The following is a 267,104-nucleotide window of genomic DNA, read 5'->3' on the forward strand; positions in this document are numbered from 1 at the left end:
TTCCAGAATGATCCATCTCTTGTCTTCAAAACTATGTTGATGAGATAAGCAATGGGGCACCATGGGAGCTGTAGTTACTGCCTTATTCAATCTGATTTTATGTTCTGTCAGCCTCACCTTTATTTTTCTGGTAGTCCAACCCACATAAATGTGGTCACATGGACAAATAATGATATAAACCACCCAGGAACTCACAATTAGTCTTGTATCTCAGTTCTTATTTTTTATTTGTTACAGGGTGTGTCCAGTCTTAACAGGTGAGGGATATAGCACACATGATGCATGTCCCACATGGAGCATGACCCCCTATGATGACAGTCCTGGGGAGTCCAGTTTGATTTTTGTGAGACAGCAAATTGCCCAAATTCTTAGTTCTTTTATAGGCAATACAGGGACCATTTGCAAACACCTCATGAGATATTAATACCTGCCAGTGTTTGCATATGATGGCTATTTTTGCACAGATTTATCAGAATGAGTAAGAACATATATTTGTTTTTCCATCAGGGATTTCATTTGGGGTTGAAGGAGATGCTCAGGGTCAGCATGCAGTGCTCTCAAATACACTAGGAGTATTGCCCATTCAGGATAATTCGTTTGACGGAATCTCTTTTTCAACGCTCTTGCTTCTTTTTTGTATCCTTGAACCGTGGAGCAAATTCTGCGAATCCGGAGAAACTGGCTGATTGGTAAAGCCTGCTTTAATCTTCTATGGTGACTGCTATCAAAGCGCAGGTAAGTATTCTTATCCGTTGATTTACGGTATATGGCTGTAGTCAAAGTACCCTCTGATTTTATAATATGAGTGTCTAAAAATGTAACTGTATCTTTACTCCAGGAAATACTAAATTTTAAATTGACACCCAAAGTATTTATTGTTGTTAAATTGATATAGGTTCTCTGATTTCTAGTGAATATCACTTCAATATCTCTCACCACCATATCCCAAAATACTTTTATATGAGGGTCCATTGGCCCAGGGGGGATCTGAAAACAGATGGATCAGAAGTGTAGTCCTTTTGAGGAAAAAATAGTTTCAATTGAAGATTCCTAACTACCCTAGCAACATCCCTCATAGCAGTAAAACGATCACCTTTAAAAGTAGGAACATAGGAAAGACCTCTATTCAGTAAATCAAATTGACTCTGAGATAACAGTTGCCCAGAAATATATATAACTAATGACTCCTTTGGGTTTGTGACCATGTGGTCGGCTGCTGAGGCTGTTGTACCTGGGGGGGGGGGGGTCTGGGCATAATTCTGGTATGGTCATCTGCCCTCACTCCCCCCCCCCCCCCCGATTGCAGCAGCAGGTCCCCCCCCCCCCTCTTCCTAAAAAAAGTTGGAGAACCCAACCGGCTAGAGGAGGCTCCCTGATTCACTGCCACTAGTAGTTCCACCAGTGGAAAAATGGACTCCCTGCTGGTTATTATCCAGTGGTTTTTGCAGAAATTTATAAATAAAACCTGTAGCATAGTCTTGTCATGATTATATTTTTAAATTTTCCTTGTTTAATCTTGGTTCTAAACTGGTCCAACCCCTGTTGTATACCTGCAATTTGTCTTGAAAATAGGTATTCATAGAAACTGCAAAAGAAGAAACAGCACTACTGTAGAATGGGCTAACCCTTCTATGCCTTCTCAGACCTGTCATTCAAGCTCCTACATTGCACTCATTTTAAAGCTTTCTGCACAGCTGTCTGCAGTGGGGCAGAACAGCTAATAGCCTCAATAACTTTGATTTTAATATGCTGTATGCCGGTGTCTAATGCAAAGGTTTTGCACAGAATCAGCTCCTGTGCAAAACTCTTTTCTATATTGTGCCCCAAATTCTATTTATCAATTCAACAATGAAATCTGCCCCAAGCTAACCTTTTATCAAGCCGCATAAGGGTTTATCGCCAGCTTTGGTGGCAAAAGTTCCAATGCTCATAGGAATTCTATGAGCATAACAGCTTTTACTACAGCGGCCGGCTATAAAAAACCCTAACGTAGCTTGATAAAAGAGAGCCTAAAGTTCTCAATCCTTTAATACATTTAAATATCTTCCAAAAACCTTGGTGACCACTCAGGGCTCAATATACTTTCACAGCCCTAAGCTTTACATGTCAATTTTTTACCAGTTCTTATAAATTATCTTCAAACTCTAAAAGAGTAGATAGAATTTTAACTTAGCTTTAAAACGGTATGTGATTGTAAATCATACACTCAGCCAGGGGTTTAGTATTCAACATGTTTCACTAAAACACTTCAAGGACACACCCCTTTATAAATGCAGTTCTCACCATCAAAATCACATAAAGCTTTTCTATTCTTTCTACTCTTTTAGAGTTTAAAGATAAGAAAAAGTATGAATCTGAAATATTTATAATAACCGATGAAGAATTGACATGTAAAGCTTAGGGCTGTTAAAGTATATTCAGCCCTGAGTGATGTCGCTAAGGTTCTTGGAAGATATTTAAAAGTATTAAAGAACTGATATATTATATATTTTCCAAGTTATTAATATAGGATTTAAATTGACCAAATTCTATATGGCGTCTAAAGATGTGCACATACATTACTATGTGTAGCTGATGTACACACACAACTTAATAGACATAACTGATGTTGATAATCAACAATTAACACTTCACAATTGACACTAAGGGGGAAATTCTCAAAAGCTTGTCGTGTAAGACAGATTGTAGCCAGGGGGCCTAGATTCACTAAAGATAACGACTCAATCGCTGTTAGCCGATTTTTAAACAGCGATTAATTCACTATCAAGTTTGCATGCAAATGATTTTGCACAGAGGTGCAAAATCATTTGCATGCAAACTCACCGACCCAAATCGGTCAGTGAGCGATTGAGTCGGTATAGAACCCTGACAGTAGTGACAGAAGAAGCAGCCTCCTGTCACTGCTGTCAGGGCTTCTGCTGGGTTTTTTTTCCTTTTTTTATTGGGCAGATATTTTGTGCGCATTACACATGCAAAATATCTCCCCAATAAAAAAAATCCCCTCCAAACCAAAAAAAAAAAAAATAGTAGGAGGTATGACCACTCCCTCCTGCCATCACACACTCCCCCCGATGTGAATATGGCAGGAGAGATGCCCACTCCCTCCTGCATTTGGGCCCCTCAGGCCGTCTCTCTCCTCTGGTCAGGTGTCATCACCACCACCCCCCTCCCCTCAAATTGGGAGCAGGAGGGGTGCTCAGTCCCTCCGGCACCCACCCATCAGCAATACGGGCCTTAGGCCCCGCCCCGGTGTATCATGTGATGCATGGGGATGGGAATAAGGCCCCGATTGGCTCAGGCGCCTTGTGCTCCTCCCTTGGGAGGTGCCTGAGCCAATCAGGGTCTTCCTTAGGGAGGAGCCTAAGGAAGTCCCTGATTGGCCATTGTTTTGATCCTTAGAAGTCAGCTGTCAGGTACTGCGAGATGATCTCTAGGATCACAATGGCATTTTGGGTCCCTGGCACAATCCCAGGCAGCTACAGAGGAGCTCCACTGCACCACCATGGAGTCTCCAGGATAGGTTTTCAGGGTAGTATATCAGGAGGAAAAATGATGTTGAGCAGAGGACATGCTGCAGCAGCAATGAAGTTTGTTTTTTCTTGTGCTTCTACCATGCTACATGCAGTGGGACACAGATAGGTTCATATGTCACTACATGTAAAAAACAGTGCCATGCTATGTTATGTCTGCCCTGTGTGGTAAAAATGCATGGCAGCTGCTGGACAGGCCCCTTGCATTTACCATGTTATCTTTTTGCTGTTAACATTCAGTAAATGCAAAACTTACTACAGTTTAGTAAAAGGGCTCCAAAGTTAAGTATGCGATATTTCATTTAATAAGAATACCATGACAAAGTTGTTACCAGACTATAAAATTCTTACGATACTGTTCAGTTCTTCTACTTTCCAGTGCATAAAAGACCTCAGGCAACCTCCCAAGCATATGAATACTAGGATAAGAAACAGCAAGCACTTGGCACATTTTCAGCTGTGGTAGGCTAGCAGAAGAAATATATCCAACATTATGTTTTTCTCACAGCCTGCATCATAAAAGCCATCAGTAAGGGCCCACATTCTCTTATTACAATAACTGCATTTTCTAAAAGTTACAGGCAAACCAAATCCCTGAAACTCTTCACCTGAACAAAAGGTGGTGGGAACAGAACTGGATTATTTTCAATTTTTTTTAGCTAGGATTACAAAGAGACAAAAAATGCACAAATATTTTTAGAAATTTTATTGATAAAATAGCTTCTATACATCTGCCAGATAATATGATTCTTCGTTATAGCATGAGCCACTCATCACAACTCAAAAGGACAGAAAATGAAGGATCATATATACCAGTCCCTTAGTACAAGTAGGTCATAATACCAAAAAGGACATGGCGTATTTTTTGATACAAAAATGCCATCACAAAAACACAATTGTCTCTTCAACTAAAATAAAATATTGCTCAGAAATAAAATTGCTCTTTCATTTCAGTCAGTCAAAATCACCATCCAACAGCATACATTCCTGGAAGAGAAAGAACAAATAAGAAATTTTACTTTATTCATTCAGGGAACTTCTCAAAACAATGATTTTAATTTAGCTATTCTTAAAAAGGTCAGCAATACCATCCATAGTGGAGTTTAACTGCCATAAAAAAACTAGGCTCATATCTAGTACAGGCAGTCCCAAGCCTCTCATGCTGATCTCACAGCCAGTTTTGGTTTTAGGGTAATCATACAAATATGAGTTACGTTTGTTTGGTGTGAATTAGAGAATGACACGGGGCGGGGACAGAAACAAATTTTGTCCCCATGTCACTCTAAAAAAAACAAAAACAAACTTGAGACTATGTAAAACTTGAGACATCTTAGACAATTGACAACTGCATTCAGTTTAGGCTGCTTTTGGATTTAAATGAACTACTGCTAAATGACATTGGTGTCTTGTCTGCTTTTGATGCGACAACAAACAAACATTTTATCTGCTGATTAGACTCCTACCATCTGCAACGTCCTTCCATCATGTGCTCAGCTGATGTTATAGATTCATTTCCAACATTTAATACACTTATTTTTCTGTTCATTCACTACAGTTTAGGTTCTCTGCTACTACACCCATGTCTGAAAGACAATCCAGTTATCTTCACAGATGTAAAAGCATAGGCAACTGAATCTTAGGAAAGGTAGTACCAAAACCAGATCAAAATGGAAGGCTCTATTTGTGATTTATAAACAGTTGTACAGAATATTATCCTTTTTTATACTTTAATTAAAAGATTTCAGCAGCATTCCTCCCACCTTAGTCAACAGCTTTACTTTCTAGTTATTAGTCTCCAGGGAGTCATCATTGCAGATTTCCTATAGGTAACTATGCAGGGAATTGAGGTCTGGGTATATGCACCCTTCACATTACAACCTGTTGGAGTCTTAGTGTTGCATTAAGATCCAGTAATAAACTGTGATCCACAACCTAAATTGTGTTGGCATTTGTTAGTTGGGCCCGGCACTCGGGGTGGTTTTGGTATGCCAGACATCCTAGCTTACAATCAGGCATGTCTGTTACATCATATCAGCGATTGGGTGTTGGGTACATCTCTTTACACTGATCTTTCTCTGGAGCAGGACTATTTCTACCCCCTTCATCTGATTTATCTCCTCCATGCCCCATTGGCCGTGTTGCCAAATCCGTGCAGGAGTAGTGACCTTTTTAGACCTTTATGGGCGGCGTGGCAGCGGATTCCCCGGCTGTGGCACCAGGACTCTCAAGTGAGTATTTTGCTGCCTTTGATGAAGAATTTAGCTTTTGTTCCGGGGGTTGGCCCTTCCATGTTTAGTGGGTGGAGAGCTCGGGGAGTTGAGCAATTGAGGCATGTTCTGCAAGATGATGGGGCCCTCCTTTCCTGTGATGACCTGGTACAAAGGGGAGTCCCTAGAATTGGCCTTCCTTTTGCATATAGTCAATTATGGCATTATGTAGGCTCTCTCCCGGGGGGTTCCTTGAGCGGTGATTTTGGGGTCCACTTCTTTGCCTTCTTAGAGGCGGATCCAGAATTCAGGGTCTCGATCTCTTAATTTCATAAACAGATTATGGATCTCAGACCAACCAGGGCTTTTCCTTCGGTTTTGAAGACCTTGCAGCGTGACTTGGGGAGGGACCTTAGAGGGGAATTTCTACTAGGAGTGTTGAAACGCACTGCAGGCCTGGTATGTAGTGCTGACTTGCAGGAATGTCATTACCGCACAGTTCTGCGAGCTTATGTTTCCCAAAGTCAAGCTTATTATATGAGCTGTGTTGATACTCAGTTATGTGTGAGCTGTTGTTGAGGTGAATTCTTATTTTCATGGTCTCTGAAGTTGTGAGGGGATCCAGGGTTTTTGGAGTGCCCTGGCATGAGCTCCTACAAGTGCCCGTTCCTGTCTCGGTGCTTTCTATATTAATTGCTCACTTCCCTCTGCTCTCTGTGTATACTTCTGCAGAAAAACTGTTTCTTAGTAAATGTTTTATTTTGGGGAAGAAATGTATCTTGAATTGTTGGCTATCGGAGAAATAGGCTACATGAGCTGATGGGTTGGGAGGTTCAGATAGCTTATTCTTCTAGGCAAAGGAGCAGAGACTTTGTTAACACCTTGACTCCATATTTGGACATTCTATCTCCAAAGAGTCATAGCTGTATATTGAATAGACTTCGATTGTATACTGCCATACCTGTATAAGTTCGATTATCAGTCTGTGCATTGTTTCAGGGGAGGTGGGGGTTAGGAAGGAGTTCTGGGTTGGGGTAATGGTGCCTTAGTGTAGCTGTGGAGGCCATAAAGAGTACAGTCCTCTTTGGTGGGAAGATCCTATTGTAAAACTTGATCTGAGTTTTTGCCTTTGTTGTGGTTGTATCTGTTCAATAAAAAAGATTTAAACAAAAAAAATGTGATCCACAGAGCGAAAAGGTAAGTTAAACTGTAACCCGTTCTGAGCTCTTTGGAGAGAATGGGATAGAAAATGAATTAAAGAAATTAAGTGGGGTTAAAAATAAGAGAAAGGCTACAGAGTCTGGAAGGATAAATTTGGCCAACTCATTTTTAATAATTGTGCATTAAAGTGTCAGTAGAACAGTCAAAATTTTATTCATAATTTCCTATGGATTATAGAGATAGATGTTTTAAGCTCATGTTTTTTTTGAAAAGGCATTTGAAAAATAGCACTTATTTGTTTGGGTTTTTTTTTTCTTTTTTAATCAATAAAGACATATGGCGTCTTTTACAAAGCCACGCTAGCGACTGCTCTTTGCTAATGGCTCCAAAACCCATAGAGATTTAAAGGGCTTCGGGGCCATTGTTGCGCGGCTTTGTAAAAGAGGTAGATAATATATACCCGTGGCTGAAATTTTACAGGATTATGCAGTTCATATCCCTTTATCTTGTGATATAAGACACATACCCCAAATTCACCAGGAGGAATCATAAGTAGTAGTAAGATTTCATCTTGTGGGAGGTGTCCCAAAAAAAAAATTGCACACAAGCAAGTAGTAGTAGTAGTAGTAGTAGTAGTAGTAGAAGAGATGATCAACGGCACTACCATGGTACCTTGCAGTGAACTTACCAAGCATGCAAAGCTCCTGTTTTCTCTCTGCACCTATACTTTAAATCCCAATGATCTCATACACTCCTTGTGAGCCTCGATGAGTGCTTGGCAGTGCTCCTCTCCTTTCTCTATGATGCTGGAAAGGGGGGAAAAAAAACACCAAACGCCCATAAACCACCTGGTTTCACACATCTGATAAAACTAGATCCTTCTTAATACTATCTATGAAGATCAACAGGTAAATATGCTTTGAAAGCTATTAGTGCTTAAAAACAGTAATTAAAAAAGCCACTAAAATATTAGTGGACAAATGGAAAAATATACATGCAAAACCAAATCAGAATCAACTAAAGCTAGGTATGTGTGAATGAAACAAACAAGGCAGCCCTTTGGGAGACCATGATGAACACCATGTTAAAGGCTCAGGAAAATCTGACAATTTTAGACAACACCTCACCACTCTTAACTGCATGTACTAGATTTGTTCAAATCCCACGCTGATCTTTGCGACCCTGGCCAAGTCACTCAATCTTACATTACCCCAGTTACGTTAGATAGATTGTGAGCCCACCGGGACAGAGAGGGAAAATGCCAGAGTACCTGATTGTAAACTGCTTAGATAACTGATAGGCAGTATATAAATACCTTAAATAATAATAATTATTATTATTACTATGGTTTGAGCAACATCTGTCTGTATATTGGGCCCAAAAAACGCACTAGGTCTTATTTTCGGGGTCGGGCTAATTTTTTTCATGTACATGATCTCTCTCCCTTCCTCTCCTTCACCCCAATTCTTCCTCTTTCCATTCTCTCCCCCACATGTGCAACATCTTCCCTCTCACCCACCCCCTTGTGGCTTCCTTCTGCAGCATCTTTCTATCCCTCCCATCCACCTGTGCAGAAGAACCCTTGCCCAGCTTCTATTCTATTGATCAGTATTGTGCTGTTTGTCATGATTTGAAGGGGGTCTTTTCACATATACATCCACAGCCAGGATGTACAATGAACAGTAAATAGTTGATGGGCATTTATGTACATAAGAATAGCTTTATAGGGTCAGACCAATGGTCCATCAAGCCTAGTAGCCCGTTCTCACTGTGGTCAATCTAGGTCACTAGTAGCTGGCCAAAACAAAGTTGGTTGTTGTTTTTTAGTTTAGTACCTTTATATTCAAATGAGCCCTCTACGACTGTCTTAATATTAAAGCACACCATGCTGTGATCACTGGATGCAAAATGATCACCTACTATGACATTAGAAACACTTTTTCCTGTTCGTAAGCTCTAAGTCTAATATGACCCCATTCTGAGTGGGTTCCATTACCAACTACTGGAACAGTTCTTGTAGAGAATCCAAGATCTCCCTACTTCTACCGTGTTTCCCCGAAAATAGGAGTCTCATATTCATTTTGGGCCCAAAAAATGCACTAGGTCTTATTTTTGAGGTAGGGCTTATTTTTTTCATGTACATGATCTCTCTCCCTTCCTCTCCTTCACCCCAATTCTTCCTCTTTCCATTCTCTCCATGTGTGCAACATCTTCCCTCTCACCCATCTCCTTGTGCCTTCCCTCTGCAGCATCTTTCTATCCCTCCCATCTCCCTGTGCAGAAGAACCCTTGCCCAGCTTCTATCCTTCCCTCCATCCCATCCCTTGTGCAGCAAAACCCTTGCCCAGCTTCTATCCTTCCCTCCCCTCTCTTGTGCAGCAGAACCCTTGCCCAGCTTCTATCCTTCCCTCCCTCCCATCTCTTGTGCAGTAGAGCCCTTGAACATCCACCACCCCCGTCGCGCAGCAAAACTCTCACTGACCCTCCATCCTTCTCTCCCATCTAAACCCCACCGACCGCGAGCTATAAATACCTTCCTCCAAAGCAGTGTTAGGCCAGCAGCACTCTAAACAGGATGCTTCGTGGCCTTCTCGTCAGGTCCTTCTGTGTGCCACGTTACTGATGACAATCGGTGATGCAGCAGAGGGAATTCCCCGGTGAGAAGGCTGTGAAGCAGCCTGTTTAGAGTGCTACTTTCCCTATCCCTCTTCTCCCTCTCCTTCCAGCTACACAGTCTGATCTTCCCACATGACTCAGTACTTCCCTCCCACCCCCCCTCCATTCCCAGTTCCTCTTGATGGCCCCAAGAGCGGTAGAACTCTCTAACATCTCGCCCTTCTGACATACAATCTCATCCTGCCCCCAAAGGAAGTGTGTGTCTCCCAGAATTAAAGAGGTCCTTGAGATGGGACACGCACAGCTGGGCCTATTTTAGACTACCTTCTGCTGCTATTGCAAGCTTGGTTGCTCACCCTGCATGATAAAAGGTAAAGAGCAAGCAGGTCTGCAGCAGGGAGGGAGGTGCTGGATCCAGAGGACAACAGGCAGCAAGCAACAGCAATTAAGAATATCTAACTATTGAGGAGAGGGCATGTGAGACAAACTGAGGAAGAGAGAAGAGCAGAGGGAGAGATGCTAGATTGCAAGTGGGAGAGGGCTGTATAAATGATGCACAGCATAAAAAAGATGTGTGGCACATAGCCAGGCAGCAGAAGGAACCTAGCTGTTTGATCCCAGGGTTTACCATTGCACTGGTAGATAGGGGCAAGGCAATTTACCAAGTATCCCTTGCTTTCTTCGTTTCCGGACAGGCACAGCATGGTTTTAAGGGCTTCTTTTCCTGGGCTTCAGGACTCTCCTTCTGGGACTCACAGCTAGCAGCAGTTAAGTTTGACATCTTAAAGTTCAGATGAGATTACTAAGAATACAAAACAAAAGTAGCTATTACACATGGTCCAAAACTAGCACATTTCACATAAAGCTGCAATTCAGACTTTTCAGACTGATTCAGAAAAATAGGATTTTTGACTGAATAGTTCTTACTAGTGCAAAAGATTTTGTGGATCCATTTCAGGTTTTCCACTTTCCCCCTGTATTCTACTCTGTATTAACAAACAACAATAGGGAAGATTGCTCTGCAGGGCTCCTTTGATCTCTGTACAGATAGTGTAGCTGGTTTTAAGAAAGGTTTGGACAAGTTCCTAGGAGGAAAAGTCCATACTCTGTTATTGAGAGACATGGGAGAAGCCACTGCTTGCCCTGGATCAGCAGCATGGAATATTGCTACTCCTTGGGTTTTGGCCAGGTACTAGTGACCTGGATTGGCCACCCTGAGAACGGGCTACTGGGCTTGATGGACCATTGGTCTGACCCAGTAAGGCTATTCTTATGTTTCTATGTTCTTAAGGGACATCTAGGAGAGCATTTAGCTGGCTCTGCTAGTAGGTGACAAATTAAACAGATTTAAAGAGCTAAATGCACTAAACAGGATCGGTAAGACAGCATGGGTCCACACTGATCTGATTTTTGCCCAATTCTAAAAGAGCTATCGATGTACTAAAGGTTTTGCATGCAAATGATTCACGCAGAGGTTCATCATAATCCCTGTCCCTCTCCTGTCCGATTTATCGCTGTGAGTGCAACTCACACATGCGCAGAGCTGGCAGGAGAAGCCCAAACAGCCTCCCGCCACTCAGCTGTTTAGGACAGGAAATTTTTTTTATTATTATTGGGCACAGATGCTGTGTGTGTTACACACAAACAATATCTGCCCCATTTAAAAAAAAGATAAAAGCCCCCTCCCGCCAACGAACCGAGTCCATGAAAGTCATCAGGAGGAATGCCCACTCCCTCCTACCAACTGAGCTCCCTCCTGCCAACAGATGCTCCCTCTCCCTCCTGCCACCGGAAGCTCATCTGAACACCCTGATACCTTTTTCAGAAGTTGGAAGCAGGAGGTAAACATGGTCCCCTCCAGCTCCAAGGCCTACCGATTTAAAATAGTGGGCCTTCCCTCCTCGGTGCATCATGTGATGCATGGGGAGGGGCCTAAGGCCCTGAGGGGCATGCCCAAGGTCCCTCCAAAGGGGAGGACCCTTAGTCATCTGAGCCAATCAGAGCCTTAGGCCCTTACCCATGCATCACATGATGCACCGAGAAGAGAAGACCCTGGGTCTGCTATCAGGCCAAGACTTAGGCGACAGTCCACCAGGCCCAAGCAAACAAACAATAACTGCCGCTGAAAGGAAAGTCTAGCCAAAGGAGCCTTGGTAGCAGAATCACCAGCCTATTGTCTGATCCAGAGCATCCTGCGAGCAGAAATGGCACCTTAGCCAATACTCGCATAAGAACATAAGCACCACCAGCCAAAAAGAAGTTGAGGAGGAGACTCCAGAACCTCAGTCTCAAGAGTGCGCAGCCGAGACAAACAGGTACAAGTGACAAAGGACACTCCAGACAGTCTTAAAACCCAAAGCAGCTATATCAAAAAGCCTCCGGAGGACAACATCCACCCAGCAGTCCTGCATATCCTTAAGCACCACACCACCTGCACTGGGAAAAAGAGGTGCATTGAGTCACTTGCACAACCAAAGAATCCACCCTAGGCCGACCCAGAAGCTGCTGGCACTCTTGTGTCAGCGAATAAAAAGCAAGACATGATCCACGTTATCTTAAGAGAGACATACTGTTCCAAGATTTAAATGCTCATATCAGGGTGCCAGGGAAAGGCATAAGATGGGAGCGCACTCCACAAAGTCAGGAGGATAAAGTGGACAGAGCCGGATGAGTGATCAAATTCAACTCCTGCAGATACTAAGAAATAAGATCTGGCAAATTCGCTCTTGAGGACTCCAGAGTCACAATAAAGTCTCTGATCTCTCATGCCTGGAAGCACTGTGCTGGAGAATAAAGGGCCAGTGAGTTGGTCATCATCCGAAGGATCCCCAGATCAGGATCAGGCAGCACTGGAACAGCGGTAGACTGAGAAGACTTGCTCATAGAAGCAACGCCGCTTAGAGATGGATCAGAGGAGGAGTGGGCCTGCACAGAGAAACAACACCTGCTGCAAAACTCATTCCACAAATATGCCATAAAGTCTGAGAAAGCCTCCGGGTTCTGGGGTGTAGTCACCATGAGATGACTGAAGCATGCGTTTCTTAGGCTGCATGCAGAATCATCAGTCGTGCTGAGCCCGGAAAACAAAACAGGTCACCCCACTGGGCTAGCCGAGCATCTAGTCACCTGCTTAAATTGGGGAAGAGGCTAAGCTTTGCATTGCCACCACTCCCGGCTGCAACTTGTGGTGCAATAATGCTCCAAAGGCGCCTAATTTGTGAATCCCTAGCAAGAATTCACACTAGAAGAGCCCAAGGACTCCATCCCAACAAGTTTTGAGGCAAAAATTATAGCTTTGGAGAAGCAGGGAACTCTTGAGAAAAAGATTGCTAAAAATCCAAGATGGCCACCACTAAGAAATTCATGCCAAAATTTCAATATTTTTCATATATAGCAAACTACAAAATTGGAGATTTTAGGATTTTTCCAGGTGGGGGAACACAGAGGGACATGCAGAAACCTCCAAATTCATGAAATTCAGGATTCCCCCTTCCGATTCATCTCACAGGTGTGCTGGGTGTATAATCCACAAGCAGAAGGGTATGCAGAAGCCGTCAGATTAGTGGGTGCCCAAATGTTTGAATGCTGGCGAGAAACAAATCGAGTGGACACTTCTAAGTTATTTTTCAGCATTTTCAGCTAGCTGGTGCCAACTTTTTGAAATGACTAATTACTGTTGATGAAATATGGTTACACTGAGACACAACCACAGTCCATGCAATGGCGGCACTCGGATTCTCCAAGGCCAAGGAAATTCAAGATTCAAATGTCAGCAGCAATGGTCAGGGCCACAGGCAATGTGTCTCAGTACTTGTTACAACATGAGCACAGATTTATTTTTCAGTGGCACACTCTAGCTCCCATGGGGTTGAACAATGAGATTGATTGGTTTAAACTTTGAGATTGAAAGTCCGTTTTTGTGCCTTTCTAATTGGTTAAGAGGGTTGTCCATCTTCTGATGTTCTGAGTGACATCAGAGACTGGGAGGTACTTAGTGGGCATAACCTGTGTCAGAATCGAGTTGCTGGAGCTGGGTGGAGGAGTCCTTTTACCCAGTAAGCTGTGATTTGAAAGTTTAGTGAAAGTTATAAGGTTTGGAAGAGAGTTGTATGGGTATATTTTAGTGCTTCTTGTACTTAGTGGATGGTAGGATCTTCTTTTCACTGTGTGATAGTCTGATTGATTATGTTTTATTATTTCAATTTCCTCTCCTGAAGAAGCTAGCTGTGAAACCTAGATTGTAACAATCTTCTTATCTATGTAGAATTTTTAGGTGTAATTTGAAGCAGGTAGCAGAGACAGTGAACATGCTATGATTGTCTCATTTGCAACTGGCTCTGTGAAAAATCACTAGACTTCAGGTTGTGGGGCTGAGCGTTCACTTAATAGCACTTTTTGAAGTCAGTTTGATAGTGTAATTTTACTATATATATTATATTTATTATTATCTATTTAAGGTGATCAGTGATAGAGCTGTTAGTTTATCACTATTTGGTAATTTGAACTTCCCTAGTATATAGCACAGTATTTTGAGATCAGGAAGGTGTTGTAATGGACTTCAGGGACAAAACCAATGGTCTTTGCTAATTTTTAAGCAAGGGCCATGACACCAATAATGCTTCTTGATATTTATTCCTACCAGAACACCTGGCCTAGATGACATGTAGAATACAGATAAACTCTATGCAAATACAGGACCACAAGCTAAAAGTCCTAATATACACAAAATATTCCTAAGATGCCAGACTCTGCATGCAATACCACCAGAGAAACAGAGAGAAATGCATTTATTCGTTAAAAAAAACCCCAAACCCCAAAAAACCCATTGTAAAATAGATGTACATTTTCAAAACTGACACATTTCAAATCACTAAATTGAAAATAAAATAATTTTTCCTACCTTTTGTTGTCTGGCGATTTTATTTTTTCCAATCATCTTCTCGGTCTCTGGTTGCACTTTCTTCTGTCTGTGCTCTTAACTGAGTTAACTCATTCTGCCAGTGTCGTTCATGTTACCCCTCTCCTCAAGTCGCTTCACTGGCTCTGTTCGTTTCTGCATACAGTTCAAACTCCTCTTACTGACCTACAAGTGTATTCATTCTGCAGCTCCTCAGTATCTCTCCTTTCACCCCAGCAACTCTGTTCGTCAGGCGAATCTCTGTCCTCTACTGCCAACCCCTAACTCCATCCCTTCTACCTTGCTGCATAGATGCCTAGACCCATTTCTGGTAGTCTTCAAGTCCAGGCTGAAAACCCACTTTTTAAAAGTTGCATTTTAAAGTCCTATCCTGACAACTTATAAAAGCACCACATCTATTTTCATTCCCTCTAACTACCCTTAAAAGGAGGACATGTCCGGGGAAATCCGGATATCTAGTAACCCTACTCTCATGCATATTCATTGGGGGTATCTTGAAAACCTCTGATATAAAAAGGAATAGAAAAGGCCAATTTTCAAATTAATTTGTCTAGATTCAACTAACTAGCTATCTTGGAAGATTGTCAAGGGCTGAAAATATCTTTCCACTTAGTACTTGCATGAATTATTTGTACCTATGGACTTCTCAAATCCTTTCAAAGAGAAACTATTTACATAATACTAGCCACAAAAGACGACAAAACCAAATTATCTCCTGTTTGATGTTCTGCTACTAACTAACTGCCATTCATGTGCTCACTCAGTATGTGCCCCTTTCCCACAAACAGATTTGCCCATAATCATGTAAAGCTTCTGAAGCAACTGTCATTGCCTGTTTTGTTAATCCTGGAGGGCCCTGTCCCTCTCCTACCTTTACTTCTCTATTCAGCGCCTCCCTTTACAAGAGCGCTCACTGGCTCTCTCCAAGGTCAACTCAGTGACCTTTGGCAGCCAACAGAATTCTGCACGACCGCAGAGATAGCAAGTCATACGCATAAGACGCGTAATACACGCGCTTGGTTCCCCTCAAACTTTCACACACTAGGCACCCTCTTTACTCACACTTTCGAGGACAGGTCTTCTCTTCCCGTAGTCTGCCATTTTACCCTCTCTCTTCCGCTTTCCTCTGTCCGCGATCCGATAGTGCTCCCCAAGTCCCCCCTCCTCTCCCAATCCTACCACCAAACTCATACCTGAGGTCGCCCACCACCAGTCCCGGAGCTTGACTTCTATAGCGCCCCGTCCCCTCTAACGCAATGTCTCTCCCTCTGACGCGTCCTCCCTCGCCGGAAACAGGATATTGCGTAAGAGGGAAGCGGCAGGACGCCTCCTCTTCACCGTTTCAGCCATTCAGCGCAGCCGTAATCGCTCTCTGCCCAGGCTGATGCAGCAAGATTCGCGCTGACACAAGCACGGGGTCAGAAGCATCAGACTCCAGCTGTTGCACCTAGAGGTCACCACACCCTCGCGCCAGTAGATCGGGTGATGACCTCTCATGTGGTTGGTCCGTGCATGTGTCAGTGTGAACTTTGCAGCGTCAGCCTGGACCGAGAGTAAGTGCGGCTGCGCCGTATTAGTTTACGCGAGGATTCGAAAGAATTTGCTGCACGTTTCTAGTTAAGGGAAGAGTCGGTGCTAGTATAGGTGTATAGGCAGAGCTTGAAATTAAACATGCTCTGATTTTAACTTAGGCCAAATAAATAAAAGATCTACCTTATACCTGTTCAAAAAGTTCCAGGAAAGTTTTAATTGTGCGCCAACGGGAAGTTATTTTGAAACGCGTTATGTGGCCTTGAGTAGCTTGAGACCTGTCTGTTGATATGTCTCCAGACTACAGCAGTTTTTGTGAAAGTGTGTTTTGGTGATCGACTATTTTTCATCATGTGTGACCTCAGTGAGCAGTGCTACACTGTGACGTTTTTTTAAATTGCATAAAAACCCTACAAAAACTTATGAAATATTGAGAGTGGCATATGGGGAACATCATGAGTTGTGGAAAGGTGTTTTGAATGGTATTCATGCTTCAAAAATCATGAATCAGTGGAAGACGATTCGCGAACTGGAAAATCATCAATGTCAACTGATGATCGTGTTGATCAAGTGGGGGCTCTTGTGCACGCTAATTAGCGATTACCGTATATACTCGAATATAAACTGGGATTTTTGGGCGTTCCGATTTATATTTGAGCCAACGTCCCCTCCCAGAATTATTGCAAGACGCTGCCAGGCTCTGCTCCCTGCCCGTTATACCTTCTCTGCCGATCCAGAGGTGCAGTAGGCAGGAGCAAGCTTTCTGAACTCCTGCCCTACAGCTAACCAGCTGCCGCAAAATCAAGTTTCTTTGGCCGCTGAGCAGCAGGAGTGCGATTTGGCACTGCTGCTCGACGCTGAGCTGCTTTCTTAGTGACTCCTTTGAGAATTTGCGGGAGCCAGTAAGGAAGCTACTCAGCGCTTCTGCTCGTGCTGCTCAGCAGCCAAAGAAACCCAATCTGCAGCAGCGGGGTAGGAGCTCGGGTGTAGAGCCTGGGAGGGAGGGTGCAGAGTCTGACACGTTAAGGAAGGGTGTTGGGTACAGAGTCTGATAGGGGAGGGAGGGAAGGAAGGAAGGATACTGGGTGCAGAGCCTGACAGGGAAGGAAGGGTGCTTGGTACAGAGTCTGACGGGAGGGAGGGAAGAGTGCCTGACAGGGGAGGGAGGGAAGGGTGCTGGGTGCAGAGCCTGGCAGGGCACTTGAATATTAAACCATCCAACTTATAGTTGAATCAACCATTTTTCCTCCTTTTTGGGGGGAAAAGGGGGGTCTTGACATATTTGAGTATATATGATAACTGCTAGAGAATTGGCAGAGGAATGCAACATCTCCCTTGGTTCATGCCACAACATTCTAACAGAGAAGTTGGGGATGTCTTGCATTGCGGCAAAGTTTGTTCCATGGTTGACGACCGACAACCAAAAGAACAACCACATCATGATCTGTCAGAATCTTCTTGATAAAGTGATAACTGGTGATGAGACATGGGTCTATGGTTATGATGTGGAAACCAAAGCTCAATTATCTCAATGGAGTTCCAAAACATCGCCAAGACCGAAAAAAGCTCAGCAAGTATGGTCGAATGTTAAAGTGATGTTAACAGTTTTGTGGGGTTTTTTTTACAGTCGCAGCGTTCACTATGAATTACTGCCACAAGGACAAACTGTCAACCATAATTACTGTCTGAAAGTGTTGAAACGACTCTTTGAGAGAATCAGGAGGAAGTGGCCCGAACTTTGGATAGAGCAATCGTGGTTCCTACACTCACTGCCATCAAAATTCATAAATTTTGCGCAAAAAATGTGTTGACAGTTCTTCCTCAGCCACCTTACTCTCCTGACTTGGCCCCTGCCGACTTCTTGTTTCTTAAACTTGAATCCATGCTGGACGGAAGTGACGTCATCTCGCAAATGGCTGAGTAAAACAGGAGCTCCGTCGGGCTTCTGTGTATAATAGCGCTTGGCGCTTCCAAAGTGCGCGTTTTTGCCACCACTTTCGCCTGCACCGGCTCCCTTCTCTATGGCCACTCGAAAGCGCCTGGAAAAGTTTAAGTTCTTCGGCGATCCGCCGGAGAAATCGGCTCCGGAGGCGGCGGGCAGCATGGGGGACAGAGAGAAAAAAAAAATGGCGACCGGACCAGCGACTCAATCGGAGTCGGAAGATGAGGGTATCCTCGATCAGAGGAGAGAGGTTGGTGATGCGCCCCAGAAGTCTATAACAGACTGGTTTAAGGAGCTCAAGGCAGATATTAATGGGGTGCGGAGCGACGTGAGAGCGGCGATAGCGGAGCTGCGGGCAGAGGTCGGCGAGCTGGGAGCCAGAGTAACAGCAACAGAAGACCACGTGGCTACCCTGAATACGGTGGTGACAACTACCACAGAGGATTCGGCTCGCCTGTCCTCTGAACTGCGGGACCTCCAGACTCAAGTTGAAGATCTGGAAAATAGGTCACGGCGCTGCAACCTACGCTTTAAGGGCATCCCTGAAACGGAGGAGTACAAGGATTGCAAGGCGGTGGTACGGGACTTCTGTGAGCATTTGTTGAGAGCTGATGGGGCTGACCTGCCTGATAATATGATTCTGGTGCGGGCCCACCGCACTCTGGGAGCTGCACGAGCTCAGAACACGCGTGATATCATTGCGTGCTTTGGAGAATTCACATTGAAGGAACGGATCTTGCTGGCTGGCCGGCGACAGGCCACACTCCGGTGGAAGGATATGGCGGTGGGTGTATTTCAAGACCTAGCGTGGTCTACATTGCAGAAGCGCAGGGCATTCAAAGATGTCACCTCAGCCCTGCGCACTGGGGGCCATAAATACCGCTGGCTTTTCCCCTTTGGGATGTGGATGACTGTTAATGGGGCATCCCGGAGGGTGAGTACAGTGTCGGAAGCCTGGGCGGAGATGCGAGCCTTGGGATGCGGGACATCGCAAGTGGAAGATCGGCCCCCTGCAGTAGCATCTACATCAGCACAGGGTGCCTCATGGAGCACGGCATTGCGGTCCGGGAAGAAACCAGCGAAACCTCCCTCCTGACTGAGCTTGGACATTGCCCTGCTTTTGCAGGGAGGGAGTTGATCCCTTGGCTTTCGTGGAGCCTGCATACATATGTTCGGTGGTGTTGGAGATTCTGGGGGCTTCCTGAGCTCTCACTGTTGTATGACTATCTTTAACGCACTGTATTTTATTCCAGGAAATGTTGTACTGGTTCATAATTGTTTGATGTTGGGAGACAGGGGGGGTATTTGGCGGGGTTGAAAGGGGCTTGGTGAGTGTGGGGAATGTTTGAGATTTGAACGTAGGTGGGGGGGGGAAGGGTGGCGTTTGGAATATAAGTGTGTGGTTTTACGCTTTGGGGGATTCAATGCTTCTGAAAGTGGGATACATGCCTTTGGGAGGGATAGCACTTTCTGTCAGCTGGCGAATCCTAATCTACAGGGTTCGAAGCAGCGTAGGGGTGGGGGACGGGGGGAGGGGTTGGGGGGAGTTCAGGTGGAAGGGGGGAGGGGGAGGGTAGAGGAGAAGCTGTTTACTATAGGTTCGTGGAATGTTAATGGACTTAATAGTCATGGGAAGCGTAGTATTGTGGCTAAGGAATTGAATCGCATGCAATGGGATGTTTGTTTACTTCAGGAAACACATTTGAGGCCTCGAGATGTGGGGGTCTTAAAATCACGCTATTATGATCAGATTTGGACCCACCAGGGGTCGACCCCAGGGAGGAAGGTGGGGGGTTTGGCCATTCTGGTACGAAAGGGCTTGGGGTTGGTGGTCGATCATGTCTATAGGGATGGTGCAGGGAGATGTTTGGCTCTTGTGGCTACGTTGCAGGGTTGTACAATTACCCTTATCAATTTGTACGGCCCCAATAAGGGTCAAGCTAGCTATTTTGGGTCTATCAAAGAAGAACTGGTTAGTTTTGCAAAGGGGTCGGTGTATCTCGGGGGGGATTTTAATGTTACACCTGATGTTACTCTGGATCATTCTGGGGGTGGGACTAGGTCTCCGTCCAGGGCTGCTAGACGGGCTTTACTGTCTCTATTCTCTTCTCTGGGCTTGGTGGATAGCTGGAGGTTGTTGCATCCTACACAACGCACTTATACCCACTACTCACATGCACATAAATCATACGCACGCATAGATGGGTTGTTGGTCCACCGCAATTCGTGGGGAGGGATTCGCCAGGCGGAAATTGGACCTATTCAAATTTCTGATCATGCGCCTGTGTGGGTAACTAGTGGGGGGTACTGGACAGGGGAGGGATGCCGTTTCTGGAGACTTAATGAATCTCTATTGAAAGATCCAGCTGTGGTCCGGGAGGTGTATGATACTGTGGACCAATACCTTCAGATTAATGACAATGCTACGGTTACTGATGCGATATTGTGGGATGCCCTGAAGGTGGTAATACGGGGTATCTTTATCAAATGGGGTGCTCGTCGTAAGCGCTTCAGGGCTCAGCGCAACCTGAGGTTAAGGGAACAATTGGAACGGTTGGGGAGGCTGCACCAGAGACACCAGGACCCCTTAATATATGAACAATTAGTTAAGGCACGGGCGGAGCTCTCCCTACTGCAGATGGAGGAATATGAGTTTTTGAGGACACGTTTACGGCAATCGGTCTATGAATATAATAATACACCTGGATCTCGCTTGGCTCGGTTGATTAAGCTGAAACAGGCGAGAGCGGCTATTACTCAGATACGGGATGCGGGAGGGACGGTGCATCGGACTGACTCAGATATTAGATCAGATTTTCTTAATTTTTATTCTGATTTATACAGACCCTCACAGGGGCGAGATCCGGCTGTTATTGAACAATACCTTTCACAGATGCGGCTTCCTCGACTTTCGGATGAGGACAGGGAATTGCTCAATGAGCCTATAGAGTTAGGGGAGGTCTTGGGAGTCATTGCTGAGTTGAAGTTAGGGAAATCGCCGGGCTTGGATGGCTATACTAATCAGTTTTATAAACTTTTCCGGGAGGTCCTGGCTCCGTTGCTGGTTCGGGTTGCGAACGGGGTGAGGGATGGCTCTTCGTTGCCGTCCACCATGGGGGAGGCTGGGATTTCGGTCCTACTTAAACCAAACAAAGATCCGATGGGCTGTGGGTCTTACCGACCGATTTCGTTACTAAATACTGATGCAAAAATCCTTGCTAAAGTGTTGGCCCTTCGGTTGGGGAAGGTATTGCCGTCTTTGGTACACTTGGATCAATCTGGATTTGTGCATAATAGACGGGTAGGTGATAATATTAGACGCACTTTACACCTTATGTGGGCTGCTCAGCGGACATCTGCTAAAGTAGCTTTTCTGTCGATTGATGCCGAGAAGGCTTTCGATCAGGTTGATTGGACTTTTTTATGGCAGGTGATGTCGAAGATGGGGTTGGGAGTTTTCTTTTTGGCATGGGTACAGGCCTTTTATGCAGCTCCAAAAGCTACTGTGTGTATTAATGGGATTTATAGTGACTTTTTTTCCATTGCGAGGGGTACTCGACAGGGGTGCCCTTTATCTCCTCTGTTGTTTGCCCTTTCTATGGAACCTCTGGCCATTCGTATTCGGGAACATGGTGACTTGATGGGGTTACGAGTAGGAGATATTGAACATCGTATTGCACTCTTTGCTGATGATGTGTTATTGTATGTTAGTGACCCGGAAGACTCGTTACCACTCTTAGTTGATCTCTTTTTAGAATATGGGCAGCTTTCGGGGTTCACGGTAAACATGGATAAATCTGAATTGTTGAATGTAACCCTGGGGGAGGAGGATCAGCGTCGTTTAGCTGTCCGGTTTCCTTTTCGCTGGGCTCCTGGGGTCATTCGCTATCTGGGAATTCGTTTACCGACCGATCTAACTCAATTGTATACAACTAACTATGCTAGAATTATTCAACAAGTTAGGACTGATATTCAACGCTGGAATGGGTTTTGGTTGTCTTGGTGGGGTCGCATTGCAGTGTTGAAAATGAATGTCCTACCCCGGTTGCTCTTTCTCTTTCAAACGTTGCCGGTCGCAGTCCCACATTTGGTGTTGAAGCAATTACATGCTTTGTTTTTTCGCTTTATTTGGCAGGGGAAATCTCCTCGTATCTCTAGAGCTGCTTTGTGGGCAGCTAGGGATAGAGGGGGACGCGCGGTACCTAATTTATTGTGGTACTACCGGGCTGCACAGCTGCGGCTATTATTGGATTGGGAGATTGCTGATTTTAAGTTGGCGGTGCGTATTGAACAACATTTTGTGGGACGCCCATGTTTGAAACGTTGGCTTTGGTCCTCCTCTATTGATCTTGAGCGACTGGCGGTCCCAGGAAATCCGTTTTTGGAACATCTTCTGAGAGTGTGGGGGGTTACTAAACGGCGTTGGGGGGCTGGGGTAGGCCCCTCGATTCTTGGTGCGGTGCGCGGTGAGCCTATGTTCCCGGCGGGTGGGGAGAGTTCTGTGTTTGTGCGGTGGGAACGGTTGGGGTTGTCTACCTTTCGAGATGTGCTTCAGAAGGGGGTCCTGGTGTCTTTTGAAACCTTCCAGATTAGTGCTGATTTGCCCAGGGGAGACTTTTTGGCTTATTCTCAGATACGTCATTTCCTTCACTCTCAAAAGTGGGATAGGGGACCCATTCAATCTCTAGATCCCTTCGCGCACTTGTGGGTCACTCTTCAGAACTTACCTAAACCCATTTCTGTTCTTTACCAATATATTCGGGGCTCCTTTTCCTTTCCGGCTCTCTATCAACGGGCTTGGGAGGTAGACTTGCACTGTACCTTTTCTGTTGAGGAGTGGTTTAGAATTCATATCGAAGTGGGAAAAGCCTCTTCTTGTGCACTTATTAAGGAAAATGCCTATAAAGTAACCATGCGCTGGTATTACACACCTGCCCGTCTCAATCGTATGTTTCCTACAGTATCTGCCTTGTGTTGGAGATGTGGGGTGGATAGGGGGACCTTTTTACATATATGGTGGGATTGTCCAGTTCTAAAGCCCTTTTGGAGGAATGTTGTGGGATGTTTATCACAATTGTTACAGATTTTCTTGCCCCTTTCTCCACAGGGATGTTTATTAGGCCTTTATAATGTTAGTCTGTATTCTTGGCAGACAAAGCTCCGACGTTGGGGTTTGGCGGCAGCAAAATGTTTGATTGCTGCCCATTGGAAACAGGGACTGGCACCTACTCATTTGGATTGGACTTTGAAGCTTCAGTTTATTGTTCAAATGGAATTATCTATTGCAAAGCGACATGGGTATTATTATACTTACACCAGGACTTGGACGAGAATAATAGAAAAAATCGAATCTTTACACTGAGCTTTTTTCTGGGGGGGGGAGGGACTGTGTCCAGGGGGACTTCCCTGAAGAAACCACAGGGAGTCCCTCTCTGAGGGTAATACAGTTGGTAAGATGGGGGGGGGGTATTGTGGAGTTCTGATTGATGATAAGTATTGGGGGCTGTTTGGGTTCTGTTGGGAGAGATTTCTGCTGTTTGTACTGCTGGGGGAGCATTCTGTGACTTGGGAACTTTTTATATGCTTGCTCTCCTATCTGTTGATGTCCCTGATATTTATATTCTGGTTTGTATAATTTTCTCAAAACTTTTTCAATAAACATTTATTGATTAAAAAAAAAACTTGAATCCATGCTGAAAGGAAACCATTGATTCAAAACCATTGAAGACAGAAAGCAAAATTCGATGCAGCAACTTTTGGCGATTCCTGTAAGGACTGTTCCCAGACATTGGGAAAAGTGTATATGTAGGGAAGGGGAGTACTTTGAAGGGGTCCCAATGGAATAAGTTGTAAGATTATTTAATAAATGTTTATAAAATCAGTCCTGGAACTTTTTGAACAGACCTCCTATGCATCAGTGGTAACAAAGTTACCACTTACATTAGCTCAATAAAAAAAAATATAATTTTATTCTTTTGGTTTGTTTTTATTGCCATAGATGCTGTTTTTCCAGTTTCTTGAAGGATTGAGGATTAGTTTTCTGATGGTTCGTTCTAGTACACTTGTGTTTTCCTTAAGCAGTTGTACTGCACAATGACTTAAGTTTTAGGGTTACCAAATGTCCGGGTTTCCTTTGACATGTCCTCTTTATGAGGGCTCTGTTGAGTGTCCATGTAGCTTTTTAATTTTACTGCTTTTATCCACCTGGACAAAGTTTCTCATAAAAGACTTCTGAGGAAATTGGAAAGTCATGGGATAGAAGGTAATGTCTTATTATGGATTAAGAACTCGTTAAAAGATAGAAAACAGAGAGTAGGATTAAATGGTCAGTATTTTCAATGGAGAAGGGTAAATAGTGGGGTTCCCTAGGGGTCTGTGCTGGGACCGCTGCTTTTTAACATATTTATTAATGATCTAGAGATAGGAATAACTATTTAGATAATTAATTTTGCTGATGACACAAAGTTGATCACAGTTGTTAAATTGCAAAAGTATTGTGAAAAATTGCAAGAGGACCTTGTGGAAACTGTGCATCAAAATGGCACATGACGTTTAATGTGAGCAAGTGCAATGTGATGCATGTAGGAAAGAAGAACTTGAACTATAGCTACGTGAAACAGGGTTCCACATTAGAAGTCACCACCCAGAATAGGATCTAGATTTCATCATTGAGGATATGTTGAAACCCTTAGCTCAGTGTATGGCGGTTGTGGCTAAGAAAGCAAATAGAATGTTAGGAACTATCAGGAAAGTAATGGAAAACAAAGATGAGAATTTTATAATGCCTTGTATCACTCCATGGTGTGACCTCTTCTTGAATACTGTGTGCAATTAAGTCGCTGCATCTCAAAAAAGTTAGAGGAATTAGAAAAAGTACAGAAAAGGGCGATGAAAATGATGAAAGGGATAGGACGACCTCCCGATGAGGAAAGGCTAAAGGGGCTAGGGCCCTTCAGCCTAGAGAAGAGATGGCTCAGGGGAGATATGATAGAGTTCTATAGAATACTGAGTATTTGTGAATCGCTTGTTTACTCTTTCCAAAAATACTAGGACTAGGGAACATATGATGAAGCTACTAAATAGTAGATTTATACAAACCAGAGAAAATATATCTTCACTCAACGTGTAATTAAATTCTGGAATTCGTTGCCAGAGAATGTGGTGAAAGCAGGATTTAAAAAAGGTATGGATAATTTCCTAAAAGTCCATAAGCCACTATTAAGATGAACTTGGGGAAGTCTACTGCTTATTCTACTACTACATCATTTCTATAGCGCTGCCAGATGTACGCAGCACTGTACATTAAACAAGTAAGAGACAATCTCTTCTCAAAAGAGCTTACAATCTAATCAAAACAGATAAACAGGACAGATAGGGGTTAGGGAATTTCTCACAGAGGGAATGATAACAGACATTGGTAAGAGTTAGGAGTTAAAAGCAACCTCAAAAATTATTCCTGGGATAAGCAATATAAAATCTGTTTACTCCTTGGGATCTTGCTAGGCACTTGTGACTTGGATTGGACACTTTTGGAAACAGGATATTGGGCTTGATGAACATTCAGTCTGTCCCAGTATGGCAACTCTTATATTCTTTTAATCCTTGACACCTACTGATATTAGAAAGAGGCCTGCCAACATACCTGAAGGAGATTGATTGGAGAATTCAAATCAAAGACATCCAGTCCAATTCAGAATTAAAACCCCTGGATTCTAGTGCTTTCAAAAATCCAACACTGCTCTTTGTAGTTAAATAATGTCTAGTGTTTCTAAATTAGTAATTCAACTACTACTTTGAGATCACCACAGATGTTCCCGTTGTACTTTGTGTACTGGATATGCTTTAACAGCAGTTGCATGTTTTCATATGTTTCTTTCATGTGTGCAGCATAGCCAATAGGTATCGACGGGTAGACATTGCCATTGTGTAAGAAAAAGCCTTGAGGCTTAACACTGACGAATCAATAAAAAAATGCCACTCCTGTGGATCTTGCGTACAACCCAAAGCTGTGAACAACCCTTCAATGTCATTGCAGATAACAGAGGTTTTCAACCTGTGTAAAGAAATTTGTTAAATCATCTTGGCAGCTTCGAAAGACAGAAATTTTTGTATCTGGCAAGAGCAAACACCATCCTTGCAGTCCTGAACCTAATAATTCTGCTTTTGCTTTTGACAAACTTAAGTCTCTGACTGAGTCATTTCATTCTGACTGTGTTATAAGACGAAGCTCACTAGATGTACATGGTTCAAAATCAGGATCAATGTCACTGTCAGTGCTTGGCTGATGCATTGTAGATTCTTTGTTGGTTTTGTTTAAGCTCCATTTTTCTGGTGGCTTCGATACTGGAAGACTGTCATCATGAGGCACTGGTCTCATGGCTGAAGGAAGATTGGGGTATTCAATTGATTTCTTATTTTTACAAGAGAAACCAGAAACATTTGTCAGACAGAAGTAACAGTCTCTTAAGTGATCCTTCTGTCTCGCCATATCATTGGAATAGCAAATGGTAGTGACTTCCGAGTACCTTGGAGCCAAGCTCTAAGATCAACGGCACATCTTGCACAACAAATGTGAGGAGCCCATGGTTTGTCTTGATCACCAATCTTGGAACCGAAGTACTGCTCATATGCTTTCTTAACAAGTCGAGTCATGGTGTGCCTTTGAGGCTTAAGCGTGTACTTGCCACAAATGTAGGCTAATGTATCACAGCTGTTGTGACATCGGCGAGAGATTTCTGCTGTCACAAATCATCCTATAGCAATTAATAATTAACTGGCTTACTAATTAAGTTACTTACATAGACAATACTATGCCTCGAAGTATCAAACTACACCCGAACTGACAGACACGTAATAAAGATTATCCCTGTGTGCAAACTGCATTTATATAGCCTTTTCAGGCATGCCCAGACTGCATCATTTCCATGGACGTTATGCAACCTGCCCTGAATGTATAACGTGAGCAATAGGCCTATATTAAGAATTGGGCTAAGAATTAATTAGCCTGAAATTATAACAAGAAATTGTAAAAATGTACTTTTTTGTTAAAACAGTACTTGATACGTAATATTAAATGTGATTTTTGTGATCAGCAGCCAAAACTCTGTAAGATACACCCAAAAGTGTTGAAGAAGCAAAAACTTTGTTGTCCAGTGTTATTGAACCACAAAGAGCAGCTTTGGATTTTTTAGTTAAAACACTAGAACCCAGGAGTCTTAATTCTGAATTGGATTAGATATCTTTGATTTTAATTCTCCAATCAACTTCCTTTGGGTATGTTGGCAGGCCTCCTCACATCAATAGGTGGTAGAGTTTAAAAATGTGGTTGAACACCAAGCAGCCATGTTTGAATGTTTGATTTGAGAGATGACCGAATGCATAAGTTCTACAGTGAGTTTGCTGAATATGTGACAACTTGTCTCTTAGTTTTTGATATTGCCTTTTTGACACTCGTTTTGTTTGTTTTAGAGGACCAAGCCTGATGCACTCTGGCAAAACATACTGTACACGTCGGCAGTTGGTCTGAATAATATCAAACAACAAACATAAATGTTTCTGCTTATGAATGGATACAGATATGAATTTGCATGGATAAAAGGATCATACAGTACATATCATATATACTAAAGTATGCACAAATGAAAAAGATATAAATGGGACCAATGAAGAAGCTAATGGTGGAAGTTACCACAGGCAAAATTGTGTCCTATGAATGATACTGCTTCTGATGGTCTTATATATATATATATATATGTGTGCATTATTTATATATATATATATATATATATAATGTGTGCATGTTATTCTAATTATTAAGAGCGTTCATATATATATATATGAACGCTCTTAATAATTAGAATAACATGCACACATTATATATATGAACGCTCTTAATAATTAGAATAACATGCATGTTACTCTAATTATTAAGAGCGTTCATATATATATATATATGAACGCTCTTAATAATTAGACTAACATGCACACATTTGCGTGTGCTTAGCACACCTTTGTAAAAGGAGCCCATAGTATATTCAAGTCAATATAGAATTCATAGAAAAGATAAAATAATGAACTCTCTTAATAAGATCTTTATTTTATCTTTTCTATGAATTCTATATTGACTTGAATATACTATGGGCTCCTTTTACAAAGGTGTGCTAAGCACACGCAAATGTGTGCATGTTAATCTATGGACACGTTAGCAGTTAGCGTGAATGTATATTTAGTATGCGCTAAAACGCATAGCACACCTTAGTAAAACAGGGGGTTAGTGTTACAGGGCAGACTGGATGGACCATTCAGGACTTATATCTACTGTATATATATATATAATTTAGCATGTGGTACCAAATATATCAACCTCTGAGAAGTAGTCAGTAAAGTTTTCAGAATATCCATAATGAATATGCATAAGACAGATTTGTATAAGCTGTCTGTTATATAAACATTTCTCAAGCATAATCATAGTGGATATCATCTGACTGGTTGGTGCTTCCTCAAGGATAGTTTTGTAAACCATTGATTTAAACAAAAGCTACTGCCATATCTTTTGAGAGGGAATCTACAGGAAAAAAACCCCAAACTGATTTTCCCATCTCAAGAGAGTTGTGTTACTTTACCCACCTTCCTCTTGGCTTATGTGGAGCAGCTGCTATGTTGCAGTTCATGATAGAGTTCTGGAACTTCATACCTCATAGAGCACTGCTTTCTTAGATGTTATCATTATTCCTCAATAAAGGCTGAAAGTCTCATTTGCTTCACTCAGCCCAAGTAATAGCAATTATTTCTGCCACTCGGTTCTACTGTTTGTAATGAAATCAGATATTTGGGACATTTACCAGATTGCGTTGTAAAAGCAGATCTAAATTCCAGGGTATACAAGAAATTGCTATACCTAGAACAAAGGTCAGATTTTTCCTTCTTTAGCAGAGTTTTGTGATAGAGTATGATTTTTGTGTGTGTATGATTGTAACTCCTCTCACAAATTAACAAAGGACTGTTATACAAGCTTCAAAAGTTTTAAAGGAAACCTCGGTACTGGTTTATTATTATGGAATGCTGATTTTACACAGAAATTTATAGTGTAAACTGATGCTCAGAAATAAGGGTGCCAAGAGCCAAGAAAAAAATGATGGAGAAAGCTTCATATTGTACATAGGCAGAAAACAATGTGTCAAGGAACAAGATACAGGAGTCCCCGAGTTACAGATGCCTGACTTAAGTATAACTTGTACTTAAGAACATGGTTGTGGCTTCTTTTGATTTTAATGAGCAGTATTTCCAGTGGCATAGACTCCTACACTTCTCCTGTAGCAGCTTCAAGAATGATGCATGGCCACATTAAGAACAGTGTGTGGTTGTACATGTGGAAAGAGAAATAATCGCCTTATCTGATAGGAATATATTATGAAAAGGGACCAGCATCCCCTCTAACACTGCTTGGGAGTCTTTAATGCATCAGCTGTGTGGGGTGGCTAAAGTAGGTGGGGCTGGGGCAGGGTGGGGCAACATACATAGGATTACCATATTTCCAAAAAAACCCAGACGTCCTTTTTTTAGAGGATTATCCAGACGGGTTTTTATAAATTGCGGAGTCTGTCCAGGTTTGGCAGGGCTGGCTTACAGAAATCTTGTTAATTTTGCTGTCTCATGAGCTTAAGAATTGCAAGGTCAACAGATTCTTCATGAACCACACATTGTTCAAACTGTCTGAACTCCATCGCTGCACAGTGCACTAGGGAGATATTGGGGGGGGGGGGGTGGAACTGCTGGACATGGGGATAATAGAGGGAATATTCTACCCAAAATTGTAAAAAAACACCACTTATAGAGATGCAGCAACCACCTAAGCTTTTTTTCTTATTTTTTACTTTTTAAACTGTATTCACTCAGGAAAAAGCCTCAGAGTAGGAGTCCACGCTCAGTCTTATCATAGACTTATCTTTCAGCGTGGTTTTTTTTCTCCATGGTTCCAGTCATTGGCTAAAAAACCTGAGACTCAATTTTTAATACTAAATAGTTCAAAACGTTTTTATCATAAATATCTTAATTCTTTGAAATCACTACTATTTTTCAACATATAGCTGTGGATGCAACATTTCCTTAGTTTGAAAAAACTAGCAACCAAGCACTTATCTCAGCGTTCGTTTTATGTGCTGTCATGCTGTCAAATAATTGCCGCTGCCTGCCAACGTTTCGCGGATATAACACTTAGTCCACTGCTTCAGGGCTAAGGGCAGAAGCATTCAAGCATTGTTCTCAGCGGGTCTCCTTCTTGCCAATCTCTGGGATCACCCTCCCAGGGTTTGTCCGTCAAAGTGAGATACCTCCCTGGGCTCTCAATCCCCCTCCTGCTGGGTTGTCTCCAGGATAGGACAAACCCTGGGAGGGTGATCCCAGAGATTGGCAAGAAGGAGACCCGCTGAGAACAATGCTTGAATGCTTCTGCCCTTAGCCCTGAAGCAGTGGACTAAGTGTTATATCCGCGAAACGTTGGCAGGCAGCGGCAATTATTTGACAGCATGACAGCACATAAAACGAACGCTGAGATAAGTGCTTGGTTGCTAGTTTTTTCAAACTAAGGAAATGTTGCATCCACAGCTATATGTTGAAAAATAGTAGTGATTTCAAAGAATTAAGATATTTATGATAAAAACGTTTTGAACTATTTAGTATTAAAAATTGAGTCTCAGGTTTTTTAGCCAATGACTGGAACCATGGAGAAAAAAAACCACGCTGAAAGATAAGTCTATGATAAGACTGAGCGTGGACTCCTACTCTGAGGCTTTTTCCTGAGTGAATACAGTTTAAAAAGTAAAAAATAAGAAAAAAAGCTTAGGTGGTTGCTGCATCTCTATAAGTGGTGTTTTTTTACAATTTTGGGTAGAATATTCTATAGAGCCACTTTGGGTGACAGTCTCTGTGATAATAGAGGGAAGTAATATACTGGACCAGAGTGCAGTGGCATAATAAGGGTAGAAATGGCCCAAGGGGGAGGTGCCCATGCCCTCTTCTTCACCCCCTCCGCATGTGTATTCCCTTTGCCTTCCCCCATACCTTTATAACTTCACCAGCGTGTGCAGCATTTCCAACCTGCTGCCCGCACCAGCCTTGGCTCTTCTTCTAATGTCACTTTCTGGTCCCACGCCAGTGAAGAGTTAGAGTCACGGGGGAAAGTAAGTCATGTGCACGGCGGGGGAAGAATGGGGAAGGACCAAGGGGGTAGAGAGGAGGAGAGATGCTGGCACCACCATCAAGACAGCACCCAGGGCAGTTGCTCACCCCCTTACTATGCTACTGCCAGAGTGACATATACCACCCCAATAAGTGAAATTGAAGGTTGATGAGTGAGGATTTTCTCGCAGTGCCTTCAGTGTATAAATTTGGCTTGGTGGTGAAGGGACTGAAGCCCAAAGAAGGGCCCCGTGCTACTCTTATTGACAAGCACTGCCTGTTGGATTCTGTATCATGGATGATGTTACTTATTTTAAACTTACTGTAATTATTTCAACACTTCACAACACTTGACCATATACAAATCTATGGAAGCAATTCAACTGTATAAAGATCCTTCATCTGGCAGTGTCTCATAATTTAAACCTCATCATGCACATCTGCTATAAAGACATCTACATCAACACACAACAGATTCTGGAAAAGCGTCACGAGTGGAGTGCCGCAGGCTTCGGTGCTTGGACCCGTGCTCTTCAACATATTTATAAATGACCTGGAAATTGATACGATGAGCGAGGTGATTAAATTTACAGACGATACGAAGTTATTCAGAGTAGTGAAGACACAGAAGGATTGCGAAGACCTGCAACGTGACATAAATACGTTCGAGAAATGGGCTGCGACATGGCAAATGAAGTTTAATGTGGATAAGTGTAAGGTGATGCATGTCGATAACAAAAATCTTATACCCAAATACAGGATGTCTGGTGCGGTACTTGGAGAGACCCCCCTCCCAGGAAAGAGACTTGGGAGTACTGATCGACAAGTCAATGAAGCCGTCCGTGCAATGTGCGGCAGCAGCAAAAAGGGCAAACAGAATGCTAGAAATGATTAAGGGGATCACTAACAGATCAGAGAAGGTTATCATGCCGCTCTACCAGGCCAACTGGAATACATCGTCCAGCACTGGTCGCCGTACATGAAGAACGACATAGTACTACTCAAAAGAGTCCAGAGAAGAGCGACTAAAATGGTTAAAGGGGATGGAGGAGTTGCCGTACAGTGAGAGATTAGAGAAACTGGGCCTCTTCTCCCTTGAAAAGAGGAGACTGAGAGGTGACATGATCGAAACATTCAAGATAATGAAGGGAATAGACTTAGTAGATAAAGACAGGTTGTTCACCCTCTCCAAGGTAGAGAGAACGAGAGGGCACTCTCTAAAGTTAAAAGAGGATAGATTCTGTACAAACGTAAAGAAGTTCTTCTTCACCCAGAGAGTGGTAGAAAACTGGAATGCTCTTCCGGAAGCTGTTATAGGGGAAAACACCCTCCAGGGATTCAGGACAAAGTTAGACAAGTTCCTGCTGAACCAGAACGTACGCAGGTAAGGCTAGTCTCAGTTAGGGCACTGATCTTTGACCTAAGGGCCATATTTCTAAAATCTGTCTGATGTTATGATAAACTAATATTAAAGTTTTGATGTCACCTCAGTAAAGCCAACACACAATCCCTCCACTACAAAACTCTATGGCCTGGATTCTGGAAACAGTGCCTACGTCGGCTGGCACCTCCGAAAACAGCACCATGTGTCAATCATGCGTAGGCACCATTACCAGAATCACGGTTTATATCAAACTTAGGTGACATTAATGTAGGCCAGGATTTTAAAGGCTTACATTTCCTGCGCCTAAGTTTGATTAAGAATAAGGGACTGTTATACTGCCTTTTTGTAGTTACATAACCACATTCAAAGTGGTTTATGTATAGGTACTCAAGCATTTTCCCTATCTGTCCCGGTGGGCTCACAATCTATCTAATGTACCTGGGGTAGTGGAGGATTAAGTGACTTGCCCAGGGTCACAGGGATGAGTGCTGAGACTGTAGCTCTAACCACTGCACCACACTTTCTTCCCTAGTGCTGCCCAACTTACGGCACCGTTTTCAGAATCTGGGCCTATGGGACTAATTTTCAAAAAGAAAGACATCCAAAAGGTGGCATCATCCTTCCACCTCCCCATCCAGCATCTCTCTCTCCCCTCCTCAAAATCTTCCATTATCCAGCATCTCTCTCCCTCATCTCAGCCCATGGGTCCAGCATCTTTCCCTTCTTTCCCCTTCCCCATTCAGCATTTCTCCCCTTCCCTCCCCTGTTTCAACATCTCTCCCTCCCACTGGTCCAGCATCTTCCCCTCTGTCAGTCTCCAACCCCCTTAAATGTTATCTTAATGCTAGAGGTTGTAAAGCAGTGGTAGCCAATGCCAATCACAACCACCTCCTGCAGCCAACCCCAGAACCTTCCCTCTGATCAGGTTGGATTGGTAGGATCTCCCCTTAGTAAATCCATGTTGACGGGGAACCCGTAGATTCTCCTCGTTCAGGATCGTATCCAATTGGCATTTGATTAGAGTTTCCATTAGTCTGCACACTATTGATGTGAGACTCACCGGTCTGTAGTTTGCTGTCTCCATCTTGGAGCCTTGTGGAGTGGAATGACATTAGCCGTCTTTCAGTCCAACGGGACGTTACCCGTACTAAGGGAGAGATTGAAGAGCGCGGATAGCGGTTCCGCCAAGACTTCACACAACTCCCTGAGAACCCTGGGGTGTAGGTTGTCAGGCCCCATTGCCTTGTTAACCTTAAGCTTTGACAGCTCGCAGTAGACACCGCTGGGTATAAACTCGAAATTATTAAACGGGTCATCTGCGTCAACCCTTGTCTGTAGCTGACTGGGTGACGAGGTGACTTGACTGGGGTGACTTGACTGGGTGACGAGGAAGCTGGATGTTGGGGAGTCCCTGGACATCGTATACCTGGACTTCAGTAAAGCATTCGATAGCATACCACACCGCAGGTTGCTGAGCAAGATGAGTTCTATAGGATTGGGCAACACATTGACGAAATGGGTTGGGAACTGGCTTGGAGGTAGGCTTCAGAGGGTAGTGGTGAACGGCATCCCCTCCGAAATGACGGAGGTAATCAGTGGAGTGCCGCAGGGCTCGGTCCTGGGCTCGATCCTATTCAACATCTTTATAAGAGACTTGGCAGAAGGGCTGCGAGGTAAAATAACATTATTCGCCGATGACGCCAAACTAAGCAATGTAGTGGGCAAAAGCATAACAGACATAAATTCAATGTCCGACAACATGATGCACGACCCACTCCTACTGGAGCGCTGGTCTAGGTCCTGGCAACTCAGCTTCAATGCCAAAAAATGCAAAGTCAAAAAATGCAAAGTCATGCACCTGGGCAGCCAAAATCCATGCAAGACTTACACCCTTAATGGCGAGATCCTAACAAGAACTGAAGCAGAACGAGACTTAGGGGTGATCGTCGGTGAGAACATGAAGACTGCCAATCAAGTGGAGCAAGCTTCATCTAAGGCAAGGCAAATCATAGGTTGCATACACAGGAGTTTCGTCAGCCGTAAGCCTGAAGTCATTATGCCATTGTATAGATCCATGGTGAGGCCCCACCTGGAATACTGTGTGCAATTCTGGAGGCCGCATTACCGTAAGGATGTGCTGAGACTGGAGTCGGTCCAGAGAATGGCCACCCGGATGGTCTCAGGACTCAAAGATCTCCCGTACGAGGAACGGCTGGATAAGTTGCAGCTGTACTCACTCGAGGAACGCAGAGAGAGGGGTGACATGATCGAGACATTCAAGTATCTCACGGGCCGCATCGAGGTAGAAGAAGATATCTTCTTTTTCAAGGGTCCCACGGCAACAAGGGGGCATCCATGGAAAATCAGGGGCGGGAAACTGCACGGGGACACCAGGAAATTCTTTTTCACTGAAAGGGTGGTTGATCACTGGAATAGTCTTCCACTTCAGGTTATTGAAGCCAGCAGCGTGCCTGATTTTAAGGCCAAATGGGATAGACACGTGGGATCTATTCACAGAGAAAGGTAGGAGAGGGTCATTGGGATGGGCAGACTAGATGGGCCGTGGCCCTTATCTGCCGTCTATTTCTATGTTTCTATGGTAAGATGGTTCAAAGCATCCTAGCCGGATTTAAGCAATTGAGAACATTATGTTGTTTTTCTCTGCTGCTGGTTATCACTGGTAAGTGTTCTACATAATACCCAGTTCTACATAAGAACATAAGAATAGTCTTACTGGGTCAGACCAATGCTCCATCAAGCCCAGTAGCCTGTTCTCACGGTGGCCAATCCAGGTCACTAGTACCTGAACAAGTCCCAGAGTAGCAACATTCCATGCTACCGATTCAGGGAAAGCAGAGGTTTTTCCTCAAATTTATGGTAAAAAGTGTTCATTCACTTCAAAGATTTCTTGTTCATGTCTGAGCACACCTCTTTTTACATGGTGCACTTTGGATCTTATACAAATTCTTCATACAACTCTTCTAGGTTCCTACGAACATATGACTTGCCATACTAGAACGGAGCAAAGGTCCGTCAAAGCCAGTTTCTTGTTCCTCTACTTTATACAGTGATAGAGAAAATCAAACAAAATACTCAAGTCACAAGTAACTAGCGATAGCTCAAGGAGAAAAATAGATTTTATGCTGTTTTCTCCTAGGTCTTAACAAATTGCATCTAGTGGTATAGTCTACTCTCTAGTGTTTCAAAACTACTCATACTTTTACAAGTGCTCTAACTGGGAAAGCTCACAAGTTCTCTATACTGTATTTCTTTAAGTTGCTTGAGTATGAAGCTGCATCATCAGTTTTACATGCCTTGCATAAATGCACAATATCTTATTTGCCATCATTTGATTCATATTCATTTCAGCCAGGCTCAGGGTCTCTGATATATGAGACAAATTGGCAAATGTGCCGTACACCAATGTTGATTCTCTTTGATGTCAGTGGAGGTCAATTTCACGGAGCTCAGGAAAAATGATTTCTTTACAGATATTTCCTCAGGCAATATAGAACAATCTCTTGCTTCTTCACGTTATGACGATCACTGCTCCAGTCATGAAGAAAAGTTAATCGTCCCAAATAAATTAAGGTACACCAACCAGCCTTATTAATTCAGAAAGCAGAGACCCTGGGGGCAGGGGAGGGGTGAGGAGGGGGAGGTCTTAGTCTATGATGAGCTTTCTAAAGTATTTCTCAGACTACCATTGAATGGTATTCTCACAGAGACTCTTCATAAAACTGGAAAACCATTACAGTAGTTCCCAGAAAGCTATTACAGTAGCTTCCAGAAAATTGGAATATTTATATAAAATAATTTTTTCTCCTGGGTTTGACAAGCTACAGCACTATCCTAAGTCTATGCCTAAGGTGACCATACGTCCCATTTTAAATGGGACCGTCCCGTTTTTAGATCCCCTGTCCCGTTGTCCCCACGCACAGCTTCGGGATGCTGAAATGTCCCGTTTTCAGGGACAGCGTCCCGAAGATGTGCGGGGGGACAATGGGACAGGAAATCGCTTCCCCTCCCTCGTCAAAGCCAGCCTGCCTGCCTCCCCTCGGCCTGGCCCCCACTGCTGCTACCTATGCACCGAAGCCTGGCCTACTACCGCTTCAAACACAGACACACCCTCCCGGTCCACCGACACTGCCACCCGCCGCAACTAAAGAGAAGGAAGGTCCAGGCGCCGGCCCACAAACCTTTCCGACATCAATTCTGATGTCGGAGAGGAAGTTCGGGGCCAGCCAATCGCGGGAAGGAGGCACTAAGGACATAGGAAGGGGCACTAAGGACATAGGAACGAGGCACTGTGGGCACTAAGGACATAGGAAGGAGGCACTGGGGGCACTAAGGACATAGGAAGGAGGCACTGGGGGCACTAAGGACATGGGAAGGAGGCACTGGGGGCACTAAGGACATAGGAAGGAAGGAGGAAGAGAAAGGGACAATTGTTGGGCCTGAGTACAGAAAGAAATGAAAAAAAGGATGCATAGTCAGAAGGAAACGCAACCAGAGACTCATGAAATCACCAGACAGCAAAGGTAGGAAAAATTATTTTATTTTTAATTTAATGATCAAAATGTGTCAGTTTTGAGAATTTATATCTGCTGTCTATATTTTGCACTATATTTGTCTATTTTTCTATAATTACTGAGCCAACATTGCATATTTTAAAGTCATCTGCCTTGACATCTTTGACCCCCCTCCTCCAATATAAATGATAATTAACATTTTCTCTGGGTATAGTGTGCTTTGGGGGGGGGAGTTAATTTTATGGTTACCATTATGAATTAATAAGATATGTGTACATGAAAAATGAATGGAAGAAATTGGGGGCGGGGCTAGGGCGGGATTGGGGGCAGGACTGACAATTAATAGTTGTCCCGTTTTGATGAAAAAAATAAATGGTCACGTTATCTATGCCTCAGTGCCACTAGGGTGAGAAGGGCGCATTTTGGCCAAATTTGGACATCGCCTGTAACAAAACTCCAAGTTGGCGAACAGAGTCCTAAATTACAATTGCTATATCTCGTGCTACTGCTGTCAAAACAAATTTATGGCAGACCCCGGGAGGAGGGTTGAGAGAGAAAGGGGAACAATGTGACCTGCAGGCCGATATTAAAAGAATGCTGTCGCCCGAGAGCGGGAGGCATTCGGGCTCGAATGTCTCCCCCTGGCGTCACCACCGGGTTGTTGGGGTTTTTTTGTTTTTTTTACTCCCCGTTTCCGCACCCACCTGAGTATATTTCTCTGCCTATCAGACAGTGTCAGAACGCCGTTTCCACGGTTACGGCTACACACTGCAAGGGGGCGGAACCGACGCGCAGCTCCCAGGAGCACAGTGAAAACTCTGGGAAACTGTTAGCATTCTTATATATCTACTAGTAGTAAATAGTATTCGTGTGCGAGGGAGCAACGGCCTCCCAGTTAACTGAGTCACGATGAGCGAAGTTCAGACCATGCATCGCCAGTTCCCGGGGCCCGGTGGGAATAAAGACAGGAAGCCCTACAAGAAGGTCCGAACCTTCGACCATCTCTACGGTGAGCAACCAGAACGAGGTTTGGTTACCTGCTGGCTCCGATGTGGACCGTGCAGCGGGGAGAAGAAAAGGCATCAGTCTACCTTTGGCTTGGCTTCGTCTGTAGGGTGACAACGGGCCTGTCGTAGATTTTACTGTAAAGAAAAAAAAAAATTGTCCTTTCTGCTTCCGCGTTGCCGTTATGGGAGCCGGCTCTAAAGGTGCGGGGGTTAAAATCTGGAACTGGCATAAAATGCTCCTGCCCTTCCTAAGAAATACAATGAAAATGATTGTATATCCGCCATTAAAGAGGAAAGGCATCCCCAATTAATTTCTGGCTAGGGGCTTGCAAAACCAAAGTTGAATGGTTGTAGCTAAAAAGCAAATTGGATAAGTCACATTTTTTTTCTTCTGTAATTTCCAGTCTTCACCATTTTATTCTGGCTTACATATCATACCAGAGATAACCAAGTCACATTCGTTAGGTTGACACCTGCATACAGGAACAGGCATCTCTCTCTTTCTGCTCCTACTCCAACTCCCCCCCTCCAGTGTTTCTCTCATTTGGCTTTAAATACTACCTTATCATAGGTCATATTGTTTTGCCACAATCAGATCTTCAGATATTCCGAGGTCTCTTTTCTGGTCCATACATAAGCCACTCAACTTCTATTGCATACAGTTCCTTTGGATTTCTGCACCCCAAATGCATCTTGCATTTCTTACATTAAAGCTTAGTTGCTAAACACTAGCTCAAGCTCATAATTGTTGTAGGTCACTTCTCATGCGTTCCACTCCTTCCAAGGTGTCCACACATTTCCTGCTAACTCTTTGGCAATAATGCTCAAATATATCAGAATCAGCTTGAGTACAAATCCATGAAACCCTCTACTATTCCTACTTATCCTTCTTGAATGAATTACATTTACCACAGGAAGTTGTATTAGAGAGACAGCTCAGGGACCCACCACAGGCATTGGGTGTGATTCACTCCCGCTGCCAGTGACCTCTAGAAGCCAAGACAGGGTTGAAAGTGTGTGTGGGTAGATACTGGACTGAGGCCTAGATTCTCTAAAAGTCACGTTAAAAACTGATGGGCTGCTATTTTTAAAAAGCAAGTCATTCTCCAAAAACTCATGCAAATGAGGTTGGTGGAAAGTAGCAAAAATTTGCTAAATCAGCATGTGCCCATCGCTGGTGATTGTGATGGGCACATGCACAGAACAGAGGCAAAATAACCCACCAACAATAAAAAAAATCGAGCCGCAAGTAATCCTCCACCTGGCACCAGGAGAGATGCCCAATCTCTTCTGCTGCCAACCAACACACCCCCAAACCCCCGCCATGCAACCACACCCCCATGCTTCCGATGACCCCCCACCCTCTCCCCCCCTTACCGTGCTTTCAGATGGCTGGCCGGAGGGATGCCTACTCCCTTTAGCTATCTGGCCTGCTTATTCAACAGGCCTTCTTCTCCCATCCTGGGATGCATCTGGGGAGGGGCCTAAAGGTCTTGATGGGCCCAGATGCATAAGGCCCCACCCATAGGGGCCTTAAACAACCTCAGGCCCCTCCCTGGTGCATCCCAGGATGCACCAGGGAGGGCAAGGCTTGTAATTTTGAAGATGTTTCAGGTGGTCTTTTGTATACATGATGCTCATACTAGCATCATTGCAACTAGCGCAAAAAGTTATGCTGGACTACCAATTATTAGCACTCTTGACCAATTATTCTCAATGACACTTTATTCATCACTGTGCACAATGCTGCCAACATCCAGCCAGATAAGTGGGTCTAGCTCGGTGATTAATGCAGTTAGAAAATCTTAGGACAATTCTCTTATTACCCTGACTATTTTATGTGCAAAATTTGAACAAAATCTGAAACATAATGGTAGGGTTTACAGTCGAAAACATGCAGGACAATTGAGCACCGACAATAGTGGGCAGACAATTGTGCGTAGGACATCAGTGCGCCGGACTTAAACTTAATTTTAAAGTGCTCTGAGGAGGGGTTTGGGGAGGGAACTCCTGCAGTTAAGTTAGTACTATTTGTGCTACCATTGGGTGGGGGTGTTGGGGAGGGGAGGCGTTTTTTTCCTTTTTTAGGGAAAAACATCAATTTCCTCTAATGTGGGGGTTTGCCCCACACCCCCCCCCAACGCCAGCGCCAACAGTACTAGCTTAAGTGTGTGTGGTGGGGGGGGTTCCACCCCACACACACCTTCGGAGCACTTTAAAATTAAGTTTAAGTCCGGCGCACTGATGTCCTGTGTGCGATTGTCTGATCGGTATTGTCAGCGCTTGATTGTCTCGTGCGCTTTTGTCCCGTCACCAATGGTAGGGACCATTAGACCACTTGATATGGAATGACCCAAAAGCAAAGCAAGCTCTTGTGACAGAAAGTATGATCTTTAGGACTAAAATTTTAAGGAGATATAGGGCTCCTTTTACAAAGCTGCGCTAGAGCCTTAACGCGCGAAATAGCGCACACTAAATTGCCGTGCGTGGTAGCCGCTACTGCCTCCCTTTGAGCAGGCGGTAGATTTTCGGCTAGCGCGTGCTAATCCGGCGCATGCGTTAAAAACGCTAGCACACCTTTGTAAAAGGAGCCCATAGTTACTCATTTTCAAAGCACATAGACTTACAAAGCTCCATAGTAACATATTTAAGTCTGTATGTTTCTGAAAATAACTATACCTGCTATTGAAAAAGTCAAATGACAAACTTCCCTTGTATAAAAATTTTTGATGAATTAGATAAATACTATCATAAGACAAAAGTGAATGCATATTAGACAACAAGAAAATAGTAAAAGAAAAAAACGAGGTTAGCATTTGTCTACGGTAATTCATCAAAAATATTTATACAAGGGAAGTTTGTTTTGAAAATGAGCCTTATTATCTTTAAATGTTAAATTATCATAACCTGGACATAGAGGCACAAAAAATATTTATAAGATATTTTTTGGATATATCGGTGTATTAATTTGAGATATTATCCACTATTTGAAAAAGATTAGATGTCATTTTTTTTCTATATCAAATAAATGTGTGAAGAGACTCAGGAACCTGCTCAATTTTTTGACAGCCTGTTTGTTAGAAATTTCTTTAGACCAGGGTTCTTAACCCAGTCCTTCAGACACATCCAGCCAGTCGGGTTTTCAGGATACTCAAGATGAATATACATGAAAATTGCATACAGTGGAAGCAATGCATGCAACTTTGGGCTCCTTTTACAAAGATGCGTAAGGGCCTTAACGCACGGAATAGTGTGTGCTAGCCACTACCACCTCCTCTAGAGCAGGTGGTAGTTTTTCAGGTAGCGCGCTAATCCGGTGCATGCGCTGAAAACACTAGCGCACCTTTGTAAAAGGAGCCCTTTGTCTCATACATATTCATTATAGGTGTGAAAATTTGACTGGCTTGATATGTCCAGTGGATTGGGTTGAGGACTCCTGTTGCAGATTGAGAATGTTCCTTTAGTTGGCTCTGTTTGTATTAACCAAAGGATAGAGATGGTCATTGTAAATCATCATTTGATATTCTTGGCTCCCAAACTTTCAATTTTTCTTGATGATGTTTATAGTGCATATATTCCGTGGAAATTGTTTTTTGAACTCAGACTCTTTCAGTTGGATTACAATATCTTCTTTATTTCCTAAGTGCCTTTTTAAATGTCAAGCAGATATATTTTCTAGGGACAGGTATTTAAAAGAATTTATTGCAAATAAACTACCTCAGGGATCTTCCTTTCTCCCATGAGTTACCAGTATTTGTTTCCAGTTAATACTTTTATTTGAAATAAGTTCTTCTGCTCAAGCTTTTTTTTTAAATATAGTTTTGTGTGGTTTTAGGGAGGGCTTCTTCCCATAATCTTCTAGCAATTTTTATATATTTTTTGCATCTTTTCAGTTATGGTCTAAGAGGCATTCATATTTTTTTCCTTACTAGTGAAGCAATTTCCTTAATTTATAAGGCAAATATTGAGGCTGTTGAACATTATGTATTGAATTGTGATATACTTTAAAATTGATCAACACAATAAAAAGCTATATTGAGACACACCACTGACTTTGCACTTTGCCTTTCCTTTGTTTGCAACAGGGGGCAATATCCAAAGCCCCAAACTAAAGCAATGCCATAGCATACATTAAAATGTATCTTTCAGTTTTTGTTTATTAAAATAATGTCACATTTATTTACATGTATTACTATTTTCTTAATCAGAATTGTGCCCTATGTGTGCAATTACTTCTTTGTTGTGTTCAAATTGTAGATCCTCTATGTACGTTCTCAAGTGAGAGAGACCATGTACATGCAAATCTACAAGCCCATTTCTCCTGTGAACAGTTGGTAAGGCATTCTTCTCATATAATATCGGAACAATTTGTGCAAGTATTACATAAGATGGTATATAATTTACTGGAATGATATTTTATCATGTAGAGCTGTGTTTCTCAATCCTCTTCTGGAGGCACCCATTGCCAATCGGGTTTTCAGGATTGCCACGATCAATATGCATGAGACAGGTTCGCATACTATAGTTCTGACCCTATATCATGCCAGTTTTGTGCTGGATAGTCAGTTGAGGAGCATCCGCTTACCATTTGTCATGGTGCACGTGAGGAAGGGGTGGGAGCCTCGGGCTTAACCTCCTCTGAGTCCCCTAGAGCTGGGGAACTGCAGGGGGGCTGTGGCATTGAGAAAATCCCTTTTAGAGACCTCAAGCAGTAAAGGTGTGAAACACCTGCTGAGCCCAAGAGAAGCCGGGCTGAGGTCCTGCAGGGGTCTATGGGGCCACCTGTGCAAGGATATACTCCAGAGTTTGTGAATCTCCTGTGGAAAGCTTATTTGATGGATCTGGGACATGCTGCACTACCTAGGCGTGTGCCAGCAGTAAACCAGAGAGATACCACTCTTCCGGAGGTCTTCCTACACGGAGAAGATTCTCTCCCAGGCTAAGTGACCAAGTAAGTGCCAGGTCGAGGAGGGAATTATTTTAAAATGAATCAGGGAAAGGGTTCACTGCAATGTAAATCTCTTAAAGGATCAAGGGGTGGATGGAGTGTTTTGTTTTTTTTTTTTCCATTGCCAACATGTTCTTATAAAAAGAATAGTGGAACCCACTTGAGGCCTGCATGTGATATTCCTGGCTGTAGCATTGCAATATTAACTTCCCCTTTTATGAATCTGCATTAGGAATTTTATTGCCAACCATGGTGGTGAAAGCTCTGACACTCGTTGAATTCCTATGACCAGCGGAGCTTTTACCAACATGGCTAGCGATAAAAAAAACTCTTCATAAAGGGGGGGGGCAGGTAAATTTACTATGGACTTCATTACTTGCAATACTGAGGTAAATTTTTGGCACAGCAAAATAATGCAGTAAAGTACATTTCTTTAGCACTCTCCAGACCAGTAGAGGTTAATCTTTACAAATGGGTATATATCCAATCATGACCAGAAGGTGGAGACTGAAAACAAAACTGTGGGACAGTATATCATATACTCCCTTCTCTATTTACCTCAGTCTTCTTTCAGTCTCCAGCAGGTGTTGATGTGATCTGTACCCATCTCCCTTGGTAGGGCTGTTGGAATTTGTTTAGGGGGTTTATTGTCCCTGTTTTTGGTTGGACGGAGCTTGGGTGGGCCCTGTTTGGGGGTTCGTCCGACCTCGGGGGTGTCAAACCCGGCGAGTCTCGAGCGGGGTCCTCCCCCTCACTTCCTCCACCTCCCCACATTTTTTTAGAGGAGCCTCAGCAGTAAGCCTTGCCCCCTAAATCAAGCAAGGCATATTGCTTCGAGAGCCTGTGGAGTCTGTTCTGTAAAAAAAAAAAAAAATCCTGAGGTAGTGCTGGTCTGGAGGGTTGTTTCCCTTTAAGAAAACTGTATTTTACTGTATTTTTTCATCTAATCGGCACTTTTTTTATAGCTAGGTCGCGTATGGAGCAATGAGCACTTCTAAAGGGAAAAAGTGCTCATTGTGCTCCAGGCGCGAGGCACTCGCGGCTGGCCTGTGCAAGCGGTGTTCAGGCCGGTGCGGTGGAGGAGCTCCGTCGGCAGCGGCTGCAGGCGCCCAGAGCTCCCCGCCGATGGTGCCTCGCGAGTCGGCGGGGAGCAGTGGGGAAGCCCGGTCTTCCCCATCCGCCCACGGAGGGATTCCCCGAGCCGCCGACGGTCGGGTTGTTGGGGATTCCCTCTCAGCTGATGTTTTGACAGCTGATGCCGACTTGCCTGTTTTAGCGGCTGGGACTGTTCAGGTTTCTCAGCCGCTACAGGCTATGGAGGGAGCATTTTTGGCGGGAAAGTCGCCATCTTCTCAGTCTGGCCCCTCCATTTTGTCTTCCACCTCAGGTGACCTTCCCCCTGTATTGGAAAAACAGGGGCAGGTTTCTGCTGGGTCCCCTGCTGTGGCAGGGAGTCCTTTGGGACCCTCGGGGGGTTTTTCTCCTGATTTCTTTTTTTTCTTTGTGCAGAGCCTATTTTCAGGCGGCTGGGGGTCCCGGATGCGCTCAGGGGGTTTCGGGGAGTGGGGTTTCCTCCGCGCTCCCTGCGGCTTTGCCTCTCTCATCTGTTGTGGCGTCCCCTCCTCCTCCTCCCTTGTCCAAGCGTCCGCGGGTGTCGTGGGATGAGGATTTATGGTCGGAGGAGCGTGTCAGTCTGGATGAGGACCTGGACCCTTCTGAGGATTTCCAGGACCCTCTCGAGGGGACGGCCGCTGGCACGGGTTGTCGGGTTTCCCGTCCTCCGGCGAAGAGGCGTCCGTGGTGCGCCTTTTTCAGAGAGATGAGCTGCCGAACCTGATTCAACAGGTTTCTTCGGTGTTGCGTTTTGAGGATGCGCCGCCGGAGACTCCGCGTGTGGGGGACCCTCTGCTACGGGGGATCCGTTCCGTTTCCCGCTCTTTTCCTATGCATCAGGATATTCGGGATATTATACTGGAACAGTGGAAAACGCCGGAGGCGCCATTTCGTTTGGCGCGCAGCATGGCTCTTTGTATCCCATCCCAGAGGGGGATCGGGCTACTTTAGCATCGCCAGTCGTAGACGCGGTGGTCTCGGCGATTTCTAAGCGGCATCCGTGCCTGTTGAGGGCAGTTCTGCCTTGCGGGACTCTGAGTAGCGCAAGTTGGAGAACATCCTTAAGCAAGATTTTCAGGTCACTGCCTTTGGGGTCCAGGCGGCTATTTGTGGGGGGCTGGTCGCTCGCGCCGTGTTTCGGTGGGCTGAGCGTGTCCTGGATCGGGAGTCTGATGACTGGTCTTTGGTGGATCAGGAGGTGGCGAAGATTGAGATGGCTGCCTCGTTCCTCTCGGATGCTTTTTATGACTTGGTGCGGATCTCGGCTAAGTCTATGGCCTTTGGCGTGGCCGCGCGGCGTATTTTGTGGCTGTGCGCTTGGTCGGCGGATGCTGCATCCAAAACTAAGCTTACTAAATTTCCCTTCCGGGGGTCTTTTTTGTTTGGGGAGGAATTGGATAAGTTGATTCAGACTCTGATGGACTCAAAGGTGCCCCGTCTGCCTGAGGACCGTGCCCGCCCTGTGTCTCGGGGCGGCGCTGCCCGGGGGCGTATGCGGGAGTTTCGCAAGTATCGCCCTGGGCGTGGGGCTGCTTCTTTTCCGGCTCCAGGGTTTTCCCGGGGTCGGTTATTCCAGCGCATGCAGCCCTTTCGGGGGGCCCGTCGGGGGGCAGGGAATCCCTCTGCCGGTTCCCCCGCTTCCCGTCCTGCACAATGACTCCTTGCCGGTGCCCCCTTTGGTTCCGGTGGGGGCCCGGCTGCGCGAATTTTTCCCCAAATGGGCCAAGATCACGTCCGATCAGTGGGTCCTGGAGGTGGTGCGGGACGGTTATGCCCTGGAGTTCGCCCGCTCTCTGCCGGACCTTTTCCTAGCCTCTCCATGTCAGACTCCTTGGAAGACGCAGGCTTTTTGCCAGACCCTTCAGCGCTTGATAGATCTCAAGGCAGTTGTTCCGGTGCCCCCTCCGGAGTGGGGCACCGGCAGGTACTCCATTTACTTTGTGGTGCCCAAGAAGGAGGGGACCTTTCAGCCCATCCTGGATTTGAAAGGGGTCAACAGGGCTCTCAAGATTCCCTCTTTCCGCATGGAAACTCTGCGGTCGGTCATTCTGGCGGTTCAGCCGGGGGAGTTTCTCACTTCTCTCGATCTGACGGAGGCCTACTTGCATGTTTCCATTCGGGCCTCTCACCAGCGCTTCCTTCGCTTTGCGATCTTGGGTCGGCACTATCAGTTATGTGCGCTTCCCTTTGGTCTGGCCACGGCTCCCCGGACGTTCATCAAGGTGATGGTGGTCATCGCGGCAGCCTTGCGGTCGGAGGGCATTCTGGTACACCCCTACCTGGATGACTGGTTGACTCGGGCAAAGTCGTTGCAGGAGAGCTCCCGGGTTACGGCTCGGGTGGTGGAGTTTCTCCGGTCGCTGGGCTGGGTGGTCAACCTTTCCAAGAGTCGGTTGGTCCCGGCTCAGCGTCTGGAGTACCTTGGGGTTCTGTTCGACACCTCCTTGGGGAAGGTCTTCCTTCCAGAGGCACGGGTGAGCAAATTGCAATCTCAGATTCGCCTGCTTTTGGCGTCCCGGTGTCCTCGGGCGTGAGATTTCCTCCAAGTCTTGGGGTCGATGGCGGCATCCCTGGACGTGGTGAGGTGGGCGCGGGCCCACATGCGTCCTCTCCAGTATGCTCTGCTCCGGAGGTGGTCTCCCCAGAGGCACGGGTTGGATGTTCCTGTTCCCCTGCGAGGTATGGCGCGCTGCAGTCTGCGTTGGTGGCTCCGGACCCCTCACCTGGTTCAGGGGGTGGGTCTGGATCTTCCGCAGTGGACGGTGCTCCTTATGGATGCCAGTCTCCTCGGTTGGGGGGCTCAGTGTTTGGGTCACTCAGCTCAGGGCACCTGGTCCACGGAGGAGGCCTCCTGGTCGATCAACGTGTTGGAGACCAGAGCGGTCCGTCTGGCGCTGTTAGCTTTCCACTCCCTTTTGTTGGGCAAGTCGGTCAGAGTCCTGTCGGACAATGCCACGGCGGTGGCTTATGTCAATCGTCAGGGGGGCACCAAGAGCACTCAGGTGGCGCAGGAGGCGGCTCGGCTCATGGTTTGGGCGGAGTCCCATCTTCTGGACCTCTCGGCCTCTCACATAGCTGGGGTAGAAAATGTTCAGGCGGACTTCCTCAGTCGTCACTTCCTGGATCCAGGAGAGTGGTGTCTTGGCGCCGTGGCGTTTCAGTTGATAGTGCAGGCTTGGGGGCAGCCCCTGATGGACCTGATGGCCACGAGTGGCAACGCCAAAGTGCCCCGCTTCTTCAGTCGTCACAGGGACGGTTTGGCCGAGGGTCTGGATGCTTTGGTCCAACCGTGGCCAACGGAGGGGCTGTTGTATGTGTTCCCTCCTTGGCCATTAGTGGGCAGAGTACTTCTTCGCATTGTTCACCATCCGGGTCTGGTGGTTCTGGTGGCTCCGGATTGGCCTTGACGTCCATGGTATGCGGATCTGGTGAGGCATCTGGTGGCGGATCCTCTTCCTCTCCCTCTCTTGGACGATCTTCTGACGCAGGGTCCCATTCCCATGTTCGACCCGTCTCCCTTCTGTCTTGGCTTTTGAAAGGGGTCTCCTTAGTAAGAAGGGATATTCAGATAAGGTGATCTCTACACTCTTGGGGTCCCGGAGGCTTTCTACCTCTCGGGCTTATGTGCGGGTTTGGCGTCTCTTTGAGGGATGGTGCCGGGCGCGGGGAGTGGTCCCTTTTCGCGCTTCCCTGCCTAACATTCTAGAGTTCTTGCAGGATGGCCTGGATAGAGGCCTGGCTTGGTCTTCTCTCCGGGTTCAACTTGCGGCCCTGTCGGCTTTTCGAGGGTTGGTGACAGGTCAGCGTTTGTCGGCCATTCCTGATGTGATTCGCTTTTTGCGGGCGGCCAAATTGCTCAGGCCTCCCCTACGGCCCTCTGTTCCCTCTTGGGATCTCAATCTGGTTCTCTCTGTGTTGGTGCGCCCGCCTTTCGAGCCGTTGGATGGCTGTTCGTTGAAGGACCTTACTCTGAAGGCGGTCTTTTTGGTGGCCATTACTTCCGCTAGGCGAGTTTCTGAGCTTCAGGCTTTCTCTTGTAGGGCTCCCTTCTTGGAATTTTCGAGGGAGCGGGTTGTCTTGCGGCCTGTTCCTTCCTTTCTGCCGAAAGTAGTTTCTCCTTTTCATGTCAATCAATCGGTGGTCCTCCCGGTCTTGGGTAGTCGGGAGAGCTCTTCTGAGCAACGGCAGCTGCGCAAGTTGGATGTCGGTCGGGTCCTCCGCTCTTATGTGCAGAGGACCCGGGAATTCCGGAAATCCGATCATCTCTTTGTCCTTCTGGCGGGTCCTCGTCGGGGGGCTGGCGCTTCTAAGGCTACTATTGCGTGCTGGATCAAGGAGACGATTGCTTCCGCTTATCTTTTGAGACAGAAGCCTGTTCCGGAGTTTCTCAAGGCTCATTCCACTCGGGGTCAGGCAGCTTCTTGGGCTGAGTCGTCGCTCGTGCCTCCAGTGGATATTTGTAAGGCTGCAGTTTGGTCCTCCTTGCATTCCTTTGTTAAACATTATCGGGTAGATGTTCAGGCGCGTCGGGACGCGGTGTTCGGTGAGCGTGTTCTGGTATCGGCCCTTCGGGGGTCCCGCCCGTGAGAGGGACTGCTTTGGTACGTCCCATTTGTAAAGATTAACCTCTACTGGCTAAAGAAGGAGAAATTAGGTTCTTACCTGCTAATTTACTTTCTTTTAGCTTCTCCAGACCAGTAGAGGTCCCCACCCTGTCTGTTGTTGTTGTTGTTGTTGGGGCTGTTTCGCGGGCAGTTTTTGTTTTTTGGCTGCGGGTTCTAGTATTTTTCTAGGGCCGGGGAGAATTGAAGAACAGCGGCTGTGGCTCGGCTGGCTTAGCTGGCGAGCTGTGGGGACATTTTCCTTCGGGTATTTCTCCTCTGCATTTTCCAACAGCACTTGGGTATGTTAGTTGTTACTCCTGTTCGGAGTATTGTTTTCTTTCTGTTTTCCAGTTCTTGGTTCTGCTTGGCTATTCGGCAGACTGAGGTAAATAGAGAAGGGAGTATATGATATACTGTCCCACAGTTTTGTTTCAGTCTCCACCTGCTGGTCATGATTGGATATATACCCATTTGTAAAGATTAACCTCTACTGGTCTGGAGAAGCTAAAAGAAAGTAAATTAGCAGGTAAGAACCTAATTTCTCCTTTTACTTCACTTAATCCCTCCTTTACTAAAGTGTAGCGCGGGTTTTAGCACTGGCAGTGGCAGTAACTGTTCCGAATCTCATAGAATTCCTATGGACATCGGAGCAGTTACAGCTGCTGCCGACGCTAAAACTCACGCTATGCATTAGTAAAGCATGGGGTTAGTAAATAGGCATCTATAATTGTGTTATAGATGGAAATAATTTTCTTTACTGGGAGAGTGTCTGAGTACCCTTTACGCATGGATTTTGCACCAGATTTGAAAGAGAAAGTATTTGCATTCTACCAGTTTGAAATTATCTACATTTTAAAAAAAATATATAGAATTTGTAAACTTTTAACAACTTCTATTTGTTCAGGTACTTTTTTCTATGGAAAATAGTATGTGTGGAGGGGCATAATCAAAAGAAAAAAAGTGTCCTAAATGGCTACTTGGACGATCAAAACGCCTGATCGTCCAAGTACCCATAATCAAAGCTGTTTTTTAGACGTATGTAAAACCAACTTAGGCCTTTCCCCTGCCTCTAGATGCACAGAGAGAAAAGAGGCGTGTTTAGAGGAGGGGAAAGAGCGGGCGGTAGGCGGGAGGTGGGCCGACCTACACCTAGGCGTGCAGCAGGTATAACCAAAATCTTAGGCAGAATGCCTAGTCAGCACTTATACGTTTTTGACTTAGACCAAGTCAAAACACGTCTAAGTGCCGATAACGCAACCTGCCTACCCCTCCACCGCAAGCATCGCGGCAGGAGAGATGCCTCATCTCCCCTACCACGATACCATCACTCCTCTACCCGAACTGCCGTGACCCGCGGCAGGAGAGATGCCCTATCTCTCCTGCCTTGGGTCGTGGCAGTTCGGGTAGAGGAGTGATGGCATCGCGGTAGGGGAGATGAGGCATCTCTACTGCCGCGAGACATCATCCCCCCACACACACACAACATTGGAGCAAGAGGGAGCCCAAGCCCTCTTGTCCCGCGGCAGCTGCGGCACCCCCGACGATCCCTGGTGATCGTGCCCCCCCGCCGAGTACGATCGGGCCAGGAGAGAGCCCAAACCCTCCTGGCCCCGGCAACCCCCCCCCCCGAGTACGATCGGGCCAGGAGGGAGCCCAAACCCTCCTGGCCCCGGCGAACCCCCCCCCCCCCGAGTACGATCGGGCCAGGAGGGAGCCCAAACCCTCCTAGCCCCGGCAACCCCCCCCCCGCTACTGGAATGGGCCAGGAGGGAGGCCAAGCCCTCCTGGCCCCGGCGACCCCCCCTACCCCCCCACCCCCCCACTACATTACGGGCAGGAGGGATCCCAGGCCCTCCTGCCCTCGACGCAACCCCCCTCCCTCCAACGACCACCCCCCCTAGAACTCCCGATTGCCCCCCCTACTGACCCACAACCCCCCCCGGCTGACCCCACAACCCCCCCCCCACCCCACCCTTCCCCGTACCTTTTAAAAATTGGCCGGACAGACGGGTGCCAAACCCACCTGTCCGGCAGGCAGTCGACGCCAGAATGGGGCCGGATTGGCCCATCGTCCCAAAGCCCCGCCCACAGGTGGGGCCTAAGGCGCCTGGGCCAATCAGAATAGGTCGGTGGGGTAGGGCTATCGGGGGTTCTGGGGGGTCGGTCGGTGAGGGAAGGGGGGAGCCTCGAGGGCAGGAGTGCCTGGGATCCCTCCTGCCCGTAATGTAGTGGGGGGTAGGGGGTTGCCGGGGCCAGGAGTGCTTGGCCTCTCTCCTGGCCCATTCCAGTCGCAGGGGGGGTCGCTGGGGCCAGGAGGGTTTGGGCTCTCTCTTGGCCCGATCGTACTCGGGGGGGGGGGGGTGTCGCCAGGACCAGGGGGGGTTTGGGCTCCTTCCTGGCCCGATCGTACTCAGGGATGGGGGGTCGCCAGGGCCAGGAGGGCTTGGGCTCCCTCCTGGCCATATCGAGTCGGGGGGGGGCACGATCACCGGGGCAAGAGGGCTTAAATCGGGGAAAGAAAAAACTTGCATAGAAATAATTTTAAACACTAGGGGGGTAATAATCAAAGCAAGCGTCTAAGTCCCCTTTTGGCCTAAGTTCTTAAACGTTCAAAGAAGAAGCAGGGAAAGTGTCCATAACCAAAACAAACGTCCTTGTTTTGATTATGGCCTGCCTCTACTAAACGCCCAGATCACCACTACGTCTACAAGTACACTCCCACGACGTCTACACTTTTTGCCCATAATGAACCAAAAAAACGCCTAAGCCCCAAACGTCCAACAGAAGGGCTTTTAGGCGAAGGAGGAGCCAGTCCTTTGCCTAAAAGCTGGATTCTGTAACTGGTGTCTGTCAAAAACAGCACCGGTTACAGAATTGCCCCCCCCCCCCACAACGATCCAAGCAGGAGGGTGCCCAAGCCCTCCTGCCATGTCGAACCATGAACCCCCCCCTCCATCAACATCGGGGCAAGAGGGAGCCCAAGCCCTCTTGCCCCATTGAACCCCGGAACCCCGGACGATATCGGGGCAAGAGGGAGCCCTTACTATGGGCTCCTTTTACTAAGCTGTGATAGCGTTTTTAGCGCACGCAGAATTTTAGTGCGCTCTAAACCCACGCAATGCGGCTAGATCTAACACCAGCTCAATACTGGCGTTAGCGTCTAGCACGCGGGGCAATTCAGCACGCACTAAAACCGCTATCACAGCTTAGTAAAAGGAGCCCTATGTGGTCTCCCTACTGGACTTACTTTGTGTTGCTAAACCATGGTGAATTTGTTCTGCTTTTATGTTTGTTTGTCAACTTATTTGCATAAACAACTTTAGAAACTGGCTTCCAAAGTCTTGGATGTGGATTTGGAATATAGATTTGATTACTCACTTTTCAAATCTGAGCTCAAGCCAGATGCATAAATAGTAGATCTTATTGATGACCTATATGTTTCAGTTCTAATTTAAAAAAAATTGAATACTCAATTTAAGAATTACATTTTTTTCTTTTCTCTTCAACCACATCCAGAAAAAGGTCTCACACTTTCTAACTATGTTCAGTAACTTGCCTCATTATCCACCTTACACCTTGACTCCGATTCTCAAAGATCCCGTCCCCTCATTTATAGATCAGCGATGGAGAGGGCGGGAGGAACAACGTGTAGCAGCCCTCCAGCATCTGGCGGGGTAAGGATCATGTATTTTGCTTGTTTAAAAGAAAAGGGCTCAGCCTAATTCAGATGTGAATCTCATGCCCCAGTGCAATGTGGAAATGTATGTAGCTTCAAAATCATTTTCACAGGGCTAGTGAAACAAAGATTTGTTAAAAATCAGTTTTTAAAATAATGGAAGGCATTGAGTATCCATGAATATAAAAAAAAGATGGTCTCATTTTTACATGATGGCCTTCATCAAAAGCATTACATATAGAAAAACAAATATTTGACATTAAACGGATTTATAATCAGTGTGTGAGAACAGAGGGTAAGTGAACAGAATAGATAATACCTTACTGAATATACTGTATATGCTAGGAAATAAAGCAGCATAGAGATGCCCCCGCAGTCATTTAGTGAAGTTAGAGCTTTGACATCTATCCAGACAACATATGTTTCTGTACACAATAATAACCTATTCTTTATTCTCCCTTCAAACAGGCACAGAAAGGATGGGTTTACGCTCTTCGGCCAGCAGGTGGAGACTGAGACATTGAATTTTGGCTACAGTATAAGTGGGCTGTGCAGTCCCATCTACAATCAGTTTCCAGCAGGTGGAGTGGTAAGCTAGTGCAGTCTGTGTTGAGGTTTGTTAGGGCTTGTTGGATCTGATTACCGTATTTTCACGTAGATAACACGCACCCGTGTAAAACGCGCACACGGGTATAGCACGCGAAAAACACAAATTTATGTACAGAAATTTTTATATACTGTGCACACCCGTATACCACGCATGCTGCCCGACTCTCCTTTCACCCGCCCCGACTCTCCTCTGGCCACCCCGACTCTCCTTTCGCCCGCCCTGACTCTCCTCTCCCCCTTGAAGTCCTGTCCCCATCCTGAAAGCCTGATGCCCCCCCCCGACGTCCGATTCACCCCCCTCAGAACCGCTCGCACCCCCACCCTGAAGGACCGCTCGCACGCACCCGCACCCCCACCCCGAAGGACCGCTCGCACGCACTCCCAACCGCACCCGCACCTCCACCCTGAAGGACCGCTCGCACCCCCACAGCCTCCCGACCTCCCCCCCATCATGTAGAAGCTCCTACCGATGTCCTGCTGCTTCCTCTTGGCGGTCCCGACTCCCCGACACAATCGGGGCAAGAGGGAGCTCAAGCCCTCTTGCCCCAGCCAACTGTGGCACCCCCGACACGATCGGGTCAAGAGGGAGCTCAAGCCCTCTTGCCCCAGCCAACCACGGCACCCCCGACACGATCGGGGCAAGCGGGAGCTCAAGCTCTCTTGCCCCCCCGACTCCCCGACACGATTGGGGCAAAAGGGAGCCCAAACCCTCTTGCCCCGCCGACTCCCCAACTCCCTGACAATATTGGGCCAGGAGGGAGCCCAAGTCCTCCTGGCCCTGGCGACCCCCCCCCCCGCTAGTTGTTCGGGCCAGGAGGGAGCCCAAACCCTCCTGGCCACGGCGACCCCCTACCCCCACCCTGCACTACATTACGGGCAGGAGGGATCCCAGGCCCTCCTGCCCTTGACGCAAACCCCCTCCCCCCAACGACCGCTCCCCCCAAGAACCTCCAACCGCCCCCCCCCCCAGCCGACCCGCGACCCCCCTGGCCGAACCCCATGACCCCCCCAACCCCCTTTCCCCGTACCTTTGTGTAGTTGGCCGGACAGACGGGAGCCAAACCCGCCTGTCCGGCAGGCAGCCAACAACGGAATGAGGCCGGATTGGCCCATCCGTCCCAAAGCTCCGCCAACTGGTGGGGCCTAAGGCGCCTGGGCCAATCAGAATAGGCCCGGGAGCCTTAGGTCCCTCCTGGGGGCGGGGCCTTGGGCACATGGTCGGGTTGGGCCCATGTGCCTCAGGCCCCGCCCCCAGGTGGGACCTAAGGCTCCCGGGCCTATTCTGATTGGCCCAGGCGCCTTAGGCCCCACCAGTAGGCGGAGCTTTGGGACGGATGGGCCAATCCGGCCTCATTCCGTCGTTGGCTGCCTGCCGGACAGGCGAGTTTGACTCCAGTCTGTCCGGCCAACTACACAAAGGTACGGGGAAGGGGGGTGGGGGGTCGGCCAGGGGGGTCGCGGGACGGCTGGGGGGGGGCGGTCGGAGGTTCTTGGGGGAGGGGGGGTTTGAGTCGAGGGCAGGAGGGCCTGGGATCCCTCCTGCCCGTAATGTAGTGCGGGGTGGGGGTAGGGGGGTCGCCGTGGCCAGGAGGGTTTGGGCTCCCTCCTGGCCCGAACAACTAGGGGGGGTGTCGCCAGGGCCAAGAGGACTTGGGCTCCCTCCTGGCCCGATATTGTCGAGGAGTTGGGGAGTCGGGGGGGCAAGAGGGCTTGGGCTCCTTTTTGCCACGATCGTGTCGGGGAGTCGGAGGGGGGGCAAAAGGGCTTGAGCTCCCTCTTGCCCCGATCGTGTCGGGGGTGCCGCAGTTGGCTGGGGCAAGAGGGCTTGAGCTCCCTTTTGCCCCGATCGTGTCGGGGGTGCTGCGGTTGGCTGGGGCAAAAGGGCTTGAGCTCCCTCTTGCCCCGATCGTGTCGGGTGTCGGGACCGCCAAGAGGAAGCAGCAGGACACTGGTAGGAGCTTCTACGTGATGGGGGGGGTCGGGAGGCTGTGGGGGTGTGAGCGGTCCTTCAGGTTGGGGGTGCGGGTGGGAGTGCGTGCGAGTGGTCCTTCGGAGTGGGGGTGCGGGTGCGTGCGAGCGGTCCTTCGGGGTGGGGGTGCGAGCGGTCCTGCGGGGGGGGGTGAATCGGACGTGGGGGGGAACTATGTAAAAAAATTTTGTACAACGCGCTCACGCGTATAACGTGCAAGGGTATGTGCGGTACGTAAAAACCACGTATAACGCGCGCGTTATATGCGTGAAAATACGGTATTGAATCTTTCTTGTCCCTTTTACTCTCTGGACAGAGCTTGGGGGACTCTGTCGGGAGTTCTACCGACTTTGATAGGATCCTTTGCGCTTATGTTCAGTAGGCCAGGAGTTCTGTCAGTCAGATCTATTTGTTCTTCTCTAGGGTCCTCATAAGGGGGACGGTGCTTCCAAGGCTACCATGTGCGTTGGAGCAAGGAGGCTATCGCTTCGGCATATCTTCTTCAAAAGAAACCTGTTCCAGATTTTCTCAAAACTCATGCCACTCAGGATCAGGCAGCCTCTTGGGCTGAGAGTTCGCTTGTGCCTTCGGTGGATATCTGTAAAGCTGCGGTTTGGTCTTCTCTCCGTTCCTTTGTTCTCCACTACTGTGTGGACGTTCATGCGTGTTGGGATGCTGTGTTCAGTGAGCATGTTTTTGTGGCAGCCCTTCAGAGGTCCCACCCATAATGGACACTTCTTTGGTATGTCCCATCCGTTCTGTGCTGGTCTTGAAGGATGATAAAGAAGGAGAAATTAGGTTCTTACCTGCTAATTTTCTTTTTTTTAGTCCCTTCAAACTGGCACAGACCTGTCGTTTTGTTCAGTGTTTTCTCGCAAAGTTATGTTTTTTTCTGCAGGTTTTTGTTGACTTGGTTGTTAGAGTATTTTAAGAGCAGTGTCACTAGCTTTAGCTGGCAAACTGTGGGGCGTTGCTGGAAGGGTCTTGTTCTAATCAGTATTCAACAGTGTGTTCCAGTCGGACATTTTCCTTTGTCTTCTCCATGTGAGTGTGGAGTTGGTATGTTATTCTTCAGCCTAGTTAGTTTCTGCTTGGCTATTCGTCAGAGTGATTGTAGATGGAACTGCACAGCCCACATGTACTGTAGCCAAAAGTCAATGACTCAGTTCTCAGTCTCCATCTTCTGGAACAGGAGCATAAACCCATCCGTTCTGTGCCAGTCTGGAAGGACTAAAAGAAAGAAAATTAGCAGGTAAGAACCTAATTTCTCTTTGTTATCCCAGGACAAGCAGGCAGCATATTCTCACAGATGGTTGATGTCATCCATGGAGTCCGTTATGACAGTGCCAAAGTGTACTGTCACTCTAAGCTTTAAGCAAAGCTTTGAGACTGCTTGCACCGCGCATGCACAAGTGCCTTCTTACCCGAGGCCAGGTCACAAGGTCATAGGTTTTTCATTTTCCATGGAGTGAAGAAGATGTATCTGGACTTCATCCAGTCAAGTTTGCCTTCCCACTTTAATTGTTTCTTTTTTTATTCTTGCCCGCGATTTATTTTTTAAGTAGTGGCTCTACCATAGTTCTTTGTACAATATGTTTTTCCTTGTTTTTAATTTCGGGCCTATTGACACTTTATCTGTCTTCATCCTTACCAAGGGCATCAACAGTTTTTCGGCAGAACTTTCACTTGACCCTCAGTTCCCACCTTGTCTTCCTGAGTTCTTTATTGAGACCTTCCAGTACTGGATCTTTCTCTCTGTCATAAGTCGAGATCCGTGGATACTCTGTACCGGTGTTTATTTCTCGGTATTGCCTTTTATTGAGGCTTTACGGCACCAGATCTTGCTTTTTCTGTTATAAGTCAAGATCTGTTGATGCTCAGTACCGGTTCTTATTTCTCGGTACTGTCTATTGTTGAGGCCTTACAATACCGGATCTCCCTCTCTCTGTCATAATCAAGATCCGTCGATTCTTGGTACCGTCTTTTTTTCTTCGCATTGATGTAGCAATACTAAATGATGGGGGACTGTTATCAGTACCATTTCTTCCATGAAATGTTCCTCGGTACTGTTCCCATTTACTCATCACAGTCCCTCTACCAGACGGTGCCATGGGCATCCTAATGTTAAATCTTCAAAGCCTATTCATATTGCTGGGCATGGCAAGTTTTTTTCCATCCACAACTTGCATCTACTGTGCTGCTTTAACATCGGTTCTCATTTCTCGGTACTGTCTATTGTTGAGGCCTTATAGTACTGGATCTCCCTCTCTCTGTCATAGTCAAGATTCGTCGATTCTTGGTACCATCTTTTTTCTTCGCATTGATGTAGCAATACTAAATGATGGGGGATTCTTATCAGTACCATTTCTTCCATGAAATGTTCCTCGGCACTGTTCCCATTTACTCATCACAGTCCTCCTTCCGGACGGTGCCATGGGCATCCTAATGTTAACTCTCCATAGCCTACTGTCTATCAATAGACACATATTGCTGGGCATAGCAGGTTTTCCTATCCATAATTTGCATCTACTGTGCTGCTTCAACATATGCAAGGTATCTTCAGCATCGAATAAGATGATGCATTCCCTTTATCAACTGCATTCGTTGTACCCCAGACATGTGTATCACTGGTCTTTGCAAGGAGAGAGTTTCGTTGTCTGGACCAAAACATCAGTACCATATTGACCTGCCTCTGCAATACACACACCTATCCTACTGCACTTTGTGTCTAACTACATCCTTCATCAATAGGAGCTCTACCCTGGCACAATCCCTGCGGAGTTCCTCAGGGCTCCCCTCTTTCACCCTCTCTATTCAATGTCTACATGGCTTCACTAGGTCATATGCTATCCAACCTAAAACTAAAATCATATATCTACGCAGACGACATCACTATCATCATTCCCATTACCTCGCTTTCACAAGAGATTGAACAATTTACCTCATCCATCCTCACCAAGATAGAACAATGGGCCACTCAATTCAAATTAAAGCTGAACCCAGAAAAAACCAAAATTTTCCTGGCCAGTCCCAACAACAAGCTAACAAACACCTCCCTGAAACTTAACGGGTTAGACTACCCAATTAACCCCACAATCAAAATCCTTGGAGTCATCCTGGACCGCTGCCTTACTTTCGAAGCCCACACCAATGCTCAGATTAAAAAATGTTTTGGTACCCTCTGGAAACTCCACACCATCAAACACTACTTTGACTTCTTCTCCTTCTGATTACTGGTCCAATCACTAATCCTGAGCATCCTAGACTACTGTAATATCATCTACCTAGGTTCATTTAAAAAAAACATCAAACGCTTAAGACTCGTTCAGAATGCAGCCGTTTGACTCATCTATAATCTCAAAAAATCTGACCATATAAGCCCCTTCTACAAAAAACTGCACTGGCTGCCTATGGAGGCGAGGATTATCTTCAGATTTGCTTGCCTCTGCTTCAAAACCCTAACAGGTTCGTCCCCAATCTACCTATCAGATCACTTTGTCCGTCTGGGCCCCACCTGCACATGTAACGCCCACTTGTTTGCCTTCCCGTCCCTAAAGTGCTGCATCTACAAGAGATTCCTCGACAGATCCCTGGCGTTCCAGGCATGCAAATGGAACAAATGTCTATCCACTCTCATCTCTAATTCTCCCTCCTACCAAACTTTCAGGAAGTCAATCAAAACTTATCTCTTTGACAAATATCTCTGACTCCCACCCTCCTTGTAACTCTACTTTTAACTATGCCTTGTACCTCCCACCTTCCTGCACCTCCCACCTACCTGTCTTCTCCCTACCTGCACCTCCCACCTACCTGCACCCGACTTCCTAAGCCACGCCGATTGACTTGTTTATAATCTCTCTATCTCCTTCTTGCCTGCTCCCGACTCGCTAAGTTATATTGATTGATTGACTTATTTGTAAATTTCTCTGTAGATGTACAGTCTCTTGTCATGTAAACCGCTCTGAACTATTCTGGTACTGCAGTATACAAAAATAAAGTTGTTATTATTATTATTATTACCAGAAGAATCCAACAATTTCTTATATGGGTGTATAGCCTTTTCAATTGGATCACCTCTTCTGCTGCATAACTGGCTGCAGCTCCTTTTCCTGTCTTATACAGGATGTTGCTTGGGGTTAGCCATTAATCTCTGTCCTCAAAATGCACTTTCTCTGAGCCTGAGTTCTTTAAGGCTGGATTCTTCAGACTCCATCTGATCTGTCTTCTGACTTCATGTCTCTGACTTTCATATCAATGTCCAGGATTGGCTAACGCATATTCCGTGTTCAGATGAAGAATTATTTGGTATCAAAGTGGAGGAGATTCTGCAAAAGCTTACTTGTCACCAGCAGAGCATATCCAAAGGGTCAATCCTGTTCTCAACAGGATCATCCAGGTTCTTGGCAGGATCAACTAGGTTCTTCATGCACTTTCCAGTGCCGCTCATGTAATCTTTTGGACATGCCTCTACTCCTTCAAACAACCCTCCAAGAGAGTCTTCTTTCAATTTTCAACAAGCTTCTCTTCAGGGAATCGAGGCTCTTCTAAAACTCAAAATCATAGAGCCACTAACCCCTTGCCAGAAAAACCAGGGTTTTTTAAAAACTCAAAATACTTTCTAATGTCAAAGAAGACAGGAGGCCTTTTGTCCGATTCTCAACCTCAGCTCTCAACAAACTTTAGTCAAACAGAAATTTTGCATACTATCTCTAGAGACTTTATGCCCACTTCTAGACAAAGATCGGTGGCTGTATTCTTTAGATCTCAAAGAGCTCTATGTATGAAAGTTCCTTTGTTTTCGCATCGGACATCATCATCTTCAGCAAGGTGCTACCCTTCGGCCTAGGATGCGGATAAGGATTTGGTACAAGCGTTTAATGTAACTGGTTTAAAAAAAGTTTGGAAAAGTCCATAAACTGCTGTTGAGGCAGACATGGGAGAAGCCACTGCTTGCCCTGGATTAGTGGCATGGAATGCTGCTACTATTTGAGTTTGGGCCAGGTACTTGTGACTTGGATTAGCCTCCGTGAAGACGGGATACTGGGTTAGATGGACCATTGGTCTGATTCAGTAAGACTATTCTTATGTTCTTAGCTTCCTCTCCCAAAGTAATAACAAAATGCCTATGATTGCAGATTTAAAGCACTGTATCCTATCTCTGCTCAAGCTTCGGGAGATCCGCAATGCTCTCAGGACATTTCGAGATCGTCTTCTCAACTGGGTCCTCCTTGTCAGAATGGACAATCAAGTAGCTATGTACTTTATCAATATACAGGTAGATACAGGGTCTCTTCTTCTGTATCAAGAAGCCCTTCACATCTAGAAATGGGCATTTCATGAAATATTTTCTTCAAAGCTGTATACATGCAAGAGAAGCAGAATGCTCTGGCCAACAGGCTGAGCAGATTTTTTCAGCTGCACAAGTGGACTCTCAATTCCAAGTTCTTGCACCACATCTTCTCAATTTTGGGAACTCCTCAGAAAGATCTGTTTGCGCCTCCCTCAATCACTAATCACCTCAATTCTGCTCCAGATAGTTCTCCCCACATCACCTAGAAGCAGATGCATTTCTTCTGGGTTGGTCACACAGATTCCTGTATGCATTTCTGCCAATCCCTCTTGTTCTAAAAGCATTATTCAAACTCAAGCGAGAACCAACCAACATGATTCCCATAGCTCCTCTATGGCTCGGATAATCTTGGTTCCCCCCACTGGTTCCCTCTTTCTCCATCTCTTTGGATAACACTCTCATCCTTCCTGTTTTGTCTGCTCGTATTCTTAGGTCATCTTTGACTCATCTCTCTCCTTCACCACCCAGATACAACATATTGCTAAAACTTGTCGCTTCTTCCTCTATAATATTACCAAAATCCAACCCTTCTTCTCTGAGCACACTACCAAAACACTTATCCATGCCCTCATCACCTCGCGCTTAGAATACTGGAACTCGCTACTCTCAGGCCTTCTGCTTAGCCTTCTTGCTCCCCTCCAATCCAGCCAGAATTAGGCTGCACGGCTTATATTCTGGGAGAGACGCTTTACTCACACTACTCCTAAGAACATAAGAATAGCCTTACTGGGTCAGACCAATGGTCCATCAAGCCCAGTAGCCCGTTCTTACAGTGGCCAATCCAGGTCACTAGTACCTGGCCAAAACCCAAGGAGTAGCAATATTCCATGCTACCGATACAGGGCAAGCAGTGGCTTCCCCCATGTCTTTCTCAATAACAGACTTTTCCTCCAGGAACTTGTCCAAATCTTTCTTAAAACCAGTTACGCTATCTGATCTTACCACATCCTCTGGCAATGCGTTCCAGAGCTTAACTATTCTCTGAGTGAAAAAATTTCCTCCAATTGGTTTTAAAAGTATTTCCCTGGAACTTCGATTGTCCCCTAGTCTTTGTAGTTTTTGACGGAGAGAAAAATTGATCCACTTGTACACGTTCTACTTCACTCAGGATTTTGTAGACTGCAATCATATCTCCCTCAGCTATCTCTTTTCCAAGCTGAAGAGCCCTATCCATTTTATTCTTTCCTCATACGAGTTCCATCTCCTTTTCCATCTTGGTTGCTCTTCTTTGAACCTTTTCTTGCGCCACTATATCTTTCTTTGAATGCAATAATCCAGATGAGGTCGCTCTGTGGAACTATACAGGGGCATTAAAACATTCTTAGTCTTGTTAGGAATTATAATTCCTAGCATCCTAAAGTCACTTCATTAGCTTCCCATCCATTTCTGAATACAATTCAAACTCCTCTTACTAACTTACAAATGCACTCACTCAGCTGCCCTTCACTGTCTCTCTTCACTTATTCCCCTCCATGAGCTCTGCTCAGCTAGTAAGTCCCTCCTATCTGTGCCCTTCTCTTCAACTGCCAACTCCAGACTCCGTCCCTTCTGCCTTGCTGCACCATATGCTTGGAAGAAGCTGCCCAAATCTCTACAGCAGGCTCAGTGTTCAAGGCCCATTGAAAAGCCCACCTCTATGATAGTGCTTTCGATAGTGCTAACTCCTCTCACCATGGGTTCTACATCCCCTACCCTCTATGTCATGTCATGTCTGTCCAAGTTAGATTGTAAGCTTTTCCAAGCAGGGATCGTCTATAAATGTCAAAATGTACAGCATGCATATGCCTTTCAGTACTATATAAGTGATTAGTAGTAGTTGCTTTAAGCTGAGTGTTAAAGATCCAGTTCCATTACAGATCTTTCCATCTCTGCTTATCTCTTTTACATCCCAACCTGCAGTCTCTACACCTAACAGCTTGGTACTTCTCAACTTGAGCTCAGAAGATTTTTATCTCTCTTCCCCAGTTGAAGCCATTATAGCTGCTTCCAGAAAACCTTATATTCAGCAATTCTGTCCATTCAAGTACATGGTACAATCTCCATCACTTAGATCTTACAACATCCTCCATTCCTTTGGTGTTGGACTACCTTCTGCACCTTTCCAGCCCTGGCTTAAAACTACTTCTGTCAGAGTTCACCTCAGAGCTTCCCCCTATGCCCTTTCAATAATAAACTTCTAACTTCTCATCCGCTGATTTCCAAGTTTATGAAAGGTCTCTTGAACTCAAAACCTCCACTCAAACCGCCTCCAGTTGTTTGGGATCTGAATGTAGTTTTCACTATTCTGATGAAGCCTCCATTTGAACCTCCTTGCAACTACTCATCTTAAGTATCTCACTTGGAAAGTAGTCTTCTTGATCTGTGTCACTTCAGCTTGGCAAGTGAGTGAACTTCAAGCACTGGTTTGTGACCTACATTATACAGTATTTCATCACAACAAGATGGTCCTTGGAACTCATCCTAAATTCCTTCTGAAAGTATTCCCAGAATTTCACCTTAATCAATCCATTGTGCTACCTGGTATTTTTTCCAAAGCCTCTTCATACTTTGGACTGTAAATATGCCTTGGCTTACTATTTTCAAAGGACTAAGCCACACAGATCTTCACCTCAACTGTTCACCTCTTTTGACCCTAACAGATTAGGACTGCCTGTAACCAAACAAACTATTTCCACATGATTAGCAGCCTGCATTTCCCTTTGCTATGCTCAGGCTGGGCTGCTGCTAGAGCAGGGATCTCAAAGTCCCTCCTTGAGGGCCGCAATCCAGTCGGGTTTTCAGGATTTCCCCAATGAATATGCATTGAAAGCAGTGCATGCACATAGATCTCATGCATATTAATTGGGGAAATCCTGAAAACCTGACTGGATTGCGGCCCTCAAGGAGGGATTTTGAGACCCCTGTGCTAGAGGGATGTGTTACAGCACACAAACTCCAAGCTATGGCAGCATTGGTGGCCTTTTTGTGTTCCACTCCCATTTAGGATATTTGCAAAGCAGCTGCTTGGCCTTCAATTCACACTACTCACTTCTGTCTGGAAACTTTTTCCAGATGAGATGGTTGGTTTGGCCAAGGAGTGCTACAGATTTTATTTTCTGTTTAAAGGACAACTCTCCCTCCATACCTTTCAGTTAAGCTAGTGAGTCCCATCTGTGAGAATATGCTGCCTGCTTGTCTTGGGATAAAGCACAGTTACTTACCTGTAACAGATGTTATCCACGGACAGCAGGCAGATATTCTCACAACCCGCCCACCTCCCCTAGTTGGCTTCTTCACTTGGGTATAGAACTGATGACCTCACGACCTGGCATCAGGCGGGAAGTCACTTACGCATGCACAGCATGGGCAGTCTCAAAGTTTCGTTAAAAGCTTACGGCTTCTTTTACGAAGCCGCGTTAGCAGTTTAACGCACGTAATAGCGCACACTAATTTGCTAGCCACTACCATCTCCTCTTGAGCAGGCGGTAGTTTTTCAGCTAGCGCGGGGGTTAGCGCGCACTAAAAAATTGCATGAGATAAATGTGGCTTCGTAAAAGGAGCCCTTAAAGTAACAGTCCACTTTAGCGCTTTCGTTACCAGTCTCCAAGGATGACGTTGCCCATCTGTGAGAATATCTGCCTGCTGATCCTGGAAAACACCTGTAAGTAACTGTGCTTTTAATTCTATTCCTGAAGTAATAGAATGTTTCATACAAAAGAATAACATTTCAATGAAACTATGTAAAAACTTAGACACAACCTAAAATGAAAATACTAGGCAAGTCACTTAATCCCCTTATTGCCCCAGGTACACTAGATAGAGTTTGAGCCCATGGGACAGAGAGAAATATGATAAAGTACCTGAATGTAAACCACTTAGGATATAAGTGGTATATAAATAAATAAAAAATAGTTGAAGCGTAAGTTTATATTTAAAGGCAGATTTTAGAAAGAACATTCTTTTTTTTTTGTAAATAATTTTTATTCTTTTTTAAATTCTTACATCAAGTGAAATACATGTATTACATTCAATTATGAAGAAACACTTGAAATTATCAATAAATGTTCTTACATTGTAAATTAAAGAAACCCTTTATCAAAATTTTATATCATATTATTATTACAATATTTTTCCCTTCCCTTCAAATGAGACATCCAGGTTGAGATGTATTGTTTTTTTCTAGATTTTAGAAAAGATATGCCAAAATAAAGCCTTTTCTAAAAATTAAAAAAAAATCTGGAATGGACATGTATTCGCCTGCTACATGCAACAGTAGCACCCATTTTATAATTGTCAGTTTCTAAAATAACAGGATCAGCACAGCAATATATGTGTGTATGTTGGTATTTCAGAATGTACACACATATTCAGTGGCATAGCTAGGACTGAATGGGCTCCGAGTGGAAAAATTGAGATGAGACCCCCTATAACACCATTGATCCCCGAGGTAGGGGGACCAAGGTGGAGGGGAGGGTGCATATTTCCCAAAACTGACATATTACAAAAATAAATTCAGAAAAAATATTTTCCTTCCTTTGATATTTAAGCACTGCTTTTGTCCTAGTGTCTCTTCTTTTCGGGGTGGGGGGGTGTTCTGTTTTTTCTTAACTCTCTTCAGGGTCTTTTTGACATTCGTTACTCTCTGTATCCAGCATCCATCATGTTCAGCATCCCTCCTCTGTGTCTGGTATTGCCTCTTGAGTCCCTGTTCCCTCCACAGCTAGCATCTCTTCTGTGTTCCTGTCCTTCCCCATGTCCAGATTCTCTCTTATCTATTCACTTTCTCATGCACCCCACCTCCCCCAGTGGTCTGGCATCTCCCCTGGTCCAGTCTGTCTTTTCTTTATGCACCCAGTTCAGCATCTGCTCCCTTTTTCCTCCAGGTCTCTCCCTACCACCATGCCCAGCATATCTCCCTTTCTGACCCCCCTCCTCCCCTATGTGAGTCCAGCATCACTTCAACTTCCTCCACATACTGCAGTAGATGGTGGCAGTGAACATATGAAAGCTGTCTTTCCAGCCAGCTAAACCTTTCCTCTGGCATGTCCTGCCCACAGGTAGTTGTAGCAGAGAGGTGGGATGCAGCCGAGAAAAGGCTTTCAGCAAGCTCTCTGCCACCATCTGCTGCAGCATATGGATGACTGTTGGGGGGGGGGGGAGGAGGGAGGAGGGTGCAACTTCTTGCAGTTTTAATCATTGGACATTTTGCCAGCCTCGCTCAATAGTAGCTATGCCACTGTGTGTATTTGCCAGCACATACACTTGGCATTTTAGAAACATACATATCTATTTCCCAATCTGTCACAATGCGCAGTATCATTGCCAATATTACTTTTGAGTGGGGGCCGGGGGCAAGAAAACACTGGGAGATTAAGGTAAGTGGCCTGAGAGCAGGTATAAATCTCAATGTTGATCTCAGGGGACATAAACTTGCATTCCCCTTCTGCACGTTTGTTTTAGCCCTACCCAGTCCATGCCTCTGCAATATATTTACAATTTAGACATGTACTATATATCCTATTTTGCTAAAATTGGGATTTAGACATTTATGTCATTTTATGCATGTCCAGATCACGAATAAAGCATCTAAAATTGCTACCTTAAAGCTCAGGATTAATTATGTTTACTTTTTCTGGACTCTTTCTTAGATTTAAATTCTCATCTCGAATCCAGGATTCTCAAAAAGTTGAAATTGAAGGACGGGATCGCTTTAGGTTTTTTGATCGGTAGGATAACATCTGTGTTAGCATTTTATCTGTTATTTAAATGTTCTAATATATACCTACTAGGGTGTGTGATTTATATTTTGATGGCATTGTGCATATAATACTGTATGTATGTGTGTGTGTGTATATATATATATATATATATATAAATATATATATATATCCACTATAATAATACCCTTAGCGCGCATGTGCACTTCAAACTTGGTGGGTCCGTGATCCGTGGTGCCATGCCTGCGCATGCGCAGTGCCTGCCTCAGCTGATTTCCAGATCTCCAACGCCGGCTGACTTCTGACTACGCTGTGTTTGCCAGCTTCCCGACCCTGTTCCACCAAAACCGGAAGTTAAGTCATGAGGGGGGAGGGAGGAGAAGCGAAGCCGGCAAGCACAGTGTTAGAGCCCCGGAGTATGGCCGAAGTCGCTTCCTGGCTAGGGCGGCATTGGCGGGAGATAGGGCATGGAGCGAGGCTTCAACTCGCTGCTCCTGTTTGCTTCAGGCCTTACTCGCTGCCAGGTCTTACCTTCGCTGAAACAGAAAGTAGGTGGGACCCGGTAGCAACGAAGGCCCGAAGCAAGCAGGAGCAGCAAGTTTTAAATGCTGTGCTGGCAATGGCTGTGTGAGACCCGGGGGGGGGGAAGAGAGAATGATAAATGTTACCGATGGCTGTGTAAGACCGTGGGGGGGAGGGATAAATGCTGCTGACGGCTGTGTGAGACCACAGGGGGAATGCTGCTGCAGCACCCTTTTGGGGAGAGAGAGGGAAAGAGGGAGACGGAAGATCAGGGAAGGGGGGAAGAGAAATGCTGTTGTTGCACAGTGGGGAGGTAAAAGGAAGGGAGAAGGGATACTGCTGGTCAGGGGAAGCAGGGAAAGGGTGCTGCTGGACAGGGGGGGGAGCAGGGAAGGGGTAATGCTGGACAGGGAGGAGCAGGGAAGGAGTAATGCTGGACAGGTGGGAGGTAAAAGAAAGGGAGAAGTGCTACTGCTGGACAGGGGGAGCAGGAAGCAAAGAAAGAAAGAATGGCCTCAGCGCCCCATTGTGCTAAAAGTTTACACATCTATTCTAGCACTCGTTAATGTAACGGGCTTAAACACTAGTATATATCAGATATAATAAAAGCCTTAGCGGACATATGCAGTGGGTAATTCGTGCAGCTGTGATCCCTGATCTGTGGCACCATGTCACCGCATGCGCAGTAGGAGCGGCTGTTTCTGACGCATGCAGCACATTTCCACAGCAACGTAGGAGAAGCGCGATGGTTTCCTTCAGCTGAGTGGTTTCCGATGCTTCCCCTATCACTAGTGTGTGGCAGTTTCAGTTGTGGCGGCCAGCAGCGGCGGCTGACCACTGGCACAGACAGTAGATAGGTAGCAGTTGTGGAGGCTGGTAAGGGGGGGAGCAGGCATCGGCTTTTGGCGCTGGAGGGAAGGAGTCATGCAGGCAGGCTGGCTTTAGTGCGGCAGAGAGGGAGGGAGGTAGGCTGGTTAGCTTCGGGGGAGGGGGTGGGACAAAGGCTGGAAGGCAGTGAGGGGGGACATAGGAAGGAGCACTGAGGGGCACCAAGGACATGGGAGGGGGCACTAAGGACATGGGAAAGGAGGCACTGGGGGCTCTAAGGACATGGGAAGGAGGCACTGGGGGCACTAAGGACATGGGAAGGATGCACTGGGAGCAATAAGGACATAGGAAGGAAGGAGGGAGGGAATAGAAAGGGACGATTTTTGGGGCATGAGTGCAAAAAGAAAGAAATACAGCGGCCAAGGAGAGAGAGAGACAGAAAGAAAGAAAGACAGATAGACACATCTATTCTAGCACCCGTTAATGTAATGGGCTTAAAGACTAGTATATGTATATACTATGAATATACATTTATTTATTTATTGGAATTTATTAACCACCTAGTAGAGCTCGATATACAATTTACAATTTTGTTAACAGTATAAACAATACTAAAACAACAGTACAGAGACAATGGTAAAATGAACAACAATAAGCAGAAAAACAATCAATAAGAAGACCTGAATCCTAGTAATAAGACTAATGTGAAACATTATTAGAAATTATAAACATTTAACAGGACAATCATATAACAGAAATATGATAAGTGTAAACAAAATACAAATGATACTATAGCAAGCAGCATGGAAGAACATTTATATATATATATAAACTGAAAGTGGAATAAGAGCTCATTTTCAAAGCACTTAAACACACGAAGTACCATAAAAACCTATGGTACTTTGTGCATCTATGTGCTTTGAAAATAAGCCCCTAAGCCTTGGGACCCAATCAGATACATCCCAGGATACAGAAGGAGCTCAGAGAGGTATTAGCAGGTTCTGTAAAGGATGTTTTTAATAGAGCTTTAGAAATGGGATGTTCTGTGGGGTTGGAGAAAGGCTGATGTGTTCCCTCTTTACAAAAGTGGGAACAGAGAAGAGATGGGAATCTACAGGCTGGCAAATCTAACTCGATCATGAGAAACCTAATGGAGATGCTGCTGAAGGAAAAGATAGTAAACTTTCTATAATTCAATGGGATGCAAGATCCAAAGCAACAAAGGTAATTGTGTCAAGAAAATCTGATTGATTTATTTGACTGGATGACAAAAGAACTGTAGATTTCAGGAAAGTCTTTGATACTGTTCTTCACAGGAGGCTCATGAATAAATTGAGCAGCTTGAGGATAGAATCCAGAGTGGTTAACAGGATCAAAAATTGTTGATTGAGAGGCAACAGAAAGTGGTGGTAAATGGAATTTGCTCAAAGACATGTGAGTAGTGGAGTGCCTTGAGGATCCATCCTGTAGCTGATTTCTGTTAAATATTTTTGTGAGTGATATTCCTGAAGGTTTAGAGGGAAAAGTAACATAGCAAATGATGGCAGAAAATGACCTGCATGGTCCATTTAATCTGCCCAACAGTTGCATTCATTATCAAGGTAATATGGAACCAAAAACCCATTATATTATTACATTTTACTTGCTAAGTTCCATTATAAGATGTCTTCCCAAAGTATGCAATCAGGTCTTGCATACTTTGGGAAGACATCTTATAATGGAACTTAGCAAGTAAAATGTAATAATATAATGGGTTTTTGGTTCCATATTAACTCAAACAATACTTGCTCCTGATCCATCCTTGCCATTTTCAGGTCTCGGTCCTTAAAAAAAAAAAAAATCTGCCCTGCCTTGCCCTGGCCCTACTTCCCAGCTATCGAAGTGCTGTCAAAAACCTACTCCAGCCCATCCTGATCTGTCTTTCCATATACAGGACACAGACTATAGAAGTCTGACTGGCATCAGCTTCACTTCCCCACTGCTGGAGCTGCCATTTTAAGCACCACTCCTGCGCATCATAAACACAGTTATAACTATCGATCTTTCAAGTTATGTTTCTACAATTTCTTCAGGAAAAGGCTAAATAATTTTCATGGTGATCCCATAGAGAGTTTCTTAAATTGAGACCTAGGGCTTTAACCTTGGGTATGACTTTTTCAGAAATTTCTCAGACAGTGTTTGGTGAAATTTCAGGGAAAAGATTATATTTTTCAAGATCCTAAACATTTAGAAAGCTTAATTCAAATTCAGGAATCGGCCAAGTCTGCATCTTCTAGTGAGTTGAAGTAATGATTATATGTTGGTAATTATATTAGGTAAATTGTATATGTATACAGGGTTTTATTTAGATGAGACCAAGAATAGGATATTTTCTTATGATTTCTTAAGGTTTTCTTAGTGTGATAGACTGTTTTCTCAGTTTCTTTAAAACTCTTATTACAAAAAGAGTTTGAGTTTGAAATCCTTTAAAAATTATTCTTGTTTCTTCATTATGATTCAATCTGTAGAGATTGTTTTGTTTTATGATTGCGAATTTAAAATTTCAATTAAAAAAGTTATGTTTCTACTACTACTGCTACTTATCATTTCTATAATGCTACTAGACATACACAGTGCTGTACATCAAAACATAGAAGAGACAGTCCCTGCTCAAAAGAGCTTACAATCTAGTCAAGTCAGACAAACTGGATAAGAAGGTGCATCTATACACAGTGCTCAGATGGGGGTAGGAGAGATAGTGATAAGTAGATGGGTGGGGATGGGAAATAAGCCCTTCAAATCACACAGCTTTAGAAAATGCCTCTGTATCACTCCATGGTGCAACCTCACCTGAAGCACTGCATTCAATTCTGGTTGCCTTATCTTAAGAAAGATATAGGGGAACTAGAAAACGTTAAAATAAGAGCAACCAAGATGATAAAGGGTGATAGATGCATGGAATAGTCTCCTCACAGAGGTGGTGGAGACAAATACTGTGTCTGAATTCAAGAAATCATGTGACAGGTATGTAGGATCTCTTAGGGAGAGGAGGAGATAGTGGATGGGCAGACTGGATGGGCCATTTGACCTTTATCTGCCATCATGTTTCTGTGAGAGGAGGAAGAGTTATGGTACATATTTTTAAATACTTGAAAGATAAAAATGAACAAACCTTTTTCCAAAAGCAGAAACAATTCTACAGGACATGTAATGAAGATGCATGGGGGAAACTGAAAAGCAGATCAGGATATATTTTCCCAGAGAGGGTGATGGACACCTGAATGCTGTTCCACAGGAGGGATGGGAAATTTTTATTTATTTATTTAAAACATTTATATCTTGCATATCCAAAGAACTATGCGGGTTACATAAAAACATTCATAAAAGTTACATACCGGTAAACAGGACAAAAAACACACATGAAAACGGTGACGAACTTTCAAGAGGCATGGTATATACAGAGGATTCCCATATTGGAAGAGGATGGAAGAAAAATATTTCCATTCAAGTAAAGTATAACTGGCTCACTCACCCCCCAAAAAAAAATAAAGCATAGAGGAGGTAACCTGCATGGAGCAGCAGGTATAAACCTAACAACAAAAGGGATGAGATAGGGCAACCTGCATGGAGCAGCAAGTTCAACCCTGACCATCTTTCTGGGCAGACTGGATGGACCATACTTGTCTCTATCTGCTATCATTTACTGTGTTGCTATGTTAAAGCTTGAGAGAAGAGGAAATATTTTAAGTCTCTTATGGATCTGGGTACCAGAGGAAAGAGATTGTGTCATGGTTGAGTTGGCAAAATTGAGCTTGCATATGGGGGCTAAATTACGAGAGTTGTTTATTCGGGAGGAGGGGATGTCTCTTTTGGTGTATTGTATACATGCTATATTGCAAAAGTTACAGACACATTAGAGGTAAATGGAAAAGAGAACTACAGCTTAATTTAGGACATTGGGATATAGCTCGAACTCTGAGGGTGACACCTGGGGTGACCTAGTGTGCATGGTTAAGAGAAACATATTATAGGGTGGCATTACGTGCTTATTACTCTCGTACACAGTTATATTATAGTGGAGTTCTCCCTACACCATTATGTCATAAATGTGGGATTGGGAGTCATACTTTGGAACATGCATTTTGGTCTTGTCCCATTATTCAAAATTTTTGGAAAAGAATAATATCCTATATGTCAAAAATAATTGGGAGATCTTTACGTAGTCTTCCGACCTATTTTGTTTTAGATTTACCAGAGGCTTTCAGTCATTTGCCTAGGGGTCATGGGGTGCTATGTAGGAAGATGAGTTTATTGGCCAAGAAATGTATTCTTCAATATTGGACGGTCCCTGACCTCCCGAAGTTTTGGCATTGGTGAAACCAGTTACATCAGTTGGCCATCTGGGAGGCGAGAGATGCTGGTAGGCCTGAGAAGTGAAAGATGTTGTTTATGCATATATGGGATCCTTACTTACAAACCTTGCATCCTAAGGGCCGAAGTGCGGTCTTAAGATTGGTGTCCTAGAGTGTATTGATGTGTCATAGTGAGGTGAAATAGAGAATACCATTGGGTGGGGGGGCTAGGGGGGAGGTGTGGGTTATATATGCTTCTTATTTTATTTTATTTGATGCATTGTTGTTGTATTATGCACCATGAGGTGCTCGTATGTTGTATTTGATTTTGTTTGCATCAATAAAAATTGTTTGAACCTAGATGGCCATTTTAAGTCAGGCTGAGTTCCTAAATCTAGATGGTCAGAATTTGTCCACATAACATTAATCTGTGAATTTCCTTATCCTCCCGCTAGACCAGCTATGCTCCCAACTAGCAGATGGAGGTAGAAAATAGAGAATGACACGGGGAAAAAATCTGTCCCCGTCACTGCCCCGTCCCCTTCACTGCCCCGTCACTGCCATTCCCTTCACCGCCCCGTCAGTCCCCGCAGCATCCATATATGCCTTAGTACTGCAATATTTAGCTTATTCCTTCCTTATAAATCAAAGTTCTGGCTGCTAAACTAGAGAAAGAGATGTTCAGCTGGCAGGACTTTGTTTATAAATTTTTATCAACACAACTAATATACTACTTTATCCTAAAGCAAAAAATAAATAAATAAAAATTTTTTTTTCTACCTTTGTTGTCTGTTTTCTCATTCAATTCCTTCCATCCACTGTGTGTCTTCTCTCTGCGTCTTCCATTTGCTGTTACTGTGCCTCTCCCTTCACCCCCCCCAATTGGTCTAGCACCCATCTTCTTCCCTCCTCTCTCCCATAGTCTGGCATCTGTCTTCTTCCCTTCCAGCGTCTTCTCCCCACTCTGTCTTCCACATTTCCCTTCAGGGTCTGTTCCTCTCTACCCTCGTTCAATGTCTGTTCTATTCCTTTCCACCAGCACCCTTCCCTCCCTCCTTTACCATCTGTTCCTTTCTACCACCCTTCAGCTCCTCTCACATGGCCTATCTATCTACCTTCCTTCCTCTTATTTTCGTGGCACGTTACAATGTAATTTGTACAAGCCACTGGAGCCTGCGAGCTCGGTCCCTGTCCCATCCCCACAAACCATCTAGCTTCTGTGTTCCTATTTTCCCCATTTCTAATATCTCCCCTATGTATCTGGCATTGCCCCCCTATCACCCCCCCCTCGTGTCCATCCCCATCCCCATGGCATGTCCCCTTTATGTCTCTGTCCCTATGCCCCCATGCACATAATTTCCCCTCTTTCTGTTACCTTCTTGTGTCCAGATTTCCCCTATCTTCCTCTTCCTTACCAGTGTGTCTCTTCTTTTCAACCCCATCTAGCTTCTTTCCCTCTTTCTTCCCCCCCCCCTGCTTCCAGCATCTGGCTCACCTGCCTGTCCTCCCCTTTCTTTCCTGCTGTGGGTTTCTTTCTTTCCCTCTTCATCCCCTTGGCCCAAAATCTTTTTCCCTTTAACTCCCTCCTTCCTAGTGTGAGCTGAGACCATACGCGATCGCGCGGTCCAGCAGCCCCCACCCGCCCAATCGCAGCATTCAGCCAGCTCCCTCCCTCTACCTCACCTTATATTCCGAGTTTTCCGGCTTTCTTTTTCGCCGAGCCGCATGCTTTCAAAAAGCCGCGCACACGTTGCTGCTGGAGTTGTTCAATCTTCCCTGCTGCAACTTCCTGTTTCCGGATGCGTCAGAGCAGAAGATTGAACAACTGAGCAGCCGTGCGGCTTGGTAAAAAAGAAAGCCGGCAAACTCGGAATATAAGGTGAGGTGGAGGGAGGGAGCTGGCTAAACGCTGCGATCAGGTGGGTGGGGGCTGCTGGACCGCGCGATCCTTCATTGCCTCACTGCGGAGACAAGACCATTTACCGCTCCACGGGGTGGTGAATGGCCTTGTCCCCGTCCCCGCAGCGACTACTATTTTTCTTTCCCCGTTTCGGCGGGTTACCCGCGGCTAGCCGCGGGTAACAACCACCTTGTCATTCTCTAGTAGAAAACACTGAAATTCAGTGGCATCACAGCCACCCTAGAAAGATTAGTGCAGACCTGAAAAATTCAGTATTTTTCTACCTTGAGCAGATGATACAGCTCCCACCTGTGGAGATAGGCTTCCTCCTTTGGGTTCTTTTATGGCCAATTCAAGAGTTCTCTGCTCTTTTGTGGAGTTTGAAAGTCCTGCAAGGGAGCAGTACCTCTGCAAAGGATGGAAAGCTTTACCAGTGAGGGGCAGCAGGCTCATTCTGAGGTGCTCTAAGCAGGTACAGTATTCAATTCGCCATCTTTGTCTAAGAATTAGATCACTGGGTTCTAGAGGTTGTACCAGGCTGAGGTCAGTACATTGTTTACTTCATAATTCCCAAGAAAGAGGGTAGGTTTTGCTTTATCCTAAAACTAGTCACCAATATGTGTGCAGGGTATTGATACTACAATCAGAGGAGATACAAAAACAGTATACGTGCTTGTATACCAAAAGATACAAATAATCACAATTTATCCCTTAATTCTAAGAAACTTGATTTAGGAAAGCAGCTTATTGATATTTTTTTTTTAAATTCTTTATTCATTTTTCATCTTACAACAAATACATATATATTAAACATTCGTCAATAAATACATCATTGAAATTCTATCATTAATGAAACTAATAGATAAAAATTATATTCCATCTCTCCCTCCCTTTCAGTCTTACATTCAATCAAATATACCACATCAATAATCCTTCATAGTGATCTAATCATTTAATAAATTCAAATTCCGCCTCCCATCCCTTCTATCTTAAATTGTACTTATAATGTAAAATGGTGTCTACTCATTGTAATATTTTGTCAATGGCCACCATATCTCATTAAATGTATTGAAATTCCCTTTTTGCACAGCTATTGTTCTCTCTATTCCACCAGAAATTATAATTAAGTGTGTTCCAATTTTTCCAATTACTTGTAATCTGTTGCATGGTGACTCCTGTCATAATCACTAAAAGTTTATTATTATCCCAGGACAAGCAGGCAGCATATTCTCAGAGCCCCGTCGCGGACAGCTTTCAAGCAAACTTGATTGAAGATCTCAGTTTGTAGTGCTGCACCATGCCTTCCCGCTCCACTAGAGGGCGCATCCCCTCCTCGTGATCTTCAGTTCTTTTTTTTTTTTTTTTTGTTTCTTTTTATACTTTAATAAAATATGTTCTTTTTTTTTCCAAATATTTTTTATTTTCTAATTTTTCATAAAGTGTACATAATAATTAATTACAATTTATAAATACATATTATCACTTTTATATCTAATACATTATATATCTGAATTTGATTTTCCCCCCTCACCCTCCCCCCTCCCTTTCATTACTTTAATATAATATTTTAATTTTCAAATTTTTATAAAAAGTATACAACATATTAGAATACTATTGATACATATTCAATAACTTTTTTATATCTAATACAATATAATCTAAACAATTTTTATCCCATTTCCCTCCCCCCACCCTTTTATTACCTTTTTTTTCATACGTTACATTTTGTATAATATATTATAACATACTATGTATAAATTAATTTTTCTTACCCCCCCTTTATGTGTGTCATAAAAAAAAAAATCCTTAAAAAAAAAAAGAAAAGAAGAAGAAAACATCATATTATTTATTCATTATAGTATTTTGTCAATGGCCCCCATATTTTTATAAATTTAATATATGTCCCCTTTTGTACTGCTATTGTTCTTTCCATTTTAAAAATATGACATATTGTATTCCACCAAAATGTGTAATTTAGGTTGTTGTAATTTTTCCAATTGTTAGTTATATGTTGAATGGCAACCCCTGTCATAATTAATAAAAGCTTATTATTTTCTGGTGAAATTTGACTTTTTTTTCTCATCATTGTTCCAAATAAAATTGTATCATATGATATCGCAATATGATTTTCCATTAATTTATTAATTTGTGGCCAAATTGAATTCCAAAAAATTTTTATATAAGGACAATGATATAATAAATGATCTAATGTCCCTGGTTCTAGATTACAATGCCAGCATCTATTAGACTTAGAACTGTCTAATTTTTGCAAACGGGTAGGGGTCCAAAAAGCTCTATGTAATAAAAAGAACCATGTTTGTCTCATAGATGCTGACACTGTACATCCCATTCTCCAAGACCAAATTAGTGGCCATTGAGATGCATTAATTTGATGTCCAATCTCAATGCTCCAAATGTCTCTTAGACCATTTTTTGGTTTTTTATTTACATATCCAGATATTAATTTATACCACAATGCGGCTTGATGTCCTAGGAAGTCTGCTTTAAAGCATAAGAATTTTAAACTATATTGATTGTTTAATGATTTCCATTCAGGGAACCCAACCTGAATGGCCTGCTTCAATTGCAACCATTTAAAACTTTGTGTTTTATTGAGACCAAATCTATGTTGCAATTGTGAAAAATCCAGCAGTTTACCTTCTGATATAATATCATCTAGAGTTCTAATGCCTGCATTAATCCAGTTCTTCCAAAGGATTTGAGCTCCGCCAATTTTGATCTTGGAGTTTATCCATATGGATTGATTAGTTGATTTGTATATTGGGATGGGTGTTAATTTATCAATAAATCTCAATGTTTTCCAAGTATCCATTATTATTTTATTTTCTTTGTATCTTTTAGGTATATTAATACTTGGTAGATGAACTAAATTTAGGGGAAACATAAGGCGCCATTCCAAATATAACCAATCTGGTGCATTATCTATAAGTTCTGGGAGGATCCAATACATACCCTGACGTAGAATATAGGCTTGATGGTACCTATAAAAATTTGGAAAATTTACCCCTCCCTCCTTAATTGATTTTTGTAAGGTTACTAAAGCTATTCTAGGTGTTTTACCAAGCCAAAGAAATTTTGTTAAAATTCTATTAAGCTTTTTATAAAAGGACCCCTGAAAATAAATAGGTATCATACTCATTTGGTAGCAAACTACAGGCAACATCATCATTTTAATAGTTTGAACTCTTCCCCACCAAGAAATATGTAATGGGTTCCATTGCTCACATAACTCCGTAACTTTTTTTAATACATATTTTTCATTTTCTTTTACAGTATCTTCAATTGTTTTTTTAACTTGAATGCCTAGATATTTAAATCCTTCTTCTTTCCATATGAATGGAAAAGTATCAAATAATCCTTTTACACAGTGAACATTCAGAGGTATAATTTCAGATTTATTCCAATTAATTTTATAACCTGAAAATTTGCCAAACTTATCAATTAATTCCAATAAAGAAGATAAGGTAGACTCTGGATTTCTCAAATAAAGCAAAATATCATCAGCATAAGCCGAAATTTTATATTCCATATCTGAATATGGAATACCTTGTATCTCCCTCGTTTGCTGTATTGCTAATAATAAGGGTTCTAATACAACATCAAATAACAAAGGAGATAAAGGACAGCCTTGTCTAACTCCCCTCTGCAATTGAAAACCATCAGATATCACATTATTAATATTTAATCTTGCAATCGGGAAGCTATACAAAGTTTTTACCATTTGTATAAATCCAGAACCTATACCAAACCATTCTAAAGCATGATACATAAAATTCCATTCTACCCTATCAAATGCTTTCTCAGCATCTAATGAAACTGTAAAAGCCGGTTCATCCATTTTTTTTGACAAGTTTAGCATGTGAAATAATAGTCTAGAGTTATTGGAGGAATGTCTTTTAGCAACGAAACCCGTTTGATGCATATCTATAATATGTGGGAGAGCTTTGGCTAATCTCAAAGCCAAAATTTTCGCTAAGAGTTTATTATCAACATTTATCAAAGATATAGGCCTGTAGTTTGAAACCAAAGTAGGATCTTTATTTGGCTTAGGCAAAACAATTATTATTGATTCAGCCATAGTACCTTTTATATTACCTTTTATAAGTTGTGTCTGATATAATTTTAATAAATGTGGGGAGAGGATATTTTGAAATGTTTTATAAAATTCTACTGTGTAACCATCACCACCTGGAGCGGATCCAACTCTAAGAGATCTCAATGCTGTTTCTAATTCTTTTAATGATATAGGTTCTTCTAAACTTCGTTTTATATGATCAGGAATTTTAGGTCCATTAATTAAATCTAAAAATTTTTTTCCATCTTTTTGTTTCTCCAAATAAGGTTCGGAAGAATATAGATCCTTATAAAAATTTAAAAATTGTTTTAATATTATATTTGTTTGATTTGTTATTATACCATTATCATCTTTTATTCCATTAATATTAGTTCTCCTTTTTTTTGCCTTAAGATAATTTGCCAATAATTTTCCCGCCTTATTGGAATTTCCATAATACACTGTTTGCTTAGAAAACAAATCCCTTCTTATCATTTTTGAAGTTAATTCATTATATTTACCTTTTACTTTCAATAGAGCTTGCAAAACTTCATATTCCCATTTACTTATCAATTTAGCTTCTAATATTTTTATTTCTTTTTCTAATTCTATATATTGTTTTTTAATTTGTTTCCTAATAAAAGCTGAATATGATATAATATTACCCCTCATAGTTGCTTTAAATGCATCCCATATATTCTCTATAGATGTATCTTCCACTAAATTTATTTGAAAAAATTCATTAATTTGTGTTTTAAAATTTTCCAAAAATTTGTCATCCACAAGCAATGCATTATCAAATCTCCAAAGAGGTCTATTATTTTCTAATTGATCTAATTGTAATTCTATCCATATTCCCGCATGATCCGAAATAATAATAGGATCAATGGAGGCTTTAATCACCTGTTGCACTTTATTTGTTGAAACAAAAATATAATCTATTCTTGAAAATGATTTATGAACCTGTGAACAAAATGAATATTCCTGATCATTAAAATGAAGAATACGCCATATATCCTTCAAGTCGCATGATCGAACTAAATTATCTAGACCTAAAGATTTAATATTTTTACCTGGTTTTTTATCCAATAGTGGATCCATTACAGCATTAAAATCTCCCGCCACCACTAAATTAGAGGCAGCCAGTGGTAATAACATATTTTGTAGCTTTTTGAAAAATTCTGATTGATTCGAATTAGGGGCATATATATTAAATAACGTCAGGGTATCATTTCCCATACCTATATCGATATGTATCCATCTTCCATGTGGATCTGAACTTTTTACCTTTATATTGGCCATACATTTTTTATTTATAAGAATTGCAACCCCTGCTTTTTTACCCACTGCTGGAGCAAAAAAACATTCCTTTATCCATCCACCTGATAATTTCTGTGATTCCTTTATATTAAGATGGGTCTCTTGCAGACAATAAATATCTGCATTTTGCTTTTTTAAAAATGTTAATATTTTTTTCCTTTTAATTACATGATTCAGGCCATTGACATTAAGAGAATATATTTTAAAAGACATTATACATTTTAATACTTTTCATTATCTTATTCTTCCTCTCCTCTTTCATTTCTAATATCCAAAAAATTTTCTTCATGACACACATATTTAACCCTAATGTATCTCCCTTAATTAGTCTTTTAAATATTCTCCTTATCCCTCCCTTTCCCACCCAATACATTGGCTGCTTAAGGATACACATTGGAACTGTAATCCAAACATTCTCCCCATTCCAGGCAATCAATATTTAATATTTAAACAAATTTCCCTTCTATCTATCTATATTGATCTTTTATATCTTTTATCATTTTCCATAACATTTCATTAATGTATCATTTTCCATTTAACAATAAGTTGATTTGTATTTCCTTAGTATTATGATTTCAACATATAATTATTTTAAACATATATGTAGTGTATTATTTAATAAATTTCCTATATTTTGTTCTTTCTTTCTATTATTATTGTCTTTTCTTTGTATTGTTTTCTTCCTTTTCTTCAGATATTTCAAATATGTCATATTTTCTAATTTTTCATAGAGTCTTCAAAACCATCTTAATGTTCTATGTTAAAATATCATAGGTTCTGGTTTAGAGAGAAAATCTTTTAGTTTTTCGGGATCTTCAAAATATAAGGATTTGTCACCAGATGAAACTCTCATTTTCGCCGGGTAGTATAGACCATATTTAAATCCTTTTTCTTTTAGTAGAGGTCTCATGTCTAGTAGTCTTTTTCTTTTATTTGCTGTGTTTTTGGCAAAGTCTGGTAAAAACCATAATCTTGATCCTTTATAATTTAAGTTTTTATCTTTTTTTGCAGCATTTAGTATCTCTAGTGCTTGTTGGTATCTCAACATTTTGAAAATGATTGGTCTTGGTCTGTTTTTATTTTCTAAATTTTTAATTGGGATTCTATGCGCCCTTTCAATTTCAATTGGTTGTTTCAAGTCTAATTGTAGTATTTTTGGAATTAAATTTTCAAGGAAAAGGATAGTATTTTTTCCCTCTAAATTTTCTTGTATTCCAAAGAGTTTGATGTTCTTTCTTCTTCCTCTATTCTCGTAATCCTCCAGTTGATCTTTTAATTTATTTAATTCCAGGCTGTCGTTTTTACATCTTTTTGATTCACATTCTATAGTTTCCATTTTTGATTCTAGTTCAGTTGTTCTTTTGTTGTTAACTTCCATTTGTCTATGTATATTTAAAATTTCTTCTTTCATTTCAGACATATTAGTTATAGTTTCTTTAAGCATTTGTTTGATTTGTTTTAATTCTTCCATGACTTCAGCTTTGCTTAATATGTCTGGTTCATCAATAGGAAGTGGTATCTTGCTTGGTGTTATTTGATCTTGTTTCTGTCTTTTTGCAGATGTACCAGCCTCATTTTTGTTTTGTCTTGTACTTGCCATGTTGTTATTTTCTTTTTCTTGGTTATTCTTATTTCTTATGTTTAGTCTCTTGGTTTTATATTTGGTATTTTTATGTTTTTAATTCCTTTTCTTTTTTCCCTTGTCCTTTTCTCTTTTTCAGATATCTGTCTCAATCTTAAGTACTCCTTTTTAGTGACTTTTTCTCTTTAATATTGATAAAAAGTTCTTTGGAGTAACTGTCAGTTTTAATTCCAGTTCTATATATGTAAAAAAAAATGAACTAGTATTCCTTTTTGTTTCTTTTCCTTTAAGCCCTTTCACTTTCTCAATAAAGAAGGGGGATTTTTAGATCAACTACCTTTCCTTCTTTTATATCTCTCTCATACTTGTCAGGTTATTTCATAAATTACCTTTGGCATTTATTTTTTCTTATTGATATACAGTTTTAGCTCTGAACAAAAATGTTTAGTAGTCCTTTCCCCTAGCTCTCCTGTCACAAGCCCAATCGCAGCTCCGACCGAGGAGAGCAACACTTTATATAATTTTTTCCTCTTATTTGACAAATTTGAAGCTACTGTTCTCTGTTCTTTCTCAGCGTCTCTCAACTGCCTCAACTCCTTGCTGCTTCAGTTTTTTTTTAAAATTCCGTTGACCTTTTTCTCTATCTCTTTCCTCACAAGCCCAATCGCAGCCCGTCAGAGAAAAGTAATTTTCAGTTACTTAGTAAGGTCATTCACAGCGTTTCTGACTTCTTCAACGTCTTGCTGTTTCAGTTTTTTTAAAAAGTTCCGTTGACCCTTTCCTCTATCTCCTCATATCTCATTCTCAAGCCCAATTGCAGCCTGTCAGAGAAGAGTAATTTTCAGTATTTCAATTACTTAGTAAGTTAACATTTATTTATTTTCCGCTCTTCTATGATTAATCATTGAAGAAAAATGTCGGTATTCCTCTCTCAGTATTTCTCACTGTATTTCCCTTTCAGCGTCGCCAAAAGGTAAACTATTTCCTCTTTATGAGTTTTCTATATCTGATCGGGAAAGAAATTTTATTCAAACACTCCCCATCAATCTTGTTATTTACTCACTTAAACCTCGCGAACTCAGTACTGCAAGTTTAAATAAACCGCCGAAATCTTAAACAGCTCTCAGATGTTTCGGCTCCCGTCAGCGCATACTTCGCCTCAACTGCAGCAAATTAGGATTTCTTTTTAGATCATTAGCTCAGCTTCTTTCATATATGCTTTCTATATGCTTTCAACAAGCTCAATGTTTGGCTGGTATCATTCACCCTAAGTTTTCTCTTCTCTCCAGCAAACCCTCTCTTCAATCTCCTTCTGTTTCAGTGAAAGTAAAAAGAAATTCTCCGATTCTTGCCTTCAGGGTTCATCGTCTGCCTCAAACCGCCATTGCTTTACCCTTCTTTAAATTCCCTTCTTTTCAGTTTCTTTCAGTCACGGCAGGTTAAATACTCCTTCAGACCTATTTTACCTATTTTACCAGCTCTGTCAGTCACTCATTCTTAATATCATGCCGTTTCAGCGCCAAAAAAAAGTCGGCAATCCTTTCTTCTGGCTCTCCTCTCACAAGCCCAGTCGCAGCTATGATAGAGGAGAGCAACACTCACTCTAATAATCCTTTTTTACTTCTTTTATTTCAATAATCTATTAAGCAATTAACTTTTATTTGTTCTTAGCGCCTCAGAATTCAATTTTGCCGGTATTTCTCTCTCAGCTTTTTTCTCTCTCAAGCCTCTTTAATTTCGTTTAAAGGTTGGCAACATTCAACGGTTTATTTTTATAAATTATGTTAGTCCACATCGGGACACAATCCTTCTCAATCACTGTTTCACTCTCTCTGCATTTTGTTTACTCACACAGTTCACTATTTCAGCGCTGCAGTTGAAGTCTCATAAAACCGTTGAAGAAAAAAAAAAAAACGGCACTCTGCCTTTTCAGCTCCTATTACCTCAGGCTTCGTTTTAGCTTCAGTAAAAGAAGATATTTTCATTTGTCTTATGTTCCGTTTCTTTAGTATTTATTTCTTGATGAAAATTATTTAGAAGGGAATAATTTTTTTTATATTCTGTGCCTAGAAGATGAGGAGCTTTGCGATTACGCGTCCATTCGTGTTCGCGTTAAGCCACGCCCCCCAGATCTTCAGTTCTTAGTTTTCCGCGGAGCCAGAAAGCCCTGTCTCTCTTCTCTGCATTTTCATTGTGCATTTCTTGCACCGCGGCATCGTGTTTTTTCTTGATTCGGGAGTCGCTGTGCTCTTTTTTAATTTTTTTTTTTGCTTTCTTTATTGTTTTTCTAGTAATTCGTGTTTTCGGCGAATCGGGGACTCCCGGTTTGCTGTGGCCGCCTGGCCTCGCTTGGCCGCGGCCCTCCTTTTGACTTATGTCCCGGCCCTTAACCGGGTTTAAAAAGTGCACTCAGTGCGGTCAGTTGATTTCGATCACAAACCCGCACCGCTGGTGCATCTTGTGCCTTGGGGTCGACCATCCTACGGGCTCTTGTCCTCGTTGTGCTACCCTCCAACCTCGGGCTATCTGGCGTCGTCAAGCGAGGATTGCTGAGCTCTTTGCCATGGAGACCGATCTACCTGCGGGCCCAGTCTCGGCCTCGACCTTGGCCTCGGTCTCGATGTCGGCCTCGAAGACCTCGGCCCTGGGAAAATCGCCCTCGACCTCCAAGACCTTGATGGCCTCGGTCTCGAAATAATCCACTGCGGGTAAGGCTCCTTTTCCGTCTTCAGGGTCCGGTCAGCTACCTAAGAAGCCATCCTCGGAGTCTCTCACCGCCCAGGCGGGAACTGCTTCGGCGAAACCGCCTTCTAAAGCCTCCAAGTGTGCCTCCACCATACAGGAATACTCTTCCTTGAGGTCGCCCCCGGTGGAGCGCACTGCCGCACCTGTAGGCCGAATATGGTCTCGGTGCCGATGTTCGAGGGTATGCTCAAGGCTATCATCTCCTCGCAGCTCTCCTCTACTTTGGCTCGGCTTGCCCCGACCTCGAACTTGCTCGCGATGGACCAGCCTGAGTGTCGCCTCGAGGGCTCTCGAGGCAGAGGGTGTCGGTCTTGGCAGCTGTCCTCGTCCAACTCTTCCCTGCTTCCCTCGTGGCGAGAGTCGCCCGCTGCTCGAGCACCGGTTGAGGCGTCTTTCTCCCTCATCCCGGAGACCCGCTAAGAAGTCCAGGGATGTCTCCCCGAGGCGAGGTAGATCGCTGGGCCCTCGTACTATGGGGTCCGTTAAAGCCTCGGACCTGGTCGTGTCCGATCTGGGTCTCCGGCGGTCGCCGGTGCAGTCTCAGACTTCATCCTGTGGAGCACTGACGTCAGGAGCTTCTGTTTCTTTTTCCCGACGCGTGTCATCTTACCGGGACCCTCGAGGGGGGCTTCGTCGGTGCCTTGGACCCCGGGGTCCTCACCTGCGGGGCCCTCCAAACGCAAGCTGTCCTCGACTCCCCCCCCCACCCCATTCTTTCAGCGGGGCTTCTTCGACATCTGTGCTTGTTGACACTGACATGCCTGCGCAGTACTCACGGGAAGCTTCACCCTCTTTTCTGCTGCCTTGCAGTCTTGCTCGACCTCCCCCTTGAGGGGTGGTCTGAGAGCAAGCCCTCTTCTTTCACCAGATTTGTGCTGGACATGGGGAAGGTGTTGAATTTGGACCTCCAGTCTGATTCCCGCTATACCAAAGAATATTTGGAGGAGATGGAACTTCCATATCCTCCTAAGGAGTCCTTGCGGCTCCCCTTGAATCCGGTGTTGCAACAGACTTTTTTTCGCAACCTGGAGACTCCGTATGCTATCCCAGCCATTCCATCTAAAATGGAGTCTCGATACCGGACGGTCCCCTGTAAGGGCTTTGAAAAGGCTCAGCTTTCCCACCAGTCCTTGGTGGTGGAGTTTTCTCTCAAGAAGTCTCACCCTTCTAAGGTCTATGCGGCTGTCCCACCGGGCCGAGAGGGCAGGCTATGGACAAGTTTGGTAGACGCCTGTACCAAAATTCTATGATGGCTAACAGGGTGCTTAATTATAACTTTACCTTCACGTCCTATCTTAAGCACTGCCTTAAATCTTTGCCATCCTTTCAGGATGATCTGCCGGTTCACTGCCGTGTGGATTTCCGCCGGCTTCTGGATACCCTGTCGATGCTGCGGCTTTACATGTTCCAAGTTTCGTATGATGCTTTTGAACTTTCTTCTAGGGTCTCTGCCTTCGCCGTGGCCATGCATCGCTTGGCGTGGCTGAACATAGTTGATATGGACCCAAACCTGCAAGACCGGTTGGCGAATCTTCCATGCTTGGGCAATGAACTCTTCAATGACTCCATCGAGGCGGCCACCAAGCGCCTCTCGGAACACGAGCGCTCCTTTGCCTCCCTGGTCCGGGCCAAGGCGAAACCTGCTCCTTCCAAATCGTATAGGTTGCCTCCTCGGCACTACCTGCAGAAATCGACGCCGGCGTTTTCCAGACCTCCTCCGAGGCGCCAACAGCAGCAGAGGGCCCAGCCGAAACAGCAGACCCCGGCTGCGGCTAAGCCGGCGCCGTCCTTTTGACTGTCTGGACGGGAGGGGGCTGGCCTCCGCCCTCGAACCCTCTCTTCTGCCTATCGGGGGCCGTCTCAGTGCTTTCTTTCTCCGCTGGGCCCTGATCACTGCGGACAAATGGGTCCTCTCCGTTATCAGGGAGGGGTATTCGCTCCACTTCCGGTCCTCGCCTCCGGACAGACCCCCCAGAGAGTATCCGTCGAGTGGCGCGCAACTTCCATTGCTTCTCCGGGAGGCTCAGGCCTCCTTCGCCTGCGGGCGGTGGAGGAGGTCCCCTGTTGTCAGCGGGGCTCCGGGTTTTACTCCCGGTACTTTTTGGTTCCCAAAAAGACCGGGGACCTTCACTCCATTTTGGATCTTCGGGGGCTGAACAAGTTTCTGGCCAAAGAGAAGTTCCGCATGCTCTCTCTTCCCACTTTATATCCCTTGATGGAAGAGGGGGACTGGTTGTGTTCCCTAGACCTGAAGGAGGCTTACACCCGTGTGCCGATTCACCCGGCTTTTCGGTGCTTCCTTCGCTTTCGGTTGGGGGACCTTCATCTGCAATATCGGGTCCTCCCATTTGGGTTAGCTTCGTCCCCACGGATCTTCACGAAGTGCCTTGTGATGGTGACGGCAGCCCTGAGGTCCCAAGGTCTTCAGGTGTTCCCGTACCTCGACGACTGGCTAATCAAGGCGTCGTCGAGGGACGGGGTTATTGCAGCGACCCGTCAGACTATTATTTTCCTTCAGCGTCTGAGGTTCGAGGTCAACTTCCCAAAGTCCCAGCTGTGTCCTTCTCAGTCCCTGCAGTTTATTGGAGCCGTGCTGGACACGGTTCGCCTCCGGTCATTTCTGCCTCAGTCTCAGCAAGCCGCCCTCGTTCGGCTCAGTCAACAGGTCTCCCTGAGGGCTTTGGTCTCGGCCAGGCAGATGATGATCCTCTTGGGGCACATGGCCTCCACCGTTCATGTGACGCCCTTTGCCAGGCTGCACCTCAGGGTGCCTCAGTGGACTCTGGCGTCCCAGTGGTGGCAGGATCGGGATCCTGTATCTCAGCACATTGCGGTGACTCCCTCTTTGAGACGCTCGCTCTGTTGGTGGACCGAGTCTTCCAATCTTTCCAGAGGTTTGCTCTTTCTCGTGCCTCCGCCTCGGAAAGTCTTGACGACGGACTCCTCGGTGTACGCCTGGGGGGCTCATCTCGACGGTCTTCGGACTCAGGGTCCTTGGTCGGATGCGGACAGTCGCTGTCACATCAACCTGCTGGAGCTTTGTGCCATTTACAGGGCGATGGTGGCTTTTCGTCACTTGCTGCAGGATCAAGTGGTCCTGGTGTGTACGGACAACCAGGTGGCGATGTATTATGTGAACAAGCAAGGGGGTACGGGTTCCCTGTCGCTTTGCAAGGAGGCGCTTTGGATTTGGATGTGGGCAATTCGCCACAACGTCTTCCTCTGCGCGATCTACATCCAGGGCGAGCAAAACTGTCTGGCAGACAGATTAAGCCGCCTCCTTCAGCCGCACGAGTGGTCGCTCTATTCCTCAACTCTGCGTCAGGTGTTTGCTCGGTGGGGAACTCCTCAGATAGATCTGTTCACTTCGCCACTCAATCACAAGTTGCCTCGATTTTGTTCAAGGATCTATTCCTCGGATCGTCTCGAGGCGGATGCTTTCCTCCTGGATTGGACGGGCAGGTTTCTGTATGCGTTCCCTCCCTTTCCTCTGATTCTGAACACTCTCATGCACCTATGCTTGACGCACGCTGCTATGCTTGACTCACGCTGCTATGATTTTGATAGCGCCTCGGTGGCCCAGGCAGCCGTGGTTCTCCCTTCTTCTGCAACTCAGTGTCCAGGAACCTCTTCTGCTGCCTGTTTTTCCGTCTCTGCTGTCTCAGAGTCGGGGGTTCGCTACTGCATCCCAATCTGCAGTCTCTGCACTTGACGGCTTGGTTCCTTTCCACCTGACTTCCTCTCAAAGGTTTTCTCGGTCGGTGTGTGATGTTCTAGAAGCTTCTAGGAAAACTTCCTCTAGGCAGTGTTATTCTCAGAAGTGGTCTAGATTTACCACGTGGTGTATTTCCCAACGCGTTGAGCCTTTGTCTGCCTCCTTGTCCTCAGTAATGGAATACTTACTTCATTTATCTCGATCTGGGCTTAAGACGACTTCTATTAGAGTTCATCTCAATGCGATTGCTGCTTTTCATAGGCTACTCGATGGCAAATCGCTCTCGATCCATCTGCTGATTTTCGCTTCATGAGGGGCCTCTTGAATGTCCATCCTCCTCTCAAGCCTCCCCTGGTGGTTTGGGACCTTAATGTGATTCTTGCTCAATTGATGAAACCTCCGTTTGAACCTCTGGATAGGGCCCATCTGAAGTTCCTTACTTGGAAGGTGATGTTCCTGATTGCTCTCACGTCTGCTTGCAGGGTCAGTGAGCTGCAAGTTCTAGTTGCGGATCCGCCTTTTATTGTCTTTCATCATGACAAAGTGGTTCTGCGTACTCATCCTAAGTTCTTGCCTAAGGTGGTTTCGGATTTCCACCTTAATCAGTCTATTGTCCTTCCGGTGTTTTTTCCTAAACCCCATTCTCATCCTGGGGAAGTGGCGCTTCACACTCTTGACTGTAAGCGGGCGTTGGCTTTCTACCTACATCGCACCCAGTCTCATCGGAGGGATCCTCAACTTTTCTTGTCCTTTGATCCTAATCGGTTGGGGCGTTCTGTTTCCAAGCACACCTTGTCCAACTGGTTAGCTGCTTGTATTTCCTTCTGCTATGCTCAGGCTGGTCTCTCGCTGCACGGTCGGGTCATAAAGTCCGAGCGATGGCGGCGTCTGTCGCTTTCCTCAGGTCCACGCCTATTGAGGAGATCTGCAAGGCCACCACTTGGTCTTCAGTTCATACCTTCACCTCTCACTATTGTTTGGATGCTTTTTCCAGACATGACGGCCAATTTGGTCAGTCGGTTTTGCGTAATCTGTTTTCATAAATTGCCAACTCTTCCACCATCCCATTTTTTTTTTAGCTTGGAGGTCACCCAGAAGTAGAGAATATGCTGCCTGCTTGTCCTGGGATAAAACACAGTTACTTACCGTAACAGGTATTAGCCAGAGACAGCAGGCAGATATTCTCGCAACCCTCCCACCTCCCCAGGTTGGCTTCTTAGCTAGCTATCTGAACTGAAGACCATGAGGAGGGGATGCGCCCTCTAGTGGAGTGGGAAGGCACACGTATGCGTGATGCAGCACTAGCAAACTTTGAGATCTTCAATCAAGTTTGCTTGAAAGCTGTCCGCGACAGGGCTCCGTGGATGACGTCACCCACATGTAGAGAATATCTGCCTGCTGTCCCTGGATAACACCTGTTACGGTAAGTAACTGTGCTTTCTTTGATGAAATTTGGCTCTTTGTTCTCATTGACATACCGAATAAAATCGTATCATAGGATAATGCCACATGATTCTCCAAAAAACAATTAATTTGGGGCCAAATTGAGTTCCAAAAAGCCATAATAAAGGGACAATAGAATAATAAATGATCTAGAGTCCCTGCTTCAAGATTACAGTGCCAGCATCTATTAGACTTAGAGCTATCTAACTTTTGTAATCGAACTGGGGTCCAAAATGCTCTATGCAACAAAAAGAACCAAGTTTGTCTCATAGATGAATGTCTCTTAGCAACAAATCCAGTTTGGTGCACACCAATAATAAAAGGGAGAGCTTCGGCTAAACGTAAAGCCAATGTCTTAGCCAAAAGTTTTCCATCTACATTGGTTAATGATATAGGCCTGTAGTTTGAAACCAAAGTGGGATCTTTATTTGGCTTTGGCAAAACTATAGTGAATGATTCTGCCATAGTACCCTTAGTTAGTTGAGACTGATATAAATTTAATAAATGAGGTAAAAGGATAATTTGGAATGATTTATAAAATTCAACTGTGAAACCATCACTACCTGGAGCGGATCCAACTCTAAGAGATTTCAACACTGTTTCTAATTCTTTTAATGATATAGGCTCTTCTAAACTTTTTTTTTATATGTTCAGGAATTTTCAGCCCTTCAATAAGATTCAAAAATTCTAATCAATCTTTTTCTCTACTTTCATAAGGCTCAGAAGAATATACCCCTTTAAGAGATCAGATCATTTGCTTGGTCTTCAGAGTGATTCTTGCCAGAGAAAGACTGCTTTTAAAGCCTCTATTGCATGCTGAGTTAAGAAGGCTATTAGATTAGCTTATTTACTATATGATAGCAGGTTCCCATAAAACTCTGATCTCATTGTACTGGGACTCAGATGTTGTCCTGGGCCAAAGAAGCTGCATTGTCTCTAGAGCACTATTCTTCAACCACCAGTCTGTGGATCGGTGCCAGTCCGCAGAAAAATTGCTGCCGGTCTGCACAGGGCCGGCAAGATTGATGAACTTCAATTTCCTGCCGGTCCAGGCAGGGCTGGTGAGATCAAGATGTAATTTCCTGCTGGACCGCGCAAGGCCGGATAGATCATGAGCCTCCGACAGTGGCTTTCTCCCCTCCCAGCAGCTCTCCTTACTTACCAGCGCAGCGATTCATGAAGGCAGCCTTGGGGCTTTTGCTGAGTTGTGGCCACCTTTGATGATGCAACTTCCTCTTTCCTTAGAGGCAGCGCGACCCATCCAAGGATCCGAGGCTGCCTTAGTGAATCGCTGCGCTTGCAAATAAGGAAAGCTGCTGGGAGGGGAGAAAGCCACTGTTGAAGGCTGGGATGCTGCTGGACAAGGGGAAAAAGGGACAACTGCTACTGGACCTGGAGGGAAGGAGAAGAAGAGATGCTGCTGGGAGGGGAGGAGGGAAAGGAGTCTGGGAAGCTGCTGGACAAGGGAAAAAAAAGGGACAACTGCTACTGGACCTGGAGAGATGCTGCTGGGAGGGGAGGAGGGAAAGGGAAGAGAAGAGAGTTACTGCTGGACAGGAGGAGGAGGGAAGGGAGAAGGAAAAAAGGAAGGAAACAGCTGGCAGGGAGATTAGAGAAGGGGAAGGGGAGAGACACATGAGAAAGTAGAGAGATTGATGATGTGAAGGGATCAGCAGAGAAATAAGCAGAGAGGGACAACAATGCTAGATCTGGTGTAGAAGAGATAAAAATGAGAGCAGTGAAGCTAGAATGAATCGTGTAAAAAGGAGAGAGGGGGCACAGGCTGTATGGAAAAGGGAGAGGGGCATAGAAAGAAGATAGATATCATATGGAAGGAGGAAGAGGGCAGACAGTGGATGGAAGGGGCAGATGCTGGATTGAAGAGACAGAGAGGGCAGATGCTGGAAGGAAGAGAGTGAAAAGAAGATGAAAGCAGAAACCAGAGACGACAAAATGTAGAAAAAAATAATTTTATTTCTATTTTGTGATTAGAATATATCATATTTGAAATATATATCCTGCTAGAGCTGGTGTTAAACATAACTGGGGACTGCAAAGCCCAGGCAGTGCTTCTTTAGCTTCTAGCTGGCTTAGGGCTCTCTTTGACCAGGGGACAGTTGCCCTAGTTGCACTATTCCTGTCATGTGTAACACTATTCCTGTCATGTGTAACTGCGGTATTCTGTTAGCATGATATTTCTGTGTAGCATTCTGTAATAATTTGGCTTATTCAGTTTTCTTGATAGTAGAGGGGATATATGTAAAGGGAAGGGGAGACGGGGGGTTTTGTTGATCCTTGCTCTGTATTATTTGTATTTATAAAATGACAATTGTACAGAATATTGTTTCTTTTTATACTTTAATAAAATACATTCAATATAAAATCATAACTGAGGCTTGTGCGGATGGGATCAGATGGTTTGCGGGGACCGAACTCGCGTAGACGGGATGGAAACGGGGTTTTAAAATTTCAGTCCTAGTAGTTTGCTGGTCCACAAAATAATTATTTTATTTCCGCCGGTCCATAAGTGTAAAAAGGTTGAAGAACACTGCTGTAGAGGACATTAGTAAGGCAGCAACATGGTCTTCACTGTAGGTCCTTTTCTCCAAGGCTAAGTGATCAGCAACCGTACAATTCCACTTCTAGTTGTGACTGTTGAGCTGCATGCTATTTAATGTTCTCTAATATTTGTTTCCGGTTTTTCATATCTAACTGGGAGAAGCTATCTGCTGCTTTGGCATTAACATATTGGAGCTTTCAGATCATACCAATCCTTATAGGTTGACTGTATTTATCACTGAAAGGGTTCTCTGCCTCTATTTGCTAGTTGGGAAGAAGGACTTAGGGAAAGAGAATTTTACAGATAAGACTAAATTTCACTTTTCAACTAAAAAACCTAGGCTCAGCACTCAGTTTTGGCAGAAAATTGACCTCTTTATTAATTGTCTGTGCATTATAAGCATTTGACTTTTATTTTCCTTTTTTCCCCCAGGCCCTTAATTCCTTTTCTACAACAAATCCCACCACATATTCTTCTTGATATATCCAGGTGAGTAGCAGTTAAATACAGTATTTTTTTAAATATATCTTTTTAATTGGTGCATAAAAGAGGACAAATCTAAGTAGGACAAAGAAGCAAATGTTCTTTGTTAAAATTAAAATATTTCTATGTAAGCTCGCTTTAGTTCAGGCTGGCATGAGGTGGTGTAGCCTGAGCAATTTTCTTGGATCCCAGCCCATAGAGGCCTTAAGCCTGCCTGAAGTAGGCATACCTTTCCAGTAGGCTTTAAGGGCCCCCTCTCAAATGTCTGCCTTGGTCCCTAGTATATCTATTACTAGCCCTCCTTTATTTAGATATTACCTTTGCAGAGTAGAGGAACTGATTCACAAAGAAGTCAATATACAAAACGCATCTGAGTGGAAACATACAGGGAGCAGTTCTATAACTGGACACCCGCTAGAAGTTGTTCTGTAAAGGAATGTAGATGCCTACTTTTTTATGTAGAATACTAGGTTAATTGCTTAAATATATATTTAAAAGTTAAGTGTGAGTGCTTATGCCAACCAAAGAGATGGTGTACTTTATATACTCAAATAGAAACCGATTCGAATATAAACCGATGTGACTTTTTCCCCCAAAAAAGGAGGGAAAAAAGGGTTTATATTCAAGTGCCCTACCCTGCCAAGCTCTGTACCCAGTCTCATCCTTCCCTGCCAGGGTCTACACCCAACACCCCCCTCCCTTCCTGCCCTGCCAGGCTCTGCACCCAGCCTCCCCTTTCTGCCTGCCTCCTTCCCCTACTCTGCCAGGCTCTGTACCCAGTCTCCCTCCCTCCCCTGATGTTTTGCAGGCCTTCCCCAGGACTGCCATAAGCCATGATTGTCCAACAGTGAGCCGAGACAGGAGGGATCCCTCCCATCTCCTGTCCCAGTTGACTCTGACACATCCCTGCCTCCCTCCTGCCTTCCAGACTTTTACAAAATCTACCTTTAAAGCCCTGGTGATTCAATGGTGAACCAGGGCAGGAACGATCTTCCTGCCCCTTGCAGATCCATTGTCTGGAATGACTGCCATGAGATCCTGTGGTCTCATGAGGTTGCAGCAGCCATTTCAGATAGCAGCTCTGCAGGGGACAGGAGCGTAGGAAGATCACTCCTTCCCCAATTCACCGCTGGACTTCCAGGGCTTTAAAGGTAGGATGTTGTTATTTTTTTTTTTAAGTCTGGGATGTGGGAGGATGGTGGGGATGTGTCAGAGTCAACCAAGACAGGAGGGATCCCTCCTGTCCTGGCCCGCCAGGGCTTATAGCAGGCACAGGGGAGGCCTGCAACAGGTCCGGAGGGGGGGGGGGGGGGGGCGCTAACCTTAATATAAACTGTGACCCCCATTTTTTTGGCCAGAAAATCTTGTTTTATATTTCAGTATATACAGTAAGACTTACCCCCTCTTTTACTAAGGTGCGCTATGCTTTTTAGCACAGTTAAATATTAGCGCACGCTAAACACTAACGCATGCATGTTATCCTATGGATGCGTTAGCAGTTAGTGCACACTAAAACGCTTAGTGCACCTTAGTAAAAGAGGGCCTTAGTGTTTAAATGCCACTAATATGCATGTAGTTTATGTAATGCATGTGTGAGTCCTGCCCAAGCTCCTAGCATGTGTACACCTCCCCTTGCATGTATATGCTATGTAAGTTAAGTGTTTATTTACAGAATGTTATGTTATGTGCAGTCTTATATCAACTTTTAAATTAAATTTTAAGGCATGGATTTGATATCCTGTCTTTCTGTGGATATCCTGAAATGTATTGTATGTAAGTACTTTCTCTATATCTACTGGACTCACAATCTAAGTTTTTGTACCTGGGATAATAGAAGGTTAAGTGACTTGCCCAGAGTTGCAAAGAGTTGCAGTGGGAATCGAACCAGTAGGCCAGTGTTTTCCCAAGTCGGTCCTGGAGTATCCCCTTGCCAGTCAGGTTTTCAGGATATCCACAATGATATACTGTATGTGTGAAAAAGATTTACTTATAATAGGGGCAGTGTATGCGAGTCAACTTCATGCATTGTGGATATCCTGAAAACAGTCTTCCAACATCACCTTGCAGTCATAGAAGACCACCTACAACAGCAGACAACCCTGCAGCGCAATATATAGCAAACTGAAAGTGACAAACTCATGCCCTAGTGATAATGAAACTTTTAAACTATGTGCACAAACAAGAAATTCTGAGGGCTTTTCAGCTTAGAAGCCCTCTAAAGTATGAGAACCAGCAGATCCTTTGCTTCAAGGACTTCTCCATGGTGTTTTCACATAAACACAAGGTTTTTGCACCAGTATGTACTTTGCTATAACAAAAAGGTATCAGCTGCCTTGCCCTGTGTGGCTTAGTTCCCTGTTTGTAGTAAGGCAAGGCACGTTTACAGTCCAAAGTGTGTAGAGCTGTTTCTCCTGGATGAGCATTAGGCTTTGGAAAGAAAACTGGTAGCACGATGGATTGAATGAGATTAAATTCCGTGACCACTTTCAGGTGAATTTAGGATGGGTGCAGAGAACCACCTTGTCATGATTGAATACTGTGAATAGTGGGTCCATCACTAAGGCTTGGAGTTCACTCGCGCAACAAGCAGAAGTGAGAGAAATCAAGAAGACCACTTTTCAAGTGAGATACTTGAAATGAGTAGAAACCATTGGCTCAAAAGATGGCTTCATGAGAGTGGCTAGGACCACATTAAGATCCCAGACAATTTGGGGAGGTGTGGGAAAAGAGGGAGGGACTCAACCAGTCGAGTGTGGCACCCCCCGAGGTTGGACAGACCCCTGAAAGAGTCCCCCGAGCTCAATCCGGCATCACAACCAGGGACAAGATGGTCAAATTAAACATCCAACAGCCCTACACTAAACCAGGAAAGACTGCAGGCTTAGTGCCTCCACTTGTTGAAGACTGAGAACAGATTAATTGTACTTGAGACTGCAAAGCCCACTTATAGTACAGCCAAAAGTTTGTGTCTCAGTCTCTACCTGCTGGTCGAGGTGCATTATAACCCATGAGAGGGATTGGAGGGAATGCATATAGGAATTTGCCTGTCCAATCCAGAAGAAAAGCATACACTTCCAGACATTGAGGAGAGTACTGCCTGAACAGTATTGAGGCAATTTGTGATTGTGGGGAGAGGCAGATCTATCTGAGGAGTCCCCCATAGTGAGAAAATGTGGCATAATACTCTGAAGTTGAGAGTCCACTTCTTATGGGCAAAGAAATCTGCTGAGTTTGTCGGCCAGGGTGTTCTGAGACCCTTGCACATAGACAGCTTTGAGAAATATGTTGTGAGCAATCGCCCAGTTCCAAATGTATTCAACTTCTTGACAAAGAAGGAGAGAGCCCATCCGTCCTTGCTTGTTGATGTAATATATCGCTACTTGATTATCCCTGCGAACCAGGAGGACTTGATTGGATAGGCTGCTCTGAAAGGTTTGAAGAGCAAATCAAATTTCTCCGAGTTCCAACAGATTGATGTGGAAAGTTTTTCTCTTGAACAGACCAAAGACCTTGAGTGCAAAGACCATCCAGGTGAGTCCTCTACCACTGTTTAGTAAAAGGAGCCCTTTATTATTTACCCACTTCCTACCCCAAAAAGAGGAATTCATTTAAGCATGATGGGTTAATCTTGGGGGCAGCAATTTTCACAAGCACTTTTACCCAGGGCTTTTGAAAAACTGCACGTCCTGAACATAATTTTATAACACCTGGTTTAAGAGAACAAGTAGGCATCTACCATAAGCACCTATGTGTCTTTATAAAATATTAGCGTAAGCAGCAGAAATCAAGTCTATCTTGCAAACATGGGCAGTCACACCTGCTTTTGAGCTAGTGTAAATGTCCACACCTCGAATATTCATGTACTCAAGTAGAATAGCATATTTTATAATTTATGTATATACTTTCAAATTATGCCTGAAATCTACACCTGTACATGCTTCATGGCAAAGTATGATCGTGGTGCATACTTTTACACCTGTTGCTATTTTTTCAAATACATACAGGCTATTATTCTGTGCACTCCACACAATATAGCAGGTGCAAAGCACACAAACATTTTTAGGGTTTATTTAATACTTGCTAATTTCCAAATAGAAATAACATAGTTTCTCTTTGGAAATTGCATTTTTATTTATTTCCTTATATTTCTAGGCCACAACTATTCAATTCACACAATGTGGCCTACATACTATTTAAAAAAAATTGCTCTCCAAGACATCCTTTTACTAAAGCTTAGCGCGGGCTAATGGACATTAACAGATGCTAAGTGCCATGTGGCCCATAGGTATAAAATAGGACGTGCTTCATTTAGCATGCATTAACTCCATTAGCATGCGCTAAGCATTAGCAAAAGGTCCTCTAAATAAGCATGAGGATGTCGGTAATGAAATCAGGTTGAAATGTAAGTCTAGAGCAAAATGTGCCTAGAATATTTGAAAATAAAGACACGTTTTATTTTAGATGCAATTAAGTGATTTGCATTTGTAACTCAAGGAGGAAGTTGATAATGCTTAATAACAGTATTACCTATTCAAAAATATGTTTTAGTGTACTTACACTGGCTTTTTTTTAGGCCAGAGCTAGCAGAAGATATTACAAGAGCAACTGCTTCTTTTGTGCGTTCTGTGGGCATTCAGACAGATTATCGTGATGGTGAGACTCAAACGGACCCCTATTCTCCCTATTATGTGCTCCAGCCTGGATCTATCCCTGAGCTACTTACACTTGCTAGCCTTACATGGGGTGAGTACATGAATAAGAACATGCTCAGTTGTAGGCAGCAAAACAGTTGCAGAATTTTCATATTGATAGCATTTTTTTCATCCTTATGTTGTAATGCAAGCGCAAAGCGCTCAGTGGAAGTAACAACTAACGAGATAACTCTGTTATCATTTATATGAAATCATCTTATTTCATTAAGAGGACACTGGACATTATTTTATAATGCTTTTTCCGTGTCTTATACATGAAACATGGCTTTTAAAAGCTTGTGCGATCACATACTTTTTACATGAGTATGCACTTATGAAATTTGCACGTGGATATTTCTGGAAATGCAGTTTAGGTGGAATACAGGTATGGTTGTGATTTGCACATGTATTTTACAATATATGCATATAGGAGTCATGTGACATGTTGAGAGAGCAAGACACTGGTTAGGACTGCTTCGGGCCCTGCGCTTCAGCCGACCTAATAAATAAATAGCAGCCATTAAAATCAGAAGATCAACTAATTAAAAGGCTTCCTCACTGCATGGAGAAGTTTGTAACCAAAGTTGGAGGTGAAATGTCTGAGAAATCTTTCACTGTCCTCTACATTCTGATACTGTAAAAGCAAATTTCTTTGTGCATAAGCCCTCAGATACTCTTTCCTCACAGCCCCTTTAGCATAACCTCGAGAGAGGAACCTATTCTCCAAAACCCTGGATTGATCTTTAAAGTCTTGAGTAAAAGTACAAATCCGCCATAGCCATAAAAACTGGCTAACATGAAGATTGTACTTTAAGTGGAAAGAATGGAAACTATGGAAACACAGTAGAGTATTCTTTCAATTGGCTTCCGATATAAGGTAGTACATAATTACTGTGTTTCTCCCTCTCATCTTTTTATTCCCCATGCATCTCTACCTCACTCCTCTCTTGCTCTCTATGCCCAATTTTCCTCTTTCTTCCTTTCTGCATGTGCACCATCTCTTTCCCTCTCAATCACACACTCATGCCCAACAACTCTGACATCAGAGAGAAGGTTTCTGGGTCAGCTATATGCAGTGTGTGAACCGCTGCCTGTGCATCCCTGCAACGAGTACTGCTGAAGGCAGAAGGAGGTAACTGGGACCCCCCAACACACACCACTGCCTTGGAAGGCTTTCCTCTGACATCAGCTCTGTCATTGGAGGGAAGCCCTCTGGGTCAGCTTCAGTGGATGGGTGCAAGCAGGAATGAGGGATCCCCGGCCCCAGTTTCGGTGAGTGGATAGAGGGTAGGAAGGGAGGGATCCCCGGCAGCAGCTTCGGCAGGCCTGCAGGCAATATCCTCAGCAGCGCGTACCCCCAACAAGCAGCTCACGTACCCCTAAGGGTACGCATACCGCGTGTTGAGAAACACTGTTGTAAACAACTCATATGGTAGGAAAGGAAGGGGAGATGCTGGAAACCTTTTTGATTTATAATTTTTATTCATTTTTACAACTTACATCAAGTGTTGAAAAACATCACTTGTTTTGTTATTCTTATCATCATCTAAAATTCATGAAATTTAACCTCCCCTCCCATCCCTATCACATCAAAAATATTCATTTATATTATATTATACAATATACATTTCAGTAAAATATCAAAAAACCATCCCTCCCACCCATCCCCATCCCCCTCATTTCAATTATCTTACTAAGGGAAAATGTTTACTACTCATTACAAAATTCTGTCAATGGTCCGCGGTTTTAATGTAATGTAATGTAATTTATTTCTTATATACCGCTACATCCGTTAGGTTCTAAGCGGTTTACAGAAAATATACATTAAGATTAGAAATAAGAAAGGTACTTGAAAAATTCCCTTACTGTCCCGAAGGCTCACAATCTAACTAAAGTACCTGGAGGGTAATAGAGAAGTGAAAAGTAGAGTTAGAGGAAAAATAAAAATAAAATAAACATTTTAACAAGACAGCATTGATCTAAATACTTTGGAAGGTAGAAGAGAGGAGAGAAAGGAATAGAAGCATGATGAAGTGATGAAGTGGAGCAAGTAAGTTTAGGAGGAGCGATTGACGTTTCCAGAAAGGGCTTCTTCAGGGAAGAGACTTGGCCGACAGTCCCAGGATGCCTATGTCTCCTCCCCTGAGATGTTCTCCCATCCATGCATTCCCTCCCAGACACACTGCCCGTGCCCCAGCCGCTCCAAGGAGGCTGCCCCAGATGAGATCATCTGAAAGCATTGGAAGATGGCAGGCATACGTACATTAGAAGATGTTTTATCTAATGGTAAGTTGCTTGAGTTTTCACAGTTGCAACATAAATTTGGTCTTAGTAAATCATAAAGTTTTAGATGGTTGCAGCCGAAGCAGGCCATTCAGGCGGGGTTCCCTGAATGGAAAAATCTCACAAATCAATATAGCTTGGAATTCTTATGCTTTCAGGTGGACTTCTGGGGCACCAGGCCGCACAGTGGTATAAAGTAATATCTGGATTTATGAATAAAAAACCAAAAACTGGTCTTTGGGACATTTGGAGCATTGAGATCAAGCATCAAATTACTGCGTCTCAATGGTCACGAATTTGGTCTTGGAGGATGAGATGTATAGTGTCTGCTTCTTTGAGACAAACTTGATTTTTTTCTGTTACATAGAGCATTTTGGACCCCTGTTCGTTTACAAAAATTAGATAGCTCTAAGTCGAATAGATGCTGGACACCTTGGAGAGGAGGGGAGGAAAGAATACTACTACTGTACTACTTTTTATCACTTAATATAGCACTGAAAGGCATATGCAGCGCTGTATATTTTGCCATTTAATAGACAGTCCCTGCTTGCAATAGCTTGCAATGTATCTTGGACAGACAGACATGACATATAGGGTTGGGGATGCAGAACCCAAGGTGGGAGGAATTAGGAGTTGAAAGCAGTCTTGAAGAGGTGGGCTTTTAACTTGGTCTTGAACAGACCTGTACCAGGTAATTTTCTCTGTTTGTTAATGTAAAGCTTACATTTTTGCTACTGTAGCTCAACTCAAATGCACATGTATCTGTCCAGGATTAAAAGGTTTTTTTTCTATGAGGCACCCCTTCTGGTCTGAGAGATGCTGGACTCTTCAGGTTGGGGAGGTAGAGGGGAGGGAGGGAAAGATGCAAAGCTATGTGGGGTGGGGGCAATAGGGTTGAAGTTTTGTTTAGGGTATCCAATACCCTTGTGCTGGCAATGGGTACTGTGCATTTTTAGTTTGCAGGTCATGGAACAGTCTATAGGTAAAATTTACTGCAGATATCTCAAAGTTTGAAAAATGCCACAATTAGTGCACTTTTAGCCATTAGAGAGACCTTGTTGAGCATGTGTTTTGGCCAAGATGTATAAATAACAAATGTACATATTACATATTTGAATGTATGCCTGCTTTCTTTCAGCCAAATTTAGTCCACATGGAAAGCAAAATCCACAACCAAAGTGTGCATGGCAGGTGCCTGCAAAAATGGTTGAGATGTTTAAAATTGCTCCTTAAGCCTCCAGTTCTATTGTTTATTGCTCTTAATAGAACTGACAGTGAAACAGACAGTTAATGAAATATTTTGATGCAAAGATATGTGTAGTTTTTCATGGGTATATCTCAGAGCTATTTCTCTGAATTCCCTGAAGGTCGGGGTCTCCCTGCAGGAGTGGCTGAGGTGGAGATGATAGAACGTGCCCGAGAGAAACAAATCTGGGAAGCATCTCTTCCACCTCTTCATGATACCTCACAACATGAAAAAAGGAAAAAGATGATGGATGACCAAGAGAGAAAGGAGTGGGCCTTCAGAGAATCTGAAATAGAAAAGTGAGTGTCTATTTTCAAATTGGAAAAAAAAAAACCCAAAACTTAATGTGACTGCAGAGCATGAGTTAGAAATGAAGAATATGCATTCTGTAGCTAGTAACAAAAACAGCAGTAAGTTGCAAAAGCAGGGTTTAGCCTGACAGGAGGAAAGGAAGGGAAGATGATGGACACCTTGGAGGGGAAAGTAGGTATTATATCTGTACTAAACCCCTTAGAATAGAGTTTGCCTAGAGGTGGCTGGCCCTTCTGGTACCCTTGACAATGGCATTCTTAGTCCTTCACCTATGCAGTTTATTGAAAGCTTCTATACCACTACTAATGACTGGGGATTCAATTCAGAGCAGTTTACATAAACTTCTGTAATGGTAGCACAATACATGAGCTTCTGTAATGGTGTTCCAAAACATGTGCTTCTGTGAGGAGTTACAAGACATGAACTTCTTTACTGGTGGTATTATGTTTACTCTGTATATACTCAGCATACATTTTATACCACAATACACTTATCCTTTATATATACGAGTGTGTGTGTGTATATATATATATGTATGTATATATATATATTTATATATAACATAATAAAATCCTAAGCGTGCATGCGCACTCTTACCTGCGTGCTTCTGTTTTCCATTTTTCATGATCTGTAGGTCCGCGGCAGGCAAGAGTGCGCATGCGCGCATCAACTCCCTCCCTCCCTCACTGTAAGATTGCCGCCGTTGTCGCCCCCTCCCCCCCGTCCACCCTATCCCGGCGTACATGAACCCCATTGACCCTCCCACCGCGAGATGCACAAACCTCCCAGCTCCAGCAGCGGCCGCGTCTCTGATGACATCAGAGACGCCGGCAGAGGAAATCAGAGCATGGGAAGGCCGCGAAGCAGTGTCTTTAGTGTGATGCGGCCTTGACGGTCATCTTGCGGTGGGAGGGTCAGTGGGGTCGGCTGCACGGCGGCGATAGTGGGGGGGGAGAGTGTTCTACTGTACAGGGGAGATGGCTGGCAGGCAGGTACAAAGATCCACTGCAAATCATTTTGTAACTGCAATGCAATATGGCAGACTTCTGTTTTAGGCCATTTTACAAATATGTGAAGAGGGCTTGGGAGCAGGGAAGAGGTGCTGCTGGCGGGGGGAGGGGGGGAAGAGAGTTCTAATGTACAGGGGGATGGCAGGCAGGCAGGCAATCTGGCTTCGGAGGGTGGGGGTGGGACAAAGTCTGGAAGGCAGTGAGGGGGAGCAGGGAAGAGGTGCTGCTGGACCAGAGGAGCAAAGAAGAGGGACAGGGGGAACAGGGAAGAGGTGCTGCTAGACAGGGGGAGCAGGGAAGAGGGGCAGGGGGAGTACGTAAGAGGTGCTGCTGGACAGGGGGAGCAGGGAAGAGGTGCTGCTGGACAGGGGGAGCAGGGAAGAGGGACAGAGGGAGTATGGAAGAGGTGCTGCTGCATTGTTACATTAGACATAGCTTGATGGGTGAGATAGGGTTTAAGTCCTTTAATCCAGTAAGCGGTAAAGACCCTCCTTTTCAACTAAAATTACAATTGCAATCTACCCCTCACCCCCCTTAAATTCCCCCTCCCTTCTACCCTCTCTTCTCCATTCTGAACCTCTACTTAAATTGCTGTATAGTCCTTGTACTAAAACTACTGTATAGTCTTTATATTGTCCAAATGTACTTCGAAGTGAATGTTTACTTGTAGGCCGTTCTGAGCTACTGGAAGGACAGGATAAAAATCTAAATAAATAAAATAAAAATATACGTTTTTCATATTTCGTTGGATCTGTATTGTCATGTCTATGTTTGGGTTCAGTCATACTCCTAGGTTTCTCACTCCATCTAAGAATGATTTTATGGTATTGCCATTCAAAGTTAATTGGTATCTTGGACTATTTCTTCCCATTTGTTAATTAGAAGTAACATAGAAACATGGTGGCAGATGAAGGCCAAATGGCCCATCCAGTCTGCCCATCCACAGTAACCATTATCTCTTCTTTCTCTGAGATCCCACGTGCCTGTTTTTTCTTTGTTAGCTACCAAACCGTTTGTTTGAAGCTATCCGAAGATTTTCTCTAGGCCTGTTCTGATACTCTGTTTAGTTTTCCCTGTTTCTTTAGTGGGATGATCATTTGGATGTTGTCTGCATATGCTCGAATATAACATTCCCATCCCAGTTTTCTGATAAACTTCCCCAGCAGCTGGAGGAAGATGTCGAGTCTTCTTGATTCAAGCTATAGTCTCTGCCTTTATAACAGTCAATGGCAGGGACCATAGGGCAGCTGCCATGATATGTGGCTGGAGATTTGTTTCCAAGTGTACAACACTGGTAATCAAAATTGAAAATCAGCCTATATTGAGTTCAAAACAGTGTCCAAAAGGTGGTATTTTTGTATGTCTTTACAAACATATGAAAGACATTTCTTTAGAAAAAAAGTAGAAAACTCATAGAAACATAGAAAATTAAGGTAGATAAAGACCATGTGGCCTATCTAGTCTGCCTAATCATGCCATCTACTATCCCCTCCTCTCCCATAGAGATCCAACATACTTGTCCTAAGCTTTCTTGAATTCAAATGCACTTTTTAATCTCTATCACCTCCATAAGAAGGCCATTCCAAGCGTTCAGCACCCTTTCCATTAAAAAGTATTTTCTGAGGTTACTTCTGAATCTATCCCCTTTCACCTTCATCGTATGTTCCCTCATTCCTATTGAAAGAGACTTGCCTCATGTGCATTTATGCCATGTAGATATTTAAACGTCTCTATCATATCTCCCTTCTCTTGCCTTTTTTCCAAAGTATACATATTGATTCAGACCTTGTTGCATTGCAAGCTTTATCCTGACTATCTCAAGAAGACATTGAATGCATGAGTATTTGGTAGATGACTACACCAAAGTGTACGTGTTTAGTTATTAGCGAAGTACATTAAATTTATGTTATTTTCCACAATAAAGTGCAGGTATTAAAGGTTCATCTAATAAAATACTGCTAGCTATTTTTCATAAAATGTCTATCATTATTTCATGACAAGAGAATGTTTTCCTATTCTTTTGAGGTTATAACAAGAATCCGACCCCACTTTTTGTAATAAGCATATTGGAGACTCTAGTGTTATTTCTGTACCGATTTATTGTTCTTTTTCAATAAAACAGACAACATAAAATGTATTTTTATCAATGTATGATTACTGAGTGTGAAATCATAAAAGTTATAACTATAATACCAAGAAATGTGCTCCATTAAGCAAAAATAATAGCAAATATTAAGAAAAACTGAGCTTTATATAATCAGTGGCTTTGAGGGATCCCAGGATGGGCTTTAAATTTTTTAAAAAATTATTTTCTAAAGAATCAAATTCATGTGAAAAACTTAAATTTGCGCAATTTTTCCAAAATTAGGTTTTTCTAGACAGCCCTAAAGGTCCTTTATAAAATATATAAATGGTTTTGATTGTAACCACAGAAAGGTGGTAAAGAAATTCCTCTCCCTTTCCCTTTGCCTAACAAACATTCCTCAGTATCTTTCCAAATAAACAGAATATCATCAATATAGTGCAACCACAGGACGACATAAGACCAAAACCTTGATGTATTTTTCTTCAAAATGGGAAACGAAGACAAGCTACCAAAGAGCATCTCTTGCACCAATGCCTGTACCTTGTATTTGAAAGTAAAAACAATCCATAAATGCAATATAATTCTTTTTCAAAACCAATATCAATAAATCCTACAAAACGTATTTTGCACCCCCGAACTTCCAACACCCTCTCGACATTGCAACACCCCCCTGACACTTCAACACCCCTTGTACACACCCCTGACACCTCTCAATAGTGTAATATCCCAGACACCCCAATATAGGAGGGGGCCTTAGGACCTGTTCTGTCTTTCCAACACTGGGAGTGGCCTAAGACTTTGATTGGAGAAAATGTTTTATTTTTTCCTTAATGAAGAAAAACCCATTTTTATTATCAGTAAGTTAAATATAAATGTGCCTTCTATGGACAGCATTAGTTATGTTATTTTTTCCTTATATATTCTTTAAGAAATTATTTCTAACAAGGGGGCAACATTTGCTAACAGCATATGCAAACATCATTAACATGTACTGTAAATGGCCCCCAAAGTTTGCAGTGTTTAATACCGTATAATTAATACAGTTCATTCATTACAACTTTTACTATAGCTTCCTTGAGTGATGCTAGGTATTTATAATTATTATTACATTTGAACCACCTCCTCCTACAAGATCGGTTTTCATTCATTTCTTTAAAATTTGTTTGTGACAATTTTGTACAGTTCTCTTAACTAGGGAGACTGACAATAAGTAATAACAGGATGCAGAAAAGTTTCAAGCAAATGGATTATTTAAATTTTAGGATATTATGAAAGCCAAGGGGAAATGTAAAAGAAAAATATATCTGATTAATTCTCTTTCTGGTCTTTGTTCATGTACAGGCTGCAAGAAGTTCGTTTAGAAGTCTTAAAAAAAATGCTTCTGAAGCGTGAGGAGAAACAGAACAAATCTGACATAGAACGCCTAGATGCTCGTTGGTCTAGACTCCAGCAGGAGAAAGAAAATAAAATAAAAACAATTCGAAAAGATTATATTAAAGGTAACAAATCTAGAGAATAACACGGGAACAAAGTATGTCCCCGCCCTTCCCACAAGCTCTGTTCCTACCCCATCTCTGCACTGTCCCTGCTAACTCTTGTCTTTATTCCTGCTCTGTTCATGCAAACTGTGATCCTATCTGCACAAGCCTCAAATAGTTAGGATTTTATATTGAAATAATTTTATTAATTTAAAAAGAAATAATATTCTGTACAACTGTCATTTTATAAATCACAAATAATATAGAACAAGGATCAACAAAACCCATGTCTCACTTTCCATACCATACCATACCTTTTTCTTCTATACCGCAAATTTTGACTAGGATTCAATTCGGTTTACAATAAGATTCTCGATCGGAGTAAATGAACACTGAAAGAAAGTTAGATGGGTAGAATGCTGAGTTTGTTATTGGTTCAAGGAGAAAAGGTGAGTCTCTTTTTAACCTCTTACTGAAGATAGTACATGCATGTTTGTCGCAGATGAAGAGAGAACATAAAACATAAACATAAAAGCTCACTTGTATACCGCAAATACCGTTAAGTTCTATGCAGTTCACAGAAATTAGCAATAAAAATGAATTAACAATTTTTTAAGCTCCAGCAAGATGAACAATCAGTATCTAACTTCCAAAAGATTCTGTAAAGAGATGCGTCTTTAGAGCACACCAAAACTGTTGATACGAATTTTAAAATGTGAATATGTGAGTCAGATCCCTAATCCATGAAGCTGCCTGGAAGGTCATTCCCTATCTTGGATCCCTGATGGGCGAACGTAGATTAATGCAGCTTCTTCTGAAGTACATGCAAAGGCGGAGGGAAGGCTAGTTTGAAATGCCGATGAGGTCTGGTGGAGAGAAAGGAGCGCATAACGGTGATGTCTGTGCTCAGTTCTGCAGAGTTATCACCATGGTTTTGTGGACCATTCAAGCTATCTTCTATTGTATTCTCTTCTTTATGGGAAGCCAATGTATAGTCATGTGAAAAAATTAGGACACCCCATGAAATATTTAGTTGTTTCTTAAGAAATGTTCACATATCAATGTCAAATCTTTTTTTTTATTTATCTCTGGAAAAGAAAGTGATGTAATTGCAGGTAAACAACAAAAATGTTCCTTGATTTACTCGTGAAACAAAAGGTATCCACAAAATGTGTATTCTAACTGAGGAATAAATTAGGATACCCCCACATATTCTGCCATTTTAAGTCCACTCCAGTCACGTCCAGTTTCCCCCGCCTTCGTCCAAGCGACCACGGTTTTCTTGAGATGAGAATTTTTTTCTGGCTGACCCGGTTTCACCAGGTGAGGACTTGGATTTTGGGGTAGCACTACAAAACACTCAACATGGTTTCCGATCCATGCACAGTCCTACTGGAGTTGACCTCAAAGGCCAAGGTATACCTAAGCAAGGGCACACAATCATTTCTCCTACAATTTTACATCTCAGCAGCATTCGATTCTGTGGACTATTCACTCCTAATACTCAGACTCAGCGAGCTAGGCATATGAAGTACAGTAATGAAATGGTTCACAGAATTCCTCTCCACCAGAAATTATAAAGTGAGAAAAGGTAACAACATATCTCAGACCTGGAAGGCCTCCTGTAGAATTCCACAAGGCTCACCTCTATCTCCCTCCTTGTTCAATGTATAGCTCAGTTCCCTAGTTTGGAAATTCTCAAATCCACAAGTCCACATGTTCTCATACGCAGATGGTCCAGCTCCTACAAGATCTAGGTTGGATTATCAATTTCCAGAAAAGTAATCTGGAACCAACTCAGTCCCTAGAGTACTTGGGAGTAGAGAATATCACAGAGAAAAAATTTGTCCCCATCCCCATGAGCTCGGTCCCTGTCACCATCCCTACCCTGTCTCCGCGAGGTTGGTTCCTGCACTGACCCTGCAAACCATCTGATCCCATCCGCACAAGCCTTGAATAGTTATGATTTTATATTGAAATTATTTTATTAAAGTATAAAAAGAAACAATATTCTGTACAATTGTCATTTTATAAACACAAATAATGCAGAGCAAGGATCAACAAAACCCCTGTTTCCCCTCCCATTCACAAATATTCCCTCCACTATTAAGAAATAAGCCAAATTACAAAATGCTACACAGAAAAGTCATACTAACAAAATACAGCAGTCACAAATGACAGGAATAGTGTTAGGAGAGTACAACTAGGGCAACTGCCCCCTGGTCAGAGAGAGCCCTAAGCCAGCTGGAAGCTAAAAAATCACAGCCTGGGCTTTGGTGTCCCCAGTTATGTCTAACACCAGCTCTTGCAGGATACATATTTCAAATCTGATATATTCTAATCACAAAACAGAAAGTAAAATGATTTTTTCTACCTTTTATTGTCTCGTCATTTTATTCTTCAAATCATGTTGGTCTCAGACGCTGGTCTCTCTTTTCTTTTGTCTTTTCTTAACTCATTTGCCAGGGTCTCCTGACCGTTTGACATTTCTCCCTTCTCTCTGTCTCCTATTTGTCCCTTTCTAGTACTGTATCACTCCTCTATATCCTTATGCCCCCCCTGCCCAGCATCTTCCTTCTGCATTCTTATTTTCCCCCATTTCCAGCTATCTTTGCTCTGTGTCCATATACCCTCCCATGTCTAGCCACCCCCATGCAGCATTCCACTTTTTGTCCCTGTTCCTATGCTTCCATCCATGCCCACCATCACCCGTCTTTTTGTATATCTCCCTGTGTCCAACTTCTCCCCTCTCTTACTCCCTTACACCAATGTGTCTCTCACACTTTCTCTTTCCTCGTTCCCTCCACTATGTTCAATATTTCACTCACTCTTCCTTCATCCTCTTGGTTCAGCTTTTCTCTTTCCCTTTCCTTTTCTCTCTTCCTCCCTGCAGGTCCCTCCCTCCCTCCCCTCTAGCCCCCTTCCCATGGGCCCAACACCTCTATCCCCTCCCTTCAGTGCCCAAGTGTGGGTCTGGCACCTCTCCCCTCCCTTCCCTCCAACTCCACTCCACTCACCACTTGGGCCCAGCACCTATTTCCCTTTTCCCCACAATTCCCAGATCAAATCCAGTAACTGTCTTCCTTCCCTTCAGCTCCAGCCGGTCCAGCAGCCCAGGCAACCCCCTCCCCCCTCACAGGTGCAGCAGCAGCCCCCACCCCATACAAGTCCAGCAGCCCCCTCCCTCCCTATCACAGGTCCAATAGCCCCCTCCCTCGCTCCCAATCATAGCTACAGGCAAACACCCCCTCAACGAAATCTGCAACTCCCCATTGGCCCCTTTTTGTCTCCTGGGGTGGGCCTACCAGTCTCTTAGAAGCATTCATAGGACAAAGAAGCAATGTTGTTAAATGCAGGATTGCTCCAGAACCTTCTTCCTGCCAAGTCTCTCCTTCTGATGTAACTTCTGGTTTCACCAGCTGGTAGGCCTGCCCCAGGAGGCGCAGGTTTTTTTGGGGGGAAGGGGGGTTTGCCGATAGGCCACAATCAGGAGCACTATACTCCAGATCCTCCATCTCATAATCCCTCAATTGCTTTCACACCACCTCTGTGTATTACTTCAGGGCTCGGGGTCTATTCCCCTGGGACAGGGGTGGCCCTCTAATGAGGCCAACTGAGGCAGCGGCCTCAGGTGGCACTGTTGAAGGAGAGGTATCTTGCTGCCGGCCAGCCTACTTGCTGGTCGGCTTTCTCTGTTGCTCCCCTTTCCAGCATCTAACACTTTTACTCAATTCCCCCAATTGGCATTTTTCCCATCCCCCCCCAATCACAACATGTACATTTCATTTGCTGTAAAAGTTGTCAGGCGGCGATGAGCTACCCTGCTACCAACCTGGCGTCTTCTCTCCACTGCGACCTGCCCTCTTAGACAACTTCTTGTTTCCACTGGGGTGGGCCACAGTGGAGAGTAGATGCCAGGACCAGCAGCAGGGTAGCTCACCACTGCCGAGCAACTTTTACAGCAAATGGGGGAGATGGGTGAAAGCCGGAAAGGTGAGCAGCAGAGAGAGCCGACCAGCAGGTAGGCTGGCCGGCAGCAAGATGCTGCTTCCTCAGCAGTGCCACCTGAAGATAGATATTGGATTCGGCGGGGAGGCAGTGGGAGAAGGGAGAGATCTAATCTAATCTTCCATTTATGAATTGTTCATACCTATGCAGGCTCAAGGCGATGTTGAACTCAAGTGAGGAAAGGAGGAAAAGATAGACTGAGGGATGGAGTAAGGGAGGGAGAGATGTCAGATTTGAGAGATGGATAGGGAGGACAGAGGGGGTAGAAGGGGAGACAGGGAGAGATAGCAGAGGGGGGTAGAAGGGGGATAGTTAGAAAAGGACGGAAGGAGCAGGAGAGATGACAAAAGGAGTGAAAGGGAACATGGAGAGATGGGAGAGCGTGTGAAAAGGGGAGGAGGAGAGAGATGGACTTGGTGGATGGGGAAAATGGGGTGGGAGAGGAGAGAGAGAGATGGGCCTAGTGAAGAGGAAATGGAGAGAGGGAGAGATGATCAACTCAGAGATAACGGTGGGGAGAGGGGAGAAAGATATACAGAGAAAGGTAGAAGGGATATTGGATTGGGGCCAGAAAAGGGAGGAAGTAAGAGATGTCAGACTTGGGAGGAGGGGTAGAAGGGCAGAAAGGAGAGATGTTGGACTTGTGGAAGGGAGGAAGAGCAAGAAAGGAAGGAAGGAAATGCTGGGTTACAAGGGTGGAGTAAAGGACAAGAAAGGTAATGCTAAAAATGGTGAATCCATGTGGGAGAGTTGTGAAGGAGATGAGTGAGAGAATAACGAGTACAGAGGGTAGAAATGTAATGGGGAGAAGATAAAAGGGAATAGGAAGATGGGAAAAGTGAAAGCTAGGGAATAAGAGAAGGGGATAGAAAGTTGATTAGATTAATAAGTGAAAAGGAATAAAGCAAGAGTTACATTTGAGTGGATAGAGCCAGAAAAGAGAAAAATGGAAGAGAGCACTTTAAGAGAAATGTATGCCGCATAGATACTGTGTTATAGGCTGGATGTTCCTATCTTTGACATGATATTGTCTTGATTAAATAAAATGCTTAAACTTAAAAAGCTGTGTCATTGAAATCAAATTGAAAAAAAATTTCCCTGGATCGGGCAGCAGAATTGATAAGTGGTAATAGGAAATAGTTGAAAGATAAATGGGAATTGGAGGTTGGGGAAGGGGCAAGATGGGAAATGTTCTATCATGTTGGTTCCAGTTACTTGTCTGTTTTCGTCTTTCTTCTGTTTCCAGTGGCTGTTGCCTCTTTTTCAATTCTCCTCTCTCCTCCTGTCTTGTTCCCTCAATATACAATATCTGTCTGACATCCAAAAAAAAATATTCCAAATCCTGAAAGAATTAACAGACACCAAACCATATACTACCACCACGAACACCCCTCCACCATCACCCACCCTTTTAGCAGAACACTTCAAGAACAAAATTACCAACACCAGAGCCACTCTCATCCTCAACCCATCCCATCAAAACTCAATCACAATCCACTCTACAGGAAAAGAGGCAACCGCAGCAGACAGAATTTGGACACAATTCCCCAACATACAATGGTCAGAATTCAACAAATTCTACAAAAAATACAGCCATGCCTCCTGTGACCTCAATCATTGCCCCTCATATCTCCTTACCACCTCTAGTATAAAATTCCGCACCATAATTCTACAATGGATTCAATTCACGCTCACAGAAGGCACATTCCCTGCTGACCTCAGCGAAATCGTCATCACCCCAATCCAAAAAGACCCAAAAGCACCACAAAACCTCCCATCTAACTTTAGACCTATAGCCTCAATTCCGCTATATGTCAAAATTATAGAAGGCCTAGTAGCCAAACTCCTCTCCAATTACATAGATGACCACAACCTACTCCACCCCACGCAATCAGGCTTCAGAACAAACTTCAGTACAGAGACACTACTAGGCTCCCTTATGGATACCGTCAGACAACACCTAAGTACAGGGAAAAAATGCTTCTCATACAACTGGACCTAACTGCAGCATTCGACTTAGTGGATCACAACATCCTTCTACAGATCTTAGACGCAATAGGCATCTCAGATAAAGTATACTCATGGTTTGAAGGATTCCTAAAACTCAGAACTTACAGTGTAAAATCAAACAAAGAAAAGTCAGAATCCTGGTCAAACCCCTGCGGCGTACCACAAGGATCTCCACTATCCCCTACCCTCTTCAATCTCTACACCGCTTCTCTAGGAACGCATCTGGACAATCTGGGCATAACCACCTATAGTTATGCTGATGACATCACCATCCTCATCCCATTTGATCACTCTAAACCGACCATGACAGACAAACTTCACCAAACACTTGAAGCAGTCACAGCCTGGATGAAAGAACACAAACTTAAACTCAACCAAGACAAAACCAAATTCATCCTTCTCGAAAATGACAAAGTCCAAACCACAACTAACTTAGAAATAAACGCAATCAAATACCCAATCCAAACCACCATTAAACTACTTGGCATGACCATAGACAGATGCTGCACTATGCAACCGCAAATAAATAAAACAATTCAGAAATCATTCGCTGTCATGAGAAATCTGAGACAAGTCCGAAAATTCTTTGAAAGAACACAATTCCAACTTATAGTACAATCACTAATACTAGGTATATTGGACTACTGCAACATCCTCTTCCTTCCTTGCCCAGTAACCACGATTAAACAACTCCAAACAATCCAAAATACAGCTTTGAGACTCATCTACTCATTGAGAAAACACGACCACATCACTGAAGCCTTCATTAACTCACACTGGCTCCCAATCCAAGAAAGAATCCAATTCAAATTCTACTGCATATTATTTAAAACACTACACGGAGACAGCCCATCATACTTGAATAATCGCCTCATCCAAGCACCCACTACTAGACACAGAAAAACACACTCCCCATTCATACCCCCCCCAATCAAAGAAGTAAAAAGAAAAAAACTACACGACGGCCTCCTAGCCACCCAAGCCGCAAGGCTGGATAACCAGATCTCCAACCTTCTGATGACCACTCCAGACTATAGGACGTTCAGAAAAGAAATAAAAACCACACTTTTCAAGAATTTCCTGAAACAGCATTAACATCACAACCTTTTTAGTAACTCCAAAACCGACATCTGATCTACCCATTACTGCACTAACAACAACAAAAGAACCTCCACTATGACCAACTATTAATTCTCCTAAAAACCACCTCACCCTCAACAACCCGTTTATGTCTATAAAATCTACAATCAATGTAACTCTGTATTTCTAAATTAACCTTTTGTAATCCGCCTTGAACCGCAAGGTAATGGCGGAATAGAAATCCCTAATGTAATGTAATGTAATGTAATGTAATGTAATACTGATTTTTCCTTTTTAGCTCTTTCCTTCCTTTTTTTTGTTGTTTTGCTCCCGTCCACTCAAATTTCACCTTATTCCTTTCTACTTTTCACCTACCTATCAACTTTCCATCTTCTTCGCTCTCCCCCAGCTCTCCCATTTTCCATCCATTTTATTTAATCAAGGCAATATCATGTCAAAGATAGGAACATCCAGCCTATAACATAGTATCTATGCGGCATACATTTCTCTTAAAGTGCTCTCTTCCATTTTTCTCTTTTCTGGCTCTAAGAAACTGCTACCTTAGGCAGCTGGCCAGTCTTGCCTTATAGCTGTGGCAACCCTTGCCCCACACCCATTTTGGATGCTCGGGGGGGGGGGGGGGGTGCACCAGCTTATCCCTCATGTTAGGCGGCAGATTGCCTTGAGCCATCCCTGCCCTGGGAGCCAGCTTGCCGTCTGAATTTTTCAGTGGCTTGCATGCAGGCTGTGGGCTTCCTGTGTAACAACCCTCAAAGGCTTCCTGTGTAACAACCCTCAGTACTTGCCCCCCCCCCCCACACCTATCGCACATCAAGGTTCTGTGAGAGTGGAGGTCTCGGTCCAACTGGCAGCCCAAACATTTTCTGGTTTGGAGCCATTTCATTGAACTAAGGCAGAAAGTCATTTCCATTCTCTCAAGCTGCAAAAAAGCTGACAGGCACCTTTACAGATCTGTAAGTACAGCCCCATTATTTCCTATAGGAAAATCAGGGGGAAAGGTGGTCAAAAAACTCCATTTTTTAGGGTTTCAGGGGTCAGGTCACCCACCTCCAAAACCCCTATTTCAGTGGGTTTTTTTTAATTTTTCAGTAAAGTCCCCTAGAGTCATTTTTGGCATGATTCTTTTGGCAGTGGCCATCTTGGATTTTAAACAAATTTTTTTTCCCTGCAATCTCTATCTGCATTAAAACCCCTTGATCTTTATTAAAATCAACGGATGGACTCCTCAGGAGGTTTCGACACCTTTTCATTTCATGTTTGTGCTGGATGGCCAGTGGAGGAGCATCAATATACTGCATGCTGCAGTGTTTGCGAGAAAGGGGCTGAAGCCTCAAGCTTAGCCTCATCCATGTCCTCCAGGGCTGGTGAACTCCTGTGGGTCCAGGAAATGGGAAGAAAGTCCTATCCGGAGCTTTGAATTCCCTACAGAGCTATGATTGCATCAGTAGCCTACTTGAGATCAACGTAAAGAAATTCATCTTCACCCAGAGAGTGGTAGAAAACTGGAACGCTCTTCTGGAGGCTATTATAGGGGAAAACACCCTCCAGGGATTCAAGACAAAGTTAGACAAGTTTCTGAACCAGAACATACGCAGGTAAGGCTAGACTCAATTATGGCACTGGTCTTTGACCTAATTGAATCTAAGGGCCGCTGCGTGAGTGGACTGCTGGGCACGATGGACCACTGGTCTGACCCAGCAGTGGCAATTCTTATGTTCTTATGTTATGTTCATTCATTCACAGCCTACTACTGTTTGCAAAATGGAACTCCTAACACTACAGTAACGGTTTGACAGTTAGTCCTCCAGAATCTCTTTAAGGCTGCGCTATGGGCTGTGGATGGTCACTTTTTAGCAGAGTTTGTGAACCTCTATAACACAGAAGGAGATTAATCTCTTGCCACCCCTGCCCACTGATGACACAAAACCATTTGGACTCTGCCTAAACCAGGACGATTAAACCTTTCAGATTTCTAATAAGAATCACATTTTAAGATGATATTCAATAGTGTTCTTGCTCATATGTGCATACCAGAGTTTGCAAATGTTATAATCCCACTTAATTACTGCAGTGTAGAAGGTTACTTTTTTTGCTTTGCTTGTAGCTCTCAGAAGGCTGACCAAGAGCATGAGGAATGTAGAAGGCAAATTTGAAAGGCGAGATATCATTAATGACTACAGCAACTATGGATCCCAGCCCTTTGCACCTTTAACTCGAATTGGTCGCTTTCCTGACTGGAATTCTGAGCAGTATATGGTGCGGAGTCCTTTCTTAGAGACTTATGAGGGTAAGTCAGCACATTTACCTTCAGTGTTTAAGAAATTTTTCACTAAGATACATTTTAAAAATTAAGTGTTCAATAGAATTTTCTCTTCTTCAGGATTATTGGATCTGGAAGCATACCTTCCAGATTTTGTTAAACATCCTCGAATCAGAGCTCCAAAATGCAAAGCCAAAACTAAAGATGGGTATGTTCTTAGAGCAGCCAGGCTAGAACTGGAACTGGAACAGGTTTACAAGGTAAGGAATAGTAACTAAACACTGATGCACAATTCTTTTCTTTAGGTTTTATTTGCAAGGATTTTTAAAAATCTGAGACAAGGAGTAGGCAAAAGCCCTGTAAGACCTGATCCAGCTAGAAATTTTGAACTGCAAGGAGGTCCTCAAAAGGAGGACATGTCCGGGGAAATCCGGACGTCGGGTAACCCTACCTTAAACTAGATTTGCTATATTTGTGAAGACAAAAAAAGAGGACATATGACCCCCGCCCACATTCCACCCATTCCCTTGGTCCCCCTTCCCATCCTCTGTACCCTTTTAGTGCTTCTCTTTCTCCCTTCCACTAACCCTCCTCTCCCAGGTCTAGGATGATCATCGCAGCCATTTAAGAGCCACCAGTTCAACATGGGCCTTTCATCGCTGCCAATTAAGACCCACATTTTCAGCGTGGGACTAGTCAGTGTGGCTCTTTCATCACGGAATGAATTCAGTGCAGCCCACACCACACCATCAGCGCTCCACTTCAATCCAGCATTTGGCACATGGCAATGATCCCCACATCCCCGAATTAGCACTTCACCTCGATCCAAAGACCCCCAGGCCACCCGATCAGCACTCCTCCTCGATCCAGACACACACACCCCCAATTAGCACTCCACCTCAATTCAGCATAGGCTATGCTGAACTTGTCCCATGATGAAAAGGTTGTGTTGAAATAGTGGCTCTTAAATGGTAGCAGTGAAAGGCCTGCACTGAACTGGCGGCTCTTAAACAGCCGCAATAAAGCATCCCATTTCGCTGCCACTGGCCTGCCCTGGAAGCCGCCTCTGCAGGTCCCACCTACGCGGGAACAGGAAGTCACTGCAGAGAGGTAGTTTCCAGGATAGACCAGCGGCAGCAGGCTCACCTTGTTGCTGCTGCTGGCTGCCTGAAGATTAAATTACAATAGCCAGGCCCAGGGAGGAGGTAAGTAGGGGAGTCAGCAGAGCCAGCTAAACCCGAATAGAATCCCCCATGTAAAAAAAAAAAAAAAAAAATTTTGGTGCCCAGACAGTCCTCTAAAAAGGGGACATGTTTGGGTTTTCCCAGATGTCTGGTAACCCTACCTTAAATGTTTAAGCCTTGAATCAATCTGTCAGCAGTGCAGAACAGACTGTGTCTCAGTTGAGGCTTTAATGCTATAGGACATTTTGATAGGTCTGGCTGTCTTCACTAATGCATTTAAATCACTATTGAAGATACGTTTTTGTACTAAAGCATATAAAGGGTTACTGTTGTTCTGAAGGGGTTAAGTTGGTCCTGATTACTATATGTATTTGCTGCTTTCCTGATTTAAATGGTAGTTCTTTTATTTTTTTGTTCCATTAATATAGGGTTACCAGATGTCTAGGAAAACCCAGACATGTACTCTTTTTAGAGGACTGTCCAGGTGTCTGGACAGATTTCCAAAACCCAGCAGTTTGTCCGGGTTTTGGAAAGCCTTGAGCTCGGGTCCACATCTGGAGGGACTCTGAGCATGTGTGAATACAATGCAATGACACATGCGTGTAACATCATTACATCACAACTGCGCTTGCTTTGAGGCCCTCCAAAGGCCCTGAGCTTGGGGAAGAACATAAGAATATCCTTACTGGGTCAGACCAATGGTCCATCAAGCCCAGTAGCCTGTGATCACAGTGGCCTATTCAGGTCACTAGTACCTAGCCAAAACTCAAGGAGTAGCAATATTCCATGCTACCGATACAGGGCAAGCAGTGGCTTCCCTTATGTCTTTCTCAATAACAGACTATGAACTTTTCCTCCAGGAACTTGTCCAAATTTTTCTTAAGAACAGCTACACTATCCGCTCTTAACACATCCTCTGGCAATGCGTTCCAGAGCTTAACCATTCTCCAAGTGAAAAAATTTTCTTTCTGTTGGTTTAAAAAGTATTTCCCTGTAACTTCATCGAGTGTTTCCTAGTCTTTGTAATTTTTGACAGAGTGAAAAATTGATCCACTTGTACCCATTCTACTCCACTCAGGATTTTGTAGACTTTAGTCATATCTCCTCTCAGCAGTCTCTTTTCCAAGCTGAAGAGCCCTAACCATTTTAGTCTTTCCTCATACGAGAGGAGTTTCATCCCCTTTACCATCTTGGTCGCTCTTTGAATCTTTTCTAGTGCCTCTATATCTTTCTTAAGATAAGGAGACCAGAATTGTACGCAATACTCCAAATGAGATCACACCATGGAGCGATACAGGAGCATTATAACATTCTTAGTCTTGGTTAACCATCCCTTTTTTAATACAGTGGTAACTCGGTTTATGAGTGCACCGGTTTGCGAATGTTTTGCAAGACAAGCAAAACATTCGCAAACTTGGTGCCTCGTAAACCGAGCTTGCCTCGCTGTATGAGGGCCCCCCCCCCCCACCGCGAACCGGCACCTTCCACCCCCCCCCCCCCGGTGATCTGGCACCCCCCCTCGCCGCCATCGGGCACCCCTCCGCCGCAACCCCTCCGCCGCAACCCACCCGAACCCTCTTCTTACTTCCAGTGTAGCCTCCGCATCGGCATCAGCACCGGCACCAGCATGTCCTGTGCCAGAAAATCTGCTTCCTATGCCGGGCCTTGAGCATGTGCGCATGCTCAAGGCCTGAGAGTTCACGTTCAACGTTCAATGTGAACTCTCAGGCCTTGAGCATGCGCGCATGCTCAAGGCCCGGCACAGGAAGCAGATTTTCAGGCACAGGACATGCTGGTGCCGATGCGGAGGCTACACTGGAAGTAAGAAGAGGGTTTGGGTGGGTTGGGGGATCTCAGGTTGCAGCGGGGGGGGTGCCCGATGGCGGCCGGGGGGAGGGGGTGCTCGATGGCGGCGGGGGGGGTGCCGGATCACGGGGGGAGGGTGCCGGTTCGTGAGGGGGGCCTTCGGGGGGAGCAATGCTGGTTCTCGTGGGGGGGGGGGAGCAGCGCTACTGGCCTCATGGGGGGGAAGGTGGGGGGTGGGAATATATCAAAGCAAGTTTCCCTTACTTCCTATGGGGAAACTTGCTTTGATATACGAGCATTTTGGATTACGAGCATGCTCCTGGAACGGATTATGCTCGTAATCCAAGGTACCACTGTAATTCCTAGCTTTTTTTTTTTTTTTTTCATTCTCAATTGCATTGTTTGTATTTCATCTAACTGCTGTGAACCTCCTAGAACTCCCTGGGTATGGCGGTATACAAAAATAAAATTCTTATTCTTATTATATTTCTGCATCCCAATGGCCACGTATTTGGTCTTGGAGGATGAGATGTACAGCATCAGCATCTATGAAACAAACTTGGTTCTTTTTGTTACATCGTTCTTTTTGGACCCCAATTAGATTGAATAAGTTAGATAACTCTAGATCTAATAGATGCTGGCACTGTCATCTAGACATAGGAACATTAGATCATTTACTGTTTTATTGCCCTAAGATACTGATTTTCTGGAAATCAATTTGGGGACACATTAATAATATTTTAAAATCTGAGATTCCGTTAACTTATGAAATAGTAATTTGTGGTACCATTTTACATATCAAGGATCCCCTAGATAAATATAAAAGACGTCTCTTATTAATTATGACTAGTACAGCTGGGATCGTCTCAACTTTATATTTTGGTGGGTAAGTTTATGTCTAATTTATAAATATGAGAAAATGAACACTGATTTGTTAGGGAAAACAAAAAAACTTTAAATTTGGGGCTCATTGTCGTCTTTTGTAGAATTATTATAGTTGTGATTTTGTTGTTAGATAAAATGCACATCCAGGGAGGGGGGAGGATTATAAGGTCTTTTAATTATTTATCTAGATGATAATAGAAGGGAAGGATGGGTTGGGTTGTTTTTTTTTGAGGTTTGATAAATAAGTTTGATTAATCATATGTATAATTTATGTTTAAAATATGTATAATATATCTTGGAACATATGAAAAATTTTATAATTACTTTAATGATAAAAGATTAAGATGGGTGGGGAGGGTAATGATCTGTATGAATCTTGTAAAATCATAAGACATGTCTAAAGATGTTGTTTCCACTTATTGAAAGTGTTTTAAAATGAATAAAGATTATTAAAAAAAAAAAAAAAAATTCCTAGCATCCTGTTTGCTTTTTTGGCTGCCGCCACACATTGGACGGAAGGTTTCATCATATTGTCTACGATGATACCCAGATCCTTTTCTTGGGCGCTAACCCCCAAGGTGGACCCTAGCATCTGGTAACTCTGATTCAGGTTATTCTTCCCAATGTGTATCACTTTGCATTTGTCCAGATCATTTATAAATAAGTTAAATAGCACCGGTCCCAGTACAGACCCCTGCAGCACTCCACTATTTACTCTCTTCCATTGAGAAAAATGACCATTTAACCCTACCCTCTGTTTTCTATCCGATAACCAATTCCTAATCCATAACTGAACTTTGCCACCTATCCCATGACACTTTAGTTTTCTCAGGAGCCTTTCGTGAGGAACTTTATCAAAAGCTTTCTGAAAATCTAGATACACTATATCAGTGGTCTCAAACTAAAACCTTTTGCAGGGCCCCATTTTGGATTTGTAGGTATTGGAGGGCTGCAGAAAAAAATAGTTAATGTCTTATTAAAGAAATGACAATTTTGCATGAGGTAAAACTCTTTATAGTCTATAAATCTTCCCCCCCCCCCCCGAAGGCCTGCATATTCCCTCCTTCTTTGCAGCATCCTCCAGCTTCCCCCCTGACCTCCCGCTCTTAGTTTCAGCTAATTACCACAGCCTGCAGAAAGGATCGCTGGTGCTATAGTGTTCCTTTCAGGCTGCCATCGGCCTCTGCAGCACGTTCCCTCTGATGTAGTCCCGCCCCTCCTCTGACGTCAGGGGCAGGATTGAGGCAGAGGGAACGTGCTGCTGAAGACGACAGCATCCTGCAAGGATCGCTACAACATCAGAAATCCTCTCTGCAGGCTGCAATAATTATCTGAAGGTAAGAGCGGGAGGCCAGGGGGAAGCCGGAGGATACTGCAAAGAGCGGGCAGCACTTGAACAGACCGTGGGCTGCAAAATAATACCTGTCAGGCCACATGTGGCCCCTGGGTTGCGGGTTTGAGACCACTGCACTATATCAACCAGCTCCCTTTATCCACATGTTTATTCACACCTTCAAAGCAAATTGGTGTGAGGCAAGATCTCCCTTGGCTAAACCCATGTTGACTCCATCTCATTAAATCATGTTTGTCTACGTGTTCCACAATTTTATTTTTTATGTGAGTTTCTACCATTTTGCCCAGTACTGAAGTTAGGCTTACCGGTCTGTAATTTCCCAGATCTGCCCTGGAGCCCTTTTTAAAAATTGGCCACCCTCCAATCTTCAGGTACTACAGACAATTTTAGTGACAGGTTACAGATCACTAACAGAAGGTCAGCAATTTCATGTTTGAGTTCATTTAGATGAGCTTCATGTGGGACGGGGTTGGGGCGGAGCTGGAGGCAGAATGGGGTGTGACTGAAGGCAGAATAGGGCCGGGCCACATTTCCTCTTTTTTTAGTGAGGAAATCTGGTAACCCTACATTATGGTTCAAATCTTTTTATTAGGTTATAACAAACAAAGGAAGCCAATTACAAACAAGAAACACACCCCACAGTTACCAAGAACAGCAGATACTACCCCCCCTTGCCCACCCCACAGTTCCCCCAACAAAATAAACCCACATCTCACAATAAACCAACACCCCCTCCCCCAAAGCATTCAGTGTAATATACTTTGCATTAACACTTCCAAAATACCTTCCCGAAAAACCCTACATTAATAGATTTTATTGGGTTGTGTACACCACTGTGATTTGCATGCCAGTTCAAATGGTTTATCAAGGTTTTAATAAACATAAATATAATGCTAAGTAAACAGCAAAAAGTTAGATCTACCCAAGACAAGCAGTAGTACTTTTCAATAAAATGATTAACTTTGCAGATATTACCCTCCCCCCAGCCTCTTAGCAGCAAACACATACTCTAACCATGGTCCTCAACTCACTCCTTGGGACACACCTAGCCAGTCAGATTTTCAGGATATCCACAATAAATATACAAATCTATCTTATCAAAGTATGCAAATCTATCTTATGTATTTTCATTGTGGATATTTTGAAAACCTGACTAACTGGCTGTGTCCCAGTCCCAAGACTTGGTTGAGAAGCACTGCTTTATAATAGTTAGACAATGATGTGAGTGATGACACTTTCAACTCTTTATATGGCTGATCCCAGGAATTGCCTAGGAGATCATTAAATAATCCCTGAATTTACATAAAGTACAATATATATTCACACAGGGAGAAACTAATACCCCTGCTCCCAACAAAATTACAATCGTCTTTTATAGCAGAAGAATGACTACTAGATCAGTATGTTAAAACAGGATCCAGTTTTGACCAGGTGTTTTGGCTTGCTTGGATGTTTTGTCACTGTTTAAAATCCATATCTGTTGAATCTATTATTGTGTTTCTCAACCTTTTCAAGCCAAGTACCCCCAAGCCTAACAAGTACCCCCCGCCCAAGCTCTGCCCCTGACTCCACCCCCATAATAATAGTACTAATTGTAATGCAATTTCTTCCATCCATTTTTCATATACACACAATATAATCTTATTAATACACTAGCTGATTACCCGGCGTTGCCCGGATATTTATTTATCCCAAAATGTCCAACCCCCTACATTTCCCACCCCCCTATGTCCCACATGTCCCACCCCCCACGTTACACACCCCCCCACATGTCCCATATGCCCCACCCCCATGTCCCAACCCCCTACCCTCCACATGTCCCAAAGGAATGTCCCTCTCTATGGGGCTGAACTTAGACTTTTAACGGCATCGGGAGTGTCAGTATTCATCTCTGCGAGCCGGAAAACTATGGGTTGGACATTAATATCTGTCGCTTTTGATAATTTTAACATATCACCCCCTTCCCACCCCCACAGTATTTTACTCCGTCCCACCTGCACAATATTTTTCCCCAGATAGTAAGTCATATGTGTACCAAGTTTGGTTGAAATCTCTCCATGCGTTTCAGAGTTATGCTGAGTATTCATGTGTGAGCCCGAAAACACTATGGGGTAGATACTAAAATCTGTCATTTTCAATCATTTTTACATATCCCCCCTTCCCACCCCCACAGTGTTTGTCCTCAGATAGTAAGTAATGTGTATGTCAAGTTTGGTTGAAATCTGTCCATGCATTGAAGAGTTATGCTGGAACATACATACATACACACACACACATATATTCAAATTATAATGTGAAATATTTGACAAAATGAATACAATACAACTAACACAAAACTTGATTATAAACAACAATTTTAGTTTCACCTCCAGGAGCAAGAACATATAAATTCTTGGATGAACCCACCCTTGAGCAAGCAACATAGAGTTGTGGGCCGCGAGACCCCCAGAACATATCACCCCAGGTAGTGAGGGATCTGCATACCAAGTTTCGTTCAAATCGGTCAAGCCGTTTTTGAATTACTGTGAGAATGGCAGCTTTTTACATTTTTTCCATTGACATGAATGGGTGAAATCTGATTTTCTGTTTGTAGCTCCGCCCACGTGTGCAGGTGGGCCGCGAGACCCCCAGAACATATCACCCCAGGTAGTGAGGGATCTGCATACAAAGTTTCGTTCAAATCGGGCAAGCCGTTTTTGCGTTGGCAGCTTTTTACATTTTTTCCATTGACATGAATGGGTGAAATCTGATTTTCTGTTTGTAGCTCCGCCCACGTGTGCAGGTGGGCCGCGAGACCCCCAGAACATATCACCCCAGGTAGTGAGGGATCTGCATACAAAGTTTCGTTCAAATCGGGCAAGCCGTTTTTGCGTTGGCAGCTTTTTACATTTTTTCCATTGACATGAATGGGTGAAATCTGATTTTCTGTTTGTAGCTCCGCCCACGTGTGCAGGTGGGCCGCGAGACCCCCAGAACATATCACCCCAGGTAGTGAGGGATCAGCATACCAAGTTTAGTTCAAATCGGTCCCACAGCTTTTTACATTTTTTCCATTGACATGAATGGGTGAAATCTGATTTTCTGTTTGTAGCTCCGCCCAGGTGTGCAGGTTGGCCGCGAAACCCCCAGAACATATCACCCCAGGTAGTGAGGGATCTGCATACCAAGTTTCGTTCAAATTGGGCAAGCCGTTTTTGCGTTGGCAGCTGTTTTACATTTTTTCCATTGACATGAATGGGTGAAATCTGATTTTATGTTTGTAGCTCCGCCCACATGTGCAGGTGGGCCGTGAGACCCCCAGAACATATCACCCCAGGTAGTGAGGGATCTGCATACCAAGTTTCGTTCAAATTGGGCAAGCCGTTTTTGCGTTGGCAGCTGTTTTACATTTTTTCCATTGACATGAATGGGTGAAATCTGATTATCTGTTTGTAGCTCCGCCCACGTGTGCAGGTGGGCCGCGAGACCCCCAGAACATATCATCCCGGGTAGTGAGGGATCTGCATACCAAGTTTCGTTCAAATCGGTCAAGCCGTTTTTGCGTGATCGCGGCACATACATACATACATCCGATTTTATATATATAGATAATGGTAACCACAAAATTATAAAAACACAAATCACACTGTACGCAGAGAAAATGTTATCATTTCTATTCGGGGGAGTTTCAAATAGGTCAAGGCAGATGACTTTAAAATATGCAATGTCACCTCAGTAATAACTATAGAAAAATAGACATTTTTCCTACCTTCGTTGTCTGGTGATTTCTTGAATCTCTGGTTGCGTCCCATCCCTTTCCTCCCTCCCTCCCGCAAAGCCGACCCACGCAGAAGCCTGCCTGCCCCCAAGCCAACTCGCCGCTGATTCCTCCTCACCCCTGGTCCACCGCCGCCCCCAGCATCTGCCAGCTCCATTTAATTATCCCCTGCTGCTGCCGCAACCCGCCAGCTCCATTTAATTATCCCCCGCTGCCACAACTCCGGGAAGGGAAGGGCAAGGTGTGTGCATCGATTGCACACCGCCGGCCCACAAACCTCCCCCCCCCCCCCCCGGGGCAAGCCAATCTGCTTGGGGAAGGCTTGTGAGCCGGTGGCATGCAATTGCTGCATGCGCCTTATCCTTCCCAGAGTTAGGACGACGGTGGGGGATAATTAAATGGAGCTGGCAGGGGGTGACAGGGAGGAATCGGCGGGCAGCCTCCGTGCCCTCAACAGGCGGTCCGCGTACCCCCTAGGGTACACATATCGGAAGTTCAGAAACGTTGATCTGTTGCATTTTTATGAAACATTAAACTGAAATGAAAGTGAGTGGATAAATAAGTTTGATTAATCATATGTATAATTTATGTTTAAAATATGTATAATATATCTTGGAACATATGAAAAATTTTATAATTACTTTAATGATAAAAGATTAAGATGGGTGGGGAGGGTAATGATCTGTATGAATCTTGTAAATCATAAGTGATGTCTAAAATGTTAAATGTATAATCTATGTTGTTTCCACTTATTGAAAGTGTTTTAAAATGAATAAAGATTATTAAAAAAAAAGAAAGTGAATGGCAAATGGCTGAGTGCTTGTTTTAGAAAAGTGGCTTTTAGGGGATAAATATTAAAATCTGATACTACGGTTTAATTGTAAATATAATTACATGCATAGGATGCATTTTCAAAATTTATGCATTATTTTCATAGAAAATAATTATTGCATTATTTGCAGAAAAAGCAGGTACAAATATCTGAAGATATTTTGTTCCCAAGGCAATTTTCAAAGTGAAAATACATGAATACTTTCGCTTTCAAAATATATATAAACACCACAGGTAGAAAAGTGGACTTCGTTCCAATGCAAGCAATTTGAAAATTACCCCAATATCTCACCAATTTTATAAAACATCACGGTTGCGTACCTAGATTCACACTGGCTCCCAATACAAGCAAGAGTAAAATTCAAATTCTACTGCCTACTATTTAAAACCATAAACGGAGACAGCCCAGCCTACCTAAACAACTGCCTAATCCAAACGCACAAACCGTTCACTCACCCCCCAATCAGAGACGTCAAACGAAAAAAACTGTACGACGGCCTTCTAGCCACTCAAGCAGCAAAACTAGGCTACCAACTCTCCAATTTACTGATAATGACTACAGACTACAAATCGTTTAGAAAAGAAATAAAAACCATCCTATTGAAGACATCCTTGAAGACAAACTAACACCGCAAGACTAATCCCTAATCCCAATTCTCTGTAGCAATTCACTCTACTATTCAATTCCTCTGGAAATGGCCAGATAACTTCTTTTGTAATCCACCTTGAACTGCAAGGTATTGGCGGAATAGAAATCACTAATGTAATGTAATGTATAATCCCTGTTTTGTCAACTTAAGAAATAGCTTATGCAGAACCTTCAGATCAATGAAACTAAAGCTGACAAGTACAAAACGTACAAAAATTTTCTAATTGCCTTGCAGGCCCTAAAGGAGAAAAGGACAAAAATTCAGCAACCAAAGGAACCCATTACCTTGCTTCAGATGATTGAAAAACCTATTCCTCGACCTCCAACACCTGCTATAGAGAAGCCATCAGAGGTAAGATGGAAATCACCATCCATTAATGCTATGAATCTGGTCTGTTGATTTTTGTACCTCCTTCTTTTCTTTTTAAAAACAGATAAAAATCAAAGAAAAAAATGAAATTTCAATGCACATGGTAATAGTCTACTGAACATTATATTTTATAGAGACTTGAGTGCAGGTTCTTTCCCAAGCCTGCCTAAAGATGAAGGAGACACAGCCTATTGGTGGATTTTGGGCCCTCTCCCAAATTTCTGCTTAGGGCTTCAGTTTGTGAAACATCTAATCTGATTTAATCTAGGATTTGTGGATCACTCTATGCCTATAAAAGTTCAAGGCGATTTACATAAAAGCTCATACAAACATGGGGAGCTTATAGAGTAGCTGCGGCAGCGGATTTCAATGAAGAGAAAAGCATACAAAACATGACCTGATACAGGTGATGGGAGTTTACAGAGTAGATATTGCAGCAATCAACAGGTAAGGAACTATTTGGGGATTATACAGAACAGTCGATGTAGGTAAGTTTATGGCAGTATGAGCTTGGTTAGTTCTGGGGAGTCTGTAAGGATCATCCTGCTGATAGGTATCTTTTGTAGAGAAAATGTTTTAAATTTTCTTCTAAAACTCACGTAGTTAGGTTCAGATCTAGTGTCTGTGGGGAGGTTGTTCCAGTTTTTTATTGTGACGTAGGTAAACAATGTGTTGAATATGCATTTATACCTGACACCTTTTGTGAGGGGAGAATCATCTTGGAGGTGTTGAAAATTCTGGCAGATGTGAACTGGAGCTCGGAGAAGAGATGAGCAATTGCATTTGCTGAATTTGATAAATATATCTGGTACATTATGCAGGACATTTTGAAGTAGATTCTGGGTTCTATGGGTAGCCAGTGTAGCTTAAGTTGGTCAGATATTGCATCATATTTTTTAAGCAGAAAATAAATCTGATTGCGGTGTTTTGTATTAGCTACAGTCTGTGTAATTATGTGGCACCTAAGCCTGCATATAGTGAATTGCAGTAGTCCTGTTGTGACATTGACCCTGGCTAAGGGCAAGACATGAAAAATATATATTCTTTATTGTCCTTCCAAACCAGCACAGAAACAGATGGGTTTACGCTCCTCTGCCAGAAGGTGGAGATTGAGACACTAACTTTTGACATCAGTACAAGTGGGCTGTACAGTCCCTCTTACAATCAGTCTTTTCTCAGTCTCCAGCAGATGGAGTGGTCTGTTTTGTGCAGTCTGTGCTGAGGTTTGTTAAGGCCTGTTGAATCTGGCTAGTGAATCTTTCTTGTCCCTTTGTCTGTCCGGACTGAACTTGGGGGACCCTCTCGGGGGTCCAACCGACCTCGGGGGGTGTTACACTCAGAAAGGTCAAGTTCCTCCCTCCATTTCCCCCACCTCCCCAGGTTTTTTTCTGAATTTAGAAGAGCATCAACTGTACACCTGACCACTGATTCTGGCTATGACTACAGTTTAGAGTGCCTATGGGGTTTGCCTTTTCTTGATACAGCTGGTTAGCTATGAGAAGAAATAAACTGAAAAAGCTTACAAGACACAATAAATAAAGAAGAGAGAGAGCCCTGTTGTACGTGGGTTTTGGTGCTTTAATTATGACCACTTCAAAATGCAGAAAAAGTGCATTTTCTGTGGGCGCCATACATTGGTTGCGGCTTGTGGGTGCACAAAATGTTCCGACTGCCTCAAGGGAGATCTGGCTTCGGGTGTTGGCATGCTGAGGTCTCCTTCATGCATGTTTTGCTCGTCGGCTGGGGATGAGCCCTGGGCTTCTACCGCCTACACTGGGATTTCCTCAGCTGTCGGCGGTCCGTCGGATTTGGTGCCACATTTGTTTTCTGGAGTCAGTTTATCGATGTCCTTCCCTCAGTTTTGGCAGGAAGCTCATCTTATTTGCCCACGACCTTCCTCCTGTTTTGAAAGAAACTATTTGAAAGGAAGAGTTGTTGAGACAGATCTGTAAGAAGATACCATCTTTACATGGAAATACCATTGTTGAAGATTTTGTGACATTTAAAGCTAGCATATTTTCACCTAGCCACTTACCTATTTGTTTTATTTTATGGTTGATACTGATTATCTCATTTTGATTATTTGGATCTAGTGGTTGAAGTTGAATATCATCTGCATATGCGTATGGAGTGAAGCCGATTGATTGTGTGAGTGTCAAAAGTGGTGCTAAAAAGATGTTGAATAACGTAGATAATATTGAGCCTTGTGGTATTCCAAATGTGTTCAGATAGCGCTCGGAAGTATATCCCTGAAAAATTACTTTAGAATAGTGGTCTGAATGGTAGGATTTATGTTTGTTTATTAAAAACTTTATATACGCATAAAAGGATCCAGGCGGTTTACAATGTATAGTTCACATTCATTAAGAAAAGAACTCCATTTAAAAATAGGAAAGGAAAGAATAAGATCAAAAGTTAAATTTTTTTTACTAAAATACTATAACAATCAACATCTCAATAATAACAATTCTAATAATAATAAAACAATCAAATCTCAATAAACCATAACTAATACATACAACTAAAAATTTCCATAACAAAAATTAATCATTACATAAACATAGATTACAGTGAAGCACTTGATCAGTGATTCAATCACTAAGTCTGTACTTTGTTTATTCCATTCAATCTGTAACATTTCTAATCATTGTAAACCGCATAGAACTTCATGGTCCTGCGGTATATAAATTGTTATTATTATTATTACTGATTGGCGTCTATGAAGCAGCAGATCGTGATCTATTGCATCAAATGTTGAGGATAAATAAAGAGAAACGACTAGCACTGATTATGATGATCAATGTAGTAAAGAATGGTTGTAGTTAATCCTATTAATGAGTATTCTGTAGGGTTTTCCTAAAACTCATGTGGTTCGGGTGAAGGGCCTTTGTCTTTTTGATGAATTCTGATAATTGATTGAAAACTATTTTCTCAACTATCTTAGCCAGAAAAGGAATGTTAGAAATTGGTCAAAAATTGGATACCCTCAGCTGCTTTTACCTTGTGATCTTTGACGATAGGATGAACTGTAAATTCCTTCCATTGTTTATGTAGTGTTCCTAATGATAAACTATTTGTGATTATGCTTTATTAAGAATGGAGGAAAAATATCTGGTTTTACTCCTTTTGTATTTATTATTTGAACTAAGCGTTGGATGTCCATTAACAAGGGAAGAGAAAAATTGGAGCATTTGGAAAATGGTACATTGTTCATATCACTATCATTAGAGATGATCTGCCGGGAGTTTTTTCCCCTGATTTGATGTTGGCCATGTGCAAGACTTATTTACAGGCGGCTTGGAGACCTGCTTTGATTCCAGGGGTTGCGGGGTCCTCTGGGGAGGGTGTTCTTTCCACAGCTGCACCCATTCAATCTCCTGCCTCAGCTGCCTCTGTTCGACTCCCTCAGCCGTCGTCCAAGCAGCTGTGGGCATCTTGGGACGAGGATTCTTTTATGGCTGATCAGTTTTTTCCGGATGAGGACTTGGATCTTGGGGAGGACTTTACAGTTGAAGGGTTGAAGCTAAACAAATAAAGTTCTGTCTGTTTCCATGCTCCCTAATTGCTGTTGCTGCATGGGGCAAAAGGTTGGTAGGACCATGGGCCCAGTAGCACACATCTTTCTGCAGCTTATGTGTCTTTCACTGCTCAAGTTTCAGATCATGATAATTTCCCAGCCCCTTTGTTTTGGCTTCTGGGTACAGACTCGGATATCTGTTAACTTTCTTGTCTGCTGGGGATGTTTGGGGGGGTGGGTGCCAGTAGGAGGGATTGAATATTCCTCCTGCCGGGGATTGTTTTGGGGTTTGCAGCAGGAAGGAGTGGACTTCCCTCCTGCCACGGACAGTGGGGAAGGGGAGTTCAGGGGTGGCTGTGGGAGTGAGTGGGCATCCCTCCTTCCAGCCGACTTGAGGTGGAGTTCGGGGGTTCCCTGCTGCTGCCGCTCAGCTGATCACAGCAGGGAGATTCCCTTGCAGCAATCAGCTCAGCAGCAATGTGATTCTCTAAATGGCACCTGTGACATGGATGATGGTTAGAGAATCAGGGTGGTTAAGACTAACGCGATTCTGTATAGGACGCCTGTGTGTGATTCGCAAAAGCCACTTAGGCGGTTGCTGGAGACTGGGCATCCTATACAGAATCAGGACCTTATTCTATACTCTCTGAGGGTCTATGCTCTAAGTGTGATGGAGACGAGGTATTATTAGCATGGTGTTTCTATGTAGAGAATGACATGGGGACAAAATTTTCCTCATCCCCGCAGGAATTCATTTTCCCGTCCCATCCTGGAGAGTTCTTTTCCTGTCCCTGCTCCATTCCTGCAAGCTCTGTTCTCATCTCCACAAGCCTCAAACATTTTAAAATCATAAGTGTTCAAGGCTTGTGCGGTTAAGGCAGAAAGAACTTACAGGAATGGGGCTGGGGCAAGGACAGCGAGAGTGAGACAACTCATGGGAATGGGACAGAGAAATTGAGTTCCAGTGGGGATGGGGACAAAATTGTCCCCGTGTCATTCTCTATTTCTATGCATGGATTTTTAGTAATCTGGCATTTTTAAGCTTTCCCAGTAGATGTATTAATGTTTTAAATTCCACTACAGTGTTTATGGTGCTGTCTTTTCGGGACAGGCTCCTTGTCATATGAGTTTAGGAAGCTGGTGTCATTATGGTGTAGTAGATTTGTTCTGTAGTTCCTGAGTGACTCTGTAGGATTTTGTATTACTTCGCAGTAGTTACTGAGATGACACTAGAATCTAGCATTTTTTATTTGTGGTATGTTGAACTCTATAGATAAATGCCTCAATTCGTCTCTGTACCCATTTTTGTAGGAGGAGTTTCTGTGGATGTAGAATATATGTTTAAAAAGAAAAAGCAAGAACAACAGTGCAGTTTGTAACATCAAAATCAAGTGAGAAGAATTGCTGTAAGGGGAGGGGCGGAGATGAGAACTGTTGGGACATAGGGGGTGGGAAGGGAGTTAAAGAGAGATGCTGCCAGTGGGTGAGGGAAGAGAAGTAGAATGGTTGGACATGGGTATGTGGGGCGGGAGAGAAAGAAAGATGACACACATGGGGAAAGGAAAAAAGAGGAAGAATTGATGGAGGAGAGGAGGGAAAGGGAAAATACTGGATGTTGTGATAGAGAGGAGAAACATAGGCCACAACCTTAAACCATGGAAGGAGATCAGAGAACCAAACAAACAAGTATAAAGAGAGAAGTAATCCGAAGACAGAGCCCTAAAGTATACAGATTGATTGTGGAATAGCAACAAAAGAGAATCCCAATGTGATGGGAGAAAATCAAGAGAGAAGAGTCTTGAAATCTAGGTGAGCACAGGAGTACAATGATGATCAACAGTATTGAAAACAGCAGATAGATCTGGTAGGATGAAAATTGACTAAAGGCTCTTGTAAGGAGTGGTGTAATCATGGTTGAAGACAGCAGGAACAGTTGTAGTGGTAAGTGATAGATTGAAGACAGGGCTTAGAAAGATTGATTGCAGGGGAGCTTGCGCAGAGTAACTGGATGAGAATGGGATCAGTAGAACCAGTAGTAAGTTTGAAGGGGGAGACATGATGAACAGTTTTCATTTCCATGTTTCTGCTCTCTCACAAGAAATGTGTGTGGTGAAACGGCATTCTTGCATGAATATTTTGTTCCAAATTAGAAAATTCTAATTTCAGCAATTTCCGTATGTGTGCCGCGTAAGAAATTATTTGCCCTCTCATCGTAGCTTTAAAAGCATCCCAAATGATTTCCAGTGAGACTTCCTCTGAGGTATTAAATTGAAAATAGTCAACCATTTTTTGTTTTATTTCCTCAAGAAAGTTTGAATCTGCAAGCAGTGTATTATTGAATCTCCAAACAGGTCTAGTAAAGTCATTTTCACCTGAAAAAATAATTGTATTTCATTTGAAAGGAAACTCTGGAATGAGAGGGCATAGGATGAAGTTAGAAGGTGATAGGCTCAGAGAATAGTTAAGCTCTGGAATGCGTTGCCAGAGGATGTGGTAAGAGCAGATAACGTAGCTGGTTTTAAGAAAGATTTGGACAAGTTCCTGGAAAAAAGTCCATAGTCTGTTATTGAGAAAAACACTGCTTGCCCTGTATCGGTAATATGGAATATTGCTACACCTTGGGTTTTGGCCAGGTACTAGTGACCTTGATTGGCCACCGTAAGAACGGGCTACTGGGTTTGATGGACCATTGGTCTGACCCAGTAAGACTATTCTGATGTTCTTATGGAAATACTTTTTTACAGAAAAGATGGTAGATGCGTGGAACAATCTCCCAGCAAAGGTGGTGGAGAAAGATACTGTGTCTGAATTCAAGAAAGCCTGTGATAGGCACATGGGATCTCTTAGAGCAGTGTTTTTCAACCGCTGTTCCGCGGCACACTAGTGTGCCGCGAGATGTTGCCTGGTGTGCCGCAGGGCCGCCATCAGGGCAGTACTACCAGTCCTGCATTCAGGGGCCCGGAGCTGACAGGGGGCCCGAGGCAGGGGCGCCAGTAGCTCGCCAAGGCAAAGTGAGTCGATCACCCAAGACTCACTTTGTCTTGGCGATCTAATCTATCGAGCCGATAAGTCTTCTTCTCCCCGACGTCAATTCTGCAGTCGGAGAGGAAGTTCGGGCCAGCCAATCGCTGCCTGGCTGGGCGGAACTTCCTCTCCGATTGTAGAATTGACGTCAGGGAGAGCATGCGTCGGCGTCGGCTTTGGGGCCTGTTATCCATTGGTGGGTCCTGTTCCCCAATGGCAGTGGCAGTGGCTTGGGGAATGGCAGGGAGAAAGAAAGAAAGGGGGCAGGCAGGGAAACAGAAGGAAAGAAGAGAAACAGAAAAAAAGAAAGAAAGGTCAGGGAGAGAGGAAGAAAAAGTTGGGGGAGGGAATGAGGTGTGGAGGAGAGAAAGCATACAGGCTGATAGAAGGGAAGAAAGATTGGATGCACAGTCAGAAGAAGAAAGTGCAACCAGAAATCACCAGACAAGGTAGGAAAAATGATTTTATTTTAAATTTAGCAAAGTGGAGGCAGTATTACCACAGTTTTCAAAGGAATTTGCCCAAATAACTTAATAGTTAACTGGGTAAATTCCCAGAGATGAAAACTTCCCTTCACTTACTATGCACAGTTCTGAATTTATATCTGCTGTCTATATTTTACAATATGGTCACCTTTTACTAAACCGCAATAGTGGTTTTTAGCGCAGGGAGCCTATGAGCGTCAAGAGCAGCGCTGGGCATTCAACGCAGCTCCCTGCGCTAAAATCTGCTATTCTTTAGCACTCTCCAGACCAGTAGAGGTTAACTTTACGATTGGGTATATATCTAATCATGACCAGCAGGTGGAGACTGAAAACAAAACTTTGGGACAGTATATCCTAGCCCCTCCTCTCTATTTCCCTCAGTCTTCTTTCAGTCTCCAGCAGGTGTTGAGTGATCTGTACCCATCTCCCTTGGTAGGGCTGTTGGAATTTGTTTAGAGGTTTATTGTCCCTGTTTTTAGCCGGACGGAGCTTGGACGGACTCTGTTTGGGGGTTCGTCCGACCTCGGGGGTGTCAAACCCGGCGGGTCACGAGCGGGGTCCCTCCCCCCACTTCCTCCACCTCCCCATATTTTTTTAGAGGAGCCTCAGCAGTAAGCCTTGCCCCCTAAATCAAGCAAGGCATATTGCTTCGAGAGCCTGTGGAGTCTGTTCTGTAAAAAAAAAAAAAAAAAAAAAAATCCTGAGGTAGTGCTGGTCTGGAGGGTTGTATCCCTTTAAGAAAACTGTATTTTACTGTATTTTTTCAACTAACCGGCACTTTTTTACAGCTAGGTCGCGTATGGAGCAATGAGCACTTCTAAAGGGAAAAAGTGCTCATTGTGCTCCAGACGCGAGGCACTCGCGGCCGGCCTGTGCAAGCGGTGTTCAGGCCGGTGCGGTGGAGGAGCTCCGTCGGCAGCGGCTGCAGGCGCCCAGAGCTCCCCGCCGATGGTGCCTCGCGAGTCGGCAGGGAACGGTGGAGAAGCCCGGTCTTCTCCGTCCGCCCACGGAGGGATTCCCCGAGCCGCCGACGGTCGGGTTTTAGAGGATTCCCTCTCAGCTGATATTTTGACAGCTGATGCCGGCTTGCCTGTTTTAGCGGCTGAGACTATTCAGGTCTCTCAGCCGCTTCAGGCTGTGGAGGGAGCTGTTTTGGCGGGAAAGACGCCATCTTCTCTGTCTGGCCCCTCCATTTTGTCTTCCACCTCAGGTGACCTTCCCCCTGTTTTGTCTAAGCAGGGGCAGGTTTCTGCTGGGTCCCCTGCTGTGGCAGGGAGTCCCTTGGGACCCTCGGGGGGTTTTTCCCCTGATTTTTTCTTTTCATTATGCAAAGCCTATTTTCAGGCGGCTGGGGGTCCCGGTTGCGCCCAGGGGGTCTCGGGGGGTGGGGTTTCCTCCGCGCTCCCTGCGGCTTTGCCTCTCTCGTCTGACGTGACGTCCCCTCCGCCGCCTCTCTTGTCCAAGCGTCCGCGGGTGTCGTGGGACGAGGATTTGTGGTCGGAGGAACGTGTCGGTATGGAGGAGGACCTGGACCCTTCTGAGGAATTCCAGGACCCTCTGGAGGGGACGGAAGCTGGCGGCGGGTTGTCGGGTTTCCCGTTCTCCAGTGACGAGGCGTCCGTGGTGCGCCTTTTTCAGAGAGATGAGCTGCCTGACCTTATTCAACAGGTTTCTTCGGCTTTGCGTTTTGAGGACGCGCCGCCGGAGACTCCGCGTGTGGGGGACCCTCTGTTACGAGGGATCCGTTCCGTTTCCCGCTCTTTTCCTATGCATCAGGATATTCGGGATATTATTCTTGAGCAGTGGAAAACGCCGGAGACGCCGTTTCGGCTGGCGCGCAGCATGGCTCACCTGTATCCCATTCCTGAAGGGGATCGGGCTACGTTAGCTTCGCCAGTCGTGGATGCGGTGGTCTCGGCTATTTCCAAGCGGCATACCGTGCCTGTTGAGGGCGGTTCTGCCTTGCGGGACTCTGAGGAGCGCAAATTGGAGAACATCCTTAAGCAAAATTTTCAAGTCTCTGCTTTTGGGGTCCAGGCGGCTATTTGTGGGGGACTGGTCGCTCGCGCCGTGTTTCGGTGGGCGGAGCGGGTCTTGGATCGAGAGTCTGACGACTGGTCTCTGGTGGATCAGGAGGTAGCAAAGATTGAGATGGCTGCCTCATTCCTCTCGGATGCTCTGTATGACTTGGTGCGGATCTCGGCTAAGTCCATGGCTTTTGGCGTGGCCGCAAGGCGTGTGTTGTGGCTGCGCGCTTGGGCGGCGGATGCTGCGTCCAAAGCTAAGCTTACTAAATTTCCCTTTCGGGGGTCGTTTTTATTTGGAGAGGACTTGGATAAGTTAATTCAGACTCTGTCGGACTCGAAAGTTCCCCGTTTGCCGGAGGACCGTGCCCGCCCGGCGTCTCGGGGGGGTGCGGCCCGGGGGCGTTTGCGGGAATTTCGCAAGTATCGCCCTGGGCGTGGGGCTGCTTCTTTCCAGTCTCCGGGGTTTTCCCGGGGTCGGTTCTTCCAGCGCATGCAGCCCTTTCGGGGGGCCCGTCGGGGGGCAGGGAACCCCTCCGCCGGTTCCCCCCGCTTCCCGTCCTGCACAATGACGCCTTGCCGGCGCCCCCCTTGGTTCCGGTGGGGGCCCGGCTGCGCGACTTTTTTCCCAAATGGGCCGAGATCACGTCCGATCAGTGGGTCCTGGAGGTGGTGCGGGACGGTTATGCCCTGGAGTTCGCCCGCTCTCTGCCGGATTTTTTCCTCGCTTCTCCGTGTCAGACTCCGGGGAAGAAGCAGGCTTTTCGCCAGACCCTTCAGCGCTTGCTAGATCTCAGGGCAGTAGTTCCGGTGCCCCCCCCGGAGTGGGGCACGGGCAGGTACTCCATTTACTTTGTGGTGCCCAAGAAGGAGGGGACTTTTCGGCCCATCCTCGATTTGAAAGGGGTCAACAGGGCTCTCAAGGTTCCCTCTTTCCGTATGGAAACGCTGCGGTCGGTCATTCTGGCGGTTCAGCCGGGGGAGTTTCTCACTTCTCTCGATCTGACGGAGGCCTACTTGCATGTTCCTATTCGGACCTCTCATCAGCGTTTCCTGCGCTTTGCGATCTTGGGTCGGCACTATCAGTTCTGTGCGCTTCCCTTTGGGCTGGCCACGGCTCCCCGGACGTTCACCAAGGTGATGGTGGTCGTCGCGGCAGCCTTGCGGTCGGAGGGCATTCTGGTACACCCCTACCTGGACGACTGGTTAATTCGGGCCAAGTCGTTGCAGGAAAGCTACCGGGTTACGGCTCGGGTGGTGGAGTTTCTCCGGTCGCTGGGCTGGGTGGTCAACCTTTCCAAGAGTCGGTTGGTTCCGGCTCAGCGTCTGGAGTACCTCGGGGTGCTGTTCGACACCTCCTTGGGGAAGGTCTTCCTCCCAGAGGCCCGGGTGAGCAAATTGCAGTCTCAGATTCGCCTGCTTTTGGCGTCCCGGTGTCCTCGGGCGCGAGATTTCCTCCAGGTCCTGGGGTCGATGGCGGCGTCCCTGGACGTGGTGAGGTGGGCGCGGGCCCACATGCGTCCTCTTCAGTATGCTCTGCTCCGGAGGTGGTCTCCCCAGAGGCACGGGATGGATGTTCCGGTTCCCCTGCGAGGCTTGGCGCGCTGCAGTCTGCGTTGGTGGCTCCGGACCCCTCACCTAGTTCAGGGGGTGGGTCTGGATCTTCCGCAGTGGACGGTGCTCCTTACGGATGCGAGTCTCCTGGGTTGGGGGGCCCAGTGTCTGGGTCACTCTGCTCAGGGAACCTGGTCCACGGAGGAGGCCTCCTGGTCGATCAACGTGTTGGAGACCAGGGCGGTCCGGCTGGCGCTGTTGGCTTTCCACTCCCTTTTGTTGGGCAAGTCGGTCAGAGTCCTGTCGGACAATGCCACGGCAGTGGCTTATGTCAATCGTCAGGGGGGCACCAAGAGCACTCTGGTGGCGCAGGAGGCGGCTCGGCTCATGGTTTGGGCGGAGTCGCATCTTCTGGACCTCTCGGCCTCTCACATTGCCGGGGTAGAAAACGTTCAGGCGGACTTCCTCAGTCGTCACTTCTTGGATCCGGGAGAGTGGTGTCTCGGCGCCGAGGCGTTTCAGTTGCTAGTGCGTGCTTGGGGGCAGCCCCTGATGGATCTGATGGCTACAAGTGGCAACGCCAAAGTACCCCGCTTCTTCAGTCGTCGCAGGGACGGTCTGGCCGAGGGTCTGGATGCTCTGGTCCAACCGTGGCCAACGGAGGGGCTGTTGTATGTGTTCCCTCCTTGGCCATTAGTAGGCAGAGTACTGCTTCGCATTGTTCGCCATCCGGGGCTGGTGGTCTTGGTGGCTCCGGATTGGCCTCGTCGTCCGTGGTATGCGGATCTGGTGAGGCATCTGGTGGCGGATCCTCTTCCTCTGCCTCTCGAGTGCGATCTTCTGACGCAGGGTCCCATTCCCATGTTCGACCCGTCTCCCTTTTGTCTTACGGCTTGGCTCTTGAAAGGGGCCGCCTGAGTAAGAAGGGATATTCCGACAAGGTGATCTCTACACTTTTGGGGGTCCCGGAGGCTTTCTACCTCTCGGGCTTATGTACGGGTTTGGCGTCTGTTTGAGGAATGGTGCCGAGCGCGGGGAGTGGTCTCCTTTCGCGCTTCTCTGCCTAACATTCTGGAGTTTTTGCAGGATGGCCTGGATAGGGGCCTGGCCTGGTCTTCTCTTCGGGTTCATCTGGCGGCCCTGTCGGCTTTTCGGGGGCTGGTGACAGGTCAGCGTTTGTCAGCCATTCCTGATGTGATTCGCTTTCTTAGGGCGGCCAAGTTGCTCAGGCCTCCCATAAGGCCCTCGATTCCCTCTTGGGATCTCAATCTGGTTCTCTCTGTTCTAGTGCGCCCTCCTTTCGAGCCGTTGGATGGCTGTTCGTTGAAGGACCTTACGCTGAAGTCGGTCTTTTTGGTGGCCATTACTTCCGCTAGACGGGTGTCGGAGCTACAGGCTTTCTCTTGTAGGGCTCCCTTCCTGGAGTTTTCAAAGGAGCGGGTTGTTTTGCGGCCTGTTCCTTCCTTTCTGCCGAAGGTAGTTTCTCCTTTTCATGTCAATCAATCGGTGGTCCTCCCGGTCTTGGGTAGTCGGGAGGGTTCTTCTGAGCAACGACAGCTGCGCAAGTTGGATGTCGGTCGGGTCCTCCATGCTTATGTGCAGCGGACCCGGGATTTTCGGAGCTCCGATCATCTCTTTGTGCTTCTGGCGGGTCCTCGTCGGGGGGCTGGCGCTTCTAAGGCTACTATTGCGCGCTGGATCAAGGAGACGATCGCTTCCGCTTATCTTCTGAGTCAGAAGCCGGTTCCGGAGTTTCTCAAGGCTCATTCCACTAGGGGTCAGGCGGCTTCTTGGGCTGAGTCGTCGCTCGTGCCTCCGGTGGATATTTGTAAGGCTGCGGTTTGGTCCTCCTTGCATTCATTTGTTCGGCATTATCGGGTAGATGTTCAGGCGCGTCGGGACGCGGTGTTCGGTGAGCGTGTTCTGGTATCGGCCCTTCGGGGGTCCCGCCCGTGAGAGGGACTGCTTTGGTACGTCCCAATCGTAAAGTTAACCTCTACTGGTCTGGAGAGTGCTAAAGAAGGAGAAATTAGGTTCTTACCTGCTAATTTACTTTCTTTTAGCTTCTCCAGACCAGTAGAGGTCCCCACCCTGTCTGTTGTTGTTGTTGTTGGGGCTGTTGCGCGGGCAGTTTTTGGTTTTTGCTGCGGGTTCTAGTATTTTTCTAGGGCCGGGGAGAATTGAAGAACAGCGGCTGTGGCTCGGCTGGCTTAGCTGGCGAGCTGTGGGGACCTTCTTCCTTCGGGAATTTCTCCTCTGCATTTTCCAACAGCATTTTTTGGGTATGTTATTGGTTACTCCTTTCGGAGTATTGTTTTTTCTCTCTGTTGTTTCCAGTTCTTGGTTCTGCTTGGCTATTCGGCAGACTGAGGGAAATAGAGAGGAGGGGCTAGGATATACTGTCCCAAAGTTTTGTTTTCAGTCTCCACCTGCTGGTCATGATTAGATATATACCCAATCGTAAAGTTAACCTCTACTGGTCTGGAGAAGCTAAAAGAAAGTAAATTAGCAGGTAAGAACCTAATTTCTCCTTGTGGTTTAATAAAAAGGATGGAGGGTATATTTGTCTATTTTTGTATGCTATAAAAACCAAATACAGAGAGAGACTGAGAGCTGTTGACGAAGAGCTACGTGTGTGTCTTTCTTCGATTCCAGCCAGAATATCAGCTTTGTGTTCAGCCAAACAGGCCCAGGTTTCGCACTGAATAAAGTATTTTATAATTTTTCACTATTCTATTTACTTAATATTTCATAATAAAGTAATTATAAAATACTTTCTTTGTGTTTATTTGATTCCTGTTCAAGAGAATTACTTTATATATAGTCAATATAGGCACAGAGTTAAATTTTTTAACATTTTCTAATGGTGGTGTGCCTCGTGATTTTTTTCATGAAACAAGTGTGCCTTTGCCCAAAAAAGGTTGAAAAACACTGTCTTAGAGAGAGGAAGAGATAATGGTTACTGCGGATGTGCAGACTGGATGGGCCATTTGGCCTTTATCTGCCATCATGTTTCTATATTTCTATATATTTCTATAGATAGATATATCATACTAGTAAAACAGTTAAAAACACAAATGTACTTTCTGTATTTTTTGGCTAGAATTAAATGTAAGCTTACCAAGTAGTTCAATTAATTATTTTCTCCACCAGGTGCTAGTCAGTTCTTATAAATATTTAATTATTTTGTTTTCTCGGCAGATAGAAGAAGAAAGAGAACTGGCGATCATTTTATTGCAGAAATTAATCCGAGGCAGAGCTATTCAGAACATGGTATGTCCTTGGGTTATTAACCTAACAATAATGACAAATAATGTCATACATGGTGACGATATGATCAGTGCAAGTCACACAGGAAAAGAAAAAACAAACATCAAATATTTTACCAGATCTCTATTAGAGCAGCCCAATATTTGTGAGCCATAGATTAGCCTGTACTGGCTCTCTTTCAGCGCTTTCCTTTGTATTGTAACCATTTTTCTTGGCCTTCTCTTCATACTTGTCTCTACCTTATTCTTCCTTCTCTCATTCCCTCTTTATTCACATATTATCCCTCCATTTCTCTTCCTTCATTCATTCTTTCCCTTTATCACCTCCTCTGCATTATTCCCTTATTCTTTCCTATCTCTTTCCTCTCATCCTTTTTTTCATCCCTTCTCTTCTTCATTGGTGACTCCCAGTAATTAGGAGCTTTTGGTTTTTACCATTTTTCCAAGACTGTATTATATTTAATTGCCTATGGGGTTCATAAAAGAAAAATCCATCAAAAAATGGTATACGTGGCAGATAAACATGTTTCTCACACAAAAATGTTTAAAATCATATAAACAGACATTTTAAAAAAGGTTTGACTGATCTCCAACAATCAAGAGATCTCAGAAGAGGCATTTCAGGGGCATGAGATGGGCAACGTCACTGAATGGATTTTTTTTTTGTGATAACAGATAGCAAAATTACTTCCTGAGGCTGGAAAGAAAAACACTGTGATTTAGACCTGTTTTAAGGTTAAGGCCAAACCTGCCTTTGGACTCATTTGTGAATTTGCTGAGTTGGAGAGTGGATAGATGGAAATAGTTGTTTGTGAGAAATAGAGAAGAGTTGCTGAGTGGTTTGTTACCATTGTTTATATGCTATCTAAACCTTTTAACCCTCAAATTTCTTGCCTTGCCACCTCTGTGTCTCACCTCATCAAGTCCTTGCCCTCACCCGCTAGCCCCCAAGTTGCACCCATCCCTTGCTCTTTCTCTGGCCCCTTTCCCTCACCAAACCCTTAATGTCCCCCAAACCGCCACACCTACCATTCTACCCCCTATCTGTTTTGTCTTCTGTGTCTCAATGTTGCTCTATTTGTTTAGTCTCATTTTGTCATTGTGCTGTGTGCTGCTGCTGTGTATGTGAGGACTGTTTGGTGCTGGGAGAGTGAGTGCTGAATGCTGGTGTTGTGTCACACTAGGTGGAGGTATGCACAGTGGTGTTACTGGGGTTAGTGAGTTGCACCTGTGGTGGTGGACACCACATTGGTCATAGATATGCTGAATGCTAATGTGGCTGATGCTTTGCTGGATGTGGATGAGAGTTAGTTGTATTTCCTCTAGGGTCTCCCCTCCAATCTGAGAGTATATAGGCCCAGGACCTGCTTCCTGGACCTCACTGACTAAGAATGCCTTACTTGGTACCGCTTTGATAGGGCTGCCATACATCACCTCTGTGACCAGCTACAACCCCTCTTCCAGGCAAGGACACACAGGAATAATCCAGTGCCAGTCCACAACCTCCCTCACCTTTCTTGCCACTGGCACTTTTCAGTCAGTGCTAGCAGTCAGTGTAGGCCTCACACAGCCTGCCATCTCCAACTGTCTTGCCCAGTTCATTGATGCCTTCCTTACCCACACCTCACAGAATATTACCTTCCTTACAACCGCCCAGGCCCTCCAGAACAACATGGCTCAGTTCTACACCATAAATCACTTCTCCTCAGTAATAGGGTTTATCGACTGCACACACGTTGTGCTGAGAAGCCCCTCTCCCACTCAGACACACAAGGACATCTATAGGAATAGAAAATCATATGACTTCATGAATATGCAGGTCATGTGTGATGCCCGGGGGAAATTGTGGATGTTTGTGCTCAGAGTCCACCCATGATGCCTATATACTCCAGCATTCAGGAATCTACTGCAGGTTTGGTCGAGGGGAGATCACCTGCAGCTGGGTAGGCAGTACAGGTATTTCTAATCCCAATACCCACTCCCCCTTCCTAACATCACCACAGTCCTTCCCTCAAGATGCCCCCAGAATGCACACTCATGCCCCGAACTCTACAAGGTCCACATACCAGCCAATGCATACCCATGTCTGTGATTCCTGTTCCCCCACAGGTGACAAAAGCTACCCTCCAGTGAACCTGGCTCATGACTCCCAATATGAGGTGGAGGAGCAATGCAATAATAGCCATAAGAACACCCACATCATCATCTAAGCATTTAGCAACTTGTTCTGTTTAAATTTATTTTTTCATTACTTGTATATTTAGGTTTATCTGATTTTTTTTTTTTTTTTTTCGTTTTATTTCTTGTTTTATTATTACTGGTTTACCTTATGATTGTTAACCGAGTCGAGCTTCTTTTTTATTTTTAAGATGACCCGGTCTATAAATTTAAGGTTTAGTTTAACCAGTTCAAAAATAGAATTGGATGACTGTTCTGGAGGAGAGCTCCTCTACAGCCAGAAAAGATTGCAAGGATCTTTATGGTCTGGCACAGTAAAGAAGACAGCCCCTGCCAGAGGACACACAGCAGCAGCCAGACCAAGAGAACGATGACCCTTTGCCACTCTGTACACAGAGCTGACCAGGGACTGCACCAAAGAAATTTTCAGTAAAGTTAAATGCAGTATTTATTTGTGCCCACAATAACTTTTATATCTACCACCATGACAATGAAGCCGACGGCACAGTGCGCAGCAGCCGCTAAGAAGACAAATAGAATGCTAGGCATAATCAAGAAGGGTATTACAACCAGAACGAAAGAAGTTATCCTGCCGTTGTATCGGGCGGTGGTGCGTCCGCATCTGGAGTACTGCGTCCAGTATTGGTCGCCTTACCTTAAGAAGGATATGGCGATACTCGAGAGAGTTCAGAGGAGAGCGACACGTCTGATAAAAGGTTTGGAAAACCTTTCATACGCTGAGAGATTGGAAAAACTGGGACTCTTTTCCCTTGAGAAGAGGAGACTTAGAGGGGATATGATAGAGACTTACAAGATCATGAAGGGCATAGAGAGAGTAGAGAGGGACAGGTTCTTCAAACCTTCGAAAAATAAAAGAACAAGAGGGCATTTGGAAAAGTTGAAAGGGGACAGATTAAAAACAAATGCTAGGAAGTTCTTCTTTACCCAACATGTGGTGGACACCTGGAATGCACTTCCAGAGGGCGTAATAGGGCAGAGTACAGTACTGGGGTTCAAGAAAGGATTGGACAATTTCCTGCTGGAAAAGGGGATAGAGGGGTATAGATAGAGGATTACTGCACAGGTCCTGGACCTATTGGGCCGCTGCGTGAGCAGACTGCTGGGCACGATGGACCTCAGGTCTGACCCAGCAGAGGCATTGCTTATGTTCTTATGTTCTTACCACCACATCATCCCCTCTCCCCCAGCACACACACACTCCCACCCTCCCTTTGCAAACACCATCAAAGTATGGAAATTAGGTGTCTCACAGCCCTACACTCATCCTCCCTGTCCACTTCCCTGTCCCCTCTGGGGGCTACCCCTCCCTCTAGCTGCTAGGGATGGTCTTGGCCTTGCAGAAGTGAACACTGTGTCAGAATCCTTTCCACTGCCCTCAGAGTCATCAATATATGAGTTGCCTTGGCTACTCCTTGAAAATCTGGCCACCTGGTTGGCAGTACACTGTGTGCTATCTCTGAGGGGACCTGGCCTCAAGGTAGCCCCACTTGCCTAGGATCTAGTGAGTCCCATCCATGCTCTCTAGGATACCAGTTAATTTTCCACAGTTGAGGCAATTGCTGTGAAGTTGAGCTGGGTGGTATGGGCACTGGTGCCATGCAGCTGGTCTGGTGGGTGGTACTGCTAGAATGGTTGCCTCACTAGTTCCATTGAGAGAATCAGGTATCTGCTGGGTGGGCAGTGTGCTGGACAAGGCCTTGGTGTAATTGTGGATCTCTCACTGGATCCCAAGAAACTGCTAGCATTTATTATGCCCAGCATCCTAGCTGTACTGCTGCGTAGTATGCAGCACCTGCAGGCAGTCCTATTGGGCTTGGAGCATATCCTCGCTAAACAGCTGTAACTTCTGGCGCCAGTAGTCAGCTAGCTGCACATTTTGGCCCAGATGTTTGATGGTCAACCGCAACCCCTGTTGTGGGTGGATCCTCTATAGGCCAGCTGTGACTTTTCATCTTGCTCCTCAACCTCTACAGGGGTATCTGGCAATTCCAGCCGGGGTGGTGTGGGTTCCAGCACTATCCCTGCTCTTCCTTTCCTGCAGGAAGCTCTTGGTTGATGTCCTCCTCATGCTTTTAAGCTGCTATGATGTCCTTCTGTGAGCCCTCTGCTGCCACAGACTCGCCATTCTCCTGCTGAGGCACCTGCACTGACTGCTGGTTCTGTCCTTTCCTTCAGAGTCCTTGTCTTCATCTGCACAGGTAAAGTAGAAGAAAGGTGTCTGTTGCACTAGCTAACCTGTCAGTCAGTTGTACCCTTCCTGAACAGATCCCTCCATGTGCACTCATATTCCACAGGTGATGAGGACTGCCACTGTCATGACACCAGTTGATGTATGCCTCCACATCCCATAGTACAGGAGACAAGGAGTACAGTGCACTGTGTACCTCAAAAGCCAAGATGAAAGATAGCCACACACATAAGCAGCTTTTTTGTTTGAGGGAGCCAAAAAGCTCCTCCCTAGACCCTGCACAAGCTGTGCTCCTGACTCCACCCCATAATAATAATAGTACTAATTGTAATTCAATGGTTAACCACAAAATTAAACTACACAAAACTTTTCAACATTCATTCCTACCAGAACACCTGGCCTTGGTCACACATACAGTACATAGATAACCCCTATGCAAATACAGGACCATAAACTAAAAGAACTAATATAGTATACAAATGAAACCCTAAGATGCCAGACTATATACTGTAGAGTACAACACCAGAGAAATAGAAAGAAATTAATTTCTTCCTGAACAGTGCAAAATACAGACAGCAGATATAAATTCTCAAAACTAACATATTTCAATCATTAAATTGAAAATAAAATAATTTTTCCTGTCTTTGTTGTCTGGTGATTTTATTTTTCTAATCATCTTTTCCCAGTCTCTGGTTGCACTTACTTCTATCTGTGCTCTTAACTATATATCCAGGGCCTTCTTATCCATTTGCTGTATATCTCTCCTTCACTTCCCCACATAAATCCTGAATCACATTTGCTTTATTGCATAAGTCTTATATCAGATAATGGATATTTCATGTTATCATAGAATGCTAGTTCACAAGGCGCCAAGCGGTAAAAAGAGAATGTCTTCTACCAGTGGTGCAAATAGTAATCTAATCACAGCACATAATATTACCAAAAGATGGTGTGGTTTTTTTTCCCCACGATTTTATTGGAAAAATGCAAAAATATACACAACAATAAATAATGCAACCAATATCCCATACAATCACGCCCTCCCACCCAGCCAAAAATCATACTGGGATTCTTCAGTACGAGACGAAACAGTCCAAGTCAGAACAGAACCCCCCTCCACAACCTCCCATCCCCCAAAAGATGCTTTTAAATAATTTCCACCAATGTCAAGGTGGTAAAGACAGTGCAAATATGTTTTGCACAGATACATTTATTGTACCGTTTAAAACCAATGCTATTGTACAAGCAATGGTTTTGTCACGGCTGCAATGTCCTGTACCTTGGGAATAACTAAGACCAGGTGCAGGGCATTGCAGGTGGTTCAGAATGCCGCAGCCAGATTTATAACTGGAACATCAAGATGTGAGCATATTACTCCATATCTTCGACAATTGCATTATTGCCAGTTGTATTCAGAATTCAATACAAAGCAATTATGTTATGTCACCAATTTCTATTAAGTACGATTCCTGAAATTTTTAAGAGTATGTCTGGTTATCAACCACTAAGATCATTGCGTTCCCAAAGTGCCACATTGCTGAAAACAAAGGCTAACCCTAATTCTTGTACAATCCCTCTTGAGGCTGAACTAGCAGGTAAAACATCTATTCCAGCCTTGGCTGCAGAACTTAATAAAACCAACCCCCCTCTGCGAGGTCACCTGTGCGGCTACTCCCCTTGAAGTTCAGTTTGTTTCTGCAGCCTTGCTGAGAACTTCTAGTTTTCTTCTGCTCGTGATTTTATTTCTCAATTCCTAGTCTTTTATTTTCTTCAGTACCGCGGGTTTGCCCATGTGCTGCGGATCAACTCTGTGCGAGTGATCCTTCGGCAGGAGATCGCAGACATTTTTAAGTTTGTCTGCTTCTGGAGGGTGCTCTGTAAGCCTGAAACTGCAGTAAGCCCTCTGGACAGCCTGCAGATTGGATCGGGTCTCCAGGTTCAGGAGCCATCTCTCCCCTGGTTCGTCCGCAAAGAGGTAGAACGCATGGTTCCGAGCAGGTACGCCGGGATCGGAACCGCGCCGCATGTCTTCCCTGTGGGGTCCTGGTGGTCGTGATCTGAGGTGACAGGGAAGGTGAGGCGGCCAGAAGATCTGAAATATCCAGTTTAATCAGCTCCTGAGGTAATGATCTCCCTATGCTTACACTGTGTATTGCTGGCTGCCATTGAAATGCATTGGAAGAGAGGGTTTTTTTTTTTTTTATCATAGATAATGATTAATTTGCAAATTTTTAAACACACATAAAAGTGTATGAACTTATACATGTATTAATGCAATCTAAATGACATCCTGCTCAAGCCATTAATACGGATACCCTAATTTGAAAAACAACCTTCCTAAATCTTAAATTCACTGACGCTCCACTATAAACAGAGCGTTTCAGCCACAAAAGAGCCTGCCTCGGGGGACAATAGAGTTGTTGCTGAACTATGAAAAGTAATAAAAATAGAAGTATTACAGGAAAGAATACATTCCATTCGAATGACAACAAAGCTATTTATCTGAACATTTTCTAAACCTTTATAAAACATAAACTACGTTAGACACTAGCAGTAAACTAAAATCCACCCCATGCAATAAAAAGATTGAAAACTAAATCCTTAAAGACATACATAGTATAAACACAGTACCCGACAGCCATATGTAAACTAGCATTATATATTGCAAAAACCACTCTAAAATAGATTGAGAAAAAAACCGGTTGCAGCAGGGGCGCGTTTAAGTTACAAGCAATGAAGGTAACTTTCACCTTTTGTAATCTTCTCCTCCTGTGCTATGGTATTTCAGTGTAGCTTTTGAGCATTGGTTTCTTGCACTGTATGAACGTTCACAGTGGGAGTGTGCTTGAAGCTATGTAGAGAAATGCTTTTTGCAGCCTTTTTATTCTCAATCTATTTTAGCGTGGTTTTTTCAATATATAATTTAAATCTTCAGGCAGCCAGTGGCGGCAATGAAGTGAGCCTGCCGCTGTCGGCCTGCCCCAAAAGTCATCATTCCAAAGCATGTTGCCCATGCGGGAAGAGGAAGTCATTGCAGAATGATGACTTCTGGGGCAGACCAATGGTGGCAGGCTCACTTCATTGCCACCGCCGGCTGCCCATAAATTTAAATTTACAGTGGCCGGAAAGGCGGTAGGTGGGGGAGTTGAGAAAGCCATAACTGACTCTTCTGACAATTTTTGGGGAGGCCTTGGCCCCTCCACCTCTACCTCCCGTTTCGATGCCTATGGCCATACAGCCAGGTGGGTAAAGAATAGTGGGAGGGCCACAGATGCCTTGAAAGCAAGAATAACTATTGGCTAGTGACAGGCTGAGGCAGAAGGGTGGAAGGATGAAGGCACATAAAAATGACAGACAGCGGGCCTCAAACCGGTAACCTGAGTGCTCTCAGACCTATGCATTAACCACTACTCTATGCTGAATTGTTAGGACATGGGCCCTGATAACCAGCCTTTTAGCCTGGTATGCTTTCTATGTCCTCCCCTCACACATACAATAACTTCTAGTACAGTTGGGTTTTCTAGCAGCCCTCCCAACACTGTCCAAGCTTGATGGAGAGAGGGTTAAAAAGAGAACAGCCAGCATATCTTTATTCCCCAAACCTTACTCAAATCCCCAGCCTGTGGGGAGATGTCATGGGTTCCCAGGCCATGGATGCTCTCTTTGGAAACGAGCCCGTGCACCATGCACTCCATAGGGGTCAGGCTCATGGGGTTCACATATGGCTGGGTATCTCCAGCTTTGTGCTTCATATCTCTTCAGCTGCCTCCATTTCCTTTTGCAGTCCTCTAGTTCTCAATTAGCGTGGTAGACTACATATAGCTTGTGGCATATATTGCTGTCCATTCTCTTTACTTGGTATAAGCAGAGAACCTGTGCCCTTTTGGAGCAAAAAGATTGCCATGGCGTGCCACTATCTCCTTCCTACTAGGTAGAGTTTTTTTGGATGCCAATGCAAATATGGAACATGGAGATTTAAAAATCGCAAGATGCATGTGTTTAAAGGGCACTTTAGACATTTCAGCTGCAGACACTTAGATGTTTCGGAGCTAGATTAAAAAAAAATAATAATAAAAACATATAAACATGAGGGGAGATAAAGACATGGCCTATCTATCCATGTATCTGCTATCCTTTCCTCTAGCTTAGAGAACCAATGTACTTGTCCCAAGCTTTCTTGAATTCAAATACAATTTTAGTTTCTACCACTTCCACTGGCATGCTGGTCTACACATTCACCACTTTTTCCATGATAAAGTATTTTCTGAGGTTACTTCTGAGTGTACCCCTTATTCTTTTATCTTATACTTCCTCATTCTAGAGTTTCCTTTCAAATGATAGACTCAGCTCATGTACATTTATGCCACATAGGTATTAAAATACCAATCATATTTCCCTTCTCCCACCTTTCCTCCAAAGTATACATATTGAGATCTTGAGGTCTGTCCCCTTATGCTTTATGATGAAGACTCCTGACCAGCGGTCAGTGACCATTTTGGTAGCCATCCTCTGCACCAACTCCATGCTGTTTATAACTTTTTGAAGGTGTGGTCTCCAGAATTATATACAATATTCTAAATGAGATCTCATCAGAATTCCTATACAGCAGTGGTCTCAAACTCACAGCCCGGGGGCCACATGATGCCCGCCAGGTACTATTTTAAGGCCCTCGGCATGTTTATCATAATCACAAAAGTAAAATAAAACAGTTTCTTGATCATATGTCTCTTTAGCTATAAATTACAATATTATTATTAAGACTTAGCCAAAAGGAAAGGTTTATAAACTATAAAAAGTTTTACCTCATGCAAAATTGTCATTTCTGTAATAAAACATTAACTATTTTTTCTGAGGCCCTCCAAGTACCTACAAATCCAAAATGTGGCCCTACAAAGGGCTTGAATTTGAGACCACTGCTATACAGGGACATCATTACCTTCTTTTTTTTCTATCAGCCATTCCTACTTGTCAGAGCTTTAAGGGGGGGTTGGGTGAATCCTCAGCTCTACAGCTCTGCTTTTTTTGTTGTTTATTTACTTTTTGTTTAATACAGTTTGATTTGTTGAACAGGCAGCCTACTCAGCTGGTCAAACTATCAAGCAAAAAGTAAGCAAAATAAAAAAAGCAAGGCTCTAGGGCTGGGAATTCACCCAACCCCCAGAAGGCACTGATAGTACTGATCTGAATTTGACTGTTTGAGCAGTTTCTGTTTGCTCAACCAAATTCAGAGCAGTGCCCTAAGGGCCTTCAAGGGGTTGGGTGAATCCCATGAAGGCCCTGACCGCACACCATTTATAGACAACTTCCATTGATAGGCAGTATATAAATAGCTAATAAACTTGGAAACACATTCCAGAGCTTAACTATTCTCTAAGTGAAAAAAAATATTTCTTCCTATTGGTTTTAAAAGTATTTCCCTGTAACTTCATTAAGTGCCCCCTAGTCTTTATAATTTTTGATGGAGTTAAAAATCAAAACAGTCAGCCACGAAAGCTGTAGTGTTGGTCTCTGTTTGAACATTCCGTTAAAAGTGTAAAACGATGTACCATAAATAAACACACTTTAGGGCTTGCTGTAAAAATATCACGAGTTGTTCAGCGTTTGGTTAAACAAAAGTTTTTTTTAAAAACAATGAATGAATATTTTAGCTGTAACAATTGCTGCCTTTTTAGAGCCAGCATGATTTGAGAGGATGTCAATACCTGATCGCTTTGTGTCTATGTTCTGAGAGAGAGATAAACCTGTTTGCAGTACACAGATGGGGGTTGGGCTTCTGAAATGTGAGAAAGAGAGCAGAATTCACCATTCTGAAGAGAGAGAAAAGCAGCTTTTTGTATCGATGTGCAGAAACAGAGATTTTTGTGCTAGTTTGCCTGCTGCTTTTTTTACACAGAAAAAGGAGCTGTGTCTAAAAAAAGGTTGAAGTTTATGTTTTATTAAAGAAAGGTGCTGTCAATGAACATTTTACATGCTGTAAAAAGAGGGCTGAAAAAGGGGGGAGGGGCAGGCAAACAATCTGTGCTTCCTTCAGTACTTCAGGAGGTGGTGTCAGGTGATTGTCACTTCCTGTCATGTGACCCATCCAAGATGGCCATTAGTACTATGAAGTAGAAAGTGATACATATTCAGTATACACCGCCATCTTGAAAAGGGAGCACGGCCTGGGCAGTTATGTCACTTCCCATGACATCACCAAAAGGAGTGGGATTATGAAAAATGTGAGGTTATGGGTGGGGTTATGCAAATGGAGTGGGCTTGCAGGGGGCTATATCATATACAAAGACATTAAAGGGGACCGGGAGGGGTGAGCGGATCCTCACTTCTGATTGGTTGATAGGACTGAAAGTGGCTGAGGCCACCTGTCAAAAACATACACATTAGGTTTGACAATGGCTAAATATCCTTACTACTCAGGATGGCTGTCAATTGGCCTTCCTTCTGCCTTTTAAATACATGGAATACATCTTGTGTGGGCTTCTTAGATCCTTAAACAACGTCCATGCCTAATTTACACTTCTAATCTTTTCAGCTGCTCCTTTTTCTCCATCATATTCTCTTCAAAAATGTATTTTTTTTTATTTATCATGCAGCATTTGTTTTCTAAGCATACTGAGCACCATATTCAAACACTTATTGAGTCAGTAAATTATCTGGATTCACTGGGGCATATCTGGATTACTTTAGGACAACATTTTCCCTGTCCTGATTTATGTGCATATGGGCACCAACTGGCTAAAATTTAACTGTGTTCTGCCCTGGAAACCTCCAGCTCTATCTTTATGAAGATAAATTTTATATGAGTAATGGTTTGGATAATGTGCTCACTGAAGGGAGGAGGGGGTAGGGTAGTAATGAGAAAGAATATAAACCTCAATAATATATCTGGCTAACTCCCAAATTTAGCTGGACAAATCTTTTACATATTGACCTCTGTTCTTTTCTTCCTAATCGCTGTCACTCTTCTTTATTATTGATTTACCCACACTCATGTTATTTCTTTCTATATAAGATTTCTCATAAGACTCTGCTGATCTTTCAGTCCCCTACATCTGTAAATTATTGTTTCACCTTGTTCAGATCTTATTAACTTCTGTTTCTTGTTAACTTGTGCAAATATTATTTTATTTTGTAAGATGTTTGAAGGAAAAGAAAAGCGGCTGGAACTTATTCAAGAGCTCCGAATCACACATGCTCTTCAAGAGGATGGACAGCTGTTGAAGAAGAAAGAGAAGCAAGCAATACTGGCCTTACAGCGCCAGCGGGATTTACATGAACATAAGGTACTAGTTTCCTGCAGTAATTTTTTTTGTTCTAGCTGTTTGTGATTTACTGTGACGAGTTGAGGAGCTAAAATTGTACATTAGTTAGCATTAATGGTATGAATATGATCTTAATGCAGCCTAAAGCAAAAAGACTGAGCTGTGCAGCATACAAATACATATTAAGCAATTTATGAATAACTAGTCTTTAAGCCCGTTACATTAACGGGTGTTAGAATAGATGTGTGTGTCTGTCTTTTTCTTTCTCTCTCTCTCTCCCCTTGACCGCTGTCTGTCTGTCTATGTTTATTTGTTTTTCTCTCCTTGGACACTGGCTGTCTCTCCTTGGACGCTGCCTGAATGTCTTCCTTTCTGTCTGTCTCAATGGCCCCCTGTGTGTCATTCTTTGTGTCTGTGTCCTTGTGCCATTCCCCCGCCTCCCCAGAGCTAAGCTGTCTGCTTCCAGCATACCCCTTCCCCCAAAGCAGCCCCCTTTCCCTCTCCCTGACCCCCTTGTGTCTTCCCCCTCCCCCCCCCGAGCAAAGCTTTCTACCCACCAGCACACCTCTCCAACAAAAGAATCCCCCTGTACCTGCAGCAATGGCACGACACCCTTCAGCCATTCGTGAGTGCTCAGAGCGCAACAGGGAGCGGGGCCTGCAGCTTCTTTGGCGTCGGTGAGGAAGGAGAGGTTGGCCCAACTCTCCGCTATCTGCACTCAGCACAACCCTCCCACCAGAACAGCCCCCTTTCTTGCCTGCTCCATGGCCCTTCTTTTTCCTCTTCCCCTCCCTCCAGTCACCGCTGCCATTCCTATTTAAAACGGCCTGCTGAGGTTCACGGCCGGCTGTAGTGAACCTCGCAGGCCGCTGTTCACCTCAGTAGCATGTTCCCTCTGACGCGATCGTGCTACCACGTGGAGAGCGGCCTGCGAGGTTCGCTACAGCTGGCCGCGAACCTCAGCAGGCCGTTTTAAATAGGAATGGCAGCGGTGACTGGAGGGAGGGGAAGAACAGGAGCGGTAGCAGTTGTTGCAGGAGGGGGTGAGTTGGCAACGTGCAGGCCGCTGTGAACAGGAGCGGCAGCGCGGCAGGACCATGAGCCCTCCTCCCGCCATCCGCTGCCAGAGCTGCTCCTGTCGCCCGATGCAGCTAACTGGCGCATAAGCCTCAAGCCGTGGCCAAGGCTGGGGACTCGCGCATGCGCACTCCTGCGGCCACAGATCTACACCGCACAGAACACGCAAATAGGAGTGCGCATGCGCGGCTAGCTCTTTATTATATAGGATTAATACAGATTAGAGAAAATCATGTATAGTTAATCAGTTAGTCCTAATGCACCAGCACTGCAAAAACTAAACTACACCTCTATTAGTCTGTCAAAGTAAACAGAATATCATCTGCAAATAATCTGATTTTATAATCCCCCCCAGGGGTTCTGACACCTGCCATGTTGGGTTTCTCCTGCACCCACTGGGCCAGGGGCTCCACAACAAAAGCAAAGAGAATTGGGGAAAGAGGGCCAAGTCAAACATTTCAGAATATCTCCTGTTAATTTTCACACACCCCAGGGGGGAATTATATAGAGCTCAAATCCAGCCTAGCATCCGAACTCCTAAACCCATACACGCCAAGACTTGAAACATAAAACACCAAGAGACACAGTCAAAGGCCTTTTCCACATCGACCAACAGAAAGACTGCTTTTGGGCAAGGGACTTTGCCGAGCACCAAAAATATAATTTCAGGTCAGTTGCTATAATCCAGAGACCAGGGATCAGGATGTTAAGGGTGGAATTGAAACATCCAGGTCAGGACATTCAATTCCCCCTCTATTTTACAAAGGCTCTGATAAATGCAGAATCTTTTGTAAAATACCTAGAAAAACCACAGGAGTGCACAACCATTTATCAGCAAGTCTGGTGGAAGAGGGGATTTTAGAAAGTGAGACAGAAAAAAGGTGTCTCTCTTTCTTATCTTTTTGTTGCTGCAGTCAAGAAAGCACTTGGGTTCTTGGGCACCAAATCAGACTTGTTATAAGGGAAAGGGGATGGGATTTGATATATTGTCTGTAGGTACAATCAAAGTGGTTTACATATTATATATAGGTAATTATTTTGTGCCTGGAGCAATGGAGGCTTAAGTGACTTGCCCAGTCATAAGGAGCTGCAGTGGAAATCGAGCCCTAGGTGCTCATTTTGTTCCTATTTGTATTTCAACCTAGTAAAAAAATACTCAATTTGGAGTAAATTTTTAAAAAAACATGAATTTTATGGGCAGTGGATTATCTTATAAGGCATATATTTATTTTAGAAAAAATAAACATGGTACTAAGCAATGTAGCTTTTCCATAACAAAATGGTTACACTATCTGTGCATATTTACTGAAATTATTTTGTTTTATTTATTTATTTATTTTCTTTTCCAAATTCTTTATTCATTTTTCCATCTTACATCAAGAACACAATATTATATCATTTAAACCTTGTAAACATCACTTGTACTTCTTTTAACATCATCTTAAAAACATACATTTATACCCTCCCCTCCCACCCTTCCTACAAATATTTTAATCAAACATATCATATAAATATTATCAATTGATCAAACCTTAATATAACTTTATACCCATCCCCCTCCCCCTATATATAAGTGTACTTTCAATGGAAAATGGTGTCTAATCATTGCAATAATTTGTCAATGGCCCCCAAATCTTTTTAAAATTATTATAATTCCCTCTTTGTATGACAATTACTCTTTCCATTTTATAAATGTAGCATAACGAATTCCACCAGAAGGTATAGTTAAGTCTACTGTAATTTTTCCAATTACTGGTATTATGTTGTACATGGCGACTCCTGTCATGATCAATAAAAGTTTATTATTGCTTGATGAAATTTGACTTTTTGTTCTTATTGACATTCCGAACATTATTGTATCATATGATAATGCTACATGGTTTTCTAATAAACAATTAATTTGAGACCAAATTGATTTCCAAAATGCCATGATACAGGGACAATAGAATATTAAATGATCTAAAGTCCCTGCTTACAGATTACAATGCCAGCATCTATTAGACTTAGAGCTATCTAACTTTTGTAATCTAACTGGAGTCCAAAATGCTCTATGCAAAAGAAAAAAACAAGTTTGTCTCATAGATGCAGACACTGTAGATCTCATTCTCCAAGACCAAATTCGTGGCAATTGAGACGCAGTAATTTGATGCTTTATCTCAATGCTCCAGATGTCCCTAAGTTCATTTTTAGGTTTTTTATTTATAAATCCATTTATCAATTTAAACCACTCTGCAGCCTGGTGACTCAAGAAGTCCACCTGAAAGCATAAGAACTCCAGACTATACTGATTATTTAGATTTTTCCATTCAGGGAACTCCTTCTGAATAGCCTGCTTCAGTTGTAACCAGCTAAAGCTTTGTGATTTATTAAGACCATATTTATGTTGCAACTGTGAAAAGTCAAGCAGCTTACCATTTGAAATAACATCGCCCAAAATTTGTATACCTGCAATCATCCAATGCTTCCAGATGATCTTAAATCTGCCAATTTGAATCTTGGAGTTTAACCATATAGTTTGATTTGTTGATTTATAGATTGGAATAGATGTTAAATTACTAACATATCGCAGAGTTTTCCATGTATCCATAAATATTCTGTTTTCTTTATATAATCTAGGCATTTTAATACTAAGAATATGACATAATCGTAAAGGGAACATGAGTCGCCATTCCAACCATAACCAGTCTGGGGTATTATCAATGACTCTGGGAGGACCCAATACATACCCTGGCGCAAAATATAGGCTTGATGATACCTATAGAAATTGGGAAAATTTATCCCACCCTCCGCAATTCTTGGAGTTTTGCCTAGCCAAATAAATTTTGTAAGAATACTGTTTAACTTTTTATAAAAGGACCCCTTAAAAAAAACTGGTAACATTTCCATCTGATAACAAACCACAGGCAATATCATCATTTTAATAGTTTGAACTCTCCCCCACCAAGACAGATGTAATGGATTCCATTGCTCACACATTTCTGTTACCTTCTGCAATAAAGATTTTTCATTCTGTTTCAAAAAAAGAATTAGAAACAGCGTTGAAATCTCTTAGAGTTGGATCCGCTCCAGGTGGGGATGGTTTCACAGTAGAGTTTTATAAATCATTTCAAAATACCTTTTTACCACATTTATTAAATTTATATCAGTCCCAACTAATTAAGGGTTGCATTACAGGTACTATGGCAGAATCATTAACAATCGTTTTGCCAAAGCCAAATAAAGATCCCATTTTGGTTTCAAATTACAGGCCTATCTTGTTAATCAATGTTGATGGAAAACTTTTAGCTAAGACATTGGTTTTACGATTCTGTTTTATTTTTAATCAAGATATCAATGATGGATGATCACTTATCTGAGCTGGAAGGGAGAGTCTTAGCAGACATGTTTGATTTCCTTTCCAAAGAATTGGTGCGACTACAGGAGGAAAGGAGAATTCATGCTTTTGTCATGCTGGCAGAAAGACATCGGCGTATCCGAGAAGCAGAGGAGAGTGGTCGGCGCCAAGTAGAAGAAAGACGGCGCCGAGAAGAGGACGAAATCTTCAGACAGGCAAGGCAAAGGTTACTATGTTGACATAGCCAACTGAACTCATAGCAAGTGACCTAATAATTCCAAGTCAAAAATTTGGAGTTAGAAGAAATTCTGGGATCCTTGAGTTCTTATCTTCGAGATGATAGCAAGTTATGGGCAAAGACAAGTTCCTATCTGAGGTACTAGGCCAGGGGATAGGATACTTGGGTCAGCTGGACAGTGTCAAATAGACAAATGTATACTTTGCTGCCTCACCCACCTTTCAAATGATGCTAGCTTATCTTCCTACGTTTTCAATAAATTTTCCTCTGTGACTGTTGAATATTGCGAGTGCTACAAAGATAGCTGAAATACAGGCAGGCAGGTAGGGAGGGAGTGCTATGATGCCTAACTAACACCTATACAATATACTGCTGCTGATGCAGGATAAGTGGTTTTGACTGAGCACATTATAATTGAAAACAAAAAAAGTTTTTATGTTATAAGTTGTTTTGTTGATTTGTTTCGTTTGGTTTTGTGTACAATTTATTTTCAGTTTTTGAATTCCAGTCATTTTTATAAGGACATTCACAGCCACAAGGATATTTCTTGTTTTTTGAAATACAATAAACGGATCTAAATTAAAATATATTTGGCTTGAAGTACACTGACAGCTAGAAGCAGTTATTTTCTTTAGGGACATCTTTTTGAATTTCAAAACATTATTTTTAAATTGGAGACCAGAGCTTCATTGAGAAAATTATATAGGTAAAAGTTTCACTGAAAAATTGTATCTAATGGTTGTTCTAGGTTGTTAAAGTGCACCAAAGCACAGTAGACACTTACCTGGAGGATATTATCTTAAATGCTACCGACAGTACAGCAGATGAATATGCCAGAGAAGAAATCCAGAAGAAAGCTGAACAAATCAATGATATTGCATATGAGATGGAAGCCCGGTAAATTATTCTGTGTAAAGTTTGTTCTGATTTCATACACAGTTGATGATGTATTTGTGAATGACGACAGACTTTGTATTACTGGAGGCTTATATAAATGAGCAAATAGCAAACCACTGTAACACAGCCCACAAGTTTAGTCCATCTTTCAAGGGTAACATACATATTCTACCCATGTTAAGATATATCAGCCTAATATTGTCCTGATTTCTATTGTGATTAATAGATATTATATTGGAGTGATATATCTATAATTTGTTATTAGAAATGGTTGCTGTCCATCCTTTTGGGAGCCCCAGTTAAGTAAAAATATGTGCTAGGACCCATATATAAAATAAGAATTTTGTGTTGGTATGCAAAAAATTTAACTTGTGCTAAAATACAGTTTAACAGATAATGCACTAGATTTTTGTGCACTTCTTTAAAAAAAAAAAAAAAAGTCCCTATTTGGCATACCCCCCGTTAGCACGTATGTGCTTGATTACAAAATCCCACAAGGTAATTGACCTAGAGTGAAAGATTTCTCTGATTCCACACACTTTCCCCAAAAACAAGGGCCTGGATCTGAAAGCAGTTGGCTCCTGCTTTAAGGAGAGTAGAAAGTTAGGGTCTGTATCCGTGAAAGAGGAGCCTGAACAAATTAAATCCCTTTGCTATCCAGCCCTTTCATTTAGGACAGTTGCATGGAGGATATTGAGAGGGAGTGTATATTATAAACTTAGCACCTGCCTTGGACCGGGTTCTATATTTTAGGCCTCCATACATGGAGAAGTGCATATAGGGGATTATTTTATAAAAGCGTACCCATGTCAAAATTACAAAAAGGTGCCAATTCTATACCTAATTTATATTGTTTTATAAATTCTGCCTACCACTGGCTAGTTTAGACCCAGATATTCAGGGTCTGGATCAATATCCAGCTGGGGCTCACATAGGGCAGTTATATAGGTCCCGGCTGAATATCAGCTGGGACCCACATCACTGGATTTTGATTTATAAGTGCTACCAATTCTTTTCTTAGCCCCTCAAAAATCCCCCTTCTTCCTACCCCTCCCTTGCAGCCCACAAGAGTCAAAATCCTTCTTTCCCCACTCTAGTCCTACCCTGATATCCCTGGTGGACCTGATGGAAGCAGGAAGAAAGCTCACTTGCTCCTGCCTCTTTCAGCTGTTATTCCAGGTGTGGGGGGGGGGGGGTATGACAAGATAGAGTTTCACAAGCTAGGGGGTTGAAAGGAAAGGGCTTTTTTGAGGGCCAGGAAGTGGATCAGCAGGCCTTAGAAATTAAGATCCAAGGGACGATAACTGTATCATTGTGTGAGACCTTTGGGGGTGATATTGACTTTGGATTATCTTTACAGAAACAAGTGTGCTCAATTGTAAAAAAATTGTTTTTTATGTTAGGCCTTCTAAGTAAAATGAGGCCCCTGCTGTCACAGACTGACTTTTGTAAAGGTTCTCCAGAGTCTAGTATTGAATTTTATTGATTACTGCTGTATTATATATGTGGGTTTGCCTGTTTCTTTGATATGATCATTACAAGTTGTGCAGAACTCTACTGTACAGTTGCTTTTTGGACTCAATGCACATGAATATGTCATACCTTTTTTTAGTCAGTTACAGTGGTTGACTGCAGGATAGAATTCAATTTAGGTTATTGGAGATGGTGCATTAATGTCTGTACTAAAAATCTTGTTGATATCTGTCTGCCAATACTCACTGGTATGTCCCAAGGAGATCTCTTTGTTCTAAAGATAAATGCAAGCTGGTACATGCAGCTGGTACATGCTGGTACAGTTTGAGAGGTACATCTTGAATCCACTCGCAAGAGAAGCTGTTCAGTGGCAGGTCCTACTGCTTGGAATATGTTACCAGTAGGATTACGCCAGCAAAAAAGTCTGAGTCAGTTTAAGCTGCTTCTGAGGCAGTACTTGCTCAAATGGGACAATGCCGTCACCTGTACTGCCCTTGACTTGCCTACTTTTTTGTTGAGCGTCTATGGTGATATTCAGAGGCACTGTCTGGTTAAATGCCACTGAGTATCACGATGTAGGCAGTAATAAGTGATTTAACCAGACAGAAAATTGCCTTGAATATCTGTACAGGGTAAGCAGTTTTCAGACTAGATATTTACATAAGTAAAATTTTGACTTGTGGAAATCCTTTGAGAATCTTTAATAATAGATAAATGGTGACAAATGATCTCATAATCATGGTGTAATCAACATTAGCATGCATAGATTTCTCACATCCTGTTCCACCCAAAGTTGTAGGCTTTACCCCTTCCTCTTTGACAAACAGAAGATGGCTTTCCTTTTCGTCATTAGCTATCATGGTACATGTCAGCTGCTGGTTTGCCACATGAACTTTGGCTTCAAGGATATGGTCTTACAAGAACAGTATATTCAGCTTCTGAATCCAGTTGTAATCTGCCAAATAGGCATGCAATTATGAATTATACAAGATAAGTTGTCTTAGGTAGCAGCTACTAAAGGAAGTGGGAAGAATTAAATAAAATGCATTAAGAATATTAACTCTCTAATTTTTGTTTTACTCGTAGTCATACTCGTCTTCAGTCTGAAGAGATCGTTGCAGAAATGGTGTATAGTTTCTTGATCCCAGAAGTACATAAAACTTCTGTAAAGGAAAAAAGTGAGTATAGGAAAAAAAGTGAGCTAATGTTCTTAAACTTAGGAAACTATGGCCCTTATTGTAGAAGTTCTATTTGTATTTTGCATATCTGGAAACCAGCATTTAGGCATCCATGTTGTATTTATGTACAAATCGCAATTCTATAAAGCTGGAAATACACTTCGAACACAGCAGTATGTCTCTATGGCAAGGGAATGCAGTCTGGATGTGGATGTGTTTTGGGCAGGACTAGGGAGGGACCAAAATTGGACATCTACCATATTTTCACATAGATAACGCGCACCCATGTAAAACGCGCACACGGGTATAGCGCGCAAAAAACACAAATTTATGTACAGAAATTTTTATATACCGCGCGTGCTGCCCGACTCTCCTCTGGCCACCCCGACTCTCCTTTCGCCCGCCCCTCCTCTCCCCCTTGAAGTCCTGTCCCCACCCTGAAAGCCTGATGCCCCCCCCGACGTCTGATCCCCCCCCCCCACTGCAGGACCGCTTGCACCCCCACCCCGAAGGACCGCTCGCATGCACCCGCACCCCCATCTTGAAGGACCGCTCGCACCCCCACAGCCTCCCGACCCCCCCCATCATGTAGAAGCTCCTACCGGTGTCTTGCTGCTTCCTCTTGGCGGTCCCGACTCCCCGATCGGGGCAAGAGGGAGCCCAAGCCCTCTTGCCCCGCCGACTCCCCAACTCCCCGACAATATCAGGCCAGGAGGGAGCCCAAGTCCTCCTGGCCACGGCGACCCCCTACCCCCACCCCGCACTACATTACGGGCAGGAGGGATCCCAGGCCCTCCTGCCCTTGACGCAAACCCCCCTCCCCCCAACGACCGCCCCCCCCAAAAAAAAACCTCCCACCGCCGACCCACGACCCCCCTGGCCGACACCCACGACACCCCCACCCCCCTTCCCCGTACCTTTGTGTAGTTGGCTGGACAGACGGGAGCCAAACCTGCCTGTCCGGCAGGCAGCCAACGACGGAATGAGGCCGGATTGGCCCATCCGTCCCAAAGCTCCGCCTACTGGTGGGGCCTAAGGCGCCTGGGCCAATCAGAATAGGCCCGGGAGCCTTAGGTCCCTCCTGGGGGCGGGGCCTTGGGCACATGGTCAGGTTGGGCCTGTTGGCACCATCGAAGCCTCCGCCTTTGATTTAGCAGAGGCCGTTTTCACCTTCATACCCCCACAGCCAGGCTTGAAGAAGTGTCAATGGTGTGCGCGCCCTATCTCTTTGACCGACCTCCACAATTGGTGTCTCCAGTGCTTGGGTCCGGATCATAGGGCTTCATCTTGCACCCGCTGCGTTTCTCTTAAAAAGCGCACCTTGAGGAATAGACAAATTCAACAGAAACTTCTCTTCGGTGCCGGAATGGAACCCTCAACATCCACTCCGACGTCGGCTGCTCCCTCTAAATCGGCACCGACTCTTTCGACACCGCCCGAACTTACTTTGGTGTCGCATCCCCCAGGTAAGCCGGCTAATAAGCCTTCCTCTTCCCTGGAGCGTCCTCCGGTTGAAGCTGCAATGAGCCCAGTCCTGCCGACCTCGAGGCGCCCCCGTAAATGCTCCACTCCTATTGAGGTGAGTGCCACGTCATCGGCCTCCTCATCTCCCGAGCGTCGAGCGGCACCTCAGGTACTGAAGAAAAAAAAAGCGGTGCCGGTGCCTTCTTTGGATGATCACATTGCGGCTATCCTCCAAGTCCAACTTAAGGACAATTGCAACAGCTTCTTCCTGCTCTCTTGGCACCGAACCTTCCAGTCCCTGTCCGGACTGAGCCTACGGTACCGATTGTAGCTCAGCCTATGTTGTCGGCATCGACACTTTCGGCACCGGTTCAGACTTCCTTGGCTTCCATGCTGTTTTGTCAGCGGAACCAAGAACCTTGCAACTTGCTGTTCAGACGGTCTCCGAGGCGGCACTGCTTCTGGATCCGACTGGGCGCCATGCAACTTCTCCGGGTACGGCATCCATGCGGTCTGGAAAGTTGGTGCGCAAATCGTTGCATGGTGACCCCTCAACTCCGGTCTCCCGAGGTCGATATCCTCAGGTGCGAGAGCCCGACCTATGGGATGACTCTGAAGAACCTCTGGGTACCGATGATGAGGTTTCTTCTGATGAGGAGGATCCTTCTATCCAGGAGCCTACTAGTAGACCTGACCAGTCCTTCTTTACAAAATTCTTGTGGGAAATGTCAGAGTCCCTCTCCATCCCTTTGGAGTCTAAATTTTTCTTGTGGAGTCGGATGACAGCGGCCACCCGGGAGACCCTTGCTACAGTGCCATAGTGCAAAACATGTCGGGTCTGGCTCCCAGGTTTTGGCAGGATGCAAAGATAAGTGTATAAGTACTATCAAAGGCATACATGAATATATAAAAAAAATTAAAAATACAAACGTATAACAAAGCATACTAATAAGCTATATAGAAATTTTAAGAAACTAAAAAATTGACATGCAGAACAGCCATAGAAACATAGAAACATAGAAATTGACGGCAGAAAAGGGCCATAGCCCATCGAGTCTGCCCATACCAATGACCCACTCCCTGACTTTTACTCCCCTATAGATCCCACGTGAATATCCCATTTTCTCTTAAAATCTGACACGCTGTTGGCCTCAATCACCTGCTGAGGCAGCTCGTTCCAATGATCGACCACCCTTTCGGTGAAGAAGTACTTCCTAGCATCACCTTGAAATTTCCCTCCCCTGATTTTCAGCGAGTGTCCTCTGGTTACCGAGGGCCCTGTAAGACTAAAGATATCATCTTTCACCTCTATACGCCCCGTGATATACTTAAAGGTCTCAATCATGTCCCCCCTCTCTCTTCGCTCCTCCAGTGAGTACATCCGCAGTTTCTTTAGCCTTTCTTCATACGTGAGATGCCTGAGCCCCAAGACCATCCTGGTAGCCATTCGCTGAACTGACTCAATTCTCAACACATCTTTCCGATAGTGTGGTTTCCAGAATTGAACACAATACTCGAGATGAGGTCTCGCCATGGATCTGTATAGTGGCATTATGACTTCAGGTTTTCTGCTGACAAAACCCCTACGGATGCAGCCCATCATTTGTCTTGCCCTGGACGAAGCCTTCTCCACCTGATTGGCAGCCTTCATATCATCGCTAATGATCACTCCTAAATCACGTTCCACCGTGGTCCTGGACAAGGTTTCACCATTTAGTGTGTAAGTTCTGTGTGGATTTTTTTTGCCTAGGTGCATTACTTTACATTTTTTAGCATTGAAGCCTAGCTGCCAAGTTGATGACCACTGTTCCAGCTGCCGTAGGTCCTGCGTCATAAAGTCCGGAACACTGCTTTTGCCTACTATGTTGCATAGTTTGGCGTCGTCTGCAAACAGTAATACTTTTCCTCTAAGCCCTTGGGTCAAATCTCCTATGAATAAATTGAATAGAATCGGCCCTAAGACGGAGCCCTGAGGTACTCCACTCGTCACTGCTGACGTTTTGGAGGGGGTACCGTTTACCATCACCCTTTGAAGCCTACCATCTAGCCAATCCTTTACCCATGTAGTGAATGTATCCCCTAATCCCATCGATTTTAGTTTGTTCAACAGCCTGCGGTGTGGGATGCTATCAAAAGCTTTGCTGAAGTCCAAATATATCACATCCAGGGACTCCCCGGCATCCAGATGACTGGTCACCCAGTCAAAGAAGTCAATCAGATTTGATTGGCAAGACCTTCCCCTGGTAAATCCATGTTGGTGTGGATCACGTAAATTTTCTTCGTCTAGAATTTTGTCGAGTTTCTGTTTGATCAGTGTTTCCATGAGTTTGCACACTATGGATGTAAGACTCACCGGTCTGTAATTTTCTGTCTTTGTTCTGCAGCCCTTTTTGTGGAGTGGAATTACGTTAGCTGTTTTCCAGTCTAGGGGTACTTTTCCTGTGCGCATGGAAAGATTGAAGAGCACGGATAGTGGTTCAGCCAGAACTTCACTCAGCTCTCTGAGTACCCTGGGGTGTAGATTGTCAGGTCCCATGGCTTTGTCTACTTTGAGTCTTGAAAGTTCGTGGTAGACGCTACTGGGTGTAAACTCGTAATCATGAAACAGGTCATTTTGGCTGTCTCTTATCTGTAGTTGTGGACCAGCTCCCGGTGCTTCACAGGTGAATACTGAGCAGAAGTCATTGGTCATTGGTGAGGCCCCACTTGGAGTATTGTGTTCAGTTTTGGAGACCGTATCTGGCGAAAGACGTAAGAAGACTTGAGGCGGTCCAGAGGAGGGCGATGAAAATGATAGGAGGCTTGCGCCAGAAGACGTATGAGGAGAGACTGGAAGCCCTGAATATGTATACCCTAGAGGAAAGGAGAGACAGGGGAGATATGATTCAGACGTTCAAATACTTAAAGGGTATTAACGTAGAACAAAATATTTTCCAGAGAAAGGAAAATGGTAAAACCAGAGGACATAATTTGAGGTTGAGGGGTGGTAGATTCAGGGGCAATGTTAGGAAATTCTACTTTACGGAGAGGGTGGTGGATGCCTGGAATGCGCTCCCGAGAGAGGTGGTGGAGAGTAAAACTGTGACTGAGTTCAAAGAAGCGTGGGATGAACACAGAAGATTTAGAATCAGAAAATAATATTAAAGATTGAACTAGGCCAGTTACTGGGCAGACTTGTACGGTCTGTGTCTGTGCATGGCCGTTTGGAGGAGGATGGGCAGGGGAGGGCTTCAATGGCTGGGAGGGTGTAGATGGGCTGGAGTAAGTCTTAACAGAGATTTCGGCAGTTGGAACCCAAGCACAGTACCGGGAAAAGCTTTGGATTCTCGCCCAGAAATAGCTAAGAAGAAAAAAAAAAAAAAATTTAAATTGAATCAGGTTGGGCAGACTGGATGGACCATTCGGGTCTTTATCTGCCGTCATCTACTATGTTACTATGTAAAGTATTCGTTTAGCAGTTCTGCCTTGGTATTATCAGATTCTGCGTAGTTTCCGTCTGATTGCCTAAGACGTACTATCCCATCTTTGTTTCTCTTCCTGCCAATGATTATAGTTGCCACATAATTCTTCCCGCAGTTGCAAGGTTTAACAGCGGTGGAGTGGTGGGACTGAGGCGTTCACATTTACTCACTTGTAAGGTTTTGGTGAAAATTTGTCATTATCCGATCCTATATCTACATTCTAGTCCAAAAAATCTAAGGCATTTCTTGATGCCTTAGATTTTGATCAACCTCCAAAGAAGTTCCTCAAGTTACCCCTCCATGACATTCTGAGGGAAACTTTTTACAAAAACTTGGAGACTCATTTAACCATCCCTGGAGCTCCACGAAAATTAGACACTCTTTACAAAGTCATTCCCATTCTGGGCTTTGACAAACCTCAACTCCCGCATGAATCCTTACTTGTGGAGTCCACTTTAAAGAAGGCTGCGGGCACTAGTGTCTATGTCTCTGTCTCTCCTGGCAGAGAGGGTAAGGCCATGGATAAATTTGGCAAGCGCTTATACCAAAACGCTATGCTGGCCAATCGTTCAGGCAATTATGCTTTTCATTTTTCCTTTTACCTGAAGCATTTAATCCAACAGCTGTCTTCCCTTCAAAAGTATCGAACTGAGCGTAAGGTCCCATTGTTTCAGCAATATACTTCCAGTTTGCTACAACTTCGGAAGTTCATGGTCCGTTCCATTTATGACACCTTCGAACTGACCTCCAGGGCTACTGCAATGGCGGTTGCCATGCGGCGCTTAGCTTGGCTTAGGGTCTCAGAACTCGATGTCAATCACCAAGACCGCCTTGCAAATGCTCCTTGCTTGGGTGACGAGTTATTTGGAGAGTCTCTGTATACTACCACGCAAAAACTGTCTGCCCATGAGACCAGGTGGGATACTTTGCTGAAGAACAAAAAGAAACCTCCACCTGCTCGACCCTTTCATCAGCAGTCATCCTATCAACGCCGCTACTCTGCTCGTCCCCTTCAACCTCCTCATCATCAACCTCAGAGGCAACGTCAGCAACAGCATCAGCAGGCTCATCAACAACAGCAGCAACCAGTAAAACCAGCTGTTCAACCAAAAACTACTCAGCCCTTTTGACTTGCTTCTCCAGGACGTAGCCAGTCTTCCGCCTTCCTCTCCTCTGCCTCAACCTATCGGAGGACATCTTCACATTTTTCTCAACCGTTGGGAACTCATCACTTCAGAGCAGTGGGTTCTAAACGTCATTCGTCACGGTTACTCTCTCAACTTCCAGACTCTTCCACCAGACAGTCCTCCAAAAGATTCTGCTTTCAACTCCTCTCAGTCCTCCCTAATCCTCCAGGAGGTCCAATCCCTTCTTCTTCTGAACGCCATAGAGCATGGTCTCAAACTCGCGGCTCGGGGGCCACATGCGGGCCTCCAGGTATTATTTTGAGGCCCTCGGTATGTTTATCATAATCAAAAAAGTAATATAAAACAGTTTCATGATCATATATCTCTTTAGCTATAAATTACAATATTATTATTATAAATTATAATATTATTATTAAGACTTAGCCAAAAGGAAAGATTTATATACTATAAAGAGTTTTACCTCATGCAAAATTGTCATTTCTTTAATAAGACATTAACTATTTTTTCTGAGGCCCTCCAAGTACCTACAAATCCAAAATGTGGCCCTGCAAAGGGTTAGAGTTTGAGACCACTGCCATAGAGGAAGTTCCTCTAGATTAGAGGGGGCAGGGATTTTACTCCCGATATTTTTTGATTCCCAAAAAGACAGGAGATCTCAGACCTATCTTGGATCTCAGGGACCTCAACAAGGAGAAGTTCAGAATGCTCTCGCTTGCCACGCTTTATCCCCTACTCACTCAGGGTGACTGGCTATGCTCCCTCGACCTCAGAGAGGCCTATACTCACATACCCGTCCATCTGACCTCACGACGGTATCTCAGATTTCAGATCCATCACCGTCATTATCAATACCGAGTACTACCTTTGGCCTAGCCTCATCTCCAAGGGTATTCACAAAGTGTCTGATAGTAGTGGCTGCCTTTCTCAGGTCTCACAGTCTCCAAGTTTTCCCTTACCTGGACGACTGGTTAATCAAGGCTCCTTCATCTCAGCAAGTGGTTCAAGCCACCACCCACACCATCTCCTTCCTTCACATTCTAAGGTTCGAGATCAATTACCCGAAGTCGCATCTCCTTCCCACTCAGCGACTTCAATTCATTGGAGCGGTCCTAGACACCAACCTCATGAGGGCGTTTCTTCCCTCCGACCGTCTGCAGACACTGCTCCACCTCTGTCATGTGCTTCTTCAACACTCCATTTCAGCCAAACAGATGATGGTTCTTTTGGGTCACATGGCCTCGACAGTACAGGTTACTCCTCTCGCCCGTCTCCACCTCCGTACTCCTCAGTGGGCATTGGCCAATCAATGGTCACAGACGACAGATCCTCTTTCACGACACATATCTGTGACATCGTCTCTTCGGCAGTCTCTACAATGGTGGTCGAACTCCTCCAATCTTTCCAGAGGTCTTCTCTTCCATCTGCCTCCTCTTTCCATGATCATCACCACGGATGCTTCCCCGTATGCCTGGGGGACGCACATGGACCACCTTCGCACACAAGGTCTTTGGACGGTCCAGGAATGAAAACATCACATCAATTTCCTGGAACTCAGGGCGATGTTTTATGCTCTCAAGGCGTTTCAGCATCTTCTCTGTCCCCAGGTTCTTCTTCTGTGCACAGACAATCAAGTAGCCATGTACTACATCAACAAACAAGGCGGGACGGGCTCTCGCCTCTTATGCCAGGAGGTCCAAAGGATTTGGTCTTGGGCGACAGCTCGCAGTCTCTTCCTGAAGGCTGTTTACATTCAGGGCAAACAGAATTCATTGGCAGACAACCTCAGCAGAATTCTTCAACCTCACGAAGGGACCCTCGATCCTGTCACTCTCCGGTCATCTTTGCTCCGATCCATCTTTCCTCAGATGGACCTCTTTGCAGCTCCTCATAACCATCAACTGCCCCAATTTTGTTCCAGACTCCCCTCATCGTCTGGCAGCAGATGCGTTTCTCCTCAATTGGGCGGATTGGTTTCTTTATGCCTTTCCTCCCCTTCCTCTCATGTTGTGGACATTGTTCAAACTTCAGAGAGAGAAGGCCACCATGATTCTCATTGCTCCACGGTGGCCCAGGCAACATTGGTTCTCCCTCCTTCTTCAGCTCAGTTCCAGGGAGCCCATACTTCTACCAGTGTTTCCTACTCTGCTTACTCAGCATCAACAATCTCTGCTACATCCCAACCTGCCATCTCTCCACCTGACAGCTTGGTTTCTCTCGGGCTGACTTCCGCTCAAACATCTCTCTCTCAGCCTGTTCGTCACATTCTGGATGCCTCCAGGAAGCCGGCCACTCTCCAATGTTATCATCAAAAGTGGACTCGCTTTTCTTCCTGGTGTCTTCTTCATCATCATAATCCCACTTCGCTATCGGTAGAACAGGTGTTGGATTATTTGCTCTCTTTGTCTGACTCTGGTCTCAAGTCTACATCCATCAGAGTCCACCTCAGTGTCATTACTGCTTTTCATGAGCCCATTCACGGAAAACCTCTCACTGCTCATCCTTTGGTTTCCAGATTCATGAGAGGCCTTTTCAATGTGAAACCACTTCTTAAGCCTCCTCCAGTTATCTGGGACTTTAATGTGGTTCTCTCCTCTCTCATGAAGCCTGCTTTTGAACCATTGGCCACAGCTCATCTCAAATTTCTCACTTGGAAAGTGGTCTTCCTTATTGCTCTCACCTCTGCCAGGAGGGTCGGTGAGTTACATGCACTAGTGGCTGACCCACCATTCACTGTTTTTCACCATGATAAATTGGTCCTTCGTACTCATCCTAAGTTTCTGCCTAAAGTGGTCTCTGACTTTCACCTCAACCAGTCCATTGTTTTACCTGTGTTCTTTCCTAAACCTCATTCTCATCCTGGAGAACAGGCTTTGCATACTTTGGACTGTAAGCATGCTTTGGCTTACTATTTAGAGCGCACCAAACCTCACAGATCGTCTCCACAGCTTTTTCTCTCTTTTGATCCTAATAGGCTGGGTCATCCTGTTTCTAAACGAATGATTTCCAACTGGCTTGCTGCCTGCATTTCGTTCTGTTATGCTCAGACCGGACTCGCACTGGAAGGTTCTGTCACGGCCCATAAGGTTAGAACTATGGCAGCCTCTGTAGCTTTCCTCAGATCAACCCCTATTGAGGACATCTGCAAGGCTGCTACCTGGTCCTCAGGTCATACTTTCACTTCTCATTACTGTCTGGATACATTTTCCAGATGGGATGAACACTTCGGCCAATCTGTTTTACAAAATTTGTTTTCCTAATGGCCAACCGTCCCTCCATCCCTCTTTGTTAGCTTGGAGGTCACCCATCAGTTAAGAATATGCTGCCTGCTTGTCCTGGGATAAAGCACAGTTACTTACCATAACAGGTGTTATCCAGGGACAGCAGGCAGATATTCTTACATCCCACCCTCCTCCCCGGGTTGGCTTCTTAGCTGGCTTATCTTAACTGGGGACCGCGCGTCTCCGTCGGGCAGGAAAGCACTCGCGCATGCGCAGTGTGGCCTAACTAGAACTTCTAAGTTCTTAGAGTGCAATCACTCTAAAATTGTCCGTACCGGGGCTCCGTCGGTGCCGTCACCCATCAGTTAAGAATATCTGCCTGCTTGTCCTGGATAACAACTGTTACGGTAAGTAACTGTGCTTTCCCTGCAAAGCAATATTCATTACCCTCAGAGGCTTCCTTTTATTAAGCTATAGTAAGTACTAGCATGTGTTTACCATAGCTTAAAAGAGCTTACTGCAGGATTTACTCAGGCATTGTGTGATAAGTTCTTAATCTGTGTGTGCAAAGCGCGCACCAAGAAATATTTTTAATATTTCCATGGCGAGATGGTGTCTGGGTGCAAAGAGTGGGCATTTTTATGCTTTCAGTTAACACATCTACAGTACCTAATACTAATTGATTAGCATAAGATTAGTGCATGAGCCCATAGATCCATATTCTGTTTATCTATGTTTATTCTTTTCAAAACAAATACATACTGCACATAGGCAAACCATACAATGAGCATTATGGGGACCATTCATGTTTGTTCTTCACGGTGGTCCCTGAAAATAATATGCTTCACCCATTTCTGTCTCACCACCCCAAACTACATATTCAACAAATAACTATGGGCTCTGTGAGGTATTGTGTTCCAAAGAGGCATCCAAATCTGTTGAAATTGCTTCCAAGCTCTGGGGGAGGCACGTTTTACATCGAATCTCTCCATACGCAACAAAGCGTACATCTTATTTTTCCATTCTGTCATAGAAGGTGGGTATTCCTGTCTCCAGTTTTGTAAAATACAGTTCCATGCCAAAAGAAACAGTCTTTCAAGTAACCGATTCATAGTAGAGAATGACACGGTGACGGTTTACCCGCGGCCACCGCATTTAAGCCGCGGGTCACCGCCGAAAACGGGGAAGAAAACTAGCAGTCGCTGCGGTGACGGGGACAAGGCCATTCACCGACCGCGGAAACGGTGAACAGGTTTGTCCCCGCGGGCCAATGTACCCCCTTCTAGGAACCGCTATTTACCTGTGTTTCACCGTGCTCCTCATTTGTCAGATCAACCCTTCCTGCCAATCGCAGCAGAAGGGTACCCAACCCCTCCTGCCGGTCCTCCCAATGGCCTCCCCTAAGATCGCCGGCAGGAGGGTACCCAACCCCTCCTGCTGGACCCCCCCCAACGAACCCTCCCACCCCGGAACCCCCTTAGTCTTACTTTCCAAGTTGGACCGGACAGCTCCTCGCTCGTCTGGCCAGCAGGCCTGCCTCCGTCCAAATGAGGCGGGCCCGCCCCTCCCCTCCCCTGCCTCCCAATGGCCTCCCCTAAGATCGCCGGCAGGAGGGTACCCAACCCCTCCTGCTGGACCCCCCCCCAACGAACCCTCCCACCCCGGAACCCCCTTAGTCTTACTTTCCAAGTTGGACCGGACAGCTCCTCGCTCGTCTGGCCAGCAGGCCTGCCTCCGTCCAAATGAGGCGGGCCCGCCCCTCCCCTCCCCTGCCTAACCCACAGGATCCTAGGGCCTGATTGGCCCAAGCACCTAAGGCCCCTCCTATAGCGGGAGTGGCTTTAGGTGCCTAGACCAATCAGGCCCTAGGATCCTGTGGGTTGGGCAGGGTAGGGGCGGGCCCGCCTCATTTGGACGGAGGCAAGCCTGCTGGCCATACGTGTGAGGAGCCGTCCGGTCCAACTTGGAAAGTAAGACTAAGGGGGTTCCGGGGTGGGAGGGTTCGTTGGGGGGGGGTCCAGCAGGAGGGGTTGGGTACCCTCCTGCCGGCGATCTTAGGGGAGGCCATTGGGAGGACCGGCAGGAGGGGTTGGGTACCCTTCTGCTGCGATTGTCGGGAGGGCCGTGGGGGGGGGGTCTACAGGAGGAGTTGGGTGCCCTCCTGCCGTGATCGCTGGGGGGAGGGGAGACTTGCAGCCGTAGCCGCGGTCACTATGCTAATCACGGCAGGGAGATCTTTGCCGCGATTAGGTACATTTAAAGTACATGTCGTGTTTGTTTTTGCATTGCTAGCCCCAGGGGTGGTGGAAGATTAGTGATTGAAAAACTGTATGAAAAATAACTATTTTAAATTTAGTGATCAAAATGTGTCAGTTTTGAGAATTTATATTAATTAATTTTTTCTCTGCGTGTTTTGTTTTTGTATAGTTATTAACTAATATTTAACTAAGTTTTAAAGTTTTAAAGAATGTTTCCTTTATACGTAAATAAAGAAAAGTGAATGGGATTGCAGTGGCGGTGACGGGGCGGTGAATGGGTTGGCAGTGGCGGTGACGGGGCAGTGAAGAGGATGGTGAGACGGGGACGGGGCGGTGACGGGGATGGTGAGACGGGGACGGGGCAGTGACGGGGATGGTGAGACGGGGACGGGGCGGTGACGGGGACCAATTTTTTCACCGTGTCATTCTCTAATTCATAGCACTCCTCATTCCCAGAGGTACAAAATTAGAAAATAGCAGGATGTCCACCCAATCAGGCAATCTCCTATGCAAGACTTGGTGAAGATAAGTCAAGATGTTTGTCCAAAAGTGCTGTATTTTATCACAGGCCCAGAATATATGATGCTATAAAAATGCCTATGAGCTGTGACACTTAGGGCATTGTGAAGAAGCAGTTATTCCTGCTTGAAATGCTCGCTGTAGAGCCATATAAAGTCTCAAAATACATTTATATTGTACTTCCTGCAAATTAGAAGACCGGGAGTATTTCTTTAAGTTCTTTAGGAGAATCTGGAAGGCATCTCCAGAAATCACTGGATCTCCCCCAGTTTCCTCATTCCAAGTAGTCACTACCTGCTCAAAATCAAAGGGTAAACCCAAATTATTCAAACTCAGTTGGTAAAGGAATATTAAAGGAATATGCTAGCTTTCGTATTTCTGCACAAAGAGAAAAGTTCCACCACCGAGTCCACTGCAAGTAATGATGTATTTGACTATATTCAAACCAAGCTCGTGAATCCAAGTGAAGGTCCTCCATAGACCGCATGGTAATGACACGGGAACAAATTTGTCCCTATTCCTGCAGGAATTCAATTTCCCTTTCCTGTCCCCGTGAGTTTTGTCACTGTCCCTGCCCAATTCCTGTAAGCTCTGCCTTAACCGCACAAGCCTCGAACAGTTATGATTTTAAAGTGTTTGAGGCTTGTGCAGCTGAGGATGGAACTTGCAGGAATTGGGCAGGGACAGGAAAAGAACTCGCCGGGATGGGAGAATAAGTTCCCGCAGGGATGGGGAAAATTTTGTCCCCATGTCATTCTCAACTGCATAGCTCCCTCCTCTGTAACAAGGTCTTTTACATACACCAAGCCTTGGTCTTTCCAAGCATACAAAAACTGCTTGGAGGAGTCCGAGTCTAAGTCCAAATTACTCAGTAACGGGAACAAACCAGTAGATTTAGGAGACACTTTAAGTTGTTTGCAAATCCAATGCCAGGCCTCATGTATTGAACACAATATCAGGTGTTGCTTTGCTGGCACAATCCGGTGCGGGGCCGCAGCATGCAAGTAGTACATCAAATGTGCTGGTGCAACAATCTGTTGTTCCAGCTGAGTAGGTGTAAAAAAGTACTTAGTCTTTAATTCAGTCCACCAGATGCAGCAAGCATGCCACATATCTGCATAAATCTGGCAATGCCAAACCACCCCTTCCAACAGATAGTTATTGGAGCATGCAAAGTGGTCTTTGAGTATTCCACAAAAACCTGTGCAAAGCACATTGAAAACTGTTCAAGTGTCTATTGGTCAAACACAGGCCCATATTCTATAAACAGGGCTGTTTTTTTAGGTGCCGGTAGGTGCCGCTTAGAAAATCCGGGCCTTACTGCCTACAAATAGGTGTTGGTAAGTGTTCATGCACTAATTTTTATTAATGGCCACATGCTAAAGGCTGGGAACTGGGAAAAAAAGAAACCTGCTCTCGATTCTTTGAACTATTTTGAACCCACGGGCTTTAAAGTTTGCACTGCTTCATAGATATTATTTAAGCACACTGCTGAATTCTAGATATTTGATGTGTGTATAAAGCTGGGAATGTTCAGTCAGTTCATGGGAACTTATTTTGACAAGAGTTACAAGTTCACCAGGGCTTATCAAGCATAAAGCACCCTAAAGTGCATTGCAAGGTCACCCAAAAACATCATACTATGCCATCCCCTAGCTAAGAAAACTTTATATTATATATATAAAACATTGTTGAAAATTTTTAATAAATATCAATTCAGAAGTGCAAAAATTAATAACAATAATAAAGTGCCCAAAGTGTCAAGTACAAAATCGATTTGTTCAAGAATTTAAAAACACAATTAAGTGTGAGATCACTAGTTAATGAGCCTCGTGATAGCAGAGAGTCACATTCATCCAATTAACTATAACTGCCATCTCCAAGGACTTATCTCTGAGATCGCCAACATCCATCTGGTAGAAAAGTCTGTTGTTAGGGACTGCCAACTGATCGCCCTACAGAGCCCCGTTTCGTGTCCTTCATCAGGGGCAAACTCAGGGATGCCTCCCGCCAAATGTTGACTCAAATGCTGCTCCTCTCCAGCTGGAGACACTGGATCATTTGTTGTTCTATTGTCCTTTGATACTTAACTTCTGTAAATCTATATGGGGACATATTACTCTGATTCTGGAGACTGCGGTTCCGCTATCATATGAAGCAGTAATATGTGGGACGTTGTTATCTCCTACATCTCCAGTTGACAGACATAAAAACAGGTTATTGGGTATAATGACTGGGGTAGTCATCCAAATGATTATGAAAAATTGGAAGAATTGTGACCGATTAAATTTCACTTTTTGGTGGAATTCGTTATGCTTGTGTTATAGATACGAGAAAATGATTTTTGAGCAAAGGGGTAATAAATTGTTTAATCTGACGTGGGGCCCATTGACCAAATTTATTGATTCTAATTAAATGGTTTTTCCCTTTACTTATGGTAATATTTTACATATCCAGGGAAGGGGGGTGGGTGGGAGGGAGAAAGTTAATGTATAGGGACTGGTTTATTAATGTTTTGTAAGTATTAATGTATGATTATTATAAATACATTGAAATCAGGGGGGGAGGAGGTGAAAATGATTTCTAAGTATTTTATTGTTAGATGTAAGTGCTGTTTTTCAAATAACTTGAAAATGAATTCTTGTATGCACTGTTTTTGGTTTGAAAATGAATAAAGAGATATATATAAAAAAAAAAAAAGAAGAAGAAGAAAGCATCCGGTATCCATTCTGTTATTTCCTTCAGGTATACCGATATACAAATCAATAGATTTCTCAACAAGGCCCTTTTTTGCTGAATCGCTGCATCAGGGGAAACTTTCAAAAAAATGAGCAACTGCTTCAGATGGCTGGCCACATTAAAAACAACCATGGGGATGATGCTGGAGGACCTTACAGGACTAGCATAAAACCGCTTTCTTTTTAGATCTGTAATGAATCAAGTCGCTAGGACTCAAACACAAGACAATGGTACCTAACACACATTCTACCATACCTTAATTTAAAAAAGCCCTAAGTTGGATAGAAAAAACAAATGTTTCTTTGCTTTACCTAATAACATTGTTGAAAATCAATTTCAGATAGGAGGGGTAGTATATCCTTTGGTGTCCACAATTAAAATTCTGTGCCTATATCTGGACAAATCACTCACTATGCAACACAGGTTGATGCAGTGGTATATAAGGGGTTTCAAATATTAACACAATCTTTACTTTTAAGCCTTTTGGATTACTGTAATGTAGTGTACTTTGCAGTTCTGCAAAAACATCTGTGCCGTCTTTGTATTGTTCAGAATATGGCAATTTGTTTGATCTTCAACTTTAGAAAACAGGATCATGTTACGCTCTATTAGCGTATACTCCACTGGCTCCCCTTTGAAGCTAGGGTTGAGTTTAAATTTGTATAAAATCTTACATGGTCAGGCTCCCACTTACCTTGTTGATCATTTCCTTTTTGTGGTACCTGGCTACCTTACACGGTTGCCTGCTCTTTTTACCTTTCCTTCTATAAGGGTAGGTCACGTAAAAAATTTATGGAGTAGCAGTTGTTTTATCAGGCAGCAAAACTGGACCTGATTTGCTTCCTCTGATTTTAAATTCTGTTTCATATATGCGTAGGGTTACCATATGGCTTCAGAAAAAGGAGGAAGGATTGAGACATCCGGGTTTTGCTTCCATTGAAAGCAATGGAAGTAAAACCCGAGTGTCTCAATCTGTTATCTTTTTTCAGGAACCATATGGTAACCCTAATTTTTGATATTAGTTAAAAACTTTATTATTTACTAAATTTTTCTCTCACTGACGTATTTGTTTTGAAACTCACTGAGATTATTCAGCCTCTTTTAGTTTGTAAACCTTATAGAACTGCAGGGTATTAAGGTAGATAAAATTATGTTATGTTAGAAAGGTTGTAATATAGGCAACAGTAGCTCAGGTACACTTTAGTAAAGTCCTGGAGCTGGAAACTCAAAAGAGAGAAATTGTTGGGCTTAAAGGATTTGTATTTCTTTATATGTTTTTCCCCAATCATTCTATTTTATGGTGAATTTTCATTTATTTATTCAGAATGGAATGTGTTCTTAGCTGTCTTGCCAGACAGCTAAGAACACATTCCATTCTGAACAAATGGTATTGATTGATTTTTGCTAACATATAAACCATGAAACTAATTCTGCAAAATTACTGTTAAACATTATTATGTTTTTTGTCCACTCTAACAGTAAGGCAGTCCCAAAAGAAGCACATTTATGCAGCACATCATGTCATCCATCGTGAGACTGAGGTAGTACTAAGACAGACCATTACGGCAGAGGGGACAAGTAGACCTTCAGATGTCACGGACGTCATGGGAAATGAAAGTCAGGCAAAATAAGGAACAGATGGAATAGGAGCTACATTAAGATGGTAAGTTCTCTGTTCATTCACAAGTTATTATAAAAAAGAGCAGTAAATTATATACATTCATCACTTTATTTCTTTTAATAGAGAGTGATATGTAAATTATGCCATCATAACTCAACACTGAGGGCTCCTTTTACTAAGCTGCGCTAGTGGTTTTAGCACGCACTGCATTGCTATGCGCGCTAGACGCTAACGCCAGCATTGAGCTGGCATTAGTTTGCGGTGCGTAGCACAGGGTTAGCGTACGCAGCAATGCAGCACGTGCTAAAAATGTTAGCACACCTTAGTAAAAGGAGCCCTGAGTGAAAAAAATAGAAAAATTGTTCATTATATATTTTGCTATTTTTTATTTTGGTTTTCTCCCTCCATGCTGCACACTACAGAAATTTTCTACAGATTTCTGTCCTCTTAATAACTTGTTTAGATGCATTAGGTTTAGTGATCAATTATGCCAGTTTTCATCTAAACTAAACTAAAACTTAGCTTTGTATACTGGGTCTTCAACCAGAATGGAGCTTGACTCAGTTAACAGTAACTAAAAAAAATACTGAAAAAAGTAACGGTCAGAAAATATTAATATGACTGATTTCTGAAGTGTTTGGCAAATAAAACAGTTTTTAAAGATTTGCCAAAAAGAAAAGGACCAGGACCCCTTAAGATAAGAGGAAGTTCGTTCCATAGTTGAGAAAATTTGAAAACCAAGAATTGACTGAAATTCTTGATTCCTTTGATTTCTTTCACTGAAGGAAGGAAGAGTTTGAATTGTTGGGTGCCTCTTCCATAGGAGAATCTAGAAGTATTCCATAATAAAGGGATAAGAGGGATGAAGATACCATATAGAATTTTAAAAATAATACATGCACATTTAAAGTGAATCCTGAGATGAACCGGAAGCCAGTGAAGGTTTAGAAGCAAAGGAGACACATGGTCAAATTTACTTTTTCTCAAAATTAATTTCACAGCGGTATTTTGTATCAGTTGGAGTCTTTGAAGGCAGGTCTTTGTTATGCCGAGATAGATAGCATTACAGTAATCTAACCAGGATAATTTGATAGATTGGACCAGGACAGAGAAGTGTTGTTGATGGAAAAGATTTCTGACCTTCCTCAGCATTTGAAGGCTAAAAAAGCACTTCTTGACAAGAGAGTTTATTTGATCCTTAAAAGTAAGACAAGAGTCTATGAGAACTTCCAATATCTTGGAAGAGAACTTGATCTGCAGGGAGACCCCGGAATCCAAAGTTACAGTTGGAGGAAGACAGTCCAATTTTGGACCTAGCCATAAAAGTTTTGTTTTTGCAGCATTTAGCTTCATCTGAACAGGCATAACCCAGGCTTGGAGTTTGGAGATACAATGATTTATTTTAAAAGCTAGACTGGTGAGATCTGAATCAATCTCAATCAATAAAAAGATATTGTCCGTATAGGTGAACAGTATTTCCCAAGCTGACAAACTTGTAAAGGTTCAATGTAGTCATAGAGATTGAACAGGATTGGGGAGAGCGGAAAACCCTGAGGGTCCCCACAAGGGGGCCACTAGGATTTTGAGATGTCACCTTTAATGTTAACTGAATAGGATTGAGACGATAAGAATTTGGAAAACCAGGAGACTGAGGAGGGAGGGAGGAGCTTAGGCAAGATGGCATCTTGAAGTCTCTGCAGTAACGCCGCTGTGCTAATAACTTCAATATGGTGAAAAGGAAGTCAAAGACCCGGGTTTTTCCATCTGAGCCCGGGTCAGGGAATTTACCTGGCCCGATGGATCGTTTTGTGGAGTGTGGATCCTTGGCGGTGCTGGAGGAGAATGCTTCGGTGGGAGGAGGATTGCCAGACCTCATCTGAAGCTATCAGCTTCTCTCCAGAAGTTCGAAACCCTCCGATGCAGCCGCAATTGCACTTGTCACCAGACCAGGAGTCGAAGAGCGAGAGCAAGGAGTCTCTGCTTGGCGGTAGTGGCCGACGGAAGGATTCCGCGGCCTCAGCAGAGCCTCTATCACCATCTTTTGCATCGGAGAGGAACAACTCAACATTGGAGGTAGATGGGAAAGAGGAACTACCTGCTATTTCCTGAAATATGGACTCTGTGAGTAGAGAACCTTTGGGTTCGCAAGCCCCATTAACTTTGTTATCGAAACCAGCTATAGTAAATTTGGATACTATTTGGGACGCAATAGGAGCGTTACAACAGACTTTGGGTAACCAAATACAGCAAATTTCTTCCCAATGTAAAGAGATACTGACAGATTCGACTGAAATAAAAGGAAAAATTAAAGTCCTGCAGAATAAAGTCAGTGATCAAAATAAACGTTTAGAAATAGTAGAGGCCCAAGGACATACTTGGATTAAAGACAGTGGGAATATCCACTATAAATTAGAGACTATGGAAAACATTGTCAGACGACATAATTTAAGGATAATAAACTTTCCTAAAATGATATCTATACCAGCAATTGACATTTTTAAGAGATATCTATCTCCTATCACTAAGAATCTATGAAATTTAACTAAAGCATTAGCAATTGTATCAGAAATATAGAGGAGGATCTATTCCAAGAGATTGGGGGTCGATATAAAAGGAGAATGCCCAGAGGATGTAAAGAAAACTCATCCTTAACAGATGCAAGCAAAAACTTTAATTCTGGGCTACTAGCCTTTTCAAGTAATTGAACATTGAAAAATGATTTAAAAATCAAAGCTTATTCATCTCATCCCAGCACCCAGTTTGGAGTACAGTTTTCAAACATATCTAGCCAGATAACTAACTATTCAATTAGAATGCCATGACTGAAAATTGTCCCCCTAAGAGTGGGTAAAAATATGCAAAGGTTTCTCAGTTGTTGTGCCAAAGGCATGGAACAGCTTGCTAGAAAATGTACGACATAAACCGTTGAAAACATGGCTGTTTCCTTGAGTGGATAATAGTTGAGAAGGAAAGTAAAGGAGTGTTAGTTTGCTGCTGTCTTTGTGTATGTTTTAATATACATAAAGACTAACTTTATACTTTATGCCCTCCCAAGGGAGATGGTGAAGAGGAAAACAGTGATGGAATTTAAAAAGAGTGGAATAAACACAGAGGATCTCTAATTAGAAAACAAATGGTAAAAATTAAAGACTTGTACGGTTTGTGATTCAATGTAGGATGTGCTGGGGAGGGGAGGGCATCGATGGGAACTACACTAATTTGGAACATGAGGATGTTACTAGCCAGACTTTACGGTAGATATCCTGTAAACAACAAGATGATTGGATAGGCTGGAGTGAGCTTAGATGGCAACTTCAGCAGTTGGAACCTAGGACAATACCAGGTGGACTTTAGTCTATGGACCAGAAATATCAAAGAAGAAGTTAATTTAATCATATTTTTAATGAGAATAACTAATGAAAAGACTGGATGGACCGTTTAGGTCTTTATCTGCTGTCATTTACTATGGGCTCTTTTTACTAAGGTGCGCTAGCGGTTTTAACGCGCGCTACATGCTAACGCCTCCATAGAGCTTGCGTTAGTATTTTTCATGTCGCGCGGGGTTAGCGCACGCTAATCTTTAGCACCCGCTAAAAATGCTAGCGCACCTTAGTAAAAGGAGCCCTACGTTGCTATGTTAGAATGTAGAGACTGGAATTGAGATGTCCAAGTCGGTTCCAGAAGCTCTCCCAAACGCAGAGTCTTTTCTAAAATACCTCCTGGACTGCACATTTGTTTGCTAGCACATGCAACAGGAGTAGCTAGTTTAGAAATATACGCATGGATAAAATGAATGGCATGACCCTGGCAGCTTCCACACGGATATGGCAATTTTCATAACTTCCAAATGTAGCTATCCCTTTTACAAACCTACACACGTGTATGTATCACCTATTAAGTAGGAGGGTCCGCAATTTTAATTTGGTTTCATTTTTGAGGGGGAAATAAACAACAAGGTGTTAAGGAGAATGACTACTTTAATCCCTTGTGTAAAGCTGTTAGTAAAAGGAGCACATTTTAAAATCCTGTGCATGGCTCTAAACTGGAGTAAAACTGAGCATGGACATTTTTCTGTATAGAACAGACATGTCAAATTCTGGTCTGCGGTGTAATAAAATTTGGCCCACCAGACAATTACAGATTTGCACTTAAGGTGGCCAGCTGTAGGTTCACGCAACTTCCCAGTCTCACATTAAAGCAGGCTGCCGTAGCCTCAGCAGCACGTTCCCTCTGCCACCGTCAGAGGAGGGGCGAGACCATGGCAGAGGGAACATGCTGCAGAGGCTGGTAGCAGCCTGTTAGGATCGCTACAGATGACCAGCAATCCTCTGCAGGTTGCTTTAATGTGAGACCGGGAAGCCGGAATGGAGAGAGGGAAGGAACAGAGGGTCAAATCTTGGGCCAAAAGGAAAGATGCCAGACCTCGGGGGAGGGAAGGGAAACGGAAGGGAAGAAAGAAGGAGACCCTGGCAAGCGAGTTATCAGAAGATAACCAGAGCCTGGGACCACAACATGATTTGAATAATGACCAGACAACAAAAGATAGAAAAAAATAATTTTATTTTCTGTTTTGTGATTACAATATGTCAGATTTGAAATGTGATCCTGCCAGAGCTGGTGTTAGACAGCAGGCATGAACTAGGACTTAAAAAAGAGAGAGGAAAAGTCTTCTTTATTTTGTTTACATCACAGAGCCGGCGTGGGATTAGAGAGGTTTCATCCCTATACTTCTACTAAGACTAAGGGGTCCTTTTATCGGTTAGGGTACCTTAATAAAAGAACCCCTAAGTATCTTAATAAAAAATTCAGCCTGCGACTTAGCCTATGTTTTAGATTTCGGCCCCTTTTCTTATTGAGTCTGACACCCCTGGTATAGAAATATATTCCTTTCTGCAAGGGGAATACATTATATATGTTTATGTTTTATTAGAACTTGTTATACCGCTTCAGCATATATATAGATTGTTGCCCCACCCAAACTACAACCTCACCACATCACCTTGAAATATCCAGGTGATGTGGATCTCTGTGTGTAAATAGCAACATTTGAAAGCCATTATTTACACATGTAAGGGAGGGGGCTACCATTATAACACATTATTTTATTGTTAACCCCAATTATTGGTAAGTAGGCCACATTGTATAAAATGGTATTTAAAAAGAAAAACAGGACATTAGAGTCATTTTAGGTAAAACAATTCAAAGTTAACAGGCAAAATAGATCTAAGTTGAGAACATTGCATCCCCTGGCAGTAACAGGTAGTGCTGCCCAATTCAGGGAGAATTTTTTTGAACTGATTTAGCCTATTGAATTGATTTTTCAATTTGATTCAATTCACTTTTCCTGCCCAATCGGGCATTTTTTTTTTCAAATGGCTTGGCAGGTTTATTTTGTAGTCACTTAACCTACTCCATTCCCCTCTCCAACCCCATGCCAGTTTTGTGGTGTAAACAAAACAAAAAGATGTTTTCTCTGTCTGTTAGTCCTAGCTCTTGCTTTCTGTCTAACACTAGCTCTGGCATGATACACACTTCAAATCAGACATATTGTAATCACGAAATAGAAAATAAAATTATTTTTTCTACTTTTGTTGTCTGGTCATTTTATTATTCAAATCATGTTAGTCCCAGGCTCTGGTTTCTGTTTGTCTTCCGTTAACTCACTCACCAGAGTCTCCTGTCTATTTGACGTTTTCTTCTTTCTTCATGCTCACCAATCACCTTCCATCTCTGTACCTTCCCTTTCACTGCCATATCCAGCATCTGTTTCTTTCCCACTGTCTACCATCTCTCTCTCTCTCTCTCTCCATGCCTTGGGTCAAACCTCTCTATTCCCCTCCATGCAGCATCTCTCCCTGTCCTCCCCTCCATTAACATGTGCAGCATTTCTTTCTCTCTCTCTCTACACACCACCTCTCCTTGTCCTCCACCTTATGTTCAACATTCTTCCCTCTCTCTTTTCCATACATGTCTCCTTCCCCTCCACCATATGCAAGATTTATCCCTCTCACCCCTTTCTACCTCTATTGCATCTCTCATGTCCACCAGCCACCGGTGCTGCTGCTTTAGGAGATCCAGAGATATGTCAGGATTCACTGAATTGGTAAGTCTGAATTTTTTTTTTTCTTTTTTTAATCAATTCACCAAAGTGAATTGGTGAATCAATTCGAATCGGCAAATTTGATAGCACAAGTTGTTTATGTAGAAAATGGCTACTTAATTACAAGAAAACATCAAATCAGCCAGAGAAAAGTGTTCAATTAAGCTTTATTCCTGTGGAAGACACACAAAAGCCCCGATGCAAGCTGTGTTTCGCCCATGTAAGGACTGCATCAAGGACTCAAAGGAAACTAAAAAATGATAATAAAAACCAATCAGTAAAATCATAACATAAAACTAAACAATAAAAATCATATGAACAAAATGCTGGCCTACATTGTAAGTGGCCATGGCTACTGAGCTTATCGCGGCAAGGGATCACCCTGCCGCAATAAGTTTAGCAGCCACCCGTCCTCTCCCTGTACATCACCGGCAGGAGAGATGCCCAATCCCTCCTGCTGGAACCCCCCATGGGAATGGCCTAAGGGATCTGGCCAGTCGGAATCTTAGGCCACTCCCAGTGCATCTCAGATTGGGAGGGGCCTTAAGCGCCTGGGCCAATCGGCCCAAGGCCCCTCCTCGATATATCCCACAATGCACCTGGAAGGGGCAGGCTTGCCATTCTTGATAAGGTGGGCCAGCAGGCTGGAGGCAGGAAGGATGCCTCTGGCCGGCAACGATTTAAGGTAGAGGGTATCTGGGGGGTGGGCTGGGAGGTCCAATGGGGGGGATGCCCACTATGTTCAGTGGGGTGAGGGGGTTCTGGCAGGATGGACTTGGGCATCCCTCCTGCTGGCGATGTACGGGGAGGGTGGGGGGTTCCAGTAGGAGAGACTGGGCATCCCTCCTGCTGGCGATATATGGGGGGGGGGTGTTCTGGCAAGAGGGACTGGGCATCCCTCCTGCCAGTGATGTACAGGGAGGGTGGGGGGTTCCGGCAGTGGGGAATGGGCATCACTCCTGCCAGCGATGTATGGGGGGGTGTTCTGGCAGGAAGGACTGGGCATCCCTCCTGCCAGTGATGTACGGGGAGGATGGGAGGTTCCAGTAGGGGGGAGTGGGCATTGCTCCTGCCGACAATGTACAGGTTAGAGGTTCCGGCAGGAGGGCCTGGGCATCCCTCCTGCCGGCGATGTTATGGGAGGGACGGGCAGCCGCTAAACTAGCCAGCGCCTGTGACATGGACGTTGGTTAGAAAATCAGTTTATTAGGCGGGCATAGGCGTGATTCTCTATAGGACACCCGTGTGCGATTCTCAAAAGCCACTTAGGCAGTTTTTGAGACTAGGTGTCCTATACAGAGTCCAGGCCTCTGTTCAGTGCTTGCTGGATATTCAAGCTATAGAGCTGGTGTCACGTGATCTCTCAGGCTCAGGCAGATACTCTGTATACTTTAGCGTGCCAAAGAATAGCTCCAATGATTGGAGGCCTATTCTGGATCTTCAGCATGTGAATGCGGCTCTGAAACTTCCCCACTTCTGAATGGAGACCGTTCGGTCAGTCATTGCAGCAGTGGCTCCAGGGGACTTTCTGGCCTCTCTGGATCTTACTAAGGCATGCTTACACATTCTCATATTTCTGGTCCACTGCAAATTTCTGCAGTTTCATGTTCTGGAGCAGCTTTACCAGTTCTTAGCCCTGCCCTTTGGGCTGGCGATGGCACCTCCGACCTTCACCAAGGTGATGGTGATGGTAGCATCTTACCTGAGGAAAATTGATCTGCAAGTTCACCCTTATCTAGACAACTGGTGGATCAGAGCTCCCTTGTTGGCCAAGGGACATCACACAGTGGGGCAGGTGTTGGAGGACTTGGGCTGGATTGTCTTCCTTGGAATGAGTCCTCTGCAGCCCACGCAGTCATTGGCATGCTTGGGAGTCCTTGTCAATGCAGCTGCGGACCATGTCTTGTCGGCCCAGAATTTGCAGACAAAAGCTGTGTGCACAGATTTCAGCACTTTTGGAGCAGCTGGCTCCTTCAGCGTGGGATTATCTTAAAGTTCACACTGGATGTAGTTTCTTGGGCAAGGGTGCATATGCCATGGCCTCTACAGACTAGTGCATTCACCCATAATCCCTCTGCATGGGTATTCCGCTCCTCATTGTCTCCTGGATCATGGTGAGGGCAGATGCCAGCCTTCGGGGCTGTGGAGCTCATTGCAGTCGTTGTCCTGTTCAGAGGTTGGACACTCTCACAGAAAAAGTAGTCCATCTGCTCAGTGGCGCTCAGGGCCATTTGTTTGGCTCAGGTGAGGTTTCAGATGCAGAGAAAGTGGTCCATCAATCAACTGGAGCTCTGGGCCATTCGTCTGGCCTTGATAAGATTGTTGAGAAGTCAAGGACTTCTCTGACAATGTGACAACAGTAGCCTATGTCAGTCACCAGGGAGGGCCCAAGAGCACTCCTCTGGCTCTGGAAGCCTGTCTTCTTTTTCTTGGGCGGACCATCTTCTACTGGTGGTGACAGCAGTGCATGTGGCGAGAGTGGACAATGTGCAAGCAGACCTCCTCAGCAGACAGTCTTTGGATCCGGGTGAGTGGATTCTATTCCCACAGGCATTTCAGATGATTGTGGAGCGCTGGGGTAGTCTCCATATGAATCTCGTGACCACGTCATGATTCTGGAAGGTGCTTCTCTTCTTCCGTCGCAGATCCAAACCTGGAAGTGGAGGGCTCAATGCACTTATGCAGTGCTTATGCAGTGCTGACAGCATTAGCTTTCTCCTGTCTGTTTTTTACGCCTGGGCTGTTGGTCGACTGTGTCCTTCATAGGATCCTGGTTCATCCTGGTTGCATTATGCTGGTGGCTTCAGCTTGATCATGCAGGCGTGTGGGTCGCAGCCTTTGAGCTGAACACTTCTTTAGACCCTTTCAAGCAGGGTCCATTTGCCATACCAGTTCCGGGGCCTTTGGCTCTTATGGCATGGCTCTTGAGCATGCGACCTTTGGGCATATGACATGTTCTGCCCTAGGTGTTGAGGCTCTTCTACAGTCTAAGAAAGCCTTCCAATATTTATGTATCCAAGTCCAGGTGGATTCAGTCCGATCTCGCTGATTCTTGCCTTTCTTCCCACTGGAAAGATACTGGCCTTAAAGTGATTTCTCTGTGGCCTGGTAGCTGGGCTCTCTTACTTAGAGCCCAGGACAATTGGTCCTCTGAGGCGGCTCATCCTGATGTCGCTCCATTCTTGCAGGGGGGTCTGACTTCTCAGATGGCAAGTTGTCCATCCTATTCCTGCCTCGGACCTTAGCTTAGTGCTGTCTAGCTTTATCTAAGCTCCCTTTGGCCTTCTTTCAGATGCTTCTTTGTTGGTTTTGACGCTGTAGGTCATTGTTTCGGTTTTTCATGTTCATTGGATAGTGTGTTTGCCTGCCTTTCTGCCAACAGGTTCCTCAACTCAGGATTGCCTGTTGAAGAAACTGGTTATACACAGGATTCTCCTGCATTATTTGCAGGTCACTAATGAGTTTCGCCTCTCTGACCATCTGTTTGTGCTGACTCATTCAATTAGGCGGGATGCTCCCGCTTCTAAGGCCACAATTTCCAGATGGATCTGTAGGGCCATTTTGTCAGACTACATTTTTTCTGGAAAACAGTCCCCTGTTTCCGTCAAGGCATTTTCTACCAGGAGTGTGGCTTCTCGTGGTCTGAAGCTAAATCTGTCCCTCCTGAGGAGATTTGCAGGGTTGCAATGTGATCTTCTCTTTCCATGTTGGTCAAGTTTTATAGCTTTTTTTCAAAGTCCTCTTTGTTAGTTATTTTCCTCATTTGTTCTTATATTCAATCTAATACATATATTCACCTTCTCAACTGGAGAGTATTAATAATTTCCCATAGAGAAAGCAAAAATTTAATTATCCAGGCTCCTATTTTAAAACACTGTTATAGCCTCTTCCCCAAATCTTAGCATAGGGAAACCTTCTTTCTCATATTATACCATAAACTCCTTGTACATCCAGAATAGTGTTTCAAACCTCCAGATCTTTAAACCTCAGGGTTCTTCCAGATTCAAACAGCGTGCATAAGTCTTCACCTCCTTTCCACATCCACTAGGAGGCACGTTGCAAAGGCTCGTGGCAAAGCATCCACCAGCAGCTCAGCTCCTCAGCATCTTTCAGGAAGGTTAAGAGTTCATATCAAAACCCCAAACTTTGTAATCACACCAGTGGCCCCACCAAGCTGTCACTCTTCACCTCCGGCAGAACCCAGCCACATCCACCGGCGAAAGGGGACACCACTCCACGGCCCACACTCCCACAATAGGGGCGTTGCCTAGCAGTTGCTCTTCTCCAGCAGATCTCACTCAGCTCCGTTACCAGTCAGCATAGTCTTCTCCCCCACTGTTCACTCGCAGCAGGGACAGCTTAAGGATCCTCAATCCACAGTCCTCCAGCCCACTGCCCGGTGGAGCAGCAGCAGCCTCCTCTCCTCAGTAGAGCTGGTAATCCCCCTGACGGTTTATCCTCTCACAGGCAGAGGACGCTCCCAGTATATGGGCCACGCCTCCGCTCTCGCAGTCCTCCCAGCCCCATTGGGGCTCGCCAGATTCTGTCAGCGAGAAGGCACTCTCCGCTGGAGCTTTGTACACTTGTGGCAAAAAAGTCCCAGAATGTTCTGCCAGACTCAGGTATAGTCAGCAAATCCAATATTAGCGTTTATTGGGGTATTTCGCTAATGTTCTCCATACCAACGTGGTGTCCGGGTCAGGCCCCACACTAGTCAGCCATTCCCTTCTGCCGGAAGTGATACTCCACTGGATGATATCACCCACATGTGAGAACATCAAGCCTGACATTCAAGGAAACACCTGTTAAGTATCATTCTCTGAAGTGTGTCACACAGCCCACCCACCACAGGACACTGGCTTTAATGCCACCTCATTGCAAATGAGATTCTTCCAGAGCTTGGAAGAAGCTGCTTTAACTATACAGGGATTATATATATAATTATTCTTCTCAGGTTGGAAATGCTGCTCACACCAGTGGAGAGAAGGTGAAGTGCCAGCGCCCCCACCAAAATGGCGCCTGGGGCGGTCCATCCCCCCACTTACCATGTCACTGCCTGTACAAACAATTTTGGGGGGCCCTGAACCCCCCCAGGGTTTTAAGAGTGAGAGGGAGGAGATATAAAGGCTAGATGGCAATGTGGTGGGAGGAATACAGAGCATTAGTGTTGAGGAGGGGGCGGGAGATGGAAAAGTAGCTTTAACCTTTGGTCGACTGCCAGTTGCAAAGCTGACTCAGTTAAGCTCAGGATCTCTAAAAGTGCAGGGTCTTGTTCAGCTGCCCCTGCTTAAGGCTAGTCCTGCCAACAGGTTGGTGCTGAACCTTGCAAAGACCAAACTTTTGCTTGTATCGAGGGATCCTGATCCTGACTTTGATGCCTGCATTTCAATACTTAAAACCCCTGTACGTATTTCTACTTAAGTACATAGTTTGTGTGTGATATTGAATTCTCAGTTGTTGTTTAAACCTTTTAGTCAACAGGTAATTTAGAAAACCTATTTCAAATTGTGAATGTTAAGCAAGCTTTGGCCTATCTGTCAAATTATGATTTTAGGCACCAGGAGGTGATCCAAGATGGCTGCCTAGAGGCACAGGAGAAAGTGCTTTGATCCACCCATTGGTAGACATGGGGAGGAAACGCAAAGGGAATCAGAGAGAGTGTCCCTCCAAGTCTCAAGTAAATCTCCCTTACCGACAGATATCTATCAGAGAGGCTCTCTCCTGTATAACAATGCTGGTTCTCCCTGCAGAACCGCTAGAAGCAGCGGTAATGGGAGACTGATGTCACGCTGAGTCCGGAGCAGCAGCAAGCACCTCTCCTGTCAGTGCAGCAGCAATCCTCATCACATGCCGATGAGGTAGCTTTGGAGGAGGGCTCTCAATGAGAGAAGGATCCCGTTATATCTTCACGGGGAGATAAATGATCAGAACATCCATGCCAGGCTTTTCATCTTCAGGTACTGGCTTTGATAGTTTACCCTCAGGGCTTCTTTTAGAAGCACAGCTGGAATCTTTGAAGACATTATCTCCTTTGGCCCGGCCTGAAAGAATCTCATTAGATTCAGTATGGGATGCTTTGTCTTCTTTGCTTTTAGCAGTTACCTCTTTGACTAAAGTTGTGACTATTTTTAGTTCTTCAGTCCTCAAAAATTATGTTTCTTTGCTTAAACTGGATTCCTATATTCAGAAGGCGCAAGTTGAGTCTGCTGAAACACAGAAGCAATTAACTGCCCAGATTATGAATAAAACTGTGGCTAATAAAAGATTGGAGAATTTGGAAAATTTCCTACGCTTTTTGAATCTTAGGTATATAAATTTTCCTAAACATCCTATCTATTCTCCAAACCAACTCTTAAGAAATTATTTTGAAGAGATTTTAGGTTTACCTAAAGAAGCTTTCCCACCAATTTCTAAGGCTTATTATACCTTGTCTAAGTTTAAATCCTCATCTGAGGTGATTAAACCCCAATCTGTGAATGTAGGAGCTGGCCTGGAAGACATATCAACAGGACAGTTTGAACCTTACAGCTTTTCTTAAGAAGTCTGACAATGAAACTGTATTTCCTCAAGATCGTGAACATATTTTGAGGCTATTTTTTTTGCTTTCAACAAAAGCTTTTTATGGGTCAAAAGATTTGGATATTTCCAGACTTGTCTAAAGTTACACAAGATCGAAGAAAGAAATTTCTATTAATAAAGCAACAAGTTTTGGACGTTGATGCTGTTTTTGCTTAATTTCCTTGTAAGTGTTGTGCAACTTTTGCAACACATAAATGTTTTTTTGACCCTGATCAGCTAAAAAATTTTCTTGAAGCAAAGAAGACTGAACAAACTGTAGTAACTAGTGAGGATAGACTTCAACATATATAAATGCTTGCGTTATTAGTTTTTGTCTCTCTTTAAGGCATTATATTTAAATGATTTCCTAAGGATGATTTCTCTTCAAGGTTTAAATTTGCCTTTGGATCTCCTTCTAAACATATTGTAGAATGTTAAGCACTTTTTTCTTCCTTTTTCCTTATATAGATATATTTTCTTAATATTGCTAAGTGTGCTTTACTAATATAAGCAGTTACTGCTTCAGTTGTAAAATTAATATTAAAAATAAACAAAAAAAAATTATGATTTTAGACAGGTTGTGCAATCACTGGTTTTGTCATGGTTGAATTATTCCAATATTGTGTTTTTGGGGCTTCCTGCTTCTAGTTTGTGTTCTATACAGGTGGCACTGAATTCAGCAATTTGATTGTTATTTGAGATAGCCAAATTTGATCTTATTTACTCATATCTCATACACTGGGTTTCTGTGGAATATCATGTGAAGTACAAATTGTACCCAAGCGGTAAGCTCCAAAGTATTTGCAGAACTGTTTGAGACAATTATACTTGGAGGCAGTAAAGAAAAGCTCATTCTCCTGTGCAGGTCCTGTAGAATGAAACAAACTTCCAGTATCATTCTGACATCTAAAGGTCTTGTTTAACAATCTTTTGAAATGTCATTTGTTCTGCCAGATGAAAGCAGCTCTTTGAAATTCTTTGTTGTGACTATTAATGGTTTTCTTAATGGTATTATGTTTTGATTACACTGACCAATATTCATTTTGGTGCCTCAAATATTAGACCTGTTTCTAGGTATATTTGACCTGCTGATTCCAAAAATGGCACCAGTTTTCTGCTATCAGCTCTAGTTTTTGAGATACAGAACATGTGCCATATACCACTCTTCACTCTGCTCGCCCATTTAAAAAATCAGCTGATCCTGGCCGGGGCAATCCCCATCAGCTGAGCCAGCAGGAATCCCAAAACTGGCTCAGCTGATGGGGATTCCTCATCTACAAAACTTGCTTTTGTGCATTTTTCATGTGGATGTTTTTATTTTTGAAAATAGCCAAAAAAGACACATGCTAAGACCAAAACTTATACATAGGTCATTTTCAAAAATAAAAGATTGAAATCCGCAGTTTTGAAAATGGACATTTTTTCTGCTGGGTTTGTGGACATCTTGCCCAAAATGTCCAACCATAGACTTAGATGTCCTATTGAAAATGCCCCTTCACTTATTCAATGCATGAACCATCTTTATTCAAAGTCTTTACAAATTGTTTCCTCAGGCCTAGCTTTATATGTAGTGGTGGAAGTATGATTCTATCTCAAGCTACCAAAGGTTCATTGATTACATTTGTCCTCCAACCACCATATATTCCCTTGGAGGCCAATCTTTTTTTTTTTGCCCAATGTTCATGTTTGCTCTGCTATCTCAAAGGCATATTTACTATCCTATAACCATATCTAAGAAACTAGAGCTGATGTAGTCTATCCAGTGCAATTTTCTGAATCAGCGCCCCAAATAACCCCAGGAACAGGTAAAAAACCCAAGGCACCAAGAAAAATTTTTTGTTGCCCTGTGCTATCTATGTCCTGGTGTAATCCACCTTGGATAAAAGCGGAATATAAATAATAAACTATAAATTTACAAGGCTATCTCTGTAATTGGACTAAAGTAAGTTAGCAGGAGATACAAAATAGAGGAAAAATCCCAGTGGGGTGCAATGAAGGCTCATGGCAATGGCATACCACGGGTGGGCCAGTGGGGTAGACCACCCCAGGTGCTTGGGGGTGCTGCAGCGGTCACAGGTCTTCTGGTTCGCCTGCTCCGCTGGCCCCTGCCCCCTCTTGACGTCAACTTTCTGTTCTGGGGTGGGAGACTGCCAGAGCTGACGGTCACGCACAGGAGGGTGCTCTGGTCAGAGGAAGGAGTGCTCTGCCCCAGGTTTCCACCCGGCCAGGTATGCCACTGGCTGATGATACCATGTCTTAGCCCTGGCATGTATTTCATCTGGAAGCCCAAATGAGTAGAAGTGTTGAGAACCTCCCCTCCCCCCCCGAAACAAAGGAAAGATAAATTGAGGGGTATATAGATAAAACTACTAAAATGTGATTACTGTTTTAGAAAATGAATGCCAGGGATGGGTCCATAAAAGAACAGTGTGATTGGAACAAACTGTAATGAAGGGAATATCGTATAAAACTGCTGAGGCATATCAATGCTTTCTTTTCAGAGTTCATGCTCCTTTTCACAGAAGATAAGGTATACGATGAGTGAGAAGAAGAAGAATCACAGCAGTCTTCATGATCTCTTCACAAGATGAACACATGGCTACCGATTTTATTAAGAGAGAACATTTCCTAAACCTTAATCTTGTATATAAAAGTAAATATAAATAAATTCAGATTTTTTAAGGAAATAATGAAAATCAGAGTTACTTGCTAAACTCCATTTCCTTATATGTCCTCCATTGACAGAGCATGGCTAGCAGAGCAACCCCAACTAATGCTCAGCCTACCAGCACAGTAGGTGCTATCAGATCATGATGTGTACTTTCCCACTAATCAGTATTCTAAAAGGTCATTTATGAGGGGATGCTGAAAGGTTCTCAGCCCAACCAAGAAGGGAATCACTTGGAGCCATGAAACCTACAAGTTATTCCACATATTCACCCCTAAGTTCAACACACTTGGCACATTGTGTCTGAAGTTTCTGTAACACTTCCAAAAAAAATACTCTGATGTCTGGTCACTGAAATACTGCTCCACTGCTGCAATCACCTCTGAATCACTTGAAAATTGTTGTCCTTTCAAACTTTTTAAGGTATGGAAACAGAAAATAGTCAGATTAAACAATATCTGGTGGATGGTCTATGCCAGGGGTAGGCAATTCCGGTCCTCCAGAGCCAGAGCAGGTTTGCAGGATATCCACAATAAATATGCATGAAATAGATTTGCATCTCAAGGAGGCAGTGCATGGAAATCCATCTCTTACATATTCATGGTAGAGATCCTGAAAACCTGACCTGGCTCCGGCTCTCGATGACCGGAATTACCTACCCCTGGTCTATGCAATGAAACCCCAACTGTGTCAAACATCCATCATTTTGCCAGCCTTGTGAGCAGGTGCATTGTCTTATAAAAAAAGAACTCCTTTCTGCAGCTTCCCTATCCTTTTTTTCTTTCAGCACCTCCTTTAATAGGCACAAGTTACAATAGTATTCTGCATTAACTGTTTGGCCCCTTGGAAGATAGTCATTACATCACCTACTTGTTCCCAAAACATTGTGGCCATGACCTTTCCTGCTGATTTTTGGGTCTTGAATTTCCTTGGCCTTGGAGAATCTGAGTGCCATCATTGCATGAACTGTTGTTTTGTCTCAGGATCCCAGAAGTGTAACCATGTTTTATCAATAACTAGTCATCTAAAAAGTTGGCACCAGCTCACTGAAAATGCTGCAAAATCAACTTGAAAGTGTCCACTCGACAACGTTTGTAATCATCATTCAAACATTTAGGCACCCACTTGGCTGACAGCTTCTGCATACCCAACTGTTGTGGATTATACATCCAATATGTTCCCTGGATATCTGTAGTGTCTCAGCAATTGTTTTAGCTGATATTCACTGATCTGCCAAAATCAGGTCATGGACATGGTCAACAATTTCAGGAGCTGACACCGTTTCAGGCCTTCAGTCTCGAAATCTCCATGCTGAAAGTTTGCACACCACTTCTTCACTTTGGAGACAAAGATGGGTATGGGTAGAATGCTAGGCATGATAAAGAAGGGAATTACGAGTAGATCACAGAAAGTTATAATACCGCTCTACAGAGCCATGGTCAGACCGCACCTGGAATAATGCGTTCAGCATTGGTTTCCATACCTAAAGAAGGATATAAAACTGCTAGAAAGGGTGCAGAGACGAGCAACAAAGCTAGTGAAAGGTATGGAGAACCTGGACTACGAGGAACGACTTAGGAGACTGGGGTTGTTATCCCTTGAGAAGAGGAGACTGCGAGGGGATCTGATTGAGACTTTCAAAATACTGAAAGGATTCGACAAAATGGAGCAGGGAAAGCAGTTATTTACAATGTCCAATGTGACACGGACAAGAGGACATAGACTGAAGCTGAGGGGGGACAGGTCCAGGACGAATATCAGGAAGTTCTATTTCACGCAGTGAGTGGTGGACACCTGGAATGCTCTCCCAGAGGAAGTAATTGCAGAATCTGCCGTTCTAGGATTTAAGGGTAAACTAGACGCACATCTCCTTAAGAGTGACATAGAGTGATACGGGTAAGGGTAAATTAGATGCACATCTCCCTTGAGAAGCATACAGTGATATGGTGACTAAAACTATGCCAGGGTACACCTGGCAGGCCCTCCGCGTGTGCGGATCACCGGACTTGATGGACCCAGGGTCTGATTCGAAGATGGCAATTCTTATGTTCTTATGTTGTCACTTAATGTTTGCATATATATTCATGGATTTCTTTTGGAGTTTTCTTCTGCAGGAATAGGAACTTCATGATGGCTCGGAGTTCCACACTTTTCATTGACATGGTTCAATCAATGATTTGAAACAATGTCAAATTGGCACTTTGCAAAATAAAAGAAGAACTATCAGATCTATTCTGGAAGAGATCAAAATAGCTATGTCACTCAAAGCCCAAATAATGAAGTTATGACTAACTAATTTTGGTCATACTGTCAGAAGAGTTAAGATCATTGGAGAAGGACATTATGTTTGGGAGGATCAAAGGAACCAGATGAAGAGGGTGACCTGAAATCAGATGGCTGGACATGTTAAAAACAACCATGGGGATGACGCTTCAGGACCTTACCGGACTAGCACAAAACCGATCTCTTTTTAGATCTATAATTCATCAAGTCACTAGGGCGCGAGCACAAGTCAATTTCACCTAACTTAACTAAAATAAAATAGCACTGTTTTCAGCTAGAGTAACAAAATAATGCTCAGAGTTTAGGAAGTTAGTTGGGCTGAGAACTTTTCAGCATTCTATCGTATGTGGGTAAGTGGTCAGAAATACCTTCCTCCCACCTAAAAAACTAAGCTGATATATATAGACTTATCCTCAACTTAGGTCCTAATATTAGGCAAGTGAATAGCCCAAATTTAGGAACCTAAAGTAAAGTTAGCTATTTTTTTTTCCAGATCTGTAAAAGGTAATTTTATAAATATCTTTTGCACATAAAGGCCTTGTATTTACATGGTAGCAAGACTCTGTATACTTTTATGTGACTTGCATTTAGGCAGGTTCTAGGGTGGAGTGTGAGAAGCTATTAAGGATGGGATATAATTGAACCTATATGTTCCATCTAGTAATTGCATCTGGGTACTCTGAATAAGCTGCAAATGCTTAAAAATGACTAAATGAAGACTGCAGAAATTAATTTTAGAAATAAATTAAATGGATAGGGGCCTAAGCTGGGTAACAACATTGAACATCTGGGACTTTTGTGGCCACTGGACTTTATTTGGATCCAGCCATATTCAATGTCAGTATCGAGACCACTATCCAGTCAAGCTAGGACAGTGATTTATGTGACCCTGCTTGCCCGAATAGTTATCTGAATACCGGCACTGAATAATCAGCAGTGCCTCGATAATTTCTGGATTCGCCCCAAGTCTGTCTCTGGATCACCCCAGCAGTAAAACAGAAACTTCTTCAGCAGTATCCACTGAATATCTACTCTGAAACTACACTGTGCTGGGTAAGAGCCTCTCATGCCTAGTTATATAGCACTGAATATTGACCCCAACAATTTTCATGTCAGTATACAGCCAGTGTGGGTCTAATAAACTAGTTAATTCAGGTAACTTGTGCATTTTATAACCATATTTGGGGTTTTTTAATACAATACAAAATTTTAAGTGCACAGACATCTTTCTGTCACTGAAAAAAAATATATCAACTGATAGCCTCTTCTACATCCCTTAGACTTTTATAGGTGTGGTTGTGTTAATTTTAGGTAGCAAAAACAACTGTGACTTTATTTGTACTATGATAAAGAGGTATAATTGCATGGTGACACCTTCAGCTACTACCAGTTAAGCCAGTCTGTTAAAACTACTATTTGTCCTCTGAAGGATTCATCACTATATAGAATGCTAAATAAGTCAATCCTTGCCCACAAAGTATTTTCGTTAAGAAATTGAGTGGATTTGTTCAAGGTCACACAAGAGTCAATAGCAGAGCTAAGACTAGAACTTCAGACCTCAGTCCCTTGCTGTAGCTATTGGGTCACCCCATTACTTAAAATCAGGAGTTCTCAACCAATCCAGTTCTTGAGATCTGCTCTTCCAGACTGGTTATGATGCTATCCACAACAAATATGCATGGATGATATTTGCATTCTGCTCCTATTGTATGCAAATATATCTCACACAGGATCTGAAGACTGAGTTGAGAACTTTTATTCTAAATCACACAAAACAACATTCAACTGTTAGCATTCTTAATGTTTCTGCTTATAAACATAAACCATTTATATTTCCACAATCATATCATCACATATTACATTCAGGGGCCCCAAACATTCATAATTTCATTCATATCTTGGCCATTCATACTTCATACATTTTATATCTCAGTTTGGAATATGGAATTTAATATGCTTTTTCTAACTAGCCTGAGCACATCTGTTTTCAATTAGAACCACGAGGCTAAAGGCGGGAAGCTGAACAAAGAACAGAAACTATTCACTGACACAAGATGCTGACCTAAGACAGGACAGTTATAGTACACACAAAGAACCTAAAATGGATTCCATGTAATCCTGATTTCCACCATGATTTGGCTCAACAGCAAAGTACATACACAGATATTATTATGCTTTCCCTTATATTAATCCTTAGTATATTTTTCTCTGGCCTTAGCTACATTATATTTAAATGTTTTATTCACCTGTTTTTCCGTACGCTTCTATTTGGGCGCAGTCCTTAACTAACACAGATGTTTGTCTAACTAGAATTACCCAGAATCATACGAAAAACTGGCGCTACAAAAATACTGCACTATCATGCTTCTGACCTCAATATCGTCCCATAAACAGCACCCCCTGCTGGCCACGAGCCACTACTCCTCAGCATGTAAAACCGTATTTTGTTATGTTCCTAACTCCTGTAGGTACTTAACATTTAGATTGTTTTCTGATACATTTATGAAACTAGTTTCTAAATCAGAATCTGGGTAAATGGCTTTTGCTATTTTCTGTTTCATTTAGATCCAGAGGTTTCTGGTGTACAGTATAATCTCGTTATAATGGACTCGCTTATAACGGAACCTCGTCTATAGCGGATGAGGTCCGCTGGTCCCAGCTGTGCGCCTTTATAAACATGCAGAAAATCATTGCATATAGCAGACTCACAGGGCAGGATTAATTCTTCGAGTGCCCCTAGGCACACAAGTACACTGGGCCCCCCTGGGCCTGCTCCACCCACACCCCGCCCCATTTATCTGTTTTCTTATTTACTTTTTTATTTCCACTTATATCAGTGGTTCTTAACCTGGGTTCGGTGAGTCAATCTCGCGGGTTCGGCGGAGGTCAAAACACACCTCCAACTCATATAGCGCTTCGGTCACGTTCAATCATCTATCAGTTATTCAGTGATTTTGATCAAGACTGATCGTGTACTCGGTTTCTTGATCTATCAATCTGTAACTAACGCCTTATATACATCAATCAATTCCTGATCAAAATTTGTGATTTAACTGATAGATGATTGAACGTGACCGAAGCGCTTATGATTCGTGATGATACGCCCCGCTTGTACATAATTGGCTGCAGGTGATCACGCAACATCGCTTGGCCTATCTGTGTTGCAGGGAATTTGATGCGCCACAGTAGTCGAATTGTAACTGTTGTGATGGTACGTCGTGTGATACCTATCTTAATATTTTAATCCCTTACTAACTATGTCGAGCAAAATACGAAAGTGGTCGGACGAATATGTACAATATGGATTCACATGTATAACGGAACGTGATGGGAGTCAGCGTCCTAATTGCATGATTTGCAATGCCAAGTTGAGTAATTCTAGTCTAGCTCCGGCAAAACTAAGGGAACACTTCCTTAAGCTGCATGGAGATGGAAAATACAAGAACACAACGCTCGCTGAATTCAAGGTGAAGAGAGCAAGGCTACTCTGCCTGTTCTCGGCTTTGTACCCATCAACAAACCGATCCTCACAGCATCGTACGAAGTTGCTTACCTGATCGCAAAGCAGGGCAAACCACACACCATTGGTGAAACACTCATAAAACCAGCTGTGTTGAAGATGGCGAATATCATGCTGGGAAAAGCGGCTGAAGTTCAGTTATCTGAAATTCCTCTTTCAAATGACATCATCAGCAACAGAATAGAGGACATGAGCAAAGACATCTTGGCTCAAGTAGTTGCAGATCTGATTTCAAGCCCGGCAAGTAAACAGATCCCTGAAATGTATTGTAATCTTACCTACTCTAAATGTAATCTATTTGTTTATATCACACAGTTCTGCACTGTCAATTTGCTATCCAACTTGTAAATCCCCTCGGAATCTTTCCAGCTATATCTCTTCTGTTGTTAAAAAAAAAAAAGTGTATCTTCACTGAAAAATGTCCAGTCAAATCTTTTGTAATCCGCCTTGAACTGCAAGGTATAGGCGAAATAGAAATCCGTAATGTAATGTATGTCTGCTAAGACTAAGCCTTCGTCACTTAGGGGTCCTTTTATTAAGGTGCACATTTAGCATGCGCAAAATCAGGACCCCTAAGTATCTTAATTAAAAATTTGACCCGCAACTTAGCCTTTTTTCAGATTTCAGCCCCTTATGTGATTGAGTTTGACATCCCTGATATAGAGTAAGGCAGTTAGGCGATGTAAATTTGGTTATTAATTAATTTCGGATAGTATTACTGCTTTACAATGTATTTGAACGTTTTTATATACGTATTGAAAGGGTTCAGAGTTAATGTCCTGGGTAAGTAGGTGGGAAGGGAAGGGGGATTTGTTCAGAGATGTTTGGGGGTTGCATAGAAGAAAAACTGTTCACTGGTATGCTAATCTTTCTTTGTTTTGAATTAAAAAAAAATATATATATAAGTCAGTGGTTCTTAACCTTGTTGGAGGTACTGAACCCCACCAGTTTCATATGCGTGTTCACCAAACCCTTCTTTATTGGAAAAATAAAATATGATTTTTACAAATTCAAAACATAGGTATACAGTGAGGGAAAAAATAATATCAATTTTGAAAACAAAAAAGTTCTCCTATATTTCGAATAATAATAATAACAACATAATAATGAAATTTACTGCAAATCAGTGTGACTTCTACTGTTGCCTCTCAGAGACCAGTTCAGAAATGCGCGGCTTTACCTTGACAAGTGCCACTCTCATGTCATTTTCGCAACAAAGTCTGTTCCTTTTCTTCGTTTTTATGTCCAGCATCCTCGAGTGTCCAATGTCGGTCCTCGAGGGCCGCAGTCCAGTCGGATTTTCAGGATTTCCCCAATTAATATACATGAGGTCTATTTGCATGCACTGCTTTCATTGTATGCTAATAGATCTCATGCATATTCATAGGGGAAATCCTGAAAACCCGACTGGATTGCGGCCCTCGAGGACCGACATTGGACACCCTGGCTTAACCACCTTTGAAACCACTTTTGTCTGAGGCTTTTTCCTTAGTTTTAAAATCGCCATTAAGCCTGTACTGTTCTGATATTTTACCACTCAACATTTTGTATCTTTCATAGTGAAAGTGTGTTTATATATTACTGTTGACTTTTCACAATATCTGAGTCTTTTATGGGGATACAAAAAGCTAACATAAGGGCAGCTACAAGCAGGCTGAACCCCTATCCCACAACCTGTTCTCCTCCCAATTCTGGGTATCCCCTCTGTTCCTCAGGAGTGGGGGGAAGGAGAGTCCCAAGTCAGAAATCTCTCTCCCTCGTTAAGTCTGACATTTCTCCTTCCCTCTCTCCCCCAAGTATGACATCTCCCTTATGCCCCCCCCCCCCAGTGCACCTGTCCCCACTGCCCTCTCTAAATTCCATCTCTCCTGCTCTTCCCATCCTTTTGCCCTACCCTCCTTGTCCATATCTCCCTCTTCGCTCTCCCCCTTCCCTCCCATTATCCAATCTCCTTCTGAGATCTCTCCCTTCTTCTCTTTTTTTTTTTTTTGTAACCCCACCCGCCCTGCCGTCTGGCATCTCCCCCTTCTTCATCCTCCTTCCCCAAATCTACCTTCCCTTGTTTCGCAAAAGTCGGCGCGGCAGCAGTGGATCTCCTTACACTGCCCTGCGCCAGCATCGGCCTCTTCTCTCTACTGCGACCCGCCTACGAGGAAACAAGTTAGGTCAGGCAGAGAGAAGAGAGAGCTTGGGGATCGCCGCCACCGCCTTTTGGAAAACAAGGAAGGTAAGTAAATTCGAGGGAAGAAGGTAAGCCTGCATTGGTGAAGATCACAGAGAGACTTTGCTAGGCCTGCCTCGCTTGCCAGCTCTGAAGGAGCTAACTTATTCTAACCCAAGAGAGCTGTTTGGTAAAAGCCTGGATCACCTTCAAGCCTCACTTACTTTCGACTTTGCCTCTGATTGGCCATCACCACTCTCCGCCTCCAGCGCTCTAGCTCCGCCTATTAGAGCCTTCCCCTGGCAGAGTGACAGGTGCTGCATCTGAGCCGTGCTAAGTGGGAGGAGCGCTGTCGAGTATCAGCGGCCCAAATCCCCAGCTCTTGGGAAGCAGCACCCAGGACAGTGTGTCCCAAATCCCAGTCGCTGTTGAAAAACCGGTACGCACTTTTATTTTTTGGGGGGGGGTTCAATGGCTTTCAGGGGACGGCGGAGTTGTCAGTGGTTATTGGAGTCCCTTTGGAGAACTGCTTAACTTTCGCAGGTAAGCCGAATTCTCTGGGTGAATTTCTCCGGGGAGGGGATTCCAGTGCCTGTGGGAGACTGAAAAATGCGTGGCATCCAGGAAGTCTTACAAAGTGATGTGCGTAGGAGCTTTAAGGTTCCGTGCGACGCAAAGTAGGTGCAGATCCGGAGGAGGGAACGGTAAGTTGAGGTGCATATGAAGGGGCTAAAGGTAATAGACGGATTTGCAGGATCCTCTGGATTACTTAAAAATCCAGAGTATCCTGAAAATACCGCATAATCAATATTGCCAAAAATAGTAAGTGGGCTGTATAAAGAGTGGAGATACATATATAGTCTGCACACGATAAACAAAAGCTGTTTTCATGTAAACAGCTTTTGTGAATACCGGGGACAGTGAGGTAGTGTAAATAATAAATATGCCAGAGGCCATTTCCTTGTGGAAAAACAGTTCTTAGAACTGGTGGTCTGCTATAGATTTGCTCTAAGGTCATTTATTTTATCTAAAAACATTGATATATTATAAAACTTGATTTCTGTAATGCATTGCTTTTAGGTATCATAAAATACAGAGTGAAAGCTCTGCAGGTTGTGCAAAACACTGCAGCGTGATTGATTTCTGGGGTACCTAGATATGAGCATATTTCGCCAGGGTTAAAACCACTACACTGGTTACCAATGGAGTTTAGGATTGAATATAAAGTGTTTGATGCACAATTGTCAAAAATCTACAGCACATCACCTTGGCATTTAACACATGCACTGAGGAAGTACCTGTCAACAAGTTCTTTCAAGATCTGAAACAGCGAAGTGATTGTCCATCGAGTCGCAGTCCATGATTGTGGCCAGGTCATTTGAGATTATTATGCAGGGAGTTAAAATCTAAGGAATTGAAAACATACGTATTTGTACAAGCTTTTTTTTTTCTAGAGCGAAATGTTGTGAAATATTCCTTTTTGATCGAAATGTCTGAAATTTTAGAAGAGGGAATGATGTGGTAGTGTTACTTGTTGCAGTTTGTTTTGTTGTGAAGATTATGTGAACTATTCTGTTGGTTTTATTGTAATCCGCCTAAGTAGACAGAAAATAAATTTTTGAAATAAATAAATATATAAGTAGTAGAAAGTGCTTCATGCCAGCTCAGTGCAGCGAGGGCATAAATGTAATAGGGACAGAATTGTTTGTCTTTTTAAAGGAAGGGTACAAAGTGCTCTGCAGTCATGTGATTAGTTAAAGGCAACAGCACATATAAATGAAAATACATTTTTCCCCCCCAGTTCTCAATCAGCTCTCAGCTTTTATTTACATAATGGCATACCAGTACAGGATTCACTTTGTCGTAACGTACCACTGCCATCCTTTTCGTCAACCTGGTTATGGTGGTGTCTCTAGACAGAAATATTTGGGGTAGCAAAGTGGGGGCAAGTCAAAGCAACATTTCTGCATATCCTGCCGACCACGTTACCCCTCTCCAACTCTCTTTTTTTAAAAAAATTAGCAATGCAAGACACTATAGTCTTATTTTTATAAAGAAATCCTCTGTCTTTCCAGCTAGTTTTAACAGGTAAAACAACCATTGTAATTGATAACACCGTTCAATAAATTCTGTGTGGGAGTGTGTCTACAGTACATTCTCTGCAGAATTGAACAGAATACCAATATAGATTCTGCACCACCTGTCCCATATCATAGACTCCATATTCCTCAACAATCCCCATCGCATAAAAAGTTATGATAATCACCTCAGGAGTAGCACATGCGCCTTCTATGGCCAGACATTTTGATTAAATCAATTGGGTTTTTGTTTGTGTGGCGACTCTACAGGTGATTGAGGCCAGCAGCGTGCCTGATTTTAAGGCCAAATGGGAGGGTCATTGGGGTGGGCAGACTAGAAGGGCCGTGGCCTTTATCTGCCGTCTATTTCTATGTTTCTATGATGTGGAAACCCCTAGTCTTGAACAGTTTATTTATTTATTTAATTTATTATCCGCTTATAAAAATTAATTACAATAAAATTAATTACAATAAAAGCATTCATAATCATAAAATGAACAAAAAACATTTATCTAATCTTAAACCAAGGGCCTGCTTTTAAATAGGTGCCAGACACTCTGCAAAATAACACAAAATCCTGCAAAGGCACATTCAAAACTAAATAGCAAATTTACCAAAACATGACGGCCCTAAACCACCTATGAAAACAGTATTACACTGGTTTCCTGAAGCACCAATATACCTGTTGCGGGAAAGCTAGACTTCTACACAGGCACCACATGTTAAGAACATAAGAATAGCCTTACTGGGTCAGACCAATGGTCCATCAAACCTAGTAGCCCATTTTCATGGTGGCCAATCCAGGTCACTAGTACCTGGCCAAAACCCAAGGAGTAGCGATATTCCATGCTACCGATCCAGGGCAAGCAGTGGCTTCCACCATGTCTTTCTCAATAACAGACTATGGACTTTTCCTCCAGGAATTTGTCCAAACCTTTCTTAAAACCAGAATTCTTCACCTCAGTCAGATGCAGAACACAGCAGACCCTCACCTGATATAGAATAAGGAACTACAAAAAAAACCATGCAGATAAAACCTGAAACAGACGCCCTCCCCTCTGCCCAAGAAAGCCAGACCCTTATCAGCAGTGCAATACTGATAAAAGAGAAACGGGAATTCATTTTCTCCTGTACTTTACAAAATTCAAAACAAATAGAAAAGACATACATTTTCCAAAGTGCACATTCCAGCCTGTAAAAAGTATTAAATAATAATTTTCTTTTCTACCTTTTGTCTGGGCATTTTGGGCCTGATTCTGTATAGAACGCCTACAGTGGAGGAGGCCTAACTTTGGAATCTGCACTCAACTTTTTTTTTTTTTTTTTTTAATTGACCATGCCAGTTTTTAGCCAATTAAAAAAAAAATAAAAAAAATTTACAATTAAGAGTTCAGCACAGAACTCTTAGGATGTCTAGTAACGCCTGTCTGAAAAGTAGGCATGGTTAAGGGTGGAGAATAGGTGTGGTTGACAGGAGTCACTAGGCATTCGAGTTAAGTGCCGGTAAATTAGGCCAAGTAAAACAGGTGTCACCTCTAGGACATCTAGTAACACTTAAGCGTTGCTAGGCAGAATTCAGTACAGGATGCCTAGCAGTTGATTGACAACTGTGCCAAGCGGCACCTGCAATGTAGATGTTTTCTAGGTGCTGTTTATAGAATCTGGCTCTTTATTTCTATCGAGGCAGGTCTCGGTCTTTTTCCCACTTTTGTCTGTCTTCTCCAAGTTCGGCTTTCTATTTCTTCCCCCACCCCCTCCTCTCTTGTCTTCTCCTTCTCTACATCTGTCTGCCATTGATCATGGTTTTTATGTTTTCTCTATGGGGTTTTTTTTAATTCTTTTTATTTATTCAATTGAATTTCAAACAAGCAATTCACATACTTGTATACAGATTTACAAACATTATTTTAAAGAAAATTTATAAACCCAATTCCAGTTAACTCAGTGATTTAGGTTATTCCTTTAATTTAACCTATTTAGTCCACCATATATTGAGAGAGATTTTAGTAAAATATTAATAAATGAAACAAATCTTATCTAACCTAAGAATAGGCACTTATCTGCAGTACTACAGCCATTCATGACAAGTTAAACATTATCAGCTGTGGGCACTACTTGCTCTTTTGATTCTATAAATCCTAACAGTTGTTTAGGTTCAAAGAATAGGTAACTCTTATTCTGATGGGAAACAAAACATATTACAGGAAATTTCAACAAAAAATTTGCTCCCAGGGCTAGGACTCTTGGCCTCAATGCCAAGAACTCCATTCTACACCTCTGAGATCTTAAAGACATATCTGGAAATATTCGAACATTGGAACCTAAACACTGATCATTTATATGACGAAAATAGAGACATAATACATATTCTCTGTCACTTTCCAAAGCAAGGGTTATTAGCAAGGTTTTCCTTTCCATTATGACCTCTAAAGAGTTTTCCAGAAAAGTTGTTAAGTTAATATCCTCTTTATTTGCCCCTTGAATCTCATTTGGAGTAGACATTTCCACAGTTCTACTCCAAATGTGGAAAAGAAACCTGTTTTCTCTGTGTTTATATCGGGTCATTTGATTTTACCTAATTCTCCCTTACTCTCCTCATTTTCACCTCTTATCTACTTACCAGCTTTTTCCCCTCTCCAGGACACCTGTTGCCCCTCAGTTTCTCTCTTTCCTCAGTCTCCTATTCCCTCCTCAAACCTTTACTAACTTCCCAATTCTCCTCTCCAACCTCTGTACTCACCCTCTCAGCCCTCACCTAACCTCTACTGCTTCTCATCCCCTCATCAGTCCAGATCCATCACTGTCTCTCCTTCCTTCTCTCGCCTCCGGTTATTCTTCTATATTACGCTCTGCCCTATTTTCTACTACCTCTCATTCACCATCTTTTTAACCCCATATCCATCCTCACTCAATCACTTCAAATACCAATCCCTAGTAACCCATCCTTTTTCAATGTCTTTTATCCTCTATCTAGTCTTCCAAGCCATTCATACTGTCTCGGAGCCAGATTCTCTAAGCTCCGACACCATGGTTAAAAAAAAAAAAAATACAGTTACTGACAATTTTCATCACAATAGCATGCAGATTATATGCATGTTATTTGTGCAGAGAATCGTCTGTCTGTAAAGGAGATGAGGAACTGTGTCTGGTGCTTGCTCAAAAGAGCAATTGCTAGCGCAGCTCCTCCTCCTGCCTTGTCTTGCCTGCAAAACAAAAAAAGCACCGGCAAGCAAGGAGAGCAGGGGCTGCTTTTTTTAATGGGCGCAGCCGTTGTGCATGCACAGTACACACGCAAGAGCTGTGTCTATAACCCCTTCCAGTGCTGGAAGCCCCCCACACCCCTACATTGGGGAACTTTCGTTTTTTTGAAAGATCAGTAGGAGGGATACACACTCCCTCCTGTCACAGGGTCAGAGACCCCCTACTGGGGGAACCCCCTGACAACCCCCACCATACCAAGCCCCCAAGATGAAACCCTGGTGGTCCAGTGGACCGTCCCCCCAACCCCCTCTAACACCTCCCCCAGTACTTTTTTAGAAGACTGGAAGGAGGGATAGAAACATGATGGCAGATAAAGGCCAAATGGCCCATCCATAGTAACCATTATCTCTTTCTCTCTCCCAGAGATCCCACATGCCTATCCCAGGCCCTTTTGAATTCAGACACAGTCTCTGTTTCCACCACCTCTTCCGTGAGACTGTTCCATGTATCTACCACCCTTTCTGTAAAAAAGTATTTCTTTTTTTCCTTAGATGCTTACTCCCTCCTGCCAGCAGGCCTGCCTCTTCAAAATGATGGAACTACCCCTTCCCAGTTCATCCTAGGATGCACTGGGAGGGGCCTAAAGCCATGATTGGCCCAGGTGCCTAAGGCCCCTCCCCCTAGTGGCCGTGGGAGGGGCCTTAGGCCCCTGGGGCAATCATGGCTTTAGGCCCCTCCCAGTGCATTCCAGGGGTGCACCGGGAAGGGGGCCTGAGGCCCCTCCCAAGGCCACTAGGGTGAGGGGGTTTTGTCACCTTCCAGTGCATCCCAGGAAGGGTAAGGCCTACAATTTTGAAGAGGTGGGCCTGCCAGCAGGAGGAAGTGAGCATCTCTCCTGCCAGTGTTCTAAAAAATGTACGGAGGGGTTGGAGGATGGGACGGCCCACTAGACCTCCAGGGTTTTGTCTTGAGGACTTGGTGCAATGGGAGTTGTCGGGTGGGGGAGCTTGCTAGAAAGTGCAGAAAAGACCAAGGTTAGCCGTTTTGATAATTGGGAGGTAAAATACGTGCATTTAACAATGGTTTAGCGCCATAGTTAAATGCAGGGTGACTTTAGAGAATCTGGGCATCAGTCTTTTCCCTACATGTCATCCCCTTTCTCTTACCCCTTCCCCTTCACACTTCACTCATTCTCCCAACCTATCACCTCCCATACCTACCAATTGCCAGGTCCTTCTAGAAGTCATTTGATTGTTAGCGGTATAGAAGAATAAAGTTATTATTACTATCCCTTTGAATTAAGAACATAAGAATTGCCATACAGGGAAAGACCGAAGGTCTATCAAGCCCAGTATCCTGTTTCCAACAGTGCCCAACCCAGGTCCTAAGTACCTAGCTAGATCCCAAGTAGTAAAACAAGTTTTATGCTGCTTATCCTAGGAATAAGCAGTAGATTTCCCCAAACCATCTCAATAATCTAATCTAATCTTCTATTTCTGTGTTGTGCGTATCTATGCAGGCTCAAGGCGACTTACAAAGAGAAGAGAGGGGAAAAAAGAGAGGGGCAGGGAGTGGAGGGAGGGAAAGAGAGAGGGGGGATGTTTAGGCAGGAAAGAGGAGGGAGGAAAATCTGAGTGTTCAGTTTTTTCCAGAATGTGGTATAGTTGGGTTCCGTTCTGGTCGTTTCAGTGAGGTCGTTCCCAGGTTTTTACTCCTAGGAAGGTTAGCATAATAATAGTCTATGGATTTCCTTTTTAGGAAATGATCCAAACCTTTATAAAACCATGCTTAGCTAATTGATTTCACCACATTCTCCGGCAATGAATTCCAGTTTAATTACATGTTGTGTGGTTTGTTTTAAATCTACTACTTAGTAGTTTCTTCATATGCCCCCTAGTCCTAGTATTTATGGAAAGAGTAAACAAGCAATTCACATCTACCTTTTCTACTTCACTTAGTATTTTACAAACCTCTATCATTAGCACCCTAGCTGCTTTAGCTTTTCCTCATAGGGAAGTCGTCCCATCCCTTTTTTTCATTTTTGTTGCCTTTTCTAATTCCACTACATCTTTTTTGAGAGATACAAGGGCATTATAACATTTTCATCTTTGTTTTCCATTCCTTTCCTGTTAATTCCTAAAATTCTATTTGCTTTCTTAGCCGCCGCCGCACATTGATCTCAACGATGACACCTAGATCCTTTTCCTGGGCAGTGACTACTAACGTGGAACCCTGCATCAGGTAGCTATAGTTCGGGTTCCTCTTTCCCACATGCATCACATTGCACTTGCTCACATTAAATGTTATCTGCCATTTTGATGTTCAGTCTCACAAGGTCTCTTGCGGTTTAACAACTTTGAACAACTAGCACAAAACCGATTTCTTTTTAGATTCGCAATTCATTAAGGGCTCGTTTTTACTAAGGTGCACATAGCGTTTTTAGCGCACGCAGGAAATTACCGCGTGCTACACCATGTGCTACACTTCTAGAACTAACGCCATCTCAATGCTGGCATTAAGGTCTAGCGTGCAGGGCAATGTAGCACGCGCTATTCCACGCGTTAAAGCCCTAACGCGGCTTAGTAAAAGGAGCCCTAAGTTGCTAGGACTCGAGCATGAGTGGATGGCACCTAACAACAAGAAGTTAGGCACCTAACTTAAGTTGAAAATGCCATTAGAAAACAAAAAAGCTCCTTTTTTAAAAATTGAGTTTAAACATTATTATTACACATAATAACCAGGAAAGGATATTACAGACAAATCAATCAAAAAATCAAATTCATAATTACACGATAACCTCTAGTCCACATCATGGGGGAGTGGCCTGTTCAGCAAGGAAATAAAAAGCATAGGGCTCCTTTAACTAAGCTGCGTTAGCGTTTTTAGCACACGCAGCATTTTAGCACGCGCTAAACCCGCACTGCGCGGCTAGAACTAATGCCAGCTCAATGCTGGCATTAGCGTCTAGCGCATGCGGCAATATAGCGTGCGCTATTCCGTGCATTAATGCCCTAACGCGGCTTAGTGAAAGGAGCCCATAATCATGATTGAAGAAATCAACTATCAATGGTGCTTAAATTTCTTTTTGAGCTCCTATCCCAGGGGTAGGGAACTCTGGTTCTCGAGAACCATATTCCAGTTGGGTTTTCAGGATTTCCCCAATGAATATGCATGAGATCTATTTGCATGCACTGCTTTCAATGCAGGCCACTCCCCCATGATGTGGACTAGAGGTTATCGTGTAATTATGAATTTAATTTTTGATTGATTTGTCTGTAATATCCTTTCCTGGTTATTATGTGTAATAATAATGTTTAAACTCAATTTAAAATTTTTTATTAATCATCTGTATGGCAATCCCTGTCATAATAATCAAAAGTCTGCATTTATATCTGTCCAATGGAGGTTTAGCATACAATAATGTTCCGCAAATAACCACCTCATAGGACAACGGAATCCTAGTTCCCAGTATCGTATTAATCTGTCCCCATATCATCCACATTTTCTAATTTATGTACTACTTCTTCAGAAAATTTTACATTCCGATTTACTACTGACTTCAATAGCCCCTCCACTCTAGTACTGATCGCCCACAAATCTTTTAAGGAAACATCTTGAGGCTCTTCCTGGCGCTCCTGTGCAAGTAAAGCCTCATCTTGAAGAGATAAGGCCTTAGGCATCTCTCCCCAAAACCAATAGGGAAGATGCCTATTGCACAGGATAGCCTGTCTGAAGAGAAATAGACCCACTCATTGGGTCCCTACCTCCAGATATATTTGGAGGAGGAGATGGAGTACGCTCTAAAGGGCTGAATGATGCCCCCGAGAAAGAATCAGTGTTCACATTTTGACCAGTCACACTAGTTGGTACAAGGTGTCTAACCATGGGGCCAGATAAGATAGGCGTGGAGACTTTAGCCTTCACTTTTCTCTTCCCCATTGAAAGAAAAAGAAAAATAATAAGTTCAGACTTATCTTCAATTTAAAGATTCCTTGTATCTCCTGTGTCTCCAAAGGGGCTCCTGGGCACGCCCCTCTGGCCGCGTGCCGCAATAGAAGCTCGCTTTTCACCCGCAGGTCAAAGGCCCCGATAATGTAGGGGTGTCTGTCTCCGCGGGGAGATGACCCACAGGGAAACGGCACCCGAAATCACATCCTCTATGATGTTAAGCAGAGCACTGAACTCTCCAGCAGGTAGGAATTTTTTTTTCACTCAAAGAATAGTTAAGCTCTGGAATGTATTGCCAGAGGTTGTGGTAAGAGCGGATTGCGTAGCTGGTTTTAAGAAAGGTTTGGACAAGTTTCTGGAGGAAAAGTCCATAGTCTGTTATTGAGAAAGACATGGGAGAAACCACTGGTTGCCCAGGATCAGTAGTATAGAATATTGCTTCTCCTTGGGTTTTGTCCAGGCACTAGTGACCTGGATTGGCCACCGTGAGAATGGGCTACTGGGCTTGATGGACCATTGGTGTGACCCAGTAAGGCTGTTCTTATGTACTCTAAATATTTTCCCTGTCTGTCCTGGCGGGCTCATTAACTATGGTATTTGTGCCCAGGGTCAATAGAATTGAACCTGCAACCTCAGGATGCTGAGTCAGCAGCACTAACCACTAGGTAACTCTTCTACTTCATGTATATACTTGTATACTGTATAATATAATTTGTTTCTTTATATTTCTTTGACTTCATTGTGTTCTTTAATAGCATGGTTCGAGCTGCCTCTTCCCCTGTTCAGGTAAGCTGGAGACTTGAACATCGAGGCCAAAAGAATTGCCAGAATGGATTCTCTTTCCCACATGATTGGGCTAGAGACTCCGTTCCGTTAATTCAAATAACAGACGAGGAAAAGCCATGTAAAAACAAATGTTTTATTGACAACAAAAACAAAGCAAACAGATTTATACCCTATGTGACATTATTTGTAGTAATTATCATTCTTTAGAATACCATGGCACAGATGATCACATGACTTCCTTTCCAAAAATGCCTTATGTCAATGTTAACATTAAAAGTCCATTCTGTTAAGTTTTTTTAGTGGCAGTGTTTCACTTTTCTTCCTAAATCATTTTTGATCTTTGACCTTTCCAAATATCAATCATGTCAGTAAAAAGCCCTACTTCCTGCAGACACATCTTAACTTCTGTATGACCTTCAAAGTAGTATTGTATTTTCTAATCTATAAGAAACAGATTCTCTGTAAAACACCCAAATTTCCTGTTCCTCTGAGAACCTTATCCCCATGGATCCATGTGAAGAATGGTACATAAATCTATGTCTCTTAAGAGTCACAAAATCAACCTTCTGAACTTCCTAGCATTAGCTGAAATGTAGAATCAGCAATTTAAACCTTTCAATCCTTAATTACAATTGCCTCAGACTGTGTCACTATAGATCCATCTGAGTCCCAAATCTTTAATAGACACCTTATTTTAATTCATTCTCAACCTCAATTTTCTGTGACACCTTATCCATCGCACCTGTAAGTTTCAGAAATTCCTCAACACCCCTCACCTTTTTTCAGGGCTAGGGAAGAATTGTTGTTGTTTCTTCTCATATTTTGGGCTTTCTTCCCACTTTTGGTTTTTTTTTTTTTTTTTTTTTTACACCTTTGATACTACACACCACTGGCTGCTACTTACCTGCTATTACTGTGGCTAGCTTTGCTTATTACAATACCTTGTTCAGTTTTCATGTTTTATGTCACATAGATTCTTTTTCCATTGCACACCATTAATTTGGGGTGTCAAAGGACATTCTTGATTACCAGAAAAATTATAATTTACATGTTAACCCTCCCCTTCCTTTTTGCCTTGTAGCTTTGACAGGGAGAAACAGTGAGCTGGGCTGCAGAGGACCAGAACTCAATCATGTTGAATTTTACGGACACTCTTCTCCCAGAGGGAGAGGAAGAAGAGGAGGCCTCTCTGAGCTGTGACACCGGCATAGATAAGGTGGAGGATGCAGAGTCCAAAGTTTGCCGTGTGTGTGGTGACAAGGCTACAGGATATCACTTCAATGTCATGACATGTGAAGGGTGTAAGGGCTTCTTCAGGTACATGCCACATCATCTCCAGCTGTTTTCCATTAAAGGGGTAATTTTTAATAGATGTTTGGGAAGAAATGGCCTCGTTTAAAATGCACACACAAATTATAAGGTTTTGAACTCAAGTTGAGTGGAGGCATTCTTTGGGAGTGGAGCTTGGAAATAAGTTGGCCTTTACATGTATATTATAGGGGGGGATAGTTTGTGAATATTAAATTGTAAGTATGACTGCATACATGCACTTTCTATGGGGTAATTTTCAAAGGAAAAGTATGTATATACTTTCCTTTTGAAAACTGGTATAATTTATGTAACTTAGTGACAGGGTTCTGGTAGTGCATTTAGAAAGTCCATGTTTGTCAAGTCCTTTTCTGTGTTTTTGAAGTGTCTGATTGTTTTCATTATGGAAAATTCCACTGCTTTATATGGTTCTGAAATTCCATTTTATGTGCCTGACCATAAATAATGTTGTTTCAGTGGTCTGATCCATGAGGTTTCTGCTTTGCTCTTTTCTGTGGTGTGTTTATCTTATTATAATACCTATTTCTTGTGCAATGTGTCTAGTGATCCTGAACGCTAGGGTCTAGTATCTGAACTTGCAAGTTGCTTACAGCAAACTGTCAATCTTGCTTTCACTCCACCTTCTTCCCAGGGAGCTGCTTCTGCCCCTCAGTTGGTTTTCTGTAAGCCAGTTCCTTAGAATCGATTTGATATGCTCTGTGGTTTTATTATTTTGGGGTATGTTTTCTTGGTGTTCTTTGGAGGCTCAGTGCTTGGAGGTTCCCACTTGTTGAGTCCTCTGCCTGGGAGAAGATGCAGAGGTGTATGGGGGAAGTCTCTGCTAGCAGGATTGACTCTTGGAGATACCTAGCTAGCTTATTTTTATATTTATGAGCTCTAGGGCCATCCCCTGACTGGCTGCTCACATCCCTGATTTAATCAGGAGCTTGAGCTTAGGCTGTTTGGCTCCTTCATGGCTCGGCCTGGACTAACAGTGGGCCAGCTGTGTGGTATCCCTCTTTCATGATGTGGTTTTCCGGAGGTTGATATTCAGTCCGATCTCAGTCTGAGTAGCAGCCAGTGGGCCAGGTTCGTCCAGCGAATCTGAGAGGCAGATTTCTTCTCCTTTGATTCCAGCTGAAATCCTATGCTGATGCAGGCAGACACCACAAAGCACAGTTAGTAACACTATTGAAGCCTATGGGAAAATCGGGGGGGGGGGGGTGTCTCCAAAAGTTGAATGTGAGGGTTTCTGACCTCAGAGCCCAGGTCAGCCACCTCTAAAACCTCATTCCCTGTGATTATTTTCTTTGAGAGACGTCTCCAAGGGCTATTTTCGATGTGATTTTTCTGGCGGCGGCCATCTTGGATTTAAAAAAAAATCTTTTTTTTCTTTTGCCTCCATCTGCTTCAAAACCCTCAGTTTTGCTCATAATCAACTGGGATTGACTCCTTGGGCTTTTTTGCCCCTATATCATGCCAGGTTTGTAATGGATGGCCAGCTGAGGAACATCCATGTCCCACGTGTGTTGGAGCATGCAGGGGAGGGGGCAGGAGCCTCGGGCTCAGCCTCCAAGTCCTCTAGGACTGGTGATCTGCAGGAGATATGTTTCGAGGGAAAAAGATCCTTTCCAGGACCCTCTAAATCTGTATAGGCCAAGCATAGTCACGTGTGGGCACAGAGACCTGGAGGACTGGCGGGGGGTCCCTGCCGGGGAGACCTCCATTACAAGATTTCACCTTAGATTTTGTGAGCCTTATGTGGCATGTTTATTTGAACTGCCAAGTGTCTCCAGTTTCTGTTAGCAGCCCACCAATGGCAACGGGGCAGGGGTTCTCCCTTTGACAAGTGCCCCGACCAAACTAGGACACAGACTTGAACCAGGAGCTTCAGTCTGTCATGGACTGGGAGAATGGCAAGTTCAATTCCATGCCACTTTTATCCCAGGATAAAGTCTCCTGGACAGAGTCTGCTTCAGTGCAGGAGGACAGCAGTCCATGATACACCGACAAATTCGTGCAAGACAATTACGCAGAGACAATGCGCCCCGACAATTGCATGCCCCGACAAGTGTGCGCAATGACAATTGTGCGCACAATTGCGGTGGTAATGGCCCATAAGCGGAAGGCCCTGATTTGTTGACACTCGGGTCCCGTCCCTTGCCCGTAAGTGGAAGGCCTTGATTTGCTGACAGCAAATCAGGGCCTTCCACTTACGGGCAAGGGACGGGGACTGAGGAGTGTCAGCAAATCAGGGCCTTCGTGTTAGGGTAAGGTTTATATCATGATTAGGGTTCCCATAATCATGATATAAACCTTACCCTAACACTAGATAGCAAGTGAATCTTTAAAGTGTCTTTAAAGGGTCCCCCCACTCTTCAAAAAAGAGAGTTACTTTGTAACCCTCAAAAAGACAAAATAGTATCCACCGCCACAATTGTATGAACACGCAATTGTCGGTATGTGCACTTGTCCGTGAGCACATTTGTAAAAGAATGGAAGAATTTGGCTCTGGAGCTGCCATCAGCTGGGCAGAGAATGGCGGGTGAAGTCTTTTTTTTTTTTTTTTTTTGCGAGGGGGGGTGTTTGGGCGGATGCAGCTGTTGTGCAAGAGCACAACAGCCACCAGCAGCTCCAATGCTGCCAGAAAATTGCATTCGTAAAAGGGGGGAGGATGGGCATTCCCTTTACTGCATCACAAGGAGAGCTCATTAGAATACTAATGAGCTTCTTGTAATGCATTTGCATGGGGTTCTCGGGGGCTGCTACGAGGATCAGTAGCAGCCGCTGAGAACCCTTTTGAACATCAGGAGGAGAGTTTCTGTGCCAGTAGGATTGCTTTAATGAGTCTCACTGGCACAGAAAACCTTTTGAGCATCAGGGCCTGAGGATGTTGACACTGACATGCCATCCATCAGTTTCAAGTTTTATTAAAATTTAATAAAATTGCTTATCAGGATTTCTAAGCGAGTTACGCTAAAAAGATTCAGAGGTGAAAAAAATAACATAAATTTTACAGTACGGATAACAGAACTCGACTTAATTTGACTAAAGAGGAAATGCAAGGTTAGAGGGTATGAAATACAATCGTAAAAGAAAGAGAGAACATTTAAGGTAAGGACAATAGGACCAGGGCAAGACAGTGTTTCCTTGATTGATAATGGCCAGAGTCTAGAATTGAAGGTCATCATAGTGTGAACACTTCTTTAAACAGGTGACTTTTAAGTAGACCTTTAAAACGGTCGAGATTTTTTTTTTTTTTTTTGGTTCTCAGATTGGTGGAAAGCAAATTCCAATATTGCAGAGCGACAACAGCGAAGATGTCCTGGCATTTGGTACTAATTATTCTTAATGATGGAATAGTTAATCATTGATCTAAGTGTTTGGGACAGTTCATAAGGAATGAGAAGTTTATCACTAAATTGGGGGGGGGGGGGTTCTTTGTTATTAATCTTTTAAATGTTAATAGAGAAATTTTATAAGAAATCCTGTATTTTACTGGAAGCCAATGCGCCTTTTCCAACAGAGGGGTAACATGGTTATATTTTTTAGAATTTGTGATTAATTTTAATGACTGCATTTTGTTTTTATCTGAAGGCACCTGATTTCTTTTGAGTTCTTTCCCTTCTTGAGTACCGAAGCCAGTTTGCCCTTCCTTTTCCATACCATCCCAGTAAAAAAAAAAAATTATGGGAACAATTTTGAAAAAGAAAAATGAACATGTCATGTTTTGATGTTAGAGCAGGGGTGTCCAACCTGGGGCCCCGTGAAGTATTTTGTACGGCCCCGGTCGAGGGCGATGCAGTATTTTCCTCTACTGCCCCCGGGTGTTTACCGCCTTGCCGGCTCCCTCCTCTGTCTTGCTGCAGTGTTTGCGCGGCCCCAGAAAAATTTTTTTCGACCAATGCGGCCCATGGAAGCCAAAAGGTTGGACACCCCTGTGTTAGATCAAGTGTTCACTCCCAGCAGCCATCTTGCTCCCCCCCCCCATACACACACTCACACACATGTACGGTATGCCAAATTGTTACCATCAGAATTTTATTTTCAGTAAAGACTTTGTGTGAAGTGTGTGTGTTTTGTAGGTCCTAGCAAATATACTTGAAGAGCTAAGAAGTGAAACTTCCCTACTGCAGGAAGATGACCCCCCCCCCCTATGTCTGTCTGTCTTACAGAGGGGATAGTGGGTGGAGAGGATTGCATACACTATAAACGCTGCTCTGCTGTTCATGATCTTGTGGTGGTTTGCATTGCTTTTGATTGAAGAGAATCAGACAAAACAACAGAATTGGAGAGTATTACTTACCACTAGTACTATTTATCTTTTTTTTTTTTTTTTTATAAATCTTTATTCATTTTCAAATGTACAATAAGTGTATCAATATGCAAAGACAAATTAATCATGAATATATCACTTAATAAACATCAATATAATAAATAATATGCTATTATTACCCACCCTTCCCATAATATAATCACATACATTGTACAATATATAATAATAAAACAATAAAATTATCCCCCTCCCCCCTCATAATTGAACCTGTAATTTAAGAGAAAAAATGTCATCTAATCAGTACAATAATTTGTTAATGGCTCCCACACATCTTGAAATTTCCTAAAACATCCTCGCTGTATTGCAATAAATATTTCCATTTTATACATGTTACCCAAAATTATACAAAAATACCACTTATACTAGTGTTACACCCACATACACTTCTATTTTTATTTTTTTCAGTTTTCTTTTACTTTTTCTATTTTATCTTAATTTTTTATCTTAATTTTTTATCAACAATTTCAATAAACTTTTCTTTTCACTCAGGAAAAAGCCTCAGAGTAGGAGCCCACGCTCAGTCCAATCATAGACTTAACTTCCAGCGTGATTTTTTTGGCTCCGTGGTTCCAGTCATTGGCTAAAAAAACCTGAGACTCAATTTTATTGCTAAATAGTCTAAAATATTTCTATATTGCTGAATTATCTAAAAAGTTTCTATCATAAATATCTTAATCAGTCTTAGCAAACGCTGCTTCTTTTATATCAATACTGGTTGTGGAAGCAACACTATTGTAGTTTGAAAAAGCTAGCAACCAAGCACTTATCTTATTTCAGCGTTCATTTTGTATGTAGTCATGCTATCAGTTCATTGCTGCTGCCTGCCAACGTTTCGCGGATAACACACTTAATCCGCTGCTTCAGGGCTACTGGCAGAAGCATTCAAGCATTGTGCTCAACTGTACATACTGCAAAAAGAGAAGGAAACAAGCTTAGTAACTTTCCTAATCCTACTTCGCATTTAACAGAGTGTAACTTACTGTTCTCAGCTGCACAGGAGTTTTTCAAACCGAGGCAGAATAGTCCCGGCTGTCATTATATACTAGCAATCATATGCTGACAAAGGACGTTATATTACGTATTGACGTCATAGTTCCCGACGTTAACCCTTAACGGGAGCGATCATTCAGTAAAAGTGCTGCCATTCAATATTTCTATTAAGCCCATAGGGGGCTAAAGAGCCCAATCGATCAATCCAGCGTTGTTCTCGCTGGGCAAGATATCTCTTGAAATTCCCCCCTCTCTTACTTTGATGAACAATTTCAATGATTATAGCTTTGAGAGAGAAAAAATCATGATTATTTTCCACACAATGTCTAGCTAAAGGGGCTCCCAGAACATGATTTTTGATGTTGCTTTTATGTTCCGTCAGTCTGATGTTAAATTTTCTTGAAGTTTGCCCCACATATATCATCTTACAAGGGCATTGCAGAACATATACTACACCCTGCGATTTACAATTCGAGGAGTGTTTTAGAGCATACTGCTCGTTATCCTTTGGATTGTGGAATTTGTTAGAAATAATCATTATTTTACACATTTGACAATCACCACATTTTTGATGTCCCGGGTATACTGTAGCTGTATCGATCTGTTTCACAGGGAATGATGAAGGACAGAGAAGTTCTTTAAGGTTTTTATTTCTCCTGTAGGCAATCCGTAGATGATAATTCTGAAACACTCCTGCAATCTTCAGAATCTCCCAGTGTTTCCTTAGGGAACGAACAGTATGATAGCAGTTCCCTGAATAAGTAAGCACACAGGTCATAACCGAATCCATTCCAGATTTTGTACTGTCTTTAGGAGTTAATAGGGATTCCCTATGGTTATAGTATGCCCTCTTATAAGCAGTTCTTACTACATGTGACATAGAGAATTCCTATTTATCATTTTTATAGCACTGAAGGCATATGCAGCGCTGTACATTTACACAGAAGTGTTCCATTCTGAAGCACACACCTATAGAATGTATTCAGGCATCCATGTGTGCTTGGGGTTTTTTTTTCTCTCCTTTAGACGTGCCATGAAACGGAGGATACAGTTGGATTGCCCCTTCCGGAGCTCCTGTGTGATTACCAAAAGTAACCGGCGGCGATGTCAGTCGTGCCGCCTGAAAAAGTGCCTCGATATTGGTATGCGGAAAGAAAGTAAGTAATGGCCATAGGAGCAGAGAAGTGCTCCAGTGGAATTTATCAGATCCAAGGCTATTGGGATGTGGATATGTGAAAGCTATGTGGCTGGAAATACAATATTGTTTTATTCTTCATTGAGAATGTTAACATTTTGTTGGTTGTACAGGTAAGGAACATAGGGCTAGATTCACGAACCTGCCCAATTGGGACTGACCCGTGCCCCATCCGGTCAGGTCCATTGGATTCCTCAAAGCCTAATATGCAGATGGGGGCGATCGGAGGAACGCCCCCATCTGCTGGCACGGCACGGCTAGACTCATCTGAGCTGCAACTTTTTTTTTTTCTTTTTACTTTTTATCCCAGCCAGCCCATGGTTTTAACCCACTTAAACCCACGGGTTAAAACCACGGGCTCGCAGTGCAGGGAAGGGTAGGAAAGATTCGGGGCGGTAGGCAGGAGAAAACCTGGGACAAGCAGGACGGCTATTCAGGGCTAGCAGGCAGGAGAGTTCAGGGCAGAGCACGCAGGAGAGATCGGAGCAGAGCAGTGCAGCGATTCAGGGCAGAGAAAGCAGGTCATCGAGGTGGCAGGCAGGAGAGATTTGGGGCAACAGAGAGAAGGGCAGAGAGCAGGGCTTCTATGGAGCTGGAGAGTCGGAAAGACGTTTTTGACTGGTCCCCAGCAGTCGCTTCTTGGGTTGATCGGCCAGCCCAGTCGGTTTTAAAAATTTGGTTGGTCACGTCCCTGTCTACTTTGCATACGTTTCTCCTCATTTGCATGCACGGATTCGAAGCGGATTGCAAGAGAGGTTAGTGAATAGTGCAGGAGGGAAATATGGTCGCAAAGGGGTCGCAAACCGATCGGTACATGATCTGTTTGCTTTGTGAATCTAGCCCATAGTTTGTTAGCTAGAGATAGGCATTTCAAAGGATACTGATTCCTTTTATGGGGGAAAGTTAAAATGAGGCCTATGTTATACTGTAGGCGTGGGACCATAGTGGATTTTCAAGTTTAATAAAAATTTGCATACCGCCTATCAGTCTTCTAAGCGGTTTGTATATAATAAAATAGGGTAACTAACATACATTAAAACATACAGGACCTACTGGAACGATAGGATTAAGGTAAAGAATTACATTATAAAATAGGAAAGAGAACCATATAGGGGAAATACAAAAGGAAGGGAGATCCCATCTGATAGCCAAAGCAGAAATGAAGATTTTTCATAAGGCATCTATATAAAACGATTTTTCCTGTGCAACTGAAACCATCGAGCAATTACCTACAATTAATGAAGCCTGCGTAATCCAGGACACATACATCCACAGATCTCTCTAATAGTATCCATCAGGATTTTTTTTTTTATCCTTTCCTCCTAACATGCCCAGAAAATCATGTCTGACTAGAATAACACCTTCACTTTCATTGATCACCTTAAAATATCATAATATATAAATAATAACTTCACAATCTAATAAGTGATTAGGATCACTTTGTGTTTGTAGCACCCCTCCTGAAGAAGCCAACCGGTGAAACCTAGGTTGGGGGGTCGGTGAAATGCATCAGCTCTGTTGAAGTGATTAAGGAAGTGCCCGGAGCAGCTGTAATGGCCATATTCCACCATTTACCAACATAAAGTTATTTTTGTTTCTCATTGAGAAGTTACTGGTGTTGTTAGAACTGTGGTTCTATGGTACTGCTGGGAGAGATTGTGAATGGTCTCTATAGACAGCTACTCCGTGATTTTTCACTGGGTTATAATTGTGGGTCTAAGCGTTCACTATTAAGCACTTATTAGATTGTGAAGTTATTATTTATATATTATGATATTTTAAGGTGATCAATGAAAGTGAAGATATTATACATCACCTTTGCTTATTAAAGTTCCCTTGTTTAGTGAGAATGACTAGAATAACAACCATAAAGGTTACTGAGGGAGACACACAAATCTGCTCAGGATAAAAATGATGAAATCTGAACAAAAACACAGCAGATTTCAGTGATGAAAATATCAACAATATTTATTAAAACACTCCTATTAGTGTTTCCAAGTTTCCAAGTTTTATTAGTGCTTGATAAATCGCTTATTATATACCTAAGCGATTTATTCAGGTAAAATATAAATACAAATACATTAACATTTAAACTAAAAAAAAAAACCAAACCATACTGGGTTAACACACATGAAACAAGGGGGTAGAGGGGAAAAGTTACAATATATTTGTAGAGGAAAATATACATTTAAGGGAGAAAATAACTCAGGGAAGGGAAAAAAGCAAAATTAAGGGATATTAAGCCTAGTATTAATAAAACAAATTTTATAAATCTAAGATTCATATGTTAAAAGCTTCCTTAAAAAAATAGGTTTTTAAAGCTCTTTTAAAAGAAACGAGGTCCTTTATATCTCTAATGTATTGCGGTATTGAGTTCCATAAGGTAGGGGCGATAATTGAAAACATGTCTTGTCTTCTCGTACCAATAATTTTTAAAGATGGAACAGTTAACAAATTTCTTGATGCTGATCTAAGGTTCCGTGATGCGTTATAAGGAATGAGCAATCTAGTAATAAATATTGTTTATATTTTCATCACTGTGATCTGCTGCGTCTTTTGTTCAGACTGGATCTTACAAATTTTTGCAGATCAGTTTTCTGCTTGTTTGTATTTAAATGATGGAATACTGGGTAAGCCCAAGTTTTGGTGTTGTGCTAAGCATTCTACAGATATTTTTCTATGGGCAACACTGATTTCCAGAGCCATGCTTGCTAATCTTACTAACCTGAATTACTTTTTGTGTTTGTGGAGGGGCATAATCAAAAGTGTGCCTGTCTGAGGTTGGACGTTTTGTGCAAGACGTCCACAAACCCAGTAGAAAATATGTCTGTTTTTAAAGCTGCCAAACATCTATCTTTTATTTTTGAAAATGAGCCAGGTATAAGTTTGAGTCCTTAGAACATCTTTATTTTTACCCATTTTAAAAAATAAAAACGTCCATGTGAAAAACATACAAAAACAAGTTTTATAGATGTACCTTGTTTGATCGTGGCAGAAGAAATCCTCATCAGTTGAGCCAGTTTGGGGGATTCCCCCTACCAGGATCAGCTGAGCCTTGGGAGCCCTACATCCCTCCTCCTGACATCTCCAGACCTCCCCCCCCCCACATCCTCCCAACATTCCTAGGCCCACATCTCTGGAACCACCCGTACCTTCGGATGAGAAAATGGCAGGAGGGAAGCTCACTCCCTCCATCTACAGCACTGCGTGCTGCAAGTGATGGGGCTTCCCCCTCCTAATGCATCATGGGATGAAGTGGGAGGGGCCGAAGGCCCTGATTGGCTCAAATTTGGGATGCAGTGGGAAGGGCCAAAGGCCCTCATTAGCTCAATTTGAGCCAATCAGGGCCTTCGGCCCCTCCCACTACATCCCAAGATGCATTAGGAGGAGGAAGCCCCATCACTTGCAGCACGCAGTGCTGTAGGCAGAGGGAGTGAGCTTCCGTCCTGCCATTTTCTCATCCAAAGGTCCTGATTGGCTCAAATTAAGCTAATGAGGGCCTTTGGCTCTTCCCACTGCATCCCAAATTTGAGCCAATCAGGGCCTTCGGCCCCTCCCACTTCTTCCCAAGATGCATTGGGAGGGGGAAGCCCCATCACTTGGCAGCATGCGGCCCTGTAGGCAGGAGGGAGTGAGCTTCCCTCCTGCTTTTTTCTCATCCGAAGGTACAGGAAGGTCTGGGGATGTGGGAGGGAGGCCCAGGAATGTTGGGGAGATATGGTGAGGTGGGGGATGTTGGGGGAGGTCCAGGGCTGTTAGGGGGAGGGGTGTAGGGCTCAACGACTCAGCTGATCCTGGTAGGGGAAATCCCCATCAGCTGAGCCACCAGGGATCCCCAAAACCGACTCAGCTGATAGGGATTCCTCTGCCGTGATCAGCTGATGGGAAGCCCATATGTTTTTTTTTTTGGTGGGGGTTGCTCTTTTGGGTGGTGGGAGGGGGTCTTGACCACTGCGGGAGTAAGAGGAGGTCATGCCTTAAATCCTCCAGTTGTGGTCTTGTCAGTTTGGACACCTTTGTGGAATTTAGACACAACTCAAACAGGTCTAAGTTCGCTCTAGGAAAGCTTTGATTATGGCTGGGGTAAATCCAGGTTGAAGCCCACCCGATTCCTGCCCATAACATACTTCCCAACACGCCCCTTTGCTCTCTGGACACACAGCAGCTTAAAAGTGCTGCTGCATGTCCAGAAAGTTGATTATCGGCACTTGGACGTCCCTGCTATTAGGACGTCAAGTGCCGACTTAGACTGGTTTTTGAGCCCCATAGTGACTTCAGAATGCACCATTTCTGAATGTGTTTTAATCTGGAAACTAACTTTGTCTTTTCCCGTTATCTAAAGTGGCCATGTCTGCTAAGCTTTCTAGAACAAAAGTATGTCGCTGTATTTTAAAGACATTCACCCTTTCCTCTATTTCCCCTGCTTCCTTATCCAACAGTGATCATGTCTGATGAGGCTGTAGAGCACAGAAGGGCTCTGATCAAGAGAAAGAAGCAGCCGTGCCAGGCACCTGCCAGCCCAGAGGAGAAAAGGTTTAGCAGCGAGCAGCAGGTGCTGATTAAGGAGCTAGTAGAGGCCCAGATCAAGAGTTTTGATATCTTGTTTGCCAACTTCCAGCATTTCAGGGTAAGGGCAACATTTGCCAGTGTGTGTTGCAGCAGTTTCAGGTAGAGAAATGGCCCCGTTTGACAAGAAGATGCTCTTTAATTCTTGGCTCATTTATTTTGCATTTCATCTGTAATACTAATGTGCAACACTTCCCTGTTCTGATCCCACAAAGGACTTTAATCCTGGCTCTTTGGTCCCTGGCAGTGATGTAGTAAGTGGGGAGGGACAGTCCATCCCGGGTGCCATTTTAGTAGAGGCGCCAGCAACTCTCCTCCTCTCTGCCTACCCTGTTCCTTCCCCGCCGCACACATGCCTTGCCTCCCCCCTGTGCCTCTAGCTCTTCACCGGCGTGAGCAGCATCTACAACCTGCTGCTCACACCGGCCTCAGCTCTCCTTTGAAGTCACTTCCTGGTCGTGGGACCAGGAAGTGACATTAGCGGGAGAGCAAGGCTTGCATGGGCAGCAGGTTGGAGATGCTGCTTGTGCTGGCAGTTAAAAGAGGTACAGGAGAAGGGAAGGGGTGTGTGCTCCCCGGGGGGGGGAAGGGAAGGAGTGGATGGAGGCATAGAAGAGGGTGGGGTGCCACCTCCCCGGGCGCCTCCCATCTTCGCTACGCTACTGGTCCCCAGATATCTATTTTGGCATAAACATTCCATATCCTGAGCTACCACAGTCTCTGCTATATCGGTCAAATCCAATCCGATAATTCACCTTATTTCCAAGCATTCATGTGTCTCTCCCAAGGCGAAACTAGATATTCACCCTCTGTTTATATACTGCTGCTGAATATATCATTTGCATAACCTGTTCTTCCTCAATCAGTGGATGCAGTGATGTGGGTGACAGTTCAAAGCTTCAAACAGATGAGTTGCTGAAAAATGAAGTTAAACCTATCTGTCCCCTGACTGGAGCATGTAGCTTCTCAGGAGAAACCACCTTCACAGGATGAGAACTTGCACCCTCCCCCTGCCCCCAGTGAAACAGCATCTTTGGTTGTCTTCACTGTTTTTGCATGTAGCTTCTCAACATGCACAGGTAATTGGATTTGGACCTCTCCTCCACTGCCAATTCCAGACTTCATTCCTTTCATCTAGCTGCCCCCTATTCCTGAAATAAATTACCCAAGTTTGGCCGTCAAGCCTCTTCCCTTGTTTAAAAGCAGACTGAAAACCCACCTTTTTGAAATAGCCATCAATCCATAACCTTACTCCTCTGTCCTCCGACCCAGACAGCTGATTAACCATTCCCCTTAACTGTATCCATGACATCCTGATTGCCTTGGCTGTTTAGGTTGTAAGCTCTTCCGAGCAGGGACTGTTTTCTTCTTCTTTGTGACTCTGTGCAGCGCTGCGTGCGTCTGGTAGCGCTATAGAAATAGTAGTAGTAATATTTTGGTAGCCAACTGGCTCTGGCGGGCATGGAAGGCCTCCTGATCTAGCCAGGCACCACTTCTTTATATAAGGACTACTGTCTCTTTTTTTCCTTTATCTCACACAGTGCTTTTCCGTATTTTAGCCGATTAAACGCAGTCCCAGCATGGTGAGGGACAGTATGGATGGATTTTTTTGTGGCAGCATGAGGGAGAGAACCGGGAGTGACAGCAGCAGAAGCAGCGTTGAAACTGTTCACACAGACTGCAGTTCTAGGTCACCAGGAGAGAGAGGCACCCACTGTATCTACACCATGTTGCCACACGTGTCTGACCTGTCCACCTATATGATCAAAGGTGTCATCAAGTTCGCAAAATTCATCCCTTATTTTCGGTATGGTATGACCTTGACAAGTCTGTGTGTTGAGTGTTTGGCGAGGGTGGGGAGAGAGAATAAAATCCATCACCAGCAGCAATGTGGTGGAGCGTATCCGTGGAAGCCTCTTGTTACATTTTTATATGAAATTAGATATATCAGACTGCAGCCTTAAAGAGTTAGTAGCACATCTTATTGATGAGGACAGGGCTTACATATATAAAGAGCCGGTAAATGGAGACTCGATAGGAGGACTGGATGTAAGCACTTGTTGCATGAATGCTGGAGTGGTTTCTGTTAGAGAAGGCAGAACACAAGGGAAAATATAAGCAGTACCAGACTGAATGGGAAAGGTCTACATCTAATGACGTGTGTAGGATCCCTATTCTTTTTTAAATAAACTTTTGTTAGGGTGGAGTTAGTACATTGTTCAAAACCCATCATAGCTGTAGATACGTATATAAGGCAGATTTTGTAGTTAACCTCTCCTGTAAATGTCTGTTCTAGCCACTAGGTGGCAGCAGAAAACCCAAGGGTGCAATATAGCAGTGTTTTTCAACCTTTTTTGGGCAAAGGCACACTTGTTTCATGAAAAAAATCACGAGGCACACCACCATTAGAAAATGTTAAAAAATTTAACTTTGTGCCTATATTGACTATATATAAAGTAATTCTCTTGAATAGGAATCAAATAAACACAAAGAAAGTATTTTATAATGCTGCCACCGCCAACAACACCGTTGGCGGCGGTGGCACTCAAGTGGCTAAAGAGCCGCAGTTTGCCGGCCTAGGGACAACACTGGAGGGTGGCCAGCTGTGCACCCCCTTGGAACGTAAACCCGGGGTGGGGCAGACCGCCCCCCCCCCCACCCTGGTATGCAACTATCTGTACCTCACTCCCTCCCTATGACCAAAAATTCTCCTTTCTTCTATTCCCCGTGTACACAACCATCTCTTTCCCTCCCTTCCTCTCTCCAAAGTCCATGCCTTCTGTGTCCAAAAACCCATTCCCTCCCCCACCTCAGCAACTCTTTCCCTCCCTTCCTCTCTCCCAAGTCCATTTCTTCTGTGTCCAAAAACCCATTCCCTCCCCCACCTCAGCATCTCTTTCCCTCCCTTCCTCTCTCCCAAGTTCATGCCTTGTGTCCAAAACGCACTCCCTCCCCCCTTTTGTGTTCCATGTTTGCCTCCCAGCCCATCTTTGCAACTTTCTCAGCAAAACGAAGCTCAAGCCGCGAGGCTTGTCTTCTGCTTCCTGCCTGCCCTGCCGCGCACAAATAGCCGAACGGAAGTATTCTCCGACGTCAGCGCTGACGTCGGAGGGCAGGCTTTGCTTAAGCCCTCCCTCCGACGTCAGCGCTGACATCGGGGAACGCTTGCGATCAGCTATATGTTAGCTGCAGGGCAGGCAGGAACAGAAGACGAGTCTCGCGGCTCAAGATGTATTGAACTCCGCGGGTCCCCCGTCCAGCTCTCTCCTGTCCACGTGGGGCGGACCGCCCCTCTCCCTAGACTGGTGGTACTGCCCTGATGGCGGCCCTGACCGTACGGCACACCAGGCAACATAAACACTGCAATATAGTATCTACGTATGTTGCAGCAGCGACACAAGTTTATGAAAATGTTTACTTTTCAGTCTACCACTCCTCATTCACTCTGGATAACAACACATTATAGTTTTCTAAATGTATGTAACATAAAACACACAGGTGCACAGTGGCAGAGGAGAAGTATAATCTGGTCTTTAACTTCAAAGTACTAACCAAGTAGTTCCCAAACTATTCTGTTCACGGCTCACTTAATGTTTCAAACTTTTTCCATGGCTCCCCAGGTCAAACGATAGTTCTTTAATACAGAGTTTCTCAACTTCAAGCCAAGTACCCCCTAAGTTTATCAAATATCAACTGAGTCCCCCTGCCAAAGCTCTGCCATAGACCCGCCCAGGCTCCACCCCTGACCCCACCCCCATAATAGTACTAATTGTAATGCAATTTCTTCTATCCATTTTATCATATACACACAATATAATCTTATTAATACATAATGGTAACAAAATTTTAAAAACACAAAGCACACTGTCCACAGAGAAAATGTTAATTATCATTTGTATTTGTGGGGGGGTTTTCAAAGAGGTCAAGGCAGATGACTTTAAAATATGCAATGTCACCTCAGTAATGACTATAGAAAAACAGAAAAATATAATGCAAAATATAGACAGCAGATATAAATTCTCAAAACTAACACACTTCGATCACTACATTGGAAATAAAATCATTTTTCCTGCCTTTGTTTGGTGATTTCATGAGTCTTTGGTTGCACTTACTTCTGACTGCATCCAATATTTCTTTCTTTCTGCCTCCTGCACACTTCCTCTCCTCCGGACCTCATTCTCTTCCCCAACCAACATCTCTCTCTGTCCCTCCATGAGTCTAACTTTTCTCTCGAGACTGTCGGGAGCTCAAGGCAGCCATTTCCTATGAGCGAGCTGCATGGGGCAGGAGTGTGGGAAGATCGCTCCTGCCCCGAAAACCTGCTAGACCACCAGGTAAGGATTAAGGGGGGGCTTACAGAGCTTAAAATAGCCCCCCAAAATAAAAATGTGTTGTTGGTTTTTTTTTTGTTTTAAAATCGCGAATAACCGAAACCGTGGATTTGGAGGGGGAAGTGTATTGCTAGTAGATCCTGCAATAGGGACACCTCAATCAACATCTGGCATATTAAAATCACCTATTAGTAGTACTTCCCTTTTTCCAGCTATATTTTGAATGTCTACTATTAAATCTGTGTCCACTTCTTCTGTCTGTGGAAGAGGCCTGTTTATCACACCAATGTAAGTACATTTTCCATTCTCTCTTTCCAGATTGACCGACAGTGGCTCTTCTTATCCTCTAGATCCTGAATTTGTGTGGCTTTAATATGATCTTTAACATATAAAGCCACACACATACATCTTTTCTTCCTACGCTGTCTTTCATGAACAGATTATAGTCCATTATAACTATAACCCAGTCACAGTTCTCCATGAACCACATCTCCGTGATTGCCACTAAATCCAAATCAGCCTCTTTAATCACAGCCTCTAGATCCCAAACCTTATTTCCCATATTATGGGCATTAGTATGTATATATTCCTTTCCAGACATTGTTCCTTTTTCCCATATGTGTAGAGATATTTAATGATTCATTTACCTGAGGGATTATACTTACCTGGGGCCTTGATCACCCATTCTCAATTATTCTAGTTTAAAGTCCTCTTCAGTAGATTAGCCAGTCTGCTGCTGAAGACACATCTTCTCTTCTTTGATAGAAACACACCATCATTGCTCAGCAGCCCTTGAAAAATCAACCTATGGGTCAGGAAGCCAAAATGCTCTTGACAACATTATCTGCACAGTCAAACATTCATCTCCAGGATGCATGCTTTGGTGCCTTGGCCTTTACCCTCAACAGGGAGAATCGATGGGAATACCACCTGTGCACCTGACTGCTTCACCTTCTCTCCTGGAACCACAAAGTCACTTTTGATACATTTGGAGGGGTACCTAGCAGTATTGTTAGTGCCAACATGGATTAGCAACATTGGATAATAGTCATTGGTCTTGATGAGTCTCTGCAAGCTCTCTGGAAATCTTTGATGCTTCATGAAGTATTTCTTCGATATACTTATTTTAATGAATGATTCTCAGTCTTGTCACCTTCTCTCTGTTCCTTTACTTCCTTCATGAGGGATTCAAGCTTGCATTGGAATCACTCCCTCTGTTTGGGTAACATTCTATTTTTGTACAGAGACAGAAGCTGTAACCTGAGCAACAGCTTTGGTAACACAATGTTTCCTAGCCATACTGGGGTTGCAGAAGTACTTGCACCTGATGGAAATAAAAAGAAGAAAAAGCAGAAAAAAAATCTTAAGATCAGCTTTGAGATAGGTGAGAATTAAAACACTAAATATACAGTAGACTTTCCTCAACTGTTGTCTGTGCCCTAATGTGATCTTATCTTATGCTTTGAAATGCAACCTAAAAGGGAAAGGGAATGGGACTTGTATACCATTTTTACTGTGGTTATACATTCAAAGCGGTTTACATACATATCTGTATCTGGGGCAGTGGAGGATTAAGTGAGTTGCCCAGGGTCACAATGAGCAACACGGATTCAATCCCACAACCTCAGGGTGCTGAGTCAGCAGCTCTACCACTAGGCCACTCTTCACCTCAATGTTAATCTAGACTAGAACACTTTTTTTTAAAATAAAAATAACAGACTCTAAAGGCTACACTATTGCCTAAACTGACTGCTGGAAAAGCACAGTACTGAACTAAAAGTGTAAAAGAGAAAGACAATGAAATAACCTACTGAAGCCCAAGTTTACTTTTTCCCAACTCTGAATTCCAGCAGGTAAGATATTCCAATGGAGTTTTCCTTTCCTTTAGCAGATCTTCACTCACCTTTTCAGGACACTTTGGCCTATAGTGGAAAAGTCCACTTGTATTTAACACACCTGTGTGTATAATTAGTTAAGAGTGCCCCAGCTTCAATTATGAGAGTGTTTAGGTGGGATTTGTTTTTTGTTTAAATGTTGTGAATGTGCCTGCCCTTTGTGTTAAGGGGGTTAGACTGCTCTTCAACACACTTCAGAAAGCACTGATGATAAGCATTCTAGCTAGTTGAGGGAAAGTCACTTTTGGCAGTGTGAGGGAAAATGTGTGATGAACCAGGTAAGATGAGGATTAATCATTGAAAACTCATGTTGGGTTTTAATACGGTTTTGTTCTTTGGAAGGGAACTGCACATAGAAGACCAGATCTCACTGCTGAAGGGAGCCACTTTTGAGCTCTCTCAGATCCGCTTCAACATGGTGTTCAGCGTTGAAACTGGAAAGTGGGAGTGTGGCAAGCTGTCCTACTCCATTGAAGATGCTATCCACTGTGAGTTACTCTCCTCTGAGCCGTTTACCAGCTTGACAAATTTCTTCAAAAACACAGTATACAAACCTTAAGTAAATAAGTTCTAAACATTCATGCAAACTGCAGACCTAAGCCTTGGGCCTCCACTTTACGCCTACCTGTGAGCAGCACAATCCAATCCTGTCATAAGGTACAAGCATGGATTCTGGATTTTGCTTTTTAAAGTGGTTTATTTTCTACTTTGTAATTGGGCTGTGAGCCATTTCACAGATGCAAGTGTTTTGATGTACAGTCAAACCTCGGTTTGCGAGTGTTTTGCAAGACGAGCAAAACATTCTCGCAAAACGTGTCTGCAAACCGAGTGTTGACTCGATTTGCGAGCACCCCCTGATAACCGGCATTGCTCCCCCTGCTCGCAAAGGGCCCCTTCCCGCTCGAATCGGCACCCCCCACCATGAGAACAGGAACCCCCCCGCCTGACCAACTTTAACTCACCCTCCGTTTGGCACCGGCACACAGCCCACAAGTGCCGGTGCCGCTTGAAGATCTTCTTCTTCCCAGTCTCTGCCGGCTTTGAGCATGCATCTGCGCATGCTCAAGCCCTTCTAATTCTCCCTCTCGCCGAGAATCTCGGCACAGACTGGGAAGAAGAAGATCTTCAAGCGGCACCAGCACCAGGGGGGTGAGTTAAAGTTGGTCGGGCGGGGGGTTCCTGTTCTCGCGGGGGGGGGGGTACCGATTCGAGCGGGGTGGGGGCCTTTGCGAGCGGGGGGAGCGGTTCTCGTGCCGGTGCCAGACGGGGGGGAGGGGGTGAGTTAAAGTTGGTCGGGCGGGAGGTGCCTGTTCTCATGGGGGGTGCCGGATCATGCGGGGGGGAGGAGCAGCGCCCTGGCCTCGGGGGGGGGGGGAACGTATCAAAGCGAGTTTCCATTATTTCCTATGGGGAAACTCGCTTTGATAAAACGAGCATTTTGGATTACGAGCATGCTCCTGGAACAGATTATGCTTGTAATCCAAGATACCACTGTATTATTAAATGCCTTCAGCAGTGATGTGTCCTAAAACTTGCTGTCGCAGGAACTCTCACCTTCTCAAGGCACTGAGCACTGAAAGAAATGAGCCCTTGCACAGCCGTCAACTGTTTATTTTCAACAAGATTTAGCTCACTGCAAAATCCTGTGGACGTTTTTTGTGGCCAGCCTTGTCCCTCTTGTTTAGGGCTTCCAGCTGAACTATAAATTGAATCAGCCTCTTGTTCTATCAGCTTTGGTTTGTGATTATTTGAGGATTTTCCCCTCTTTTTGCTTCACCACCTATACCAGACATGGGCAACTCCAGTCCTCGAGGGCCGGAATCCAGTCGGGTTTTCAGGATTTCCCCAATGAATATGCATTGAAAGCAGTGCATGCAAATAGATCTCATGCAGATTCATTGGGGAAATCCTGAAAACCCAACTGGATTGCGGCCTTCGAGGAGGGACTTTGACACCTCTGATCTAGAGCTTTCAGCTCAAAACCAGGCAGAAAAAGCATTTTTGGGCCACTTTTTGCACTGATTCTGAAATTTGTTCAGCTTCTAGCCCAGTCATTGCAGTGAGAACCCTTTGAAAGGGGGATGTAGAGCCCAATAACACAAATATGAAGTTTGACCATTAAGAGTGGAATGCTATAAAACAGCAATATTTACCTGCCCATTATGACAGCATATGCGTACGTAGGTGGATTTTAGGGATGTAAGCACTATTTTGTAAATAAGTGCGTATTTTATAGATGGGCATACACATAGGCAGAATATGGGCAGATTATGGGCAGGATTCGCATTTACATATACTATAAGATATGGTCACAATCCTAGCCCTAAAGCTCGGCTTGTGCCAGGCATGGCTGTGGCTAAACCTAGCCCAGCCATTCAAAGAGCTAATCATGGGGATAGGGTTGTGACTAAAGACAAGGGAAAACCTGTATTTCCCTTTAATCCTCATGTGGCTGATGTCTGGGGAGGAGAACACCAAGAAGACAGCAGCCTGGAACAGCCATTGAAGCATTCTACTCCCCCTGCTAGCTCCCAGCTGCAGGAGATAATTAAAGGTACTAGGAAATCTAGGCAGAAGATGCAGGCTGCCCCTCCCCCTCAGAGAACAGGGTGTGTCCGCCTCAACGCTTTAGAGGCTGCTCTGAGGAGGAGACAGTCAGTTTACCCTGGGCTAGCCCAGGAAGGGGACCTACAGGACTGCTCTCCTGAGTCTCAGTCTTATTCAGACATTGAGATGTTGGATACAGCCATTGACCCTGTTGCCAACCAGCCAGCACTATCAGAACCGATGGACTGCCTTGAGACTGCCAGCATGCCTGAAGATTTGCCTATGGAGGAAAGCTAAGTGGCAGGGCTGTGTAGTTTGTTTGAATGCCTAGGATAATTTCCTTTGATGTTTGGGTCTCGGATAATGTTTTCCCCTGAGGAAAGAATGAGATTAGTGCTGCACTGCTGTGTTGATGCATTAAAAAAAACAACGTTTTTTTTTTTTAACTTAAATGCTCTGGATTATTTAAGTTTATATTTTGAGTTCTGAGATATTGTGTGTGTGTGTGTGTGTGTGTGTGTGTGTGTGGGAGTAGTGCATACGTGGGGAGAATCCACTTTCCATTCTGGTTGAGATTGTGGGGCCATTAGTGGCATTCTGTTAAACAGAAATAAAGTTGTGGATTCAGCTACTCCCCTCCCCCACCAACTCCTATTAAGTTGGATGGGGCCAAACCTGCCTTTGGCTGGGCTTGGACACCACCCTATATGAAAGCTATTGAAGCAGTACAATATTGAGCAACTGCCTGTTTTCAAGGGCAGCAGCATTCGAGACTGTTGGCTTTCATTGACTTTGATGACCTGCATGAAGGTGAGAGCTGTCACAGATTAGTTTCCAGCTCTGGTTTTTCTTTTATTTACCTGTTTACTTATGGTTTGGCAAAAGATTGACTTGAAGTCTACTCCAAGCTTATCGCCACAATAAAAGGGGACTTGAATGAACTTTGAATTGACTTGTTTTTGAATGTTTTGTCCTTATATATTGGACGGTGACCAGCAGGACTTCCATCTTTTATGGGAAGCACGTCGGAGTTGCGCTATCGTGAGCATTGACCGGAGCCAAATCCATACATGAGCACCGGCAACGCCACAATATGTGCATATCTCTAGCTAGAGAATGACATGGGGACTGTTTCCCGTGGCTAGCCACGGCTAACCCACAGGAATGGGGGAAAAAATCAGCAGTTTGCCGTGGATACAGGAACAAGGCTTTTCGCTGCCCTGCGGAGCGGTAAATGGCCTTGACCCACAGTGAAGAATCTGCCCAGAGTCGCCTCCCCACCCCGCCCGGCCAGCAGCCCCCCCTCATGAGTCCAGCAGTCCTCCTCCCTCCCTATCACATGTCCAACAAACCCCCCCCCCTCAATCGCAGGTCAAAACCGGCCAAGAAAACCCTTATACTCCCCTGGTTTGGCCCCTTTGTGCCTCCCAGGGCGGGCCTACCAGCCTCTCAGAAGCTTTGTGGACAAAGAGGTAGGCAACATCGCTTGCAGAGCTGCTCCGTAACCTTCTTCTGGTCGAGTCCCTCCTTCTGCTGTAACTTCCGGCGAACTGGAGGGACTCGGTCAGAAGAAGGTCCCGGAGCAGCTTTGTGTGCGATGTTGCCTGCCTCTTTGTCCACAAAGATTCTGAGAGGCTGGTAGGCCTGCCCCAGGAGGTGCAAAGAGGCTGACCCAGGGGAGTCGCAGGTTGGTTGTTTGTTTTTTTTGCCAGTTTTGACCAGTGATCGGGAGCAAGAGGGGGGTGCTGCTGCACCCGCAAAGGGGGGGAGGGGGTTAGTTGGGTTGCTGGAGCTGAAGGGAAGGGAGACAATTGCTGGATCTGGTCTGGGGGAAAGGGAAAGAGGTGCTGGGCCCATGTAGTGAGTGCAAGGGAGAGGTGCCAGACCCACTGGCACTGAAGGGAGGGAATAGAGGTGTTGGACCCAAGGGAAGGGAGTAACGTGCAGGACCTGCAGGGAGGAAGAAAGAGAAGGGAAGGAAAAGAGAAAACTGAACCGAGGGGATGAAGTAAGAGTGAGTGAAATATTGAACATAGCTGAGGGAGGGAGGAAAGAGAGTGTATGAGAGACACATTGGTGTAAGGGAGTAAGAGAGGGAAGAAGCTGCACACAGGGAGATATACAAAATGAGGGAAGGGAGATGGTAGGCATTGATGGGAGCATAGGAATAGGGACAAGAAGGGGAATGCTGCATCGGAGTGGTATATGGGCACAGACAGAAGAAGGCTAGACATGGGGAAGAATAAGAATGCAGAAGGAAGATGCTGGACAGGGGGGCATAGGAATATAGAGGAGTGATACTTAGTGGCGTACCTAGGGTATGTGACACCCCCCCCCCCACGGCCCATCATTTTTTGACACCCACCCCGCCCTGCCCTTGGTACGCCACTGCTACAGTTCTTCTATTCAATATAAGCTTCTATAAAACACAGCGGAAAATCCGGTGCTAGAAAAAGGCTAAGAAGCCGACGAAAGCGCCCTTTAAAGAACACTCTCCCGATCAGTCTCTATCTCGCCCCTTTCGTGATGCCACCGGACAGTGTTCTCAGCCATTGGTTGACCTTGCAGGATAGAGCCAGATCGGGAGGGCGTTCTTAAAGGATGCTTTCGCTGATCCTGCCGGCTTCTTAACCTTTTTCTTTGCTGCGGGGGTGGACCAGCAGCCGCGCAAAAGTGCAGGTCCCAGGAGTTTCTGGACCCAGCCGGCTGTGCACCCCAGGCAGTCCCCCGCCCCACCCTTGGTACGCCACTGGTGATACTGTACACATGGGGAGGGGATCATAGAATGGTAAGATGATAAAGGCAGGGAGATGGGCACTGGGGAAATACTAGAAAGGGACATATAGGAGACATAGAGAAAGGGAGATGCTGAACATGGGGAACAAGACAGAGATGGAAGATGGATGGTGAGCATGGAGAAAGAAGAAATGTCAAATGGTCAGGAGACCCTGGCAAGTGAGTTAAGAGAAGACAAAAGCTAGCGCCTGAAGCCAGCGCCTGAAACCAACATGATATGTAGAATAAAATGACGAGACAACAAAGGTAGAAAAAAAATCATTTTAGTTTCTATTTTATGATTAGAATATATCAGATTTGAAATATGTATCCTGCTAGAGCTGGTGTTAGACATAACTGGGGATCACAAAGCCCAGGCGGTGCTTCTTTAGCTTTTAGCTGGCTTAGGGCTCTCTCTGACCAAGGGGCAGTTGCCCTAGTTGCACTCCCCTAACACTATTCCTGTCATGTGTGACTGCGGTATTCTTTTAGCATGATTTTTCTGTGTAGCATTCTGTAATAATTTGGCTTATTCAGTTTTCTCGATAGTGGAGGGATATTTGTGAAGGAGAGGGGAGACAGGGGTTTTGTTGATTTTTGTTCTGTATTATTTGTGTTTATAAAATGACAATTGTACAGAATATTGTTTCTTTTTATACTTTAATAAAATAAGTTCAATATAAAATCATAACTATTCGAGGCTTGTGGTGATAGGATCAGACAATTTGTGGGGATGGGGCCTGAGTTCGCGGGGATGGGGCGGGGACAGGGACCGAGCTTGCGGGGACAAATTTTTTCCCCATGTCATTCTCAGTCTCTAGCATTAAGGAGTTAGTATTTATACCAGCATTACCACTGCTCCTAAACAAATACTTCCTGAAGGAGAAGTTTTGCATGGTCTCTCTGGGAACCCTTCTACCTCTGTTGGAAAAAGGTGATTAGCTTTGCCTTTTTCATCTCAAAAGGCCTACACTTGCATATCCATCGTACCTGCTCACGGAAAGTATCTTTGCTTTCACATTGGTTCTCGACACTTCCAATACAAAGTCTTTTCCTTCAGAGACTGGCTTTAGCCTTATGTGTCTTCACAAAATGCCTATTGGTAGTGGCAGCAGCTCTTTCCACATGGGGGTTTCACATTTTTCCTACTTGGATAACTAGTTAATAAAGGCTTCATCATTGCAAACAGCTCAGTATGCCTGGAGCTTCTCAAAGTTCTGCCTCCACACTCAAGGAATATGGTCTTACCATGAACAAACTCTTTAAATCAATCTTCTAGAATTCTGAGCAATAGGCAGTGCTGTCAAAACATTCCAGAGCCATCTCCTCCACCAAGTATCCTTGTCCATACAGACAATCAAGTTGCCATGTTCTATCTGAACAAAAATGGAGGTACGAGATCTCACCCCGTTTATATGGAAGCAATTTGGGCAACTGCTCGTGGCATACTTCTTAAAACAATTTACTTTTCGGGGAAGTGGAATGTCTTGGCAGACAAACTGAACAGAGTTCTTCAGCCTCACGAATGGTCTCTCAGCACAACTGTTTTACATCAGATGTTCTCCAAATGGGGGACACTGGACATAAATCGTTTTGCTTCCACTAACAACAACAAATTTCAACAATTTTGCTCCAGACTCTACACCCCAAATTGCATTGTGTTAAATACCTTTTCTTTCATTGGGGGGTGGAACAAGTTCCTGTACACCTTCTCTCCACTACCTCTCATTGGGAAAACTCTATTTAAGCTTTGCTTAGGTCAAGGCACCATAATTCTCATAACACTGCATTGGCCACACTAGGTTTGGTTTCCTCTCTTCCTAGAGCTTTCAACCAAGAAACTATAAGTTGTAACCATTCCCAGAACTGGGAATGGTACACGTCGTACCTTAATCTTTTCCGTGACCGCTCCTATTTCTTGGCATTCTCTTCCTTTATACTTAAGAATCGAAAAAAACTTACAAAAATTTAAAAGCAGCCTAAAGTGCTTTCTTTTTAAAGATGCCTTCAGCTGACCACATGATTCTTAATAATGTTGAATGGTTAAATACACCTCCGGGGAAAGTGTCCACAATTTATTTTTTTTTGCCTCTTATTCCTATCTTCCCAACTCCCTTTTGTATTTACCTTAATTGTTTTTTTTCTTTCTATAACGATTGTATTTCTCCCCCCCTTCCTATTTGTTCCTAGGGGCTCTACCCAATATATACTTGTTATTGGTCATGTACGTCTTATTTGTCTGATCTCTAGTAGATTTGTTATCTTAGCCAAGTATGTTCAGTTTGTCAAAATATTTATTTGTCTATAAGTTATTTTTTAATATTTTGTAAATTGCTTTGCATTTTGAACAAGCGTTTAATCAAAAACCTGAATAAACTTGGAAACTTGGAACTGCTGATGCAGAATGAAAGATCCCTTCTTCACCCCAGCCCCTGCTCGTTAACAGTGTGGTTTCTTTCACCACCAAGTAAATGCTTTCTCCCTCTCAGCTGCAGTATCTGCTGTCATTGAAGCGTCTAGAAAACCTTCTACTCGGCGCTGGTACTGCTTCAAATGGATGAGGTTTTCTTCCTGGTGTGCATTGCATTCTCTGGAACCCAACACATGTCCACTTTAATCTATTCTAGACTACCTTCTCCACCTCTCTAACTAGTCTAAAAACCAATTTGGTTCTGGTAGCGCTATAGAAATAATTAATAGTAGTAGTATATCTTAGTTCTGTCAATGGGCTAGATTCACTAAACAAACCGATCGTGTACCGATCGGTTTACGATCCCTTTGCAACCCGATTTTACTCTGGCCTGATTCACTTATCTCTCTGATGATCTGATTCCGATCCGCGCATGCAAATGAGGGGAACGACATGCAAAGCAGGCAGGGATTCGATTCACAAAACAAATTTCACAATCCTACTGGGCTGGCCGATCAACCCAAGAAGCGACTGCTGGGGACCAGTCACAAACGTCCTTTCCGATTCTCCAGCTCCATTGCCGCCCTGCTCTCTGCTGCCCCAAATCTCTCCTGCCTCCACCCTGCTCTCCCCGAATCTCTCCTGCCCTTCCCTGCACAGCGAGCCCGTGGTTTTAACAGTGAGCCCATTTCATGAAAGGCCTATTCTATACAAAACCATCTTTCAAGCCTCCACGTGTTGCTTGGGATCTTCATGTGGTATTATCTGCTCTTATGAAGTCTTCATTTGAGCCGCTTACATCTTTTTCTTTAAAACTTCTCACTTGGAAAGTTGTGTTCCTCATTGCCCTTACCTCTGCACGCTGTGTGAGTGAACTTCAAGTTCTTGTGTCTGATCCTCCCTACACAAGATTAAGACTAGCCTTACTGGGTCATACCAGGTCCGTCTAGCCCAGTATCCCATCTTCATGGAGGCCAATCTCAAGTCGCAAATACCTGGCAAAACCCCAAATAGTAGCAGCATTCTATGCCACCAATCCAAGGCAAGCAATGGCTTCCCCTATGTCTCTCTCAACAGCAAACTATGGACTTTTCCTCCAGGAACTTGTCCGAACCATTTTTAAAACCAGCTATGTTAACCGCTCTTACCACGTCCTCTGGCAGCATGGTCCAGAGCTTAACTATTATCTGAGTGAAAAATATTTTCTATTAATTTTAAAAGTATTACTCTAACTTCATTGAGTGTCGCCTAGTCTTTGTAAATCTTGATACAGTAAAAAACAATCCACTTGAACCCGTTGTACACCATTCAGGATTTTCTAGATTTCAATAATATCTCGTCTCAGCCATTTCTTCCAGGCTGAAGAGCCCTAACCTTTTTAGTCTTTCTTCATACGAGAAGAGATCTATCCCCTTTATCATCTTAGTCATTTTTCCTTGAACATTTTCTTGTGCCGTTATATCTTTTATGAAATAAGAAGACAAGAACTGAATATAATACTCAAGGTGAGGTCGCACCATTGAGCGATAGAGGCATTATAACATTCTTAGTCTTGTTTACCATTCCTTTTCTAATAATTCCTAGCATCTTGTATCCTATTTTGGCTGCCGCCATACATTGAGTGGAAGGTTTCAGTATATTGTCCACGATGACACCCAGATCTTTTTCTTGAGCACTGACTCCTAAGGTGGACCCTAGCATCCGGTAACACTGATGCTAATTCCTCCCTTCTGGGCAGAAGTCCCTGGAGATAGATCCTTGGTGTAAGAGGATATTGCCTCTCCTGGTGGACAGGTCATGGCTAAAGGATCATTTCCTGTATCACCAGGGTGATGTTCTCCTTTTAGGAGATCTATCTCCTCCAAGGCAGCACAGGGGCTGCCAGACTGGAGATGGAACTTCTCTACAATGTCCCTGTAGGTCTCCTCTATGTACTTCTCTGTCTCTCTCAGCTCCTCCAAGTCTGCAAATCTAGCCTCAAGGGAACGGACTCATTTTCTGAGATCTAGGAGCTCTTTGCAGTGAGCACACACACATAATTTCTCACCAACTGGGAGATAATCATACATATGACACTCAGTGCAAAAGACTGAATAGCTTCCCTGTTGCTGCTGGAATACTGTCTGCATCTTATTATTGAGATGCTTAATTAAATCCTATTAAGGTACTGGGTATGTTAGACTGGTATAGAGAGCCTTAAGATAATTTGTATGCTTTATTTAGTGTTTCAGTCTTAGCAAGTAATGAAATGTATAAAGAATATGTAATAACTAGTTCACCTGTGGTCCTAAGTAGGATAATTGACTATTTAAATTAAGACTATAAGTAAAGGAAATGAGCTAGGGGTGGATGGGTGTGGGTGAGTGGGAGGGAAGGAATGCAGACTAAGCCAGATCCTATCTCAAGCAGAAAGTTCAAGTTCAAAAACTATAGCAGGCTTTTACTCTAAGGAACCTAGCTAAATAAAGCTTGCTCTTTTAAGATCTAAAACTATCTTTCTTTATATAAAGGAATCTACAGTTTAGCTTTAATCTCCCAAATTAGCAAAGCTCAGAGCAAAATAATGCATACTTACCCAGCGAAATATCCTGTCTCCTCTCCTCTCCTAAGAACATAAGAAGTTGCCTCCGCTGAGGCAGACCAGAGGTCCATCTTGCCCAGCGGTCTGCTCCCGCGGCGGCCCATCAGGCCTAATTGCCTGAACAGTGTCCCTGACTGATTTTGTAACTGCCTCTAATTCTCTAATCCTATCCCTATAACCTACCTCTACTCCTATCTGTACCCCTCAATCCCTTTGTCTTCCAGGTACCTATCCAAACCTTCTTTGAAGTCCTGTAGCATGCTCCTGCTTATCACATCCTCCAGTAGCGCGTTCCATGTATCCACCACCCTCTGGGTGAAAAAGAACTTCCTGGCGTTTGTTCTAAACCTTCCCCCTTTCAATTTCTCTGAGTGCCCCCTTGTCTTCTGCTCCTTTCCTCTCAGAAAGACTGAACTCATCCAAAATGCCTACCCAAAGATTTCTCAGAATTTCACCTCAATTAATCCATAGTTTTACCTGTTTTCTTTCTAAAACCACATTCCCATCCTGGAGAAGAAGCTTTTCACACCTTGGACTGCAAAAATGCTCTGACCTACTAACTTCCTTAGAGAGGATCATCCCAACTCTTTGTGGCTTTTGACCCTAACAGACTTGGAATTCCTGTTACCAAGAAAACTATTTCCAACTGGCTAGCACACTGTATCTCCTTCGCATATACTCAGACTGGGCTGATGCCATAGGGCTTTGTAGCAGCTCACAATGTCTGAGCTATGGCTGCCTTAGTGACTCATTTCCGCTCAGCATCTATTGAGGACATCTGCAAAGTAGCTACTTGGTCCTTAATCCATAGCTTTACTTCTAAGTACTCTCTGGAACAAAAGTCCAGAAGAGACACTCTGTTTGGATAAGGAATTCTGCAGAATCCTTTTACTACCAGGATTCCCTCTGACCCTCTTGGGTTATGTATCCATTATTCTCATCCAGAATCTTAATCCTGGCAGTTTGGGAATTCCACGTGTGAGAATATTATTCCTGCTTGTCTCTTGTGTTCTCTGAGGAGAGAAAGAATATATTCTCACAATTCACCCACCTCTCCTAGTTGGCATTTTAGTTTTGTTACTGAATTGATGGTCCCATGAGCTGACATCGGGTGGGAAGGCATCAGCACATGCGTGGTATAGGCAGTACTTAAAGATTTAAATTGGCTGTGCACTTAGTAGGGTTTGTACTGGGTTCCAGACGTCGTCCATGCATGTAAGAACATATGCCTGCTGTCTTCTGAGAACACCTGCTATAGGTAAGTATTTTTGCTTTACCTGAAATGCACAGCTTTGCTGAAAAACCCTGAAGAGAAAGGTCCTAGAAAACAGATGGGAAAGCGATTCACTAGTCTCAGAAGAATGGAAGATAAAAAAGCAGACGTTAATTGTTCATAAAATTCTTTATTGTAGAAGATAACATAAGAGTTGCCGCTGCTGGGTCAGACCAGTGGTCCATCATGCCCAGCAGTTCACTCACGTGGAGACCCTTAGGTCAAAGACCAGTGCTTATTTGAGTCTAGCCTTACCTGCGTATGTTTTGGTTCAGCAGGAACTTGTCTAACCTTGTCTTGAATCCCTGGAGGGTGCTTTCCCCTATAACAGCCTCTGAAAGAGCGGTCCAGATTTCTACCACTCTCTGAGTGAAGAAGAACTTCCTTACGTTTGTACAGAATCTATCCCCTTTTAACTTTAGAGAGTACTCTCTCGTTCTCTCCACCCGACACAGCTGTGTTTTGCCAAGCAGGTCTGCCTCAGGGCAATATAAGTACCTCAAGGTGTGCTTCTATCACTTTCTTCAAGAGAAACCTGAGGTATACTATTAACAATATATCTAAAGAAGGCAAAGGATTCCAAAACATGAGTAGCCTCTGTGCCCAAGACCACATTGTATGACAAACCTACTGCAATCCTGAGGTTTATCACAGGAAAATAGAGAAAATCATACAAACCCCAGTGCAGAAGGTCAGAGCCTATGACAGTAATTTAGCTGACTACCCTATGAGTAATGAAGATGAGACTGAGACAGAACAGGAAAGGTTTGCCTTACCTGAGGCAGTGCCAAAGCAAAGCAGGAAATCCCTGCCCTACTATTACCCAGTTCTTGTAAGGCAGAAAGCAGAAAGACAGTTTTTCCTCAATGAATCGTACCAGGCTGAGGAAAGAAATCTCTTCCCCCCACTGAATCCAAGGGTGTGTGGTTTTCCTCAGCTTAAAACAAGGCTCAGCAGAGAGCAGAGGGAGGAGAGACAGGAAACTCAGAACGGGACTGAGCTTACCCCAGACCAGGCAGTACAGCTACACAGCCCTGATTGGGAAATGAGAGAGGAGCCAGCTGAAGGGAACCTACCTTCAAGATTCTTTTCCTCAGAGCCAGGTGAGGCTGTGATAGTGGAGGACAACCGTTCAGCAGCTGAAGTTTGGCCAGAGCAAATGGAAGTGGCTTGAAACAAATGTAAGTTTATTGGATGTTTTCCTTGGCTGTTTTTTTTTCTGGTATGCAAACTGTGTGCTGCAAGAGAAGGGGTTTTTGGACTGTAAAGTTTGCAGCATTTTTCCTCTGTGCTTTAAACAAAGGGACAGTATCCTTCACTGTATAAAACAGTGATTAAATTAAGTCAAACGCTGGGCAGGAAACTCAGCCTGTTTGTTTCTCTGATTCACTGTTAACATAACTCTGTGTGGGGACACCAGCTGTTAGCTGTTACCATAGCAGCCTGTTGATTGCATTGAGCTTGCTTACTTCTCAGAAATGTATTGAAAATCTGTGAGTTTAAAACTACTATGTTTTCTCTGTTAAACACCATCTCAGTGTTTGCTGCCTACTGCCTAAATGCTATAAAGCTGTCTGTGTACCTTGCTAAAGAACCTGCTTCCCAGAAGTATAAATTATTCTATCTCTTTCTCATGGCTACCTGTGCCAGCAGCCCAGTATTACTGGCTTATTAATCACTGCCATAAACTCCCATCCTGTAGCTCAGGAACAGAGAGCTGCTTATTTTAGCTGCTGTAAAATAGGGAAGCATTCAAGCAAAATAACTGTATTCTTTTGACTGCATAAAGCATGCCTAACATTAGACTCTGGTCAAGAGGACTCTGTATAATATACCTACTAAAGTCCAGAGCTGGCAACACAGTTAAAGTTTGTTTTGAGGAATATTTTCTTTTGGTTATGTTTTCATGTTTGCATTGAAACCTGTTAAGGACTATGGTTTTGAGGCCTTTGGCCAAATAGTTTATATTTTTTCTTAAGCCATTCTAACTATGGGTTATTAATTGCAAGACCCATTGCAAGAGTAATCCTAGGCTGTTGCCTAGTGAGTAATGTCCTGAGAGGCTCCCCTAGTTCCAGGGGGACCATGCCAGAGTTAAGCAGCATGTCACTACCTGACTGCCCACCATGCTTTTTGGGGCACAAGTGTGACAGCTGTCCCAGTTTCATCTATTGTCTCTACTTCTATTGCTACATATATTTCAGTTATTAAAACATCATTTTATTCACAATAATAAATGCCTTAAAACATCCCTTTCATGTTCATAATACATTAAATTGTATTTCATATTTATCAAGGATAGCACATTGGTGACCATAACCCAGTATTCCAATTCCATAATTAATTTGAAAGTTGAAAAATATAAACTATAAGAGCTAAGCAGAAATTCAAATAAATATTTTATTTTTTATTTATTAAAAAATTTATATACAGCATACAACTATGTGGTTTCCATATCACATACATAAAATCTTATTTCCCTGTGATTACCACATATAACATAGACATATCTAAACAAATTTTATTTAATCTAGTCATTTATATTACAGATCCGTCTTATCCTTTCTTTAAATAAAATATATATATTTATTTGAATTTCTGCTTGGCTCTTACAATTTATATTTTTTAAAGAAAGGATAAGACGGATCTGTAATACAAATGACTAGATTAAAAAAAACTATTATTTAGTAAAAAGCTGATTTTTGGGGGGCAAGAGGAATGATCTCTTAAAGGGAGGAGAAGAGAAACTAGACCTTTTCTCTGATATTTCCTTTTTTTCCTATTTGGCAGGCAGAATTTAGAAGATTTTGAAAATACACTGGCCATAAATGTTTCAAGAGGAAGGGTTTAGTGGTGGTCTTTTCTAAGAATAAGAATTTGAAAGCTATTTTCCCTTCTTTGCCTTGAAAAAGTACTTGAAAAAGTTTACATAGGTGCAGAGGGAAAGGCCATTTTAAATTAGAGAGATGCTCCTTGTGTCTGTCCCCAGTTATCAAATATTAACCACATTGCTCATCCTATAAGAAAAAAAAAAGCCAATACAAGCCATGTGATGTATGCATTTAGATGTCCCTGTGACCTGTGACGATATTATCCCCAAGTTTTCTCCAGAATTGAATGTCCAAGTTTGTGCATATGCCCAAGATGCTTTTTATTTTAATGTATGCTCTCCAACCTTCTACCGTTTCTTGAGAAGAATTAGTTTGTTTCTTGTCTTATGTTTTTTATGTATTTTGAACTTTGGAATCAACTATGTTGTGTTAAATCTTATGTGACAGATAAATTATATGAGGAGTTGTACTTTAGTTTTGTTTCTAATCAATAATTAGATTATTATATAGGTTTATTAAATTGGCCTGCATGACTTTTTTTTATGTTCAAACAATTTTAGTCAGGATCACAGAGATCATAGGCAGCGGAACACTTTTTGCTTTGGGGGGGGGGGGGGCCAAAAGCTCCACCCTAGACCTCTCTCTCTAGCTCACATCTCCCCCACCTACCTCCTCCCCAGCTACTCTCATTTTAAATCTTTGGATAATGGCAACAAGTGAGCTTGATGCTGTCGGCCTGCTCCGGAAGTCTTCATTCTGTAGCAACTGGACACTGCAGGGCAATCTGACAGCAGCAGGCTTACTCATCGCCGCTGCCCGAAGATTTTAAATGAGTGAGTGGGGGAGGTGGGAGAGCCATCTTTTCAGACTGGTCACCCCCGATTCAATGTCTATCAAGAAAAACAGCACTTCTGTGGTCCCAAATTTTTTAATCAATCACCCCTATCTTCCATTCTACCTTCTCACTCAAGATAACAGAAAGAGCGGATGGCCTATGGTCTGGACTCTTATGACCCAAAGCCTTCCCTGAAATGTCTTAACCTTGCTTCAAATATATTCCTCCCATCCAGGCTACTTGACTTGTTATACCCCTGAAGCAGGCAGCATCCGAAACATGGCTATGTCAGATAATTTGTAATTAACTGTGTTTTAAACCTCATATACTTTTGCAGCTTCTTTGCTTGGTGGTCTCTTGTATATTCAGCATGGGCTCTACCCATCTCATTTGCAGGCAGCTTTTTCTGGACCTGTCTCTTTAATCTCAGGTTCCTTCTGGCAGAAAGGAACCATTCACAGTAATCAACACTGTTCATTAGAAACCATGAATCGTTTATAGCAATGTCATCTACACTCTACTGGACCATGAGGGCACATATATTCTTTCATTACGGCAACAGAGTCTCTCTCTTTCCCTACAGCTGGGTTTCAACAGGATCTCCTTGAGCCTTTGCAAAAATTTCACAACTCCCTGAGAAATCTGAACCTGCACACTGAAGAGTATGTACTTATGCAGGCTATCTCCCTTTTCTCACCAGGTATGCATTATATTCCCAGTCTATGATTACAGAATCATAAGTTTACATTTCTATTTGTACACCTTAAATTTCTTGCTGCACCAAAAGGTTTATTCTGTTACATCCACCCCAGAGTCTGTACAATAAGTGTTCAATCTGTACCCGTGAACCGGGTTGTGCGGAAAGCCACACACGTTGTTTTTGGCTCCTCCCACATAGCAGAGGAATGCATAGCCCCTTAAAGTTTTTTTTCTTTCTGCAAGCAAACCATGCAGAAGTGTTTCTGATCTGCTTTGCTTATTTTTTTTCTTATTTTTGACTTAAGTTCAATCTATTTGGTAGCTTCGGTGCCCTGAGAACCTTTTTCCAGGGTTTTCTGCCTGCTAGCTTCGGCTAGACCCAGCTTGCTGTGCGCCATCTCAGAACTTGGGGTCCATTCTCCCCCCCCCCCCCCCCCGGAGCAAGCTTGCCTTCTGAACTTTTCAGAGACTTAAGTGCAGGCTGAGTAAGAGCCCTCGGGGTATCAGGGTGCAGGCTGTGTTTTCTCTCCTCCATCTGCATGTCGAGGTTCCGAGGGGTTGGAGGTTGTGGTTGGTGTCCATCCAAGTGGCAGCCCGAAAATTCTGAAGATTGGACTGTTTGAGATTCTGAGGCAGAAAATCCTTTCCCTTCACTTCAGCTGCAGAAAATCCCACTCAGTACCCAGTGGCATAGTAAAGGGGGGGGGGGATGGCGGACCACCCTAGGCGCCGTCTTGGTGGAGGCTCCGGCACCTCTTCTCCTCTCCACCCCATGCTCCTTCCCAATCCTCCCCCGTCGCGCAGGCCTTCAATTCCCCGCCACAGTACCTCTAGCTCTTCGTCGGCACAAGTAGCAGCTCCAACCTACTACTTGCGCCGGCCTCGGTACTCCCCTCTGACGCTACTTCCAGGGCCCATGCCTTGAAAGTGATATCAGAGGGAAAGCTAGCTTGGAAGCAAGTTAGAGATCCTGCTTGTTCCGGGGAATTTAAACAGGTACAGGGGAAGGGAAGGTGAGATGGGTGACAGGGAAGGAGCAAGGGGGGGAGGGGCGGAAAAGAGGGTTTGTGCTCATTTCACACAGCAGGTTGGTTCTTATTGCTGCCATGTTCATGCATATTTTCATGTATTCTTATATGTTGCAGAACAGAATAGTGTAATGTTTGCGGGAATGTTCCTTGTGTCCCCTTCTGTGTATGCTTTGTTCCAGTGATGTTCGATTGCTTTTGGACTCAACCTTAGGAGCTCTGTGTTCCTCTGCTATGTGGGAGGAGCCAGAAACAATGTGTGTATCTTTCTGCAAGACCCAGTTCACGGGTACGGATTGAACATCTATTGTACATACAACTCTGTGGATTAACAGAAAGAAGATTACCAAAGATAAGAAACTTAATCTTCCATTGCTTGGAAAGGATTAAATGCTGTATATGGCAGGAGACAACTACTACTACTATTTATTATTTCTATAGTGCTACCAGATGCACGTAGCACTGTACATTAAACACGCAAAAGACTGTCCCTGATCAGAAGAGTTTACAATCTAATTATGACAGACATACAGGACAAATGGTGAATCTATGTATGTTTTGGTATGGGATTACAGCGAGAATGATGAGGTAGATTTTTGTGCTTTGCAAGCTGGTAAGGTTAGGACTTAAACGAGGAGTTTGGAAGGAGAACTACAGCACAGTAGCATCTGGACACCCCACTCACTGTGCCTTGTAGGAGAGGGGGTCCTAGCAGCCCGGGATAACTGGTTGTCCATTCCCCCATGACATTGGGAGTTTGGAAGAAGAGCTACAGTGCAACAGGCACCCATTTGGATGTCCTACTCACCATGCCATGCTGGAGAGGGGTCCTAGCAGCCCAGGATAATTGGGCATCTGCTCCGCAGAACGTGGTCACTTGCCCAAAGGGGCATGCACCTTTGGAGCATGGGACTCTGCTCTGCACTTTGTAGATGGGGAAAAGAAAGGGGGATTAATGGGGAAGACAACTTTGATAGAGATTAAGGGTCCAATGGACAAACACTTAATTTCTACAATTGTGTTATCATTTGCTGAATCAACCCCTCCTCTTGAAACTTCCCTATCAGTAGAGGGTCCTACCCCTCCCCACAACCTGTTAGAAACTTGACCTTACCTTTTAGGAAATACCGAAGTTGGTCTTTCCACAGGAGGGATTAAAATATCAAGAATCTTCTGGAATATCTCAGCAATTGGAAACTTTAGAATCTGGAATATTAAGGTACCAGTTCCGGTTTACTTTGACTAACATTCCCTGAATGATTCTTCCTCAGAAAAAAATGATATTTTCTTGAAAGATATGTTATCAATAAATAGACTTGATCAGTCATTACAAGATAATTTGCTAAAATATAGTAAATTTACTGAGGAAGCTTCAAATAAATTTACAGAACAAGATACAAGATTAATAGTGGTAGATAAAAATCTTGAGAAAATGGAGTCTCAGATCTCAATCAGCAGAAGCCTCCTTTCTGAAGGACAACTTAACAATTCATTCAAAATTGGAAACTTTTGAAAATATCTCTAGAGATTGAATTTTCCTGTAACCCATTTTCTTTTCTCTAGGGAATTTTTCAAAATGTATGTTAAATAGGTACTTCAAATGGTTCTGGATGCTTATTATATACCACGAGGAACCAAAGAGGTTGTTCAAGAAGGTGGGATGGATAACCTGACAATTTAGATATCACAAAATTCTTGGAATCAACTCAAGATTCTATAACTAAGAGATTAACTCTTTTGTTGACTGTGTCCTCAGTGGGGAAAAAAATGTTAATCATGAAATCATATTTCCCCAAGAAATCAGTACTGTTTTATGGTCATCCAATTTCTATGTTCCCCAATGTTTCCAGACAAACAAACTCAATGCAAGGCCTTTTTCCTGCTAAAACCTAGGGTTCTGGCAGGGGGAGGTACTTTTTTTTCCCTAAAATTTCCCTGTAAATATCGGATTGCATAGGGAGCTAATTCTTATGTATTTCTAAATCCAAGTCAGTTAGAAACCTTTCTTTTGAATAAGACTGAGAATGATCCAAAATAAATAATTTTCTTTTCACAGGTTTATAGGGTTAAATGAATAAATGCCTGCTAAATAAAGAAGGTAGATTTTCTTGTATAAAAATTTCATCCAAGCTCCTTGTGATGTAGACTCGATAGGTTGATCTGTATTATTTCTTTGCTTTATTTTTACTTGTAATTCTAGGTTACCTAAATGTTATTTTGAAACAAAAGAAGAAATTTCAATAAATAATAATTTAAAAAAGGTTAAGACTTAAATGCAGCTTTGAAAAAGTGGGTTTTAAGCCTGGATTATAATACTGCCGGAGACTGAGCCTGATGTACCGAGTCAGGAAGGTTGTTGCAGCAACACAGAAGGGGCAGAGTTGGTAGTAGAGGAGAAGGGAACAGACAAGAGACTTACATACCAATCGGAGTTCCCAGGGCGGGGTATAGGGAGAAATAAAAGAGGAGAGACACCGAGGAGATGCAGAGTAGAGTAAGTCAGTAAGAGGAGTTTGAACTGTATGTGGAAATAGACAGGGAGCCAGTGAAACAACTTGAAAAGACGGGTAACATGAGCATAATGACCCTGGCAGAATACGAGCCATGCAGCAGAATTCTGAATTGATTGAAGGGATGGGGACAGATGACTTAGTAGAAGACCTGCGAGAAGCAAGTTGCAGTAATCTAGGCAGGAGGAGACAAGAGTGTGGATGAGGGTCTTGGTTGCATGTTCAGAGATGAAATTCTGTAGTTTAGCAAAGGCGTAGAGAAAGAAGTGACAAGTTTTGGCGGTGTGCTGAATATGTGAAGAAAAGGAAAGAGATGAGTCAAAGCTGTCGAGAGAGGGAGGATGAGAATGTTATCCTCAGAAGTAGAGAACTGAGGAAGAGGAGGGGCAGGTTTTAGGAGGAAAGATAAGGAGTTCAAGCTTGGCCATGTTTAATTTTATATGGTGGTAAAACGTCCAGGTAGCAATATCGGCCTAGCAGGCCAAGACTTGGGCCTGGATTGCTGTCGAAATTTCAGGCATAAAGGGTGAAAAAAAGCTACAGTTAAAAGAATGATAAACTAAGCATCTGTTAGTTGAAACTAAGGAGGGCAGCTAGAATACAGAAACTTATTTATTTTTTGGACACAGCAGTTCTCTTATTCTCTTTTAAAAAAAATATTTCTAGCTCAGTTGGAGCAAGGCTGGTATATAACGGTTCATAGACAACGGCGCAAAAGATAAAGGCGCACCCAGACAATTGAGCACAGCGCGGAGGTGCGCACCGCTCAAAAGTACTGTTTTTAGGGGTTCCGACGGGGGTTTTTGTTGGGGAACCCCCCCCACTTTACTTAATAGACATCGTGCCGGCGTTATGGGGAGTTTGGGGGGTTGTAACCCCCCACATTTTACTGTAAACTTAACTTTTTCCCTAAAAACAGGGAAAAAGTGAAGTTTTCAGTAAAATGTGGGGGGTTACAACCCCCAAACCCCCCACAATGCCCCCACAACGCGGCGCGATGTCTATCAAGTAAAGTGGGGGGTTCCCCCCCCACACCCCCGTCGGAGCCCTAAAAACAGTAATTTTGAGCGGCGCGCGCCTCCGCGCTGCGCTCAATTGTCTGGGCGCACCTTTGTCCCGGTTTGCTTTTGACCTGACACCGTATATAACACCAAGAGGCCACTGAATATTCGCTGACCCTGGATAATCAGGAATATTTAGTGGGAGATAGCCGGTTATCTCCTGCTGAATATTTGCAGTTAGGTGCCAATATGCTATTTACTTGGCCAGTAGCCATTCCTGGCCAGTTAAATAGTCGTGAATATTGGAGGGGCGTGGGGTGAGCTTGCACTACCTAGGCATTTTTTTCCCCCTGTTTTCATTCCCTACCTCCCAAAATACTTGATTGCATTGTTACAACTCCTATCCTGTACTGGTGGCCATGTAGTCTGCCTTTGTTTGGAACCTTACAACAGTAGGCCCTGGTTCCAACCATCTAGACACCATTCCCATACAGTGACCATAACTCCCTGCTACCCTATGGTCTATGCTTCCACAGATGTACAGCACTATAGAAATGATAAGTAGGAGTAGTAGTTATAACATTAACTCCCTTTTATTTTATTTTATTTTCTTCATAGACCGTCCAGGCATAATACATCATCATCCTATTGACCAGATTCAAGAGAAGATGGCAATAACCTTAAAGGCATATATTGATATTAAACGTCCACAGTCAATGTCTAAGTGAGTATAGAAGAAACAGGTAGAGCTGAAACATGGTTGTCCATTCACATCTTAGTATGTGAGATGTGTAGAAGAGAGAGTCCACTTGGAAAAGCAGCTCAAAGTCTATTGAAATTTCTTTCTCCCACAAGACCATTTATTTGGGGTGATCCACAACTACTGTATATGTCTATACAAGTTTCCGTCTATATTTGTGGGGGCTAGGGGGGCATCCCCCTTGCAAATACTATATTCGTGGGGTTTGGGGTACAGCCTTCATGAATACAATGAATTTGCGAATAATAAACATTCCCTCCTTATGTGATTTAAAATAAACAAGTTCTTGCATTGTACTTTACACTTTGCCCGGTTATGCTTCAGCAAAACAGTCACATGATTCTCCGGTGCTGGACTTTTCTCTTTGCACCCCAGGATAATGTCACTTGGGGGTGGAGTCAGCTATGTCCCAGGCGAGATGAAACCATGTGAGAGAGGCAGCATTGTTTGGAGACAAAGAGAGCGGCATTCTAAAATGCAGCACATACTCATCAACTTTTTACAAAATTTAGCTTACAATATGTATGGTTGTAAAATACTCATGAATAACCGAAGTTGCAAGTGCTAAACCCATGAATGTGGATGGAGATCTATATATAGAAGAAAATATGGGAGTACAGCATTGAAAGGAACAACTTATTTATGGTTCCTGGTGGGGATAAATGTTGAAAACTACTCTACAGCAAAGAATAGAAAGTGAGTTCCAAAGAATGTGGAGTAAAAGAATAAAATAGTCACTTCTAATTATTTATGATAAAATGCCATCTACAAGAATATAACACTGCACCTAGAGAAGCTGTGTTTCAGCTAACACCTGCAGCAAGAGTCCAATATGCTACAACAAATCAATAGTGCAACATATTAATTGACCCTTGGGATAAATTACATTTCTGCTACATTTCTGCTACATTTCTTTGAAGGGGTGAATGAACATGTGGATAAAGAGCTGGTGATCTTATAATTATTGTGGATTTTTTAAAGACGTTTGACAGAGTACCTCATGAATGCCTCCTGAGGAAATTAGAAAGTCATGAGCTAGGGGGTGTGGCTTCGAGGCGAACGAAGATGGCTGTGTGAGGAAACAGCTCTGTGGGGACAGGCAGCTTGATTTTAAAAAATAGCGGTAAAAGTTTAAAGGAAAGACAAAATTAGTGAGAGAAAAGAAGTATAAGAATGGCGTCGGGCAGACAAAGTAAATCTTCCGTGGCTGGAGCTGGATCGGGGTCTGTTAAAAGATCAAAAATTGACTCCACTTCCCCGCAGATGGTGCCGTTGCCAGCAGATGAAATTGATAACAGAGATCTTATGAGAGAAATACAAACGATAAAAGATATCGTTTTGGAAAATTCAAAAGACATAAAGGAGGTGAAAGGAGAGATAGTGAGTTTAACTCAAAGGATAAATGCAGTGGATTTGAAAATGGAATGTTTAGAAAAACGGATGGAAAAATGTGAGGAGGAAAAAGTACTGTGTAAAAAAGATCATAAAGAAATTGAAGCATTAAGAAGGGATTTTGTGGATTTGTCCAATCGTGCAAGAAGGAACAATTTGAGGGTACTTGGATTACCAGAGGAGATTGAGAAGGGTGATCCTATTACTTTTCTGTTAAATTTCCTACCTAAGATTCTACCAATTCAAAGTAAGTTTCCGTTGGAGATAGAAAGGGCTCACAGAATTCCAGCAAAGAGATTAAGCAGCCAAAAGGGACCGCGACCTTTAATATGTAAGCTACTTAGATATCAGCAAGTAGAAGAGATCCTGAAATTAACAAAGGAACATAAAAATATGAAATGTCAGGATGCAAAGATATTTATAGTCCCGGATTTTGCCAAGGAAACTGCATATAAAAGAAAACAGCTATTAGAATTACGCCCACAATTGAGAGCAATGGGTGCCAGGTTTGGATTAGTATACCCGGCTATAATGCGGGTGACTCATAACAACAAAACTTTCAGTTTTGAAGAAGCAGGGAAGTTAAAAGAATATATAGATAAATGTGAAAGCCCGATGAATACCTAAAATGAAAATGAAGATATTAATGAGAAGTCTGTTAATGTTTTAATAGTGTGATGCATAGGTTATGTTTATTTGACTTTATTCATAGCGGGGTATTGTTTTTGAATATAAAACTGTCATTTTCCATTACTTGAGACAGTTGACTGGGGGGATTGGCAACATTCTGAATTGAGCTCGAGGCAATTTAAATATGGGGAGTGGTAACATTCTGGATTGAGCTCGAGGCAATTTAAATATGGGGAGTGGTAACATTCTGGATTGAGCTCGAGGCAATTTAAATATGGGGAGTGGTAACATTCTGGATTGAGCTTGAGGAAACTTAACTGTGGAGAATGGCAGCATTCTGGACTGAGCTCGAGGCAATTTGATTGTGAAGATTGGCAGCATTCTGGACTGAGCATGAGGCAATTTAACTATGGGGATTGGCAGCGTTATGGTTTGAGATGGAAGTAATTTAATTAAGGAGAATGGCATTATTCTGGACTGTGATTATGGTAATCCATAATCCATAATCCAACTGTGAAGATGGGAAGCATTCTGGACTGAGATTGAGGTAATGCAACTATGGAGATTGGCAGCGTTATGGTCTGAGATGGAGGTAATTTAATTGAAGAGATTGACAGCTCGTCACGAGCTCTGGACTGAGCTCGTGACAATTTAAAGGTGGAGAATGGCAGCATTTTGGACTGAGATTGAGGCAATGCAGCTGTGGGGATTGGCAGTGTTATAGCTGGAGATGGTGATAATTTAATTGAAGAGATTGGCAGCATTCTGGACTGAGTTCGCAGCAATTCAATTGTGGGGATTGGCAGCATTTTGGACTGAGTTTGAGGAAATTCAATCATGAGGATTGTCAGTATAATGGACTGAGCTAGAGGAAATTTACCTGTGGAGATTGACAACATTCTGGACTGAGCTTTGTGGTCAATGGAATTGAGAAAGTTGCTGAGTGATCTGCTGGATGTAGATTGGTAAAGACAGTTTAATGAAGAACGTCTGAATTGGAATAGTCTGGACTGCTGATCCATATAGAAGATGTCTTCAAATGAGAAATATGAATGATGATATATAAATGCTGTCTAATTCTTGGAAAAATGGAAATGACTAATGTGTTAAATGATTATTCTAATTTTTGAAAGGGGTTGAAGGGTAAATGTAAAGGGTTATTTATATAAGTGAGGAGGGGAATAGGAGTTAGGATTATAGTATTTGAAAGAAGTAAAGGGGAAGGAAAAAAAAAAAGGGAAAGAGAAAAAAAAGGGAGAAGAGAAAAGGAAAAAAAAAGGAAAAAAAATATAATAAAGGATATAAAAATGCCTTTGAAATTTATTTATAAGTTATTAATAGATTTTTTATAGAGTAATGGGGAAGGTTTGGGAAATACATATAAAAGATTGAAGTTTTTTTTTTTGTATGTTATATGAGATACTAAGGGTTAGATGGAAAAAAAAAAAGATAGGAGGAAAAGGAGAAGAGGAAGAAATTTAAAAAAAAAATAAATACAAAAAAGGAAAAAAAAAAATTAAAGAAATAAAGAAGGAAAAAAAAATAAAAATATATATATATATATATTTTATTTTTTTTTTTGTCTTTTCATTGTTAATAAGAAGTTATAGGGAAGCGGGTAGATTAAGTATGATGTTGCCTGTGGGGAGTTTTTCTTTTACACAGTCAGTATGTGCGTTTCGAAGTCTTCATTTATGATGGGGGTGGGGAGGGAGGGGGATGGGTATTTGGGAGGGACAGAGAAGGTGGGGAGGGAGGGTAAGCTTGTATTTTGGTTTAAGGGAAAAGGAAAAGTTTATAATATATGTTTGAGAAGGATATATTTGTATATTATATTATATTTTATTTATATAATGGGTTTTAAAATTTTTTCTTTGAACGTAAATGGCCTCAATCATCCAATAAAAAGGAAAAAGGTATTGTCATATATTAAGCAACAAAATATAGATATTTGTTTTCTGCAGGAGACACATTTGTCTGGAATAGAGTCTATGAAGCTGTCAGATAATTGGATAAAGCAATGTTTATATGCACCAGCGATAAAAAAGAAAGCAGGAGTAGCAATATTAATTAATAAAAAATGTCCAGCAACATTTAATATGGTTAAAGCAGATCCTCAAGGAAGGTGGTTACTTGTTGACATGAGCATGGGCAATAATACAATGGCGTTACTAAATGTGTATGCCCCTAATTCGAATCAAAGTGAATTCTTTAAATCTCTACAACAATTAATTTTGTCACTGGCTACTACTAATTTAGTGGTGGCAGGGGATTTCAATGCTGTTATAGATCCAATAATGGATAAAAAGCCTAGTAGAATTATGAAATCAATGGGATTAGATAATTTGATACAATCATGTAATTTAAAAGATATATGGCGTATTCTTCATTTTAATGATCGGGAATTTACATTTTGTTCACATGTTCATCAATCGTTTTCAAGAATTGATTATATTTTTGTTTCAGATCAGATGGTACAGCAAGTTGTAAAAGCTGACATAGAACCAATAGTAATATCTGATCATGGTGGTGTGTGGATAGAAGTTAACTTAGTAGTTCAGGATAATTCCAAACCTATATGGAGGTTTGATAATACATTGATTGCTGATTCTAAATTTTGCACAGAATTTCAGAACAAAATTAGTGAATATTTTTTGTTTAATGATTTAGAGGAAATGTCGATTGAAATTTTATGGGATGCTTTCAAAGCAACGATGAGAGGACAAATTATATCATATTCTGCATATAAAAAGAAACAACTAAGGAAGCAATTTGTAAGTTTGGAAAAAGAAATTAAAAATTTAGAATTAAAATTGATTAACAAATGGGAACAAGCTACATTTCAAATATTGTTAAAAAAAAAAATGTGAATATAATGAGATTTCCTCTGGATTAGTAAAGAAAGATATTTTTACTCAGCAAACGTTGTATTATGGTAGTGCAAATAAGGCTGTAAAACTATTGGCAAATTATTTAAAAAAAAAAAAAAAGGAAGGAGAAAATAGGTATAATTAAAGATGAGTTAGGGAATTCTCATTCTCAAATTGGAAGTATATTAAAACAATTTTTGAAGTATTATAAGTCGCTGTATTCTTCTGAGTCTTATTTAAATAAAGAGAAAGATGGGTTGGATTTTTTGAGTTCAGTTGAAGGTCCTAAGGTTCCTGATCATATAAAAAGAAGTTTAGATGAACCTATATCACTAAAAGAATTACAAATGGTATTGAAATCCCTTAGAGCTGGGACCGCTCCAGGTGGAGATGGATTTACGGTAGAGTTTTATAGAGAATTTCAAATCTCCCTTTTACCTTATTTATTAAAATTATATCAGGATCAACTGAATAAAGGTTGTATATCAGGCACTATGGCAGAATCTTTAACTATTGTTTTGCCAAAGCCAAATAAAGAGCCAACATTGGTTTCAAACTACAGGCCTATATCTTTAATAAATGTAGATGGTAAATTATTAGCTAAGATTTTAGCATTAAGATTGGCTAAAGCTCTTCCGCATATAATAGGAATGAATCAAACTGGATTTGTTGCTCAAAGACACTCTTCTAATAATACTAGACTGGCATTTCAGATGTATTATTTAACAAGACAAATTAATGATCCGGCTTTTTCGGTATCACTAGATGCTGAGAAGGCTTTTGATCGTGTAGAATGGAATTTCATGTATCAAGCTATTGGATCCGGATTTATACAAATGATTCAAGCACTGTATAGCTCCCCAACTGCTCGTTTATACATAAATAATAATTTTTCAGATGCTTTTAAATTGCAGAGGGGAGTTAGACAGGGTTGTCCATTATCTCCTTTGCTCTTTGATATAGTTCTTGAACCCTTGTTGTTAGCTATTCGACAGGCAAAGGACATACAGGGTATTCCATGTGCTGGAGGTAATAGATACATTTGGAAAATTCTCAGGATACAAAATAAATTGGACTAAATCAGAGATTTTACCTTTAAATGTGCATTGTACAAAAGGTATACTTGATTCTTTCCCTTTTATTTGGAAAGAGGATGGAATAAAGTACTTAGGTATTTGGTTGAATAAAATACTCGAAGAGACAATGAGAATAAATGAAAAATTTTTATTACAAAAAGTAACAGAGTTGTGTGAGCAATGGAATCCTTTACATTTGTCATGGTGGGGAAGAGTTCAAACTGTTAAAATGATGATTTTGCCTGTAGTTTGCTATCAATTGGGATTGATACCAGTGTTTTTTCAGGGGTCTTTCTATAAAAAATTAAATAGTATTCTGGTTAAATTTATTTGGCTGGGTAAAATTGCAAGAGTGGCTCTAGTGTCTTTGCAAAGACCAATTGAGGAGGGTGGGGTAAATTTTTCCAATTTTTATAGGTATCATCAGGCCTATATCATGCGCCAAGGTATGTATTGGGTCCTCCCAGAGCTTTTGGAACAACTACCAGAGTGGTTATGGGTGGAGAGATCACTTATCTTTCCACTTAGGCTTGATCTTCTGCTTGGTATAAAAGTGCCTAGAATACGTAAAGACAATAGAGTATTAATGGATACTTGGAAAACATTAAGATTTGTAGACAAATTAACTACTGATTCTATTTTAAAATCGAAACAGACTATTTGGGTAAACTCCAAGATACAAATAGGCGGGTTTAAGGTTGTCTGGAAGGATTGGATTAAAGCAGGTATAAGATCCTTAATGGAAGTAATTGATAATGGTAAGCTGCTTGATTTTTCACAATTGCAACATAAATATGGTCTGAATAAAAAACAAAGTTATAAGTGGTTGCAATTGAAGCAGGCTATTCAGGTGGGGTTCCCTGAATGGAAATCTTTAAATGATCATTACAGCTTAGAATTCTTATGTTTCCAGGCAGATTTTCTGGGACACCAGGCCGCAAAGTGGTATAAAATTATATCTAATTATTTGAATAAGAAACCAAAAAATGGATTAAGAGATATTTGGAGCATTGAGATTAAGCATCAGATTAATGCATCTCAATGGCCACGTATTTGGTCTTGGAGAATTAAAGGTACGATGTCGGCATCTATTAGGCAAACATGGTTCTTTTTGTTGCATAGAGCATTCTGGACCCCTACTAGATTACAAAAATTAGATTGCTCTAAGTCTAATAGATGCTGGCATTGTAAAATTGAAGTTGGAACTTTAGACCATCTTTTATTTTATTGTCCATGTATTCAGGCATTTTGGATATCAATCTGGGATCAAGTTAACCTAATGATGGAGAGTCATGTGGCATTGTCCTATGACACAGTGGTTTTTGGAATGTGCATGAGGGCTAAATGCCAAATATCTGCAGCAAACAATAAATTACTGATGATTCTTACTGGTGTGGGAATTCAGCAAATAACGACTAATTGGAAAGACTGTTCTAGACTGAATTGTAGTTTTTGGTGGAACTCAGTATGCCATATGTATAAGATGGAAAGATTTCTTGCAGTACAGAGGGGGCATTTTAAAAGGTTTCAGGAGGTGTGGAGGCCATTAATTGAATATTATAATGATTAAGGTTTATTCTTTTTCCTTAGGGGATAATTTGTAGAAATGGGGGTGGGTGGGGGGGATAGGATAATCCAATTAAATAGCGGTATATTTCAACTGATTAATGGATATAAGAAACATGGTATATATGTATGAATAGAAAAGGAAAGCGAGTAAAATTATTGGAAATATGTTGTTATGAAATATTAGGGGATATATGTACTATGATGAGATATATTTGTTGTGCATTAATGTATATAATAAAATGAAAAAAGAGTTTGAGGAAGAAAGGGTGAGGGGAGGGATAGGTTAAAGTATGATTAATTGTATTAAGGAAGAGGGATGTCTAAGTATGCATATGTTTGGATAGATTATTTTATTGATATGGGAAGGGATGGGAGGTGGGTGGGGGGGAATTAAAACATGTATAATAATATTGTGTAAGAATGTCAAGTGAGTTATGTGAATTAATTGTAATAATATTGTACACTTGTTGAGAGAAATAAAAAGGAATAAAGATTAAAAAAAAAAAAAAGAAAGTCATGAGCTAGGAGGCAATGTCTTATTGTGGATTAAGAACTGGTTAAAAAACAGAAGACAAAATATGGTCAGTGGAAGATAATGGGGTTCCAAAGGAAGCAAGATGAAGTGGGTACACACCAGGCAAACAAGATGTGATCAAACCAACTCTTTATTTGCAAAGATACATAAATAGGTTTCAAGACAGGCAGTGTTTCAGCCTGTTTTAATATTTGTAGAGTTGTCTGTCGCTGTAGCGACTTGTTTGTTATATATAACTTTATTTTTTGTATGTAAGTGTGTAACTCGCCCTAGATAAGGGTGGGGATAAATAAATAAAACAAACAAATCAGGAGTCTAGATAATAATTTATCAAAACAATACAATATAAAAACAAACATAATAGAAAATATAAATAAATAAGTAAAATAAAATGAATAAAATCAAGTTTACAGATACAGATACATATTTAAATAACCCATAAAAGACCCAGACATAAAATGAATATTGAAACAAAATGACATAACCATGAATAAAAAATATAAAAGACTCATACATAAACAGTGTTTTAACTGAGAAATGAATAATAAACTATGGCCCTGATTCTGCAAAGTGTGTCTCGCTTTTAGGCAGCTGTAGGCATCCTACAGCTGTCTAATCAGCCAGGATGCATGTTTTTTTTTAAAAAAAAAATGCTCCCCAGGCAGGCCGCCTATATTGAAGGCGCCTCCGGGAGCCTAGAGAAGCCCGCAAGACCGCCTAAGCTCGCCTAAGGGCCTTAGGCGAACCTAGGCGGCCCTACGCGTCTCCCTAGTAGAGGAAGAGACACTTACAATGTAGGCCAGCAAAATGCAACTGCTTTCATTGTATGCTAATAGATCTCATGCATATTCATTGGGGAAATTCTGAAAACCCGACTGGATTCTGGCTCTCGAGGAGGGACTTTGAGACCCCTGATCTATCTCCTTCCCTTTCCCCCTTCCTGAGGTCTGGTATTTCTCTCCTCTCCTTCCCTTCCCTCCTTTCTTCATTTCCCTCTTCTTTCCTTCACTTCCCTGTCATCTTACTCTCTTTCCCTCCCCTCCTCCAGTAATTTAACACATCTCTCTTTCTCTTCCCTCCTCCCTACCATGGTCTAGCATCTCTGTCCTTTCCTTCCTACCTTAGTCTGAAATCTCTAGCTTCTATTTTTCTTCCCCCTCCAGTAGTCCAACATCTCTCTCTTTCTAGGCTGCCAAAGGCAGCGTGTTTACTTCATTCATTTCCCTCTTCTTTCCTTCACTTCCCTGTCATCTTACTCTCTTTCCCTCCCCTCCTCCAGTAATTTAACACATCTCTCCTTCCCTTCCCTCCTCCCTACCATGGTCTAGCATCTCTGTCCTTTCCTTCCCTACCTTAGTCTGGAATCTCTAGCTTCCCCCTCCAGTAGTCCAACATCTCTCTCTTTCTAGGCTGCCAAAGGCAGCGTGTTTACTTCATTCATGCTGCCAGTGGCCCAAAAAGTGAAAGAGCAGCTGTTGGGAAGGAGAGGCATTGTATCCTGGAGGGGATGGAGCCCTGGACAGCTCCACGCAAAACCCAGAAGGTTTCTGTGGGCCACCATTGGCTCTCGGGTCTTACTTTGAAGATCACTGGCCTAGGCAATGTAATCCTTTCAATGAAAAATTTGAAAGAAAAATCACATATGGATGAACTAATCTTTAAAAATGTTACCACTGTATCTTTAATAAAAACTAGCCAAATTATTATTGGCTAATTTAAAACTTATGGACAATCTTATTTGCATGTAAATATGAATATATGTATATGTGTAAATGTGTGCCTGTCTGCATAAACATTTTTTCTGTTTGCCAGTTGGGTTTAACTTGATTTTATTCATTTCATTTTACTTATTTGTCTATTTATATTTTTTATTTATCCTACTTGTTTATTCATTTTTATGTTGTATTGTTTGGATGGATATTATCTGGACCCCTGATGAATGCTTTCTGAATCCTTTTTGTGTATTTCTGCAAATAAAGAGCTGGTTTGATTTGTATACCTTTCGTTTGCCTGGTGTGTTCCCACTTCATCTTGCTTCCTTTGATACTGTGGATTTTCAAAAGGCATTTGACAAAGTACCTTATGAGGGTTGAATTGAGAGAGTTTTCAGTGGTTGAAGCACTATCATGCTGTTATCAAAGTGGTTGGTTGGTTCCTGTTGAAGACTGCCTATATTATTTTGTGGGAACATGGACACAGGGTTTAGAGGCTGGGACAATTGACTAAACTTGTAGTCAATTGTCAAAGTGTTCTGTCCTGTTAAATGACAAAAATTATTGCAAGTCTTAAATAGATACAAGGTATCAATTTGCATTTTTACAGGAAACCCATTTGGACTCTGAGGTCCTAGAGGCCATATATCTGTAGCAGATTAATATGAATATATTGGACACATAACACCAGGGCTTGACTCTTTCCACTTCTCTGCTTAATTTTAGGTTGCTTTTCCCGAAGATCATGGCACTCTTGACAGAGATTAGAAGTATGAATAATGAATTCTGTAAACAGGTTCTCCAGATCCAAGCCATCCAGCCAGATGTCACGCCACTCATGATGGAAGTGTTTAGTATGGCTGGGGATTAAATTGCTCTTCACTCCCTTATTCACTGGCTTTTGCACTTAAAAACACTAGCAAAAAACTAAAAAGAGCTAAACACAATCTCCACTGCTGCTTCTCCCAAATACAAGGAAGAATATTTTTAAGGCCTATCTTGAAAACAGCAGGAGCAGTTAGTAGTGAAAGACAGTAGGCCTGAAGTTCCATCACTAGGATCAATAGATCTGATAAAGGTCCTGCAATAAAGCAGTTGAATTGGACGTCTTATCCTATCTCCTGGACATAAAAATGGCAAGAGCCTGATAGGGGAGGAGGGGCCTTTTTTTCACTGTGAATGTATAGTATAAGATCTGCCTTTAGGATGTGATTACATACCTCTGAAGACTGTCTCTAGCCTTTAAAGACAGGTTATAATGTGATCTCTTTGACACCATAAACTGTCTTAGAACTATTTTCTATTCACAACATATATTTTTGCAATTAAAGAAATTATAACAGATATGCTTTGACAGGACTTTGTAGTTTGTCCCTTCATTTTTGGATGTGACTAGGTAGCCAAATTCTGATGCATCCACTCAGAAATCAATGAAGAAAATACACATGGATATCACTTAGGCACTTTGTCTGATGTTACAATTGACATCGCTGCTGTTCTGTTCTCCGATACCACCAGTAGGAAAGAAAGGCTGCGAACTGAGATTTTCATGTACTAACTAGCATAGTCTCAGGGTCTGGTCATGCTCTGCCAGTAATGGGGATTTGTGAGTTCCCGTAATGATCTGACTTTGTTGTTAGGTGGAACATGATCATGGAACAAGGACCTCGTCGAATTTCATTCATCGCAAGGATCATGGTTTCTGGTTCTTGCAGAGCAAGGAATGAAAATAAGACTTGCTTTTAAGCTCAGTGACAGCATTCATCTTGGTTACACTGGTTTTATTCTAAGTTGTAATTACGTTGATAACACTGGCCAACACTCAGTTTGGTGCCTCAAATATTAGACCTGTCTCTGGGTATATTTGACCTGCTGATTCCAAAAATGGCACAAATTTTCTCTTATCAGCTCTGGTTTTTGAGGTACAGAACATGTGCCATATACCACTCTTCACTCTGCTCACCCATTAAAAAAAATCAGGATATTTTAATGTAGTGTTTAAATTAATATCTTTTAAGCATGAAGAAAACATATTAAAAATTGAAACAAAAGCATACAACATGAAAATCTACTTATTTCATACCGAAAGCACAAGTTTATGATACAAACCTTCCAGTCATTCGACACACAAGCAGTTCCTTTTGTAAGACATAAGAACATAAGAATTGCCACTGCTGGGTCAGACCAGTGGTCCATCGTGCCCAGCAGTCCGCTCACACGGTGACCCTTAGATCAATGACCAGTGCCCTAACTGAGACTAGCCTTACCTGCATACGTTCTGGTTCAGCAGGAACTTGTCTAACTTTATCTTGAATCCTTGGAGAGTGTTTTTCCCTATAACAGCCTCCGGAAGAGCATTCCAGATCTCCACCATTCTCTGGGTGAAGAAGAACTTCCATATATTTGTACAGAATCTATCCTCTTTCAACTTTAGAGAGTGCCCTCTCATTCTCCCTATCTTGGAGAGGGTGAACAATCTGTCTTTATCTGCTAAGTCTATTCCCTTCAGTATTTTGAATGTTTCGATCATGTCCCCTCTCAGTCTCCTCTTTTCAAGGGAGAAGAGACCCAGTTTCTCCAATCTCTCACTGTACGGCAACTCCTCCAGCCCCTTGACCATTTTAGTCGCTCTTCAGACCCTTTCAAGTAGAACCATGTCCTTTTTCATATATGGTGACCAGTGCTGGATGCAGTACTCCAGGTTAGGGCGCACCATGGTCCGCTACAGTGGCATGATAACCTTCTCCAATCTGTTCGTGATACCCTACTTTTTCATTCTTAGCATTCTGTTTGCCCTTTTCGCCACCACCACACATTGCGCGGACAGCTTCATCGACTTGTCGATCAAAACTCCCAAATCTTTTTCCTGGGAGGTCTCTCTAAGTACCGCCCCGGACATCCTGTATTCATGCATGAGATTTTTGTTACCGACATGCATCACTTTACACTTATCCACGATGAACCTCATTTGCCATGTCGATGCCCATTTCTCGAGCTTGATTATGCCACGTTGCAGATCTTCGCAATCCCCCTGTGTCTTCACTACTCTGAATAACTTTGTATCGTCTGCAAATTTAATCACCTCGCTCGTCGTACCAATGTCCAGATCATTTATAAAGATGTTGAAGAGCACGGGGCCAAGACTTCCGAGAGTGGGATCTGCCAGGACAATCCCGTATAAGATTCCAACAATAATCTGCCAGCATGTGTGCATCCCATCTTCCTTGGTGTCTGGCTTCCATTGTTTTTATGTCTTGGTGAAATCTTTCACCTTGCTCTTCGCTTAAGTCACCAAGGTTCTTTTTAAGCGATCTAAGTAACTGTGTGTAGATAATAGACTTTAACATTCATGTTGCAGCCAAGTCTGTTGAAATGAAAGAGCATATCCTCTACTAATTGTGTGTAGTTGTCTGCCTTCTTGCCGACAAAGTTTTTCACAAGAACAAATGAAGACCAGGTAGTATGATTCTATCTCATGCTACCAAAGGTTCATTGATTACATTTTGTTCTCCAACCACCTTATATGCCCTTGGAGGCCAATCTTTTTTTGCCCAATGTTCATGTTTGGCTCTACTAGCCCCAAGGCATAAAAAGCAACAATACTTTGTGTAGTCACTTTGTTGACCAAGAAGAAAATTAACCATCTTCAAGTTTACAGAAATCATCCATTGATGTTCTTGGTAATTTATCTTTTCCAAGACTAAAGAGATGGCTTTGTATTCTTCTTTCATCCTGGTAGATATACTGATTGGAATAGAACCATATTTGTTGCTGTTATTTAAAAGAACACATTTCAAACTACATTTTGAACTGTAGGTGAAAAGATGCCACTCACTTCAGTTATATTCTGAAAGACCAATTTTCTTTAGAAGGTTTCTATCATCGCAGAACACTAAGTTGTTGTCTTTGTTAAAGAATGGCAGCAAGTCCTTTTCTTTCCTTCGATTAAATGTAATTTTCATTCCAGGCTCTCTTTTCCATCATTGAGAGGAATCGAGTAACATTTCACACTTGCTAACTGCAATATGGAATGGACTACCTCCTCAAATTAGATCATGTTTATCTCTTCAGATCTTTTGCAGAACCTTAAAAACCATTATGTTGCATTGCTTTTTAGGCAATAGCTCCAATTAATGTTAATGGATCTTTGTGATCTAATTATGTAAACTGAATTGAGCTCTTATTTTTAGGAGATGATGTGGTATATAAGACTAAAAATTAGATTAGATTTGTTTCCTTTAGTCTGGAGGCAAGCAATTCGGAAGACTCCTTGGAAAGATTTATATCCCTGATCAGACCACTCAATTCATTCTGGTCAAAACGTTCACTATATGAAGTTATTTGGGAATTGCTGTCACTGCCTCCACTTTCTTTGTCTTGTTTGATATCAGACATAAAAGACTCATCCTCTGAGAACTGTGGTAGTTCACGGAAAAGTAGAACAGGTACAAGATCCAAGTGTAGAACAGATCTCCTGGCTGAAGGTAGATCAGGGTAAGACCATTTGTCACAATTATTTCAATTGATGCCTATGATATTAACAATACAAAAATAACAGTCATCAAAGTGTTTTTTTGGTTCCTTCCATATCATTGGTACTCCAAATTTCAGGCAGCTTCTCTTTCCATTTGTTCCGTATAAGTTTTGCATACAATATGAAGAGCCCATGGCTTATCTTGATCTCTAAGCTTAACATTAAAATAACCTATATGCTCTTTTTACAAACTTAGAAATAGGTTTCCTACTTGCTTTCAGTGTGTACTCCCCACAAATATAGCAAAATATGTCAGGATGATTCAAGCAGCTCCATCTTGAAGTAGCCATAACCTCTACGGTGTTTGATCTGCAAAAAAGAAATGCTATGAGTGAGAATATACAGACACCTCCTATACGATCATAACTATTATACAGTTAAGCTACTTGCTAAACTAAACTAAAACTAAACTAAACCTTAAGCTTATATACCGCGTCATCTCCACAGAAGTGGAGCTCAACACGGTTTACAGGAATTAAAAACAAAGAAAGGAACTCCAATGGAAGGAAGGAGGGCTTGGTAAACAGGAGGGAGAGGGGTGGAGGGAGGGGGAAGTTACATTTTGGAGAAGAGCCAGGTTTTCAGATGTTTTCTGAAGTGTTGGAGGGAGGTCGAACTCCGAAGATGGGCAGCAAAGCTGTTCCACAGCTCGGTGATCCTGAAGAGGAGGGATGTTCCAAGTTTTCCTGTATGGGAAATGCCATTTAGAGAAGGGAAGGATAGTTTGAATTTCTGAGTGGATCTGGTGGAATGGGTACTCGAGAGCCAAGATAGAGGAAAGAGGGGAGGGAGGATACCGTGAAGAGATTTGAAGGTAAGACAGGCGCATTTGTAACGAACTCTGAGGAAGACTGGGAGCCAGTGAAGCTTAGACAGAAGCAGGGAGACATGGTCGAATTTGCCTTTTGCGAAGATTAGTTTAGCTGCGGTGTTCTGAATCCATTGAAGTCTGATAAGACTTTTCTTTGTTAGGCTTAGGTAGATGGAGTTGCAGTAATCAAGTCTGGAAAGAATGATGGATTGGACAAGGACAATGAAATGTTGCTGGTGGAAGCAGGATCTGACTTTCCTTAGCATATGAAGATTGAAAAAGCATTTTTTTACTAGGGAGTTGATGTGGTCGTTAAAGGACAATGTAGAGTCAATGATGATTCCCAGAACTTTGCTAGAGTGCTCAAGCTGCAGATTGGTGCCGGAGGAAAGAGAGATGAGGGAGGGTAGATGATCCAATTTCGGGCCGAGCTAAAGAAGTTTTGTTTTGGTCTCATTTAGTTTCATTTGAACAGAGAAAGCCCAGGATTGGAGATTTGTTATGCAAGTTGAGATGTTATCAGAGAGGTTGGTGAGGTTAGAGTCAGTTTCAAGAAGGATAAGGATGTCATCGGCGTAGGTGTAGAGTGTCTCAGAGGTAGATAGTTGGAGGAGTTTCAGGGAGGACATATAGACATTGAAGAGAATCGGGGATAGAGGTGAACCCTGGGGGACTTCGCAGAGTGGCTTCCAAGGGGAGGATGAGGTACCATTCATGTTAACAAAGTAGGAGTGGGAACGTAAGAATTTTGAGAACCAATCTAGGACTGTGGAGTTTATGCCAATTTCGGAAAGTTGGAGGATTAGTATGTCGTGGTGGACAATGTCGAAAGCAGCAGAGAGGTCGAATTGAAGAAGGACAGCGAACTTGTTGCAGGAGTGGAGTTGTTGGACCTTTGAAATTAAAGAGGCTAAAAGAGATTCAGTGCTGTAGTTGGGTCTGAATCCATGTTGGTAGGGTAGGAGAATGGAGAATCTCTCAAGATAGGATGAGAGTTGGGTGGCGATGATGGATTCCAGCATTTTGGTCAGGAGTGGAGTGTTGGCTATTGGGCGATAGCTGGAAGGAGTGGAGGGGTCCAGATCAGCTTTTTTCAAGAGAGGGGATAGGGAAATGTGTCCCATTTCTGTTGAAAATAGGCCTGAGAGCAGGGCAGAGTTTAAGAGTTTGGTGAGAGATGAGATGGCCAGCGCTGGAATGTTCTCGTATAAGTAGGAGGGGAAAGGATCCAAGGTGCAGTTGCAAGATTTTAACTTGAGGCAGAGCTTAGAGACTTGGGAGTCGGAAACGAGCTCAAAGGCGGTCCAGGATCTATCGGCTGGGATATGGTTGGCCTCGCTTAGATTAGGGGTGGAGGTAGTGAGCACCAGAGAGTTGTAAGCGGGGGTTGGGGGAAAGGAGCATCGTAAGGTAGTCACTTTCTCATTGAAGAATTTTGCTAGATCGTTAGCAGAAGGAGAAGAGGGGAGTGAGGAGGAGTCGTGTTTAGAGGATATGGAGCGCCAGATGTTGAACAAAGTGTTACTTTGGTTGTTGGAGCTGCAGATTTTGTTGCCGTAGTAGCTCTTCCTTGATTTTTTTAATTCGGTGTTGTAGAACTTAATGGAAGTTCTCCAGGACTGTCTGTCAGTGGGGGATTTGGATTTTTTCCATTTTCGTTCTAGTGTTCGACATTTCTGCTTTAGTTGTCTGTGAAGGGGAAGGTACCAGGGGGCCTTGCGGGTGTAGGAGACCGTTTTAGTGGAAAGTGGAGCAAGGGAGTGGTAGGTGGTGTCAGAGAGGGTGATCCAGTTGTGCCAGTTGGATTCAGGGTTTGGAGGGTTGGGGATGGTGGGAGTTAGGTTGAGGAATTTGGCCCAGAACAGATCACTTGCAATTTTTTTCCAGAAGGTAATAGGATTGGGGGAATGAGGGGGGGGGGGTTCGAGGTGGGACATGAAAATGGGGAGGCAGAAAGCCCCTAGGAAGTGGTCGGACCAAGGGATGGGGTCCCAGCGAGTGTCGTCGATCGAAGTTTTGTATTCGGTGAGGTCGATGAAGCTGATGATGTCTAATGCATGCCCTTTTTCATGGGTTGGGGAGGGAGCTGGGGGGGGGAAGCCTAAAGAGGTGAGGAAGTTGATGAGATCAAATGCATCCTTGTTGGTAGTATCATTTAAGTGAAGATTAATATCCCCAATGATTAGTAATCTTTGAAATCTGAGGAAGGCGTTTGTAATGGTCTCAAGGACGATGGAGGATTTGTTCCAGGGGGATGAAGGTGGGCGATATAAAAGCAGGATACCTAGTGGGTGGGGGTGGAGCTCATCATTGATAGAGGCTAGCATGTATTCTAGGGAAGCCTGGCTACCCTTATCAAGGAGCTGGACGTCGAAGAATGATTTATGGAGGAGTGCTAGACCACCTCCTTTCCGGTTAATTCTGGGGGAGAAGAGGCCTTGGTAGCCGTGAGAGCAGAGTTCATTTTGAGAGAAGAAGTCGTCTTTTGCGATCCAAGTTTCGGTGATGAATAAGAAACCGGGATTGAGATCTTCAAGAAGGTCCTTCAAAATTTGGGTTTTGTTGCATGCGGATCTGGCGTTGCAGTATAGAGATGGGACTGGGGTGAGAGAGTCTGAGGTGGGGTTGGGAGGGTTGACAGGGGGAATGGGCTTTAGGGAGGTGAGATTGATTCTTCGGGAGTTTTTTTTGGAGGGGTAGCTTCTGGTGCGCAAAAGCGTGGGGATTTTGGCACCAGGGTAGATAGGACTGACAGTGATGGGGTTCAGTAAGTTAGGGGGGGGGGGAAGGTTCAAGCAGAGAGAGATATTGGAGGATGAGCAGATAAGGAGAAGAAGGATCCATAGGTGTGGCTTCATGGTGGGGGGTGGGAGGCAAGGGTTGCGGAAGGTTTGCAATTAAGGAGGGCAGGACTGAAACAATTGAATAGAATCAGGTGGATCTTAGTAATTAGGCAAGGACATAAACAGTTGGGAGGAATCAGGAGGTCCTTAGCAGGGAATAGACAGTTGAATTAAAATCTGGGGATCTTTAGCAAACTAAAGAAATTAAGTATAATCAATTGAGTAGCAGGGCATAAACAGTTGAAAAGAATTGAGTAGCAGGGCATAAACAGTTGAAAAGAATCTGGTAATCCTTGGCAGATTTAAACAGTGTATAGAGTCAGGGGAATCTTAGCCGGGCTTGAGTAGGGATTGTTGACTAAGACAGGATGGAACTTGGCAATTATGAAAAGGCTTGACAGGGATAAGGTCAAAAATGAGCCGCAGGAGGCCTCGGGTGACTGAGCTGGACTCCCATGCAGCCCGAGGTTCTCTCTCCGCGGCTGAGGGTTAGTCCCACGATGGAGCAGCTCCCGGTATCGGTGGAGCTTCCCTGCCGGGTCACGCTGGAAAGAGCTGGCATGCAGGGGGTTTCGGGAGGCGGAGCTGGACTCCCACGCGTCCCGAAGCTTTGTCCCTGCAGCCGGAGGGTCGGACAGTGTTGGGGCAGCTCCGGATTCAATGGAGCTGCCTGAAGAAGTGAAGAAAAACAAAGTTTGAGCCGCAGGAGGCCTCGGGTGACGGAGCTGGACTCCCACGCGGCCTGAGGTTCTCTCTCCCCGAGGCTGAGGGTTAGTCCCACGATGGAGCAGCTCCCGGTATCGGTGGAGCTGCCCTGCCGGGTCATGCTGGAAACAGCTGGCTTGCAGGGGGTTTCGGGAGGCGGAGCTGGACTCCCACGCGTCCCAAAGCTTCGTCCCTGCAGCCGGAGGGTCGGGCAGTGTTGGGGCAGCTCCGGATTCAATGGAGCTGCCTGAAGAAGTGAAGAAAAACAAAGTTTGAGCCGCAGGAGGCCTCGGGTGACGGAGCTGGACTCCCACGC

General features: G+C 43.5%; 3 protein-coding genes across 13 annotated transcripts; 2 read left to right on the forward strand and 1 right to left on the reverse strand.

Annotated features, from left to right (window-relative positions):
- Window positions 1-4,215: 4,215 nt before the first annotated feature.
- On the reverse strand, window positions 4,216-39,482 carry LOC117359159 (cytochrome c oxidase copper chaperone). Of its 5 annotated transcripts, XR_004539172.1 has the most exons (5): window positions 15,626-15,780; window positions 10,177-10,316; window positions 7,587-7,704; window positions 6,699-6,881; window positions 4,216-4,517 (listed from the first exon to the last, which is right to left on the reverse strand). XR_004539172.1 is itself a non-coding variant. In XM_033941438.1 (4 exons), exons 2-3 carry the CDS (start codon window positions 10,293-10,295, stop codon window positions 7,620-7,622), a joined length of 204 nt encoding a protein of 67 aa, XP_033797329.1. In that variant the 5' UTR covers window positions 10,296-10,316; window positions 39,381-39,482; the 3' UTR covers window positions 4,216-4,517; window positions 7,587-7,619. The 5 variants fall into 5 exon arrangements, 4 of the variants coding, with proteins under 4 accessions (XP_033797329.1, XP_033797326.1, XP_033797328.1 ...); XM_033941438.1 differs by lacking the exons at window positions 6,699-6,881; window positions 15,626-15,780 and adding an exon at window positions 39,381-39,482; XM_033941435.1 differs by lacking the exon at window positions 6,699-6,881.
- CFAP91 (cilia and flagella associated protein 91) lies at window positions 15,875-190,282 on the forward strand. 3 transcript variants are annotated; one of them, XM_033941433.1, is made up of 18 exons: window positions 15,875-15,985; window positions 42,261-42,337; window positions 52,185-52,342; window positions 65,900-65,977; window positions 91,422-91,478; window positions 96,046-96,215; window positions 99,814-99,991; window positions 104,442-104,599; window positions 113,802-113,984; window positions 114,078-114,217; window positions 124,659-124,775; window positions 138,599-138,670; window positions 150,187-150,333; window positions 154,717-154,938; window positions 155,710-155,858; window positions 158,418-158,509; window positions 174,796-174,979; window positions 190,097-190,282. In XM_033941433.1, exons 1-17 carry the CDS (start codon window positions 15,928-15,930, stop codon window positions 174,945-174,947), a joined length of 2,208 nt encoding a protein of 735 aa, XP_033797324.1. In that variant the 5' UTR covers window positions 15,875-15,927; the 3' UTR covers window positions 174,948-174,979; window positions 190,097-190,282. The 3 variants fall into 3 exon arrangements, with proteins under 3 accessions (XP_033797324.1, XP_033797323.1, XP_033797325.1); XM_033941432.1 differs by lacking the exon at window positions 15,875-15,985 and adding an exon at window positions 37,432-38,005; XM_033941434.1 differs by lacking the exon at window positions 15,875-15,985 and adding an exon at window positions 38,017-38,204.
- Window positions 190,283-198,465: 8,183 nt separating this feature from the next.
- Window positions 198,466-259,254, forward strand: NR1I2 (nuclear receptor subfamily 1 group I member 2). 5 transcript variants are annotated; one of them, XM_033940902.1, is made up of 10 exons: window positions 198,681-198,770; window positions 208,062-208,119; window positions 209,322-209,557; window positions 215,901-216,031; window positions 220,509-220,696; window positions 222,195-222,442; window positions 227,204-227,349; window positions 242,697-242,813; window positions 247,970-248,075; window positions 258,622-259,254. In XM_033940902.1, exons 3-10 carry the CDS (start codon window positions 209,373-209,375, stop codon window positions 258,764-258,766), a joined length of 1,266 nt encoding a protein of 421 aa, XP_033796793.1. In that variant the 5' UTR covers window positions 198,681-198,770; window positions 208,062-208,119; window positions 209,322-209,372; the 3' UTR covers window positions 258,767-259,254. The 5 variants fall into 5 exon arrangements, with proteins under 5 accessions (XP_033796795.1, XP_033796792.1, XP_033796797.1 ...); XM_033940904.1 differs by lacking the exons at window positions 198,681-198,770; window positions 208,062-208,119 and adding an exon at window positions 198,466-198,666; XM_033940901.1 differs by lacking the exon at window positions 208,062-208,119 and having other exon boundaries at window positions 198,632-198,770.
- Window positions 259,255-267,104: the final 7,850 nt, after the last annotated feature.

Source organism: Geotrypetes seraphini, chromosome 4 (genome assembly GCF_902459505.1).
Source record: "Geotrypetes seraphini chromosome 4, aGeoSer1.1, whole genome shotgun sequence".
Classification (NCBI taxonomy): Eukaryota; Metazoa; Chordata; class Amphibia; order Gymnophiona; family Dermophiidae; genus Geotrypetes; species Geotrypetes seraphini.

Coding starts and splice junctions, on each gene's coding strand:
- LOC117359159 (XM_033941438.1), bottom strand. CDS start 10,295: ATGTCAAACTTAACTGCTGCTAGCTGTGAGTCCCAGAAGGAGAGTCCT. Junction 7,705..10,176: donor AAGAAAGCAAGGGATACTTG/GTAAATTGCCTT, acceptor CCCCCTTTCCAG/CATCATAGAGAAAGGAGAGG.
- CFAP91 (XM_033941432.1), top strand. CDS start 37,906: ATGAGCGAAGTTCAGACCATGCATCGCCAGTTCCCGGGGCCCGGTGGG. Junction 52,343..65,899: donor GCCCTCCAGCATCTGGCGGG/GTAAGGATCATG, acceptor ACTCTTTCTTAG/ATTTAAATTCTCATCTCGAA. Junction 65,978..91,421: donor CGCTTTAGGTTTTTTGATCG/GTAGGATAACAT, acceptor TTTTTCCCCCAG/GCCCTTAATTCCTTTTCTAC.
- NR1I2 (XM_033940904.1), top strand. CDS start 209,373: ATGTTGAATTTTACGGACACTCTTCTCCCAGAGGGAGAGGAAGAAGAG. Junction 216,032..220,508: donor TATTGGTATGCGGAAAGAAA/GTAAGTAATGGC, acceptor CTTATCCAACAG/TGATCATGTCTGATGAGGCT. Junction 220,697..222,194: donor CCAACTTCCAGCATTTCAGG/GTAAGGGCAACA, acceptor TCCGTATTTTAG/CCGATTAAACGCAGTCCCAG.